The following is a 288,358-nucleotide window of genomic DNA, read 5'->3' as shown; positions in this document are numbered from 1 at the left end:
GCAATATACATGAAGTGTGTGGAAAGGACTATCTTGCCACATACACAACCATACAAAGGCCACAACTGAAAAGTGACCTAAAAATTCACATTCCTAGTCAGAAAACTTGCTACCTTTAGGCGAAGCATACCGTGCGCCTCATAGGCTGACTAGAAAGATTACTAGGCCTTTAAGCCCGTAAGGATGAACTAGCCCAAAAGGAACTGAGACCCTGGGGTTGAATCCACATCCAAACTATAAAAACCAGAGAGGAGCAGCCTGCCGCAGGACAAATACACTTTGCTAAGGCTTTTGAGTATGCCACACTCCGGGTGGAGTGGGCTCATGTCAACAACAGAGTTAACTGCATTGCCAAACAGGCCAGTTGGCGAAACTGGGGCATCCAGCAAAAAGATCTTTTCTTCTTCCCAAATGCCAGACAAATTAACTTGAACACCATAATTTAAATCGACGCCCTGCCTCGACAGAGCCAAACCTGGAACCGAACCAAGGGGCACAAAGTGAATTCTCACAGTGAAGGCAATTGCCTCCTTTCGCTCCCAAGCATATCACACACAGATCATGTTCGTCATCACTCGTAAGAAAGCGAGGGCATGGCGGAACACCCTGCTTATATTGCTTGTCTGATGCCATAACTTTTCTTTTGTCTGACAGTAGACAAACTTAGATTTTTTTTCACTCCTAAAACACTCAATGGACTTTCCACACACACGCACACACAAATACAAATGGCTTCCTGAAGACAAAAAAGCTGCTGACGCTTTTTTGGGGGTGACTATTTATATTCTTCGTGATGCACTGACGTTGCGTCACCTGACCTGTTCTTCGGCCATGTTTTCCACACGTGCTTCAGACACTAGTTCACATTGAGGCATTCCCATAGCGTTAATGTCATATCGCAAAGTTGAATTCCATTCAAAAGGCAACTGTTGTGCAGGAGCCCTAATAGTATCATGTTGGTGACTGCTGCCATGAGGTCCAATACCCTTTGGTATTGGTGGACAGAAAACTCTTGACCAAGCTTGAACTTTTTCATGGTGGTAAGAATGGACCCAACTCAAACAGGAGACAACTGTGCCCGCATGGAAGTCAAATCCCACACCACTCCCAGAAATGTTGTCCTCTGATATGGTGAGAGGATGCTCTTTTTGACGTTCAATCTCAACCCCAAACATTTCAGGTGTGCAAGAACGACATCTCGATGTCAAACTGCTATTTCCATCGACCTGGCTAAAATCAGCCGTTCGTTGATATAACTGAGCACATAAATGCTCAGTTGATCATCTCTCGAGGTCATCTCTTGATGGGGTAACACTTTAGTATAGGGAACACAAATAAACTATTAACTACGACTTTTCTCTCAATAAACTCCTAATTTACTGCTTATTAATAGTTAGTAAGGTAGTTGTTAAGTTTAGGTATTGGGTAGGATTAAGAATGTAGAATAAGGTCATGCAGAATAAGGCATTAATATCTGCTTAATAAGTACTAATAAATAGCCAATATTCCAGTAATATGCATACCAATAAGCAACTAGTTAAAAGACCTTAAAATAAAGTGTTACCCTCGATGGAGGCAAGTAAGGGTATTAATATCTTAGAACATTATTGTTTTTACTATATTTCTGATCAAAAAATGCAATTACTATTGTTTTTTTGTTTTTGTTTTTGTTTTGTTTTTTTGTTTTTACAGATTTGGTTCTTTGATTATTTGATAATTTACCTTAATTTAAGTAAGTTTAAGTTTACAATATTATTTTATCAGTCAAGTGCTGCCTGACATTTATAATGGAGTTTCATGTTGATGCAAGCATTAAGATTTTATGTACCCAATATCAGCAGCAAAATCCACCTGACCTAACATTTACCAGATTGTTTGCTAGTTTACAACCTTATGTGTATTTGCAAAGAACCAGCAGTATGCTGTACAGATGTATATTGACAAGCGAGCTATTGATCTGTTGACTGGAATTAAATGGGAACTTAAGAGTGAACCAGGGTCACACTGATTGTTTTCTAATCACAGCCTAAAGTATTGACCGTTACGGATTCTGCTCACACACAAACGTAACCGTAACAATTTGTGTCATCCATTTCAAATTACAGATGATCGTTTAATCAGAGGCAAAACTGGGCCCAGCACTCACTCTCAGTTTATGTAGTGTGATCTTCACGGCACAGTAATTCTCAATTTTTACTCAATAAGCTTGACAGAGGCAAAATCAAACATTATGGTTTATTCTGTCCTTGGAATGCCTTGGAATGTTAATGCTGAAAGAATTGCTGTAATTAAGGGTCAGTGATAGGATTATTTTGGTGATCTGACCTGATATGTGTAAACACGATAGCAAATCTTTATTTAGCTAAATCAGTATTTACATGCTCTTACTAGCAGCTTGTCTACTAATAAAGAGATTGTCAAGGTCAAGCGGTAACTGAGAAACCTATGTAATGGAAAGTCTGGCCAAGGCAAAGAACTGCATTGAAATGTATACACACACAACAGAGCCCAAATAACTACCAATACTACTAATTCCAATAGTAAATGCACAAAAACAGGCTTTAAAGTTTGAATTGTTTAGCAGTCTATCAGTACATGTGTGCTATATCTTTTCTAAGCAGTCAGACTTCATATTCAGATTTTGATTGTGATGGTGGGTTGTGCTATATGCCCAAAAAGATAATGTTAGACTTCCTGGCAATGTTTCAGGCCATATAAATAAGAAGAGACACACAATTGTAGACCATGAATACAAAACGAAAAAAAAAAAAAAAAAAAAAAAAAAAAAACTTGTTTACTAAAATGACTTACAGCCTTTTGACTTTATTAAAAATAATGTGAGGATAGAGATGCTTCTCATTTTGGTAATTATCCTGCAGTAATATCAGAACTCATCTGTGGATACAAACCACATCTCTGTAGGGACAACAGATAACAGGGAAGAGCCAAAAGCTTCTAATTAAACTGTTTTGCTGCAAGTCTCATACAATTTAATGTAGCAATTGAAATGAGTTTCATTGCTATCCATTGAAAGTCTCTGTGATAGAGCAAGATTCATCAATAACACGTACTTTAATTATTGAAAGTAATACACAAACAATTTCATTTCTCATAGCATCAGTGCTGCTAACAGGTCATTGTTGCAGAGATCAGTTCTGCTGATTGAGCTGAACTAAATTATAGAGGTTATCTTTAATGAATATCATCAATTTTTTATACCACCATAAACAATTACAATGTAGCTAGTAGCTACAATAACTGTTATTTGAACTAGTGAGTTAAAGTCAAATAAAACATAAAGACTTTCGTTAACCATAACCTATGGAAGGCCGTTTTCACTACAGTTAAGTAAAATACAGTATATCATAATAATGAGAAACTTTCTATAATTATGGCTTTGTATCTTATCTATCTGAACATTTCTCATAATTATGAGTTAATAAGTCATAAAATGTAATGAAAAAAAAAATATTATGAAAAGTAACTCATTCTCGTAATAATTACTTCTCATTATTATGTGATGTTAAGTCATAATTATGAGAAAGTTTCTCATTATGACTTACAGAATCTTTTTTAATGAGAAAGTTTAATGTGAGGATAGAGAAAGTGCATATTTGTACTTCACTGATGCAAATGGGTTTCCAGAGAAAACACTGAAGACTGTTATTTTCTTAATAAGAAAGAAAATGTTTGAGACCTTTTCAACAACAGTACTTGTGATCTTCTAAAAAAGTATCTTAAAAGGTCCAGTACATGGATTTATATAGAAAAAGAGGAAAAGAAAATATACAGAAAAAAAGAATATTATTTTAAACCCTCATTCTGACCCTCTGTCTGAAATTATCAGTTTTTAAGGTGTGGCTCCTTTAAGGTTTGTCAGTAAACAGCCAGTTATGACTGGCTAACGTCATTGCATAGAAAAACAGTATCAATGCCCACTCGCTACTGCACGTGAGTGTAACGATGGTTGAGTATTTGAATCCATGCGTGGAGTTTTATTCCACACAACAGCACAAAGTTAGATTCAGAGCAGGAAGCATGGTAAACAAACAAGCAAAGGGTCGATAACAATAACGGCAGTCCAGACAGCAAACTAATCCAAAACAGTAATCCAAAAGTCGTGGTCACAAACAGGCTGAGAGACATAGATGTGGCAAACAAACAGGGTAATAAAAATGCTTAGTAGAGACAGGGTAAACTGGCAATACTTTGCAACATGATGTACAAACAACATGGCTTATAACAGGTAGAGACAGGAAGTGAAGGGAGAAGAACCGGCAGCGTTCAGTATTCGGGAGATGGCTCCCTCTGGCGGTTGGAGGAATGGATGGCGGATGCCGAATACTAATTATGAGATGACATGAAATCAAAATGGCAAGATGCAATAGAGGTTTGCTTTTGTTACATTTAAAATTGACTTTTATAAGTTTTTTTTTCTTTCTTTCTTTCTTTCTTTTTTTTAAGATGTTCAGAGTTGGACTCTGACTTGACTCGGACCCTTTTGGACTTGTCGTTGGACTTACTCAACTCAGATTCGACTAAGGGTGACTCGAACCCAACACGTTGTAAACTGAATGTTTCTGAAACTCTTAAGAGATGCATGAGTCATTATAGATCACACATAACATAAGGAGAAAAAAAAAAAAAAAGAATCTTACGCTGCTGTTCCAAACTTTGGGCGGTAGCAGATGTTTAATGATGTTCTGCATGCTTGTGTCTCTCTGCTCACATCTGCATTCAGAATAAAGCTCGGCTCAGCAGAGGCATCAAAAGAGATGCTATAAATTTCAAGAGTAGAGATTGGTGCTTCAGAGATTTCTTTAGCAGGTATGCTGACTTTTCTTGGATCTCATTCCAGCCAGCATTTGCAGTTTAGGGTCATTTGTTTTTTTAGACGTAGGGTGCTGATCTTGTATCATAAAGCATCGGTTCTGATCCAGATGGCTCACAGCCCACACTGAAAACAGTGAACCAACCGTGTCGTTTATTTAAAGTGCATTTTTATATTGGTCATGTTTGTCTTGTTCAATTTTGTCTTTATCTGTTTCAAATAACACTTACAATAGAAAAAAATTAAATAAATAAAAGAAACAGTTTGTCACGCTTGGTTGCTGTTAATAATCGCATAATGAAGATGAACTCAAAAAAACAGGCTTTAATCAGAACATCCACAAGAAAATACACAGTACGATCATGGGAAACAAACAAAACCAACTAAAGACAATGGGACACTGATCAAACGAACTGAGGGCATAAACACACAAGGAATGTAATCAAGGATAAAATATTACAGGTGTAGAGCTACTTAATAAACGAGGAAACTAACTAATGTATTAATGTGGGATGGGTTTTCCACTTCATTTGGTTATCCCTTTATGGGAATGAGCAATTGAGATAATTGCTGTGTATTAAATGCTTGGGCAGGAAGTATTAGAACATAGCACAGTATTGCTTGTTTTAGTGTTTATAGTATTGGTTTGTTCTTTCTATTTTGTAGTTTGTCACTGTAGAAATTTCTGTTGCTAGGAGTTGCATCGAGCACTCACTGAAAGTTTTTAGGTATGAAGACTATTGCAGTGCTAAGTTTTTGGTTTGATCTTGTTTTGCTTAACCTAGTTGAATTATCATTTTCTATTGTGTGTTTTTAGTGAAACATTCGTGAAGGCATTCTAACATCCTGATGTTTGTTAATCCGTGGATTTGAGTATGTATGATTTAGTTATTGCCTTATATATTATATATTATATTATATTGTTTTTCTTAACTCTGCTTTGGTTTGATCATTTTGAATCAGGCTTTTAAGGCCGAGTTTGTAGCGCATGTTGTCATTATTTGTATTTTGATCTCTTTCTCTTTCCCTTATGTTGAATGATTAACCGATTATTTGTATAATGTATTTTTCCTTCCTTCCTTCCTTCCTTCCTTAAGTAGTATTTTTGCTTGAAAAATTTTCGCCAGAGTGTGGATGTGCAGAACACTGACTAGATGTACTGACTGCAGAATATGAATGTGGGTTTTACGAATATTTCTGTTTTATTATTGTTTGAAAACTAATTTGTTACTGTCAAATTTATTTTTTTTTAAGTTGGTCCAAAACTGTTTTTCACAGCATATTTTCCCTTTTGTGTTGGAGGACTGTGGAGCAGCTTTAGATGACAATTAATTCATGTGACAAATCTCCAAGCATTCCCTAATGAAGGCAGCCCATCTTCCTGGAAGCGTTTCAATGTTTACGACAAGTTATATAATTCATCACATTCTCATTAGTTTATAATGGCATACATGTGACCATTGTAGCGCAGTTGAATGATTTATGTGATCATAAGGGAAATTTAGCATTTGCCTGCAAATTTAGCTCAACAAAATAGAGTTGTTTTCTTCTTGGAACAGAGTATACAAAACAAAGAGCCCGTCTCAGCTGACACATCAACGACTTCAGAACAAAACGCATAATTACTCACGTAATAACCTGAGAGTGCTCTGTACACTAGGTCAGGGGTTCTCAAAAGACAGTCTAAACCTCAACAGTTGCTGCTATGTACTTCAGCTCTCAAGGATAACACTTAAGAGACTCAATTGAGAAAACAAGTCTGTAATTTTCTTTCAGAGCACTTTTGGTCATTAAGGTTGGGGTGTCCATGTGTCTATGTGGAAGGTAGGCATTGGTATTGTGGCCCTCTAATACTCAAGAACAGATAAGAGCCAGTGCACTTTTCATTTCTAAAAGAATCGTATTACAATAAAAGTCAACACTGCATCAAAGCTTACCCAATTTTTGGGGGTTTCCTTATGTTACCTTAGTCTTGTGGTTTATTGGTTAATGTTAACCAGTAGCTATCCAGCTAGCAGGGAATGTTCTCTGAACGTTCTGGCAAGGTTCGCGCAAAGTTATAAACAAAGATTCTTTCAATAACTAATAGAATGTATGGACAGTGTTATCTGATCTTTAATAATATTCTCAAGAGGTTAGCACAAAAATTTTATTTATACAATGCTCATGGAATGTTTTTCTTAAATATTTTAGTTGGATGTTCATTAAATGTTTATTTTTTTATGTTATTTCATGCATTCTGACTTATTTACACTGTTAAAGAGTTGCATTCTTATGCTACACATGACCAATGTTTTAAAACACGAGTTGGACGTATGACAGAGTATTTCTGTGCCAAATACACCCCTTCCGGATTCGGATAAGTTTCGGAAAGTTTTTTTTTAGTATGGCCCTGTATAAAGGTCGTCAAAAAGGGCAGAATTCCTTGTATGGGCACTTCTCCCTGATGAGCATGCGCACACATCACCCAGAACGAGAGCAAGAGCACGCCCATCAACGTGCTTCATTCGGGTTACGGAAGCCAAGAGATTTTTCAACAATGTCACCAAAGAAGTGTGTTTTTGGTTGTGAGGGAAAGATAACCTTTTTCAGCTTCCCAAAGAACCCAGCATTAAGGGAACAGTGGATGCAGTTTGTTTGTTTTTCAGCATGATGCCTAGGTTAATCTGAAATTGGTTTGGAAAGTGAATTATGCATAGAAAAACTTTAAAACAATGTTCTAAACATGAACTTTAAGCTATGCAAATGAAAGGTGCCAATTTGCATTTCCCTCCTTCTCGGAAAATATTAAAAGGCTTGTCTCTGAGACAGAGAATTGTTCCAGTTTCTGGGTTGCTGCAGTTTCCCATTCTGATTCCAGGCTCCAGTTCCTGTTCCAGTACCGGTTCAAGGTTCCGGTCCCAAGATATGCTAAGCTAAGTCCAACTCTACGGAGTTGTGAAGTTGCTCTCTAAAGATTCCGAAGCTTTAAAGACTGCAACGGAGACAACAACGACAAGCTTAACCCCCATCTTCAAAATAGCTTCTGCACTTCAAAATAGCTTCTTCCAACTTCAAAATCCTCTCATCAGAGATTCTCTAGATCTGCATGTTCCAGACTGCACTGACTTCAGAATCTAAAAATCCTTCCATCTGCATGTTTCAGAGAATGAAGATCGTCTGCACAGACATCAGAACCTTCAACTTTAAGGCTTCTTCTTCTGCATGTTCCAGGAAAAGGACCTTCTATGTGCTTTAGGAGTTCAACGTTCAGGTATTTCATGTTCAAGGCTGTGAAACGTATTCCAACTCCTTTCTTCCCACTGCAACGCTGCCCAGCTCAATCAGTGGAGACGTCACCTTCGGATTCAGACGTAAATATCACTTACTAAATCTCTTCCCAGAGACCTTGGCATTAGTGTACAGGATATTGTCATTATATGATTATCTAATTTGCATTAGATTTTGCATAGCTGATATCAGTTAAAAACAAATAATCTCTTGATTTATTTGTTGAATTCAGAATAAGGAACTACAGAGAAACTACAGTTTATCTTTCAATAAAATAACTTGTAACTGCCATAGTAACATCCAACTCATTCACTTGCATTTATCAATCTTTTTGCACATAATCCATTCAGTAGTTGTTAATTGCTCTTGTCTATCCTTTTGTTTATGAAATCCTTTTTATTACACTTGTGTCTTCCTTGAGTTTATAATACAGTAAGAAGCTATACAAATTAACAATATCTCACAAATCCTTCAGATTGGTCAGATGACAAATTTACTCCACTTTATATCATTCTAATTTAATCAACAATCTTCCATATTGTTCTTTACTGTCAAGGTAAAATTCCTTGGCTGGTGCCCCATAATAAAGGAAGGAACTATCTGATGCTGTCACACTCACCTTAGGTGATGTGTGACCAAAAACTCAATATTAATATTAATAATTAAGACCTTAAATCATTGCACGTGTAAGCAGGTGTCTGAAGCACGTCTAAACACGGTAATCTGATTGGCTGAACGTATGGACTCATGAGTCACAAGTCTATAAATAGATGCCAGAAGTGCTTGTCGATAGATTTAATTTGTCTGAAGAAGACACACAGGTGTAACCGGGGCATGGCAATGTGACACAGCGTCTTGTTCCTCTCTCAGGGAACCAGGTTGTATACATAACCTGAGACGTTCCCTTTTAAATGGAACACAAATCCAAAGCAAAATGCGCTGCTTGGTAACTGCATTTTTTTCTCTATTGTGACCACTAAAGCATACCAGAAGCTGAGTGGATCTACGCCACCGGCCTAAGCAGTGGACATAGATTCTCAGAGCACAGACCGGACATAGCAGGTGAAGGCTTTCTTGCTCCAGCGTCTCATGAGGCAGAGGAACTTTCCTGGGAGGGAACTTGCAACGGGCAGATAGGCCTCAACCATATGTCACCATGGAAGAACCAAGAAAACAAGGGGTGTCACCCAACCGAGGTTCCATCCAAAGGTATGTGGCTATTTCTGCTAATGGAAATAGAGGTAGCAGTTACATATACCTATAATATAAGATCCCCCCTGAAAGGTTACTTAAAAAAAAATACATACTTACCTGGTGAGCACCATAGAATGAGGTGGACTAGTGCCGAACTGAGTCCTATAACCTCATTCCATGGCCTGTCAATTCCACAGATACAAATGGCAGAAGTTACCACACTGTGTATCGTAGGCGGAAACCCGGGGACTCATTGCGAGGGGATACCCAACACGGTCTATGACAACTTATGTCCCAATATGGTCTGTAGGAGGGTGCAGGTGCCATACTCCAGCAACATTGCTGAACGGCTATAGGGCGAAAACCCCTCCGGAGACTACTGCTTCCCCGAGGGGGCATGCCCTCAATGCCCTGAGCTGTTGGTGTCAAGGCTTTTCCATATAAAATAACCACAGAATGCTATCCATAGCAACCATATCAGCTATAAAATGGCCATTTACACAGGGCGTATGCTTGGTGGCACAGAGGGCTAATTCCATGGTCCGGCGGAATTCAAAGAGGAAGAGGCACCCCCGTCTGCTCAACCTTCTTTCCGATTTTGTTTATTGTGGACCAAGCTTACCTTGGCGAAGCTTGAACTGAAACTCCCGATAGAGCACATATGAACACGTCGGTGCTTTTCATTCACAGATCACTCTTGAAATGCTTGTTAAACATATTGTGAGTGTCATCTCTCATAAGATATGGCAAAGGCATGGCAGCATACATCTTATATTTATTAATTCACTTTATTAATAACTGAAAGTGACGTGTGGCCAAGAATGGGGTCCCATAATGAATTTGTGCTCCGCATTTCACCCATATAACATGTCTCTATTTGGACTGGAAGAATTTTCAGTGTGAGCTTCCAGATTCAAATGGAACACGTAGTCAGGAGGAAGAACAAGAGAAACGGGGACACCCGTCTGAAGCTCCACTTAACTCAAACTGCAATCCCCATGATCAAAGCTGCTGCGCCACCTCGGCAAACAGGGGACCTGAACCACAAAGCTCAAATGTCTGACTCTCATCAATTATACTACAGAAGAGAGCCAGACGGGTTCAGATATTGAACCACACATGCCATACAAACAAGTACAAATCATGTGAGTCGTCCACTGTAAAAAGCAGGGGCTCTGCATCACACAATTTCTATACTTTAGACCTTACATTTTACAGACTAACTCCTGGGCTAAAGATTTTCCAAACACAATAGAATTTTTCTTTGTTTCCACACAGACACGCACTCAACAAACATGCAGCTTCTGAAGACAGAGAAGCTTCAGCGAATTTTGACATATGCTTTAGACATTGGCTAACACGGAAGCATTCCCATAGCGTCAACGCCATAACGCAGCAAAGGGAAATAAACAATTATTATACAACAATCTTTGGGTAAATGTACTATTACAACACACTGCAATAGTAAAAATAGCTGCTAAAGCAAGAAAGACCACTAGAGTTTCTTTGAAAGTGGTCTCTCTATGTATGCTTTTTTGGAGTGGATGATCAAGAATCCTCCTGGTAGTTACTTATGCGAAAACACTGTTGTATCAGTATGTATCAGTCCTGCTTTATATAAGTTTTCTTACTTTACACTCCAATAATATAATAGGACATCCTGGAAATGTGATAACACACTTTTACTAAACTTTGTCTTTCAAAACTTCTTTGTCTGTAAAATGCATTCTTAAATAATGGCAGTATGTTTTTCATATTGTTAAATACTAGACTGTACTAGACTGTGTTTGTGTAATAAAATAAGAGAGAAATATAATGGGTTGTGAATGCTGTTTCATGTTGACTCTACCTACAATGCCTGGTTTCTAATAAGTTCCCATCATAGTTCCCCAATGCTAACATCTATATTATATAGAAATACTGAACTCAAAGGAAAGCATCTAAGAAAATGGATTGGATCTCATGTCATTTGATAAAATTATATTGCCCATCTCAATTTTCCACAGCTTGAATGTCAATGAGCTCTTGTTTTGGTGAAAAAGGTCATTTGCATGGCATGTATGAGGTGTCAGTTTCATCAGGGTTTGATGTTATTGAAAGCATTTGTCACATTTAACTACCCCAGAATAGGCCGATACAAGAATTTATGCATTGTCAAGTCTTTCCCCATCCTCATTATACAGTGCATGACTTAATGTTTTTTTCTCTCCCCTAGAAAGACTCTCTGAAAAGAATCCATTATAACTTTAAGCAGTTTTCTTATTGCTTTAATGAAATTTCTCTCTGACTGACTGTTAATGTACTCTCTGTTTGCTCCTTTGGGTAGAGGCAGTAGTTAACCTGTCCATTTTCCACAGCAGAAGATGTCCCTCTGGTCCTGGCGTCCATGTATATTTTAAAGGTTAGAATTAATAAAGCTATAATTAATAGGTTATCTTACTAAAACAACCCACTTTCAATCCTTCAGTGGATTTTACACTAATCTTTGTTGAATTTCAATTGAGCTGCAGTTCATTTTTGTTTTAATTGCATGAGAACTTTTAAGCACCCACTATAAAACAGCAAAATGTGCATCTGCCCAAGCAACCAATGAATTCAGATGTTTAATTTAACAAACCATTTAAATTTGTGACTCTCGTCTGCAGGGCATGAGCAATAACTGCAACTGGAGGTCAAATGAAGAAATAAAATGTTTGTCAACCTCCATTTTGTTCAATAAATGTCTGAAACTGGCTACTGGTTATATGAAAGCCGCTGGGTGTTTAATCACTCTGTCACATTTATGTGATCGAGGTTTGGAAGTGACGTTAACAAATAGGATCAGCAACTCATTAGGATTATTTCCGTGGCAAGAGAGCTCGATTAATGATGTTGTTCATGAGCCAATTAATTAGATAAGTAGTATATCCCTCAGAACATTTACAAAGAATATGAACTAATGAGTGAAGACATGAAAGCCTCTTCAGCATATGCTGTTTTTATGCTTACTAAAATAAAGTAAGAGAATAATAGAGCATCACTAACACATTATGTTTTTGGTAGCATCTCTATGTTTATAATGCATAAAGGCTTATAAAATAGACATTTGTATGTAGTAATTTGTGGTGCTTATTAAGGAATGCAGCCTTATGGTGCGTTCACACCAGACGCGAATGAAGCGTTAAGCGCGAGTGACATGTTAAGTCAATGCAAAGACGCGAATAGACATCCTGCGGCGCAAATGACGCGATTCGCGCGAATGAGGCGGCGCGAATATAAGCGTTTCGGGCGTTTGACGCGCGTAACGCGTGATTCGCGCGAGTTGAAAAATCTTAACTTTGGCGAAAATTCGCGCCGCGTTAACCAATCAGGAGCTTGCTCTAGTAGTGACGACGTAGCGTGAGGAGGCAGAAATCCGAAACAACATGGAGGACAAAATCATCCTCGCTGTACGATACATCTTAGTACTTTTTTAGAAACAGGAATAAAAAGGATTTTGCTTGGAAGAAAGTGAGTGAGGAGGTCGGACAATCTGGTAAGTTGTACAAAACGCTCTTTACTCAATTTGAGCTATATATACACATATTGAGACTACAAGCTAGCTAAAGCCGGCAAATTGAGCTTATTCGCCGTATTTTACAACTACTTTCCCGCTGACGAGTTGATGTGTTTATTCACAGGAAGTGTGCAGAAACGAGACAAGCCGCCTGGCAGAAGCCCCTCTCATGACGCGAATTTGCGTCTGTTGTGAAGTGAATTTCACGCGCGAATGAAGCAAATAAACTCAAAATGTTCAAGCGTCCAACTACGCGCGAATAGCGCGATTTATTCGCGCAAGTTGCGTCTGGTATGAATGCCCTGCTTATAGTGTTAGAGATTTGATCAAACTCCTATCCCTGAGTAATAAACAGGTTACTTTTATTTATACATGTGTTATATGCATGCATTTATACATGTGTTATATGCATTATATACAGGATTCATATTGTGAAGAAACCCACCAGCAATGTTCATCGGCATTCACAATGGAATATTGTAAACTGTACTGAGAGTGATGGCAAAGATTTGAAGTTTTCCAATTACAAAAGATTCACAAGAAAGATTCACATCCTCATCCCAGGCTAAGGTATGAATAGCTGTAGTTTAAGTATACAGCAAGAAATCCTGATCCTGTCAATTTGATGAAGTTAATCCGTGTAATGCAGATAAGTCAAATTAGGGGATTTTAACCTGAAATCTCTGTAATTGGCTCCTTTGGGTAAATGACTGATGAAAAGAGCAAAATAAACGGCTGTAAGAGAGTGCGAGTGCACACAACAGGCTTCTGTGATTTTTTGGGCTATGAGTATAGAACAATTCCATTCCATACATATTTGAGCTGCTAAACAAAAGTAGGGTCATTCTAGGGAACGACTAGAATTTTTATTTCTAAATATTCAATCAAGAATATAATGTATTAAATTGTTTAAAAAATTACTTGTGCAGTCTAAAACCAAATTAATAAATTTTAATATAGGATACGTAATTATGTCTTCAGAAAGGTAACAAGGTTGACAGTAACAGGATTGAGTTTTACAGTTTAATTGGTAACACTTTACACTAAGGTTTCATTTGTTAACATAATGCATTAGTTGCATAATAAGCAATACATTTTTACAGAATTTATTAACCTTTGTTAATGTTAGTTAAAAAAAAAACAGTTGTTCATCATTAATGTTAACTAAAGTAGTTAACAGTTGGAACCTTATTGTAACGTATTACCATTTTAATTCATCATTACAAGTAAAAATTGCAAGGTGTCTCTTAGAAAGTGATTTAATGCTGATATTTCTACAAATATTTACTTAAAGTAAACAACATTTTAAATGTGACATTTTAAGATCATCCTCTACTAACAAACATAACAAAAAAATAATAAACATAATGCGAACAACAAAGAGGATTTGTCAAAGGATGTAATTTCTTATTTATGGAATAGAAATCACTTTAAAGCTGGAAAAATATGACGTAACAGGACTGAAACATACCCTGGGGAGGGACATGATTTTAAGTCATTTTAATAATAGATGGTCAGCTAAAACCAAGAAATATACACTGAAATGTTTTGTCCAAACCTGATTTTGCCATCTTTGTCCTTGGAAACATAATTTGCAACCTGATTTACATTATGTTCTGGACCCTCATCACCCACTGACAGACCCATGGAAGGTGTTTGCCAGACTATGGATTTGCAAGTTGATGGTGAGTGTCAGAATTGTCACCAGCCTGGCTTCATTTTACCACACGTTCTTCAAATCCTCCTTCATCTACCTGATGGAGCACGCTAGTCAACAGCAGGGCCGTACAGCTGTTTAACTCCTCTGTGTTTATACTGACTCAGGAGCTCTGCCAATGGACAGCCATGTGCAGCGGTTGGATCCCATTAAACCAAACTGTTTCTCCTATGTTGATGAGGATTGTGGCCTTCTAAACCTTCACCTCTATGCTCATGCTAACTCATCATCTTCAAGAGTGGAAAGAAGATGCATCAAAACCGACAAATTGCTATCTCATATCACAATGACTGCACGCTTTCCAGGTGAATGCTTTGTCAAGGCTGTTAATTAAGGGTTACTGAAGGTGTTATAGTTTAATTTTCACCACATCAAGCGTCAACCCATTTCTTCTGCTCACTTCACTGCGGTGACATAAATGATAATGTGATAAAAATGATATGGCATGTGCATAATTAAAATGAAATAAAACTAAATCATTGATCAACTATAAACAAAGCCCAAATCAAATATAATGTGGCAATAACATCAAACCTCATTGGTTCTTGAGCCCCAAATATTTGTTCAGCTAATTGTTAAAATGTCATCCAAACCTGTATGACTTTCTTTTTTAATGTGGAACACACCCACACCCACACACACACAAACTGAAATGTGTTTTTTGTCTATACAACAGAAGTCAGTGGGGTCCAGTGTTGTTTTGACCTCAAAATTCTTCAAAAGTTCTTCTTTTGTGTTCTGTGAAAGGAAATCATACAGGTTTTGAATTACATGAGGGTGAGTCATGTGACTCTGTCTTTTATTTGATATAGACTTATTGTTATATCTTATCAGAACGTACACAGCCATAGCTCTTGCCATATCACTTGAGTTTTTGATCATTGTCATGCTGGATGATCCAGCTTCTTTTGAGTTCTCTTTCAAGTGTAACTCAAACGCTGCATCATAGCATTGATGCTATGGGAATGCTTCCACGTAAACCGGGGTCTGAAGCACATGTCTAAATGAGCCAGCCGAGCCAGTCTGATTAGCTGAACATATGGACGTTGTGACGTAGTGTAGTGCTTCACCGAGTCCATAAATAAACGCCAGAAATGTGTGTCAACAGCTTCTTTGTCTTCAGAAGCTGTATATTTGTCTCTAAATTCCTGTGTGTATGTGTCACAGTTTGGAGCTAAGATTGGGGGCCCCAAGGGGGCTGACTGTCAGCATTGCGAGCGATTCACTATTTGCAAGCTCCGATCCCATTTTGCCCTTTTCTTGAGGGATGAGGGCTGCGCCTCAGGTCCCACTCAGGTACCACTGCTGCTAAGGCAGCACGGCGACTTTGGTCATGGGGCTGGTAGGTTGAGTTGGTGGAGGAGTTTGAGATGGAAGATAACACCCTATCTCTCACGCTCTCCACCAACTCAGAGGACCCCATTCTGGATCCTGAAGCTTGCTCTGCGAATTCTTCGGACGAGAATGAGGAACTCATGTTTTCTGCTTCTGATTCTGAGGGGTTGGATGCAGATAAGCAGGCAGGTGCTTTGGCAGAGCAGCTTCCTCAGTCTGCTTCTTTTGAGGAGCTGCTTGAAGTTGTTACTATATAGTGCAGAGGCCAAGTTAACCCTTTCACACGCAAGTTTAAAATATTCTGGCTGAGCCCCCAGCGTGAGTTTTTCCAAGGCGACTGTTATTTGGAATGTATCACTTTATTGTTTTCCATGGTGACACGTCATTGCTTGTCACATGACACACTGGAGCCACATTAGCGCTGTATGACTGATGATCTGCTTGTATTTCATTTTTCCTTTTTTATTCGAAATATTCTCAAATTTGTTAACTATAGCATGAAATATCTGATATTCCGATCGTCAAATATGTGTAAGTGGATGTGTTTTGCTGTTTAAACACCTTTATAACGATCGCGTTGGTTGAGCTATATGTGCGATAGGCGCCGCCATGTTAGTTTGCGCCGCATTACAGAGAATCGGATCTGTTGGATTTACAACACGTGAATTCATCCACTTCTCCCAAAATACATGAAAGTAGGTGAGCCGGTGAACTGGTAGAAGAATAGAGTAAAATTTAAGTTACTTACACAATGTGTATCTGACATGAATAAAATGTGTCTTCTAATTAGTATGTTATTGCTGCTTCTATAGACATCATTGTGTATTTTACAAACTCTAAATGTATTGTTTTGTTAGTACTTATGTGTATTTAATGTCTTAAACCTAAAATAAGCATTATGTGGTTGAAAACACTGCATATTTGTGATATATGAAAAGCGATCGTAGTGATCGTACGCTCCAGGGACCAGCCAAGACTGATCACACCGATGTGATTGTACGCATCAAAGGGTTAAAGATAGATTGGCCCAATTAAAGGCAAGCGGTCATGCACTCAAAATTAAAAGACAACTTCCTTACATCTGCATGAGTGCAGCCTCTGCACTGCCATATCCCATTCTTCCCCGATCTCCACACTGAGGTGTCGAGATCGTGGAGGAATCTGTACTCGCATACGCAGGCATTATCAATATACTCTACAGGGGTCGGTATGAGCGAACAGAGGTATGGGGCGATGCAGAGGGTGGAAAGACGCTCACGGGCTATCTCTTCCCCTCATCCACACCGTTGTTCCCATAGCGTCAACACCATGACGCAGCATCTCGTTCCCCTCTCAGTGAAGCAGGTTACATACGTAACCTGAGACGTGTTATAGCACAGACGGACATCCTGACATTCTGCTGTAGACAATCCTGCTAAACTTGGAATTCATTGGTCTCTCAATGTCTGCAAGCTTTCCAGACACTCAGACAGCTAAACACAATTTGCTCACTTTGCCATGCCTCACAGTAAAGGCTGATTTATACTTCTGCATCAGACCTACACCATAGCCTCTACGCTGTAGGCTACGTGTCGGTTTTCATTTATACTTCTGCATCGTTGTCCACCTCGATGTGCAATTACAAATGCAGGGAGAGGTTCTAGCAGACCAATCACAGTGCTTGTGGTCCACGTAGAATTGACGTGGTGTTACATTTTTGGAGAGGTGCACGTCAGGCTACGCCATAGACTATGCATGCTACACACAACCTACAATGTAGCTACGGCGTAGTTTCGAGCCTTTAGTGTCGTAACAGTGTTGTTTTCCTTGTAAAGTTTTTACTTTTTCCTCTAAAAGTTGTTTCAGTAGAGATGCAGAATATTAATTTGTCCTTGTATTTACTATAGTAATAATATTTAATATATTTAATTACAATTAATTAAAACTAAACCAAATCTTACACTGCAACAAGGATACATTAAAACAAACTATGACCCTGTGATCTTAATCATTATGTTTACTTAAATAATTTTCATGAAAAAACTTAAACACAACTACACAGTTAAATGCCACATGTCATGTTTTGTTTTGTTTATATATATATATATATATATATATATATAGAAATTCTTCAGAGTTCCATCGAACATTTTGCTATGATGAATGCTGTACCCAAGTCACAACAGTGGAACACATGACTCCAATTACCCTCTTTTCAAGTAGTAATTAGTTTTCAAGATCCTTGGGGCTTGTAGGTTTCTGTGTGTTCATTAAAGATACAGCAAAGTAAATGTTGCATTTGTTGTTTTTTACTATTAGTGGCAGGCATGGAAAATATACATAAGTATGTTACATAAAATACTTCTGAAAATATTTCATTAATATTATTTTCCTAGCTAATCTTGCCAGAAGACTTAGTGTGATCAGAATGTTCACATAGTCAGAGGTGTAAAAAGCAAGGTTTGTTTGACATACATACAGGTGCTGGTCATATAATTAGAATATCATCAAAAAGTTGATTTATTTCACTAATTCCATTCAAAAAGTGAAACTTGTATATTATATTCATTCATTACACACAGACTGATATATTTCAAATGTTTATTTCTTTTAATTTTGATGATTATAACTGACAACTAAGGAAAATCCCAAATTCAGTATCTCAGAAAATTAGAATATTACTTAAGACCAATACAAAGAAAGGATTTTTAGAAATCTTGGCCAACTGAAAAGTATGAACATGAAAAGTATGAGCATGTACAGCACTCAATACTTAGTTGGGGCTCCTTTTGCCTGAATTACTGCAGCAATGCGGCGTGGCATGGAGTCGATCAGTCTGTGGCACTGCTCAGGTGTTATAAGAGCCCAGGTTGCTCTGATAGTGGCCTTCAGCTCTTCTGCATTGTTGGGTCTGGCATATCGCATCTTCCTCTTCACAATACCCCATAGATTTTCTATGGGGTTAAGGTCAGGTGAGTTTGCTGGCCAATTAAGAACAGGGATACCATGTTCCTTAAACCAGGTACTGGTAGCTTTGGCACTGTGTGCAGGTGCCAAGTCCTGTTGGAAAATGAAATCTGCATCTCCATAAAGTTGGTCAGCAGCAGGAAGCATGAAGTGCTCTAAAACTTCCTGGTATACGGCTGCGTTGACCTTGGACCTCAGAAAACACAGTGGACCAACACCAGCAGATGACATGGCACCCCAAACCATCACTGACTGTGGAAACTTTACACTGGACCTCAAGCAACATGGATTGTGTGCCTCTCCTCTCTTCCTCCAGACTCTGGGACCCTGATTTCCAAAGGAAATTCAAAATTTACTTTCATCAGAGAACATAACTTTGGACCACTCAGCAGCAGTCCAGTCCTTTTTGTCTTTAGCCCAGGCGAGACGATTCTGACGCTGTCTGTTGTTCAAGAGTGGCTTGACACAAGGAATGCGACAGTTGAAACCCATGTCTTGCATACGTCTGTGCATAGTGGTTCTTGAAGCACTGACTCCAGCTGCAGTCCACTCTTTGTGAATCTCCCCCACATTTTTGAATGGGTTTTGTTTCACAATCCTCTCCAGGGTGCGGTTATCCCTATTGCTTGTACACTTTTTTCTACCATATGTTTTCCTTCCCTTTGCCTCTCTATTAATGTGCTTGGACACAGAGCTCTGTGAACAGCCAGCCTCTTTTGCAATGACCTTTTGTGTCTTGTCCTCCTTGTGCAAGGTCTCAATGGTCATCTTTTGGACAACTGTCAAGTCAGCAGTCTTCCCCATGATTGTGTAGCCTACAGAGCTAGACTGAGAGACCATTTAAAGGCCTTTGCAGGTGTATTGAGTTAATTAGCTGATTAGAGTGTGGCACCAGGTGTCTTCAATATTGAACCTTTTCACAATATTCTAATTTTCTGAGATACTGAATTTGGGATTTTCCTTAGTTGTCAGTTATAATCATCAAAATTAAAAGAAATAAACATTTGAAATATATCAGTCTGTGTGTAATGAATGAATATAATATACAAGTTTCACTTTTTGAATGGAATTAGTGAAATAAATCAACTTTTTGATGATATTCTAATTATATGACCAGCACCTGTACATACATAAAAATTCACAGCTTAGTATAGATGTTATATTGAATTTTTTTTCAACTGTGTGGTTTCTTGTGGTGCCATCAGCTATGAAGCAGTTTTCTTACATATGGTGTGATGGGTCATAGCTTATTATGAGGAGAGAGCAGTGTTAGAATGTGACATTCAGTGGAATGAAACAAATTGAGCTGCATGCATGCCTTTTGTCTCTGATATTGATGGATCTGAAGTGCCTGCAGGTGTGTGATGTCCTCTCTGTTTGCCAACCACATGCAGTTGTTTGGACTCTGTCCAGGGTGCTGAACGCATGCAGCTGAATGACGGATAGAGGTCTCGGCTGCATAGTCCCAACACCACTGCTGGAGAAAGAGAGACAGAGATGGAGTCTGACTGTCCTTGAGCACTATAAAGAAATCCTCAGGTGTGAGGAATGTCCTCCATGACATTTCAGTGTCTGATTCTGTGCTTGACTATGAGTTTTTCTTGTGCTTTAGTGCTGTGTCCAGGTCAGCCATTGTTACACAATACAAATCAGTGATATTAACATATACACTTAAGTCCAACATTTTAAACTAGGCGGAACTCAAAGAGCTAATAAATATGCTAACAGTGAGACTATGGTGCAGGGAGATAGTTTAGAATGTCAGGTGGGTCATTTCTGTTATGCGGGACCTTTTGAACTTTTAAAAAATGAATGTGCTGTTGTAATTTAAAGAAGCATTTACTATAAAAGGGTATAACAAACTTTCACAAATATCCTGATCAAGATATGGAACTGATAAATACCAATGTAATAACGTTTACATGTAATAAACATTTTATTATTCACGTTATGATTATTTACACCAGTGGTTCCCAAACTTTTTCTGCTGGGCCCCCCTTTATATAGAAAAATATTAAGCCAGTTCCCCAGGATTCTTTGATGAATATACATGCACCCAAAAAGGCACTCTCAGACATGACCTTGATTTCACAATTATGATTTTAAATATTCTGATTAATATAGTACTAGCTACTTAACTAGCCTACTTGGTGTCTTAACTTGTTTGGCTTATCTTCTCACCGCACCAGACACAATAGCCACGCTGCAGGAGCTGATGTGTACAGGATGTGACAAAGCAAACTTTGTGAATCCATTTGTCCTTTGTGTCAGAATGGTGGAGTTCATCAGAAATAGAACGGGTCATCAGTTTACTGTCAGGGATTTGTTGTGTCGCGCTGCATCCAGTAACAGCAGCATCACTTATTGAACATCAATGGGTTCTATTTGATTTTGTCACGCTGCTTACACCCGGTGTAGACACAATGTTTTGGTATTTGTGAATTTGAAGTATATTCATCATCTGCTTTATGTTTACCTGGCACTGGCAGTTCTTTCACAAAAATGTCTGTATTTAGTGCAGAACAATGCATCATTCATTTATTTTCTACACAGCTCCCTGCAATACTCAATTCTGATTTTTCAATCGTGCCATCTCATGGTCTATTATTGCAAGACAACAACCGCTACAACTGACAACAGACCTTTTAAGCGGTACTGCGAGTCATTTTGAGATAATAAAAATATGTCATATTAATATTTTGTGTTCAGTTATTTACTTATCTAGCAAGTAGCCGCATAATAAGCGGGATAATTATGCAGTGTACTCTTGTATCACCCTGTACACTATCCCCCAGCCTTGCCGCGGACCCCCTTTTCATTGTTTTTGTGTGTGTGTGTTTTTTTTACAATTATATCCAGTTTAATGTTTTAGGTCAATGACAAAAAATGGTAAAATCTACTATGAAGTTCATTTAAAATTCACCCTTGTGTTTAGCTATAATACTGGGATAAAATAAAACTGATTTTGTTTTTTTTCTACATTATTATTAATATTTTCATCCACAGGTTTTTTTTTTTTTTTTTTTTTTTATCTTACTATGGTCAATTTCCTCAAAACAGCTATATCTGAACTCTTTTAATTTTCCTTCATGAGGTATATAATTAGATTATTTATGCTCAGAATGTATTTCCAATAATTTATATTTCCAAATGAACATGTAACATAATAAATGCATATAATGTAATGAGTATTGCATTATTAATGTAATGAAATGTTTATATATTATAATAAGAATATAAGATGAAAAAAAAAAATTATACCTCTATATCTCTATGTACAGTATCATTGATGACTTTTTGTCCATTTGTCCAATTCATCTGAGATATCTGACATCAGGTCATTCTAATAACAGTGCAGGTTTTCAGTCTGAGCTGAACAATAACTTAAAGGCTCAAAATGTGGTTGTTGTCTGACCTCTAGTGCCTATAAGGTGAGTTACAAAATGAAGAACTTCAAGAAGAAGAAGAAAAAAGAAAGAAAAAAACAGTTCGACCTGTTCCATTTTTTGTTAAAGCACGTTTAATTTTTTGTTAAACCAAAAACAAAATAAATAATAAGACATAAAATGATTGCATCATTTGTATTATAGGCTATAGTTTATAATTTTATGTGCAGCATGACTTCATAAACATTCTTAATAAATGTCAAGTGCATTAATTATGTAATTAATTATGTACAACTTGTAGCATTACAATCAACATTCAAACACAATACTACTTTAAAGTAATTCTAAGATAACATTTTAGGTGTGTGTGTGTGTGTGTGTGTGTACTTAGGGCCTCTCAGTCAACATTAGAGTGTCACCTGCCTTAGGCTGATGGATACTAGATCTCTGCCAAAAGTGTGTCTGTATGTGTTCAGCAATTAGAATGTAACATTTACAAGTGGTTTATAAGGTAGCGCTATGACTCTGCCCCACCTATATTTATGCTCAGGAGCCGCTACTATGTTACATTATTATTGCTTGTTTCAGCACCACCAAATAAATATAAATATTTAAAAGTGTACTTCTTAATGCTTGTGTTATTTAATTTAATAAAAGTTGTTGGGTATTTTTTTTTCAAACTTGATGATGCATCCATGCCACTACTAGGTGTCATTATAAAGCCAAGACATCTGCCATGTGATATTACCAGCATTAGCTATATACACTGTGTTTCAAATTATTATGCAAGTGACATATCAGTAGAATTTCAGTACAATGAACATTCAGATTTTAGTTTTTCTAAGAAAGTGTTTGTTTGTTTATTTATCCACATCTTTTTAGATAACTGGTATCAATCTCGGACAAAATAGTTTGCCAGGTACTTATGTAAATGGAAACCCTACTTGTTGTTCCACATTATTAAGCAAATCACAGTTCTCATGCAATATGGGGATCAAGAAAGATATTTCTAAAGATGAAAAGCATGAAATGGTGCAATGTTGCGCAAAAGGCATGAAAACAACTAATATTGTGTGAAAACTGAATGCAGATTATTGAACTATCATAAGATTTGTGAGTGATTTAGAGCACAGCAGAACTCGGTCAGATAAAGGCTTATTAAGGAAAGTTTCTGTCAAACAAGTTAATTGTATTAAAAGGGCAGCTATAAAAAAAAAAAGCCAGTGTTGAGCAGCAAACAGGTATTTGAAGCTGCTGGTGTCTCTGGAGTCTGAAGAAGCTCTCCATGCAGGCTGGCAGTTATGTGTAAAATTGCATTTTAGCCACCACTAACCAAACCTCACAAAGAGAAACATTTACAGTGGGTTTAGAATTTTTTTTTTTTTTTTTTTTTGCAGCATGGGATAGTGCATAGTGCATTGTATTTCAGAAGGCACTATCCTTCTTTTTATACCATAGCTGAAAATGGCCAGTTATGAACTCCACATATCTTGCAGAAGTCATTTTGACACCCTCAGAGACCCTAAAGGGACCTTACATCTAACTTCCCAAAATTCCAGCCCAAATCATCACCCGCCAGCTCCCTGCTGACGTCACAGTCTTGTTGGAACGTGGTGGCCATTCACCAACCATCCAGAAATCCATCCATTTAGACCATCCATTGTAGTACGGCATTCGTCAGTGAATAAAACTATTTAAAAATTAGTCTTCATGTATTTCTAATCCCACTGTAAATGTTTCTCTTTGTGAAGTTTGGTTAGTGGTGGCTGAAATGCATCTTTAAGCACAACTGCCAGCCTGCATGGAGAGGTTCTCAAGACTCCAGAGACACCAGCAGGTTCAAATACCTGCTCAACATTGGCTTTTTTTTATAGCTACCCTTTTAATACAAAACTTTCCTTAATAAGCCTTTATCTGACCGAGTTCTGCTGTGCTCTAAATCACTCACAAATCTTATGATAATTCGATAATCTCCATTCAGTTTTCACACAATATTAGTTGTTTTCATGCCTTTTGCACAACATTGCACCATTTCATGCTTTTCATCTTCAGAAAGATCTTTCTTGATCCCCATATTGCATGAGAACTGTGACTTGCTTAATAATGTGGAACAACCTCTAAGTAGGGTTTCCACGGACCTGGCAAATTATTTTGTCTGAGATTGATACCAGTTATCTAAAAAGACATGGATAAATAAACAAACAAACACTTTCTTAGAAAAACTAAAATGTGAATGTTTATTGTACTGAAATCTTACCGATATGTCACTTGCATAATAATTTGGAACACAGTGTAAACAAAACATAAAAAGAGGAAAAAATGTGAACAGTGCTTAAATTACTGAATGTATCCTTAAGCAAACAGTCAGTACTAAAGAACAAATAGTGATGTAATGTTATGTTTGTTAATAGCCTACACAGCTCTGCTCCCTGTCAAATTTACAAAGATTCCAACTATAATCAATCAGTTTTTAAAAATGATAACAAAATGAAGCACTAGTTGAACAAACTAGTTGGCCAGTCCACAAGGGTTCCCTTTCGAAGGAACTCAGTGTTGCGTCATGAGGTTGACACTATGGGAACACTTCCGAACAGAGCCGGTGTCTGAAGCACGTGTGGAAAGTCAGGTGACATAGAATAAGCGTGTCATTAAAACCATAAAAAGGTGCCTAAAAATGTGTTTAGGAGTGGAGTACGAGGAATCAAGCTAGACCACTTCCTTATAAGTGGTCAGGGACAGCCCCCCCACAGACATCTGCCATTCTTTCCAGACCTCCATACTGAGGTGTCAAGGTCCTGGAGTTGCCCATACTCGGCTTGTGTACACAACCGACAACGTCAAATTACTCAACTATTGTGGGGTTCAGAAAGCATGGGTATGCTTTGACGGCAAGGGTTGAAGAGACTCTGGCCAGCTATCTCTCCCCTGCATCGGCGTTATCACTAAAGAGGCCCACTTTACACTCGAGGCCCTGCAAAGTAATATCTTGCCTCATGGGTAGGGCCTATGAAGCAACAAGTCAAGCTGACAAGTCCCTGCACACCATGGTGGTTCTGCAGGTGTACCAGGCTGACCTGCTGAAGGACCAGGATACTAGCAAAGGAATAGATCCTAAGTCAATGAGGGAACTCCGCCGGGCCACAGATTTAGCTCTTTGTGCCACCAAGCCGGCGGCTTGTGTCATCAACAGTTCAATAGCTGCTATGGTTGCCACTGAGAGGCATCTGTGGCTTAACCTCTCTGGCATCAAGGACAAAGAGAAAGAGAAAGGGGTCTGGGAAGGCCAACATCTCTTTTGGCACATAAATTGCCTAAAGATGAAGGTTGTATTTCTGGCTCAGAGGTACTTCCTCCCAGACCTGAGGGGCTACCATGTGTTTGTTCAGACGGACAACACATCAGTAGTCATGTTAATCACCAGAGCAGATTTCGTTCGTACCCCCTGTTCAGGTAGGCACAGCAGATCCTGCTCTGGGCCCAAAGCAGACTGCTCTCACTGAGGGCAGTCTGTATTCCAGGACACTCAAACTTGGCAGCGGACAGCGGCCTGTGGAATCAGGAGACCCCACCCCGAGGTGGTAGAGTTGATTTGGTAGAGGTATGATAGGGCAGAGGTGGACTTCACCTCAGCAGAGTCGACCCACTGTCCCCTCTGGTTCGCCCTCACACCTCCAGCTCCGTTAGGGCTGGATGCCATGGTGCAGTCGTAGCTGAGGCTGCCTATATGCCTTTCCCCGATTGCTCTGCTCCCACATGTTCTGACAAAGGTTTGTCAGGACAAAGCTCACCTGTTGCTAGTGGTTCTGTTCTGGCCAGCCTCAGTTTGGTTCTTGGACCTAATATCTCTCCTGCGAGATTACATTCAGGAGGTTCCTTTCTCGACCATTCATCCAGTCATCCTTTAAGCCTTGTCCCCTCTGCCGTTTGATTTGCCAGATCGGGAGAGGCTTCACCTCTTATGTCCAGTCAAGGCACTAAGGATTTATGTTAACTGCTAAAGGCACCTACACACTACAAGATAATCGGGCCGATTTTGGGCCCAATTCTCCCCTTCCGACAATCCTAGGTAAAGTCCTGATTATCTTGATGGTTCTACAGACTATCTTATCAGAGTGTCCTGTGTTGTGAGGTGTGATTGAATCTGCCCAGAAGAACATCAGGGCCGCACCAAGCTCAAATCAGCTCGCTTTCTGATTGGGTTTCATTTTGTTCCACAAGACAATCAACAGAGTGCGTGCACGTTTGTTCTCGGTATATACGATCAGAAATCCTGTTGTGGGGGGAACCCCAAGGACAAACATTCACACACTCTGTAGATTGTCACGTGAAATAAAACAATACCCAATCAGAAAGTGAGCTGAAAGAAGACATAAGCATAATACAACTTCATCCAAACCATTTTCTTTTTCCGTGAATTTTCTGTAAAAAGCCGTCCAATCACTATTATCACCATTTCTTCCTGCCCGTCATTCACCATGTTTGTTTACTCTAAAATCATGTTTGACCATGAGAGATTATGCAAGGTTCATAGTCGGGACTCTGGTTGTTTGCGAATGGAATCTGTTAGTGTGTGGTTTGCTGTCTTGGTCACATTGCGGCACTCCACACACTATAGGAACAAAACTGTTGAATCTATGATTTTTTTTATTGTCATGTTTGTGGTCTCTCACATTTTGAAAATCTGATAAGATTTTAAAAAACTTTTACTGTGAGCCAGCCTTGAGGTTTCTGGCATAAATCTGATCAACTGTTGGTCTGCTTTGGGGGTGCGGCAAAGGTGCCCCCACCATCAAGCAGCATTTATCACATTGGATTGCTGATGCTATTTCTTTTGTCTATGGACGCGTGGAATGGCTTCGCCTCTAGGCATCAGAGTTTACTTCACTAGGAGTCTGGCCTCTTCTAAGGTGTTATCTATGGGTGCTGATGATGTTTATTTCAGGCAACTATTTATGGTCTTGACACGTTAATGCTACGTCACCTGACTGCACCATTGGCCAATGAAATTGATTTGTTTCCAGATATGCTTCAGACACTGGCTCATGCAGAAGCATTCTGATAGTGTCAATGTCATAATGCAGCACCTCGTTCCCTTCTCAGGGAACTGGGATTCATATGTGTTGTGTACAGTGCTGAAAACAAAGGTGAAGCCAGCAGAATCGGAAATAAGTAAACACAATTTTGCTGTTTTTAGAATTCTATCCAAAACAGCAAAATTGTGTTTACTTATTTCCGATTCTGCTGGCTCCACCTTTGTTTTCAGCACTGTCAGCTCCACGATCGTGCGTTATATCTCCACTGGCTCCGTCCTGGTCTTCTGCTACACTGGCACCACCTTGGTGTTCTCCTGCTCTGCCAGCTCTTCCTTGGTTCCCTACCCCGCCAATGCTTTCCTGGTGTTCTCCTGGTTTATGGCATGATTTGCCTGATTTTGTGCTCTTGTGTAGTTTTAGTTTATATTTCTGTTTAGTCCCTGGTTCCTGTTTACTGTGTTTCCCCTTGTTACTTCCTGATTGTTTGCACCTGTGTCTAGTTAATCTTATTGCCCTTATTGCCCTCCCACAAGGGCTGTATTTAAGCCCTTGTGTTTCCTGTGTTTATTGTCTGGTGTTGTCCTTTCGGATGTGAAGCTCACAGTTCAGTTCCTTGTGTCTTGTTTCTTGGATTCCTGGGTTTTCTTGTATTTTAGTTGTTTTTTGTCTGTCCCTCATCTCTGAGTTTTCCTGGCAAGAAGGCTGCTACCTGATTGTTCCATATCTCTAAAATCCATCCCACACCTAATCCTAAAGTGAGTTATTACCGTGTGCAGGTGTTTTGGTCTTATTTTCAATATGAAGCATTTGGATTTATTTCGGTTTATGATGAGCTTGTTTATGTTTGCTGTTTCTAGCAACCTCTTTCCCTGTGATTTTCATGCACTGCACATACAAGAGAGGTAACACTTTGTTATGGGGAACACATATTCACTATTAACTACAACTTCTGCCTCAATAAACTCTTAATTTGCTGCTTATTAATAGTTAGTAAGGTAGTTGTTGTAGCGTTTAAGTTTAGGTATGGGGTAGAATATGGTCATGCAGAATAAGGCATTAATATGTGATTCATAAGTACTAATAAACAGCCAATACGCAAACTAATAAGCAACTAGTTAAAAGTGAGAATTGTTCCCCATACAAAAGTGTTACCGAAAGACACATCTCTGATACGTGTTTATATACATAATTAACAACTAGCTGTTCAGTTCGGTTCTCTACACACTACACTGTGTAGAATTTTTCGTTGCAGTTGAAATGCAGTTGAATTTTTCAGGAGTAAATTCGATTCCACAAAGAGAATTCTGAAGGAGGACCACTTCTGACTATAGGTGTGAAAAATTAAAATCTAGCTTGCTGTAGATTAAGCCAGGATCAAACCTTAGTTCAATTAGGACAGCTTAGGAAGTAGCTTTTATAAACATGCCTTAGAAAAAAACATTGCTGGTATGCATCTTGAGACAAAACTATTTTACTGAAATATTTTAAGTATATCAGTGCAAGTTGCTTTCAGTTAAAACAGCTCAAACTTTCATTTTAGTGTTGGAAAAAGACTTGTTTGTGAAACTGGGGGATTAAATTATGAAAGATCATGACAAGATATGACAAGTTATAATTTATCTATTATTATCCATAAATATGTGTGGCGATTTTTTTTTTAACAAGTTCACTTTTTGTTTTCATCACTGTGCCATTGCAATATTTTATGCATATAGAGTACTGTGCAAATGTTCAGAGAATACTCTGTGCTGTAACAAGCTTTTGTTTATAATGTGTAATTTAAGACATAATGTACAATCAACCAGTTAATATCTCAAAGTAAACCCTGACAGGGTGCAACAATTTTACAGTTAGAAGAGCCAGTTGTTTGTATAAAACAAGAAATACAGCTTTTTCATGATAACAGCGAATATATCTGGCCACTAAATGCCACGATTTACTATGGCAGAATCACGTAGCTGTTACAGAGATCCATGTACAGTAATAAATTGTAAATTTGATTATCATGAATCATAAATTACAATTTTTTTGTGGCTTGATTTATGTTTGTTTCGTTTCTTAAAACATTATTGAGAACCACAAAGTTTAATTATCTTTCAGTGCAATTCAATACCATGATAATAAAATATACCCTGATACAATTTTTTGAAATTCTAGAAAGAAAACAAAAAAACATGGGATTGCCTACCATTTAAGCTAGAGTCACTAATGCACCTCAAAGATTAATGCAGTATCAGTAACAATGTTTTTTAGTAGATTATTAGTTTGTAATGGCTGTACGTAAATCAAAATGGTTATTGTGCAAAAACAGTTGTTTTTTTGGGAAAAAATCTCTGTGCTTTAACAATGTGCGTAAATAATTGGTAAATTAATTAAATTATTTATTAAATAAATAAAAAATAAACAAATATATACATGTGTGTGTGTGTGTGTGTGTGTGTATATATATATATAATGTGCGCTTTCACTGCGTGATTTAGTCTATTAAAATGCCTTTAGAATTCCCCCAGAATTCAAGATAAGGGGCATTTGCCCCTGTATATCTTTTATATTTGTATCATTTAATACAGGTAACCAATATTACACAGAGCGCCATTTTATCCAAATATCTGATTACAAATGTGATATTGATTTTATACAGCGTACAGTTTAATGAACAAGAACTTAATATCAAGTGACTTACATTTAAGACACCATATCGCCTGTTTCGCTCTTTTTCGCCTACGAAAATAGTTCCAAACAAAGTCCACAGCATTGTTTTGTGTCTCTTGAGCAACACTTCCTGAATGAATCAGCCGTTTGAATGAATTGGTTAAATCCTGGTTGAATCTCATGACTCGCTCATTAACAGTGATTCGCTGCCACCTACTGGCGGGTGTAATTTCACATTTAAAGTGTTTTCATTTTTTAAATAATTTCAAATAACAATATTTAACATTTTATATTTTCAACATCAACATTTTCAAAACATTATTTATGCATCTGTAACTGCTCTTGACTGAGTAACTTTAATAAAGTTTAATAGTTATACATTAGATTACAATTTCTGTAGGCCTACCTGAAAATCTCTTGTTTAAACCTACATGAAAAACTTGAAAAGCACTGTTTGTTTCATGTTTGTTCTGTAGTTGTCACGTTTCGGCCGCCTGCTGCTTCCTTCCACTCCCCACCAGAGGTCTCCGTTTCACCATTAAGACTTTTCATTGCACACACGCAGTCACTTCACTCTGGATTACATTTCCCACAATCCCTCAGCTAGGCACTGATCACACTCACACCTGTTTCCCATCATATTCCCTTTATAAGCTGCACTCCTTCACACACACATATTGCTGAGTATTATTCCGGTTTTCCATGTATTCCTGACTTGTTTCCTTGTCCTTGCTTAGCCCAAAGAATATACACTCAATAGAACGTTCCATTGCAACACCGGCGCCCAGCAGCGGCCCTGCGTTTCCGCCATTTGGGGGTGAAAGCGAGTCGGCAGTCCACTGGTTTCTATGGCAATATCAGTTGCTTTGTTATAAAAAAAAAAAAAAAAAAAACGTACATTAAAGCTGAAATCCAACCTGAAGGATGACAACACAGAATAAAATACTATCACTGGTGATCATCAAATCCTTTTAACAGTTTATTTTACACACTTTGTGTTTAAGTCTTCCACTTTTTTCACAAAACCTTTGCTCTCTAGAAACCCAGTCAGTTTGAGTTAAAATTCTTTGAAGTTCAAGTATTAGCATTATAAACACTGAATTAATACCAACATGTGAAATTAAATTAAGGACATGCATCAGAAAAAATGGGAATGTTGGACAATAAATATATAAATATAACAGATTGTTTTTGCAGTGCTGTCTAATGTCCGTTAAAGCAAAAGTGTCCAAAAGTGGGAATTATGGGATAACGGACACAGCAATGCGTTATGTTTGTAGCGTGATCCATTAAAACGTACAATATATAGGCCTATATTTCAATTCAGACCTAGATACTATTATTACTATTACTCCTGAAATATATTGTTGGCTGCAAACATGATGATCTTAAATGTATTAATTATTAATTTACTATTAATAAATGTGTAAAGTTGCATAAAACGGAAATACTCAAAGTAGGCTAACTACGTTACCTCAGATGGTTGAATTGTTAGATTCCACAACTGGTAAAATAAAACATATATAAGACGATACAACATTTACTGTAGGAGCCATACAATTTACTGGTGACTTAATTTAAAAAACTGTTCTATTGCGCTTCTGATTTGGCAGTGAAATTAGCCGATTTTGGGTGCGTAAGATGTGAAAGATTCTATGGTCCAGTTAGTATTTTCACCCCATAATGGCGGCCGCGCTACCGGAGCGCCATCTAGTGGCTGTTACCCAAAAAGTATCAAAGTGTCGCCTCTTGGGTTCTATACTCTTTGCTTAACCTTGCCTGTGTTTTTGACCCTGGACTGTTTTCCTTGTTTGATGATCGTTTGCTGCCTGCCTTGACCTCTGCCTGTGTTTTGGATTACTCTTTTGTCTTGCCCTCTAAATACCTGGTTGCCATTGTCAGACCCTGGCCTGTTTTTGACTATGTTTTTTTAAATAAAGCTTATGGATTTGCACGCCTCTCGACGCAGTCCCTCCGTAACAGTAGTATTTATTTATGCTATTACACGTAATTTGATTATTTGTTACTATTTTATTACTTACTGTTTATTTGTCTAACAATATTTAAAATTTAAGTGAGTTAATCTAGTAGCTTTTGGTGTCATAACCTTATTTATTAAGGTTAAATGTAACAAAGACAATGAAAACAATATTTTATAGGCCCATTTTCTTTTCTTTTACTTTATTATTTTTTTCTTGTGGAGCCAGTGAAAATTTTGGCAGGGCAAGTAAAAATTTGACCCGACCAGGCCAGTAGAAAAAAATCCTTAGTGTTTAGCCCTATATATGTATATATATATATTAAAATAGTAATTCAGGAAAGGCTTATTAGCTATATTTGCAACATGTCAGCCTGAAGTCTACAATACTAGCAGACATAGTCTATAACATCAATCTATAAATGTATTTTCAAGTTATGATTATGTATGCTTAGGAGGAAATTAAAATGAAAAAAAGATGCATAGTCAAGCAAGGATCTTAATAGAAGTCAACATAAAGGAAGCTGCTTATGAACAACTTACATTAACTCTTCTTTGTCACCAGATGGAGCTATTGGCTTTAATTCAGTGTTTTTTAATTCAGCGCCAACATCAAACCCTATTTTCAGAATAGAAATGAAAGAGAAAAAAAACATTATGGTAACACTTTATTTTGATGGTCCCTTTTGAACATTCTGTTTACTGTAAGTAACTAAATGTCAACTAACTCTCATTAGAGAATTAGTAGACTGTCTGCTTAATATCTGCTAACTCTTAATTGTGATGGTCTCCCAACAGACATTCTACTGACTATAAGTAACTTTGAAAGTACATGTCAACTTATTCTAACCCTAATCCTAATAATGAGAGTTAGTAGACATATAGGTGCGACGTTACTTATAGTCAACAGAATGTGTTAAAGGGACCATCAAAATAAAGTGAAACCAACATTACACTGTACTTCATATAAAGTGTAAATTAATATATATTTCATTCTGTTTATATTCTATTCATAGTTGCATCTGCCCATAGCTGTCTCTTTGTAGCAGCAGCATCGACATCCAGAAAAGGTGTCTTAGACATTGTTGTGTCAGATACTGTCAACAGTTCTAGTTAAATACCTTCAAGCTAAAGACCTTGATATATAACTCGGAACAGGTCACCAGCAGTCTGACATGTTCTTAAGGATCAGGGCTACAAAAAAATGAGATAACAGTGACAACTGAAAGCCAGAAACACGAATCAACCCCGTCAACATTAAATGTGTAGAAATCCTGTGTAATACACACAATACAGACAAAAAAAAAAAAAAAAAAAGCTTACATTCCAAAAAGCATAAGTGCTGTAGATGCTTTCCAAAGCAGAGAGGGCCATCAAGAGGCTTCTATATGACATGCCACATGATACGGTATTATTACATTGTGACCTAGGTGAAAAAAAAAATTGTTGCCCAGAGGTTTGCTCTTTCATTTTAGTTCAGGAGACTGAGACTGAAAAGAAAAAAAAAATAGACACAATAGTCACAATTGTTGACACAGTAAGAGATTAGAGCTCTAAAATGAATGTGGATAGCAGCTCAGATCATTTGACGAGAAATTTATTTCATATTAAGATCTCTGACATGATTGCAGACTTTGGCATATTTGAGCACAGTTTGAAACATTGTTAAGATGTCTTCTGAAACTCTAGAAGAGACTTCACTGAAAAAAAAAAAAAAAATGTTTCTTTTCTATGCGGACTGTCTTTGTTTGCAAATGACCGTATCAATCATACTTTCCTCAACTAAGAATGTAGTTTAGCTCTGTGTAATGAGTCTTCATTCCATGGAATCTTAATTGGTTACTGTGTAACAGTGATGCCATGTGTGAATTCATTACTATTTTCCAGGAAATCCAGAAACAGGTCAATATTAAAGTCATTTAAAAGCATAGAATTTTCCATGTCACCAGGATAAATTCTTTGTGATTTTAAATTGTACACGTTAAAGCATTAAATGGAGTCTTCCCTTGCACCAAAGAATTTCAGAGCATCCAGAGCGAGTGTCTTCAGTTGCCTAGCAACAACAGCCCCAGTAAGGACCGACCGTGTGTGATGCTGTCTGGGTTTGTGAAGGTAATTCAGGGGGCAATCTGATTTTAAAATAGGTCCATTGTGGGCGGGTCCTGAACTTTACATAATTATTGCTGTAAGCTAGAACTCCTGATTTAGGTTGAATGCATGATAGAGCCATAGAAATATGATGGCATTGACCCTAAAATAGCAGTTTAACCAATCGACCCCATCTCTGCACATGTAACTTTCGAATTTTCTGCAGAGGTTATCCTGACCTCAAACGGTCAGCTTGTCAAGCTCTCTTAGTCTTTTTGGCCCGATAATACAGAAGTACGTCACGTGGATTTCATATCCCCTAGAGGTTTCAGAAAGTCTCTGAAGCCGATCATTTGTTTGCTCTTGGTGTTTTGCCATCTGTTTTAGCAAGATCAAAGTGATGCACATACAAAGCAAAGCATGTCTTTTAAACCGGAGGATGCTTTGCATGATGTTTTGCATTAAAATGGTTTACCTCTATTAAAGGGTATATAATAAAGTGGCCCTTGGCTGTTTTTCCCCCCCTATATTTCCAGGTTTTCCTGCCTTACTGAGGCTATGCTCTTTTAAAACAATCCCACACTGCCTTCAGCAAATCACCTTCTCTTTCAAGCCTCTCTCCATCCCTGTGCTTATTAAACTTTCATGGCTGATTTTTTACTTTGATAGCATATGCATATTGTATGGGAGGTGGGTGGAAGCAGGTTACACCGTGCGACTTGACCGGCCGTGCTGCTCTATTGCTCACGCGAGTTAAAGCTTTGCATTGTGTCACAATTGCTTCATGTCAGTATCACAACATGACATGCACATTTTATTTGTTGTGCTTTTCAGAGGTTTGTGGCGATTTGTAAAAGTTTAAATGCCAAAGTGATGTTCAACCAAAGGTATTGGGCAAACATTTCTTTAAGCCATTTGAGTTGAGTTATTGTTAATATTATTACCCTGTTTACTTTTCAGATAGAAATATTCTCCATATTTCAGTTGTTTTTCAATACCTGTCGTCTTTCCGTGATGAAATAAATCCATATATGCATATAGTACAAGAGTTATTCTAGCAGACTGGGGGAATTTATGACCGCAAATGTTTGGTGCTATTATAAGCTCAATCAATTTCTTGCTGTAAAACTTCATGTTGTAGTAGATATTACATCACTAAGAAGTGGCAGTAAGACTTTGCTGGTAACATTTTAGAATACTGTTCTGTCATTTATGAACGACTGCACAGGAACAAATAAGTAACACAACATTAACAAGAAACTCTGATTAACGATAATAGTGCTCAGTCGAATGTTGTAGTTCACTATTAGCTAATCAATAATCAATCAATCTATCTATTTTTCAAACCTTCAAGTGGACTACTAAGAACTACTATATACAGGTTCATAATTAACATGAATAATGCATAATGTATAATTAATTCTAAAGTAAAGATGGTAACCCACTAGTAATTACTTAAGTATTACCAAATCCTTCATAAGGAATTACTAATTATTTGGATCAGTATTCCAACTTTTGTTGTTGATGATGATTGTTTTACTACTTTTTAAAAGTAAAAAATCAAAATTCCCCAAAAATCAGATTAGTTGCAACAAAGATGCTGATCCAGAAATATGTCCCGTCCTAAATCTTAACCCTTTTTTAACAATTCATATTTCAGCGTGCTTTATAGGAACCAACAAAGATTCCTGCATCAAAATCACTGTAAACATCCGTAAAATGAGTTGCCATCCTTGTATTTGGATGCATATGAAGAGATTTAGCTGGCACGTCTGTTGCAAAGACTGAAATGAGATGTGGGAAGAGTGTGATGTCGTGTCCAGGCGCTGTCGAGCCAATCACATGCAGACAGCAGCCGCCATGTGCAGGCACTCCTGCAGATGTTCCCTGATGCATTTGCACCATTCTCCCTTTCCCTCCTAAAATCACTTTGTCACATAGTAATGCATCATTTCACATACTGAATTTTTTAAATCTGGGCCTAGAAATCCTTTCTGAGCAAGCAATATCCATTAGGGGGAAAAATTATTCATGTGATTCCTATGCATTATTTATCAGTTGATGAAGAAAAAGATGTCCTCCTCACTTTGTCATTATTGTTGTCATCTGAAGCCGCACTGCAAAGGACTGGATCCTCAATTGTCAGAAAGTTTTCCAGCAGCTCTGACAGATAAGTGAGAAATGACTGCAGATTAGATACTGATAGGTCTCCAGGTGTGCTTGAAGCAGAAAGGATATAATATTGCAGGTCTTCTGGTCCATTATTCTGTGCTACATGTGTAAGATTGCTTCCTCATGCAGTTCTATGATTTTTGCATTTACATATCAATCAGCATGTCATGATCACAGAGCAAGTAGCGAGGGCTGAGATCAGTGTTCACAGTCTTCATGTGTTTGCTTTCTATAATAGTGCTTCTAGGATAGATGTGAGCTGATGAATGTCACAACAGAGCAGGTGTTCATCCACCTAGCAGAGTCTTTAGAAGCAAACAGGATCCGATTATGGGTTCAAAAATGTCATATAAAACAAATATTTAAAATATTTATTAATCAGCGGATGCTGATTAGTCCATGCAATCCAACGATGCTATACACACACAATATAGAGACCGTTTTGATGCACAACATTCACATACTTAAATATGCAGTGTAAGACAAAAAAATCTGCAGAAAAATGGAAAGAAGGGTCCTGGTAAATTTCTGCCAGGACATTATCAGTTAAGCGTACAAATATTTCCTTTTTTTAACACAGTACATTGGGCCCTATTTTAAAGCACATTATATATATATATCGACACACAACACTTAATTTACAGTCATATTAGCAAAATTGTATAGTCAAAAAAGGTTCATTGTCTATTGTCAGTGAATGTTGATGCATAAAGCACAGTTCACACAAATCAAGCAGAAAAACTGTGCACTTTATGTGTATAACTGTTCATGTGTACATTGTAGGATTACACTAGCATATAGATGGTCTCAAAGCTAATATGAACTAAAACCTACAAAATTCCGAATCATATATATACAGTATATATATATATATATATTTTATGTGCACATGAACTTTAATGACATTCTTTTCTTAATCCGTAGGGTTTAATATGGAGTTGGCCCACCCTTTGCAGCTATAACAGCTTCAACTCTTCTGGGAAGGCTTTCCTCAAGGTTTAGGAGTGTGTTTAATGGAATTTTTGACCATTCTTCTAGAAGCGCATTTGTGAAGTCAGGCACTGATCTTGGATGTCAAGGCCTGGCTCACAGTCTCTGCTCTAATTCATCCCAAAGGTGTTCTATCGGGTTGAGGTCTCTGTGCAGGCCAGTCAAGTTCCTCCACACCAAACTCACTCATACATGTCTTTATGGACCTTGCTTTGTGCACTGGTGCGCAGTCATGTTGGAACAGGAAGGGGCCATCCCCAAACTGTTCCCACAATGTTGGGAGCATGAAATTGTTCAAAATGTCTTGGTATGCTGAAGCATTAAGAGTTCCTTTCACTGGAACTAAGGGGCCAAGCCCAACCCCTGAAAAACAACCCCACACCATAATCCCCTCTCTCCACCAAACTTTACACTTGGCACAATGCAGTCAGGCAAGTACCGTTCTCCTGGCAACCGCCAAACCCAGACTCATCCATCGGATTGCCAGACAGAGAAGCATGATTCGTCACTCCAGAGAACACGTCTCCACTGCTCTAGAGTCCAGTGGCGGTGTGCTTTACACCACTGCATCCGATGCTTTGCATTGCACTTGGTGATGTAAGGCTTGGATGCAGCTGCTCGGCCATGGAAACCCATTCCATGAAGCTCTCTACGCACTGTTCTTGAGCTAATCTGAAGGCCACACGAAGTTTGGAGGTCTACAGCTATTGACTCTGCAGAAAGTTGGCGACTTCTGCAAACTGTGCGCCTCAGTATGCGCTGAACCCGCTCTGTGATTTTATGTGTTCTACCACTTTGTGGCTGAGTTGCTGTTGTTCCCAACTGCTTCCACTTTGTTATGATACCACTAACAGTTGACCGTGGAATATTTAGTAGTGAGGAAATTTCACGAATGGACTTTTTGCACAGATGGCAACCTATCACGATTGAACTCACTGAGCTCCTGAAAGCAACCCATTCTTTCACAAATGTTTGTAGAAGCAGTCTGCATGCCTAGGTGCTTAATTTTATACACCTTTGGCCGTGGAAGTGTTTGGAACACCTGAATTCAATGATTTGGATGGGTGTCCCAATACTTTTGGTAATATAGTGGTAATATAACTATATATATTTATGGCTGATTTGTAATGATTTTAATACAAACGCAAAACAAAATCCCTGACAGTAAACTGATGGCTCGTTCTACCGGTGTTTCTGACGTACTCCAAAGCGCCTGCCTTTCTTTTGACAAAAAGAACAAATTAATTTGCAATGGTCACTTTGTTGCGTCCAGTGTAGACATCCTCAAGGTGTTGCGGCAAGGTGTGTAGAAACGGGTTTCGCACACTGTATTCAGGCATATTAAGTAATATAGCAATGATGTTAGCGTTTTTGTTTGTTTGTTTGTTTGTTTGTTTGTTTATGGGGGGGGGAGTGAAATTAGATAAACGTAGGGGGGCACGTGTCCAAAAAGGTTGAAAACTCCTGTGCTATAAGACCTAAAGCACATGGACATACAAACACCACACCCATATGTTCTTTCTGACCATATCATTTCAATACCTTTGGTATTTATAAGGAGTCGGTCCTCTCTTTGTTGTATAAGAGCTTACACTTTTCCGTGAAGATTTTCCACTAAATCTGTACATGGCAGCAGGGATTTTCTCCCATTCAGACACAAAAGCATGAGTGAGGTCAGGCACTGATGCTGGGCAATGGAGCTCAAAATCAGCATTACAATTCATCCCAAAGGGATCAGGTCTGGACTTTGTGCAGATCAGTCAAGTTCTTCCACAACACACCAGCATCCAACATTATGGACCTAAAAGAAACCTCTACAAACTGCCCAGAATTCTCTAGAATGTGGTGTAGCATTAGGATTTGCTTCAATGAGCCAAACCAAAGTTGTTAATTTGGAGGTTTTTGGACATGTAGTGTACATTGTGATTTTAGTATAAGTGTATAACATCCTTCTTGTTGTTGCTTAAAACAAAAATGCATCTTGATATGTTGAAAAAAAAAGTAAACCACTGCCAACCACAATAAAAAGCTTCTACAACAGTCGGACCACTCTGCAACCTGCAGAAGCAGCGCTAGTTGGGATCGTAGAAAAGCCAGTGTTGTGTTAACGGTTCCTGCCTCTCTCGTTCTGTTGCTCTGTGACAAAAGGAGCAGATGGAGGCTTTGCAGGTGGGAGAGTCTGGAACTTCTGTTCCTGGGGACGCTGGAGAAATAAAGCTGTGAGTCTATCTGAATATCGATCTCGCTGTGAGCTTTGGTACTGATGGTGATAAATGTATACACACAGACTCTGCACAGCTGAACAGATTGACAGACTGGGACACCATTGAGTTTGGACTCATTGGAATCATGTTCTTGGAATCTTGTCTTCTCATTATATAGGTCAAAACAGGATTTTCATTGAGCAATGGCTTAAATTTTAGTGCTCTTGGAACAACAGCAAAAGTGATGATCTAATTTCATTTTGGTTTGTTTTTGAGTTCTTTTGGTCCTTGCATTATGATGAGTGTCTGTTTGGCATGTTTTCTCATTTCCTGTTTCTTACTACCTCACCTTTGTTTGTTACTTTCTGACTTTGAAAATGTTTCTCCCAGTGTAATTAATAATTCATTCAGTGGCTTCTTTGATGTGCTTCTAGAAGCTGTATTTTCTTCTAACCCCCTCGATACCTCCCAACAGTCCACGCTTCACCTTGCACAAACCTCTATGCTCTATAACAATGACCTCCTCTCAAAACAGAAATATGATGGGTTATTTATAAATTCATCAGAGTGAACCTTTAGCAGAAAAGACAAACTCTCAATGGAATTATACATTTGCTGTACAGTATGTCTGAATCACTGTTATCTTTGGTGACAACTTGTATTGTTAACAAAGCTCTAATTTAAAGAAATAGTTAGAAAATTGACTGCACCCTGTTCAGTGACATTGGCAAGTTGCATTCTGGGAACCCATCTGGTGGCACCACAGGACATTCAAACTTCCACATTTCCAAAATGTGACTTTGTTTGGTTACAAGACATGCACACCAAGGGGGTCGATAACGCTATCTGTTCATCTCAATTCATATTCATCTCAAGGGTAGCTGCTCAGCTGGCGTGGCCTCCCCAGAAGTGTGCAACTTCTTTGCTGCTATCTTTTTTTTTTTTTTTTTTTTTGAACCAATCATCTGAGACGTAAATGCAGTGTGACTCTGTGAATCACTCTGGAGATGCACGATACGCATGATAACCCTGATGGCACCACAGTAACACACAAAGTCTCAAACACTCCACGAGTAAATATGGCAGCAGAAAGGAAAATAAAAGCCCTTAAGAGTGCATACTAGGGCTGTTACTAATGATTATTTTGGTAAGCAAGTAATCAGTCAATCATTTTGATGATTAATCGAGTAATCTGATTTTCTTTTGTGGTAATAAAACTAGACAATAGCCTTTAAAATGACTTAAAATACATATACAATAAAAATGACGCAATAGTTATTGGTTCAAATAAAGTAGCAAAAGCAAGTAATCATATGGTTTTATTGAACAACACTGTTAAAATGCATAATATACATAATATAATCATAATCAACTTATGTAAATTGCACATTATAACAAATGCCTGAAGAGGGCGCTAAAGGCCTGGTGATTGTTGTGACACTTTACAGCATGATCAAATCCTTAGCTGTGTCCCAATTCAGAGGCTGCATCCTTCATAGGTCAAACTGAGCATTGTTAATTGGGACGGTCTACCCCACTGTCTATAGTCTCAGCCTCAGACGTCACGCCCACGGACCGTTGGCTGAACGTCTGATGCATATGGCTCACTTAACTGGAAACACTTCAGGAGTTTCGAAGTTGTCATCGGGTTGGTTGAATTCTACAGGATGTCTGGGAGACGTGTGTCGCGTTCTTTAATGGTCCGCCTGAAAACAAATGCCGCGACGCCGATCCCCCTCATGGAAGAAGAACGCTGTCGTGTTTACAACTGTGACAATGATCGCTTACCAGGATCAACTAAACGCTGGATTTTACATTTCACACCCCTAAACATGACATGGAACAAAACGAATTGTGATTGGTTGCGTTACATGTCAGTCAAACACCCTCTTGGGCGGTCCTTGGCCAATAAAAGCTGCGATAGAGTCCAGACCTTCTGCCTTCAGTCTGGCTACGCGAGACGAATATGTCTACTGTCTAGCCTCCTGAGGATTGTTCTTGTCACCTGGCAACGGTGACAGCTGCTGTTGACGAGCGGCGGTGATGTTTCTACTGGACTTTTTTCAAAACTGTCTGAAAACAAATATTTTCAACATTGATAATAATCAGAAATGTTTCTTGAGCAAATCAGCATATTAGAATTCTGAAGGATCATGTGACACTGAAGACTGGAGTAATGATGCTGAAAATTCAGCTTTGACACCACAGGAATAAATTAAATTTTAAATATATTCAATAGAAAATAAAATTGCAGTAATATTTCACAGTATTACTGTTTTAATGTTTTTTTTTTTTTTTTTTTAATCAAATAAATGCAGTCTTGATGAGCAGAAAAGACTTGAAAAAAATCTTACCAACCCCAAACTTTTGAATGGTAGTATATGCAGAAATATTAGTGGGAACAAAAACATTACATTTTTGGGTGAATTATTCCTTTAATGGAAGCAGTTTTCATGTTTCCCAGTTTTAGAGCTAATCAAACCCTATATCTTATTTTGTTTTCCCTCTCAGGCACTTGGGAGTTATTATACTGCCTATAATAGTCTTGTTTCAGCAAAAGGAAGTTTTGCTTTCCTTTTTATGCTGCGTAGGGAAAATATATCCCATAGCTGTTCTTAATAGTTTGTATGAAACCTCAGCCAATCAAATCACTGCTACCATCTAGTTATTTAAGAATGATGGATTTATATTTGGTTATCATCAAAAGAACATAAAGTGTTCTAAAAAAATCTTACCGTCTCAAATCTACAGTATATAGAACTACATACCATTTGTGCTTATATTTAAAAAAAAAAAAATAATAATAATAATGACATGACAACATGAGATGATATGATATACTGACTAAAGCAAACTGATACACCAATATACTATAAAAATAGATATATTTTTACACCGCTACTAAACAATAATAGCTTTACTTCTCTCTTAAATGAATGCATGTGGCAGATGATTTTATCTAAACTGACTTGATTTTGTCAGTATATGTTTTTTTTTTTCTGGTAATCAAACCCATGACTTTGCCATTGCTAGTGTCATGCCTTACCAGTTGAGCTACATTTTACCGTCTGCATACAGCCCAGGTCACTTTTGAGTCGTTTGCACGTCCAATTGTGCCGCAGTGACTTTGCATGCCTGGCTCTGTGTATTAACCTTCAAAACAGCAGTAAATTCTCAATTCTCTGGATGAAAGCAACAATCTGTTCTCTGAAGAAGTATACGTTGCATTTTTCTGAGGATGCTGGTCTTACTGCACTTTGGTAAGGCCTTCACTGAGTAAACAACAATGGTTGAATAATCATTTGAATACAAACTAGATTTTTACTTCTGAAGAAAAGTGTGTCTTATAGAATGGTGATAGAGTGGTATTAGAATGATTTCAGAAGGATCATGTGACACTGAAGTCTGGAGTAATGATGCTGAAAATTCAGCTTTGACTCCAGAGGAATAAATTACATTTTAACATATTTTGAAATAGAAAGCAGTCATTTTAAATGGTAATATTTCACTGTTTTTATTGTATTTTTGATTTAATAAATACAGCCTTGGTGAGAGTAAGCGACTTCGATTACACTTTATTTTAAGGTGTCAGTATTACAGTGTAATTATACATTTAAGAAATGAGTAATGACAATTAACTATATGTACTAACTATAGGGTTAGGGTTTGGTTTAGGGTTAATTGCATGTAATTATGCATAATCTTTAGTTATTACTACAGTAAATACATGTAACATATGTAACAATGACACTGTAAAATAAAGTGTTACCACGACTTCTTTCAAAAAACATTAAAAAATCCTAATTATTAAAAACATTTGACAGGTAGTGTATATAAAACAGAACCTTCTCTGAGGCCAAAGCCATCATTAAACAAATATAGTACTGTCAGACAATACAGACATTGTAAAGGATGTAAAAGTCAACATTAGTTTAGCCTAATAACCTTTTAAATGTAAGTTATTATCAAAAATAGTATTTTTAAATAATGGGGTCCAAAGGTTGAGTTGAGGGGTTTAGAAAAGGTTGACAAACCGTGATCTCTGACACCTCTGAGATCTGCTTCTAAGAGTATTAGACATTCATTAAACATGCATTGATCCACAATTACTTTACACCCTCCTAATTGCTTGTAAAACAACGATTAGCTGTAGAATATCTCTCTGACCTCACAGTTCAGGACTGGGCAACATACCGATATTGTTAGCTAGATTCTGGTGGGCAGCACAGAAGTCCATTTTGAGGCAGTCCCAGTCTACTGGATCCACCTGCGAAGCCCTGCTCACTGACATTGGCAGGTTGCATTCTGGGAATCCATCTGGTGGCACCACAGACAGGAGGAAACCTGCTAATTAGCTCTCTCTGTAAAGGGGCTGGGTCGAAGCGAATTCCCAGCTGTCATTAAACATACTCGGAAAGGGGGAGAAGGAAGAAAAGCACCAGGGATCCAATGCTCTAATTCCTCTTTTTAGAAGAAGAGAGAGCTTAGGATCCGGTTGTGTTGTGCTACGTGCGCTTGGTACCTAGAACCTCTGTGAAATGCACCGCAGAGTAAAACGCTGGTTCATTGGGACGTGTGTGCTGTAATGAATTGCTTTATTGTCGCTTTGTGCAGCTTTTGAAAGAGGAAAATCCCTTTCGCACACCTTCTTTCCAATCCCACGCAGAGCCTCATAGAGACAGAAGGCTTGAAATCACATGAAGTACTAAAGTAGAGTGCAAATAATAGCAAAATATGCAGAAATAAACATAATAGCTCTCTGATGATTGACTTGCAGTTAGGCGATGGCAACAAACACATCATAAGTGGCTTTAGTCATTTTGGAGTCAAACATAAAGGCCGGAAAAGCTCCACTTTGGCGATTAAAGCTCACACACTGAGAATTCTCAATCTCCGTTCCCTTGAGCAATTGTGTTTGCACACATGGCCTAGGCAAGCATTCTCATTCAATGATTAAATTACTGTTTTATCCAGGAAACTATAGCAGCCATTCAGATCCAAATGACTTTAATCTCAGCACTCCGGTTGCCCAGTCACTGAGTCGACTGCTCGGAATTCTAACACTGATCACCTGGCTGCATTCGACCAATCAAATGTTGCATGGGCCGCGCAGGGCAGAATTTGTCTTTGTTCGTGGGGAAACTGAGCAATTAGCATTCTAGGAAGTTCCCTCCACATTTATAACCAATAAATAAAGCAAGCATTTACATGCAGTAAATATAGAACAGGAGTGATATGGATGCATTCACATATCAAGTAAAAAAAAAAAATGTAAATGGGTGGTTGATTATGATTTACTTATTTAACTTTAGTTAGTGTGTAATGTTGCTGTTAGAGCATAAACAACATCTGCAAAGTTACGACATTCAAAGGTCAAAGCGAGATATTTTCTTTAAAAGAATTCTCTGTTTAAGGACTACAACAAACGGCTGGTAGGGACTACAACAAGCTTCTTCCTGGGTTGGTAACATAAATCCTGCCCTCAAGAACACGCAACAAAGGGGGTGAGGCCATGTTATTGCAATACAGAACATAACATAAAAGCAATAGCGTGTCATAAAAGCAAGTTAACAACATGACTAGTTATAACCGTAATTAAACTAAACTATACCTGTTCTATCTTCATGCAGCATATATTCTCTGGCTCTGTATGCATCTTACAACAGTTCCCATACGAGCAATTATCGTGACAGAATATGCTAATCAATGACTTTAAGATATACTCCACATCAGCTACATAAATGAATCGACTAACCATTCAGAAACGTCCTGTTGTATTCTACATGTTGTCACTTTTTCTTGAGTCTCTCCATCATTGTCCGACTCCATTTTGAACAGAACAGTTTCTAACATTTTCAGTGAGTTTGCGTGAGGTAATCGGCACTGCTAATATGAGCTCTTGAAACTCCGCCCTCTTCTTGAGAGCAGAAGCTCATTTGCATTTAAAGGGACACACACAAAAACTGAACGTTTTTCCTCACCCTCAAAAAATGACAAATTTAACATGCTATAAAAAATACATACACAATCTGGGAACATCAGAAACTTATTTTACATCTTGTAAAAGTGGCATTATACGACCCCTTTAAAGTTGAAGTTATTGTCAGCATAGTCATTTTTCTTTGTTTCCCCTGTTTATATTTATCATGTAGATATTTCTGCCGTCTCAGGGGTAGCTGTCATATGGGGAAGTTGTCATAAGCTCTTTATCTAGGTATTTTGTTCAAATCTATTTTTCTTAAAAAGAAATTGGGGCAAGTCACATTTGTTTTACATGTTGTATTTTTGTAAAGTTCATTCATTATGATTTCTGCTGTCGAAAACAAAGATTTGGCTTGACAACATCCCCCACTATAACAACTGGTCTATATAGAAATTGTCTTTCAAAAAGAAACCTTCAAAATGTTTCCTCTACAAAGTGTTAGAGCTAGCCCCCGGCTCCCCTATAAAGCACACATCATCAATTAGTCCCAGTGAGATTGCTTTAGTGTTTGTGTTATTTTGCTATTCTGTTTTTTAAATTGCCTTATTGGTTTTACATGGTGGAAACGCAAGTCACATAATTCAATAGCAAAAAGCTCTCTATAGATGTCCTGGAAAGCAGGGTTACGCACACCCCCTCTCTCTCCTGCGTGCAGCATGTGTGTGCGCTTTTGGTTTCCTAGTAACCCTCGCCAGTTCTGGCGTTCCCGAACACTCAAGCGTGACCGCGCAGCGCGCACTCGTGAAGCTCGTGTGGGGAGCTCACGAACACGCAGGACCAGAGCACCAGGATCATACACGCAGGAAAAACAGGAGAATGTGACTGGAGTGTAAAGGATGAAGGATGCGTTCGCTGGAAAAGGTCACACGAATTGCTTGAAGAACAGTGCGAGGAAATCTTAACACAACTGCAACGGATTACCATTAACACACACGTATCAAGGCTTTTTTGAGGGAACAGGAATATCAGGAATGGGGGATTTGATATTTCACCAAAGCAGGTGAGTTGTTTATGAGGAAAATGATTGTTTATGAGGATAAGTTATTAGTCACCAAACGAACATCTTGAGAAGGCGGTGCGCACCGCTATATGTCTTATCACAAGATCTCTTGTGTCAGGATTGTCACTTAACAATTCGGTGAACTTGAGTGTACCTTGTGTCTGTGGTGTAGAGATGTGCAGTTCTGTAGATGCAGAATAGCTGAAGCGGGATTGTTGAACAGAACTAGACAGGCTGTGATGCTGGTAAAAGTAACAGGATGTGAGGGTGAGGATCTCTTGCACTTGTTACACCCCATCTGCACTGCAAGCGAGCGACGCGACGCGTAGCTTTCTAGTTGCGTCGCGTCGCGTCCCGCCGCTCGCCTAAAAAAAGTCTTTGATTGATCGACTTGATACCGACGTCAGGATCCCATGCGCAACCTCGAAAGACGCGTCGCGCTCTAGAGGTCTGGACGGCTGCGTTGATTCGAATAGTTTTGTCGCGTCGCTAAGAGATTGACATCTGTCATTTTAAGCGTCTTCCATTATGCGTTCATGTTACGCGTGGATTCCATTGCGAGCTTATGATTGGATTTATGTTTTCTTTTCACCAGACTGAAGATGTCTTCAGTCTTTGAGACTACTGTAAATTTAATGTCAGTATTTTACAGTTAATTCACAATTATGGGGACAAGAAAATCATGTTTTTTAGAATTGTTTCATGCACTATGCACATAAATGCAACATGCTGATGAACTTTTTTTAAACACTTAAACATATATTATTATAACATATATTTATATAATATAATATATAATATATTATATTATAACATTATATATATATATATATATATATATATATATATATATATAAACTGGTCATTATTTCCTGTAAGTTTTTATTTTTTAATTTATTTAAAATTGCAAATGTCCTGCTGTGTGACAAATACATTTTTTAAAAGTACAAATATGCCATGTAGCCTCAACTAATATAAGTTCATAAAAACTGCATGTATGGAAATGATAGAAGAATTTGAAAAAAATGTTGTTTGAAATAGTTTTAAATTAATTATAGCATGTCACACTATGAGGTACTATTGAGACAGCTTATTATTTACTAGCAGTTACTCACATTCAACAAATGCTTCATATGTACAAAAATACTGCATTATTAAATAATGTCATGTTCAACTGGCTGGTGTTAGTGCCGCTCATATTTTTATTTAAGACAGACTTGATTAGCTTTACAGTTTTAATTTCAAGGACAAGACTGTCAAACTGTAGTTTAAAAGACTTGGGAGATGATTTGCACTGAATTGCAAAGCAGAGAGAGAGAGAGAGACAGAGAGAGAGAGAGAGAGAGAGAGAGAGGGAGAGAGATGTGCCTTGGAGTTGTCATGGTGATTTGGTGAATAAGCAATTGTCCGTAAAGGCGACGCATTAAAAGGGATTGCTGTTGCCATTCCCTATCAGTGAAGAGCATATTTCAGCTCTCACTTGGAGAATGGTTAGAGTTGGGTTAGGGTTAGGCTTATTTCGTTGTGAGACAATACACTGCAACTTAAGTGATTGTGATTGGTCGAAGTGAGCCTGGAAGTGGATGGTATCACCAAAGAAAGCCTAATTCCGTAGCCCTGCCATTCACGCTAGCTTATCTTGTGTTTTTACGCAGAGAACCTGTTTGTGCTCTGGCATTTAGTGTCTTGAAGGATTATGCACGGTCCTGCTTTTGAATATCTTCTCTCTACCAATGTCTTTATTGGTATTTTGGTCCCGTAGACTGGTATTTTTGAAGTAGCCACTGATTTAAATTCATTCTGAATGACACATCCAAGTTCTGAGCTCTTAGTGATGTTTGCTTTAATGTTAAAGAAACAAGTTGTTAGAAATATGCTGGTCTTTTTCATGCAGAGCAGACCATATAAATCCAGAACAACTGTAGCAATTTATATTTTTACTTGTAGCTAGTGTGTATATATATATATATATATATATATATATATATATATATATATATATATATATATATATATATAAAATTTATGTCAGTGTTATTTCTTGTTATTCATTATTTTCATTGTTTTTCATTATCGGTTTAAAACCATTGTACCAACCAACATTTACAGTACATATATAGCCTGCACTTGAACCATTACCTTTGCAAATGATAATAATACATTTTTAAACAATATTTCTGTTTTGTTTCTAGTAAAAAAATATCTAAACATGCTTTAAACAAGATAAATGCATAATAAAAGAAAAATGCACAAGATATTAATACTTGTTTTCAGGGAATATCTTGAATTATGTTATTTTTCTTATCCTGCTGGCAAATTGTTTTTAAGCACAGTATGAATTTCACTTTTTTTTCTAGAATAAATGGCATTAAGGGTAAGAAAAATTGTATAATATAACGTATATTCTCCAAAAAAAGAGAAAGAAATTTAGATATTTAGATATTTTTTTTTATTATTTGGAAATTAAACAAAATGCTGCTTTTTGCAGTTAACTATGATAGGGCATGTTCCCGGATCAACATATATATTGATCCTGAAATAACAGCTCATCAACTAATTGAATTTTACTTTAGGGTTATTGGTAGGATTTGAACATTAACATTATTATGTTTTAGGGGTTATTTAATGGTTTTGGATGGGGTTAGTGTTGTTTGCTACGAAAATGTCCCATTTGGCAAAATCGCTGTCATCCACTTTTCCCACATTTTGATGTAAAAGGATCAAAGGGATTTGGTTTCATGGTCAATACATCTTGAGTATGCTATACTGCAACAAATCATTGCTAGCTACTGGGTTTTCTTGTCTTTATTGTTACTACAATTTTCCATACACTGAATGATGGGAACACTTTGATGTAATGCTTGAAAACAGAAAACAAGAAAAGCCCTATAGCATCAATCCTGCTGCCGTAGTCTTTCACTGTTAGATCAAATCAGGTGATCTGTTCTCTGAGTCACCTTTTACTGACCTCCATGGCTGAAAAACACTGGACTATTGCCATCACTCAGATGAAGGTCACTCAGAAGACAGTAATTCATCTGCCTCTGTGGTTCAGCTTAAAGTGTCTGAACGCAAAATACTGCAGAAGCTGGTAGAGAACTGAAAGCAAACAATGACTGATGTGGTTTTCTGTGTCAGTTTACCTGCTGAATCTGAACTGACTGAATATCTTGTTAGTCTTTTCAGGGATAAGAAAAAACACTCTTGATTTTTATTATTTATTTTTTTTTACATTCCAGACAGATGTTGAGGGCTTATGTTTAATAGTTGGATAGAGTCATAAAAATATCACATTTCACCTAAAAATCACAAGAAATAAAGAAAAGAAATTATATTTTGCATAAAAGAAAATTAAGCCTATTGTTAGGACCTTATTTGAACATGGCAAGCGTCATCTTTACTACAAAGGTGTCCATCAATTGTGTGTTCAAAATGTACAAAATATTGATACACAATGCGTGAATAGAGTGCCTATATACTTTTAAACTATTTTAAAATGGATAAGTTCCTCTTTTTTACACCAGCCCAGCAGTGATGCATACACATCAGCGTAAATAGCAGAAAAAGATAATAGGCTTGATTTTACAGATCATTTCAACTTCCATATTTCCTTTGCTTTCATTCAGAGCTGAATTTAATGGCACTCTGCAAGGATGTGAGCTGCCCTTGCCATTTGAAAGGACTGCTGGGGTGCGCTTGGTACAATAGTGGTTTAACTTGCATTTGAATGCATTTGTATAAAGCACACACGCATGCACACGCTTAATAGCCATTTCAAAGATTTATAGTTGAGCAGTAAATCTTGCACACATGTCTTTCAAAATGTCTCCATGTGTCCTCTACAAAACCCCTGAGATTTTCAGGTCAGTCCAGTCTTACTTCAATGAAAAAGATTTTTAAAGGAGCTTTAGGCATTTGTTGGACGTAACAAAACAATTGAGTAATTAAAATATTTTAGAATAAACTAGTAACTAGGAGTGTGTAGAAACAGTTTTGATTAAAGGCTAAAAGGGAAAAGTCCTGTTGAAAACATAAGCCTACATATCCACTTCATGTCAGTCTTTTGGTAAGCGAGATGCCACTAAAAAGCAACAGGAATGGAATCTAAATGTTCTCGGCCAGCATTCCTCTGACCTTGCCTCAAAAGATCTCTTATACTCTCATAAAGCAGACTAAAGCACTGCACTTCCCAAAAGGACAAGGACGCCTTTATTCCAGGCTCCTTATTTCTGTTCTATTTACCAAAGAGTAGGACAAATGACCTTGCATCAGCTATTTTGTAGTGTTATACAAATGTGAAGGTTCTGCTTTTGTTCAAACGCCTGACACGACTGCAGGTTACAAGGTGCGTCAAAAAAGCAAGTATAGGAAAGAAACTGAATAGTCACTTAAAATAGTAACGATTGTTAATTAAAGACAAATTAGTGCACAACAGGAGATGCGGATGACTGTATAACCCTGATGTCTTTTGCAATGGATATAGGATGATATGTTGTGTGATATGCGCTGGGGGGTTGGTTGGGCAAATGTGACTTTGCTTTCCATGTATTACTTAAAGCACACTTTAAATACTTCAATACCACAGCATAAACTACTAGCATAACTAATGAAGTTCAAACATTATTAAAGGCAAGTGAAGAAAAAAAACAAAAAAACAAGTACACTAATTGCAAGCATATATAAATACAATATAACAAATTTACAAATAAAGTAAACTCTAACTGTAGTATTCAGGTACAGATGTAACAATTAAACCTAAACGTAAAATAACATTATAGTGTTCACTGTATACATTTAATACAGATTAGTCTTTGTTAAAGCTGTGTTTTGTTGTTTGATAAACATCAGTGACACAGAGAGCAGCAGGTATTTATAGGCTGCTGTCACTTTAAGACCGAACGCACAGATCCAGTATAATGATACATATCCGATTTCTTTCTTAACTGTGTACTGTTCACTTAAGACATAACTGGCTGTGTTTAGAAGAATATTTACTGAGATGGGTATTTTGGCATAATGTTGTGTCCATTCAAACGCAAGGAGAGTTGTTTGAATTGATTTTTTTTTTATCTCTTCTTGCACTGGAATTATTTAAAAATGCTTGAATGTGTAAATTGGCAAGATAAAACATGAAAATGATGATGAATCACATGTGTGCCAAACTGTGGGGCCTGCTCCGTATGGATCACGGATCAACTACGATCCGTTCAATACCTATACACACACACAGCAAATCTGGAGAGTTAAGGCCCTGTAATATGATTGGATGAGCCATGTTTAAAGCCGTTGCAAAATATTATATTCAGAGTTTGAAATTAGGGTAAAAATCAACTGTGGTGGGTAATGCTGTCAAATCACTAACCAATTTGGTGGGTTTTACTCACTTTGCTGATTAAGTTCATGTAAGCCAAATCTGCACAGAAATAGCGCAAATACTCAACTCGTGATTCATCATGATATAGTGTATTGTGCAGAATCCGCGCTTATCTGGTTTACTTGAACATACACGTCACTAAGATACAAATAACAGTGTGCTTGTTCATTTGCTTTGAAGCAATAGTTAAGATTTAAAAAAAAACATAATAATGTGGCGATATATTTGGTTAACAGAAAAGACATAATTTTTTCAACATCCTATAATTTTAGCAGACCCTGGCTTATCCTGAGATCCTGGTGTTCTTTGTAGGGGGAGAGCAGGGGTGAAAGTAGCATTTTTCAGAAAAACTTAATTTTAAAGGATAATGTTTTTAGACAGATACAGTATCTCACAGAAGTGAGTACAACCCTCACATTTTTGTAAATATTTTATTATATCTTTTCATGTGACAACACTGAAGAAATGACACTTTGCTACAATGTAAAGTAGTGAGTGTACAGTTTGTAAATTTGCTGTCCCCTCAAAATGACTCAACACACAGCCATTAATGTCTAAACCGCTGGCCACAAAAGTGAGTACGCCCCTAAGTAAAAATGTCCAAATTGGGCCCAATTAGCCTTTTTTTTCTCCCCGTTGTCATGTGACTCGTTAGTGTTACAAGGTCTCAGGTGTGAATGGGGAGCAGGTGTGTTAAATTTGGTGCACTCTCTCATACTCGTCACTGGAAGTTCAACATGGCACCTCATGGCAAAGAACTCTCTGAGGATCTGAAAAAAAGAATTGTTGCTCTACATAAAGATGGCGTAGGCTATAAGAAGATTGCCAAGACCCTGAAACTGAGCTGCAGCACGGTGGCCAAGACCATACAACGGTTTAACAGGACAGGTTCCACTCAGAACAGGCCTCGCCATGGTCGACCAAAGAAGTTGAGTGCACGTGCTCAGCGTCATATCCAGAGGTTGTGTTTGGGAAACAGACGTATTAGTGCTGCCAGCATTGCTGCAGAGGTTGAAGGGGTGGGGGGTCAGCCTGTCAGTGCTCAGACCATACATCAAATTGGTCTGCATGGCTGTCGTCCCAGAAGGAAGCCTCTTCTAAAGATGATGCACAAGAAAGCCTGCAAACAGTTTGCTGAAGACAAGCAGACTAAGGACATGGATTACTGGAGCCATGTCCTGTGGTCTGATGAGACCAAGATAAACTTATTTGGTTCAGATGGTGTCAAACATGTGTGGCGGCAACCAGGTGAGGAGTACAAAGACAAGTGTGTGTTGCCTACAGTCAAGCGTGGTGGTGGGAGTGTCATGGTCTGGGGCTGCATGAGTGCTGCCAGCACTGGGGAGCTACAGTTCATTGAGGGAGCCATGAATGCCAACATGTACTGTGACACACTGAAGTAGAGCATGATCCCCTCCCTTCGGAGACTGGGCCGCAGGGCAGTATTCCAACATGATAACGACCCCAAACGCACCTCTAAGACGACCACTGCCTTGCTAAAGAAGCTGAGGGTACCTAAACCCTATTGAGCATCTGTGGGGCATCCTCAAACGGAAGGTGGAGGAGCGCAAGGTCTCTAACATCCACCAGCTCCGTAATGGAGGAGTGGAAGAGGACTCCAGTGGCAACCTGTGAAGCTCTGGTGAACTCTATGCCCAAGAGGGTTAAGGCAGTGCTGGAAAATAATGGTGGCCACACAAAATATTGACACTTTGGGGCCAATTTGGACATTTCCACTTAGGGGTGTACTCACTTCTGTGGCCAGCGGTTTAGACATTAATGGCTGTGTTTTGAGTTATTTTGAGGGGACAGCAAATTTACACTGTTATACAAGCTGTACACTCACTACTTTACATTGTAGTAAAGTGTCATTTCTTCAGTGTTGTCACATGAAAAGATATAATAAAATATTTACAAAAATGTGAGGGGTGTACTCACTTCTGTGAGATACTGTGGTCAATAACTCACAAGTGTGGTCTATCAATACCAGGTGGTATTTTGTACAAATGTCGAACAACTTCAGTATAATTTCACTTTGAACATAAGTTGCACATAGTTACTTTTGACCCCGTCTGTTGGGACGAAAGTAACACAAGTGGGTCAAATGTAACACAACAATACAAGCTAGATTTTTTGTGTTACTCTTGTTTTATTCTGGTTTATTTATTTTTTATTTTTGGCTGGTAGAAGTTCTGAATGGCAGGTAAATTAAAAATTTAGTAGCCAAATTAGCCAGTGAGTGAAAAAGTTAGTTTCAAATCCTGATTAAATTATAAAACATTGTAAAATCTTAGTAGTTTCCTTTTCTTACAAAAAGTGAAGAAATGTATTCCCCCAAACGTCTGTGTCTTTAAGCTGTACTAGTTAAATTATAGTCAGAATTTATATAAACTTGTATTTAAAATAATTTATTATTGGTGTCTTAAAATCATTCATTATTACACATATACTGTAAATTAATTTGTGCATTAATGCACCAGGTTGCTTGGAACTATAGAGTAAGTCCACTGAACTATATTCAATGGCGAAAAAACTGTTTATTGTGATTTTTAAAATCATTTTAAATGTCATTTTCTTACTGAGCTTTGGATTCTTTTATCAGATTCCTTTTTTTTTATGAATTAATGCAACAAACAGAATAAGAGGTTAAGGGGGTTATACACACATGTACTATACACCACTTAACTGTGGTAAAATCACTGTTATTCCTGAAGTTTTTATTCTAAGAATGTGGAGTACATATCGAGTATTTATTATTCCTATTTTTACAAAGAATATTCATATAATATTGATACTGTATGCTGTGGACAGAGAATATTGATTGCATCATTATTTAGTTCAATTAGTTCAGTCATTATATCACATAAAACTCAAAGAGCAGCGCTAGAGTAGACCTTAAATCAGTATGACAGCATATTACACACAGTGGCAGTAAGAGCCTCTTATTGGTTGTTCCATGCTTTGAAGAGACGGCTCTAAAAATGCATCATGCTCCATCTATCTAAGAGAGAGAGAGAGAGAGAGAGAGGAACAAATAAACTAAGAAAACTGGAGCTACTCTATAGAGAACAAGAGAGATGGAGACAGTTCCATAAAGGCAGCATTGTGTGTATATATATATGTATTGTGATGGTAGCCCGACAGGGTGAAGAGGTTGAGCTTGTGTTTTATATATTTATATATTTGATGTTAAGGACACCACAGACATTGTGCTCTGGAGTTCTTTGGATAAATGAACAGAGATAAGGCCTTGCGAGGCTGTTCCCAGAGGCTATCATTGATTCCTCAGGGCAGCCTTTTAAGGAGCTTAGTAAAAGCTGCTAGCAGGAAGACCATGTAGAATAGCTCAAATGGGCCACATCTGAATGCCTCCATCAACCTAAATGTGGGTCACGACCATTAGGGATTTAATAGCAGTTCTTTTCTTCATCCTTTTGTTAATTTTATAAGGTCGTAATGGGTAGCACACTGTAACAAAAATCCTGTTCAATTTACAGTTCAAAACTGGCTGCTGTGGTTACTAGAAATCCAGTGCATGAAAATGTTTTAGGCATTATGTAATGGCAGTTTGGTATATTGTATATTTCACAGCTCATAACCATACATATTCCATTAACTACTACAATGTTAATATGCCATCCTACTTGAACTAGTAAAATCTGCTTTGTATTTAAACATTTCAGATTTTTCCCCCATGAACCTTGGCTAATAAACATTATTATTATATTACCCACACAAAACGCACATCACACTAATGCAATAATAAATATGAATTTAAAACATAATACAGTCAAACCAAAATTTATTCAGACACCTTGAACATTTCATTCATTAATACAGTTTATTCACTATAGTTGTATGGTAAATTTTAAAATGGTAATAAAATATGACAAGATCTCACGGTTAAACTGTGTCAGAAAAAATTAAACTTAATTATGTCAGATAACACTTAAGCAAAACATGGTCAGGTCAAAGTGTCTGAAGAATTATTGGTTCCAAATTTTTATCAATTTTACTGGTAGTCCACTGTATGAAGAACACTTTCATAAATGAACTATAGTGCCCTGCACCTATTAGTAAAAATATACCAAAAATATCAAAAACGTCTGAATAATTTTTGTTTTGACTGTATATTAAAAGAATACTGTACATAACTGCTTTAAAAATAAGAGAAAAAACATAACTAATTAAAATATAAGCAAATATGATGCATCACACAGAGACTTCTGGGAACGGCACTTTAAAGTAATTTATCAAAAATGGTATTTCTTAAAATATTAAATTATATGAATAATATATGTCTATCTACATAAATGTCTACTTAACTCTAAGTGAAATTTATTATATTTAATACATCTTAAAAACCTTAGGCAATGCTTAGCAATTTTTTAGACAGTGTGACTTTATTTTTCATATTTAAAAGTGACTAGCAACATATCTAGCAACTTTTTGGAGTGCTGCTGGCTAACATGTAGTCAGTCACTATATCATATCAAAATATGTAAATGTGAACAGCTTTATTGGACATTTGGCTGTACAGTATATTATAATATAATACTGTATGTATGCACAGATTAGGAGAGAAAACTGATGTAAAGTGTCAACAGTTTGGCCCATTACGTCATCTAGTGGCATTTAGTGACTTTTTAAGCAGGCGTTTAGCTATTTTCCATTGAAAATAGTTGGCAACACTGAACCAGGGAGGAAGAAAACTTCATTTCCCAGAATTCTCTAATTTAAACTCTGCCAGACAACATGAAGCAGCTTACAAGATGGAAACCTTAAACAGAACACATAAAAATTCTAATCATGTATTAGAAGAGAACCAATTCTTCAATTCTTTTGCCTAACCCGGGAAGAGACAAAAGAAGTAAAGGATGTGTGATGTAAGTGCGATTCTGAAGGCTTGACTGTGTATGTGACAGAAATGTGCGTAATGGGTTTTACCCTAGGCAAGGAGTTTTAAAGACTCCAGTGTTTCAGATCTGGGGGTCAAACTGTTATTTTTCATGTCATATTTTCTGTTCACAGTTTTAAACCAAGGTCAAGTTGTACATATAACCTATTATTGAGGAATTAACATACAAAAGCCACCAAACCTTGTCAAATAACACCTGAAAGTAGAAGGTCAGCCTGTGCTGAAACATGGTGGGCTTGTGAAGTGGAAAACAGGGTGATAAATGAGAGCATTCTGTCTTGCGTTTGGACAAAGCGTATGTTAGCGGTTTGAGACGTTTGAAATCTGGGCTGCGGTAATGCTGCGGATTATTGAAGTCTCTCCAGCTTTGGTCAGCCAGACCATTTGCTCCAGGGTTAGAGAGTGCAGATAGATGCATGCTGCTTGGTTTGCAGTGGGCAGCAGGGTTACCCAACACATCAAGCCCACACTCCATCACATACAGAGACTGTTTACTGAACACTTAGTCAGCTGTGATAGAAGTGTGAGGGTGAGACCTTTGAAGTAAATATGTGTTAAAATAACCCATGATTCCATCTGCATTTAGGGGTTTTTATGTGACGTACTTGCAGCATTAGGTGGATTGATGATTGTCAGATGATCTGACTTCTTGTATGGATTGGATGTCGAATAAGTGTTGACATGATTGTCACTATTTTTCATATGTACACTGTAAAAAATTATCGTAATTTTAACAGTAAGATTCTACAAAAATGCTATGGTAATTTGTTAAAGGATTAGTTGACTTTCAAATAAAAATTTCCTGATAATTTTCTCACCCCCATGTCATCCAAGATGTCCATGTCTTTCTTTCTTCAATCAAAAAGAAATTAAGGTTTTTGATGAAAACATTCCAGGATTATTCTCCTTATAGTGGACTTCAATTGGCCCCAAACAGTTGAAGGTCAAAATTATAGTTTCAGTGCAGCTTCAAAGGGCTTTAAACGATACCAGACGAGGAATAAGGGTCTTATCTAGCAAAACGATCGGTCATTTTCTAAAAAAAAAAAAAAATTCAACTTACGGAAAAACTGGTGCCGCGTTTGTTCCGTAAGTTGAATAGGGAAGGTGTAGGACATACAGCGTAAGCTTTTTGAAGAATACGGAAGGCGGTCTGGCGGAAGCACTTGCTAGGCGATCATTTGTGTTTATAAAGCATATACATTTTTATTTTTTTTTTATAAAATGACTGATCGTTTCGCTAGATAAGACCCTTATTCCTCGTCTGGTATCGTTTAAAGCCCTTTGAAGCTGCACTGAAACTGTAATTTTGACCTTCAACCGATTGGGGCCAATTGAAGTCCACTATAAGGAGAATAATCCTGGAATGTTTTCATCAAAAACCTTAATTTCTTTTCGACTGAAGAAAGAAGGACATGGACATCTTGGATGACATGGGGTGAGTAAATTATCAGGATTTTTTTTTTTTTTTTTTGAAAGCAAACTAATCCTTTACCTGGTTAAACTGTAATGGGACATTTCATGTAATTGGACAGTAAAATTCTGTTAAATATAGTTTTTGGAAGTGAAAAAGAACAAGTCATCTTATAATTTACAGTGAAAATCTATAAACTGACATTCCCTGAATTCCCTGTGAAACAGATCACATTTATTTTTTATTTATTTATTATTATTATTATTATTAAATTATTTTTTTTTCAATAATTATGTTTCGTCTTAGTTTTTTGTTATCAGTTACATAGCGGTTTGTGTTACATCTTATGTGTTACGTCTGTCATACGTATGTCTTTTATTTTGATATCTGTCACAGTCATGTTTCCTGTTTTGTCATGTGATTCCCTGTTGCTTCATGTGTTTTGTTTTGTTTTGTTTTGTTTTGATTGGTTTATTATTTGATTACTCACAGGTGTATCTTGTTTATCTTTAGTCTTTCTGTATGTATAGAACTCCCATTGTCTTTTGTCTAGCTTGTTTATGTAATCCTCTGATGATGACTCTTTGTTTTATGGTTTGTGGTCGAGTCACATCACTGTCTGGTTCTGTTTATTTGTATCTATTCATGTTTGTTTAAATAAACTGCACATGGGTTCTGAATTCAACTGGCCTTCAGTGGACTGTTTGTTACAGAATGTTGTTAACTGATTGCTTATTGCATTATTTCAGTGTTACCATGATGGTGTTTGTGTGCATGACATTTGTGAGTACCTTCTATGTGTTAGTATTTACCTTAGCTTGTAGGAAAGATAATTGTGATGAGCTTTGATTTCTTAATGGTTTCTCCTTAGCACTTGTGTTTTTAAGGTGATTGTCAGTATATTATAGTGGTGCAAAACTTCAGTGCTTCAGTAGGTTGGTATATTAACATTATATCAGTTAATGAAATATGGGTTATACTGTAAATTTAAGATAAATCCATGAAACCTAAAATGCTGCAGATTTTCCAGTAAAGTTCTGACAACCATAGCTGATTTTTTTTTTTTTACTGTATTTATTATTATTATTTTTAACAGTGGGTTGGGAACATGGGATTGGCTTCCAGTAAGCAACCGCATAGCAGTATGATAACAGTATGTTTACATCCACCTATTTTTATGCACATTTTGGGATATCACATAAAAAAAAAATGCTGAAAGAAAAATGCCAAATGTGCAAAAAAATGCCAATGTGCAAAAAATGTGGTTCCACTTTATATTAGGTAGCCTTAACTACTATGTACCTACATTTAAATGAATCATTTGATATAATGCACTTATTGTGTACAAACATGTTTTTACATTGTACTTATATTTTTAAAAATATTGCATGTAATTACATCTGTAATTAATTTCTGTAATTACATTTATAGTTACACTGTTGACCCATCTCTTATACCTTAACCTAACCTTAAACCTACCCATACCATTAAACCTGTCCCTAACTTTACCCGTATCCCACCTCAATAGCAGGAAAAGTGTTGTGCAATACAATATGAACACAATAAGTACTGTACATTGTACTTATAGTAGTTAAGGCCACCTAATATAAAGTGGGACCAAAAATTCTAATAAAAAACTTGTGAACTCAGTTGAGGCGGTTATCCAATAAGAAGACATGCGCATAAACACATTTACTGAATAATCCCTTGATCAGCAACAAAAAACATTGCCTCAACAGTGGATGGGATTGGATAACTGGACTAACCAGAGGATCAGTTTCATCACACAGCATCTCAGATTTTGGTTTGGTTATTCTTAAAGTCTGTCTGTCATCAGAATGATTGGGTTTAACATCAAGAGAACATGACAGCGTTTATTGCGATCCGTCTGCTGCTCTAAGATGCAACTCATTTATGATGGAGGAAAAAAGAGCCCAATTTCAGCAACTTCCATTTTTATTACAGATATTTTGTGCCAATTCCCCAGGAAGTGATGATTTTGTTCTCTTGAACACATGTAAACAGTGATTTATTCATAAATGTTTTATGCAATATTCCAATTTGCAACTTTGGATGGAAACATAGCTAATCACTCAGAGTAACCACATTTTGTTCGGACTGCTTGTATTTTATTCAGAAAGTGTACAGCTCTATTATTATCAATAACTTTTTGACCTTTTGTATGACCTGTAGACTTCATCGAATCAAGTGTACACAATCTAATCTCCATTCATATGACAGCATTAATATTTAAATGTTTGGTGTTCTTTCCAGACTCTCAGAGATGAACACACAGAACCTCAGCTGCATGATAACTCACTTCACTTCCACATGCAATTTTCATGTATTTTGATCATTATACTGACCCTAATTTTTCCCACAATGACATTCATTTTGAGTACATATATTTTACTTTAAATATAGAGTCATTCCATCTCAGATGGTCCAAAAATTATATATTTTATTTTAGGTTTATAACGTAATATACAAAGCAAGGAGTACGAATAAAGCAACAACAACAATAATAGCAAAATAAACAAATTGAGACAACTTAAAGAACAAAAAGGGCTAACATACAAAGCAAAGAAAAAAAGGGTTCAAAAAATAAAGCTTTATGTAAGGATCCATTATGCAGACTTGAAATAAATGAAATAAATAAATAAATAAAATTAAAATGGTCAGTCAGCGTTTACTGGACCACTTTATATGGATTTGCCCTATCTATCTATATATATGTAACCCCTCTACCCGGGTCCTACTCGCCCCGTTCTGCGCAGGCCTCGAACCCAGGTCTCTGGCGTGGGAGTCGGACGCTCTAACGAGGAGGCTAAAGGCTGCAACCTCTAGTGTCAGGCGCTAGAGCATCTCTTGAGATCAGAGGAGTGAGGTTTACTCACACAGTGACTACTAACTGGCTTCCGTTATATATATAGTGGGTACGAAAAGTATTCAGACCCCCTTAAATTTTTTACTCTTTGTTATTTTGCAGCCATTTGCTAAAATCATTTAAGTTCATTTTTTTTCCTCATTAATGTACACACAACACCCCATATTGACAGAAAAACACAGAATTGTTGACATTTTTGCAGATTTATTAAAAAAGAAAAACTGAAATATCACATGGTCCTAAGTATTCAGACCCTTTGCTCAGTATTTAGTAGAAGCACAGTTGTGTTTGTCCTCAGTGTGAAAAGACAGATCTCAATATCATTCAGTCGCTGCTGTAAAGGGTCAAATATGCAAAAAATGCTGGAAAATTGAAGAATCTGCAGGACCTGGAGATTTTTTCTGAAGAACAGAGCTCAGTTTAACTGCTCAGAATGAACAAGGGACTCATGAACAACCATCACAAAACAAATCCAGGTAACCTCACACAGTATTAAGAATCAATGGTTCACATACTTATGAATGGGGTTATTTTAATAAATTCAGCTATTTTTTTTTTGTCTTGTGGATTATATGTAAGCACCTTTTATGTAAAATATCTTACTCAGGACAGTACTAAATAAAAAAATAACATGCATTTTGTATTATCTCCTTTATTTTGTTAAAATTATTAACATTTTCACAGATTCTGCAAATGGTTCACATACTTTTTCTTGCCACTGTATATATGTGTGTGTATGTGTGTGTGTGTGTGTGTGTGTGTGTGTGTGTGTATGTGTGTGTATGTTTTATGTTACTGTGAGAGTCACTGGGCCTTAAAAATATAATTCAAGCAAAATCAATGTGTAAATCGTTTCTAAGTATGGCAATTTACACAAGAATGGTTTTGTGAACCGTTTACACAGTATTCATAAAGAATTCTTAAGCAAAATGTGACATTCAGTGTAAGAACGTTTTTGTGAGCAATTTACAGAGGAATTCTTTCATTTCGTGTTCCATGAAAAAGGCCAAATGTCTTTAACAAAGAACCTCTAAAGTTATTAAGAGTGGTAATACTTCTTGATAGTTTGTGGCTGGTAGAATTGATGCGTCTTCTACCAAGGTCTATTTTTAACTAAGGCCAGGTTGGCAGGGCCTTTTTAAAGACAGTCCTTGTCCTTTATGAAGCTTATATACCATCTGTGCACAGATGCTTCCCAAAACCACCTCGCTTATTAGAGCAGCCTATTCCCCTGTGACGACACGACCATATCAGCATAAAGAGCACAGATTCCAGAATATTAATAAGACATTAATCTGTCACATGCAAGAGCGTGTAAATGAACGTGTGAAATGAGTTCTTGTTTTTCTGATTAGCTGGAATGATCTTTAGAGAGACAAGTTGCCCAGAATTCGCCCTAAATTTGGCACAAACTGAAAATGGGTTTGTGCCCCAAATTTCCCTAGTAAAATGTTTTATGAAATCAATGAAAGAAAGAACATATGCCAAAAATGAATAATCAACTATGAACCTACCTCCCTGGAAAGCCAAGATGCTAATCTTGTTGTTTATATTTTGTTCTTAGTAAATTCGTTGTTGTTTTTTTTGTTTTGTTTTTTTTGTCTTGCATAAAGAAAGTTGAATGAGATTTGGGACAACATCAATGTGAGTAAAGCATGATAGAAATGTATTTTTTGGGGTGAACAACTGGTTTAAAGTGTTCTTGTGCATATTATAAAACTGCCTAATGAGCCGTTGGTTCTTTAATTAGGTTATTTGTGTTACTGCATATTGAATCTTTAATATCGCCATATATAGAGGCTTACCTCGGAATTGAGGTCATTTCAAAAATAGACGGCTGGCTTTGGTCCCTAAGAAGTGTACAGTGATGAATTTGTCGTTGTGGGTCAGTGTCACAGTGGTCTGGGTGAAGGAGACAAGGAAATAGAGTCATTACGGGAAATTCCCAAGCCTCTGTCTGCTTGCCAAAGACAGCGCTCTGTGTCTGGGGAACGTTAGGTGGTGTTTGAATTGTCATCCAAAGAGCAGACAGACCAGCTGCATTGTATCCTGCAATTTCTGTACCAGAATCAAGCTAAATTGATCAGTCTATCAGCACTTGCTTTGAAATATGTAATTTGCAAAAACAGAAATCAGGTATTGTATTGTAGTCTAAAACTGCTGGAAACCACACTGAACAAATATGTCATTTGCAGTGTGTGGCTGTAATATTTACACCTTACCTTGCATAGTGCGTCTCAAGTATAGGTGCACATGGGAGATGGAGAATAAACCAGAGACTAGAGAGGGTACAAAACAGAGAAAAGTGAAATGGAGGACGAGGTAAGAGGCTTGGAAGATGATAGCTAAGATAAGATGTAATGAGCCTCTTCATGTGCAAACAGGTGATGCGATGGCAGGATCTGCTCTTATTGGTATATTTCTGTATGCAGTGTAAACTAAAGTGTGGTGAATAAAAGGGACAATATGAAGTGTAGCATAAGAATTCTTTTTAATTCAGGTAGTTCCACTTCAAATCTGCATGAGCCATAGTTGAAGCCAAGTTTGCAGATATACTCAGATGTAAGTTGCTACAAACCATTAAATGGTCACATTATACTATTTTAAACACCTTTTGCTGTTAGTTTTGATTTAAAGTCAACTTAAAACAGCATTCACAACCCATGTTCTTCAATTATGTGACATAAGTGAAGTAGGTTATTAAAGCTGCAGTCCGTAACTTTGTTGTTGTTTTGTTAAAAATGATCTAAAACCAATTTTTGAGCAAGTACATAACCAGCCAGTGTTCAAAACTATCTCTATACCTTAGCCGGATTCACAACGGCAAGCTTGTAATAATGTTTTATAATTCGGGTGGTACTGGTGAGTTTCCGCGGTAAATTCGAGCATGCCGCCGTTGCTCTTTGCGTCATTACGTCACATCTGTTTACATGAAGAAGGAGTGCCAGCTAGTAGGCTATATGGCATGAGAGGATGCTGCAGGCGGTGTATCGTAACAACCGTGGCGGATTGTTATCCAGAAAGGTCCAAATGACCAAGTGACTTATTGGAGATTCACCCGTAGTCAAAAGCAAAAGACTTCGGACTGCGGAGTGGCTACAGAAATTGAAATCTACAGGTAACGCTAATACACACTAAATACACACGTATTGCTGATGTTGGTAACATTAACAGTTTAAGAACAAAGTATAACAATAATAATAATTTGCATGGTTTCACGTGATCCAAGCTAAGCGATCGTTAGATTTAATCCCCATTGGCAGTCCGATTTATTGTAATGCTTTTTTTCTCAGTTGATCAGAAAAACGTGGCAGACATGTTACTTACTTGTTCAGATGACATTTTCAGACTGCAGCTTTAAATGAGAAAAAAGAACCTGGGTGAGGTTTTATCCATTGATTAGTGGAAGGTTGGCAGAATGGGACTGTGATAAATAACACAGCCAAAAGGAAAGGAATAGTTTGGAAACCCAATCTGAGAGGCAAAGATAACTATATTAGCGTTCACACCAAATCACGATATTGTTCTGTTTACTTTATGTGTGCGCTGCAGTTTTGTTGTCTGCCACTTTAAATGCTCGAGTTCTTTAACGTCTGGTAGATTCTGATTGGCTGTCAGTGTTTTTATCATTCATCAGCTGGAAAAATCATTCTAAAAGTGATTATCGATATCGTTCTTCTGTGCCGTTATATGATTATAGTTGTGGTGTGGACTCTGCTATTCTTTTACATTTTGAACAATTTTTAGAACTGTATATTTATCGTTATCATCCTTGGTGTGAATGGACCTTAAGACTAGGAACAAATCTAAAAAAGTAAATATTATGAATGTCGTGTACATTAACCATGAAATCATTATGTTAAAGTGAATTTAAATCTCTTTAAATCAGATGGATATCAGCAATCGTTTTAAGCATTAGGAAGTTGCACCATTGCCTGGGAGCTTGAATGCTTTAGTTGTTCATCATTTATCTGAGCAATGGGAATAACTGTAGGAACTGTAAGTATATTGGAATAAAATGAGACACTTGTTTTTAGGTCGTGAAGGAATAATTCACCCAAAAATGAAACTTCTGTCATCATTTACTTTCCTTCATGTTGTTCCAAACCCATATGACTTTCTTTCGTCAGTGAAACACAAAAGGCAGAATGTTGTTACTAATAGAATGTGGAGACTGACAGCTGCAGTCACCGTTCACTTTTCAAAAAAAGATGCAGTGAAAATGAATGGTGACTGTGGCTGTCAGGCACTAACATTCTGCCGAACATCTCCTGTTGTGTTCCATGGAAGAAAGCAAGGTGAGTAAATAATGACAAAATCTTTACTTTTAGGTGCTCTATCCCTTTAAGAAAGCAGCATTTTCACTTTATATTCCCTTCAGTAAACAACACACTAATCCCAGTTTTACTGGACGTATTTTGCTCGGTACAATCAGCAGATGTTTTTGATTTGCAGGGGAACTGACATGCACAAGGTTCATCTTGTGTTCTCTCATTATACATGCTTTTTACAAGGCACTCAAGATTTCTGTTTGTGAACGTTGTTCTGACTGTTGAAACCAGAACAGAGAATAAATGCTTGTCTGGCACGTGTCTTTACCATAGCACTGTAGGACTGAATGATTTGGGGGAAAAATCTACTCATGACTTTTAAAAGTTGTGATTATACGGAGCCCTGCACAAGGCATGCAGACAAATATATATATATATATATATATATATATATATAAAATCATGGCCATGATTTACTTATTCGTTCATTCGAATTAGAGAATGAATTATTACAATGTGGCCACGATTTAGTAAAATGAGGGAGCAGATTAAGGGGCTGTTTACACGACACCGTTTTCAACTAAAAATGGAAAACTTACGTTTTGGCCATTCATTTACACAACAACAACGTTTTGGTGGCCTGAAAACGCAAACTTTTGAAAACGGGTTTCAAAGTGCAAGTTTTTGGAAACGGTCTCCGTGTAAACAACAAAAATGTGAATCTGTGAAAACAATGACATTATGCACATGCGCATGCATATTACATGTTTAGTCTATAGTGTTTTATTGCCATCTAATGGCCTGCCAGCAGAATACAGCTTTTTTAGTCATTTTCACGTATTCGTATGAATGGGGATCATTTTGACAATGGTGTCGTTTGTACGCAGAAAACTCAAAGGAAAAACATCTCCATTTTAAGCATATTGTTGCCGTGTAAACGTACCCTAAATGCGAGTTCCGTGTCGGAATGTCTGTTTTTTGTTTTCATCTGTGTGGTCCTGGCCACTGGTAATTTATCCAATAGTATTTTGACACCCTGGGTTGCCAGTTGGCGCAAAACACAGCGTATTGCAGCCATGGAAGCCAGCATACAAACTGAATCAGAGATGGCAGATTCTAACTGACCTAAAAAGCCTTGGCATCCATTTAAAAAGCTCTATGAGCAGAGGCATATTAAAACGCATTAGCTGATCAACTTACAGTGTAAAGCCCCGTTCACACCAAGAAAAATAACTATAAACATAACTATATATCCATCCCACCAACGAACGATAACTGTCTGTTTATTCTAAGCTCACACGCTGCAGTTTCAAATTGTTTACAACATGTTTTTGCTGTTCTTGTCGCATTTACACGGCTTTAACCAGCAGATGTCCTCAGCATGCTATGTTTCGAGTGAATAGCTAGTGTAATCGATCTAATCTAGCAAAAATGAATTTAGCAAAGTCAATACAGTGTAATAAAAACAACACCTAGCCTTTTTCACTGTAACTTCAAAGGAAGCAAGACAATGTTGTCAAAACTAGCGCTGGATACCTGAGGTAATTTTGCTAGCATGGCATAATGATCTCATCGTTAATACTTCTCACCATTTATTCCGAGGGTATGTTTTGCATATATCCATTTTCTTTAAAGTATCCTTGAAAAGGGGGTTTGACTTGTCAAACTGTGGTGGCATTTTCTGGACCTCTGTGATTAACTTCTCCACAATGTCGTCTACCATTTTAAATGCGCGAGCCCTTAAATTAGAATGGATTCTGATTGGCTGTCAGTGTTTCATCGTTCAACAGCTGGAAAAAAAATTGTTCTGAAAGTGATCCCAATGATGTCGTTTCTCTGTATCGTTATCGTTATAGCTGTGGTGTGGAAAGTGCTATTCTTTTAAATTTAGAACAATTTTAGAACTATATCTTTGTCTTTATAGTTATTGTTCTTGGTGTGAATGGGCCTTAAGGCTCGTCACTTTCCATTGTCAGTTGCGCTCGTTCCTGTTGCGTGTACTCAATCTGGCAAGCCGCGTGAGCGTCGATTCTGAGGAGGAGAGGGCAGGGAAAACAACTCTCCCCAATATTTTGAATTTAGACTGCAGTATTAATTTCAACCACTAGCTGTCAATATTACATACTGCTCCTTTAAAGCTTCCATTTTCTTGACAAGCACTTCTCATTTCAAGTACGGGAAGATAGTTCCCATATGCTGCATTCCCAAATGCACATTAAAGTGACTCAAACTCAGCAGATGCAGAGGTGGAGTTTATGTTAAGCAGCATTTACTGTGAACTGAGCAGCTCTGAGGTGCTAAAAACACCGGGGGACAAGGAGCTGATCGTCTGTAAATGAACACAGTGCTGTGCTTCACTCTAAAACATGCAACGCATGTATTTATTTAAGCCATACTGTGATTTGGTTTTATTTCAATTAATCGTGCAGCAAGGCACAGTATGTTGTGTTATATTTTAAAAGGAATAAAATACTTCCTGTCAGAATAGTACGCAAAAAGCAGTGTCAAATGAGTAGGATGATCAAATACTCAATATTCATAATACAGTAGGTGATTAATACAGTATGTACTGCTGAGATTCTGCATTGGCTGAAACAAGGTATCTTATAAGGCAGTATAAATTTTTTCTGCCTAATATTTGGAACAGTGTTCATCAAGAGTGCACCTATGATGCCTAAAAATGTTGCCAATTTTAGGCAGGTCAGTAGGTTTTGGTTAGAGCTAGTATGCAATGTTTTAGGTCATACAACAATTCCTTAAAACCACTTCCTGAAAAATTGCTTACAGTGGCAGAGATGATATGCTCGGTTGAGCAGACCACAAAAATTTCATTACAAATCTGCTTTGAATACATCCCCATTTCCTCTAATAGAATACTTGGATAATCTGCTCATAGACTTTAATGTTGTCAGACGTATCTGACATCATCCTTACTTTGACCCTTGCGTGACCCAGTATCTAAACCACATATGGTCTGACGAATGCTTTTCATTTAGTGGAGATGCTTTTACTTTGAATAGCAAGAGTCTGAATAGATGAAATCATGCAAATACTCCAATGTATTTCCTGTAAAGGCAAGAATGGACGACACATTTGCATGATGGGTCAGTTGCTCAGATCTGCAAGAATCTCTCTAATTTCAACACAAGGACATAGTGCCCTGCAGTGACAATTGTTCCTCGTCCTCAAATACTTAAATATGCCTGTGAAATTTTTCAAAGCGCATTTATTCTAAGCGTGCAATATGTGACTCAACCCATTTTACTAGGGCAGTCTGAGCTTTTGTTGCAAACAGTTTAATGAAATAGGAAGTATTTGAAAGGGACAGAATGCATGTGTTACCACAAAAGATGTAGAAACATGTTCCATGGCTCCCAGGGGAATGGCACTCTTTGTCTGTTTGTGGCCCACTTTCTTCCCAATGGTGTCCAGTGGTTTCTGATAGGGGAAATGTGTGTCAACGACTGGTGGGTGAATGTTTGGGTCGTTCTGTACTTTGTCTGTCTTTGAGGAAAATTATATCGCATTTAAAAATTTGAATAAAAATGCTACCAAGCGTAAAAAAAAAAAAATAGGATTAGGGTTAAAATCAGATCTTTGATTGAGATCCTCTTTAGTCTTAAAGTGCCCCAATTCTGCTTTTTCAGATATTACCTTTCATGCAGTGTGTAATATAGCTGTTTGTGAATGTAAAAGGTCTTCAAAGTTCAAAGTGCATGATAAATGGAGCTATATAATATTCTATTTTTGGATATATCATATACACACAGTTATTCAAAACCTAAAGCTCTTCTTTCATGAGCTACTATGTACATTTCTGTACAAGATTGAAAGTAATTGGCAGAGAGATGTTGAAAAATTCATGGCAAATACGAAAGAAAGATTGAAACCAAGCTTTTTTTTTTTTTTTTTTTACTGTAAGCATTTGTGGTTGTGAATACAGTATTACACAGTACTAAAGAAAAGAAATACATCAACCATGTGTAGTTGGACAGAAACAATGGTTGTGTTTGAAAAAAGGAAATCAAGATACTTCCTGTTAGATTTTTGTGTGTTACATAGAGAATTGTGTGTTGTGTTTTGCAAAAAGTGTTTTATGAAATTGAAAACTGAGTTGAAGGCCGAGAATTAGCGTATGGTTTTGCAGATTTGGTGTGTGGTTCTGGTGTTTGAGTGTCAGGTTTCAGAAATTGTGTGATGGGTAAGGATTTTGTGTGTAAGCAGTTGAAAAAAACTAAGGCAATTGTACTGTAACTTCAACCCTGTTATGCAACATTTATTATCATTCATACATATTAGCTGATAAAATCCAGTACTCATTTGCTTGAGCTGGATAAATATATCATGCGACTGATGCAATATTAAATTCTAATCCAAACTTCTGTTTATTTCTTTCAAAATGTCATGAGGTCAAGAAGGCACCATCTACAAAGATTTTCCCAGCTATCCATTTCTGTACTCTCAAGTCAGTCTAAACGTATTGTGAAGCTTATCTTCACAAGCTTATCGAATGAGGAAAAGATATGTTGTAATGCTGCAATGGTTTCACCCTTAACTCAGCAAATATGAGAGAAAGCCGCCAAAGATCAGTGACAAATTTCCTAAATCCGGCGCTGACGCTGAACGTTAAGACAAACAGTGGTACAATAAAACAGAGCCCATCGTTTTTATCTGGCAAGCCCACACAACCTTACTCTCAGATTTACAGCGTCTGATGCCCAGCAGCACCAAATCTTAGAGCCGGGTTGCCACATCTATTGGTTATTTATAGTTAGTGGAAAGAGAGGCAAATGCACATGAGTTACATAAACATATCACCCACCTGGGATATTTGTTTTCTCACCTATGAACAAATTACAATGCGATCCTATGAAATATGGATTCAGGGCGACATAAAGCTTTCATCAACCGTGAGAATTTCTCAAGTCTTAGTCTTATTTAAATATGCATGTTTGCATTGCTCTAATGCAGCTCCAATGATCCATAGTTCACAAGCAAGGAAAAAACAGGAGGTAAAAGAGATCGTTTTTCTATTGTCTTTACAGCTGGATATCAGTTTGTGCTCTGCAAAAGGTTCTAGCATCTTTTTGTACCAAGAACAAACAGAATATCTGTCTGCATCTCATTTGGACTGTTTGCTGATCAACAGGACATATTAGTATAGCATGTGTCTTCCTGTCTGAGTGTACAGAGATCTTCAAGGAAAAAAAAAAAAAAATAGTTTAGGTCATATATTTGTAGAATACTAAAATTTGTCATTGGCTTTGTTCCAAACGCTGCCATGCTGCTTACTGCCTGCACAGGCCCATACATCCTAACCCTCATCTAACCTCACAGTGACCCATTTGTTATGCCCCACATAGGCAGCAACTCCACATGCACCACACAAACTGTGCTCTGAGAGGGGACACACTTACTCCAGTAGAGTTAAGTTAGCATGTTGCTAAATAAACTAACAAGCATGAAAATGTGCAATTCTCAGAATTATTAGATTAAATAGTCCATTGTTTATGTAAGCAATAAGGTACGAGAAGCTGTGCTATATTGTGAATAAGCACTAGCTTCAAGTACCTTATTGCTTTTATAAAACAGTTACCACACAATACAAACATTAAAGCCAAAAATATGTATCAATGCAACTTTCATGAAGTAAACTTTTTCTAAAAGCCTTCCTTCCACCGAAAAAAAATAGTCCCTGACCGTGAACAGCAACAGAAGTTAAATTTTTAACACCTTTAGATGGCGGCAAAGACTGTCTTTATGTGTGTGTCAGTCAGTAGCTAAGACTTTTATATTGAAAAGACTGAATTGTTGTGAACACGGAACAAGACGCAACTGACAAATGCTTTGACTAGCGCTGTCAGTCATGGGAAAACCCCTTAAATGTTAAAAGGACAAGATGATACATCGGACATTTAAACAGATTTTTTATTATGAACATAGGACTGACCTGAAGGAAAATGCTAAATCTGAATGCAGGTAATAAACTCGCTCACTCTATCTTTTTCTCACAACACTCTTCTACATAATACAGTAAGCTTCAATGAACAATATCAATTGAGAACATACAGTTTACGTTGCTAAGAGTGGTTGCTAAGGGTGTTGTGTAGTGATACACAGAACCCTTGGGTGAAGCGGTGAATAAATCGTGAATAAAACAACTATTGACCAATCAGAATCAAGGACAATCACAATTCTGAATAGACAGCTAAACAAAATATGTAATTTTCTAGAGGTTCTATTTAAATAAATAAATAAACTGAAATAAATGAATGAATGATTCAATGACTCACCCATAAAGACTTCACTTGTTTTATTACTGGATGAATCGGCATTTTTAACAAATCTCTTGAATGAATGATTCAATGACAAATACATTTTTACCATTCAACTTCTGGTGTAAGGATGTGATTGATCTTTATTTGAAGCATCAAGTTACTTTCAAAAGGTGATTTGCTCTATTTTGATTGCTACTGTAGATATGTTTATATCCAAACCTATCCAGTACTTCTGTGATGTGAATTATTGTAACACAGAAATAATGATACTGTGTGTTTGAAAAGACTGTGAAGCTGTTTCATATGTATATATGACAACTGCTCTCTCTGGTTCAGAACGCAGATCTGAATGTTTGCTGTGATCGAACTTGTCAAAGATTTAATAGACATAGCCAAATCCTTGTCATTTAGGAATAAGATTGTGTGTGTGTTTGAATTCAGGATGGCAATCTTTTAACGTTTAGTTGTGCAGAACAATTTTTGATGATACTTTTTAGTTTTGTATGGAATATATGAAAGCCTAATGGACATTTCTCTCCCTTCATCTGCCATCTTGGATTCATTTTGTCCCTGAGCTTGTTGCAAAGCATTGTGGCATTCAGAGCTGTATGCAGGGTTTTATAAATACCAAGGTCCCAAAATTGGGCTTGCTAGGAGGCATGGCCACACTGCACACTGGATGATCCACATTGCAAACTGGAAATACAGAAAAGACTAGTTGTAATATTTGCACTTTTTGAACTCTCGTTCAAACGGGTTTGAGGACCAGAACTACTGTTGTATATACTGTACAAATATTTTTATTTTATACAATAATACTATATTTTTGCTATGTGTTTGTGTTGTTGTTAAATTGAGCCTGTAGTTTCCACTTAAATTAGCAAAGAACATGTATCTCTCTGGTAATTAGGAATACATTGTAATAATGCTAATCCCATCCTGTGAACTGCGTTCACTGCGTCAACTGCGTAGGAGACTGACAGGGAAGAGGAAAAAATGTTGAATAAAGTCATTTCCTCTCTCATCTTCATCACCTGCTCACTCTCTTCTTTTTGCCTTGCATCTCTTCCCGTCCCAAAGCTGAGCTTTGATTGATTGTCATTTTATGTTTGTCTGTGTCAATGAAGAAAGTGAACATAGGGTCAGCTGATATTTATGTTTTATGAATCATTTTCGTAGACAAGTGAATTTACTGAAGTCTACCAGGAAAGCTTGGTAAACGAGTTTGTTAAATTCATTCATTCATTTTCAGTTCAAAATGGTGAAATTAGACAAAAGTTTATTATTTTTCATCCCGGATTATTTCTGTCGTTGTTTAACACTTGTATTGTAAAACAGCTGTCAAATATAGAGTGATGCAGGAATGACGTATTTCTGTAGGCCCAAACCCGGAAGCAAGTTGCATTTTAGCACTTCCGAAACAAGGTCTGTGGTGAACACATGCTCAAGATATTTTCACATTTTATTCTATGACATAAAACATACCAGTAATACCATCTTGTGATTTTTTATTTTTTTTTTAAAGCTTTTACTTTTGTTTGTTACAAGTTGCTAAATAGGACTACAGAGGTTGTCTGGACATTAAACGTCATCAGCCGAACAGGTAAACTTGTCTGTGCACTAGTCCTTTGTGTTTATAATCATGCTCTTGCAAACTATTCTAACTTACACTTTCTGGGAAAATGTTTTTAAACAAAGACTGAAAAAGTGATGGTGATGAAGTCACGTGACCATGGTGTAGTTCGTTTGTAACCTAAGGTTATCTCTTTATTTCTGGCCATTGTATTTAGGCTTCAAAATTCATAAAAATGTGTTCATTTGTGAAAATTATTTTGATGGACAAAACTTGTAAGTATCATAAACTTGTTGATCGCAGAGCTTATTTTGGGGGGTTTTGTCAAGGGAATTAGTGTAATGCAACTTACTGGTTTTTCCTACAAAAATATGTCATCCCTGCAGCACTCTATTATATGTTTAGTTTAGCTTCTTACATCTTATCTCACACTTTATGAACATTAAAGGGTTAGTTTACTCAAAAATGAAATTTCTGTCATTAATTACTCACCCTCATGTCTTTCCAAACCCGCAAGACCTTTGTTCATCTTAGGAACACGAATTAAGATATATTTGATGAAATACTGCCAATACTGAGGTGGTGTTCAGACGTAAACACGGAAGCTCTGCACTGCGTCCACTGCGTAGGAGACTGACAGGGAAGAGGAAAAAATGTTGAATAAAGTCATTATTTTTGTTTTGTTTTTGTGCATAAAAAGTATTCTCGTCGCTTCATAACATTAAAGGGGACCTATTTGTTTAGCTATAAATGTGTGTTGGCAGTGTGTGTACACAACCACACTATAATGATAAAAATCCAACCACTCCTTTTTTTTTAATCCCCATAAATCATAAGCAGTGTCTCAGAACAAGCCGTTTCCAAATCCCTGGCAGTGTGATGTCACATTAGCTACAGGCCCCGCCCACGAATGTTGACAGACACTGCCGTTTTAACATAGAACCGCCCTGAGCGAGTTCACAGCCAATTGTACAGTCTGCCATTGCTGCACTGACGAGAATGTCTCCCAAGTGTTTTAGGTGTTCTGTAGCTGGATGGATTAATCCACATAGCTCTCTCCATTTACTCCCGAAATCTGAGCCGCTGAAGACGAGGTGGATTAATTTTGTTTTCGAAGAAAATGCTCCCTCAACTCTACCGAAATTCGTTTATATCTGCACGAATCATTTCACACCGGACTGCTTTGTGAACGAATGTCAATACAAAGGGACAATACAAAACAGAGGTTGTGCTAAAAAGTTGTTACTCAAGGATAGATCAGTAAACTGTTGGTGATCCAGCTTACAGCCTCCAGAGTGATACTGGATATGGCAGTAATAAAGGTCAGAGCACTTTATTACAGTTCATCGGAGTTGATTTACGGATATAGCTTACCAGTTTACCAGTTTATTAAGCACCACCTGAAAAGGCATAAGGTCTTTATATATTTGTTTACTGTTAGTTGTAACACGTGTTTTTCTGTGTAATTCGCTATGTATGTTGACGATAATGCAAGGGAGAGAGAGAGAGAGTTTATGGATAATATTTTAATGCACACTTGCACTGTTTTATTAAGCTCTTACAGTGATTTTCTAGAGTGAAAACGGACGCTTCATCTTTTGTGTGAAGTACTCATCAGTAAAGTCGAACGGGGTCCGGTACATCTGGCTTGTACTAATATAGTGGATAAAAACAAGAAGACAAAATAAGTTATAACCGTAATTGAACTAAACTATACCTGTTCTATCTCCATGCAGCATATATTCGCAGTTTCTGACATTATAGTGCATCCTGACTGAATCCTGACACCGGAAAATCAGCTCTTGAAGCTCTGCCCTCTTAGGCCGAGCACAGCAGCCCATTTGCATTTAAAGGGCACACACTGAAACTGTGCGTTTTTGCTCAACCCCAAAAAGTGGCAATTTTTACATGCTATAACAAATTATCTGTGGGGTATTTTGAGCTAAAACTTCACATACACACTCTGGGGACATCAGAGACTTATTTTACATCTTGTAAAATGGGGCATAATAGGTCCCCTTTAAACCACTGTGGTCACGTTGACTATTTAACGATGTCTTTACTACTTCTCTGGACCTTGAATGTGGTAATTTTGTTGCTTTCGGTGGGAGATAAAAAACCTCTCAATTTCATCAAAAATATCTTAATTTGTGTTTCGAAGATTGAACAAAGGTCTTGTAATGTTTGTAACAACAATACTTTATGACAGAAATTTCTGGCCACTTCTGTGAATATACTGTGCCTCATCCCTAACTTTATGAACTGTTTCATGTTATGTATGTTATGTTATCTACGCTCAATGTATCTGTATTGCCTGCTGTCGTGTTTACATGTTATAAAATTGTAAAGTGACCTTGAGTTTGCAGAAAGGTGCTATATGAAATAAACTTTATTATTATTATTTATTATTATTATCTGTTCAGGATACTGTATGCCCAATGAGGCCTTAGAATTTAGCTTTTAGGAGGCAGCATAATTAAGGCACAGAGTATATTGTGTCAGATTTGCATTGAATTTCTGCAATAGTGAGCAAACACTCTTGGAATTAACTGTTTTTGTTCTCATTATAATAAGTATGATTTCTATGAGATTATGTTCTTAAAAGTTGAAATAATTCATTTATTAGTCAAGGTACAGTGAACATGGAGCCATGTTGTCTTGATTAATAGCTTAAATTTGACATTGTTCTCAACTACATTGCCTTTGTGTAAATTAGAGAAATAGTTTTTCACAGGCTTGAGACAATGACCTTTTTTTTTAACCTCCTTTTAAGTGCCTTTCCCCTTCATTAGCACATACTCATATGCTTATTTGTGTAATGATTATTAAAATATGTGTATCTGCGTCAGAGCTGTCTGTAATCTGTCTCGTGTCACTTCCTGATCCTGTTTTCACAATAACATTTAGCACTGTCAATAAAGGTGTCAAAAATGGCAAATATGTATTTCCATCTGTATCCAACTTGTATAACCTCTCTGCTATGCACATTTCTTCAGATATATTTTGAAGACTATAGGCAAACTTGTTTCATTTCAGATAAATGTGATTATGTGAGCAAACCGCATTGAGAAAGAACACAGAGGGACTTTCGTTTCAGACAGAGATAAACATCCTCACTTTTGTGACACATTGTTTAGGCACTTGGTGGCTGCTTTTATCCAAAGCTACTTAGAGTATATTTCCCTTATTGCTGTAGCAGCTAAAGGAATAGTTCTGCCAAAAATTAAAACTATGTCATAATTCACTTACTCGTGTCATTCCAGACTCCTTCTGTGGAACACAAAAAGGTCAATTTTCGAGGAATATCCTAGCCACTCTTTTTGATGTGATTAATATGAATAAAGATTAAAAATAAAAACACCACACCGTGAAGTATCATTAAAGTAGTGCATATCATTTTTCAGTATTCTTTTTTTGGGTGAACTGTTCCTTTAAGCTACATGAACTACATGAAAAAAGATAAGAATAGATGTATTCTCATAGATTAGCAATGTGCTCGAACCATGAAATCTCTTTTCCAAACGCTCATCTGAAATGTGATGAGACCAATCCATTTGCATGAAAAAATATAATCTGAATTTTCTCCTCTTGGTTACTTCTTAATTCATTTTCCACACGCTGACTAGAGCGTTTCAATAAAGCAGGTGTATACCTTCAGCAAAGCCATAATTAAAAAGTCTGAAGACTCTTAAATTACCATTTTACAAAATTATTTTGCTTCTTGGGAAGCGTTTGTAGTCTATAGTATTTATTTAAATTAGTATGCTAAATTCATATTTTCAGTGATCGCTCACGCCGCTGATAAAGAAACAATTCCAAAGCAATTAAATGGATGGGCTTGAATGCTTTGGGTCATGATAGCACAATATTGGGCGCCTTTAACTCCACCTGTTTTATTAGTCATATAGCAAAGAGGATTATTTCCCAGCTAGCGTTCATCTCAATTTGCTTCAGTACCATGAGAATTTAATCATCTATCATTGCAGCGACTGTCAACTTTTTTTTATTTGCTGTGCTTTCGTACCCTTGGGGGCAGTAACAGTCCCATCTGTGAACCTGTCTCTCATAAGCAGAGGAATCAGGTTTGACGTATCACCTGCAATGTTCTTTTTTTTTTGTTTGTTTGTTTGTTACTCTTCACTATTACTACTGCTTATATTTAGGGTTAGCTTCAAATTGGACTATTATTGTGTGCTATGAACATGAATGATGTCTCAAATGTGTGCTATTACTTTTCTGTGTGATTGGACTGTCAAATCAAAAAACAGGCAAACAATATAGATAAAAAAATACTCAAAACACCCTAGCAACCCAGTAAAAACGCCCTGGCAACCACTGACAAACATCCAGGCATTGTGGTGGTGAGGAAATGTACACTGTTTTTGTTGTTGTTTGTTTTGGTTTTTTTTGTTTTTAAAGGGTTAGTTCACTCAAAAATGAAAATTCTATCTTTAATTAGTCACCCTCATGTCGTTCCACACCCGTAAGACCTTTGTTCATCTTCAGAACACGAATTAAGATATTTTTCGTAAAATCCAATGGCTCAGTGAGGCCTGCATTGACAGCAAGACAATTAACACTTTCAATGCCCAGAAAGCTACTAAAGACACATTTAAAACAATTCATGTGACTACAGTGGTTCAACCTTAATGTTATGAAGCGATGAGAATACTTTTTGTGCGCCAAAAAAAACAAAATAATGACTTTATTCAACAATATCTAGTGATGGCCGATTTCAAAACACTGCTTTATGAAGCTTCGAAGCTTTACGAATCTTTTGTTTCGAATCAGTGTTTCGGAGCGCATATCAAACTGCCAAAGTCACGCCCAGTGGTGAACCATCAAAACACTTATGACGCAACGAAGCCTCGTTTACTGAAATCACATGACTTTGGCAGTTTGATACGCGCTCCGAACCACTGATTCGAAACAAAAGATTCGTAAAGCTTCAGAGCTTCATGAAGCAGTGTTTTGAAATCGACCAATACAATCAATACATCATCAGTCCTTCTTCCAAAACATGTTTTTGTCTTACCCTGATTCACTATGGAAAACCTATTATAAGCGTTTATATTTTAGACCTAATGGGATAGTTTTCGTGGGGAAATTGTGTACATACGTCACTTGTGTCTCATATCTTGAATAGAGAAAAGTTGCTCTGGCTACTTTGACGTGTGTCTGGTGTGGGAGTGGTAGAGGTTAGTTGTTACAATGAGTGAGAAAGATTGACATGGAGCTGCTAAATCTCCATCATCTGGGGAATCACCCGTTTTAAACAAACGCCGAACAGATGAGAGTCTGCTGGAAAAAAAGAGAACTCTACAGAGCTTGTAATAAAACCAGAATCAACATTGGCTTGGCTTTTCGGAGATGGAGGGATTTTAAATGTTTTAAAAGCGACGCAGAGATGGCGTCATTTCTATTACTCAACAAGGGAGAAAGGTATTTTATAGGTTGTTTGCACATGACGTCATTGCTGCACGCGAAATGCGGCTGGTGGGCAAGGAGTGATTTTTCTATATAGGAATCCTATCACAAACTCAAAATTCCTTTGTTTTTTCGTCGTTTATGGTTGCTCAAATCTATCAAACCAAGAAACCACAATGAGCTTTTATCGTTTACGTAACTTATATCGTTTTTTAACTTTAAAAGTTGTTACCTTTTATAGCGTTTTGCGTCTGCCGATACTGAGATGAATATGGATACCTGCTTACCTTTTTTGTTTTTGACTTGGTTAAATAATCACATTCTTCATGGTATCGTTTGCAGGGAAGAGAAGACATTTTATCCCATTGCATGATCATTTGGTCTTCAGTTTTGTAGAATTCCGTTTACAATGTTGATCTGGTTACCGTGAAAACAGTGTCACGCGCTGCTGCTTCAGCCATCATATGGTAGAAAATGTCCAAATAAAAAAAAAATGTGTTCAACAAGCTGACAGAAGTCGATCAATTTCTTTGTTGGAAGGATGTAAATGTAACTGTAGTTTTAATGTTTTCTTTGTAAATATTCACTTTCCCATTTGACCACGGAGGAGAATCGGAGGGGCATTCAGCGGACAGACACCCTTTTTTACAGTCTATGACAGATACCGACACACTGTTTTTTTGTTTAGTTTTTTTTTTTTGTATTTATTTCAACAAATGACAACCAAAATCTAACCCATAGAAGCTTGTGAACAGTTTTGAAGTGGCTGCGTGCAAGTTATACTCATTCACAAGCCGAGTGAGAGTCATACTCGCAAATGTAATGTTAATTATTACACCAAACAAAATACAACACTTTCAAAAACTCAGCTTTGTGATTATTTTATTGAGTGATAGGGAGTGGGTTCAATCAGTGACATTATTAGATTTGATATACGGCATCTCCCCATCACCACCTCAACCTGCTTCCCTTAGTGATTTTACACGTAGAAAAGGCGAAAATTGTATTACACCGTCCAGTTTTTTCCCTGAACGATGATGTGAGCTCCTGTTGCAATTCTCGATTCAGCATAAATGACCTACAATGGCGACATTTTTCACAATCACAACAGAAAATCAAAAATACTGCCCTTAACGTCACTAGTAGAAAGGCAGCGCGATTAAGCAAACCCAGACCTGAACGCGGCGTGACGGCAGCTTCACATTCTCTATATCTACCTCCTTGATGTCAGTGAAGTCTTTCAAATTGAGTAGAAAAATCGCTCCTCTTCATAACATAAGGTTCACGTCCAAAATATGTTGTGGTTTTCTGTTTATACCTTTCTAAACCAGCACAGTACGGACTTTTCCCCATCTCTTCCATTCTAATTTTCACTGCTTGCCCTCCACATTAATTTCGTGCGTCACCAGAACCACGTGATTGCAAACAACCTATTAAACAGATAAATTGCCATATGTAGCTCTCTAAGAGAGTTCAAGAATTATCTATTGTGCAGGGTTACATTCATCCGCACAGTCACACAGAGCCGAAGCACAACCAAAACAATGTTCTTCCGCAAAATGCATGCAGTTTTGTTTTTTAGCCACTAGAGGGCCAAAAGTTACTTAGCGAAATTTTACAAATAAAAGAATTACCAATATTGAAGATAAATTTACTTGATGCAAAATTGCATAAAATAAGCCCCTTTTTCAGTCAGTATGTATCTAGCTAACAGGGTGAGAAAAATAAACTTAATTTATATTCTCTGAAAATAAATTTTAATATCTTTTAAAATGTTCTTTCTTAGGTACAATTATTGCGTTTTAAGGATGTTATTTTTGTTTAGCTGTTGTTTTAGTATTGTTATGTCTATTTGGCACATTTCCCCCAAGATGCTCATTACCGTAAAGAACATTTGTTTTTATAATTCTCATTATTCTCAGTGGTGATTATCACTACTATAACTTTGTTTTTGTTTTGTTTTCTTGTATTGACTGTGAAAGGAAGCTTACATTTTCTTGTACTTTCAGTATTGTTATTGCTGTTGTCTACCTCTAGGCAGCTCTTACACTGCAGTGACATTAATGTGCATGATGTGCTTTGTGTATAACGTGAGTCTGATTGGATGGTGCAGTTGGTTGTTTGGTGAGCAGTGTTTACTGTCCACTGGTCAGTGTAATGTGTGTGTGAGTGTGATTGGGCTAGTTACCTGTAGATGTGCATTCTGGATGGCTGTCTCTATCATTACAGAGCTGTGTGTGTTTGTGAGTAATGACTAGCAGAAGACAGTCCTGAGTGCTGTGTTGTAGACTCAGGAGTCAGCAGTAAAGACAGTGCAGTCTCCCGCCCATAAAAATGGTCCCAAAGTGCTTTCAGAGAAGAAACAGCACAACAGTCATAACTTATATTAGGCTCAGTTATGTGGTGTACAGCCTGTAGGATACTGTATGTCCGCTGACTGTTAAATTGGCATCAAATTTCACCAAAGATTCGAGTACTGACAGGTGAAAGCTAGATTTATTTATTCATTTATGCAGTTATTTTTGTTTGTGGAAGTATTTCAAACGAAAAAGTCTAGATCACTTTTCACCTCAAAAGTTAAAGGGTTAGTTCACCCAAAAATGAAATTTCTGTCATTAATTACATACCCTCATTTCGTTCCACACCCGCAAGACCTTCGTTCATTTTCAGAATGCAGAGCCGGCGTTCGGACGTAAACATGGATGTTATGCATTGCTGTTGAATAAAGTTGTTATTTTTCTTTTGTTTTTGCGCACAAAAAGTATTCTCGTCGTTCATAACATTAAGGTTGAACCACTGTAGTCACATTGACTGTTTTAATGATGTCTTTACTACTTCTCTGGACTTTTCGTTGCTTTCTATGGGAGATAAAAAACCTCTTGGATTTCATCAAAAATATATGAAGGTCTTGGGGGTTTGGAACGACATGAAGGTGAGTACTTAATTTCATTTTCAAATGAAATTTCATTTCATTTTCAAATCAAATTTCATTTTTGGATGAACTAACCCTTTAAAAAACCCTTTTTTTTTTTTTTTTACAATTATTTTCCCCTTAAAATTCTCATTACCATAATGCATCTGGATGTTTATGCATTGTTTTTGTAATTCTTATTACTGTAAATGGTATTTGCAGTCATTTTGGCTGTATTATATTAAAGAAATACTGTAATTACATTTTTATCTGCATCATAGATTAAATGTACAACAAATTCTACTAGAATGTATACATTCTTTACAGGTTATTTTCCACATTGTATTATAAAAATGATGGATTTTTGAATTTTTGAAGAATTTTTGGAGCACAATATGCGCAATTATCATACAAATAATGTCCAAAAGGCAAAAATATTAATGGTTGTATGAAATGTTTAAAGAAACTTTACCCAACTTAAAGTTTCTTTATGAAAATATCATTCAAGGCCTTATCCATTTCTTGAAAGGAAAAAAAAAAAAAAAAAAGAAAAGAAAAAAGAAAGAAAGAAAGAAAGAAAGAAAGATAAATATAGCAATGTATCAGTGCAACCTTACTTATAATGGACTTGACAGTGCTGCATTTGGCTATAGCCAGACATTCACGATACGCTTTCAACTGGAACAAGAGGAGAGACACATGTTCGACTTTTCAAGTAACACCAATGTCCTTTGCCCTTCACTTAGACCCTTATGTTCGCTTACTGAACTTGATTTCCCATGAGTCACATGGGTGAGTTTTGAGCTAGTCTATTATTTAGTTTACTGGGAAATTGAAGGTTGGTTAGAGTACAGCAGTTGTACAGCGAAAACCTGTTTAAAAAAAATGAATTTAGACCTTAGCACAAAGTACATATTTTGCATGTTGTCTTGACATAAATCTTACTGAGATAACAGGCCAATCAAAGTATGCTCCAGTGAATTTTACTTAACATTTACTTAAAACAGCCAATAAAATCCATTTCATTGTGAAATGTCATTGACCACATCTATGGTCATTCGCCCTTGTGAAGAAACGCCTCATCACTCACAACATAGTCTTTGGCCTTAAGCAATATGTTTTAATTATAGACATTTCTGAAGATGTAGAAAGGGAAAAAAAAAAAAACCTTGACAGTCAGTCTATAAACAATAGTGCTCAAATGTCAGACATCCATAAAACCAGCTAATACGGAATTTAAAGTTACAATACTTTGAGGTGTTAACTTTGAATGTATTGTTAAGCGTGGTGATGAAGGACGCCTTGATCAGAGCTGTGTTTTTGTTGGGTTTCGAATGTAGACGCATCAAAAGAGCAAAAGGGAAGGCTAAGAGACAAAATTTACTATGATATCTTGCAGTGCTACATATCATCAAGGCTGTGTATCCTATGTGTATCAGTATCAGTGTACTGGATCCGTACATTATGTCTTAAAGTGACAGCAGCCCAATATTCCTGCTGTCTGTGTTTTTAATGTTAATCAAACAAAAGACAAGTAAGTTACTCACTGCTCCTGACTGAATAGCTTTTTTAACTTAACTTTAATAATGATTAATCTTAATTTAATACAATGAAGATTATATGCAATGCTATTTTACATTTGATTACTTTATTCAATTTCTGTACCTGAAAACTACTGTTAGATAACCTGAAAAGCACTGTTTATTTTATTTGTATCTTTGCTCTATTGTATTTATTTGTGCCGTTGCTTGATTATTTTTGTTCTTATTTTCTTTATTTTTATTTGACAGTAGTATTTTTTCCCCTGAACATAGCACATACCGAACTATACCGAAACAGTGACCCCAAAACCGTGATACAGACTGAACCGTGAGTAATATGAACCGTTACATCCCTAATTGTGACATATCCAAGTGAAAGGGCTTCTTGAACAAGAACAAATGTAGGGCGAGGCTTATGATTTTGTTGATTGGATGGTTAGATGGTTGTGGTTTGCTATTGGTGGATCTCATGTGAATGACAGGTTGCTCCGCCCTCATCATCAGAGAAGAGATGTTGCTGCAAGAGGGAGGAGTTATTTTGATTCAAGATTACGAAAACACAAATTAATTAAAAAAATTATGATGTGCAGGGATAAATCATTTAAATACTACAATATTCCATTAGAAAGAATTGTACATTTTGATTTCATGGTGACTTCATGGTGACAATTAAAATGTGAACTTTTTTTGTTTGTTTTTTTGCTTTTGTATAGATATTTAGTGTTATTTAATTAGAGTTAATTAAATTTAGTTAGAGTAATTTAATTAGAGATATTTATTTGTTGCCCTGACAGCTTCCCTGTACTTTTTACACCTTTGCTGCATGTGTACATAAAAATAGAGCAGAGGGAACTCGTTCCATCACTGCCCGAATACTTGAGTATTCTGCTGATTTATCTGTCAAGCACTGGAGCAGTCAAAATGACCCAAATGCACATCCCCAGTCTTCATTGTGTCTCAGTTGTGGAGTTGGTGCTGTCTCCACTTGTGGTGTGATGGCTGCTCCTGTCGTATGAAGGCATAATCAGCCCTGTTCCTCGACAGCCCAGCACAGGATGGAGTTTGAATGAAGACAAGGAAATTCTTGCAAATCCCCTGCTGGCACACTTGTCTCCACATTAACCAGCTCAGCCCAGCGTATTTCCCGCCAGCCCTTTAGATTGACTCATATTCCAGCGGATATTTCAGATTAACCTTTTCGAGAGCTTTCGGAACGACCAAAAATACAACAGCAGAATCAGTGGCCAAAAGCAGTGAGCAGCCAATACTTGTGATATCTCTGCGTGAGGTGTTTGTTCATCTGGAATGAATTATATTGGTTCTGTTTAACAGCTTTAACAGCAGTTTTTAAATGTAAAACAAATTTTATGCTAGATTTTGCAATACACATTGTTTAATTCAGCTACTTTTCTTGCAGGTGTTAGAGATTGTTAGCATTCAAGCTCTATTTAATGGCAGGAAAAAGCATGACAGGGTTATTTCTTCCCTGCAAAATTGATTGTCAAACCTTGTCAAGCAACAAGGTGCAAATAATGTTTGAATATGGATTTTGTTGTTTACAGCAAGATCTCTGATGAAGACTGCAAAACGCAATTAAATAAGCAAAATGAGATCAGACAGATGAAGCTAATCTCTTTTCAAGCATTTTAACTTGACACACATCTGCGTTATTTAAAGGGATAGTTCACCCAAAAATGAAAATTATCCCATGATTTACTCACCCTCAAGCCATCCTAAGTGTATATGACTATCTTCTTTCAGACGAACACAATCGGAGATATATTTAAAAATATCCTTAGTCCTCCACGTTTATAACGGTTGCGAAATGTTTTAAAACAACAACAACAACAACAAAAAGAAAATGCATCCATCCATAATCAAAGTAATCCATACGGCTCCAGAGGGATAATAAAGACCTTTTGAAGCGAAGGGATGCGTTTTTTGTAAGAAAAATATCCATATTTAAAACTTTATAAATTAAAATAACTAGCTTCCGGCGGATGACCGTACGCATGCTGCGCAAGTAATAAGTAATCCTCTGACGCGATGTATGACGCAGGATGTGGGAGTATCGGAAGCTTAGACACCTCTCGCGGTTCAAACAAATAGGGCTGTGCAACAGACTCAAGCTCCTCTTCTCTTATATCGAAAAAAAAAATCTCCGACATTTATCTTTAAAATTTCTAATTTGTGACCGGTGTTTTATTTTGCTCTATCCTCTGTGCCTCTGTGTTTGTCATTGCGTCACATCAAAGTTTGCTCTTCCGCCCAAAATGACTTGCACAGTATGTGTACGGTCAACCGCTGGAAGCTAGTTATTTGAATTTATAAAGTTTTAAATATGGATATTTTTCTTACAAAAATGCATTCCTTTGCTTCAAAAGGCCTTTATTAACCCTCTGGAGCCGTATGGATTACTTTGATTATGGATGGATGTATTTTGGTTTTTTTGTTTTTTAAACATGCCCCCCCATTCACAACTATTATAAACCTTGGAGGACTAAGGATAGTTTTAAATGTATCTCAAATTGTGTTTGTCTGAAAGAAGATATATACACCTAGAATGGCTTGAGGGTGAGTAGACCTAAATCATGGGATAATTTTCATTTTTGGGTGAACTATCCCTTTAATAAAACAATATGATGATAGAATTACTGTTATTTACACATAGAAACAGAACATGTACCCTACCAGTCAAGGGGTTTTACACAACTGCTTATTCTTTATTATTAGAATATTTAAAAAAAAAATAATAATAATAGTCATCAACACAATGAAAATAAAGTATGGGAATTATGTAGTGATAAAAAAATGTCAGAGAGGGAGATACTGTATCATAATGGGTCAGTGTCCTGATATCATAATGAAGAAAAGCTTAACAGTTATATTGTCTTTTATTTTGACATTCTGCTCCATTTACTTTAGTTCCAGTTTCCCAGCTCTGTTTAGTTTTGGTTTCCATAATTACTAATTACTCCCTTGTTAGTTTCCACAGTTACCTATTACTTTCACCTGTCTCGTTTAGTTCCCTTTGTTTGTTCCCTCATATATAGCCCTTAGTTTGCACTTTGAGTTTGACGGTTATCTTCAGTGGTTATGTGATTGTTTTTCTATGATTATTACTCCTGCGATCTCCTGCATGTTCCTAGTTGGATTATTAATAAAGAGTGCTTTTTTGGGGGATTGCCACCGCATGACAATAATAAAACTACTTCACTGCTTATTACAGTTATCTACAGCGTGACCATTTCAGTCGCATTTGCCACAGAAAATTACTGCGTGCGACTGTGAAAAAGTATTTAGGAGCACCAGTGCAACTGACCCAAACAGGCCTGGTTCTCCTAGAGGGTGCAAAATAGGCCAAACAAATTTTGCAAACGTACCAGTGCAGATTTGTGTTTCCAGTCTGGAGAGCGTGGGGAGAGCATGGAGAGAGCGTTGAGCAATGTAACCATTCACAGACATATCTGATGATTTCTTGAACACAGTGGCCAATCAGAGACTTTTAAGTTACACTACTCAAAACGCTGGAGTTTGTTCAGCGCTGAGTTATGCAAGCTCACGAATCCTCTCTTTATAACAAACAAAGTACAGACACAATGTAAATAAGAGATTCATTGTGCAGTATAGACAATTTCATTAATTATAACAGAAGTTTGTGAGATCGCGATGAACTGAGATGAGTGATAGCTTTTTTTTAATGATTATAAAGGGAGCTTGCAAATGTAATATTTCTTTTACAACAATTCAATAAACATGAAGTTATTATTAAGTGTAAGTGAACAGTATTCTCAGATTTTGCTCTATTTCGTCAACAAAAATAGTTCCAAACAAAATCACAGCTGAACCGCTGCACATCTCCGAGCAAACACAGTTGTTTCGTATACGGATGAATCTGCATTTTCAAACAAATCTAGTGAGTCAATGATTCAATGACCCATTCATATATAGGCAGCCTGACGCTTGCTTTGTTCCTGAATGAATCAGGATATATATATCCTGTGTGTGTGTATATATATATATATATATATATATACACATTTACATTAACATATAAATGTAACGTAAAAATGTATATATATGTAAAAAAAATAAAATAAAAAAAAATCTACGGAGTCAGATATCGCCTTATAATGAGAAGGCTAATTTCTCTCATTGATCAAAAGGTGCTCCTAAATTTTGGACTTTGCTCCTAAATTTTTAAAATTTAGAAATTTAAGCATTTAAGCATTTAAGGAAATGATATCATAGAGAGGAGCCATGCAGACCCTCATGAGCATCTCTAAAAATAGATGATTTGAGCTTCGCATGACAATGCAATGTTAGTTAAAGGGACAGTTCACCCTAAAATGAAAATTAAGTCATCATTTATTCACCCTGGATTTGTTCTAATGCCGTATGCCCTTCTTTTTTTTATGGACTATTTATGCACTATCTCTTTAAGTTTGTAAAATGGCATGTCTTATGATTCCCAAAAAGCTTGATATTTATGAATTAATATATTTGTATGATATTTGTCAATCATATTTTAAAATGTAAAGTATTGTAGATGTAATCAAATTAGAAGGAAACTTTTTACTTGATGGTTACACCATATGATATTTTAAATTCATTAAACAAAGTCATTGAATTTAAACTTTTCTTGAAAATGGTTGGTTTATCAAAACCATTTGAACCCAGTGTACATTTCTAAGAAATCCACAATGTTTTAAGCATGATTTTTAAGATATTTTTATTTTATTTTTAATGTGAATGCTCTTATCTGTCATTGACCCATTTGTCTCTACCAAATTTATGTTCAGTTCCGTCAAGTGTGACAAAACTTTTGACTGGTGGTGTATGCGCTCAGCATGGGTTTCCACCCAGTCAAAGGCCTTGAGTGTGCTGTTGTAATTATCCGCCTCAGCATTAAAAATGACATAATGGATCACCCTTGTGCTTTGGTGTACTCAAGTCTGTTGTTAGCTCGTTGGCCATAACGTTAATTACATTTACATCAACTCATAACAGCCCCCGCCCCAGTCTGCATCTGTTGTCATGACAGTATCTCGTCTCTCAGAAGCCTTTCCATTTCACATTGAACAATGTTGCTTTAATGACTATAATTTGTTTCATTTTGTTTTAACTCTTGACATAACTAATTTTGCTCATTATACAGTAACGGTTTACTGTTAGATCTTTTATATAGCATGCCACCATAAATGCACCATCTCATCAAAGCTCTGCCCACATAAACACTGAATAAATAAGAGACGGGGAATATTCCACTGCTGAATTAGCACAAGACGCGCTGCTGTTGAACTGTAAGTATATCTTCCTCCGGCATCGGTAAGTAGACCGAATTAACAGCGTGCTTCAGCCTCAGTGTTGCGTATTTCTCCCTCAACATGTTAATGTTGTCATGGTAGGTCGGCTGCAAATGTCAAGGCACATCTTGCTATTAATAGAGCTCTAGTTTTACAGTTAACATCTGGGTCATGTTTTTTTTTTTTTTTTTTTTTTTTCTCCAGACAGCAGTTAATTCAACATGTACCCGTTGAAATCCAGTTCGTGTTTTTGACAAGCCACTTTGTGCTATGCAAATTTGAATAGATAGACTCTAATAACAGCTTCTGAATTAACGTTGATTCTTGCCGCCGGTGAAAACAAGGCTCATGTGTCAGAATAATAATAGTGCCAGTCCAATCAGAGCCTCCATACTGTGATGGAAATACACACAGACCAAACAAACAATTTAATATACAATGGGCTCAAAAATCAGCCGTCGGTTTAAGTATAGACTTCATTGCATAGATTTGTAAGTTGTAAAAATGTTGTAGACTTTGTTAATTACCCCAGATGAACCAACTGAAATGGATGGAAGGCATTGAATGCTTAAAGGGGTACTTCACTTCTATCAAAATGGGCTTTCAAAAAAGCGTGGTTGCCTATACAGTAGAAAGCAGTATTTTTATTTTTTTATTTTTTAATCAGTGCTACCTGACTAGATAAAACAGAAAAAAAGGGCTGTTGTCTTCCCTTTTGCCAAATATGTAGGAAAACCTTAACACCCATAATGCACTGGGAATGCTACCGTCCAAGGTCTGCTATGGATACGCTTGACCAGAGTCAAATACTGCCTTGCTTTAGTAGGAAATACTTCTTAGCAAACTTTTAGTCATAACGGTGTCGACTTGTATTGTTCCCGGGTGCAAGAATTCAAAGAGTAAACATTTAGTGATCTGTTAGTTGTTTAAAGAGTAGACAAAATCCCTATTCGTATGGTAATTGTTTCTCACATGGACGTCTGTAAAAATACATTTGCATGGCACCTCAGTGATAAAACTCCTGCATTAAGATGCCGATATATTCATGGAGAAGGAGTGAGTTTTGTAATCTACGAACCCGGGAATGCACTGCTCACATGGTCGCATGATTGTCTGCTGTAAATAAAATGTCATATGCTTGGAATAATACGAATAAATTCATATTAAATTTAATAATAGGAACATAAAATCCTATTTATTATGTGATTTAAATCTCCTGTTTAAAAATAAGAAGACAGACACGCTATAGTTGCAATGGATTTCTGTCTTGCATTTTATCTCAAAATAAAGGATGTCATTTTAAAAATATGAAAATTAGCGGAATTAAGTTAATGCAGCCTCTTATTTGGGTCAATGACATGACGGGTCATTTTTTTGTCCAAAGGCCTTAATAATAATAAAAAACAAAGATATGACATCCAAAGAATGTAAGGTAGTACAACTAGGTGTTAATAATATTTTGCTACATATATTTAAAAGTATTTTAAAGATTTTGATGTGAAAACACCTACAAAGGACCACATGGTCGTGAATCAAAGTAACTAACTCTCTTTTAACTATTTGAAAAATTCATGTTTTCATGTTTTCACTCATACACATGTCCCAAAACATCAGGTCCAGCCGCTATAAAACATGGAAAATGTTGCAATATTTTAAAAACTTGTACTAAATATAAAATGTTTGATTGTCCTTTTGCTAGCTAGCTAGCTAGCCTGTTAGCATTGTTTGAAAATAGCGTCATTCAGTATAACCAAAACTGTCATTCGGTAAAACCAAAATTTTGGTTAAACCGAATTACTTTTTTGGTGACAAATTTTGTCCATCTTGTAAAAAATGACGAAAGCAGTGTTAATTGATTATAAAAACCATATAATCTCATTGTTAACAATTAATAAAACATCAAAATGAATTATATCTCCATTATGTTTTTTACATTTTTAAAAACCTTATTCGTCAATGACTCATTTACATGAGGTAAGCATAAGCTGCTTGGTTTATATTTTTAATGTATATAATTGTAGGCTATATAGGCTAATACATTTTAACACTGTATTGCTGTAATGGCCCATTTCAAATGTTTACATGTTTTATTCCTCTTTCTCCTTTTGCTGAGGTGGAGCGGTGACATTCTGAATTTGGACGGCAATAAAATGACCGACTAGCCCCTGTAAATGTTGAAAATACCTTACATCCCCATGAGAAACAATTACCGTCCGAATAGGGCTAAAGTAATATACAATGTTCAGTGATAACTGTAACTGTTCTGTTAATAACCTTCCATCAATCTGACTGTTTGGTGGGGATACAAAAATGAAAGTATGATCTGTAGTTTTCACAAAAGGCCTGGAGCGTTTTGCATCATCCAATGGACTTTTGCTGACAAATAAATATGAATTTCTTGGTCTAGGTAACACGAGTAAACATTGTTCATTTACATATACTAAAGACATTGTAACAATACAAAGCGGGTTGAAAATCGGCAAGTTACACTTAATTCAGAAGACAGATTCTCTCAGTTTCTTCAGGTAAATCTGACCTACAGTTGAAGTAGGAAATGTTATAAAATTGTTTAGCATTTTCTCTAAGGAAATATCTTTTAAATTCTTTATGAAGGTATATAATTAGGACACCCTTAATTAGAAGTGTTTATGCTGGGAGGTGTTGCAGCTCTGTTTGTGTGTGAAGCCTTCAATGTGAATTTTGGCCTTGTTTTTATGCCTCAATAGTCCTTTAATAGTCTTTTAAGCATGTTTAATTGCAAGTGAGAAATATTGTGCTCTGCTGTTTAATGAATGTTCACTTTTCTGTCTGTTTGTATTTGAATATTGATTTTTTTTTTTTTAGTGTATCCTAGAAGGTGTTGAACATCATAGTCAAACACTAGATGTTTTACATCATAGCACCAGAGCTAAAGACGGTAGCTTCATTAATTAAGTGCTTAAGTGTAGATGTGGGTGTAAATAGGTGTAGAAATAAATAGATTTTTGCTTTCTCTATTTTCAGGTCTGCTTGTTGTTGAAATAAATAATTACTGTAACTTAAATTCCACAAAATGCTTACAAGTAAATCTCTTTATTAGTGAAAGGAGCTGTTTAATCTTAATACAATGTATACTGTCCACCCAGGACGTCAAACTAAATATTATATGACCTAGTTTTATTTTGTAGGAGGTTTGCTATTTATTTATTTTTTTATTATTATTGTATTTTTTTTTTTTTTTTTTTTTTGGGGCTACCCTGTTACCAAAATCTGGGACATTTCTAAATGCCGTTTAAAACCCTGATTTGTGTCATTTTAGTATTTTTAGCAAAACATACTGAAAATGCATAGAAATTAAATAATAATAATAATAATAATAATAGAAAACTTTGATAACATGGTTGAACATAGCAAATACAATCAATTATATAAAAATACATTTAGAAAATGAGAAAATGGAATTAGATTATTTACTAATGCAGTTAGGTGTCACAATTTTTATGCTGTCACACTGTTAAATATTACATTTTTATTCATATTTACATTTTTTTTTTTTTTTTTTTTCAGTTCAATAGATTTTTTTTTGGTCCTGCTTTATATCAGGTATCTTTAACTGCTATGTACTTGCATAAAAGAAGTAATTGTTAGGTACAATTATTGTGTTGATGTTGTATTGTAAAACACTTGTGCTGCTATTGAGGTGGATACGGTTAAGTTTGGGGACAGGTTTGGTGGTATGGATAGGTTTAAGGCATAATTACAGTATAATTATAGATGTAATTACATACATTCATTACAGCTGTAATTACATGCAAATATTTTTAAATATAAGTACAATGTAAAAAAAAAAAAAAATGTATGCACACATGTTTGCATTGTATCAAATGAGTTATTTCAATGTTAGTACATAGTAGTTAAAGACACTTGAAATGAAGTGGGTCCTTTTTTTAAACTTTACCAATATGTCGCTGTCGCAGTGTGGTGGGAGAAGCCAAAATCACCACTTTAAACACATCTGATGTGGTAAGACAAGCTAATTTTTATGCCATGATTTTATGTTACATAACAGTTTATCTAACATATCTTTCAAATAGAAATAGTTCTCAAAAGACCATGAATTTTGTACCAAGAATTATGTTGGAAGGGCAGAGTGCACTAAGAAGAAATTTCACCAAAAAAGCCCACTCTATTTAATACCTCTGAACCGTCGCATTCGACCGAAACCCTTTCAGTGCTCAGGGCAGATTTGCTTTCAGTGCGGCAGGAGTCTTGCCGTTCTCAACGCTTGACTGTATTTGCATAGTGAAGGATTATAGCGGGCCGACAGAATGGCCCCTGCGGTTTCTGAAAGGGTCCCTGGAGAAATGTTGAACGATTAGCTACTTTAAATATCCTGCTGAGGGACTGTCTTTTGGTATTAGGTCCTCTGTGGATCATTGCGATGATGAGCTCAGAGGGTCAGTTTTATTTAACAAATGTTAGCCCTTTGTTTCAAAATAAAGACTGAAGCAGCCGTGGAAACTTTCCTCAGGAAAATAGTTATTTTTGTTATGCAAGTATAACGGGAGGAAGCAGATGGAATGTGTTTGTGTAAGTTGTGAGAAGCCTGTGGTGCTGGAAAGGTCTGTGTGTGGAGTTTATTCCAAAACTGTGTGTCTGTATTCTTCTGTTCGGATGATAGAGTGCCTACACTTCACAGGAAGTAGATTCCCTCTCAGACTGCAGCGATGGAGGCTTATGGCAGCAGCGATAAGACACAATAAGAAGCAAGTACACCTCTTCACACCTGCTTAAAGTGCTCGATCAGCAGAAACCACGCATGTGAGCTGTGAGGAAGGAGAGAAAATTAAAGGAGGCTCTACTGTCACAGTCAAAAAATGTGAAAATTCGTTGTAATTATTAGTGGTTCTTGCTAAGGCAGACGTGAATGACAGTTCAAAATTCTGCAGCTTTTTAAAGAGAGGTGTGCTATTATTTTTTTCATAGGAATATCAGAGACTTTGGGATAGGCTCTGGCAACCACTCACAACATGTTAACATTATGCACATTGCACACACATCATAATACAAAGATCATTTCTGTGGTAATACTTCATTCACTGGTTCTAGTACTGGTATTATTGGATTTGAATTGTAATTGAAGCTGCAGTCTGTAAGTTTTCCCTCTATGTCGCCATCTCTGTTTGAAACCTGCAATTGCAGTTATTTGCGGAATTATCAACTTTACGTGGGTTGTGCATCGGAACGGCTCCTCAGCACAGATGAATCTAATGTTTTGAGGTGTATGTGTGGGCTGTGAGTCACCGCACCAGTGTGGATATCCACTGTACTTCGGAATTACAGATACTACATCTTATCTGAACAAGTAAGCAACATGTCTGCCACTTTTGTTCAGAGCATAGACTGTAAAAAATATGGATGATGCACTCCATTCTCTTCCATTGTAGTAAAGTGAAGCCGCCAATGTTCAAATATGGCGCTGACATCTTGTGCTGATTTGGGACCTGAGTCTGTGCAGTAGTGAACTCGGACCCAATTTTGCGCAATAGTGAGCATGAAGTGGAGCTGCACGCTATCAAGGCTCTGCCCACACTCCCACAGAATTGTTTAGTACAGTTTACTGCAGAAAAACTCAGTATGTCGGTGTGAAATAAACAGTTATGGAAATGTGGAAATTACAATTAAAGCTACAGTCTCCTCCCAAAAATCCTGAAAAAAGTCTGTTGGTGCCTCAGTGACTACTTCCCTCAGAAAAGCTGTCAATCACAGCTGTCAATCATGATGTCACACCCCTGTTTTTTATAGAAGCAAATAACTAACTAAAACCAAACTTATTTAAAAAAACAAAAACAAAAAAAAACACGTGAACTTACATCAGCATGATAAACTACATAAAATGACAAAAAACATCTTTAGAAAAAAATTATTTGAAGTGTAATTTAATTGTTTAGTTTGTCTCACTTCCCAGTAAATTACATGGAAAGGGCGGGTTTTATGACTTATACTGGGACCAACCACCTGGGGGCGATCTAGACCCTTTGGCTTCACTTTTCAGGACTTGGTTCAGACCAACAGAAAAATAATCTGCCAATGGTGATTAAGGGCCCGTCCACATGGAGACGCGTTTCTGTGTATACGCACAAATTTTGTATCGGATAGGCGTTTCGTCCACACGGATCCGGCGTTTTCGGAAGGTGAAACCGCTATTTTTTGAAACCGGGTCCCAGAGTGGATAAATCTGAAAACGCCGCATTTGCGTTTTCGTGTGTACAGCCAATCCGTATATTTTGTGAAACGATGATGTCATCACCCCACGTGTCGACCCTAGTCAGTCACCGCTAACAACACAAAACAGCAACAACAACAATAATAGCGTACTACATGCTTGTGTTCATGCTGCAGAAGCTACCGAGCCTAACGCTTTATTAAAATAAAGCTTTATTTCTAAGCTTTACTAAAGTTTCTATACAGCGCGCAAGGTTTATGCGCATGCTCCAAGTCTTATTCTTTGTTTTTAGTGTATCTCTATTGAGATACACTTACAGCGCCACATACTGATCTGGCATGTATACTACATCGTTTTGAGTCGTTTCAGTGGTTTCGTGTGTACGCAGATATTTCTTGAGACGAGGAAAAAAAAAAGATCGGATAGGGTAAGCTCTGGCTTCGTGTGGACGTAGCCTAAATCTAACAATCGCAAAGTTAGCTCATATCACTTCAAACTGTGTGAATAATTATTGTTGTTATACTTTGTTCTCAAATTGTTAATGTTAACAACATTGCGTGACTATGTGTATTTAGTGTGTATTAGTGTTATCTAATTAGCATTATCTACCCAATGAACCATTAAAATGTCTTACCTCTCCAGCAGAAAAAAGCAATCTCTGCATCTGTTTTAAACCCATTCAAAACACGGAGTTCATGCCACCTTTCAAAAGCCCTTCTGTTATTTATTCTTGTATTCAAGACGTATGACCATCGTTACCAATCAAACTGCGTGTTCATTTAAATGCAATGTGTGGACTTTTTACACCATTCCATTTAGCAAAACTATTTTTTTTATTAATGACTACCTATGGGTCATATTTCAGGGAAGTGACAAACGACCTATATGGGCGTATTGGTTGGAGGACATGTTGGTAATTATATGCAGCTAACTTTAAACCAAACCCCCAACCCTAATCCTAACCTTATAGTAAGTACATGTAGTTAATTATTATTACACAGTACTTAAATGCATAGTTACACTGTAAGACGGACACCTTAAAATAAAGTGTAACCAAGTTTTTTGCTTTTTACTATTGGTGATTCACCAGTTGTCAATGTTGATGGTCGTTTTTACCTTTCTTGATTACAATCCACCATCAGAACATATTTCCCGCAGAAACCTACCAGTACCACTCAAATTAAAAAAAACATTATTACAAGCTTACCGTTGTGAATCGGGCTAAGGTAAGGAGATAGTTTTGAACACTGGCTGGTTATGTACTTGCTCAATAATTGATTTTGGATCATTTTTAACCAAAAACGTTACGGACTGCAGCTTTATTTCCGGAAACATTCCCAAATGCAATTCTCGAAGATGGATTGACAGTTTTGCTTTGATCAACATGTCCAGCATTCATTCTTCTTTTGCCGGAGTTTATAATTTCCAGCATGTTTACCATAAAGCACTCAGCTTCCACAATTGCATGCATTCAATTACATGACAGACCAAACATTTATTCATGGGATGAAGAGGTAAATGCGCATGAATGCATAATCCTGGAATTGTACATGCTGTGGCATGTTTGTTAAATCAAAATGGGTGTTGGCTCCAAACAACCATTCAATTTGCACCGTTTCACAGACAATAAGACAAACAGCCTTTGTAGTATTTCAGCTCTTATACGTCAGGTTGTGATATGTTAAGCAGTTATTCAGAAGTTCCATCAATCAGAAAAGCCGAGGGACACTCCCAAAGGCCCGATATTTACAGCCAACATGTTTTATGCAATGCAGTTTAAAGGCTTCTGTCTTCCTGTCAGAGTTCTAGGCTGTGTTTGTATTTTATGCAACACACCAGCCCTGGTTTTAGACTTACTAAAAAGGGGAGGCTACTGATGAATGGATGGGCATAATGTAGTGTGTGTGAGTGAAGGAACACAAGCTATGAAACTGGGTCTATTAAAATAGTTCAATACTTGTATAACAACAGTTAGAGTATAAAGTATGTTCTACACATACTGTATGTTCTGTCTAACTGCAGTACACACTCAATTTTTAGTATCATGGTATTATCTGAAGTACCCAAGAGTAACATGTAAATGTTGTGGTGCATGACTATGAAAAGCATTCAGTACCATGCTGTAAAGTGAATTACCATGTTACTAATGTCTGATACCATTGCTTGTGCATGGAAGTAAAGTCAGCCTGTGCACAACTCTAGACCTCTTTTTTTCTCACCAATCTTAAAGTGTATTTCTGTTGCATTAACAGTTTAGGGACTGGACTATGCTGTTCTTTTTCCTTGATACAGAGCCCAACCCAGAGATGCATGAGAGGCTGTTTCCCCAGTCACAGTGCTTCTGGATGGAGACTGGCTTTTTCCATTTAAAGGAATATTGCAGTCTCTTTGATGAAATATAGACGAGCGTTATGCATAAAGTACACAGGTTTTTAGATGTTTAAAGATCCGATATTTTAAAACTGTGTTATAATTCTTATTTGTTTCTTTTTTACTGAATTTATACAAATTTGCTTTGCACTCTAAACTGTCATTATTCATGATTAATATGCTTTTCTGTACTGCTCAAAGCAATGTTAATCCAAAATTTTACAAACTCTACAATTACTTACTAAATGTAAATGTAGTCCTGAAGGGTTTCACTTTCAGCTCGTTTGAGGCCAACATTATATGTAGTATGCATGTAAAAAAAATTATAATTTAATGACAAATTTAATTATAATTTAATGGATGGATGGATGGATGGATCATTTGACCAATAACAATCAAGTATTTCATAGAGATGTGAAATGTCATAATCAACTGGTAAACTTCCCTAACTTGACCCATTTCCAGAAATAGAAGCAATCACAACATTTTGAATTTATAATATGTGACTTTTAAATCAAAGATTTCTACTGTAAATAAACTGGCCAGCTGTTGTCCTAGCTCAGCAAACCACAGCTGTGTGCCTTTAAAGCTGATCATCACGTCTGGATCACCCGTCAAGTTCTTATCTAACCCAGCAGCATCTAAACATTAGGATTCAACCTAAAGGCAGCCAAGTGGGTGATGCCTGTCTAGCTTCCCATTAAGACCCTGAGAATGAGTGATGTGACGTGACAAAACTAGAACGCTCTCTTTATCCGACATCAGTCGCGTGCTGTGTGAACATGTTGTAATAGTATATTTATTTGCTATTTCACATTATAGACGTGGTAGATGATGGGTAGTATAAGCTGCAGAAACTCAGTCCTGTGAGCCTCTGAAAACCTCTTGTAGACTCTGCAGTGTTTCTGCATGTTGGCTTTATCACCGGCAGCAAGGCCAACCACATGAGACGATCAATATTTTCTGTTTTTCTGTGTTTCTATATTTTTCCCATGGTGAAATACAGCAGGTGTTAAAAGGAATGCATCACCTAATAATTGAAATCCTGTCATCATGTACGTGAGTACATTGTGTCATTTTCAAATCTGGCTTTTTATCTGTGGAACAGATAGAAAGTAGATGGTATCAGAATGTTCAAGCAGCTCTTTTCAATGAAATTGAATGGGGATTGACATTAAAAAAACTTTTGACAAAAATAATGCAACTCATGAGCTATATTTCAAATCAGAAGTACAAATGCTATTTGAGAACTGTGGGGGAAAGGATGATTATCTGTAAGTAATAACTGTTCCTCACACAAAGATACCCTAGGCATCTGATGGTTTGTACACACATCATGGACCACTGTAGTTTTATGATGCGCATTTGTCATTTTTTGAAGTTTGACATTTGTCTGTCGCCTTTTACTTTCACTGCATGTAAATGAACAGCAAGATTATTCTGCCTGAGATCTCTTTGCGTGATCCACTGAAGACAGAAAAATAACAAGCAGATGACAGATTTTTCATTTATGGGTGAACTATTTGTTCAGAGCCTGGAGAGCCCCAGATGACTGCATTAGAGTGCTAGGGGTCTGTCTTTTTTTTTTTTTTTTTTGTTTATTGTTACATACCCGTCCAAACTGAACAGACCAATTATAAACGCAACATGAGCCATGAGCCATTCCTTTCGCCACGCCGATGATAAATTCAAGGAATTTACTACTTTAAAACATGGAAAAAGTCAAACATGACCTAAAACATTCATATAATCTAAAAATACTGACGAAAAGAGGAGAAAATATCATCTTGGACCACCTTTACTAGAATTTAGCAACAACCCGGACTCAATTATTCCGCTTATACTACGGTTACCACACCTCAAGACACTGTTCAGATGTTGTGTTTCAAGACATTTGTCAGGTTTTTGTCCTTAAAACACTGTTGTCTGTGGGACTAATTTCTTACACATCTCATCCCAAGCCTCCAATGCTAATTCCAAAACGTAATTTCAGAACTAGTAACAGAGGCTTGAGCCTTGATAGCAGACTATTACAGTTGATACAGTTATTAACGCAGTTAGAGAGAGAGAGAATAAGCATATGTGAATTAACCTACCCGAGTCTGTGCGTCTCTAACGGCAGCAGTGTCTCTACTAATAGCAAAACTATAAGTTTATCTACCTCAAGAACCGCACAGTTATTACCTCGCTGGTGAGAAATGTCATGTAGCTTTTAAGTTGCTAATCTATTTTACTGATTAATTCGTTAGAGCAGCGCTTACAAAACGTTTCTGTGCGAGTGTGTGTCCGTACTATACAGTACGTGTGTACGTTTGAAAGAGAGAGAGAGCGGGAGAGAGTATGCACTTTCAGGACACAATAAAACGAATTTTGTGGCAAAAACCATGACAATAATTTGTCGTTTTCATCCTATTGTTTACTATATTTATTTGCTTGGTCAGTGTTGTTGTGGGTTTTGTTTCTTTTCCAGTTGTAGGCTGTAGGACCTATTGAAATACCTGAAATCATTTGGCAAAGTGATATGGAACTGCAATGTGGTCAAGACCTGCCTAGAACTACTTCAGCAGTGTGTTTCCCTGAAAATAATTGCACACCTTTAGAATGTTGGTCAACCAATCAGATTCGAGCATTCAGCAGCCCCGTAGTATAATGTGGTATATTTTGACAGACTTGTAGAATTTATAATAAATAATCTGTTAAGGGAATATATTTTTCACTATAGATTTAATTGCATTAAATATTTTTAACGCGTTAAACTGAAAAAAATTGCATGCGTTGATGCGTTAATTTTGACAGCACTAATATGACAAAGACCAGCCTGTGTCATTTGGTGCGACTTTGTGGGAATTCCGAAGAATAGCCATTGTAGGCAACTGTGATGCAATAGTCCACATTTTTAGAGAAATTAAACTTTGCAGAAGCATATTGAGTAGAATTACAGAGATTAACCTGCTCTCTGAATCACTTACTCATAATTCAGTTAATGTAGCACAGATGTGGAACTGCTAGCACTGGCAATATGTTCACATAAGAGGTAGTGGAATTAATTTATTCACACTATATTTCATGACTAGCACCATTGATTTCCAGTTGATGAACATGTTTTGCCTCCCGTATGAATGTTTAGTTAGTTGTAAGATTACAGATATTCCTGACAGTTAACCTCATCATGCAACAAGACTTGCATGTCACTGTGAACCTCCCTGCGGTGTGAATGACGGTCGTTGTGGAAGTGTGAATCTGGGCACAGTTGCCAGGATAAAGACGTTCAAAGTCATCGCATCATGTCACTGCTCTTGTGCAAGTGACACTGTTCAACTTGACGGCAGCTGTCACTCATGTCTCCTCAAATCACCAGCTCTCGCTGGAAGTGAATGACTTCTGATCACTTTGCCGCTTTGTCTTTGTAAACGCACCATTAGTCTTACTGAATGTAAAACATACCGGGATGCTGTGTCTGTTATTCCCTGCACACTACATTTCACATATTCAGGCATATTATTATACCATTTTCATTGTCCAGTGGTGTAAGGTTCTGTTCCCTAAAGCTTTGTCCTGACTCCTCCGTTACGTCTTCAGGTGGGTTATGGGCTGCGAGTGTTGTCTTGTTGTGGGTGGGTCTTTCTTTGCCTTTTTCCCTACTTTCAGTAGGGCCCTATGATTTCTGCGATGTGGAAAAAATGGATGAAACCATAGAATCCAGTCATAAAAATGGAATTTACTGTGTAATGCCGATTGCCATGGAATTTGACAAAATTTGAGTGAATAAATCAAAAGTAGGGCTGCACACTTAATCAAATCACGATATGGACTAGTGTCTGTGAATATTAAACAGCAATATATATATATATATATATATATATATATAATATATATTTAAATATGAAGTCTGAAAGTCTTCATGTACTTCTCAAGTAGTAGTAGTAGTAATAAGACTTTATTTTTTAAGAAATAATCAGAATTTTTCTTACATGTTTTACTTTTAATAATATAGTGCAGCTTTTTGTTTGCCAAAGGAATTGTTTAATTTTATTTGATTACATTTTAAGATTAATTAATTTGTTAATGCTTTATAACTTCATTTGATTGTATTAAATCATAAATCCAGAAGTTAAAAGAGAATTTCTGAGAGAGAATTTTTTATATATATATATATATATATATATATATATATATATATATATATATAAGGCCCTGTTATTAAAAAAAAATAAAAATCAATAAATTATTACGTTTTAAGAATTCTATTGATTATTAAAATTTAACTAAACCGTTAAAATGGAATCCAGGAAAATTAAAACTTAAGACAGAATTTGGGAAAAATAAAATGGTATAAAAATTAGAGATAGATAGATAGATAGATAGATAGATAGATAGATAGATAGGGGCTCGAAAATGTCAAACTTTTAATAAAATGTTAAATTGTATACATTTCTTGATTTCAATTAATTACACATGCTTTTTAATTACTAAAAGTTATTATAACCATTAAAGTATTCCCTTACACAATTAAAAAGGAATCCAGAAAAATTTAAGCAGGAAAAATGGAATTTGGGAAAAATTAAAATGGATTTCAAAGGGCCCTGTTCCAGTGTGATTTAAAAAGTGACATTATATGATATATTTGTCTGTAGTTATTTTACGATGTCTTTACATCTCTGCATATTCCTTGCTGTGTTTCAGAAGGTGTTAAGATGGTGGCCATGTATTATGCAGCGTTATGTGCACTGGCTGCTGACAATGAGTCCCAATGCACACTCCCATAACGGTCATAATTCACACTTCAGGGACAGAGATTCACAAGTCTCGACAGTGAGGTGTGGGATAAAGTTTAATGCAGAAGAATACTAATAAAATCTCCAACAGAAATGCCTGGTTGCCAATGAATATTATCAGTCATTCTCCAATAACCTGTATTACATTATACCACAAGTTGTGTTCTCACTGAAGTGAAGTAACTTACAATACAATACAATACAAATCACGTTAACCTGCGTTTTACAGAATTGGCTAGCTAACTAGTTGTCCTAGCAAAGGAGGTCTATAATACATGGGGGGTATTCCAGAAAGCAGGTTATGTGACATATCTGGGTAAGTTTATGGATAAATAAGTGGATAATCACAACTTTGGTTTCAAAAATAGAGGAAACTTTCAGAATGTGTAAGTAACCATAACAGCTTATTCGCTGAAAATAGCCTGCTCCAGGGTTAGTTTACATCAGAGATATGCAGTAGGGGTGGGCATTTTGCCAAAATATTGTATTTGAATATTTGGGCTCGTAAAAAAACGAATATTCAAATATTCGTTTATTTAAATGACGTTAAACGAGAAATACTTTTTTTTTTTAATGCATCATGATTTTGTAACCATTTCTGTTCAAGCTTACAATATACAGAACAAGCTTACGTTATATCTTAAGGTTTTCTTTTAGTTCAAAGCATTAAACAATATGTGTAAACAAAAAATATAAAGAACAAAAGCATTTAAGCTCAAGCAGCGCGGACGGGAAAAACGCTAATAAAGCAGACGCCGCCAGTTATCGTACAGAACATATATAATACACTCGAGTCAGTATATAGTTATCGTGTTCATATTGTTTCGCATGTTCATGTTGAGAAAAACAATAATATCCACATGCTCGGGTGAGAAAACGCGCTGTGCTGACAGAAGTTGCAGAGACGCAAAGATAACGTTGTGCTAAGCTAAGTTTCTTACAGCAGCACTTTGTGTTTTCTCTTCATAAATATGTCTCCCTCGACGAAACTTTAAGGAAGCATATGTATTGTGATCATTTTGCTAACAGATAAGACAAGTTATCTTCTTGGCTCACTCGGGTTACAGCTGCGCTTACCTGTCGTGATGCAGTGATGGACAGCTGTCTTTGCTCATTCGATGGGTGTTTGGATTTCATGTGCTTTCTCATTGTGGTGGTGATATTGTGACAACTTGGTTTCATTAATTCATTTGATCAAAAGTAATTCCATTTTGTAAGATCATTTTCATCTAAGTAACTCCAAACTTCTCGAGGCAGACGACAACATTATGTGACGATCAAATTCAATAAACTTGTTAAACACGCTCCACAGCGCCACCCAGTGCATTTAGTTATAACTACCAGTTTTAGTGCTTAGGATTTATCATGAGTTCACTGCATTTACGGCCAGCAAAGCAACGTAGTAAAATTCGAATAGTATTTTAATTTTTCTAATATTGATTACAGATTGAATATTCGAATATTCGACTATTTGTGCACACCCCTAATATGCAGCATATGCGTGTCTTAACGATGAAGCTCCAGTCATGCTGTTGATTATTGCTGCTACTGCAGAGCAAGTGGACTTGCTACTGCTAATAGATACACAGATGCATAAACATGTAAGATATGCTGCTGCCACATAAATAGACATACATAAATCCTGTAGCAGATCTAGGCAGGTGGAGCTGGGGGAGGTGGAGGGGTTCAGAGGAACTCTAATAGCGCATTGCAGGACTAGCTTACAGCAAACACTGAACCAGACTATTTAAATTTCAAGCAAGCAGTCTCATTAACTGCAGGATCAGCAGAGGCCAATCAGCTTGTGCCATGCGATAATGATGTGATTACTTGCAGACTGCATGTATAGGATCATCAGCCTACAAAATTATGTCAAAATGACTGTCTTGGCGAGTATCCTATTAAACACAGTCAGGTATGTCTTAAGTGAACGTAAACAGTTGAGAAATAAATCGCATGTGTGGATCAGTATCAGTATATTGGATCTGTGCATTTTGTCTTAAAGTGATAGCAGCCTAATTTTCCTGCTGCTGTCTGTTTTTAGTGTTAATTAAACAACAAAAGACTCACTGCAAAAAAAGAGTCACTCATTGTTCTTCACTAAATTTGATTGCTTTATTTCATTTCTGTACCTAATCTGCATGTAACTACTGATAGTACTACTGATAGTACTGATAGTATCTATCTGAAAACCTGAAAAGCACTATTTTTGCCATTGTAGTTTGATCATTTTTACTTATTTTATTACAGATTATTTACTTGTCTTTAATAGTGTTTGACATTTTTATTTAATATTTATATTTTATATTATATTTATGTAGAATCTTTTCATTTGCATTGTTCTTGCATTCCATGTAAAAAGTCTGGCGAGTAAAATAAAAAATGTACTAGCTAATGGCAACTCGAGCTTCAGTGTGTCCGTAGAGGGTTCTACACAAACAATTAGTTCTCTTACAAAATACATAAGCATTACCATGCTGCTGTATATTCACCAATATGTGTATATCTGAGTCCCTGAATGTGAGTACTCTGTGCTCCCACAAAAGTGATGTGGAGTGTGATGAAATAAGAGAAGAGGGTCTCAATGAAATGTAACCACAAGTGGTCACAGGAGAGACTTTTGAAACACATGTTCATATCAGTTGGAAATGGCAATGCGCCTCGGTAGACCATCACTTGTGATCGGATCACCAAAACTGCATGTAAATACCAGGTGGAACAGGGCCTCAGGTGTTGGGAGCTGATTTCACCACATCAAGCACCAAGTTTTAGATAAATGTGAACTTTAATATGGAGAGAATGGGTTGGTAGTCGACCAGGAGTGGCTAATCATAGCAGCAGCTTGGCTGAATGATATGAACTAGACTTTTATGTTGCTTTCCCAATCATAATGCTGGAGTGTTCGGTGGTCAGCTCCACCTTTTAGTGCTGAATCCCGTTCTGTACACACACACTTATTACAGGAGTGACAACCACATTCTACATTCTACGCAGTGTGTACAGAACCAATCTGAACAAAGTTGTTAATGACGTATTTTAACGTGCGTCTGAGATGTTTCTCTCTTCTGTGTGTGAGATGCAAAAAATCACAGGGAAAGCGGTATGAGCCTTGACTCTTGTTGCCATATCTTGATAGAAAAACAGCGAACAAGAACAAGCCCATAAAAAAATAATAATAATAAATCGAAAAGCTTTATGCTATTCTGGTCTCTAGATATAGGTTTGACTCTTCACGCTTTTTATGCCACTGAATGCTTATGATGTAGTGTTTTATAGCTGTGAAATATCAGAAGTAAACAAGTGTTGTTATTTCAGTATCCAGAAGATCTCTTCATTGATCGTCAGTGCTCATTTTTTTAAAGGTTCACTCAAACATTACATTTTTGACAGAATATGCTCAAGTCGCTTCAAATATGTATGTTTTTCATCTGTGGAAGACAAAGGGAATATTTTGAATAATAACAATTCTACCCTTCCAACATGGCCCTCAAATATCATTCACATCTGCCTATATTCAAATAAACTGTTTAAAGATGTGCCATACCAGGTTTAACATCACTATCAAATGTCATTGTTTCTTGTATGTATCATTTTTTCTAATTCTGTGTTTTCCATATTAATCAGTTGAATTCATAAAACCTTAACAATATAATACATTATTACAATTTTAACAATACTTGTGCCCTATGAAATGTTTTTTTTTGTTGTTGTTTTTCTCAGAAATTCTGTGTTGTCTGTTTTAGTTTTTCTGGATTTTGTGTTTTATGATTTAATACAATTTCAAAAAACAAAACAAAAAAAAAACAGTAATCAAATAAATGCATAGTTTTAACTAACTTTTAACTAACTTAAAGTCATTGATTAGCATATTCTGTCATTATAATCTATAAATCGCTTGTGTGGGAACTGTTGTAAGATGCCTACAAAGCCAGAAAATATATGCTGCATGAAGTTAGAACAGGTATAGTTTAGATTAATTACGGTTATATTTTGTCATGTTGTCATCTTGCTTTTATAACATGCTATTGCATTTGTGTTATGTACTGTATTGCAATAACATGGCCTCACCCCCTTTGTTGCGTGTTCTCGGGGGCGGGGTTTATGTAAATTTTGGGGTTAGTGATGTCACCAACCCGGGAAGAAGCTCGTTGTAGTCCCTACCAGCTGTTTGTTGTAGTCCTTAAAAAGCTCTAACAGCAACATCACACACTAACTAAAGTTAAAAAAGTGAAATCATAATCAAACACCTCTTTAAAATGTAATCAAATGAAATTTAAACAATTTCTTTGTTTTTTGGCAAACAAAGTGTTGCACAACACAAGTTTAAAGTTTATAAATTAAATCATATATGAATAATTGCGTGATATTGTGTGACATTTCTTAAATGATTTTTTAATGAATTAACATAAATAACATAAATAAACATTCTACTCATAATCATAATTTCTTCAAGTTGAACCAAACTTTTATTTTGGCGGGTTGTCGTGAAAACCTTTGGGTTTCTGTGTATTTGAAGGTAGTTTTTCCTCAAATAAAATGGTAAAATGCTGGTGAAGAGACTCTGCAGATGAAGTTCATGTGTTCATGTCCTCATATAGTGATATGGCAGACGCTGAAAACACCGCGAGTGTCACGCGTGCTTCAGTATGAGTGTATTAGACCAAACTGAGCCGCTCATCCACACAAACTTCACATTTAAACGCTTTAATTTTCACATATACTTCTATGTTGCAATATTTATACAATATTTATGACTTCTATTTTTATGACTGGATTCAGTGATTCTCTCCGCATTTTCCACATCACAGAAAACATAGGTCCCTAGTAGGTCTCCATATCTAAGTGTACAAAAATGGTTCATTCATGTTGAGTTGAAGTATTACTTTAGACAAGCTTGCTGAAGGGAAAATATCAATTCTGTTTAATTCTCAAATCAATTGTTAAAATCCCTTCTCACTCGAGTAGTAACTGAATAGGATATGTCATGACTTTGAGAAAACAATATGTTTAAAGTGTGCCAAGATTACACTGGATATTTCCTCCGCTTCAGTGGCCGTCTCTTCTCTCTGGAGATCAGCTGTACCGTCCACAGGCAACAGCTGATTACAGGCAGCAGCAAGTGTGCACGGATGATGAGGTGGAGGATGAAGAACTTCCTGCCAGGCTTTGTGCAAATCAGCCCAAGTTTGGAAAGGAGCTGTGGAGTGATAAGTGCACCTCCAGGAAGATTCATATTGCCTCTGTCTGGTGGATACTGCTCCACTAGATACATTATAAATCATTTACAGAGTCATTTTGGAAGGCAATATCCGCTACTAAACTCAGGCTTTTCTCCTTGTTATTATTCCAAGCCCTCCGAGGAATGGAGGTCTGAGGGTCTTAAGCTTTAAAAATTGAAAATTGATCAGTAGCTGAGCAGGAAAGAGTTTCTCTCCACTGGGGATGACCCTCCTCATCATTAGCATTTACAGTGTTAGCACAGGCACCCGCGAGGCACTTTCCAGGGATGGGGACGAGGACCTGTGCCTGAAAAATCTTTTATTTAATACATTTCTGTCAAATTTGGACAGAGATGTTGCTATTTTGGCTCGATGGAAAACCTGCGTACGGTATGTTTTATTTACTGATTGAGTGGCTCTCAACTGGTTTGGCTTCAGGACCTAGATTTTATATTGGATGACCAAACATGGTACCAGAATAGCTTACTGTACAAAAGAAACAAAAATGCCCTTAAAATCAAACATTGAAATGTATGAATACTACTATGAAGAGCACAAGCTTAACAATAACAGGGCTATTGGCTAGTAATTATTATAACATTTTCAGTAACACTTTAATTTAGGGTCCAATTCTCACTATTAAAGGATTAGTTCACTTCAGAATTAAAATTTCCTGATATATTCCTGATTATTCACCCCCATGTCATCCAAGATGTTTATGTCTTTCTTTCTTTCTTCAGTCGAAAAGAAATTAAGGTTTTTGTGGAAAACATTCCAGGATTTTTCTCCATATAGTGGACTTTAACAGCTACCAACGGGTTAAAGGTCCAAATTGCAGTTTAAATGCAGCTTCAAAGGGTTCTACACGATCCCAGCCGAGGAATAAGGGTTGTATCTACTGAAACGATCGGTCATTTTCTAAAAAAAAACAAAAAAACTTTTTAACCATAAATGCTCACGATATGCCACGCATTACGTAATCACGTTGGAAAGATCACATGTGACGTAGGTGGAAGTACCACGCAAGCGTTTTCAAAGCGAATGTGTAAAGACTAAGTCAAATGGCCTTTACAAAAAAAGGGTAAAACAACTATGTTGGACAATTTTGATGTTGGAGTAGAAAATGAGATGAGATTTTCGTCCTACCATGGTACTTCCACCTATGTCACACGTGACCTTTCCAATGTGATTAAGTAATGCGTGGCACATTGCAGAGATGAGCATTTGTGGTTAAAAAGTATATACATTTTTATTTGTTTTAGGAAAATGACCAATCGTTTTGCTAGATAAGACCTTTATTCCTCACCTGGGATCATGCAGAACCCTTTGAAGCTACATTGAAACTGCAATTTAGACCTTCAACCCGTTGGTAGCTGTTGAAGTCTACTATATGGACGAAAATTCTGGAATGTTTTCCTCAAAAACCATAAATCCGTTAACTACTTGTTTATTAGCATTCATATTACTAAGATATTGGCTGTTTATTAGTACTTATAAAGCACATATTAATGCCTTATTCTGCATTACCATATTCTACATCCCTTAATCCCACCCAATACCTAAACTTAACAACTACCTTACTTACTAACTAATAATAAGCAGTAATTAGGAGTTTATTGAGGCAAAAGTCATGGTTAATAGTTAGTTAGTTGGTGAGAATTGAACCCTAAACTGAAGTGTAACCACATTTGCTTTATTGTTTAAATGTTTGGTTGGCACAAACCAGGTTTATCCTCGCTGCAAGCTAAACCGTATTTAATGTAGTATGGGTTGTATTTCTTTCTACCTTGCATTTTGCTTGATTTTGTAGATGAGGGAATGTCACACTCTGGCTGCCTCTTAAAGCTTAGGCAGCTGATTTGTTGCCTCATCAGACAATGACTTCACAGGCAGTGTTTGTGCAAAAACGTATCTCACAAAATGATTTCGGACAGGATTCTGAGGCAGCATAATGTTCTACAACAAAACAGAGCTTTGGTGATAACTAGCAAATATTTAATTACTACAAATTACAATACAAATTTCCGCCTCAAAATGAAATAAAAAGCTGTTCAAAAAATTTACATTTACACACAAACTGACCACCAACTGCAACTTTCAGACGGGATATCAAAGGCAGCGAAGGATATATCTATGCTGCCTTCAAAAATCAATCAGATGAAGGTATCTCAGTAGACAGGATCAATGGATTCTGCATTTTTGCTTTCCTACCTCTGAATCCTTCCTGCAGAGGAAGCATTTTTCAGCTTTCAGACACAGCCTCTGTCCATGTGTTAGCATCTGTCTAATTTAACCACAGGCTAATGCTAACCAAGTGACTGATGAACCAAAACACTGTTGAGTTTGATTGGGCACACAGACTTTGACATGAATGGGAAGCGTTTACTATTTTGCTATCCTATCTATGAAGGATTATACGAGTAGTTGCATTTTATTATTAGCATTTAGCAGTGTTTTTGCCCCACCGTTCACAATTACATTTGAACATAGCTAAGTGTCTCAGTAGACAGGATCAATGGATTCAGACCTGCCTTTTTGCTTTCCTACCTCTGAATCTTTCCTACAGAGGAAGCATTTTTCAGCTTTCAGACACAGCCGCTGTCCATGTGTTAGCATCTGTCTAATTTGGCTACAGGCTAATGTTAACCAAGTGACTGATGAACCAAAACACTGTTGAGTTTGATTGGGCACACAGACTTTAACATGAATGGGAAGCATTTATTATTTTGCTATCCTGTCTATGCAGGATTATATGGTTAGTTGCATTTTATTATTAGCATTTAGCAGTGTTTTTGCCCCACCATTCACAATTACATCTGAACATAGCTAGTTGTAATCCACCAGTTGAGAACCAGTGACTGTCAACCCTGTTTCTGAAGAGTGTAGGCATTGTGAGACATGTTTAAATCAACCTGCAGCAGAGCTTTTATTTGCATGTAGCTGTGCAGGCCTTTGGATGAATTGAGAGCACTGACATATTTGTTTGTGCTCTTCTATGTGCATACAAAAAAAAAAAAAAAACAAGAGAATAAAAGATGGTCGCATTTAACATTTTCCTGTCTTGTTTTTTTTTTCTCCTGCAGGAGAGAGGATCTGACGAGAATACTGGACAGTGAATGAGGATTTGTCTGGAGGGGAACGGTGCTCGTGTATGTGTTTTTTCTTCAATGACAGGAGTAATCGGGCTGTGTTTGAGGGTCTGAAGGCAGGAGACACGTGCTGGAGGAGTTTCTCAGCCTACGTCGGCATCTAGCAGCAGCGGCCATTTTAACAGACCATGTGGTTAGCGGTGCGCAAAAACCGGCTCCTTTTGCACCAGCAGGACTGCTGCGGTGGCAGGGCTCATAACATTTCTCTGTGGATATGGATTTTTTGTTGGTGTATGACGCTCGTCTGGGGACAAGGCTACTACCCCACCGTGAACACGCAATACGGGAAATTACGGGGCGCACGGGTTCCATTGCCCAGCGAGATCCTGGGACCGGTGGACCAGTACCTGGGAGTGCCATACGCCGCCCCGCCAGTGGGCGAGAAACGCTTCCTACCCCCTGAGCCGCCCTCGTCTTGGTCGGGGATCAAGAACGCCACTCATTTTGCGCCGGTGTGCCCACAAAACATTCACAACGCCGTTCCGGAGATCATGATGCCAATTTGGTTCACCTTTAACTTGGATATAGTTGCCACTTACATACAAGATCAAAACGAGGATTGTTTGTATCTAAACATCTATGTTCCAACGGAGGATGGTGAGTGTGTCGGGTATAACGAAGAAAAAATCTCGCTATTACATTCTGTCACTTCCTGTGTTGTGTTTGAAGCATGAGTTGTCGTCTGGCGCATGCTGTGTCTGTGTACACCATTTCCGTTCCTCATCTTGACTTGATCTGTCATGAAGTCTTTCCATCAACTCTTCCCTTCCATGCCACTGTTATGGGTTCCTCTTTTGTGTTGTTCAAGAGAGCAAACCAAAAAGAAAGAAAGAAAGCCAGTAGAAAGCAATCAATGAGAAAGTAATCTTTTTAATGTAAGAGCTCAGATTCTAATCTGACATGAAGTTTGGATGTAATGATCTTGGTGCACCTCCCTCTCCTCACTGTCTTGACTGTTCTGGGGGATTAGCGATCCGAGATTAGCTTGCTTGATGCCAGAATGAGGCTTTTGTAGAGTTGCTAAAATGTTCTGGAACACAAGAGGCCTGTGGCATCAGTCCTAACCATGTAAGACCCTTTACTGTCCCGCTTTCTTCTGTTAATGTTCAAAGCTTGTCTTGAGGAACTTAAGATCTTTAAAGAATTCGGTGATCAAGTTGTGCATTTGCATTTATGACTATCACCCCAGCACAAAGAGCATTTCTTACAAACTCTTACAGATTTGAAAGCAAAAGCACTAGCTCTGGTCCAAAACCTAGTGAGCTGCCTTCTAAAGATGCCTACATGCTAGAGAAATCTCTGACGGAGACTATGATAGATAGGAATGCGTAAAGTTCATTATGAGGGCATGGAAATGCAGTTTGAAATCAAAGGCATGCACTGAAAAACGCTACTCTGCCTATTTTAAATTCTCATTGGTCAGTTGATGCATATGTCACAGTACAGTTTGATCTCAGCTGTTGCTAGCTGTAGTAGGATTACCAAGTATTGTTTATCCGTCACTGCCAGTTGGCAGATGACTTTGTTCAACTACATTTTTATTATTATTATTATTATTATTATTATTATTATCATAATCATGTACCAAAGAACAACAAAACTCTTAAAATACACCTAAGAACAACAAAACTCTTCAAATACGATTGCAGTATCTTCCAAAAAGTGGATAAACTTTCTTAAAGTCCCCCTGTAGTCAATCCAGCATTAGCATCAATTCTGGCAGGTCACGTCAGTCAAGCTCGCATCAGCTGACTCCCAGGTGACTCGCGTCAACCTATAGGAATATGACGCCTATCACAGCATCCATATATAAGCTCCTCAGTATTATCAGCAGCTATCACATTTCTCAGGAGCTAATTACCCTCCTCACATCCCCAGCTCCTCCTCTCATCAGTCAGGATTTGGCCTTATGATTCCCCTGAATCAGACTAATTCTTGAAATATGTGTACGTTAAATTAATTTGGTATTGCTGCTCTCCCTGCTCTTATCCATGCTAGGCTGCATGGATGCGCAGGGAGTTCTTGCTCAGAACAAAACCATACCGCCAATACAAACTCTATGCAATTATCAATCATATTTGACGATAGAATAATTTTATCCCTTAAAACGTATCTTTGATTACCAAAATGACATATTGAAACATTTCTTCCTGTGAAAAATAAATTCTTCATGGCTTAACATAGCTTGAATGTAACTCTACACCCTGGCTTCATTTAGTATACACGGATCTATGAATATGCTATTTAGCCCCGCCTCCACACTCGCGCAAGCTCAGAGATCCACTTAGTCAACTTACTAAGGTAAACGCTGCAAAATGGTATCACTTTTTACAATATCGGACACATAACGGTAATTAATATTATTAGCCTTTTGTTTGACTACGTTATCAAACAGCTAATAATGTGTTGCTAATGTTACACAAACCATGTTCCCCTTCGTCATCTCAGAGTCGGACAGCTGCCTTCTAACAATCAGTATCCTTACAAATGCTTTGAACAACTCAGAATGTCAGTGGAGAAAGGCATATAGTTCATCATAACATTGTAATATACATCATACACCCAAAATCCACACAATTTTTTATATCTACAGGAAAAATATACCGGGAGAACCCGTTTGCTTTTAATGATATGCTAAAGGCTGCCGGCACGTTGATGTGATTGGTTACAAGGTAGATTGTGACGTCACAGACACCAGCGATTTCAAACCATGGGCTTTTTTTCACTGCAGCTTTAAGGAGAAAATACTCAGCAATGGTGTTGAGTGGTGAATTTGTACATGGTTTGTCTTAAAGCATATTAAAAACACCACATAGATATATAAACAACATTAAAAACTTGATTTTCACCACAGGGAGTCTTTAAAAGGATGAAATGTAAAAATGGTTGTTATACCCCTTGATACTTACTGTACTGCAGCCTCACAAGTCGCTGATTTTTAAAGAGCTAGTTTAACGTTAGCATGTTGCTAAGCTAATGACAAAAATACTAACATAAATAAGGCATAATTGAATATTTCACTTAGAATTTTTTCAGTGAGCTTGGTGCAATGCATTGCCTTCACTGTGAAGGTTACATTCATTATTGCATTTTAATTTGGCCAAAATTAGGTATCTAAGAATACAGCATAATGTTGCCTCCTAGCTTTTGGTACTGCCATCTGCAGCAGACCTCAATGCATACAGTAAAATGTTATCTAGTTAGTGCATTATGTTTTGGAACAGAGCTATTCTCTAATTGAAAATTACAGCTTAAAATGTAATTAAAAAAACTTAATTAAACCAAAATGGACTTAAATGTTTTAGAGCACACTTACAGCAATTCTCTGCATCTGTTTGGTCACATTCTCAAAGCACATTTGGTGCATCATACAACAGAGCCGTGCATTTCTCATGCAAAACCTGGAGTGATGCAGCGGTGCAGGGATTGGATTGAGAAAGAGTTCTGTCAATTTCTCTTGTGCTTGTAAAGGGTCTTATATAGCAGTGCATGTGAAACTAGGCTTCCTGTGTTCCAGGGTGCAGCAAATCAATTCCACCTTTTTTGGAATAGTTTCTGCCCAAAAGACAAAGCACCCCAGCTAACGTTCTGGACAGGTTCTCTTTGTTGTTCTTGTGGGGAGGGGGAGTGACGTTGTTGCATGTTCTCCTCAAACGTTTCTTCCAGAGCCTTCTGTTATTTTGTAGTCTTTTATTCATTTTACAGTCAAAAGAATATCCAAGGAATGTGCCAGAAAACCCAACAAGAAAATATGTAGAAAAGGAGGTATGTAAGCAAGCCAACATTGGAGCCAAATACAGAGAAGAGAGCGACTGGTACGTCCTCTCTTGAACCCAAGGGATATCTCCGTCAACTACACAGTCTTGTGCGCTCAGCAGCGTAAAAAAAAAAAAAAAAAAAAAAATGTCTGTATATTTCTTTCAACATAGGTTTTTTATTTTATTTTATTTATTTATTTATTTTGTGAATATGTGCTGTTTCAAACTACTATACAGTGTGTATATAGACAACTCCCAGTTATACTGGTTGACATGCAAGTCATTCTCATGAAATGGTGCGATTAATGTTTATTTATTTATTTTTGTCATTTCATTTGAAAAGGTTATTATTGAAATAATTTTGTCACCTGATTTTGCCCCCCAAAAGTGTTGAAAAAATGTATGGTGTTTACATGTTCAACCTTGTTATGTTAAAAAACTTAAACAAAAAACTGATCTGTAGCTAATATGTTTTGCACCATGTCAGCTTAACAGTCAAGAAGGCATTAACGCACACGAATGTTGACTTATTGTGCTTTAATTCCTTCTTGTCTGTTGAGCTTGACAAGGTCAACATAATTGCTTACTAAATACTAAAGATTGTAAGAGAAAATTATAGTTTTATTGAACTGTAAGAAATTTTTTGACCATTAAGAGTTTTACTATTATATTTAAATGGGTAAGTTTTGATAGCAGGACAGGGTTGAATAGAAAGTGCAGGGAGAAAATATAATTTAGCTTTTGAACAGGAGCAACGAAGGTGTGTAGGCACCTATTGTAATCTGTAGTGTTCTTCTTATTATTATTCTTCTGCCATGGGAGTCTATGGCAGCCCATAGAACCGCTTGTGGAAAAGTTATGAAATTTGGCACGCTGGTGAAGGACAGTCTGAACATTAACCACAGCAATTTTGGAGTCTCTATCTCAATACCTCTAGCACCACCAATGGTCCAAATTTGCACTCACATTTATACAAATAACTTTTGAACTGTAAAGGCTAGAAAAAAAAAAAATTCAATTTTTCAAATTCTTTTTTCAATTTTTCCTCTGATTCCTTGGCTCAAGACAGTTCGATTGCACCCTATGATGTAATTTTCCACCATGAAAACATTTCCGCCATTTTGAATTTTCCAAAAACTTTATCAAACTTCTCCTCGACCATTGCTCTGATTGTCTTGAAAATTGAACCAGATTATCTTCAGACAATGACGACAAAAAGTTATGGAGTTCAAGTTGATTAATAACACGTGAACGAATTCGGCGAAGAACACCCCAAAATGGATATGAGGCTATATCTCTGGTGTGTGTTATGACAACCATGACCTAAGATTACATGCACAGTTTCGGCACAGTGCCACCTAGTGGTCAAGAGATATAAAAAAAATTGTTATTTTTGCTTATAACTTCTAAACAGTTTGGCCATTTTGGGCATAGGCCATTTTGAATTTTGTTGTAAAATGCTATATTTTACGAATGCATTGGCGTATCATTACAAAACTCTGTAAGTGTCCTCGGCATGATGCCTTGAAGGTGCTCAAAACGTTTTGGGGAAGTGCCACCTTGTGGTCAGAAATATAAGCTATGTCTCATTTCATTGCATTTCGAAGGCTGCATCCTCCAGAGGACGCATCCTGTGAAGGATGCAGTATACGGAGTGTCCTTAACCAGAATTAAACGAGACGTCCTTCGTAGGACACACAGGCAGGAAAGGAAACCAGAAGTATCACGTTGCTATGCCTACGCGTTCACTGCCGCGTCGTTGCGCTCTCAGCAAATGAATGAAAATTATTTATAAATTTGTAAAGTAATTTGAAAAGAATGTTTTACTTTGGTTAATGCTTGAGGAGCTGGCGTATGTACAACAGATATCTGTTACAGAGACAAAGGAGGAGGATATTAAGAATACAAGTTTAAAGCAAAAACAAGCTTGAAACTACTTACATTTAAACACATCTTCGCTCTTATGAACATCTGCGGACACCGCCATTTTCTTTTTTTTTTCAAATAAATGACAGTTGTTAACAGCGACGCAAAGAATTGTGGGCTATCTGCAGCAGCGAAGGATACACCTCATGCATCCTCCGAATTCCTGTGAAAGAAGGTCGCGTTTAAAGGTCGCATTCGGAGTGTCCTACTTACTTTTCTGAAATGATACAGCCTCAATGATATATGCAACCTTTGAATGCAACCTCCGGAGGACGCAGCCTTCGAAATGAGACACAGCTATGGTCGGTCAAACTTGCTGTCCGCCATTTTGAATTTTTCTGAAAATTTACTTTTTCGAACTCCTCCTAGACCAGGGGTTTTTAAACTGCGGGTCGAGACCCATTTGTGGGTCGCAGAGTGGGAAAAGTTGGGTCGCGCAAAGTCTTGGCTGCAGCTAAATTTGCGTTTCAGTGAATGACATACACAGACATACACAAAAACAGTTTAGTCTAGGGCTGCACGATATACCAACAATAAATATAAATCATAATATTACTTATGCGATTTTCGAATCACAAAGGCGGCAATTTAAATATATAAATATATGAAACTGAATCTGAGGCTGTATCTCTGCAAGGCTTTGCTGAATTGACACCAAACTATGTGTATGTCATTGTCAATGACCTATACATATACATTATATACGTAATGCTGAACTCATGTTTTAACAGACAGCATATTCAATTTATTTAGCATTGTGTCACTGATGTCATAACGCAAAGCATCATACAGTAAGATATGACTCACTGATGTCATACAGCTTGATATGTGTCAGAACATGTAATATCATATGACATGAGTGATTGTTCCTGCAGCCACAATATAGAATCTGTCATTACAGAAACCTCTGCACCATGTTAAAATCAATGCATTGTTTTAAAAAGCAACAACCATAATGATATAGTTACAATAAATGTAGCATGTGTTAGAGAAGCATATAAAATATGACCTCGAAGCCAACAGATACGGACTAAAAGCAACAACTGAAATGGTGTTTGCTTCATATTTTCATATTCAATACATTTGCAATCTAGATGTAGGTTTTTACAAACAATACTTCTTTAACAGCAAAATATTTTTCAACAGGTAAATTCCATTTGATAATGGGATTCAGAAAGCTTTATCAACACATCTCCTATAATTATACAATAATAATTATAATCTTGAAAATACCAACATCAAACATACATTACTGTGAATTTAATGCCTGAGTAAACACACTCATTAAACAGTATTAATAATCACATCAGCTGAATTTAGGGATCCATTCTCATTGTGATTCATTGAATTTCACTGGATTTCATTGAGAAATGTTCCGAGTTTAAAAACAGCTTAAGCTGTATTGGCAGCACCTGTGACTTGTTGTCAATAACCACAAAATAATTAGACTTACCCCTCAGTTTAAAACAAACAAACAAACAAAAATAGTATAGTGGTGCATTAACAGTAGAGGTCTATGGGAAAATTGTACAGGAGGATTTAAAAGCAGAAATGTGAAGCTTGTATTTTTGTTAAAGCACTTAATTCTTCCACACAATAATGTGTGTTGTTTAGATGTTGTCTAAAACACCCTTTTAGTGGTGGGACTACTGTCTAGGTGGATAAAGGTCCGATGTTATTTCTGTAAACAGCACTTTACAGGTAGTTACGTAATTTCTCTTCCTAATAACTTTGTGTGTATTGTGTGAAAGTTGGATATAGGTTTGCTCAGACAGGACTGTTAGTGATTGTATTGCATTAGTACAATAACACGTATAATGTTTAGGTTTTGTGGCTATACTTTTGAAACCGTATGTGTTTGTATAACATAAAATCATCAGTTTAGGCACTTTCCCATATAGACCTCTATCATAAGTATATTGTTGTGCTTTTTCAAACTGAAGGACTAGTCAAAATTATTTTCATGTCACAGATGCTGTCTTGCTTGTCACTGGAGCTGGTATTAAACCCCGAAAATGCCTTTATGATTGTATTGTGGGCAATTTAGAAAGTGGATCCCCACGACCTCCTCTAACCACTCAATTAGCATTTTTAAAGAAAACAAATTAATTTTATATTGTCTATGCATGTTGTTATTGTATTTCCATTAATGAAACTAATTTGTTCCTCATAAACTGTTAACTCACCAAGACCTAAAACTCGTGAGTTACAAGCATTTAGAGAAAAATGCAAAATTATTATATTTTCTGGCAGTAATTTGTGCATTATTTAGCACTTGCACTTAGCATACTTAAAACAAAAAGATCATAATAAAATAGGTGTTGTTTCTCTGAAATGAATCAAAGCTTGTTTCTGACACAGAATAAAAATAATAAAAAGGTAACTGCGATTTTTTAGTTTAGATATAAAATCAGAATTGTTAGATATAAACTTGCAAATTGTCATATAGTCCGAATTGTGAGACATAAACAAGAAGAAAAAAAAAAAAAAAGTCAAAATAGAGTGCAACAGTCGGGTTTCAGAAGTAAAATCTCCCTTGGGAAATTGATTTTGAAAGGTAACTTATAAACCTTTCAAGACAGCCCTACTGTGAGCTACGAGGTTCTTAATCGATAGTATTTGCTTCTGTTGAAGCAGTCAGCCCACATTATTTCAACTTATTCTTAAAATTGTTGTGTTTAACAGTGGAATTCCTGGTAAAAAACATTACAGCTATACAAAAAATTACACCGATCAGAGAGTTTGAAAAAGCAACACGCACCAAAAGAGTTATTTAGCTCTGCCTTCTCCAATAAAGTACTGTGAATGATAAACTGATAACTTGAAACTTTTGTCAGATTTTCAAAAACATTTTTGCTTCAAATCAAAGTTTGGAGTGTTGTGATTCACCTTGTTGCTGGTTGGCTTGGTTAAATATACTTGGTTATAACGCTTTAATGAAGATTTTTTAAAAATCCCTATTGGAAAAATGAATGGAAAAAAAGTACTTCCGGAACCAGCGCAGCTGAAAAGAAAAAAAAGGAGGTGGCCATTCTGTGGTAGAAACAAGCTTCCATAGAAATGAAAAACATTATGTTCAAAATGTAAACACATTTAAAGGGTAGTTCACCCGAAAATGAAAATTCTGCCATTAATTACTCACCCTCATGTTGTTCCACACTCGTAAGACCTTTGTTCATCTTCGGAACACAAATTAAGATATTTTTGATAAAATCCGATGGCTCAGTGAGGCCTGCATTAACAGCAAGACAGTTAACACTTTCAGTGCCCAGAAAGCTACTAAAGACGTATTTAAAACAGTTCATGTGACTACAGTGGTTCAAACTTAATGTTATGAAGCGGCGAGAATACTTTTTGTGTGCCAAAAAAACAAATAACGACTTTATTCAACAATATCTAGTGATGAGCGATTTCAAAACACTGCTTCATGAGGCTTCGAAGCTTTACGAATCTTTTGTTTCGAATCAGTGGTTCGAGAGAATGTATCAAACTGGTGAACCATTGAAATTTCAAAACACTTATGATGTAACAAAGCCTCGTTTACTGAAATCACGTGACTTTGGCAGTTTGAACCACTGATTTGAAACAAGATTCGTAAAACTTCAACGTTTCATGAAACGCTTTTTGAAATCGCCCATTACTAGATACTGTTGAATAAGGTCTTTCTCTTTTTTTTGCCGCACAAAAAGTATTCTCGTCGCTTCATAACATTAAGGTTGATCCACTGTAGTCACATGAACTGTTTTAATTCTGGGCATTGAAAGTGTTAATTATCTTGCTGGCAATGCAGGCCTCACTGAGCCATCAGATTTGATCAAAAATATCTTAATTTGTGTTCCGAAGATGAACAAAGGTCTTACGGGTGTGGAACGACATGAGGGTGAGTAATTAATGACAGAATTTTTTTATTTAGTTGGGTGAACTAACCCTTTAATGTGGATTCACAATCATTTTTTAATTTAAGTTGCACTGCTTGATATGACAGCTGTCTTATACTTATACTGACACCTAGAGGTGTGGATGAAGCATTAGACAAAAGCAATTACCAATTCTACCAAATGCACCAGAAATATACAACCTGCCATTATTTATGTATGCAAAATTATCCAAGAACAGCTGAGTTACAAAGATAAAGCTAGCGGTATTCAGCTGGTCAGGTGATCTTAACATGGCCGCCCCCAAGAGGTGACCCACTCCATGTAAAATAAAACCGCTTACGTATACCTGTACACTGCAGTATTCACCTCATGATTTTAAAAAAAAATGTCCTATTCCTAGGTGTAAAACCTTGCAAACAGCAAAATAACTCAATATCTGTCACATTTATGGGGTGTCTGAAAAATAATGGCATTGTGTTCTGCATCAGATTACGGCAACATGTTCCCTGAAAAGCTTCTAGAATCAGAGAATAGAGACAGGCATCACAAGACGCGCACTGCCGTCACAGTCTCCCATGATCTTGTTATGAGAAATGTAAATAACAGCTAAGCATCAAAAACCAATGTCTTTACACAGCAGCAGCTGCTGCTAAACTGTTAACAACAGCGTTCGGGGGAAACTGTAGTTTGGAACAAATTTGCAGTGAGTTTGCGCTGTTGGTTAAATGATCTATGTGGTGTGAGAGAAAGTCTTAAGGGAGCAAGCCCTCCCTAGAGGAGCCGTCTGTCTGTATATGGGTCAGGAACGAGAGCTCGCATTTACTCTACCTCATTTATTTTCTTTTCTAGATGCTTAATATACTTAGATTTGCTGAATATACAAATATTATGGCTGATAGCTTAAATTTGCATTAAAAAGAAACCAGTCTGAATGCTATTTTTGTTTTTAAGCCAAATGACTGCCTGCATTAAATGGTTGTTTTGTTATGAGTTTCTACAAGGCATTTATATTTGTGATGAACCGTTTGAATTTTCACAAGGCTACATGCTGATTATCTTAATAGCATGTAATATATTAATGTAAGTTAAACGCTGAAGTTTTGAACTTGGAACACAAACATTTGCATTAGAAAGCACGATTCTGAACTCCAAAATTAGGGTTTTAGTTGTTAGAGTGCAATCTTTTTGATCACACCAAAAAATAACCTATTAGTCTCAACATGCAGCAACATGAAATCTTATGTAAATTCCAACGAATTTGCATAACATAAAATCATCAGTAAGGGTTGCCAGGCAACAGTACGCTTGTGCTCTAAGAGCCTGTTGATGGTCTATCCACTCTGTCGAGCTGTTTCAATCCAATTTGCCCTAGGGATTTACAAAAGAAAATGTTATCAAGACATTATGTTAGGTAGAAAAGCTGAAAATGTGACAGAGAATGGAGGTACACTTAGGCTGAATCACACTCACACACATACACACACCTATAAAAGGTCTTACATTTAGTGAACACATTAAAGTTCACGTTCCCTTGAAGAACATTTTTATGCAAAAACACGTTTATCCATTACCAGAAGGTTGATTTGGCTAGAGTTTTTTTTTTTTTTTTTTTTGAGGGATTTAAAAAAGCAACAGTAAATGACAAAATATTAATTCCCCATTCGCTTTAAAATCGTATTTCTGATCCCACAAAATTGATCCATTCACATGTTATGAAATTGCCATTTCACAGCAATCTTTTTGCTTTGTCATATCAGGTTCACAGAGTATTTTTGCCATTATTTGATCTTCAGAGCTTGTCCTGCACTGTAAAACTCAAGTTCAGAATACTCAAATGTTTTGAGGTAATACATTTCCTCAAAAGTTTAAAGTAAACTAAGTCATTTTTTTTTTTTTTTTTTTTTAAAGTTAGTAGAACTTAAAATTGTTGTGACAAGTGGGGTGGGCCGAGAGCCGTGGAAGTGGAGCAAGGCCAGTGTGGTGCACAGGTGTTTCTCATTAACAATCACGTCACCGGCATCCCTTCACTCCCACAGTTCTCGGCCTCGCCCCACTCATCATAATGTTAATTACATACAGTTCATTTACATAAACACATTCAGATCTTGGTTAAATGTTAGATATAATAGAATGTGTTATTTGCTATCTATCAAAGAGACTGTCATTATATACTTGCATGTATATAATCAAACACATACAGTAGCCTATATGTGACCCTGGACCACAAAACCAGTCATAAGGGTCAATTTTTTGAAATTGAGATTTATACATAATAAGCTTTCCATTGATGTATGGTTTGGTAGGATAGGACATATTTGGGGCAAGATACAACTATTTGAAAATCTGGAATCTGAGGGTGCAAAAAAATCAAAATCCTTAACAATGCATATCCATTCACAAAAATAATTTTTTAATATATTTACGGTAGGAAATTAAGAAATATCTTCATGGAACATGATCTTTACTTAACATCCTAATGATTTTTGGCATAAAAAAAAAAAAAAAACGATAATAAAAAAATGATAACAATAAAAAAAATGGTGCTATATAGTACTAAAAGTGGTTCTTTGGCTCGTAATCATAGGGGAACCACTTTAAGTGCTGTATAGCACCAAATCTTGGTGTTTCAGTGGTTCTTCAGAGGTTCTTTGGGATAACTGAGGTGCTATATAGCACCGCTACCATATACAGAACCTGTTAAGCCCCTGTATGGTTCTTCAGCATTTTTTTCAGTGGTTCTTTACGGTGGTTATAGCACCACTGCGTACAAAGAACCTGTTAAGCCCCTTTTAGTGAAGTTATTAAACGTAATTTTGGGAGGAGTATGCCCATCTAATCTTCCAATTAATACCAAGGAATACAACCAGCATCTTACCTCTTCCTGTTGTTCTTTCGGCATCCCTCCTCCTCCCCTTCTCCTCTTTTTTGTACAATTTTGCCTGTTATAGGGGGGCAATCGGAGCTCGAGTAGAATATCCTCTCCGAGCCCCTCTATAGCAGACAGCAAGCCAAATCTGTTTACCACTTATGCTAAGATTATATGGGCACACAAACTCGTGAAAGGTTCTTTACGAGCCTAAGAACCACTGTTGGTGCTGTTTAGGACCATTTTTGTTGAAGAAATAAAATGCGACATGGCACCAGTTATGGGTTCTATAGCACCATTTGACAAAGGTGCTGTAGAGCACCTTTAAAGATATGGTGCTACATAGCACCAAAAGTGGTTCCCCTATGATTACGAGCCAAGAACCACTTTTAGTGCTACATAGCACTTTGCTCTTTTTTTTTTTTTTTTTTTGTACAATGTTTTGTTGGCTATTACTACAAATATACCCGTGCGACTTATGACTGGTTTTGTGGTCCACGATCATATGGTCATAAAGTTTTGCAGCCCATCCTCAACCTAAGCACAGGCTCTACTCTTCACCACAATGGTAACCCTACAAAACTAACATAACAGAACCCCCTGTAAAGAACACAACATTAAACACTAACTTATGTCTCCCTATGTTAATCTTGTGCAAAAACACCCAAAATAACACTTAATTTCAACATTTCTTTATATAGTCTGACACAAAGCATGTTGGGAATTAGAAATCTGCTGCAACTCAACTCAGTCATATTAAGTTCAGCTTACTACAATGAAATTTTGAGTTCACACATTTTTTTTTTTTTTTTTTTTTTTTTTAACTTTCATTAATATTAGAGTGAAATAAACTAATTTCATTTTATTAATTTCACTGTTTGGTTTTACAGTTTGAGACAAATTTGGATGCAATCTTGTTTTTCACAAACACATTATTATCCATAAAGTGATGTAGGCCTACATATTTCCAAGTGAAACAGCACATTCAGCGAATTTAAAAAAAAAAGGTTTTAACAGTTTGTTGGAAGGGAGAGGCTAAAAAAGAGGAATTGGTGACCCAAAAAAAAAGATAAATTCTTTAAGAGATGGAGCAATTTATTATAGTTTGATTGTAACAAAAGTCCACTGAAGGTAAGCTGGAGTTTAGAACCTATATGCAGTTTATTTACATAATCCAATATGAACAAGACAGTGACGTGAACTAAACTTGACTAAGAACATAACTTGAACATAAATGTGAACTTGACTTTTCTTGACTTGACAAAACTAAACTCACCGACAGTGGATTACAACATCAAAGCCAGACAAAGGAACAATAGAAACATGAGTAATGCATTGACAATAGACACCTGAATAAAAAGACATGAAAACATGACAGTGAACCCAAAACCAAAACAGAACTGACACTGATTAAACATTTTGTGTTTCTTTGGAATAATGAATCGTTCACAATAAGACCAGGAACATTAAGTAATCAGGGTCAAATCTGATTTCATGTTGACCTTAATGAAGTGGTTCTACTTTTGTGTTGTGAAAATGGGTCACATGTCTGTTCTGAAAGGATCATAAACAGCAGGGGGAAAATGATAAATGTAAAAAATAAAATGCTATTATGCCTTTGATTGGGAACAAAATGACACAATAAATTGGCTCATCAACTTTCAAAAGAAGTCTGTGCGTCCAATCAAAGCCATCAAATGGTATATTGGCACAAATTCATCTGTCACCTGGTCGAAACTAGTCCGATTAGACAGATGCCAACATTGACAGTTTGTCTGGCATTCATATCGTCGACCTGGAAAACTGCAATGTTAGTAACTTTCCAAGTTTAGCCAAGGACATTTTTGCATGTTTTGGTGTTGTGTTGGATCATGACTTCATGTTGAATGTAAAATTTGTGACACTTTATGATAAGGATTAATTTGTTATCATCAGTTAATGATTTAGATATCATGAACTTACAGTGAACAACATTTTTGCAAGCATTTATTAATCTAGGCTAATGTTGATTTATAAATATTAGAGATGCACCGATGTATCGGCCAACAATCGGTATCGGTCAGTAAAAGCTATTATTATCACTATTGGCCATAGGCCAATGATCAGGGCCGATTATATCCTGTCAATCAAAAGGATGCGGAAAAACGTGTTCAACTCATACATACTGTGTGTGAAGAAAATCACTCTTGTGTTGAATTTCTTCTTCTTCTTCTTGGCGGTTGGCAAACCAGCTTTTGTGTTGAATTTTAACGCATTAACAGTTAAAAAATAGTGACGCTAAAGCAGGCTCTTTTTGACCCTATGAATCTCCCGTATTACAAGCCAGGGTTGCCAGGTCTGCGTATTTATTTTTATTTTTTGCTACATCAAATATTATTCGTAGCGCCTCCCGTCCAATAATCGCAAAAGGCTTTGTGCTTTGTTACTTCTGATAAGAATAAAAGTTTCAGTTTTCAAATTCTGTCCATTTTATCATGAAATTCAAACAATAAATGGCGTTTTGGCGCTCTTAAATGTGACGTGTCAGATTGCTGTAACGCCTCAGTTCAGGCGGCAGCGCGGAGCGCGAGTCTTTTCTTCCTCTTCAAGTTATATCTCGAAAAACATGCATGAATATCAAAGGTATGTTGAAAGATATAGCCTAGTACAACTTACCAGAATGTATCACGTCTCATGCAATCACTTTATTTGTGCTTCAACCGCGGAAAGACGTCAATAAAACAGCTTGTGAACAATATGTCACATCATGTCAAATTTACCTCAGGAATGTTATATATATATAATATAAAAACACTAGAGAGGAGTTTATTTACTGTTAATTATGTTTGTGTAAATTTGCCATGAAGACAACAAGTGCTTATGAAAACTACCTTATGTGATACTAAGTTTTATACAAACATTTCAGTCTTTATTTGAGTGTAATTATTATATCTGAAAATAAACAGCAGCTGAATATAAAACTTCTGTTGTTAATTGTAACCTCTAATATTGTAGTGTACCAAATGAGAGGGTTCCCTGTGTAGTTTGCAACATTATTTGGGAGAGATTTTTTTTCCTTAAGGGAAACCAAACTATCGGTATTGCCATCGGCCGATATCATTCTGAAAAATCGCTAATGGTATCGACAGAGAAATTTAGTATCGGTGCAACTCTAATAAATATACTATTGTTCATTGTTAATTCAGGTTTGTTAATAATACATTGACACAAGAGTCATCATCCATTTTCAGACCAAGGACCCCTTATATATACACAACAATTCACAATGACCTTCTGTTACTGATCCAGGCTCTTGTGTCTACTGAATAATAATAATCATAATCATAATTCAAAATAATTTCATAGAGACTGCACATGCAAAGAGCAATATCTAGTAGATAAAATAGCATAAAATAAGATGAAATTAAATAGGAAATATTTTTATTCACTATTGAGTTTTCCATGTAATCTCAATGACTTTTTAACATTTTATTAACTTCCATTTCTTTTCAAGCCCTGGAAATCACCATTTTAAGGTTCCATGACCCCTTCATTTTAAGCCTGGATTATACTGTAATATTATTCCTATAGTACCAAATTAATGTTATTTATATACTTGGTCATTAAATTTATCAATATTTATGTACAAGGTCGTATATTTTAATTATACTTGATATATTTTAATGTGGGATAGATAATGAATCGTTTAGCTGAACTCGTTTAGCTTCTTAATCGTAGCTTGGGTTGAGATCAAACCATAATTGTTGGACGCCCTGCAGAACCGCCACAGACTCTCTGTTGAAGACCCCTGCATTAACTAACGCTAATTTATACAACTTGAAATGTTAAAGTGTATTAGCATACGTAGAAATTAACATTAACCAAGATTAATGGCTGTAAAAGTGTTCATTGTTATGCTATTGCAGTAATCATTGTAAATGCATAGAACCAAATTATAAATATTTTCTATTCCGTACATTCTGAATATTTTATATACATATTCCATATATATATGATCCTAGCAGGAGGCACTTCTAATGAATTCTGTAGTCTAAACTTCAGTGCAATCTTCAGTGTATCTAGTTCTGTTTATATATTCAGTTTAAGAATTCCCTGCTGTTAACAGAACGTTTAATGGCTAAAGGGTGTTTTTAAAGATTGCATTAATACCATTCCCCAAGTACATGGTCAATTATGTTTATTTGTTTCTATTAACATAATATTCTGATGTTGGCTACACATGAAACTCGCACGCATGATGAAATGTCTTTTAGGGAGCTATTTCTGTCATGTTTCAAATGTTACTTATTAAGAGAGAATTCCTGCTTTGGTGGAGTTTAATTGTTTGAGAGACGGGATCAAACCAGAGAACGTATTTACACGGCATTCAGAGAGTAGCAGGGGGTTTTTTCCCACGAGAAAGACGAATTTGCAGTGAATTAGACAAGCCATCATATTCCAGCAGTCTGCCAACGTGATGGAAACGGCTAAGTGTTGGAATCTGAACTAGGCTCTGACTGAGCAGTGACAGACAATAAAATGGCATGGAAATCGCTTTTGGATCGCTCAACTTTACCGAGGTTTGAAATGTGTGCGCGTGTAGCCGCAGGCTAGAGAAGTTGCATGGCAAACAGCAATGGCATAAACGGAGAAAGGGGTGGGCGGAAGTTAAGGAAGAAAGGCACAAGGGAAGCGGATGTCCCCTCCGCTTGATATGGAACAGCTCTTTTAAATGTGTGGCAGCCCATAGGCCTGGCATGAGCGGAGTCTTGCCAGTGGCGCTTCATTCAGTTCAACTTGAAATGCAAGACACAGCTTATCCAGGAAGTTTTCGTTCAGATCCCACACTGCTCACTGGCCCAGTATATCTGCCTGTTTAGAGCGCAGTGTCTTCCAAATGCTCTTTGTTGCTAGTCCTTTTAATAAAGGGCTGGTTATTCTTCCAAGGTCGGGCTGGAGCCATTTTCGTGATCTATACATCGCTGGTATTTCATCCAATCCAGAATCAGAACGTATGCTTTCAATAACGTTCTTTAGAAACTGCTGAGGATTTCCATAACATATTTTCAGCGATCTTAATGTAATCATCGGTTTCCGAGCGCAGTTCTTTTTCATAAGCTCTCTTCGCAGTCACTCTTGGTTATTGCCGCGGCATTAAAGGCAAGGACAGCTCATAATGCGGCCCTCTGTTTATCCAGCACTTGTAATAAAAACAAAAGGCCTGTGATATAAAAGTCCTCTGGGCTACTAAAGCCCTGGTGTAAATTTTTGGCTGTCCTTTCTCTAGGATTATAGTCTCCTTAACCTTTAAAGTCGACATCAAGTCAAAATTGACCCTATTCCTTAATAACAAGTTCCTGGTTTATTCATTAGTCCACTTTATTCTAATCTTCAGAAATGACTTTGCTTTGTGCTGTCATCACCTAGGCCACAAATGGGGACAATAATAACCAATAGTCAAAGTGTTATTTACACATTGCTTTACATTAAAAGATGAGGTTATGGCAATAATAGCAAATAACAGCACATTCACACTCTCAAGGTGTCTGATCTTGTTGCATGTTGCAGAGCTGTATGTGTTACTAGAAAGTGTGCCTTTAGCTTCTGTTTACTAACTCATTGCTTTCAATGAGAAATCTGTGGCGTCAATATTTTCTAAAGTAAAACTCAAAATGGCTTGATATTGTTTCAGGTTAAATGAGTCATGCTTGTGTATTTTCCCCCCAAAAATAAAAAAATAAATTAAATATTGATTATGCTTTCAAATCTACGCAATCAGGCGTTCCTGTATTTGGAAAAGGAGAGATGTTTCCATCTGTTATGAGTTTATGAGAATTCAGATGTGTTATGTAACCTGTGGTTTTACCACTCATATATTTACTTACATTTGCATAGATACTAAAAAATGTGATATTGACACATTGACAGGATTTAAATCTTAGGCCACGTACACACTGCAGCTAAATTTGGTTGTTAGTTCACCTTTTAGTGCTTAGTAAAATACAGGAGTGACAACTGCATTCTACAACCGAATTAACTCCCGAAAAATACAGGTAGTGATAACCGCATTTACAGAAATTCTATTCAGTGTGTACGGAACCGACTGAACAACTAGTTGTTAAAGGCCCGCTGAAGTGTCTTGGAACGCGCAGCATTATTCAATGTGTTGACGTAATTTCAACTGAAACAGGAAGACAGGGCGTGTATCGAACAGCCCCGCCCCTTTTTTTAAATAGCCAATAGCGTTTCGTTTATATCACAGCTAGGCCAGAACCGTTAAACTCAGTAAAACCTCTGTTTCCTTTTCATATCTAACCGTTTATCCTCCTAATCTCTTCTTTATCACTTTAAAATACAGCATTCTGTGCAGAATTTAAGATCCGCTCTGTGCTCTTGTATCCCTGGGCCAGAGCAGACTATGCTCGCGCTGCGGCGGTTCACGTTTTACTAACTTGAAAACGGACTTCATTCGCGTCTGTTGAAAGCATATTTACACTGTCTGAATCGTTCCCTACTCTCTGTATAGTGCACTAAATGTGTGAACAAATGGCGATTTCAGCTGCAGCTTCAGTGTCTGTTGATAGTGTAGGAGGGGGCGGGACTTCAGATTCTAGAGAGTATTTGATTGGACAGAAGATTTGATGAGAAGCTAAAGTGCGATGTGATGTCAAGAAAATCCGTGATCCATTTTAGCGGAAGTGAGAGACGGTAAGCTTTGAATGCTTATATCTCCTAAATGCGAATTTTGTCATTGTTTTGGAACACACCAGCTTATTCATAACATTAAGACTAACATATTCATACTAAAAGCTAAAAAACTTACATTTTGATTTCAGGGGGACTTTAATGACGTTTTTTAACGTTCATCGGAGATGTGTCTCCCTTCTGTATGCGCGGTGAATCACAGAGAAAAAGAACGAGCCTTGACTCATTCGAGTTGCCAGATCTTGCTAGTAAAATTAGTGAACAAGAATAAGCCCATAATAAACCAAAATAAATCCAAATGCTTTATGCTGAAAATAAGACCAAAATATTGTGATTCATGTCTGCTCACTTTAATAACTCCATAAACCCGTTCGCTTTATGAGACGAGCTTAAACAACAAGCTGTCAATCATCGTGTTTTCAAGAGTGAGTCGTGTTCCGTACACACATGTAACGATAATTTATGGGATTCATTCCCGCATTTAAATGTGGTTGTCACTCCTGAAATTTACAGTGTGTACGTGGCCTTAAATCATTTACGTACAATAAGAACAACTTTATAAACGTATACATTTTGTTTGCCATGGGACACAAAAGGACAGTAACATGATCATAAAAGTAATTAATTTCTCTGTAATTTAAATCTTCACAGTCATATGATTGCATTGTATGAGAAACTGACCAAAATTCAAGGCTTCATTCAACTATCTTCATCTCCATCCTCAATAGCGATCATAACCGTCAAATACTGCACTCATTAAAAATGTAAAATCTGCTGCTTTAAGAAACTTTATGACAAAGGTTTATGTTTACACTCTCGCCTGCTTTATCACCGATTGCGAAATGCCGTGTTTCAGTTGATGTATGTGTTTGAATGAGTTATGCGCTGTTTTACAGAAATGTTTAGGGTTAGGTTTAACAGTTGAAACTATATAATGTGTATAATATGTATATTTGAGGAGCTCTTTTCCAAAACGCTATAAATCCATTTTAATAGTTTTCATGAAAATGACATTTAGACCCATATATTTTGTTAATATTCAATTTATCCTGTTAAAATGGTCTATTGGCTCAGTCTGAACATGTTAAACAATGATTGTTAAATGAAACAATATTGTTGATTATAAATAATGTTTTTTTTTTTTTTTTTTTTCAAAACGCTACAAATCCATCCTTTTTTTCCAAAAATTGTTGGTTTATGTCTTCTTTCTTTTTTTTTTAAACAATTAAATATGCAGCATATGACATCAGGGACTCATACTATGAATTAATATAAATCAAATAAATGCAAATGCATGAAATAAATAACAGCCAAATAAAATAAATAGTAAACTAAATAGTAAAATAAAATAAATATTTTCAATTTCATGTTTCAATATTGTCCACCACATAAAACAAATAATTTAAAAATAACACACATACAAATACCACTAATTAAATAAAAATAGAACAATGTTAACATTTACATTCAAATCATTTAGTAACACATTTAGGCTAATAGTCATTCAGTGCCGAACCTGTAAAAAGTAATGATAGTAATGATAACAATATTCAATAGGCAAGTTATTTATTTATATTAACACGTAAACAGTAGGACCATTGTCCGCTATACATAAAACAAATCACATAGTGTGTGAGATGTGCTTTGAGTGTGTGAGAGGACAGAGAGAGAAAGTGAGCGTGTGTGTGTGTGTGTGAGTGTGTGTGTGAGAGAGAGAGAGAGAGAGAGAGAGAGAGAGAGAGAGAGAGAGAGAGAGAGTGTGTGTGAGCATGGATCACTCTGCATCTTCATCACTATGGCCTGCATTGTCAGTCACCTGATACAGTGCATCATCATAAAAAGCCCTCACCACATCAGACACACCTATTGCTCCTAATAAATTCATCATCAGGTCGTCCGGTGACAGCTTCTCAGCCTGACAGAAACCGGTCGCACCAGCCTTGTGTTGACATCCCACAGTGGGTATTAACGTGCCACCTGAGTGGCGAAACGTCTTTTTTTGTTTGTTTTTTGCGATTTTCTTTGTCCAGTCAGTGTTTTCTACCCTCAGGTGTAGGTCTCACTGGCTCATCCAGGCCATCAAAAGTGTTATTAGAGTTTAAAGCACTCGTTTTGAAGACTGAGCACAAAACAAACATCCCTCGTTTGAAAGAACCGCCATGTTAGATTGCATCGAACGCTCACCGAATTCTGATTCTGAGGCTAAAAACAGGTTCGGCGCTTATAGCGGTTTGGAAAGAAACTGCATCTTGCAGTACATTTTAAACAAGGAAATATAGCGATTTGGCATGAAACATTGATGGAGCAGAGAATAGGTTCAGTACACAGCAAAATGGCATGACGAACTCATTTTTTTTAAATTTGGCGTTTATCGCGTTTTGGAAAAGAGCTCTTCATTTTATACTGTTGGTGGTTATGTTTGAGTATGAGTGTTAAGGGATCTAAAATATATCTATAAAATTGTAAAAATGTAACTATACAATATGATTTATGATATAAATGTTCATAAATTCTATAGCTGTAAATACGTAATACTTCTTTCATTATAGATTCTGTCAGTACATTTCAGCATCTATCAAAAAGTACAAAAAAAGATATGTTTTTGTAACTGTAAATGTTATGTACAAATACCTTCATATAAACCAAGAGACCAAGCTTGTTTTATCTGGTTGACAAATGGTTAGGTTTAGGGCTCATGAATTCAGATGGCAGCAAACAGTTTGGTCAGTCACAGGTCAGCTGAGCAACTGCTATTGAGATGAATGGGAATGCTAAAGGCAGGTTCTACAGGCATTATTGACCCGAGCCATTTTGGTAAGGAACGCCCACTTTTCACCATCTTGTCAGTTCCTGCTAGATAGAATAAGTTCCTACTCTGCATTTTTATCTTGTTGCACTTGGAAATACCTGCACATTACAGAAGTAAAATGGGTTGTGAATTCAATTTCATACAGACTTTTAAGAACTGTTTCCAGTAAATCTTTTACCTCTATTTGATACTTAAAGTCCACCTGCAGTTTATCTCTTAATCTCTTATCTTTGATCATCAAAATGACATATTTAAACATTTTTTTTCCTGCGAAAATAATTTCTTCGTGCCTTAAAATAGCTTGAATGTAACTCTACACCCTTGCTTCATTTAGTATATGTGGATCTATAAATATGTAAATGAGCCCCACCTCCACTCAATCACATCAGCTCGGATTACCTGATCCTCTCGCTCAACTGTAGTAAACGCTACACAATTGCAAGTGGAAATATTGGTTTAATTCAGCCAGAAACTTTTTCAGAAGAAGAAGAGGAAGAGCGAATTATCCAGGGTCGTCTACAAGTCGATGTATCAGTATGGTAATGCGTTTTATGTATCGCTCTTTACAGCGTCGGACACATAACAGTAATTGATATGATTAGCCTTTGGCTTGACTACATTATTAAACAGCTAACAATGTGTTGCTAATGTTACACAAACCATGTTCCCGTTCACCATCTCAGAGTCAGACAGCTGCCTTCTGAAAATCAACAGTTTTTAATATTCCTCTGTATACGTCACATTGAAATTCATTTCCAGAAGTATAACAAAAGATAAAATATTATGACAAATGCTAAGGAATGAGAGAGTTTGTGAAATAGAGAAGCCCAAAGGAGGATTTGAGACAGACAGTAAAGTGAATACCGTCTTGGATTGTTAGAAGTCAACATTTCGCCAATAGGTCCCTCGCCACATTGTGACCTTTCTGATATGTAAATCTGGGCTCAATCCATTGTCACTCTGACCCACTTCTCCTGCTCTTCAGAATGGGATGCACTTTACATTCAGTGAGCTTTTACACTGACGCATAGGTCAAAGAGGCTGCATTAGCTCACTGTAAATGCTGAAGTGTATGGAAACAGTGGACCAGATGGGCTGCCGTCCTCTGGGGTTAATATCAATGTAATATCAATGTGATATAAAGTGCTCTAGTGCGGAATAGAGCTGGGAATCTTATTCAAAATCAGTTACATTTAAAAACTAATTATTTGCATGACATTCATTTCTGTCAACGGTTTTTGAACATGCATGTTTTAATGATGATACGAATTAAATATTGTACTAAAATGGTTTTAGGTGAAAGGTAAATAGAGTGCAATGTCAAAATGAATAGTGTAGTCCAGTTCATGAACAAATGACTTAGAAAATTTAGATTTTTGTGTGTGTGTGAAATTTTAGTGAAACTCATGTTATTTGTTTGAATTATCTAGTGACTAACTTGCTCAATTATTGAGTCATTATTTTTAACACAAAGTCTCGTGAGACTCAAATCAGTGTAATTACAGATTAGTTGTTCATAAAATCTAAAGGTATGGTACAATAAGGTTGCATTAGTTAACGTTAGTTAATGCATTAAGGATTTGTTAACAGTCAATAAGACTGATAATTGTTAATGTTAACTCAGTTCCATTAAATAATATTAACAAATACAACTTTTAATTTTAATATTGTATTAGTAAATGTTAAAATTAACATAAACTAAGATGAATAAATGCTTTAGAAGTATGTTTCATTGTTAGTTCTGGTTAACTAATTTTAACAAATGGAACCTTATTGTGAAGTATTTCACAAAAAAGCATTAAAATATGATTCCAAAACAATGTTCAACAAAAGTACAGTCATTAGCGTTTTTATGGAACCAGCATCATTAAATTGCTTATAATTCCCATACCTGTATCTAAATTACAGGAATCAACTTGTTTTATTCATTGCATGTGCATAAGAAATGACATCAAGTACAGCCTTCATTCACCGAATTCATCATTCATTCATGTTATTGATGGTTAATAAATCCAGGAATTTTGCATTTGATTTGAAGTATTTCAAAATTTGATTTTCGCTGACATGTGTTTAACATGCCATATGTTAATGCAGAAACTGTGACTGTGAATACTCTTGAAAAATAATATAGTTTATGGGAACTACAACATGATGCCATTAAATCCAGATGCACTATAAAGGACATTTGAAGTGACAGAGCTTTCTCGCCTCAGGTATCACAGCTGCCACCTCTCTCAAACAACGCATTCATTCAACTTAACCTAACAGTGTAATGCAACACACCTAGTGGACTACAACACACGTATAAAACAGGTCTTTCCATGCACTTTAAACGTGTAATTGTACCACTAAAACTTTGCACTTCTTAAAGGATTAGTTTACTTCAGAATTAAAATTTCCTGATAATTTACTCTCCCCCATGTCATCCAAGATGTTTAAGTCTTTCTTTCTTCAGTTGAAAAGAAATTGTGTTTTTTGAGGAAAACATTCCAGGATTTTTCTCCATATAGTGGACTTCAAGGTCCAAATTACAGTTTAAATGCAGCTTCAAAAGGTGCTACACAATCCCAGCTGAGAAAAAAAGGTCTTTTCTAGCAAAACAATTGGTCATTTTCTATATATATATATATATATATATATATATATATATACTTTTTACCACAAATGCACGTCTTGCACTGCTCTGCGATGCGCCACACATTACATAATCATGTTGGAAAGGCCACGCACAATGTAGGCAGAAGTACCGCAGTAGGGCGAAAAACTCCATCTTATGTTCTCCTCCAACTTTAAAATCGTCCAACATCGTTGTTTTACCTTTGGAAGGCCGTTTGACTTAGTCTTTGCACATTTGCTGTGTAAACACTTGCTCGGTACTTCCGAGCAGTACTTACTAATTACGTAATGCGTGGCGCATCGCAGAGGTAGTGCAAGATGAGCATTTATGGTTAAAAAGTATATAAATTTTATTTTTTTTTAGAAAATGACAGATCATTTCGCTAGATAAGACCTTTATCTCTCGGCTGGGATCGTAAAGAGCCCTTTGAAGCTGCAATTTGGACCACTATATGGAGAAAAATCTTGGAATGTTTTCCACAAAAACCATAATTTCTTTTCGACTGAAGAAAGAAAGACATAAACATCTTGGATGACATGGGGGTGAGTAAATTATCAGGAAATTTTAATTCTGAATTGAACTTTAAAAGAAAAACATGCATTTTAAGATTTTTCATAAAAAGCACTTTAAAAGATTGACCTCACTTCTCTGATCCTTTCCCAAGTGATTTAAGACATGAATTACTGGGTGACCAGGATTTTGCCAAGTAGGACACGTTTCTGGAACAGCTTTCCAATTGACCCAACAGATTTTAGGGTTAGGGTTTTGATAATAGCTATGTTAGCTTGACACAAGTGTTGTTCAGGACCAACAAATGTGATCAACAAATGTGCTGATTATCCAACTGTATCTGTACAAACACTGTTGATGACATTGGTGATGTGATGTAATTAGTTGCATCTGTGTTGTGGTGGTAGAGTTACTCTAGCATTCATTTGAAATGAACACTAATGTTGAAATGATTATACTTTGAAAAGCAGAGTCAAATCTATATTCAGACAGAAGTGAAGCATAATGAAGTTTTCTATATCATTACAAATTGTAGCTTGTCGTGTTGATGCTTTTTAATGTTTTTATTTATAGTGTGTTAAGCTCTTGACCCTCTGAAAAGTATGTCATTTATTTTAATGAAACCCTGCAGCACTCATTGTATTGTACTACTATGTTTGAAAAAAAAAAAAAAAAATCTGTATATATGATTTGTATATTAAGCACAGACTTAATAAGAGGGTGGAACGCAACTGATCGATTATTTTAATGCTCTGCTATTAATAATCTGTCATATTTTTAGACATTTAACCAAATGTACACCAAAATTCTAACCTCTTATTAGGTTGTGTTCTAATCGATGCACATTATGTGAACTTGATTCTGTATATAAGCAATCATGTTATACATTTAAGTGATTTGTAAGTTAATGAATACTGTCTAATATTGATTGCATGTAGCAGCTCTCTTTGTTAAGCTTTTTTGTCCATTTCTTGTCTTGATGATCATACTATTTTGAATTTCCCTGTGCTTCTCTGTATTTTCCCTGTTTTACTAACAGGAACCCATTCCAAAAAACAGGGCGAGGATTTATCCGATAACGACGGTGATGAAGATGAAGGTATTCTCTTTGGTGACGAAAGACAATTGCATGTCTTGGAATTCATTTATTTTTTAAGCTTCTGTTTTTTAAGCTACTGTTTTTTCTGTACTTTGAATGCAGCCGTCCCTCTTGCACCTTTTTATCTTCTCTCATGGTCTAAAGAGTCATCTAAGTCCTTTGTGTGGCTGTGGAGGATGACAGTGTTTTGAATACATCAATACTTAACATGTCAGGGAGATTTTTGAGAGGGAGAGTAAATTGCGTAGGTAGGTGTAGCGTGGCTTTGTATTTTTTCTTTCATCTGTTGTATATCAGAGGCTACAGATGCATAATTGTGTTGATTAGTGCAGTGATTCTCAACTGGTTTTGCTTCACGACCTAACATAGTACCAATATTATTTATCATACAAAAGTAAGAAAAATATCCTTAAAATCAGATATTGAAATCTATTTATACAACCATGTAAGCCCGATAATATGCTAAATTATTGAGAGTTTGGTTTCTAAATGTCTTTACACTTCATTCAATTCAATTAGGCTATTAATGTAATCTCAGTAGTACTCATAGGTTTTGTACATGAAGCAGAATAACTGTTTGAAACATATGTTATTAATATACTGTATTGGCAGCATCTAAAATGTAATGCATTTTACGTATGTTTAATTCTGTTGAGTGTGATATAATTCTTGTGCCGTATTCAACTTGTTCTGAAGAATTCCATGACATATATATATAGTGTGTATAAGTAATTTTACTTTTAGATGCTGTCAATACATCCATATGGTACATTCCAGCATATATTCAAACATACAAAAATGTATTTGTAGACCATACATATTTTAACAAGGTCAGCTTGCAGTTGCGTCAGTAATTCACAGCACAACATACTTTGTGGTTGGCACAAAACATATATCCTCGTCACAAGTAAGCTTGTATCTAAAGTAACATATATATCCTCGTCACAAGTAATCTTGTATCTAAAGTAGCCTGGGTCGTGTTGGCTTGCACCTTGCATAGTTTTGTCCATAACTTTCAAGGATAAGGGCATGTTTGCAGCAGATGGTGTCAAAGTTGAAATTGTCTGAACCTTGAGCGTTGTGTTAGAGTGCTTGACCTGCATGCAACATAAAGCCAGCAATATCACTGATGATTGACGCCTCATTCCATTGAGTGTCATCTAGTCATGTAATAACTATTGTATAGTAGTCCAAGGCCATAATACAGTGCAAATACATCTTTTCATGAAGGAGTAATCGAAATATTTTCATTATAGTCTCAACGTTTGGATCCCATGTATACTAGCATGCAGGGTTTGCTCACGCTGTCTGTGTTCAGCAACATGGCGGCATATATGAGGCAAGCATGGGATATCACAACACAGTTTTTAAAACAGGCGAATGGATTTAGATGAGGAGAGAGCGGCTGACAAGTTGTGGTAAGAGGATTAGCCATGGAGGAGGAAAAAGCATGTGCGCAAGAGAAGTTGCCAATCAGCAAGAGCATTGTTCAATTTCAGCATTTATCTTGGGATATTCTGGGCTCAGAGTGGATATCTGGCGAGATTAGAATAGGGAAAGTATTCTTCCCCAGTTACTGCAAAAGGCTTAAACCCCAGAACCTCAAAGCCTGTTATTGTTGTTCCTTTATGCTCCTAAACTGACAATAGATTTTATAGGTGAGGGACATGTTCAGTGCTGGAGTTATGGTCTAGTTGTATGCCCCTACTGTGCCTTTGTTGGTTTAGACCAAGTTTGTGTCTGGCTGGGCACATTTATTGTGTTCAGGTGCTACAACAATACAGGTGAGATGGCTTCGCATTTCCCATTCTACTGTTGTACTTTACAGCAGTGTCGAAGGCTGAAATGGAAACTGAAGCAACTCATGTTTGAAGCGACTCAGTCAGGGGTATTAACAGCAGTGTTAATCGATATGCTTTCTTCAATACCAGTAGAGGCAAAGGCCTTGTAATGCACACGTCTTAGCCTTCCACATGTAGAGAAGCTTCCCTCGGGAGGATTTGGAGTTCCAATCCAAAGCGGTTGCATTACCTTTGCAATTGGCTGGTTCAGACAATCCAATTTCGGACTTGTGCAAATGTGGCGGCTTTCCATGAAAAATCCACTAGGCTCCAGCAGTCAAGCAGCATGTCCTTCCAGAGGCTTTTCCGCTTGGTCTGGAGGTTAGGTTTATGGCCATAGAGTCCCAGTGGGACGTGGATTCAGCTCTGGATTGAGATGTAGTCCACCGAGGTGTCCGTGATCTAGCCCAAGGCATGTTTTTGCATGAGGTGCCAATTACCTTGCATCAATGGCCTGCCTGTTTTTCCTTGACTCTGAATGGCCCAGGGATACGGCATCAACAGTGACAATAGGGAACATGGCTTGTGAAGCATGCCAGAACATTAAAATAAAACAAGAATACAAAGCAGGCAAAAGTGACAAATGAGCTGAACGAGTTGCCCTAGATTGGAAGGTTGTGGTTGGTAAATAGTTCAGCCTCACTTCCTTGTTAAAGCATTTTTGGTTATCTCCACTGAAGATATCAAATGTAAGAGCACTACAAATGAGTTTTGACACTTGAACAGTGCCGGAATGATATTCCACTTGAGCCAACTATATATCAGTATGCCCCATTTGTCTAACAAGGCACGCAAGTCAAAGCAACAATACTCGGACTCAGAATCTACAATTGAGCTGTCAGTGCATATTTGTGTATTATAGTAGTAGTGATCATGGCACATTGTTCACCTTACAACCTCTATTCTTCTCTGGCTACATAGGATCATTGTGAATCTAGGCCATCCTTCCTTGGCAAATATTTCTAGACAACACCACCACCACACACTTAACCCTTTACCAGGTCAGCCAGGAGCCTTTAGGCTCAAATTAAGGCAACTGTGTGAATCCTTCCATCTCTTTCTGCTCACTCTGACTGAATCCCAGTTCATCTGCTTCTAGATAGGAATAGTAAGTCAATACATCACTATCGGGACATCTGTGTCATAAAATAACACCTTGTTAACATGATAAATGCACATACCTTGCTATAGGTAAAAGTGTGCTTGGACGTATATTTCCAAATTCCACCTGACACAGTACACGCTTTCCAAGCAATTTGATGTGCTTTGATTCAGGATGCACCAATCCTAATCTGATTTACTATATAGGATGGATATAATGTGACTTGGGATTCAGCCCAGATGTCTGTCTTTAGCATTGAAATAGACTGGGCTCATATGACATAATGTAACTAGCAAGCTGTTGGCATCATTTCTCAGCTGGTGGTCCTTATTTCAGTCATCAAGCTTGACACAAACATATTGCAGAGCCTTTCATTCTGTAGAGCATCGCTGGCAATTAAGTCAACCTCAGGTGCTGCAAAGCAAAGCTGTAACACCTCCTACCAGTCTGTTTTTCACTAAGGTACACAGTTATGGTACTGGTACTTTATGTAGGTGTATATTTAGGCACATGGAACTAATTTATAATGTAGAACATGGCAGTAGTAATAAATTGTGCTTGGCCCACTGGAAGACATACCTTGTCTCATGTGTCTGCTGTCATGGTCTTCCCACCGCTGACAAATAGATGCACGTAGCCGTTGGATTGGCTCGCTTATCCATGTGCTCTAATTGGGCAAAAGAGCCATTCACTCCTCCAGACGCCAGCCCTCTTCTGATGGTGCCAGTGGCCAGGCCAGCTCCACCTGCTGGGGTGTTAGGATGGATTTCACTCGGAAACAGAGTTCAGTACCCACTGTCACACAGGATGGGTTAAATAAATGGCCAAACTGGGTGTATGCCTGGTTCTATAATTTTGTGCCAGTAGTTCAAGGAACAGACTGCAGACATTTATGACTTAAATGCATATGCTGGCTAATGAGTTGAAATAACTCACTAGCATCACTTGTGTTACAGACATGAGTAATACCTCAAATTACAGTAATGAGTAATACCTCAAACTTGCTTAGGAGAGGTGTGATATTTGTTTTCCAAGAAACTAAATTTATGATAGACAGTGATTTATGAAGACAATACATTTGTTTAAAAAAAAAAAAACTAAAAATATAAGGCCTGTTCAAACCAAGACGAATGTTTGGTACAAAAAAAATCATAATGATAAACATCATAATGGCTGTTCGTACCAACATGAACATTCGCATACCACCATTGCGATTTTTTTTTTTTTACGGAGAGTTGTTCTAATCTCTTTACCATTGCACTGCAAATAAAACTGGCCAGCTAATAAGATTTGTGCTTTCGGTCACATGCTCAGAGCTGATGCTGATGTTATATAAAACGTATGTACATAAAACAACAGTGAATAGCAGAGGAAGAATCCGGAACTGGCTGTCTTGTCTCTGTACTCATATATTTGGTATTGTTTGATAAACACCGTAGTGCACGCGTGCCAACATTGAGGAGGGATAATCACTGGCGTGTGACAAGAGATAAAGATGTGTATGTATTTAATTTAAATAAAGTCCATCGAACTTGCATACAGACATACATTTTAAGGTAATCATTCCTCATTGTCACACAGCCTGGTTTATTAAGTTAGGTGCTATAAATAATATTAAAGTGTAAGATTTTAACCTGCGCTAGCACTGTGATTTTTCCTCTGTGTGCCATAAGGTTGCCGACCACTGCCATAGTGAATACAATAATCTGAATGGCTGTTTGAAAATATGTAAACACTGTTTCACTTCCTATGTTGTCTCTGACAATAAATGTCAGGAACAGGAAGTTGTGTAGCACTGTTGCCTCACATCAAGAAGATCCCGGTTCGAGTCCCGTCTGAGCTAGTCCCGCGAAGCCAGATCTTCAGACTGACGGCAGAAGGTCTGGACTCTATCGCAGCTTTCATTGGCCAAGGACTGCCCAAGAGGACGTTTGACTGACATGTAATGCAACCAATCACAGTTCGCTTTGTTCTGCGTCATGTTAGGGGCGTGAAAATGTAAAGTCGATGTCCCTACAATAACAGACTGGCGTGCATCTAATAAATTATTCATTCAAGAATGGAGCCACGAACTTCACATACTTTTGAAAATACAGCGTTTAGTTGATCCTGGAAAGCGCTTATTGTCACAGTTATGAACGCAATGGCATCTTCTTCCACAAGGGGGTTTGGAGTCACAGCATGTTTCCAGGCGGACCGTTAAAGAACGCGACACACACGTCTCCCGGACATCCTGTAGAATTCAACCAACCAGATGATGACTGAAAATCCTGAAGTGTTTCCAGTTAAGTGTGCCATATGCATCAGAAATTCAGCCAACGGTCCGTGGGCGTGACATCTGAGGCTGAGACTATGTCTGAGCCAAGAGACCTTTCTGTTTGGATTTTGCATGTTCTCTGGTTGCTCCGGTTTCCCCCACAATCCAAAAACATGCAGTATAGGTGAATTGGAGACACTAAATTGTCCATAGGTGTGTGTGAGTCCTAAGCCATGTAATGGGGAGGGTTGGGGCGACCTACCCTGGAAAAAATATCATCGCCAAGAAAATTCATGGACAGTCTCTCATGTATGGTGAGAGATGGCCCATAGAATCACCAAGAGTCGGATATGACTGAAATGGTTAATGCATGATGATAAGCGCCACCTACTGTCAGAGAGTGAAATTTTATTCTGTCTCTCTGCCATTTTTGAAATTTTGTGCCGAACATTCATGTTGGCGAGAACAGGCCTTTACACTGATGGAGGGACCCAAACTCTTTCTTATTAATACCAGAACATAATAAAGTCTTGAGGGTGAACTCTTGACCTGGGCTATTAAGCAACCTAGACACCCTCGCAGTTTCTTGTTTTTCATCATAATGCAAATGAGAGTATGGTCTTTTCTCTCTCTCTTTTTTTTTTTTTTCTTTTTTTGCATAATTATAAGCTTTTTGCAGGTGTGAGTGTGTGTGGTAGTGATTTTGGTTAGTAGTGTGTGAGGTGTCTGATGTAAAATCTGCATGGTGGTGCAGTGGGTTTCAGAGAAAACCATCTACATCCTCACCCCCCAGCCTACTGCACCTCCCCCCCCTCGCGCTCTCTCTCTCTCTCTCTCTCTCTCTCTCTCTCTCTCTCTCTCTCTCTCTCTCTCTCTCTCCTCATTCATTGCTAGAGGCTGGGCTTCAAAGAGCACATCAAACCACCTGTCTCTGTGTTAGTACCATTATATTTAATGCACAAACACTGCAGCCCATCCTCAAGATCTTACCTTCTTCAAAGGTCACTCATCCCCATCTGGATTAAGGGTGAGCCATTGAAATCAAAGTCTACAACCTGCCACATGCACCTTTTGCATTCCACTTTGGACAATATGTGTTTTTAAAACTTGTATCGCCGTACCCCACATCCCAATAAGCCTACTTTCTTACTATACTGTATGCGAAAGGCAGTATGTGAAATGAGTAGTATGCAATATTTATAAAATAGTAGGCAAGAAATACCCGGAAGACATCTGGGCTGCGTTTAAGTCCAATTTTTTATTCCCTTCTTTACTTCCCTCCGTCTCTTTCACTCAAATGTACGTCATTGCTTATGTTGCCCTTATGTGCGCACTACTGGCGGAACCCTTGCAATGTGTTTAAATGGAACACCCTAAGCCCTTGATCACTTGGAATCCGCAATGGAGCTGATTTATTATTTATAAAAAATTACACAAACGAAAATGATAAATATACAATAAACTAGAACAGTCAGCTTAAATGCCAAAATAACTCCAATATCATACAGTAGAGTTGTGTGGGGTGGGGGTAAATTAAGTGCTATCTGCATTGTTGTCTATGGATCTGCCTGAAGTGCACATATTAAGTAGACTCACTCCCTCGGTCAAAATCGAGGGGTTGAGGGTCTGTCCAAATAAACTTCCCTCACCCACTTGACAAAGTTGAACGCACTTCAAAATGGTGGCAAGGATTCCCCTGAGGGGAAGTGCTTAGGGAAGTTCGCAAGTGTATGTCTAAAGGTGGAGTTAAACGCAGCCTCTGAATGCCAGTGAAGTAGCGTGACTGATGTCATAGGTCACATGACATTGCCAGCATTCAGGATGTAGTATGTTGTTGTGTTAAGGTGCATTCACACCATATCGCAATTACTGTAACTACGAGATTCTGGCTCATAAAACGCATTCACGTCCTCGTAGAGCTCGAAATTACAATTTGTAAGCTGGGAGTTTTCTGAAAGCTCCCACTTGTACCATGTGGCCGCTGTAGATTCATTTAGGCCTTGATCGTGGTGCCATAGAAACACATAATTCCCAGTCCGCTGACCTGAACAGCTCCAAATATAATGTCATGTGTTGTCATCTCAAGATTTTGGTAATTACACGGTGGCGTGAATACAGCATTACACACAATTTATGCTTAATAGAACATACTTTTTAACGGTTGCAAAGTTCTTCATCAAACTATACTGTACTAGCCACCTAGCAATGACCCAGAATACCTTAGCAACTGCATAGCAATGTGCTAACAACATTAGCATTGTGGTAGCAAGATTTGAAAGAGCAAACACACACAAGTGTCTATAGGCTGCATGTTTATGTAATATGTATTTTCGTGCAGAGTCCGAGCCATGCTCACTTTTTTTTCCCTTAATAGCTTCAGAGATATTCAGTTTGACCTGAAAATGTCGATCTTCAACATTTATGTTTTCTGTGATGAGCTCAGCGGTGGGGTCTAAAGTCAAAACCTCGGCTCAGGAGCTCATACAATGCTCACAATAAGAATGTTTGACAGTTTCCATGTTTTACAGCGCCAGTGCAAGTCTGGGCCACTTATCAGTGCTCACGCTGTCCAGTTTCTCTAGAGTGACAGGCCGTTGAGAGGTGGCCCGTTGAGAATTTTGAAAGGTTCACAGATAGCTTGACGCGTCCTCCTCCTGAGCTTTACAGACATTCTGAGCATTGCCACCCAGGTCTGACATCCACCATATTTTAACACCCTAATCACAACTCTGATGGAGATGCAGAAGACTTTGTGAAGAAGGTTAAGTGTTGTTTCATTTTTAAGGAAGCAGGGGTCTTCACCTTCTGTAGTTCACTTGGAGATGATTGATGGAGGTTATATAAAGGATGCATGCGCCCCGCTGCTTTTGAAGATGAAACGTATGCATTTGTTTGTGAGTCTGTGTGTGTGTAATAGCAAATGAATCATGTTTCCATGTCAAAGAACATATCAATCATTATTGTACATTCATGAAGCTGACATTTCGGTTAATGTTCTATAGTTTCACCCCTCCTGTTTAAGGTCATTTATGTCCTGTTTATTCAAATGATGTGTTTGTGAAATGCAAGTGTCTTTTCAATGCATTTTAATCAATATTTCTCTTCTTTTTCCTCAGGATATGACTTTTGAAGGACTAACTTGATTTTGATTTTGACATTACATATGAATATTTGGTAGAGAAGAGATCAGTTAGCAGAGTATTATGTTTTTATGGCACATCATACCAACATGATGTGAATCAACAAAAGAGGTTACTGATAACATTGACATGACTAATCTTTGTATTGTTTTTCTAATTGAATTTTTCATTCTATATCTCATCCTGTGCATCCCTTGTGCAGGAAGTCTTGTGCATTTTTTCTCTCTCTCACCCTCTTTTTGCCACTCCATACATTGTCTTTCTTCCGTACAATAAGTGTCAACAGAGAATTGTCATTTCAAAGCAGTGTCTTATCATACTTCTCTCAGATACCAGATAAATCTTTAAACGTAACCGTAAATGTTTCAGCTGGCGGATCTGAAATGGAAAAAATTCTATACAAATCAGTTCTCGCTTGTTCCATCAGATCAGGAGCGTAACGTGTGAATGCGTTCTTACCGTGTAAAGGAGACATTAAGCAGACAGTGGTTGCAAATAACATTGGTGTTTTGCACAAAAAAGCCAGTCTGTAATTTGCTGTGACCACATACATGCAAATAAGCGCATATTTAATAGGAGGGTTGAATGTGAACGGGGGCAAATGCACTGGAGTGGTGTTTGCGATTAGGCTTTCTCAAAGATTCTGAATTTTGATCTGCCGTATCCATGGCAACCTTTAATACAATACAGCATTTTGAGTCTCAGCCCAGCAGGCTTGTGTCTCTTTCATCTCACTAGAGAGACAGTTTTCTCAGCTTATGTTCTTTTTTCTGTATTATATTATATTATGTAATTAGCAAAAAAAAAAAAAAAAAAAAAGATTAACTGATAATGATTGATTTTATAAATATCTACATAATAATTGCTGATTTATTTTAAAGGAATAGTTTGGCCAAAATTGAAAAAAGGAATCATTTATTCATCCTCATGTACTTCTAAACCTGTATTAGTCTTTCTTTCAGGAAACACAAAAGAATGAAATAGAATGTCCAAGCTTCTGTTATAACAAAAGCGAATGGTGGTATATACTGTCAAGCTTCAAAAATGAGCCCATACAACTTGTGCACTATATTTTATGTCTTCTGAAGTCATACAGACTTCAGGAATAGTTGTTTTAATTTACTTTTAAAATTAAATTGTGAGGTTATAAGAAAACCAAAAGCATTTGGTGTCAATAATGCCAAACCTGTCGTAACATCCGAATGCACCAATTTTTTTTTTACCTGAATTCCAGTGGAGGGGAAGGTTTTTTAGTGAATAATGGCATTAGGTTCTGGCCTCAGAACACTTGTAATGTAGCGCTTATGTAACCTATCAGGGGCGTTTCCTCCAAGAAGGCAAAGGAGGCAGTGCCTCCTCAAAAAAATAGGATGAGAAAATCCATATTACAAAATAAAACAACGCAAATATTACAAAATGTGACATTAAAAGTGTACAAATCGCTCGTTTTCTAAAGTAACACTGTCCAACAGTGACACCTGCAGGTAAAGTTACAGCGGGATGTCGCATGCTGTGGGTTTATGCTGCCTTCACATGCTCTTGGAATTATCGTAAATATGAGTTTCCTAGATAAAAATTGCACTTGAACGCCCTCCCATGAACGCCAACTTGAATGCGATGAGCTCGTAATCAGAAGTTAATAGGCTTGCCACTGGCTGGCGAGATCTGCCGGTTGCAGACGGGGGAGGAGTACAGAGACGGCCATCAGAACAATACATCGAATCTCGATTCGCGGTACAAAGAATCTGAAGCGATTGTGATTTTTTCCAAATCTCTCTCGAATCGATTCTAAGCTTAGTTTTTAAACAGCAGATGACACTACTATACGTGCTTTAGAAACACTCGTACACTGCCTGCTTCCAGTTCCTTTACGCACACTACTTAATCCTAAAACAATCATTCATGGAAATTACAAATCTAGCATCATAAAAGCATTCTGAGCCATAAGTATATATTTAACCACTTACATGACTCAGCCGAATGCACCAGTGCTGTCCAGCAGTCTTCTTCGTGAGCGTTTGAGAGTGTGTGGTTAAAAACTAGCCTAGAGCGCCATCTGCTGTTAAAACTAAGCTCAGAATTGATTAGAGAGTGAAAATATCAGGATTGATCCAGATTCATTGTATCGATTGAGAATCGATGTATCGTCCCAGCCCTAATATTTACTAGATAGCGTAATCTTAATTTTTGTTAATGTTTTGTGTGTTTTGTTTGAATATCAGATATTCAATATCAAGATTGTTTAAATACAGGAACTTGTCTAAGAAAAAACACTTAAGACCCGTCGTCCTTGTCATCAGTGTGTCGTTATCAAGGCTTTCGCAGCCGTTTTTGAGCAACTGCAGCGGCCTGACCTAGGAGGCTTGTCTCGTTTTGCTCCCGCGGTACTTTGATGGCACAAAACACTCGTAAGGCGGCTGCAGCGTCGATCAAAGTCGGATTTTCTAACCAGAATGCATTGCTTCTGTCAGGCGGCAGCCAATCTTTGCCGCACCGCATGAAGTCGAACAAGCCTATTGTAAATATGCGTTTCCTAAGTAAAAATTGCACATGAACTCCCTCCCATTTAGAAACTTGAATGCGATGAACTCATAATCACGACTTTAAAGGCAGTATTAAAGGGTTAGTTCACCCAAAAATGAAAATTCTGTCATTAATTACTCACCCTCATGCCGTTTCACACCCGTAAGACCTTCGTTCATCTTCGGAACACAAGTTAAGATGTTTTTGATAAAATCCGATGGCTCAGTGAGGCCTCCATTGCCAGCACTTTCAAATGCCCAGAAAGGTACTAAAAACATATTTAAAACTGTTCATGTGACTACAGTGGTTCAATATTAATGTTATGAAGTGACAAGAATACTTAACGAAATAATAACATTATTCAACAATATCTAGTGATGGGCGATTTCAAAACACTTTTTCATGAAGCTTCGAAGCTGCCAAAGTCACGTGATTTCAGTAAACGAGGATTCGTTACGTCATAAGTGTTTCGAAATTTCAACGGTTCACCACTGGGGGGCGTGACTCGCAGTTTGATTCACGCTCCGAACCACTGATTCGAAACAAAAGATTCGTAAAGCTTCGAAGCTTCATGAAGCAGTGTTTTGAAATCAGGCCATCACTAGATATTGTTGAAGAAAGTCGTTATTTTGGTGTTTTTTGGCGCACAAAAAGTATTCTCATCGCTTCATAACATTATTTTTACATTTATTTTGGAATAAATGTAAAAATGCTTAAAATATTAACTTGATGAGATTGATACTTGGTTTTAATAAATAGAACATTAATTACATTGTTAATGTAAAAATACAAAATAGAATTGTATTTGGTTTCTTTTTTTAATGTAATGTAAAGTAATGTTTATTTAACCAGGGAAATGTGACAACGTTAAGTGTAACTGGGATATGAATTTACATTTGATTTATTTAAAAAAATAAAATAATTTTTTTGGACTTTGCCTCCTCATTTCAGAACACCACTGCACGCCACTAGTATTTATGTACACACTACATTTATGGTGCTTTTGGAGCTTGGCAGTATAAAACAACATTCACTTTTGCCTAAGATGATTTTGCATTTCACAGAAGCAAACAATAAAATGGGGTCGGAACAATCATTTTAATTTTTGGCTGAACTATTCCTTCAACAAGCTCTTCGTAATTTTGGCCCCCCCCCAATTCCTTCCCATTTTTAAGCCCTTCCGTGCCTCTGTGCCACAGCAGCGAAGTCTAACAAGGCCATTAAATTTGCGATGAGCTCATCATTTAGGCCACTAAAGCGTGTTAGAGCCGCCTGCAATAGCCAGTTAGGTTCTGACCTTCCATATGGCTTCATCTGTTCATATCTGTTTTGCGCATACTGTTCATTACTAGAGACAAATGACTCGGCTGATATGAGATGCATCTCGAAATGTAATTGAGCTGGTGGCTGGTATCTGGGAGGACTGTGAGACGCATTGCTGTGTTGAATCTTGCTCTGACGGGGCAGTGGGGGAGTGAGAGTTTAATGGTGGCCACTCTTGCAGACATACGAGATACTGGAGCCAAACCTGTGATGGTGTACATTCACGGCGGATCGTACATGGAGGGCACCGGGAACATGATTGACGGAAGTGTGCTGGCCAGTTACGGAAACGTCATCGTCATTACGCTCAACTTTCGAGTCGGCGTCCTAGGTAAGCACTTTTTTGTTGTTATATAACTTTCCAGGAGCAGCCATATTGGAAAAATAGTACAGAGAACGACAACTCCAAGCATATGTTTGCCAATGTCTGGGTGCCTGTTGTTCTGTGTTTATTATTAAGACTACTATTTTTACATTTACTTGAATGATATGTTGAATGTTGCTTACTGTATCAGCAAATGCAAAACACCGAAGATTATGTTGATTTGATGAATCAGTGGTAAAAACTCTTGCCAAAGTTCAATCAGTTTGGCTTTTTTTTTGGCTTGCAGTGTTGTGTTGATTATTAGTTAAAATCTGTGCAGACAAATGTTCAGTCATCCAGTTATGCTTTTAAATTTGACACATAACCACAATAAATTATATTTCAGAGTGAGTTTATAAAGCTGGTTCTGAATCCAAAATACATCCCATATACATCCCTAAAAGAAGAGTCTGTTATACTGAACGAACTTAAAGGGTTAGTTTACCCAAAAATGAAAATTATGTCATTAATTACTCACCCTCATGTCATTCCACACCTGTAAGACCTTCGTTCATCTTCAGAACACAAATTAAGATATTTTTGATAAAATCCGATGGTGCAGTAAGGCCTGCATCGCCAGCAATAACACTCCCTTTTTCAATGCCCAGAAAGCTACTAAAAACATATTTAACAGTTCATGTGACTGCAGTGGTTCAACTTTAATATTATAATGCAACGAGAACACTTTTTGTGCACCAAAAATAACAAAATAGCTACTTTATTCCACAATATCTAGTGATGGGCGATTTCAAAACACTGCTTCATGAAGCTTCGAAGCTTTAAGGATCATTTGTTTCGAATCAGTGGTTCAGAGAGCCAAAAGCACATAATTTCAGTAAACGAGGCTTCGTTACGTCATAAGTGTTTTGAAACTTCAATAGTTCACGTGACTTTGGCAGTTTGATTCACGCTCCGAACCACTGATTCGAAACAAAAGATTTGTAAAGCTTTGAAGCTTCATGAAGCAGTGTTTTGAAATCGCCCATCACTAGATATTGTTGAATAAAGACGCTATTTTGTTTTTTTGGCGCACAAAAAGTATTCTCGCCGCTTCATAACATTAAAGTTGAACCACTGTAGTCACATGAACTGTTTTAAATATGTTTTTAGTAGCATTGAAAAAAAGAGTGTTATTGCTGGCAATGCAGGCCTTACTGAGCCATGGGATTTGATCAAAAATATCTTCTGAAGATGAATGAAGGCCTCACGGGTGTGGAACGACATGAGGGTAAGTAATAAATGACATAATTTTCATTTTTGGGTGAACTAACCCTTTAAGTAAGAGGTTGTTTAACAGATGCTTTTATTTATATGCACGTATTAAAGCAGCAATCCTTCTGGAGTAACCTGATATCAAATGTCTTGATCAAAAACATTGAATCAAATTTTTATAGTTCATTGGTGACTCCTTGCTGGATTTGAACCTACAGCCTTTTGGAGACACGACCACATCTGTTAAAGTGTAACTTCACTGATTTTCAACCCTCTTGTTGTGTTACAATATAGGTGGTATATGTAAATATACAGTGTTTACATGCTCTTGGTGTTACCTGGACCGAGGAATTCACATTTATTTGTCAGCAAAAACGTATTGTAAGAGTAGGTTTATCACTGAAAATTGTATCATTCTTTGTTTACTCTTTAAACAGCATTATGGTAAAAATTGATTGCTGTGGCAACAGCTTTCTTACCTGTACGCAATGGCATTTTTGCTTCAGGCGGAGCTGAGAGCACGCAGTTTCTTTCAGTTTTCCCCTCCATTTGGCCTAAAACACTTTGTTCATGGTCATTCAGTTTATATTTATGATTCTTTGTGGCCTTTAGCCACTGCCTACAACACGATCCTTCACTGGAAACCGAAAGTAACTCACTTCCGCTAAACTTTTACTCTTTGAATTCTTGCACCCAGGAACAATACAAATTGACACCATTTTGACTAAAAGTTTGCTAAGAAGTATATCCTACTAAAGCAAGGTGGTATTTGACTCCCACCATGGTGTGAAATATAATAATTACTCACAGTCATCACTTCCAGATTTTTTGTTTTTCCAACCAGGTTGCATTTGGTATATTTATTTTACAAATTATGTTTTGCTAATGGTACAATCTCTACAGGTTGTGCAAGGAAGGATGGCAGCACTATGAACTTTGCATTTTCCCTTTATTAAAACACAGGACACCCCTCATTTGCATAGTGATAGCTGCTGCAGATGTCATTGAAATTCAGAGCAGACCGAACAATTCCAGGGAAGAAAAATAAATAAATAATATGATATTAATGTAAAAAATGAGGCTCCTTTTAATTATGCAGCTTAAAGGTATGAAGAGAGAATTATACAGTATGTAAAAGACTCCTCATTTACCTTGTGGCTATTCTGATTCTTATGAATGCTCCATGAACATGGTTGTATGTAGGTTACAGAGGTTTGATGTAAAATTCATGTATTTATGCATGCATGTGCCTTATTTGAGAATCACATAAAAAGCACTCTAGAATGAAAATAGCACTCGAGATGTGAGTGAATACAGCCTGGAAATTTGCAACACAATAACAACAATCTGTGCACTGTACAGTCTTTATTTCCGAGCACTGTTTAATAAGTCTCGCTAGAGTTTTATCATCTCACTGCAGCGTTTTCACCTGTCCTGTGGATGTGATAATTATTGCTTCTAAGTGTGGACCCTGTCTCTCCAGGGGCCCTATTTGGAGACTTTCGCATGTGAACTCCACACCATGTAGATGGCTGAGAACTCATTACAGGTTTAATATTTAATTACAAATGCCAGATCACCGGCGAGTCTTTCCTGCTGTTGGAGTCCTGCGGATGCTGCGTCTGGCTCTTTGTGACTGATGGGTATGTGAATATTGTGGCACTCAGATTTGATCAGACACAGAGTTTGGTCAGAGACAATTTGTTTATAGAAATCCTGTCTCGTTGAGCCTTGACTGGTGTGCGTGCGCGAGTGTGGATAAGGCCGGGCTTGCTGGGACCCTTTAATGGCGTGTAATGACTCCTAGTCAGGGGGGAGTATCTTGTATCACTGCTCTTTACAAATATAATTACTCACTGGCTCTCCAGAGCATGTCAAATTCCTTTCCTTGTGGAGAAGACTTAATTACTGTTTCCAGATGCATTAAATATTAACAATGGCCACCTCTCTTTTAAAATCCATGGACCTTTGCCCTTTATCGTGGTAAGCTGGCGGAGCAGTTGCCAAATGTGATTTAGAAAAGATTTGAAATAATGCTTGAGCTATGAAAAATATGGAATAAATCACCAGCACTTGGATTTCTGTTTGGTTGAGAAACCAAATATAATATTTATTATTATTTTGCAGCCTATAGATATGATTTTAAAGCAGTACATTATGGCTGTTTAAGAAGTGTTTTTCTTTTCCCAGAGCTCACAGCTCAAGGCGGCAACATGAATGTTTGATTGCATTCCATTACATTTGCGGTTCTTTCTGACTCAAATTCACATTATACAATTTACATTTCTATGAACATCATCAGTATGGTTGTGCATATAGATAAAACATCCATCTGCAGCAAACGGTATGCATTTGTTCGCTGTTATGGGAGTCTAATTAAAAACATGTACGTGGCACAAGAAAAACGATTTCCATGCATGGATCTTCTGTGACTGGCTGGCACTGCCACATTGCAAATCAAATTCAGAAATTAACCATTCAGTCTTCTGCTCTTTGTTCATCAGATGATATTAGGTATTGGTGCGTAGATTTTCCACGTCACTGACAGCTGTCTATTACTGCAAATGGTTTCCGATTAGATGCTGTGAAACCTTCTTAGCATTCAGAGCAAAATGTTGCATGTTCAGCTGTGATGTGAAATTAAATGTCACATGAATACCTAAAGAGTTGTAGCAAAATCCCCTGGCAAATATACGTTTCATCTAGGTCGAGAGCTCGAGATGCATTTCATGTAAAAAGGGAAATGCAGCAGCGAAAGTGGCTGGGTCTTTCTCAAGAAATTGTGCAATTTGTTCCTGAATGTCTCGGGAATTTTTTTTTTAATAATTTTATTTTAAATGGTTATTGCTGAAGTAAGAAAATGTATTTCCCCACCTCAGGTGCAAAGAATGTGGCCATAACCACCATCTAAATTTTCAGATTAGTGGACAACAAATATGAACCCAAACCCTAAAGCTTCCTATCACTGTCAAAACACTTTAAATATATATAAATAATACTCTAATAACATTATGACCACCTTCCAAATATTGTGTTGGTCCCCGTTTTGCTGCCAAAACAGCCTGTCGAGGCATGGACTCCACTAGACCCCTGAAGGTGTGCTGTGGTATCTGGCACCAAGATGTTAGCAGCAGATTCTTTAAGTTCTGTAAGTTGTGAGGTGGGACCTCCATGGATCTGAGTTGTTTGTTCAACACATCCCACAGATGCTCGATTGGATTGAGATCTGAGGAATTTGGAGACCAAGTCAACATCTCAAACTCGTTGTTGTGCTCCTCAAACCATTACTGAACCATTTTTGCTTTGTGGCAGGGTGCATTATTCTGCTGAAAGAGGCCACAGCCACCAGGGAATACCGTTTCCATGAAAGGGTGTATACGGTCTGCAACAATGCTTAGGTAGGTGGTACGTGTCAAAGTAACATCCACATGGATGGCAGGACCCAAGGTTTTCCAGCAGAAAGCATCAAAGCATCACACTGCCTCCGCCGGTTTGCCTTCTTCCCATAGTGCATCCTGGTGCCATGTGTTCCCCAGGTAAGTGACGCACACACACCCGGCCATCCACGTGATGTAAAAGGAAAACGTGATTCATCAGACCAGGCCACCTTCTTCCATTGCCCACTGTTGGCGCTTTTGGTGGTGGACAGGGGTCAGCATGGGCACCCTGACTGGTCTGCGGCTATGCAGCCCCATACGCAACAAACTGCGATGCACTGTGTATTCTGACACCTTTCTATCAGAACCAGCATTAACTTCTTAAGCAATTTGAGCTACAGTAGCTCTTCTGTTGGATCGGACCACACGGGCCAGCCTTCACTCCCCACGTGCAACAATGAGCCTTGGCCACCCATGACCCCGTCGCCGGTTCACCACTGTTCCTTCCTTGGACCACTTTTAATAGATACTGACCACTGCAGACCGGGAACACCCCACAAGAGCTGCAGTTTTGGAGATGCTCTGACCCAGTCGTCTAGCCATCACAATTTGGCCCTTGTCAAACTCGCTCAAATCCTTTACGTTTCCCCGTTTTTCCTGCTTCTAGCACATCAACTTTGAGGACAAAATGTTCACTTGCTGCCTAATGTATCCCATCCACTAACAGGTGCCGTGATCAAGAGATAATCAGTGTCATTCACTTCACCTGTCAGTGGTCATAATGTTATGCCTGATCGGTGTGTATATATAAATATAAACACATAAACACAGACACACAACATTACTGTGCTGAAAATGCAATGCGGAGGGCAAAAATGGCTATAAGCAGGCTTAACTAGCAAATGTCATTGCACCACACCACATTATTATTTTCAGTTAGAATTTTTGTACTGCCAAAAATGTTTTAAAGTAACGATCATTTCTTATCACTTGATTTTATTTTTTCCTTCTCCACATAATTAAATATTAAGCTTGGTTGAGGCCAGTATGAATGAAATAATGCATATGGTTCCTTTTGAAAGTATGAAAAATGCTGCCATGCAGAGAAACTTCTGTTTGAATCATCAAAAAAAGAACATGTGATAATGGAACCATTATTTTCGAAGAGAGAAACTGCAAAAGACAAACTCTTTGTATGTTTACAGTCACTTTTGATACAAAATAGAAGTATTCATTTCAAAAAATAAATCTAACTGACCCCAAAATATATCAGCAAAGCTGTTTATTTGATCAAAAATACAGTAAAAACAGTAAAATTGTGAAATATTATAAAATCTTTATATAAATCTTTATATAACTTCTCTTTGTGATTATATTTGTAAAATGTAATTTATTCCTGTGATCAAAGCTAAATTTTTAGCATCATTACTTCTGTCTTCAGTGTCACATGATCCTTCAGAAATCATTATCAATATCTTATTTTAATATTTTTTTGTAATTATGTAGAAGTCTTTATTGTCACTTTTCAATCAATTTAATGCATCCATGCTGAATAAAAGTATTAATTAAAGAAAAAAAATTTAATGACCTGAAAAAAAAAAAAAAAATGGTATACTGTTTATCAATTCATGGGGACTCAAATAGTACCATTTTCTGAGAATCACTCTTCTATAAAGTTTTGTGCATTCTGACAAATTTTTGAAGCGAAGCGATAAGATTAAAATTGTGACAAATGTTTTATTCATGTGTGCTGAAAAGCAAGAGTGATGAGGGGAGAGATTCAAAAGACATTTTTCTGTGAAACAAAGTCTGTGTGCTCAGAGAGACAGACATCCGATTAAATTATGAAAAACATGGAAAGAAATTACAGTTGTTCTAATCAAATGAGAATGAATCGGAAGAGGAAAAAAACATACTCTGAAATCAATTTATAGGACAAGTTAAAAAATGAAATGCCTAAAGGCTGAAATAAATCGAAGATGAAATTCTGCAAATGTTTGGCCTGTTAATGTGGTAGCTGCCCAGAAGCAAATGATGAGGTCTTCAAGTTCTCTCGCACATTCTGCAATCTGCAAACTTTTCCCAAGCGCATCAAACGTTTTTTCATAAGTTTGAACGAAGACAACAGAACCATCAAGGTAGTTAGAAACTTTGCGCTCCAACATTCCCAGGAGTCTCTGGTTTTCCTCAGGCAGTTTTGATTTACCTCCAGGGCCTGCCGGTTCCAGCGCTCATGCCTTTTGGCCTTGTGGGTGACATAAATTACACAGAAACCTCAGTAAAAACCGCAATCTCTTTATCCAAACCTGACCTCTGGGTTTGAGGGATTGATCTTCAGTATGATGGCTGCTGTCAAAGTGTCGTTTGAGTGCTGTGACATTTGGGTTCTTCCTGGCCTAGTTTTCCACAATTGAGAGATTTGTTAACAGTTCAAATGAGACAGACCGTGTCATAAGAAACTCTTTTTCGGTCACACAAGCCACCAACTTTTTTAGAGCTCCTGCTAGTCGAGAGGATTTGTGTGTGTTTTCTGAAAAGACTGTATGCTTTACTTTGCATATACATTTTCTGTGAAACCAATATGCATAATGCACAAAACAAGAGTACAGTTTATGCAAGTAAACATTTTGCAGATGCTTTTGTTGATAGCAATAGTAGACTTTATATGGTGAAAGTCTCCTTGGATGTCTTGCTCAAAGACAAAATACTAGTCACAGCTCAGGAACAGCTAGAACTGTCACCTCTATTTTCCAGTAGACGTTCCTACCGTGGTATTCAACTGGCGACATTACTTTCTCCATATGCGGTCACTTAGTTCTGTCAGTGTGTGAATGGCTCTTTCTGGTAATGTACCACAACCCAAAATTTGTCATTCACTGTAGCTTTCTTCCAGAACCTAGCTGTCTTGTTATCTACTGCCTACTTAGGGAGATACCTTCTTAGGTAGCATCCATACTGAAATGGAACATTTGATTTGCTTACTGAGCGACTGGTTTTGGAAGCTCTATATTCGGCACACCAAAACACGTTCCTCCTATAAGCGCCCTAGAAACTTGACTAACAGTTTGAAATTAGCATGTTGCTAAGATAAAGAGACAATATTCCAATACGCATAAAAATACATAGCACACAAAATACTCAGAGAAATAACTGTGAATTGTTCAATACTTTGCAGTATTGAATGAAATGTATAGTTTTGTATTGCTTTTGTGTTGTTTTTCAATGAGCTTGTTCCAGTGGCTTCTGGTATTTCCTTTTCTTTGAAGGATACTTCGTCTTAGCAATGGGAGCGCATCTATAATGCCTTGAGATGCTGTCCAGGTAGCTCACAAGGTTGTATAATAGAGTTTCTGTTTTCTGTTTATTGCAGTTGCAAATACCTTCAGGTTTTTTATAAGCACTATACAGGCCACTACAAGTCATGGTTTATAGCCTTTATTTTCACTTATGTTGGAAAGAGACCAGCCATCTATGTCTTTCTTTGAGAAGAAAAACTTCTAATGTCAGGGAGCTCTAAGTGATGTGCTCCTCAGGTTGTTTTTTCTTAAAGAGAGATGTTCATTGATGGTTTGGGGCCAAGAATTGTTACCTCTTGGCTAAACTTTGCATCCATCATGCATGTGGTGACATTTTGCTGACCTCTAAATCTTGTTGTATCTTTTTTTAGTACTGGATTCTGTCTACTACAGTATAAATGGCTACTGGATGAAGAATTCTCTTCCTCTGGTCAGGGCTTTACGTTCATCTGTCTTAGAGTAGGCATATTGGCTGAAAGTATCCCAACAAACTTTGCAAAGATTGTTGAGTTTGGTATAAAGCAGTTCTTCTGTGTTCCTATATTCCATGTTCAGTTTTATGCGAAACAGTTGATGGCCACTTTACTACATTGGTTGCTGTTCATATCACGGCATTTCAGAAATTAAACGAAATGTCATTTGCTAAAGCAACAAGTATTTGAGCTCTTTTATCATGACTCATGTTTCACATGACTCGTTCTCGCGCTTCGCGTTGTAAGTGCAATGCTGTACCAGGTGAGCTACAGAGCAAGTTTACTATAGTAGAAAAGCCATGCATTTGGAGCTGATTATGTGATGCAAATGTCAAAATGTATTGGTTTACAAATCATGCAGTATATGGTAAAAGTGTTTTGAGGTCATAACATAGTATGAGTGTGCAAGGAACCACACAAAAATCTTGATTAATTTATAATCTGTTTCTGTAATCTGTTCCTGTTTTACTGCCTTTAGCTCAGCTGGAAACTGCAGTGAATCATATGTATAGGTACATTTTTGGAGTTTTCCAGAAATGTAGGTGTTTTCAATGTGCCTGGGTTACAAAGTCATATTGATCTTTGTTTCGACCCCCTCTAGAGCAGATCAGGTCAGCTGGAGGCAAATATGTGTATAAATGTCTTTTTCAGTTGAGTTCTTCATGTATCAGGCTTCTTGTTTACAGTCTGTTGCCGATATCTCTGGCGATCCATTACTTCATTTGATTTGACGCTCACGCTGTAGCATAACTTTTTCTTCCTCTATTCCAGCCAGTCTGAGCCCTGCTCAGCTCATTTGTCTTCTACCATGAGGGATGGTTTGTCCATCATCAGGTGTGTTTGGGTCAGAAATGATCTGTCTGGAGAGACTTATATTGGCTCCCCTGCCAACTCTTGCTACTCGTCTTGTCAAGTGATTAATCATGCTTTGGCAAGTGAAAGAACCAAGGCCAGCTGTCTTAACGCATGTGGGAGGCAATATTCTCCACATTGTGTCGGCTGAAATGAGGAAGGTGGGCGTGGAGGAGCGACATAGAGGTGTGAAGTTGGGAGCCATGAGAGTGGAGGTGGGCGCCCAGTCCACTCACTTTATGTGACTCGACAAAAGAGAAACTCAAAAGCACATGAAAAAAGAAAGAAAAAGGCTTTGCTGAGTAGGTGTAATTATTTGCATGTGCCTCTTGTGAATGAAAAGCCTGTCGGAATTGGTCACAGGATGTTTGAATTTCTAAAGTGTTGCTTTTGAGGCAACGCTAATTCTGAGAAACCAACACCGCTCGCATGTAGAGTGGGAGGAATATCGGAATGGATGAATTGAACAACCAGTATGTGAAGACTGAACTTGGTGTGAAATCCTATATCATTCATGCAGGATTAGAACCAGGAAACGGCTTTGTGAAGATTTAGTATGGAAGGTTTTATGGAGGTATCTGATGTTATAGTGGGAAATCTTTTTTAGGCATTGGAAAACTGTATTTTATGTGGAACTCCTATGACATTTCTGAAAGCTGTGGAGACTTGTCATCTTACAGTAATACACCATGCTAAAATACTGCAGTGTACACACGAGAGCTGCCCACCAAGACAGCATTTAAAGGCTTCGTAGGCACACTGCCATCAGGAGGCCCGGCACAGACGTACAGTCATCTGCAAATTTTATTTACATTTGAGGGAAAATCTGTGGTATTTTTCAGAATGGATTTACACTTGGTAAAATGTTTACTGCAGTATTAACTGAAAGCATAATCAGATTAGCTAAAATATTTAATAAGCAAACACACAAGGGATTTGTGGAAGTTTATGAATGACAGCAGGAACGGATTGGAAACAGACAGCACTGAATCTTCTCCCGGTTGACTTGTGGGGCAGCCCAGTTGTTAATACCAAATTTTATATACAAATAATTTAAAGGGTGAAAGAAGTGAAGATACTGGCAGTTAGTATTTTTGGTTTAATATTTTAGCTCCTATCCATTCTGAATCTGCACTGTTTACTTTAGAACTGTGAGTGAGACCTAGTTTTAGTCCAAGTTACAGATCCAACAACTTTGAGGAGAGAGTGAATCTGCTTGAGAGTGTTGAGCTGTTTAATAATAGTATTTATAGTTGTGTAATATATAATAATGTTTTGAGGGTGCTGATAATGTGTCATTGTCTAAAAAGTACATTAATTGGTAAAACAATAATGGTCCGTCATTAATAGGTAACTATGCAGGAAGTAATGCAGGACAAATGAGGAGTACTACATTAACATTTCAGTTATTACTATTAACTAATATGGAAACAAGATTAACTAATCAGTAAGTAATAGTGAATTTAGGACTGAGATTAGATTGAGAATGAGATTAGCTTCACTAACGGAATAACTAACTAATCACAAAATTAATATGTATCTAAAACATAAGCAACTGGCTTTTTTTTTAAACTCTGAACATGGTCTTAAAATGCATCTTCAGAGAAGCTTCTGCTTCAGATTTGTTCTTTGTGGAAATTAATTCATCAATGTTAGTGTACATACCATAACAACCAATGTTGCTTATTAATACTTTTGTTTTTGTTTTCTTTCTTTTAAAATGATCAAATTGCCATCTAGGGAAGAGTCATCTACTGTAGAAAACCTCCTTATCTGAATAAAAACAACAATGTTCTCTTGTCAACAACAATATTCATCTTTGATGAAGCTGGACGGCATCTACTGTATATTGTGTTTTTAACCACAAAGCTACATCCTCCAAATCACAGCATTGTCTGTAGCAATTCAGTGTATCTGACAAAAAGTACATCTGTACTATATGTGTCAAACCTAAAATATATAAATAATAAAAAGTAATTATTTGTGAAACCTATGGGAAGCCATCTCTACTCAAGTGTTATTTCATCGCTCTTCAGGAACTACGTGGATCGTTATTTTAAAATGAAAAACATTTTTTATAAATTATAACAGAATCCAGATCACTAGTAGTTCCTGTAGAGTAACTATAAGTAATTAGTGAGCAAGGATCAACGAGTATGAGCTGAAGAAAGTGTCTCCATCCACATCCATCCATCATAAACATATTCCACACGGCTCCGGAGGGTTAATAAAGGCCTTCTGAAGTGAAGCGATGTGTTCGTGTACAAAAAAAAAAATCCATATTTATCAAGTTATGAAGTAAAATATCTAGCTTCTGCCAGACCGCCTTCCGTATTCAACTTACAAAAAAAATGGAACTGGCGTTTTTTTCCGTAAGTTGAATAGGGAAGGCGTAGGATGTAGCGTAAGCATTTTGAATTGTGAGAGATTTGCACTTTCTTCATAAGTAGAATATGGAAGGCGGTCTGGCGGAAGCTAGATATTTTGTTAAATATGGATATTTTTTTTACAAATGCATCACTTCACTTAGGTGAGCAATGTCAGAAATTTCATTTTTGGGTGAACTAACCCTTTAATTTGCCATATTGCGTGTTTCACATTCTCCCATTCAAGTCACCTTTATTATTTATACAGTGCTTTTTACAATACAGATTGTTTCAAAGCAGCTTTACAGTGATAACAGGAAAATAATGTAACAAAGTTTGTTTTGGCTGTACTGCAGCTCTAGAAGCGAATAGTGTCATTGTCCAGCTTAAGTTCAGTGTTGATTAAAAGTTATTAACTTAGTTCATTTATCTATACAGCAGCTCTGGAGAAAACAGTGATGTCATTGTCCAGCTCAGTTCAGTTCTCATACAATTTTGTCAATGCAGGCAGATCAATAATATTGAATGTTACGTGTTCACATAGTAATATGAGTGCACCGTCTTTGCATAGCTAAAGTCTTTGATATTACATAGTCATAACGTATTAATTACACTGTAACAAGAACACCTTAAAATAAAGTGTATTGCCCTATGCAGGCTCCAGATTAATTTCACCAAGCCTATTCAAAGGCTGCTGCCTTTGCTTTTAAAATGGTTACACACTCACTGTTTTGTGTCAATGTGCAAAAATGTAATTGTCTAGACAGTTTTGTGAAGGGGTGAGTCAGGTAAGATGAACCAGTTTTCACTGTTACTCTATAGGCAAGGAGAAACAGGACAAAAGCAAAACTAATATACCAATAATATACAATTTTAATGTATGTTCCTATAGTGGGTGATTATAAAATGTGTAATAATCCAATAACAATTATTAACAAATAATCAATTTTAATTATGTGCAAAGTTTCTATAAAAATCTTATTACAAATGACACATAACTTTTACTCACTTTTACCCAGTAGTACGGTAGGATATGTATTTTGTGCTTAGTTACAGTATCTTAGCATCAAACTAACATCAGACTCTACTGGAATCAAGTGCACACTTAGCAGATTCTATTGTATGCTTCGCATGAAGAGCGTTATTTGTGAGTAACAGTTGTCAAGTCATTCACGTACACTGTTGAATAGCTGTTAGGATTCTCCCTAGAATTTAATTGCCTGCATAGGTAGTAGACACTGAGTCAGCTGTCAAAGTTTTGGGAAAGAGTTATGATGTGGTTTCTCACCTATTTTATAATACCTCTTTATGTTGAGCACATGCATGAGAGGTGAAAATCCCATTGCACAGAGTAAATATCATCAGGAGTTAAGGTTTTTCCCAATACATACACTCAACTCCCTCAGGAGAAAATAAGGCTAGTGTGTGCTAATGAATTAGAGTGTGATGTTTGACTACAGTGGCTTCAGGTGTTCTGTGACATTCTCTCTGAGAAAGTGCCTGTCAAACGTTTCTCCCTCCCGCTGAGTCACGGTTTGAATACCACACCACCTCTGCATAAATAGCTTAGCTACCTCTGATCATATCTGCTCGCTTAGGTAACTGGTGTATCCTGTAACTGGTTAATGCTAGTTTGGAGCTGCTAGCTTGTCGACCTTCATAGCCATCATGATTTAGGGTTCCTATGGAGACCGGAACAGGACAGCACACAAACAGAAGTTAGAAACCATCGTGGCGGTGTTCATCGTTTGCTCAGGATAAAGGTGAATTGAGGTGGATATGGGTAAGGTTGGGGACAGGTTTGGTGGTATGGGTAGGTTTAAGGGTGGGTTAAGGGGTAATTACAGAAATTAATTTGAGCTATAATTACATGCAGGTATTTTTTTTAAATATAAGTACAATGTAAAAACATGTATGTACACAATAAGAGCGTTGTATCAAATGATCAATTTAAGTGTTAGAATAGTGGTTAAAGACACTAATATATATACCAAACGTCCCCTTCAGGTCTTGGTACATGTGTTTTTTATGATTTTTGTAAAGTATATATTTAGGGCTCAAGCACCGATGTTCAGTCAATTATTCTTCTTCTCCGAAATTAATCACATTTTTGAGGGCCTAAACATGCTCGAAAACTCATGAAACTTTGCACACGTATCAGAAGTGGTGAACATTTACATCTGATATGAGTTTCAGAAGTAGCTGTGGCAAAATGGCTCGATAGCACCACCTACAAAATTTCAATTAAGTGCCCTTCGTGCTACATTTCATGTACAGGTATGAAATTCAGTAGACACATGTAACAGCCCAATACCTACAAAAAAGTCCCCGGGTCCAAAATCTGAAAACCCAACAGGAAGTGAGATATTTTCTCTGCAAAAGTTTTGCAGTTTTTGCCATTTCCAGACATTGTACTTTAACGAACTCCTCCTAGAGCTTTAATCAGATATTGCGTGTTTCACATTCTCCCATTCAAGTCACCTTTATTATTTATACAGTGCTTTTTACAATACAGATTGTTTCAAAGCAGCTTTACAGTGATAACAGGAAAATAATGTAACAAAGTTTGTTTTGGCTGTTCTGCAGCTCTAGAAGCGAATAGTGTCATTGTCCAGCTTAAGTTCAGTGTTGATTAAAAGTTATTAACTTAGTTCATTTATCTATACAGCAGCTCTGGAGAAAACAGTGATAACGTAGTAATTACACTGTAACAAGAACACCTTAAAATAAAGTGTCACCATTGCCCTATGCAGGCTCCAGATTGATTTCACCAAGCCTATTCAAAGCATTGACTACAACACCAGTGGCTGCTGCCTTTGCTTTTAAAACGGTTACAAACTCACTGTTTTGTGTCAATGTGCAAAAATGAAATTGTCTAGACAGTTTTTTGAAGGGGTGAGTCAGGTAAGATGAACCGTTTTTTACTGTTACTCTATAGGCAAGGAGAAACAGGACAAAGGAAAAACTAATATACCAATAATATACAATTTTATTCAACGTCATATTTGGTCAGTCTAATCTAAAGGCCTTTGAGACGTTAAATTGTGAAGATCGTGACTTTCATTGAAGGGTGTGTCCGTGGCGGCCTGACAAAATTCGATGTTTCACCATGAAACAGGAAGTTGTTGTAACTCGGGCATACAATGTCCGATCTGCCCCAAACTCCACATGTTTTATTAGAGTCCTAGCCTGTAGACATCTACATGCCAATATTCAGTTACAGTCATAGTGCTACCTGTGGGCAACAGGAAATGTCATGTTTTACACTGTGATTAACTCCTTGTTGAGATTTAACCAGAACAACATCATATTTGGCATACAATGTCCAACCTGGCAACAGGAAATGGCATGCTGTACACTGTAATTCACTCCCTGAAACACATTTCAATATGCCACGAAGTACCAAACATGCTAGAAACACGTTAAATCATGCAACACTTGGCTAAGTGCTAATGTATGCGATTAACGCCATGAAATAGGAAGTTGTTGTAACTCAGGCATTTAATGTCCATTCTGCCCCAAACTTCAGAGTCCTGCCCTGAACGCATCTACATGACGATATTCACTTATAGTAATAGCGCCACTCACTGGCAACAGGAAGTGATGTGTTTAACACTGTGATGCACTACTAGCAACATACTAAAATATGCAACTGAGTACTAAACATGCTACAAACATTCTAAAACATGCTAGCAACACTTAGCTGAGTGCTAAAGCATGCTATTATCGTCATGAAATAGGAAGTTGTCGTAACTCGAGCATACAATGTCCAATCTGCCTCAAGCTTCACATGTTTGATAAGTGCCCTGGCATGAAGACATCTACACGCCAAAATATAGTCATAGTCATAGCGCCACCAGCTGGTAGCAGGAAGTGTGGCAAATACAAATGACTGACATTGTCCACCTATATTTATATACTTAAATGCATATTGCCCACCGTGCTGTTTTCCTAAAGTCACCGGGGTGCGGTGAGTATCAAATCAGGCTTTTGAGGAAGGTTTATTTGTCAATCTCTGAATTGTTGTATTCATTGCATTACATGTTTTAAAACTACAGAGCTTTGATCATAAAACTAAGCATTTAAATATCATCTTACTAAGACATATTAATGGCAGATATAGTGAAGATTTATACGGATTGTAAGTAAGTATCTGCTGTACTGTTATAAAGATCTCATTGATTTACATTACAAGCATCAGAATTTCATCTTATTACTTTTTGTCCATATAAATATCAGCATCTGCACCAAACTGCATATTTTTTCCTCTGAATAAAATTGAGGTATTTTTTCCTCCTCAAGTGTGAGACTCATATTCTCACTACTATATGAGCCATACAAGCCTTATTGTATCAAATATGATACACAACAAAACAAACACAATCAAACTTTTATATTAAAAAATGCAAAAATAATTTGTTTTTTAAAAAAAATCTGACTATTATGTTAGGCTTAACAGGGTTGAGCTAGTTCAGAAGCCTGGTGGGGACACGAACAAAACAACATCCCAAGCATACAAGCTACTGGTAATCATTTATATTGGTTGGTCTTTTCAACAAAGCAGCACTAAAGAAATAGCGGTGAGATCGAGGTACTGTGAAAAATGCTAATGCGAGCTGCTAATGTATGATGGGGCGGTGCTCATGTATTGGCTTTGTGCCATGCTTTTCACGACCACATGCTTTCTTCTGTGTGACTGCATGCTGGTGCCATGACCTTCTCCATTAACCCCTCAGTGTGTGTGCTATTTGAAGTGTAAAGATTATTGAGCTCTCTCATTGGAATGCTGTCAAAAGGTTATATCACAGTGCACCCCTGTCCATCACTGCTTAATATTTGAAGCCTGTAAATGAAATGTTAAATGTTGGTATTTGGTCTGACGTGTCCTCTGTTTACTCAGCTATACACATGTCCCTCAGTGTTTGACTGGGCAAATGGTAATGAGCACACAGACAGAGCAATTCAATCAGCATTACAGTGCAAATGTTCTGAAAGCTGGTGAATCTAAACAGAAGGACAGCTGTTTAGGAGGATAATAGTGTTGCTTAAAGGTGAAGTGTGTCATTTCAACCCAGCTTGCAGTGATGACAATGGGTAAAACATGCAACATTTTATTCTCCAAAATTGTGTGAACACAGTGACTGATAGTGTGTGCTGTTAAAACATTGCTCTGTTTGTTTGAGCATCCTAGCAACACTGACTCAGCCAATGGCATGAGTTTGGGGCGGGACTGTCTGTTTCACCAACCAATGGCAGACGGTGAGAGCATGCAACAAGCAACTTAACATCATTTTGCAGAAATGTTGCCACAGACACGTTTTTCCAATGAGCCCGAATTAAAGTAACTATAACTTGGTCTCTTAGGGTGTTTTCACACTTGGTCCTTTTCAGGGGTCTATTTTTGGCCCATATGTGAACACTCCAAACCATCTCAGACCCCTTTAAAACAAACCGGACCGAGACCATCTCAGGAGGTGGTCTGAGTACGGTTCGATTTCATCTTATGTTACGGTTCGCTAAAAACACGCAATCTGAACACAAACCGCTCTGGGCTCATTTGATTTTTCGTTATTTCATTTGCATCTTTATTTTATTGTATTTGTCCTTGTTTTTTTTTTTCTATGATGATGTTATCATTGCCTTCTGCAATAAAAAACACCATGATTCAAGGAAAACAATTCAAAATAAATGTTATTTACAAAGATGGATGTGTGATATAGTGCAAGAATACGGATGTAATATTGCAACAAAATTAATATTTTTGTGCAAAAGATAAACAACTTAGGCTCATTCAAGAGCATTTGTAGCAATGTCATTTTACAAAATAATAATAATTAATAATAATAATCTTTGCTAACAAAAATCCAAATAGCAACAGTATGAACACAGAGGTCTGAGACCACATTCCTACTTAAGTGGACCAAAAAAGGATCTGAGTCCTCTTTCAGGGACAGGGACAATGTGAACGTAAAGAGAATTGGGTCCTTTTTTAACTTGGTTTATCCTCTTGGTCCACTTAAGGTGTGTTCACACTTGTCATGTTTGGTTCGATTAAAACGAACCCTGTTGTGATTGCTCTGTTAGTGCAGTTCATTTGAACATGTGTGAACGCTGCCATCCGAACCCTGGTGCGCACCAAACAAACGAACCCAGACCGCTGAAAAGATGGGTCTCGGTCCGCTTCCAAACGAACTCTGGTGCAGTTCGAATGAATGCAACACAGACCAAAGACATGTAAACGGACCAAAAACAGGAAGATGAGACCCTAAAAAGGACAGAATCCTCACGCATATCGGTTTTTCTCGTCATAGTCGCGAGTTTGCCCATCACAGGCATCAGACGCGCGTTGCCACACAGCAGATTGTTTGTGTGTGTGACGGAGGGATTCCGCACACACTCCTTTACACATTTTATAAGCTCTTCATGAGTTTCCAGCTGGCCAAAATACCATCATATGCAGGCTACGCACACACAACATGCGCATATATCTCAGCACACAGCATTGTTTTGGATGTTCAGTAAGTTCCGTCTCAAAATAGTCAATACGTCATAAAATCCGACCAATCAGGTTGTGAACGTATCCCTATGCCTTTAGGTTTTGGTATCTTTTGGTTCAGTGATAAAATTGCCAATCTGAATGCTTAATCAGACAAGGACTAAATGTGTTTTTTTTTTGTTTTTTTTTATTTTGGTCCGGACCAAATGAACCAAATGAACCGAACTACAAGTGTGAACGCACCCTTAAAGGGGTCTGAGTTTGGTTCTTTTAAAGAGGACTCAAGTATGAAAACACCCTTAATCAGACATGATGTAACAAGATTCATTCATTACAATGACAACCGACGTAGATATTGACCGGGTATTGACTCTCTCTAAACAAATTGATGTGATTTAATCACTTGCCGAATGACAGTCCAAAAGAACAGCAAATCAGAATCGAATGCCATGAAAAAAGCCTTGTTGTTTGTTGCTGCTAATGGCAGTGTGGCTGTTTTCACACTTGGCTTGATAGCTTGGTCTGAAGTTTGATTCAGCCCCTCCCCCAGATTCTCTTTTCATAGGGTTGCTGTTGTTTACTACTCTAGCTACTGTAGATAATGACTAGGAGACGACGCCAGATTCACTGTTTTTTTCCCCCTTCGGTTTCACTACTAAAACTTCAAACACACAGATCGCCACTCGCATCTAATTCATGTATTGCACAAGATACTAAAAACGGAAGTTAATTTGAAACGCATGCAATAGCATAAAATACAAAATAACAATCCACCTCCGCAAGGAAGGAAGGACTGCATTTAGACTAATTGCTTAACATCCTAAAATACAGCATTCACATCAGCCAAACCCTGACTTGGGTCCACACCAAAATCTAAAGCACCTTTGATGCACTTTAGATACAAGTATCTTGTAGAAGAGTTCAGGGACATGATCTGATGAAATGCAAAACTAAAAAATAATAAATCAATCCAGCTCAGCAACTCAAATTGCCACAGGGGCTGGTAGTTTGAGAACATCAATTCTTCAGTTCTTTGCCCTGAGGAGTTTGTCTGACTGGGTAATTCTTGGCTGACTTTTGGGGGGCTTCATATTTTCTCTTGCTCTCTCTCTCTCTCTTTCTCTCTTTTCTTGGCTTGTCTGAATCAATTGAACAAACTGGCATGATATTTGATGGCCCCTGAGCTCCAATTATTACAACAATATTATGGCACGGGTAAGTCAGGAGTTTCTCAGCAGAATGCCAATATTACAGGGAGGCTATTTGTATTTGCTGCTAGTCCTTTAGGGGACCAGCAAGGGCAAACGGCTCAATAACTCAATTTCTAACAATTAGCCCCTGACATATCTCTATGTGAAACTGATGCATCACTATATTGTGGATGAAGTATCTGAAAAAAAACAAAGATTAGCCATTTCAGTTCTCCACGGACCAAGTCTCATGCGAATGAGAACCTGTCAAGAACAAGTAACATTATTCAACAAAATCAAGAGTTGGTCCATCTCTTTCAGAAGTTATAAATAATTTTGCTGCGCAACACTTTCATTGGGATCAGCTTTCGTGTGCAACATAAAGTTTACAATAATAATGAGGTCCATTCACTTTTTGCCTACTCTGCGCTGGTGCAATTTGTTGTTGCCATGCACCATAATTCAAACAGATTGAATCAGATGACATAAAACAGTTGTTATGGCTTTGCAACTACAGCAATACTTTACCAACAAACATTCACACGGGTGGAAGAAAGGCCATGATTGTTAAATCATTTCAGAATATGTAGAGTATGCTTATCATTTATGTATTGCAGCTACATAATTATGGCTCATGTTCATATTTATGGCTGGACCCTTAGGCTGGGTTAATAGGCCTGTCATCACCTTACTGTTCATGGCTGAAGTGGCACAAATCCTAAAAACAGGGTGAGGCCGTGGGCCAAGACTAACCTTGCTGCATCAAAAAAAGGTGAACCCCCCATGCAGAGCAGGTTAAGTTGGTATATAAATGAAGGCCAAGCACTCTCTCTTTAACAGCTTTTGCAAGCCAGGTCAATTGAATCAACCTTTTAATCATTTATGTATAATTAAAATTTAAATTAGAATGGTCATTTGTTTGATTCGCAAAAATTAAGTAGCATGCAAACCTCACACAGAGATTAGATGAGATAGGCTACAAATCATAACAGTTAATTGGTTTTCAAGTTTCATTAGATTTGTCGGATGGATTTTTTTTATTTGTTTCTTATCATTGTCGGGTTTGTGTCAAACGCCTTTTCACTTCTCAAGAGTGGGGGGAATGTGAAGAAATGTGGGGTGAGGGTTAGTGATTTCAACAAACCCTATAACCCTACTTTTAAATTTGGCTCATTTATGCTTCAGACAGGAATGACAGGAACATCAAGTCATGCGGCTTGTTAAGGAGAGGTGTAAGATGGGTGAAAGACTTCAAGGTGGGTTTTTGTTTTTTTTTATCTTGGGATAATAAGCAACCACCTAGAAAAACTCTAGTATCCACCCCAAAACAAGGCTCAAAACTGCGACCATTTTGGTCGCATGTGCTCCCGAAACTTAATGGATTAGTTCACTTCAGAATTAAAATTTCCTGATAATTTACTCACCCCCATGTCGTCCAAGATGTTTGTCTTTCTTCAGTCGAAAAGAAATTTAGGTTTTTGAGGAAAACATTCCAGGATTTTTCTCCATATAGTGGACTTCAAGAGTTACCAACAGGTTGAAGGTCCAAACTGCAGTTTCAATGCAGCTTCAAAGAGCTCCACACAATCCCAGCCGTGGAATAAGGGTCTTATCTAGTGATTTTCTAAAAAAATAAAATAAAATGTATATACTTTTTAACAACAAATGTTCATCTTGGACTAGCTCTACGATGCGCCATGCATTATGTAATCATGTAGTCTTTGCACGTTTGCTTTGTAAACACTTGCTCTGTACTTCCACCTACATCACGTGTGACCTTTCCAACATGATTACGTAATGCCTGGCGCATCACAGAGCTAGTGCAAGATGAGCATTTGTGGTTTAAAAGTATCTAATTTAAAATATTTTTAGAAAATGACTCATCGTTTCGCTATATAAGACCCTTATTCTCCAGCTGGGATCGTGTAGAGACCTTTGAAGCTGCATTGAAACTGCAATTTGGACTGTTGGAAGTCCACTATATAGAGAAAAATCCTGGAATGTTTTCCTCTAAAACCTTAATTTCATTATTGACTGAAGAAAGAAAGATGTAAACATCTTGAATGACATGGGGGTGAGTAAATTATCAGGAAATTTTAATTCTGAAGTGAACTAATCCTTTAATATGTGTGACCTCAGAATATATTTGGGAGCATTTTTGCGAGTGCAAATAATTGTTTAGGTGCAACCTGTTTTCATTTCTCTACAAAATGGTCGCTAATTACTGCACAGCCTGCTGTGAGCCAATACAGTGACTGGTCAACCATTCAAGTAAACTTCATCTTTACGTTCTTAACTTTAAAGTATTTTTTGTTGTTGTTTAGGTTGGTTAATATTAGCCGTCAATCACTACCTTTCACTGCCCTCTGTTGTCATGTGACAGGGAGCTAACTAGTGCGCAAAATGTAAAGAGCTGAATAGAGAAGATGAAAAGAACACTGTTACATATCACATACCCAGCACTTGATTCCCCCTGGTTAGCTACTTTACTAAAACGCTCCCACATGGTACTTTTCTTTCCTTCCTTTTGTTTTGTTTTGTTTTTAATTCTCCTTTTTGAAATTTCTCTTGGATCTGTTTACCCTCTATTGCTGCTTAAACAAGTGGACCCTGCAACTGTGTAGCTTAATGATAGTCTGCAAATTAGTGCCTGATGAAAAACGTTAATATTTCCAACATATTGTTGGAAAACACTTTTATCAGAATAATTTCTGTTAAGCTTGTGTATATTTTTAGTTAAGGATGTTAAGTTATTAAGCAATATCTCATGTAGGTTTTTTCCTTTTTGTTTTATATAATGACCACTAGGAGGTGCTCGAGGCATGTTTTCCTTGATTGGTTTTCCCTGAAGAGTTACAGATTGTTGTTGAAACCGAAAGTAAAAGAGCACGTTCATTGTGTTTTACCGTGAAATGACAGTTCCGTGTCTTTATTAAAATCAACACGTTAATGATTTATCTCTTATCCACCCGCGACCCACCCGCAATTAATTGGAATGTTCTTTTTTTATTACTTCGCCCACCCGACCCGCGTATTATCCGCGGGTATAACCACGATCTGCGCATTACTAATCCACACATTTTAAGCGCAAGAGCTATAAACATTTTAGTTTAGTTCTAGATCGAATCTATTTTGTGCGATGTTATTTAAATGAAACACTTCAGTCTCTAAGATCTGAATGCGAATCACATAGCATGTGTCCATTAACAGTCATGTGATGGAGATTTTCCTTCTTAATTTTTGTTGATTCATAACTGGAGGTGTTCGAGCAAATCCAAAGATTTTAATAGCAACCTGGCAAATTAGCTGTGGAGCCACTAAACGCTTCACGCTAACATCTATCTGGGCAGGAGCTGCCTCATTAAGTTAAATAATTAATGAATCTGTCATAATTATGAAACTGCTTGCAAGCAAGACTAATTGTACTCATAGTTTAATTAGGCTAGACGCCTGCCACTCAAACGCTCCACTCCAGTTCTGTTTCATGTCGGCTGGAGACACTCCGTGTCCAAGATAACGCTCCAAATGGGAATTCACTTCATATCCCAGACCCCCAACATTAGCCAAATTGTGGAACTTAATTAATATTCTGAGCAAATTTCCACAGCCAGATGACCAGCACTAATTGCTCAGTGTTGCACCTGTGGTCTGTAACCGCTCATGACTGGACGAAGCGTTTGCAGCGGTCTGCAAAATTTTGAATAAGAGAAGGGCTATCCATCTTTGTGGATTGTCCGGCGAGCTGCAGCGCTGTGTGAATCAAGTGCACTGAGATGTAATGCATGCACAATCCAAATAACCACAAGGTCACACCACAATATCATCAGAGGCCTTGAGTGGCCCGATACGGAGCACTTTGAATAATGAGACCTACTTCCTCCTCCTTTTTGAGCCGCCACCTCATCTACACTCTGACAGAGCGAACAGAGCACTGCCAGACCAGCCAACCTTCAGAACAGGAGAGTGGAGAAATAAATGAGATGACATCGACATGCAGATGGAGAGAAAGACATGAGAGTTCAAGGAAGGAAGAAGAACCTCTTTCCTAGCCTATCCACACCAGACGAAGGCTAGACAGGCCCACTTCAGAGAATGAGAAAAACATGGCAAACTGACAGCTACTATGAGATCTAGGAGAGTCATTTACATACAGTACAATTGGCTGGAAACTTTAGATTTCACTGCGACTAAATGATGCGTGAGCATCTCCAAAGAAAAAACAGAATTATACTAGATTTTCATATTTTTGGAAGAATATGTACTCACCGTACATAGTTAGCATGTAATGTTGCTGTTTGAGCATAAAAAAGATCTGCAAGATTGCAAAGCTCAAAGTCCACTCCAAAGAAAGTCATTTTATGTAACAGAAAACCCTTTTCAAGAACTACAATGAACGACTCGTTTAGACTACTACAAGCTTTTTCTGGGTTTTGTGAAGTCACAGTGTTACTCATTTAAATAATCCCCGCCTACGAAATATGCAAAAAAAAAGGGGGGCGAAGCCTTGCGAAGAGACGCTTTTTTTTTTCTTTTTTTTTTTCTTCTTTCTTTTACAAAACTCCTTTGTTTGGCCTTTCTAAGGCAGACAAACTTAAAGTGGTTAAAAATTATTTTTAATACCGTTCCTGAATATTACAACCCCAACATTTATGTGTGTGCTGCACATTTTATGGAGGACAGCTTCCAGAACCTAAAAGAGTACAATGCTGGCTTCTCCTGAAAGATGGAACAGTTCCCACTTCGTCGGGACAATCAGTTATTTATGGATCACAACCTTTAAGTATGTTTTATTACTTGCTGATGTGTTTTCTATTAACAGTTCCAACCATTTGCTGTTGCTACTATGTAAACAAATGGCAAATCTGTTTGGCTTCACTGGCCTGCTAACTAACATTACAGTGCTGAGGTAGTGTTTACTGTAGCTTTTGTAAGATTGTTCACCGCTCCTTTGGAAAATTAACCATGGTTTTGTGATTAATTAGTGTTTGTATTACCATAGTTTGCTGATAAATTTCATGATTAAATGGTGTATAACACTGTCTAAAATTTATAAGAAAATTACAAAACAGAAAATGTACCACTCTGAAACGTCCAGTGAAAGACGTACTTGAAATCCGTCCTGAACGATCCTCTTGTTCGTTAAGATTCTCAGGGTCTGAATGTACCTCAGATTGGTTTGAAATTGATGCTATTCCTTAATATTTACACCTGAGCAGATGAAATTTGCGGTTATGGTAAAGGGCGTGACATTTCCGGAACAGTGGGTTGTAATTAGCGACAATAACAACACACTGGGCCACCTAACCATTCAGAGCACATTTCATATTTTGGAAGGAGGGCCTTCATCGAAGCAGGAACTATACGGCGCATTTGAGACAAACTGGGAAAAGAGGTGCTGTAGTATCACTCAAAAAAATGAATTGTTGGATTTACTTAAAAAACAAGTGTCAAGTGGTTCCAAACAACTATATTGAGTAATTTGTACAAATAACAATTTAGTTGTATGAACAAAAGAAATTCAAGTAAAACAGACAATTTCTTTGAGTAAATGCAAATTATTTGAATTTGTCACTGTTACATAATATTTATATGTGCATTTTGGTGAACACATTTATTGACTTAATTTACCTTTACTATTCGCTCTACAAAATTTGTAAATGAGGCTCGGAGCCTAAACACAGGTGCCACTCTTCTGCATAATGGTAACCACAAAATTCAAAAACATTACAGAAACTCGTCTAAATGTCCAACATAACTGAACATTAAACACTAACATAAACTAACAACATCTTTCACTTTACTGAAAAACACATAAAATAACACTTTAATCCCTACATGTTCTCACCTAATGCAGTCCCTTGCAAAGCATGCTGGGAACTACGGATCCACTGCCCAGTTAGTTATGTCAACATTAATTTGTGCGTTTCACTCAGCAATGTTAAGTTGACTGAACAAACACTTTTTTTTTTCCATAGTTTTAATGGATGGATGGATGGATGGATGCTTTGGGTTTGTGAACCATTAACCTTAAATATGAGTAGTACTAATAGCAGGGACGGGGGCAGGGGGGGTGATATGGATGACTGACATGTCTCTGATCATATATCAGCCATCCTCTAATAGAAACAAAAATGCCTTCAGCGGGTATTTTTTATCCATCAGCTCAACAGGAAATGTGGCGTGTGTCGTGCTGTGACATGGGTCTCTCCCAGACAATGGCTCATCTATTTCTGCACTGTCAGCTCGCCCTTAAAGCACAGTTGTCAAACTTAATTGTATTACCTGCAGAGCCGGGAGCCCTTTTATTAATTTATTCCTGGAGGAGGGAGAAAATAGGATGTGAGATGAGGTTATGTGGCTGTGGAGTGTGTTTATACTCTCTGAAACATGGATACGGCAAAGTAGCATTAACTTGGAATGACAAGAGTAAACGCTTTGGTGTCCTCCAGTAGAGGAGCCAGTCATTTGATTCTTCCGGCCTCATTACACAGAATCTGAAGACAATCATCTTTGGCACATAAGCAGTTATTTGAGATATGACTAGTGTTGTTAATGAGACAGTAGTAAATTATGTTACAAAACCTACCTAGCCAGCATTTTAAGACATCGCAATAGCACTCCCGATGCTATGGTATGACCTCAAAACACTTTAACCATAGTGCACGATTTATAAACTATTTTGACGTTCGCATCACATAATCAGCTCCATATGTATGGCTTTTCTACTGTTGTAAACTTGCTCAGTAGCACACCTGGTACAGCACAGCACTTGCGAGGAGTGTCGTGAAACACGAGTCAAGATAAAAGACTGGTAGAAATGAGCAAATTCTTCAACAAATTAATTTTTATCTTATGTTTGCTTTAAAACTATTGGTTAGGTTTAGGGTCAGGTTTTGTGTAGGTGCTACGTTATTTTCAAACGCGATATAGTCGGGGTGTTTTTATTCTGGGTTTTCCGAGTCAACTCCAATTCCCAACTCCTAGAATTGACTATATTTACATTAAAGGGTTAGTTCAACCAAAAATGAAATTTCTGTCATTAAGTACTCACTGTCATGTCATTCCACACCCCTAAGACCTTCGTTCATCTTCAGAACACAAATTAAGATATTTTTGATGAAACCCGAGGGTATCTGATCCACACAACGTCATTGCACCTTTTGACGTCCAGAAAGGTAGTTGAAAACATGGTTAAAATAGTCAGCGTGACTACAGTGGTTCAACCTTAATGTTATGAAGCGACGAGAATACTTTCTGTGCGCAAAAACAAAACAAAATAGGCTATTATTAAATAATTAAAACCTAATTTTAAAGAGGGAGAAGTTACAAGAAACAGTCTTGCTCGAACATTATTTCAGAGTTAAATAAAGGAGAAAGAATGTTTATTCATCTAATTACATTATAACTGTCAATGAGGGCGCTAAGCACCCATTGCCATCTCTTGTACTGCTTGGACAATGTAAAGTTACTATGTCTGTTATTTTTTTTTCTTAAAGTAAGCTACATGTAGGATAAAAGTATAAGAATGTGACGTATGTTATTCTGTGACTTTGACACATGGTGTAATGCCATTTGAGTTCTTGTCTTCATTTGGTTCACTCCTTGCTGATATACTGCACTTAAATGCCATGCACTATATAGGGATTAATAAATGGGTAACACTTTATTTTAGGGTCTTTTAACTAGTTGCTTATTAGCATGCATATTACTAGAATATTGGCTATTTATTAGTACTTATTAAGCACATATTAGTGCCTTATTCTGCATGACCTTATTTTACATTCATAATCCTACCCATTACCTAAACTTAACAACTACCTTACTAACTATTAATAAGCAGTAAATTAGGAGTTTATTGAGGGTCGTAGTTAATAGTTTATATGTGTTCCCTATACTAAAGTGTTACCAGTAAACGCGTGAGCTAATTCAGACAGCAACTGAGTCGATTCCTGTCCTAGAGTCGACCGCAACACTTGGGCTGTTCAGAGTTGAGGAACCGAATCTTTTGGAGTCCACTCCCCATCACTACGATTTAGCATCAAACTTTTAGTTCCACTTACCGGATATTTCATTTCCAAACTGTCGCGATACATAAAACAACCAACATAATAAAACACTGCCAGATTTAAGTTCATTCGTTTAGGATAAAAACCAAATGCGCTTTTAGCGCCACTCACTGGATATTTCACTGTGAAAGTGCCAGGAAACATGCAACAAGCAATGCAATATCGTTTTGAAAAAATAAATAAATAAAAAATGTTGCCACAGGCATGTTTTTCCAATGAGCCTGGGTTGCAAATAAAGATCAGACTGAAGGCTAAAACTTTTTCAAGAATCATAAAAACAGCCTTCATTTCCTCGAAGAATATCATTAGAAAGAAGCTAGTCAGAGCAGCTAGCATGTGAAGCTCTCGGCCACTGTGCTGTTGGCTATCAGGTGGGCAATGCTTGGCTAGCCAATGGGCAGCAGGAAAACAAAGCCTCGATGACATTTAATCTGATGGAGAGTCCTGTGGGGGAAAGCCGTGGCGCTGAACTGTCAGGCAGATTTCTGTGAGATGTGGAAGGGATGGAAAAAAAATCCAAACAAACAGGGGCCCTGGCACAAGCTCCCATCACCAGGCGCACGAGTTCCCATGGGATCGCAGGAGGCAGAGATGAAACACAAAGAGATCTAACCTTTTTTTATTCTTTCTATTTCTCTGGGAGAACAGAGTTCTTTGGTGCTGAGAGATTAAAAGGGAATGGCAGAGTGAGACAGATTAAAACGAATCAAAGCCCCGCATTACTTATTTGCGATGAATGTCAGTTGAAGAAGAAAATATTGCATTTGTGCAGTGATGAGGTGCTGTATAATTGGCAACATTTGGTGTTGTGAAAGAGAACATTTTACTTCAAATAATCCTTCATAAAGTATGTGCGTATAGGTAAAAGACTTTGCGTAACTACTTATCCCATGCTGCTTTGCAAATTATTGTATGTAATTGGTTTAGAGTGGGTTTGTGTGTCTTTATAATGTTTTTTTTTTTTTTTTTTAATCAGAAAAGATGCTATCTTTTATGCTCTTACGCTCTAACATCCGATATTAGCTAACATTAGGTAGATAGCTAGCTAATATAACGTAGTTGTGTTACCTACCTCTATAAGCATACAAAAACATTGTTTTCTTTGATTTATGGACATGTCAGTAATGTAGTACTTCACTGGGAATTTGTAAATTAAAGTGCCCCCATTATGCTATTTTAAAGGTTCCTACTTTTGTTTCTACAACAGGTCTCCTACAACAGGTTTGCATGCATCCAAGGTCAAAAAACATTTTCATTGTCTCATAATATACATTGCACATCACCTCATTTCTTAAAGAGTCTTAAATGACTTAACTCGCTTAAACTCCTTTCGGAGAGCTACTCTGTTCTGACTGCTCAGATGGGCCAGTCTGTTTGGTCTAGCACTTACAGCACGTGTAACTAGGGCTGGACGATTATGGCCTAAAATCAAAACCTCGATTAATTGAACATTTTACCTCGATTACGGTTAATGAACGATTATTTTGTTTCTGGGTTTTTTGGGGGGGTTTTTTTGGTACTGTAAATATGATTGACTATCAAAGGTGGGATATTTTTTCCTATTGAAAGAGTGATCTGACATAACAGCTCACTATCAGCAGTTATTTTATGGTTCGTAACATTTCTTAGAGATTTCTGCTCATTGTAAATCAGATAAAGATAAATTAGCACAGTACCAGTACGTAATGAGAGTGATTGCGTGTGTCATACCCGTCTCTTTATTAATTATGAAGCTGTGGGCTGTAAATAGTTCCTTCAAAAGTAGAAAAAAATATATGCTATAATAAGTTTTGAGTTTCTAAGCTAATTTAGTGATAAATCACAGGACAGCGCTGACAACTAGTTTCTGCGTTCCTCTCTGTGCGCGCGATCTTTACGTTTTGCGCAGCTACATTTACTGAGTGTTTGTGCCACAATGCAGCTGCACAAGCACGGTAGCTCGAAATAATGTACATCCAATCGTCTAAAATCGCTTGAATGTCCAAACTGGCAAACCTTAAAACAAATACAACTGACAAAGTTTAGTGAAGACGCAAGGCTAACCGCTTGCGCGCCTTCTCTATGTGTTGAACCAGCGTTCACCTCCGTGTTGCTTTCATGCCACTGACTGGACAGGGCGGAGTCACATGGCTACACACACAGTAGTATGTTTTTAAGGGGGAAGTATTAACAGGATTAAAAAAACGAAATAACCAACATGGGAAAATTACGCCGGTTAGAGGTTAATCATAATTAGAGATTAATCGTCCAGCCCTATGTGTAACATACATTACCATAACTGAATTTCAGCTGCAGAGGCTTCCTAAAGCTTAGTGATTGTCGATTTTACCATATCAATTTGAGCTTGAGTCTGATGATGAAACATTGTAAGAACTAGTTATTCAACCCCAACCTCCATCACAAGGACGACTTGAGCAGGACGTTTCTCAGTGATACACTACTCAATTTGACGTACATTATGAGATGTGGCACTGTAATTCCTCACCATTAGCATTAACAAGTATGTCCATCAACAAACCAATGTGTATATTTCTTATTTATTGCGATGCACATGTGGGAAATGTATCATTAAACAAATCTTGCTCCATCTTTTATCAGAACGACAGACAATCTGCATTAATAGACAGTTTTAGGTAACAGTGGGCCCACAGCTGATTAGCAGAACTATTTCAGTAAGACAGTAGTAACATGAGTTATCCGGTTAGCTGGAGACCCACACAGTAAAAAAAAACACAAAACTACGTATTTTGAACACCTGGTAGAAAATATACATCAATAATTAATCATACTTGTAGGTTGCAATTCAGAGGAGCAAATAAAGTGGGTACTGTCCCATCTTTAATGGATAAGCGTTTTGTAATGGATCCCATTTAGACCTCACTGAGATTTGAGAAACAATTGTCAAAAGGTTGCTGTTGTATCGCTGTGGTAATTTTAACCACTGACTCTTCACATCCTCATCCTTTGGTAGTGCTTACAGAGAGAATTTGCTTTTGCAGCGCAGAAAACAGTCTTCTCGACATGTACACAGAACGAGTTACAGTGTTTGAGGGCGGGTCAAAGTAGACGTTGTTCGCGGGTAGCCAATAAAGACCCTAGGTAGGCAATATGCAAATTTGTTACATTGTTACTTATGAACGTTACGGAAGTGAGACTGGAATTATGACGACTCATTTCTGCAGTTCAGAATCGATTCTTTCTTTTGGGAAACAACTTCATTTTGATCTTTAAAACTTTGCAGACCTTTTACATTCACAAACAGCTATATTACACACTGCATGAAAGTTAATATCTGAAAAATCATAACAGAAGCACTTTAAACATGAGGTGTTAAAAAAAGGAGTTGAAATCTAAGTAGCTACATTTATATGCATGCAAATAATCCATTAGTAATTGCAATGATTGCTTAATCATACTGAAAAGTCTTGATTGGATTGAGCATGATCTGAATGAAATTTCGAGAGGATTGATCAACAGAAAAAAAATTAAGCATGGTGATGCTTGAATCCGGATTCATATATATCTTGGACACATGCGCAGTGCTGTGATGCATATGTTTACATACATTGTATGTCTTATAAACGTGTGTATGTTTATTTTTGTTTCATGTGGTCAGTGGAGGAGACTGAATATTTACTAAATATTTGCTATAAAAAGCTGGCATATGTCAGCTTTCTTTTTAAATACTGTATGTCATCAAGGCTCCAGTGACATTATTGTGATTCTGAATGCGCTGGCGCTGTGCATGCACTGAAGTTTTGTTTGGAATACATAAATATACATATAAACAAATATGTTAATCAGATTGCAGTGTGTAGGATTCATAACTTTTAGAATATGGATTCAGATTGGATTCATTCAGATTGATGAAAATTAGTACATGTAAACATACCTAAAGATTTATGGTCATTGAGTCCAGAAGCATAAACTGTACTATCGCTTAACCTCATAGTAGATCAATCTTGAAAGTTTTACATTATCATTAAAAAACAGTTTCACTAGGGAGGTTTTGATGATATGTTGACTTTAAAATGATCATTTCAATCGATTCACTGAGCAACATTGATTTTTAAGATGAAAGTATCCTGATGTGCAACCAGATAAAAAGTAGGTATAACTTCATTTTTCACAGTAAAGGGGCAGTGTTGACATATTTGTCATGGGGATGTATGCTGCACATGCAGTTATGATATTGAACACATTGCATACAGGTTGTTTTGACAGGTCCAGAGTTTGTCACAGAAGCTCATGAGATTCCCTTCTTGATTTTCCACAGGCAAATTTTATAACATTCTTTCATTTCAAATATTTCATTCCTTCCACAGAAGAAGTTCACCTAAATGACATTTATATCTTATGTCAGATTCATAATAAATATAGTAGGAATGGGTCAAGACTAGTGAACCAAATTTCTTAGTCTTTTTAGCTTTAGTATTTTTAGCTTTAATGCTTTTAAGAGGGATAAATTTTGAGACACAGAGCGGGGTTTAGCTTGCCGCATCACCACTACAAATATTAAAGCCAAAAAATCTTATAAACTAGAGCTCGAAGCCTCAAAGTAATAAATTTCACTTACAGATTGGCAGCATGTCAGTATTTGTGCACACAGCTTTACAGGCGAATTAACTGAGGAGGTTAGGAGAAAGTGTTTGATTATTGCCTTTCTCAAGTGTAGTGTTAGGAAGTCTGATTCATTATAGTGGACTGCTTTATTTGGACAGTTCATGTAAATCAAGCTGTGAAAAAAAAACTTACTCACCAATTCATTTCATTCTTTCCTGCAGATGTCCCTGTGAGGCATTCTTATGTAGCAAAATATTTAGTATTTTGCTGTTGTTCATCAAGGTGTTGTTTAACTGTATCACCCTAAATGAGATCCTCATTTTTTGTGCTAGATAAAAACTACTGTGAAGAAGTGAATTATACAATCCGATTGCTGTAGATTCGAAAATATGTGGTTAAATGGTTAAGCTGGCTATGGATAAATGTAGCAAGCTACATTGTTTACTGTCTAAGGCTTCTTTAAGACCAAATAGTGATTCAGACAACCCACCTGAAAATATGTTAATTGCACAACCCAATTGCAATAATTGCAATTGGGTTGTGCAATTAAACAACCATGTCAGAAGACACATCATGGCCATATTCCAGGATGACAATGTCAAGATTCATCAGGCGCAAATTGTGAAAGTATGGTTTCAACATTTATTTCCATCAAGAGGTGCATCAATTTTTGGTCAAGATCTTGTATTGACAATGCAAGAGTCGAGCACTCTGTAAAGTCTACTCCAGCACATCCCAAAGACTTTCAAAGAATTTAAGTGAAATTAAATGATTCTTCATGCTCCCTCCCAACCATTCTTTTACAATTTGAGCCTGATGAATCTTGACATTGTCATCCCGGAATATGGCCATGAATACTGTACATCTTCCTACATGGTTGTTTAAAGCTGCAGTCCGTAACTTTTTTTGGTTAAAAATTATCCAAAATCAATTTTTGAGCAAGTACATAACCAGCCAGTGTTCAAAACTATCTCATTACCTCACAATGATTCGCAACAAGCTTATAATAATGTTTTATAATAAAATCGCTACTGGTGGGTTTAAGCGGGAAATTCGAGCATGCAGTTGTTCGTTTTTGCGTCATTACGTCACGTCTGTTTACATAAAGAAGGAGTCTCAGCTAGTAGGCTATATGCCTACAGTGACAACTGGAGATTCACCCTAAGACAAAAGCAAAAGACTTCGGACTGCGGAGTAGAAATTTAAATCTACAGGTAACGCTAATACAGACTACATACACATAGTCAAGCATTGCTGATGTTGTTAATAAAGTATAACAATAATAATAATTTGCACGGTTTGATGTGATCCGGGCTAAGCAATCGTTAGATTTAATCACCATTGGCAGCAGGATTTATTGTAATGCTTTTTTTCTCAGTTGGCCAGAACAAAAGTGGCAGACATGTTACTCAGATGACATTTTCCTGTGAAAATTCAAGATGTGGAATCTGTGATTCTGAAATACAGTATCCACACCGGTGCGGTGACTAACAGCAAACATTATATTCATCTGTGCTGAGGAGCCGTGCCGATACACAACCCATGTAAAGATGATAATTCCGCAAATTGCAGGTTTCAAACAGAGATGGTGACAAAGAGGCAAAACTTACGGACTGCAGCTTTAAGAAATGAAAATCTACACAATTAGGGTTAAAAAACTATAGCCAAACATATAACATGCTAGAAACATAATAATCACTGTAATAGTGATCCAATCATAGACTCCAATCATTTTCCTTTTTAAATCCAAACAGCGACAGGGACTCTGTAGTGTTCCTAGATTTTCAAAATTTGTTGCAGTCATTATGTTCTAGAAAGAAAAAAAAAACTGCATAATACTGCGTACAGGCTTTTGAAGATACTAGACTTCAAAGGTTATTTGCAGGGGGCAACCAGAGCAAATGCCCAGCTCATTACTGTAGCATCATGATACACAGGGTTTCATCCCATATACAGGGCATTAGATGTGTTCCCATTATTTAGCCGGATTAAAAGCTTCGGAGGTTCAAAGCCCAAGTTATGTGTTAAGCTGGAGTTCAGAGCCCCAGGGACACTTATCAAATCCCTTGCCCAGTGCTTGCTTTGCACAAGCAGAGGCTCTTGAACTCTTGAAGATGCCAGTTTAGAGAGAGACATTTTCTCCGTTGAGTTTACATGAGCTAGATCAGCACTTAAGGTATAGGGGTCAGTCTGTCAAAACGTGTTTTAAATGGTGCTCGCTATTTCCTGTTCTGCTGCTATCATTGGCTCAGAGCGTCAGTTTACTTCAAAAATACAGGAGCTTATCAACTCCCTGAGGTATCAGTCCATCCCAAGTTGTTCATCCTACAAAGGTCCAAACAGAGTTCATCAGTTTCCGCCCACTTTTTCAATAACATTATGACAAATATTTTCTCTAATTCATTTGTTTTATAGACATTTCTCAAAATTCTTCAATAAAGAGGTGTGCCCTGAGCCCAACCATCCAGATCTGTGATGAATCACAACATAACCAATTTTCTTTTTAAAAAAACCCCTAGCAGTCTCCTATGCTATAATGTTTTGTCTTGTGTTAAAGAATTCAATACTGAGGATTTCTTCTTGTTAATTTTTTATGAATTATTGAGCCATTACATAAAATTCATGTTCAGAATTTTGTTTTTGCCTTCCCCAAGTGAACCTACTATTGTGATTTATATTCAGAGCTTGGATATGGTTCGATTTGGTGAGAATCATATTCGATATTCATTCACCCTTGTTTGTTTATGTCATGTAAACAAAGAAAAGAAGATCCACATATTATGGTTGCAGATATGAAACTTACATGACAACATTTTTCAGATATACGTCTTGTAAGATTTTTTCTTGGTGTTAGATTCTATAGCTGCTCAGATCCACTCTGAAATCAGATTTATCAGTGCAAAAAAAGTCGAAGCACAGCTAACATAAAAAAGTATGCAATTTTGTTAATCCCACAATGTTGATAGAGATAAAAAAAAAACACACACACACACACACACACACACACACACACAACAATTTACATTTCCCACAATAACATACTTTTTATTTAGCTGATAACTGAAGAGATCTGTTTGGTTGACATTCTTCCAAATATCTTCCTTTGTGTTCAGCAGAACAAAGAAATTCATACAGGTTTGGAACTACTTGAGGGTGTGTAAATGATGACAGAATTTTCATTTTTGGGTGTACTAACCTTTTAAGGCTAATGTACTATGGAGAGTTTCACATGACATTTTGAAACCTGTTCTGAGTTCTATTTAGGTTGAATTGTTGCATAGAATCATGGGTAAATGAACAGTTATTAGAAGTGAGTGTTGAGTAGTAAGAGGCAGGACTTCATTTTGCAATGACAGCAACAATAGAGGACTACAAATTACTGCGCCATTAATGTGAAGTAACTGTTTCCTGAGCAATGATTGTGTATCAGTGCAGGCTGTTAAGAAAAACTACTGTCACTTCAGCTTGATAAAGGTGAGTTTGGTCCACGGCCTGAGAAAAGGAAACGGTGTGTGTTTGTTATGCGTATGTGTGTGCGTTTCTAACCTGCGTGAGAGGATGGAGCAGGTAGTAGTGCTTGGGAACTAATTGAAATGAGAGGCGATGTGCAAGTCTCCTCCAACATCGCCAAGCCATTCGTCAGGGTGACATCACCGTACTCACACCACATCCATCTTCTAGAGCAGGCCCAGGCTTGCACCGCTCGCCGTGATTAATATCCATACCTCCCAACCGCACACCGTCACTCCCAGCGCATTCAAACACAAGCACACTGGGAGGCAGCGGGCAGCTTCTCCTGTAATCTTCTACAGAGCTGGACAGCTGTGGTGTGGGCTCCTTTTCCATGCCTACGCCACTGATGGTGGAAAGGGAGTTGGCAAGGAAGAGTGGCGGTGTAGCGCTCCTTTATTGCCCATCCAATAGGAGAATACGCTGGCTCTGCTGGTAGCCACACGCTCGACAGCCCCCTAATGAGTTGGATGATGTTTTCACCTTAGAGTGTTAGCAAAACACAAGATGCAGAACAAGGAAAACCACAAGCCCACAGCAACCACCTGGCATGAGTTCCATCCACATCTGCACTGATAATTAAAGGAAGAGTTTATCTGAAATTGAAAATGGAGACAATTTACTTGCCTTCATTTTGCTCCAAACTTCTATGACTGTCTTTTTTCCAAACAGTGAAAGCAAATAGAGACCAGAGGCTGTCAAACTCCAAAAAGCACACTTTTCACTTAGGTTGACTGATGCAAGGAATGAGATGTAAAAGCTGTAGCAGAGGGGAAAATTTTCAGTGAATGAGAGTTGAATACTTGGTCTGTTCCTCACACAAAGACTTGTAACATTGAGTTTTATAGAGTGCAGTAGTCTAGTTCCAGAAGTACAAACACCATTCTCCATTGGAATAAAAGAAAAATAGAAAAATAGGGGGGAAAGCCTCACAACAACTTTAACATTAACTAATAAACCTTTAAAGACAGACTTACTGTGAGCTCTAAGGTTGTCAATTGATGGTATACCCTTCTGAAAAATCCAGCATAAACCAGCATTAATACCAGCCAACATGAGCTGGTTTAGTGCTGGTATAGTGTAGGGCTGTCTCTAACGATTATTTTGGAAATCGAGTAATCGTCCGATTATTCTGATGATTACCCAATTAATCGAACCCTAAAAGCAAGTAATCATATGGTTTTATTGAACAAAACTGTCAAAATACATAATGTATTGTAAACAATATAACTAATGTACTTTATGTATTATAACAAATGCCTGCAGAGGGCGCCAGCGGCCTGACAATTGTTTTTGCACTTTACATTTGTTTTAAATATCCACTTAAAGGGGCACTCAGTAATATTTCAAATGCACTGTTTGGAAGTTAGTCGGGCCTGAGACCAACAACAAACGTCTAACCAGTCAGCATTAGGGGGCGTATGACGGTCGAGGAGAGAGAACAAGCAAGAGGGAGATTTGAAAATAATAAGAAAAAAAAAAACTGCAGAACGAGAAATGGGGCACGATACAAAAGCTCAAAAGAATATCACTGGAATGAAGGTTTATGCCTGGGCAAAACGCTTTAGGACCCGTGTTTATATTAGAAAAGCTTTCCAGTGCTGGAGAGAGCTAAGTGGGAAGGCCTGAAAACAGACGCAGAGGCTGCTTTGATACCGCTCATGTGAGTAACACTGGGCTTTGATTGTCTGGAGCTGCTGTGCTGTTTACGACTAACAATGAACACTTTGTATGTACTCTTGTGTACTGTATGTTAATTTTTTGTGCTTCCTTGTCGTTCGTTCATCAACTGCGCTTTATTTTTCGTGAAGCATTTTGTTGCGTGTCAGCTGTGATAAACAGACATTCACTTGCATTGCGTGTGTAACAGTGGCTAGACAGTGAGAGTTGTGCAGGTAAACTACTGCACGCTGACGACTGCTAGAGAGTGCGGTGTTTAGCGTCATTGATAGTGCACTCGCCTCACACACCAGCAGCGATCGGGCTGGGGTTCAGGACCGACTCGGTGCAGGGTGGTTAAGATTGGAGTGTGAGGTTTGGAGGCGGAGCAGTGAAGAGAGGGGTGGGTTTGTTTGGGTTGATTTCAAATATCAACAATGTCCAACAGCAAAATACTACTTACAGCACCTTTAATCCTTCATCTTTGGCCATTTCTTTACTAATGCTACAACCACTGTAATTTCTTGAACAAGAACATGTGGACTTAAACGAGGGCTTAAACTTTTATTTTGAAACCGCAATGAGCAGTTAGCTTATTTAGAAACATACTGATGTGTTCTCCTGTGTTTGTGTAGGTTTATACTTGACTTACCTTCCAAATCTGGTGAAATGCCACACATTGCGTTTCAAGATGTACGTTAAAAGCAATCCAAACTCACAGGATATGCAGAGATGAAGTTTAAGACGTGCCACTTGTGTAAATAATAACAGTTTTTGTGGAGCTGCATTTACTGTGAATGGAGCCGCTCTGAGACGCACAAAGGTAACCTACATGCATGTAAATAATTACAGCGCATATATATTAAACCTGCAGCTGATTTTTAAACGGGTTTAATATCTTGGAGCCTTAGAAAATGGTCTAGTAACGTTTCATGGATTCTCGTCCGTGGAAAGTGCCACTTACGGTATTTTGCCGGTTACTCGAATTGAAATCAAGGATTTTTTAATATTGAGTACTCAAATTTTATTGAGGAATCGTGACAGCCCTATCAACAACATTAAATAATAGTTTTATATTTCACCATTGTTTTAATTCATTTATGTCATTAGCGATGCTTCATGGGATTCTAGTACATGTGTCCTCATGTCAGATTTTCATATACTTTTTTGCTTCAAATCCAAGTTGCAATGAATCACCTCATAGCTGGTTGGTTTGGTTCATGACTTAAAGGTCACCTATTATGCCCATTTTTACAAGATGTAATTTAAGTCTCAGGTGTCCCCAGAATGTGTCTGTGGACATTCAGCTTAAAAATACCTCACAGATCATTTATAAATCCATGTTGTAAATACCCATTTCTGACTACAGTCAAGAACAGGCTGTTTTCGTGGATGTGCCTTTAAATGCAAATGAGCTGCTGTCCCCCGCCCCTCTCTACAATCACAGTTCCTGCCTCAATTGGATTCTCTACCACATACAAACAAGACATCTGCTTGGTTTTGATTATCATCTATATCGCGAACACTCTCACGGATAGCATAGTTTTTCTTTCATCATTAAAGATTATTATTTCCACACGTTTTAATGCTATATCAGTTTAAACTTCTAAAGGACCGTTTTCTGAGCACACTTATCTGAAGCACACGCACACAGACAGCTGACTGTCAGACGTCAAGTCTTGCAAGTCTTCTCTTTCACATTTTTTGTTTTGTTTAAACTGTCAAATACACACAAGGTTCTGTCAAAAACACACACAGTTCACATAAACACAGTCAGTTATGTCTGTGAACGTAAATAGTAGGCAACATTACAGAAATTGTATGTGTATATTAGATCTGTGGCGCATACCCTTCAAAAATAAAACTAATCCACTGCGCTCAGCAGCTCAGATGTCAGTAAATGAAGACTGTTATGTTCACTTTTACATCCAACAACAAAACATCTCAATTACTTACCAGACATTGTTGTCGCTACAGCTGCTGGAGCGCGGAGAAAATGGCGGACAGCTTACAACTCGCTGAGGGCGGAAACTATGGTAATACAGGACTGTCAGTCAGTGGCCGTGGGCGGGGCATGAGGAATGTGATGTCACATTCCTCGTGGGCGGGGCATGAGGAATGTGATGTCACATTCCTCAGAGAATCAAAACGGCTTGTCTAATGAGACTGCTTTGGTTTAATGGGTTTTTTTTTTTTTAAAAAAGGAGTGGGTGGATTTTTATCATTGTAGGGTGGTTGTGTTCACACACTGCCAACACACATTTATATCCAAACACCTTGTAAAAGTGGATTTAGCATAATAGGTGACATTTAATGCTTAAAAAAAGACTTTTAAAAATCCCTATGGGAAAAATACTTCCGGAACCAATAGGGGCTTTCGCACCAAATAGTTCTAGGAGCTATCCACTAGGATAGTTCCCCAAGAACTAATTTCTCCCCCGGGCCATGTTCCTGGTTGCGTTCGCACCAGGAATAGTAACTGTGAAGTGGCCGACAGATGCGTCTTTAAGCGCGGCATTTACAAATGCTAAAAACCGGTGGATGGAAGACGCCGTGAACGGAGCTGTGTTTGTTTTGTGTCGTGGGTTTCGTGATAACGGAGATCGAGTGTAAACGCATAATTTACGCGACTGAAAGAGCAAAAAGTGGGGCTAAGAGACAAAATCTCCTATGACAACTTTCAGTATTACATATCATCGGGCGGAGAAAAGAACATAACCCCGTTATCACTGTTTTCCATGTTGGTGAAGTAAATATGTTTACACGGCTTTTTAAAAATGTCGGGTGCCGGTGTTTGACATGCATTTGACCAGTCAACGTACACTCATGTCACTGATAGTTTCTATAGTGCTGGTTTAGACCCTACTCTGAAGTAAGAGCTAATTTAGTTCCCCCAAAAGGAGTTCCTAGAACTAAAATCGTTCCTAGTTCCTGCGGTGCCATCCTGGTACTTCAGCCAATAGTTCTAGGAACTATGAAAAGGTTCCTCCGTTGCGAAAGCCCCTAATGCCACTGAAAAAAAGTGGGTGGGAACCAATGTACTGTATTGCAAAACTGAATACTCAATTCTGACTGGTCAGTCGTTGAACTCATTATCGTCCGTGACAACGCTGTATTTCATAACACTCATCTGGGTAACTGAAACCAGCGCTACCTTCATGTCTCTCATATCCTACTGCAGATTCACGCTGTCTCAAATTTTTGGATCTTGACACCTCCTAGTCTTTTTCTCTTTTTTTTTTCATTTATATCTTCTTCTGTGTTCCACAGAATTCATACAAGTTTGGAACGACATCAATGAGTAAATGCTCACATAATTTTCATTTTCAACTGAACTATTCCTTTGAGAACAAGCTGGAACTGTAGGATGACAGAGGAAAAAAGATGGTATTATCAAAGCAGGCTGTCAAACCGAAAGGAGCAGAGCAATCGCGTTTGGAGTTTTGCGTTGTTTTTCTTCAAACACCCCACCCCCACCCCCCCAAAGTCTCTTATTATCAAGAGATGTAGCTCCCACCTGCGATCGGGGGTGAGCAGCACTTTGAAGATGCTCTGAAATGTGACCGCGTACGCCCGCTCCCTTAGACTGATTTGCTTTGATAACCCTCTGTCTGATGTACGCAACAGTTTCATACTCTTGTAGCTCTCAGGCTGAAGCTTACACTTAGCGTAAAAGCCTTTTGCTGTCTTTGAGATGCAGAGCGAGTCGCCCCCACCCTGACACACACACTTCCATTCAGTGCCATTCAATGCTGGATGTGATTGATTGGGAAGTGCTCCATGAGAGCGGGGCCGTTCAATGCACACCACTCTTTTGTCATTCACAGGATTCCTGCCTGCCCAGAGAGAGCATGTCATGTAATCAGATTAAGAGAAGTGCTGTCACAGGACAGGATGGCTAACAGCTGGCCCATAAGCACCCTGATTTACTTTACGCTGCTTACTGCATACTCCTAAAGGCATTGGACTTTAGTGGAAGCAATCTGTTTTATCAGTCCCAAATTTCCCGAGTCGTTTATCCTCACCTATCAACGTTATGGGTTTTGGTTTGTAACGTTCCACCATGGCACATAAATATGACAGATTTTTGTGTCTTTGAAGTGAATGCGCTTAATACCTTAGAAATTGCATGTCCATTGCAATCTCATCAACTGCTCATTCCAACTGAATTGAAAATCAAAATTCCAAGAATGCACTGGTTGTTTCATCTAATAGTAAAGAGTTTGGACTGAGATTCTTGGCGTCAAGAGCTCTTACTGTTATTAAGAGCTCAAACATGGAAAGGCGGTCTTGTCAGATCTCATCTAAATCCAGGTATGACATTCCTCTAATGCTGTCCTATCATATATCTGCAGTCATTAATTCCACGCCAGTCACTCCATCATAAGCCTCTCGTTGATAAATGATGGAATTATATGATTTATAGGTCAATGATGTGGTGTTCGTTTTATTTGTCTGGATGTACTCATTTATTCAAAAATGCATCACAATGCAGTACATACAGGCAGTGACTTGAATGTGCCTCTTCTGTGATGAATATGTTAATAAGTCCAAAATGTCATGGTGGTATAACTCAAAGATATATTAATAACAGGATACAGCTTCTGCACATACATCAATGGTGTCGCCATATTGAAACAGTCAGCATGATCTGTTTACTGTTAATTGAACCGTAGAAGATGCCTCAGTGAAATAGTAATATATGCATATAGTAAATATAGATATATAAACATATATCTATGTAGATTATATAAATGTAGATATAGTAATATATACTAAAATAGATTGCTATACAAATCTTTACTATCCAACATGTTCTTAAGATCAGCAGATTCAATGGTGTTTTACCCATACTAATCATCTGAAAAATGCAGAATTGTCAATCTTGTAAAAACTCGTCACTCGTAATGTTTTGAATGGGAGAAAGTGCAACGTGCAATATGGCGGAATAAGTCCCACATTCTAAATAAGAGCCAATCGGTGATTGGTAAAGTCATCACGTCACTGCAGTGGCTGTATAGAAACAGCCAGACGTGCGCCTCCGAAATAAAACACAAGAGATGCGCGTTTAGGATTGCGCATGCGCATTAGTTTGATCCATCCTGAAAAATAACTTTTTTTGTCATGATTCAAGCGTTTAGAAACAAAATAAATGAGACAGTTGTTGTTAGATTTCATTGGTGATTTCAAATATGAAATTTAATTGGAAGCTTGAAACAGCTTTGGAGAATTTAATGTTTCCCCATTCAAAGTGATAGGAGCTGCACTTAAATTCCTGAGAGGTGTTTCAAAGATGGCCGCCGAGTGAAATGACTTGTCTTTAAGGGACTTTGGGTGGAACCAACATAAAGGAAGCCATTTTGCTGTCATGTGACAAGAAAACCATAAAATGGGTGACAGATATTTTGACTTTTTTTGTTACATGGCAAGGTTCAGATTTTCCAATGGCAAATGGTATAATGTTTTTAAAAAATGCATATATGAAAGTTTTGTACATTTGTGTATTCAAGATGTAAGGAAAATATTTTGTTTAATACAATGTTATTATATCGCTTGACATTATCATTAAATCAAAAGTTATTCAATTGCATAATAAAAATGTGTGAAACCAATATGAATAACCCCATAGATTTAAATGTGAAGTTAAAACACCACAAAAGATTCAAAACAGAAATACACAATAGAATGAGTGATTTGCACAGTTTTTTAATGAAATTCTGTGGACTTGTGGACTTGAGTATGGACTTGAGTATGTTTGTATGTAAACCATCCCAGTAATTCGGAGAAAAACAAGCCTCACCCCATACTTTCTTGGATGCCATTCATTGCATGCTGGAAGCACATCTATTTCGCTCGTTGTGGCCTCTTCTTTTCCGCCCCTCCATCAGAAAGGAAGCAGAAATGAGACATGAATGGACCCTAGTGTTCAGAGAGCCGTAAAAACAGCTCTCTTGTTCTAGCCTTCCCCCGACTTCCCAGACACATCATTGAAGCGGCCAGCGAGTGTCTTTGAAGAGAGGACTGTACAGTGATACAAATGGCAATCCCGCTCTTTCAGGGATGTGCTCTCCACCCCTGCCTAGCCCTTTTTCCTTTCAAATCCCATATTTTACGGAATTCAATGGCCTGACAGGGACTGGCATATGGGGGAGGTTGAGGTCTGGGAAGAAGGAATTGCATCCCTGGAGTGAGGGGTGGGGGAATCGAGAATCCTTGAGGGAAGCAGGAACACATTGCCTCTTTATGTTTTTTTGAGGGTGGCTTTCCCTTTCCTTCGTCATCCTCACCCCAGAGTCCCTCTATTCAGCCCTGGGGAGAGAATCGAGGGGGGGTTATGAGACTGTCAAGGCAGTGATTGTGTAGCTGAGGTTGGGCAGGCGGGGTTGGGAGACTGGCAGATAGTTCAGACACACAGACAGCCTTGTTAGCTGGCATCCATAGTGAAGGAAAGAGAGGAAGACAGACTGGCTGATGTCAAAAGCTACTACTCCATTGCATCATCCTCTTTCTCCCTTCCTTATTGTCTTCCTCTATTAATAACAAAGCCTCTATCTAAAGCTCTGTAATAAATATTGTGTATTCTCCATTCTTTTTGCTTCAGCTTATGTGAGATTAGAAGGATAGTTTACCCCAAAATGAAAATTTGATCATTTACTTACTCTCAAGATTTTTGTTAATCTTCTAAAAAAAAATGAAGATATTTTTAATATTCTCTCATCATTGTTGTCCATCTTTTAAAAAGTAAACCACTAATAATGCATTCAACATTTACAAGCTTCTAAAAGTACATAAATCAGGAGTATTCAATTTAAGTTCCAAGAGGTCCGGTCTCTATATTTCCTTCCCAGCAGAGGTCCAGACAGTACTTTTTTGGAACAGTTACACATTTCCATTTCCACTGTAGTACTTTGTAAAAGAAACAAAAAAAAAAAAAAAAATCCTAAACACTCAAAATAGTCATCAAAGATGAGAATCTTGGGCCCCAAGAGCCAAAGCAGTGATGTCTATGAATTTTTACTAATATTTACCAAAAAAAGTAAATATTTCTCCCAACTGAATATGAATATAAAAATGTAAGATCAGATGTTTTATCAGGCTATTATTATTATTATTATTATTATTACTACATTTAGACACCTACGTGTATGGCACATACTCTAGAAAAAGTAGCAGGACTGGGCCTCTTGTTGGCACTATGAAATTTGAATCAAAACAACATGAAATTTGCTCCAACTACAGAACTGTTGTTCCAATTGACCGTTCGCAAAGACCCGCCCCCTTTAGTTACTGTTGCTATGTCCGACAAGCCATGCCGATCTCACGCCACACATCATGTTCTCACACAATGAAAAATACATCGCGGAGCAAAGAGGACACTGACAACGCGTCGACAGACAAGACAGAGCAGGTTACTTTTGATATGAAACAAAGTCTCAAATTTCAAATTTTGTCATTTTTAATGTGTAGTGACAGATCGCTGTAGCACCTCAGTTCAAGCGGCTCGTGAACCGATCATCTTTTCCTACTAGTTCATTTATAGCATCAAATAAACATGAATGAACATCATAAGGAATGTTGTTTCAATCGCAGAAAGACGTCAGTACACACCATTTTTCAAGTTCAAGTCCACATGTTAATCTGCTAACTCCCCTGACTGCTTTGTCGGACAAAATGGCGGATTCGGCGTTATGATTGGTTAAATCACCTGTCAATCAAACTCCTGGCGTAGGGTCAACTGACCTCAAAATTGGCATGTAGTGTCTTTGTCTGAGTTGCCATCATTGCCCATGGTGAAAGTTGTGTATCTTGAGAATCATGGCCGCCATTCTGATGGCAATGTGCCGTAAAGGATCTAATGACTGTTAATCTTCAGTGCTTTTCTGTATAGAGATGAAACATTGTATGTACTATTGTAACCATCCCCTGACAGTGTCATATCAGTTTTATCTCAATCAACATTTTTGCAGATAGTGTGCTTGGCCCCAATACTTGCAGCTATAATTATTACTGTATTTATTTAGTTTTATCATTTTTAACTGGGAAACAAGACAATCATACATTTGCAGTGTCTGCAGTGGCATCCTAATATACAGTACACTCTAAAAAAAAAAGAAAAAAATCATTTGACAGAATTTTCCATACTTATTTTTTACAGGTGTTTTACCTGTATTCTGAATTTTGAACTTCATTGTGTTGTGTTTTAGGGTTAACGGAAATGTCCGTAAAATTACTGGATAATGTCTGGGTAATAAGCTGCCAGTACTTTTTCTGTTATTTTATGGATTTTTTTTATTTATTTTTTTTTTACAGTGTACATGACTCTTAAAATGATGAGCATATGATGTATAAAGCCCTTGGGAATGTATGAAATGCGAAAGCGAGTGGAGATGTTTTAATATTCAAAGCAGGCACAGAGCAAGGCTGTCTGATGAGCTGTCCAGGTGACAGGGTAGATGAACGGAGGGCAAAGCATTGAATGGACAGCAGTGAGCAATCCGCCCGACGGCTTTAGTGATGAAAGAAGGTGAGGAAATCTCCAGTGGGTTTGCTGTATATTTAATGTGGTCATATTCCAGCGTCAGCTCCTGCTCAACTCCCACCAGCTCAATGTCATGTCATTGTTGCCGCATCGATCGATATCTGTGTGTGCTATTGAGCCAAAAATGTTTTACAATGGTGGAATGTGAACATGCAGGATTGACAGGACTGAGACAGAGCTTTCATCCTCTTTCAGTCTCCTTCGTGAATAAGAGCTATTGTTAAAAGCACTATGTAGATAAACCCAAAACTCCAGGAGAGTCTGTGTTTCATCACCTTCAGTGATGTTAAGCACTACTGATATTGTAAGTCACCTTATGAGCTTTTTTCTGCTCGTGGAAAGCATTCTGTTCCCCTAGGGGATAATAATATTGTTATGTATTGCATTATCATCGAATTAACAAGTACCATCATCCCAAGAGCCCATATGATGCTGAAATTGTGCGGATAGCAGATTGCAGACTACAATTACAGCATTGCTGTGTTTTTTTTTTTTTTTTTTTATGTGAATGTAAGAACTCTGGCAGGGTCCTACACAACATAAACATACTGAAGTGATGTACTGTAACAGGCAATAACAGGTTGAAGCAAAAGCATGTATAATGGCTTAGTTCAACCTCAGTATGACCTCAGTGCTTTGTAAACTCTATAACAGCCCTGCATATAAAACCATAATGTGTAAAAACATCTTTAAAAAAATCTTTATTGCTTTCCTAAGAAAACATTTGCTACCACATTTCCAATTAAAATGCATCCACAAACCATGGAGTATGTATTTTTAAATGTAGCCTGTGGTTCGGTTTCGTTGTCTTCTGTAATAGTTCTGGATCTTGTTTTCAAATTATTATGAATATCCCTAATTTAAATAGAATCATTTTCAGTCCGGGCCATTTCTGCTTGTTGTTGTTTTTATGTAAAATGTAAAGAATAAATAAGTTATTAATAACAATAAAATGAAAAAATATATTATAAAAATTATGAAATTTAATAACCATTTACCATTACTGTCACTGCAGTGAGATCAAGTACAATGCTAACAATAGTATTATTACTGTATTATTGTATAATCTGTTGTGAAATTCTGTAACTGATGCATTTAATTTGCTCTTTTACACCCGTATAGTTGTGTGTTGGGGTGAGCTCTGACTCCCAATGAATAACGGCATGTTTGGTTGTGCTCATTATGAGTATTTGAGAAGAATAATGCAGCAATGTGTTTTGCATGAATATAAGTGATTTAACTCGCATTTGATTCGGCGTGTGGCTCTACGTCAATATAAAGTGACATAATGAAGTGTAGAATGTCTGCCAATGCCCTTGAGATGTTCAGGAAAGCTGCTCTCTATAAACCTATTTCCTATCTTTGCACGCTCCTCTGTACAGGAAGCAGCGTTTCAAAAAAACATGCTTTATTTGATATGCTAATATCATACATGCTGTTTAATTGATTTGTTCCTGATGAAAGCACAATAAAAATGCATTTGGGGAACAAGATGGTGAACCTTCCTTTCCGTCCATAGAGGAACAGCGCTTCCTTCACATTACAATCGGTTGCTGTCATGAAGACGTGTTTAATCACTGTCTATTCCACAAGCTAACATGCTAAAGTTAAAGCTGCTGTCCGTAACTTTTTTTTGGTTAAAAATGATCCAAAATCAATTATCGAATTATTGTGTTCAAAACTATCTCTTTACCTTAGCCCGATTCACAACGTTAAGCTTGTAATAATGTTTTATAATTCGGGTGGGACTGGTGGGTTTTCGCGGGAAATTTAAGCATGTCGCCGTTTGTCTTTGCATCATTGTGTCACGTTTGTTTATATAAAGAACCCAGCTAACTAGGCTATATCGCATGTGAGGTGGATCATTTATAGCCTTTTCTCACAGCAGCTGCAATAATTAAACTTATCATTTGGATGGCGGATTGTATGGTATGACAAATTAACGTGAGAGATTAGACTGTACCGAAATTGGAATCTACAGGTAATGCTAATACACACTAAATACACATAGTCACGCAATGCTGATGTTGTTAACATTAACAATTTGAGAACAAAATATAACAATAATAATAATTTGCACAGTTTGATGTGATCCGAGCTAAGCAATTGTTAGATTTAATCACCATTGGCAGCGCGATTTATTATAATGCTTTTTTTTTCCTCAGTTGGTCAGAACAAAAGTGGCAGACATGTTACTTACTTGTTCAGATGACATTTTCCGGTGAAAATTCTTACTTTGGTCATACTTCAAGACTACAATCTGAGATTCCAAAGTACAGTATCCACACCGGTGCGGTGACTGACACCAAACATTAGATTCATCTGCGCTGAGGAGCCATGCCGATGCATAACCCACGTAAAGATGATAATTCCGCAAATAACTGCAATTGCAGGTTTCAAACAGAGATGGCGACAAAGAGGCAAAACTTACGGACTGCAGCTTTAAGCTGTGTCCAAAACACCTAGTCAGTCAGTCAGTGTTTTTGTATAAAGATTCCTCCCAAGAAAATTCAAGTGAGATTTGGACATATTTAAGCATATATTAAGTACAACACTTTTTTTCCTCAAGGGAAATGGAATCAGATGTTATGAATTCATGATAACATTTTACAATAAGGTCTCCTTCATTAACATTAGTTAATGTATTAACTAACATGAACTAACAATGAGTTACAGTATTTATTAATCTTTTTTAATGTTAGTTAATAAAAAAATATTTTTTTCATTGTTTGTTCATGTTAGTTCACAGTGCATTAACTAATGTTAACAAATACAACTTTTGATTTTAATAATGTATTAGTAAATGTTGAAATTAATAACTAAGATTAATAGATGCTGCAGAAGTATTGTTTATTGTTAGTTCATGTTAACTAAAGTGGTTAACTAATGTTAACTAATGAAACATTATTATAAAGTGTTACCAAATTCATTTACTTCGTTCAGCCACTTCATACACTATAAAAATTGATAACCTGCAATAGTTAACTTAATAAGCTATTTCTACCTGATTTAACCCATAAAATGAGTTTTGTTTATATAAATGTATTTAATTTGATTAAATAATAATTTTTTTACTTGATTAAAACCAGTTAATGTAGATGTTACTATTTTTATATTACCATATTTGTCAATGTAAAATGGCACTATTCTTTCCACCAACCACTGACTTGCACGCACAGGGCAGTGAAAGATGCATTATGCTGCCTTCAAAAACTGAGCAGATGAAGGCAGCTTAGCAGACATGAGGTTATGCAAATATTGGATTTGGACATGCCTTCCTACTTTCTGTAGCTTTCAGACATGACTATCAAATTGAGATCGCATGCAATTGATCTGTGAATATGACTGATATTACCCACCATTCTTTGGCTCCTTGATTGTAGAAACAAATACATTCTCTGGAGGGAAATTCCCTTCGATTGTAATACTCTTCTGCATTATTTGATCACCACATTGCTCATCTGCCATGATCAATATGCCATGTTCAAAATATGACTTAATTTAAATACACATGGTGTGGAACAGTGCATTTTCTGCCTGCTTAAACTGAATTGCAGGTGGTTAGTGAACAAGACACAGGGGTTTGCACCGAAATGCTACATGCTAATGTCGCACAGCTGTTTAGCGAATCCCCTCTTATCTCTCTCGCCCACTCTCCCCTTCTCTATTTCAGTCTTTCGTTTTCTCTCGCATACGCACAAACACACAGTGGCACACATGTTAACACCAGCCCTGCAGTTTGAGGCTTCCCCTCTGGAGATGTCAGGTTGTCAAAGCTAACCATCCAACGTTGGAGTGAAGACAGGAAGCAATCCAGATAAAACATTTAACCTCTGTGTATCAGAAAATTCATTTCCCCTTCACCAGCGCTAATAATAGCTCTTCTGGGAGGCAACATGTAGATTAACATTGTTTCAGTGTTGTTGCTTTATTCCCTGCTAGTAAATCTCTGTCTTGTGTGTACATTTGTAAAGAATTTCTGATGTTTGTATTAGATACGTACAAATTTCTCTGCCAACACTGATACCGTGCTCATTGGCTGATTCATTGGTGCATCCCAAGTTTATATAGAGGGTATGCATTGACGTCACTTTCCCGCCGGAATGCGCTCCCTCAGCCGGACAGTTTGGTAAAAGAGCCTGCTGCATGACTGGATTCAATAGGGGAAACTGCAAAAACGCGAGTATAACACAAGTAAAACAAACGAGTGAACTAAGTGTACATTTACACGACAACGATATGCTTAAAATGGAGAAGTCTTTCCTTTGAGTTTTCCACGTTGTCAAAACAATCCCCATTCATAAGAATCCGTGAAAACGACTAAAAACGCTGTATTCTGCTGTCAGGCCATTAGATGGCAATGAAACACTTTAGACTGAATATGTAATACCCTTGTGCATGACGTAATCGTTTTCGCAGGTTCGCGTTTTTGTTGTTTACACGGAGACCGTTTTCAAAAACTTGCACGTTAAAACCCGTTTTCAAAAGTTTGCGTTTTCAGGCCACCAAAACGCCGTTGTCGTGTAAATGAACGGTCAAAATGCATAAAAAGTTTTCCGTGTCGTGTAAAACAGCCCCTAAAGGTTGGACTCGATAGTGTCCCTGTTACAAAGATCCAGTAATCCATGGATATTGACATGCAGCCAGGAATCATGTTTCCAGACATTTATATGTGCCTGATTTTGACGCCGGGGAAATGCATAAAGCAAATTTGCCTGTGAACGCTTTATATACACAATATAGGTAGGTCTAAATCCGGGTGTATCAATATTAAATATATCATCCAGTCCTAAAACTTGTATCAGTGCTTATTTAAAAAGTTTAATTTAAAAAGTTAAATTTAATTGATGAGTTGTCAATACAATATATAACAATACAATATATATGGTATGATTTTACCCCAAAATTCAACATATTGACAAAATGATAACTGCAAATCCACGTGTGATCCTTAATGCTTCTCTTTTCTTTAGCTTTCGGTAGTCTAAAAAAATACCTCAGATTTCTTGTCAAATCTATTTGTACAGTCAATCACTGTACAACCGATGGTGACGTCACGTGCATACTATATACATAAATAGAGTGCAATTATTGGTCTAACGTTACACACTATCAAAACAGCATTCTACATTTGTCTTTATTAGTCTATTATAAAGGTGCATGTTTATCTTTAGTTGTCCTTCAAAAACAGAACACTATAATTTTTTAATTTATTTATGATTATATTTATGTTTGTGCAAATTACAATATAATAACAAGATTTTCGATTTTATGAAGAAAATGTAAGTGGCTGTGGTTGCAAGGCAGTGCTATGCATTTGCCAAGATATTGATAGTGTTTTAGCACATTTCTGTGCTGTAGCTGAGGTTTTAAAGTCAAAAGAGCCCATGCCTCTATGGAGTCTCTGTGATATTCTGGTTTCAAGATATACTTTGAGTCATTTTATCATCTACCATGCAAAAAGTCAGATTTCTTGAAAAAGTAACACTACACATCCCCTCAACTATAGCCACACAATGTGAGGTATCATTCAAATCCATTGCAAAAACGATGTGAAACAAGTTCAAATCCATGAATTTGTTCGACAAGAGGTTTAAGAATATCCCTCAGATATTGCAAGTTTCTCAATGCCATGTGTGCTCACTGTGTTACAGGGTTCCTCAGCACAGGAGACCAGGCTGCTAAAGGGAATTATGGGCTTCTGGATCAGATCCAGGCTCTGCGTTGGATAAGCGAGAACATTGGCTATTTCGGCGGCGATTCCAATCGCATCACTGTTTTTGGATCAGGAATTGGTGCCTCTTGTGTGAGCCTTCTGACCTTGTCCCATCATTCTGAAGGTAAGAGAACATTTCATTCCACAGAAGAATAAGTGAATTAAAATCCCCTTAATACTCAACTTTGCTTAATGATCTTTGCATTATAATGCAAAGGATCGGAAAAGTAATATTGCAAGTTAAATAAGTAAACTGTGGATAACTGTCAATTAGCATGGAAAAGCATGATGACTCATCACTTAGTTTGTAAATTGTTATGAATTATGATATATAAAAGAAGGGATTTACAATAGACATTCATAGATCAACTATATGTAATTAAAGAATAACTATGACACTTGTCAACCAATGTCAGTGCATCATAACCATGTAAATCCAGGAAACCTGGTTACTTGCACACAAGGAAACCAGAAAGGGACAAGGACATCCACGGGATCATCTGGGATTTACATAGAACTAACTGTACCCACAGAACTTACAACAGCAACCAGAAGTTCCTCCACCAAAAAACTGCCTTTTTTTCCATTTTGAAAACTGGGCTAAGAGTCAAAATTATACCTTGTATTCAACAGCCTGCCACAGGTGCTGTTGAAAAGTTATATTTAACTCCTATGATTGCTATTAGTGATTCCACACAATAGATACGGACAAAAAAATGTTGTCTTTACTTATTTATGGTTGACTAAACTGTTTAACATGTATCCTATAAATTCATGGTGGACAATATAAATGATAGATGTGTTGCAGATGTGCTATTTTTCTGTTGACAGCCTGTTTGAGATTTTGCATAAAACACCAAAGTGCTTTTAATTGATGCCAGCAATACTGGACGTTCATCCGACAGTAAATTGCAAACAAAGTGTGTAAATTAACATGCATAGTTATGTATTTATGCAGCCATAAAGAGGCGGCAGTTTTTCACAGGACTTACCAAGGTTACATTTATCATCTTAGCAGCTGTAGCATATCATCGTAGCCGACTCTAGATGTAAATCTAAAACACATTCCCAAGAGGCTTTTCTGAGATGTGAGACACAATGATAGGAAAGTCAATTGACTTTGTGGGTTTCCAATTGACTGTTGAACCTGGATATGTTGAATCATAAAACATGAAAACAAATGTTAACTGTATCAATTCCTTTGAGATAAATATGTATATAATATATGTGTTGCTTGCAAAGTATAAAGATAAGCCTTATGTTTATATTGTTGTAAGACAGAATTAGAATGGGGCTTTCTAAAATACTAGATAAATTGAAGCTGTGATGTTGTACATGTTTAGATACAAGCAATTGATGTTGTATCAGGCTGTCTGTCAGAGGCTATTGTAAAGATAGACAGTGTAATTCTTTCACTCTCTCTCTCTTTCTATATAGATTGAAAGTTGTGTCTGGGTTTCTCTATTAAGCGATCATTGAAGTTTCAGATAAGGTCTTAGGTTGTTTTTACGCTTCGCTTCCTGCTATGAATAATTTTGTGTGATTGTTTGTACTCTGCAGATTGCATCAAAGCGTTATTAATTGCTTTGATTTACTTTGGATTTAGATTGATTTCTTTTACCATAAATGGATTTTCTATTCACATATTCATTATTGCCAAGCTTCATGTAGCATGTTATTATATGGTCACATCAACAGCCTCGTTCCTTTCTCAGTAAATTGGATATTACTGATGCTGATGTTTCCCCTGAATAGAAGTATATTCCCTACTTGGTTTGATGAGATAAAAAAGCAGTCTTTGGGGGAGCTGGGTTTTACTGACAGCCTCTATAAACTATCAGGATCCTTGAAAATTGAAACAGGAATCCTGCCATTGCAAAAAGGGATACTCGCAGCAATTGCTACCAATATCAATCGGCTAGCTCTGCAATAGTTCTCAAAGCTGTGATTTTAGCCATCACAGCAAGGGAAAGCAGCCTACCGAACTGTAATGACAAGACTTAGAGGAATGCTGTACTAAAGAATCCATCTACTCTTTTTATAAAAAGTAAACATCACCACAACTTGAAGACTGAGAAATATAGATGCCTTGGTTATAGTTATATAGTGCTTATTAGGAGAAACAATGACAGTTTGAACATGATATCTGGGAGACAAATGAAGAAATATGTTCAAAAAAGTGCTTGTGTGGATGTCCAGGTGGTTAAGAATTCAATCATGATGTTGAGAAAGATTTCGACTTATTTTTGTTTGATATCCCATTAAGCAAATGTATGTTATCGAGCGTATATCTACAAATGAACACATCATTGCATCCTGTTTCAAGGAACGTCTCATCAGTGTTCTCACAGATGTGCAAATGCCAAAGAAAAATATAAATAACTTGGCAAGGTATGTGTTCAATCTGGGAATTGATTGTTCTGCTAATTGGCAAAATATACAATTGCCCTTTGAGTAGACCAATAAACATCTTCTGATGAAACAGATTTCATGCACTATCCAGCAGTTGGACAGGACAAATATGAGGCTGAAATCCCTCTGCAGGTGAATCCCACCCACAGTGCAAGAGCTATTCACATTTCCCCTGACCCTGATCCCCAGGAAAACACAATTACCCGAATCCCATCATTGGAAATACCAAAGGCCCGGATCAAAAAACACTTCAGCTCTATCCTCGCAGTGCAGTGCAGTGTGAGATTGAGTGTGATGCTTGTTTGGCAAGTGTGTGTATTTGTGGTGGTGTTAATGAGGCCACTGTGACCTGTCTCCTCCTTGCAGTCTGGCTCATCATCTTATGGGGCCTGCTGCTCCCACATGGAGCTCGCCCTGTCTGGGCGTGTGGCAGGCCAGGAAAAAGGGCTTCATCTATCAGCCCACTCCACTGCAGGAGTTAGCCTGCCCGCCAGGCCCCTGCTGTGGGATGGATTGCAGATGCATCCCACTGTCCTCCTCCATCATCAAGTTTAAGGGCAATCACCTGCCTTGCTTCTTTGATGGAAATGGGGACCTTATGTAAAGGGAGAGGACACAGGTGGTTTTATGTGGGATGGGACATGTTTCTGTTTCAACATCCTTTATTGGTCCTGGAACAACACTCCTGTTGACCGGCATTGTCCTTTGATCTTCTGGTAGGTTTAGGACATCCTGGAAGGCCACCTTCCTTTAGAGTTCTAGCTCCAACCTTAATTAAACACACTTGAACCAACTAATTAAGATCCTCAAGAGCAACAGGATTGTTGGAGCAGAACAGAGCTAAACTCTCCAGGAGCAGGATTGGACATCCTTGGTTTAGAGTTTTTACTAGAGCCTGCAAAACTCTAATCAACCAGGCTACACCTTCTGGATTTAGAGTTATAGGGACAGGTCCTGCAATAACATTCCTATTCACCAGTCATTGCTGTTCAATTTTAGGGGTAGGGGTGTGGCAGGGATGTCCAATTCTGCTCCTAGATGCCAGATTTCAGCTCCAACCCCAATCAAACAAATCCTGAACCAACTAATCAAGATCTTCAGGACATACAGGTGCCGTGGAGCCGATTGGAGCTAAGCTCTGTAGGAGGCCACTCTGTAGGAAGTTGGTTCTCCAGGAGCATGATTGGACATCCCTGGATTAAAGTTATTGCTAGGGCCTGAAACAACACACTTATCAACCAGTTTGTGCCTTCTGAAAATATTAACAATCACAGTCCTTCCCTAGCCCTGACCCTAAACCACCCTTGATGTTAGAGGGCACTAGTTGGTTGAAAAGAATATTGTTCCTCTCCCAGACCCTAAGCCTAGGGAAGGACTGTGATTGTTAATATTTTTGGAGGACCAACAAAGTGTGTCGATTCAGGAACATGTCCGACTGCATCTTGGCAAATCACATTGTTCATAAGCATCCAGTCAAGAATCCAGATGTTCTTTCTTAAGTTGTGCTCTTATCCATTCCGGGCCACTGCATCTCCTGCAAATGCAGTTCATTTTCCTCTTCGACGGTCTTTCTAGTGTCAGTGCTCGGGGAGGGAGAGCAAATAAGAGGGAAGGAGAATGATGGAGAGAATAAGGAGTTCTAAATCAAGGACATTACCCAATCTCATGTGTTATTATCTATTTGGCATAAGGCTGGCTCTAATTGAACATGCAGATTTGCCTTTTTCTTTCTCTCTCCTAATAATAATTATGATGTCAAATGAGAGATGGCTCCACAGGCTGCTGCTGGAATATTAAACAACTAGAGCTTTGGCTGTGTGTGTGTTGGAAGGATGCTGGAGACCTACCAGCAGTGTTACTGAAGGTCATTGGGAGTCCTTTTTTTTTCTATTCCTGTAACTAATCAGCCTAAAAGCTCTGCTCACGAGGACATGCTCCCCTTTTAATGGAACGTCTCATACATTAAAGGGGACTCGCGAGGAGCTACATTGGAGGATTCCTTCTACCCATGTCAGCTCTCATTTTTTATGAAGACTTTTGGGTTATTGAGGACCATAAATATGCACACTTAAATTGTGTTAGTTTTATTAGGGGGATGGTATTCATGGTGGTATAGCTTTGTGATGTGATGCACGACTTTCAAGTGTTAACACTTCGAGCTACAAAACTGTGCATGAATAAGAGGCACTTGAGTCTAATGAACTAAATGAGAAGACGGTTTAAACAAAGTCTGTGATGAACAGATTTGCCAGAATTAGTGTTACAACATCTTAAGAAACTAAGAGATATTCGCTGTGACATTACAGTTCAAATAATGCACCGATAAGTCCTAGCCAGTCGACACATCAAGTCATTGCTTTTCTTTATGACTGAATATGGTCTGGTTTTAATTGAAGCCATAATGTGGCTATACTTAAAGTGACAGTGTCTCATATAGTGAATAAGAGCTCTGAAAAGGAATCAATCTACTTTATGACTTTAATATCATACACATTCAAGTTAAGCAAGTCCATTTGCTTTTAGTGTACTGAAAGCACTTAGTTTAACTGAACATCATTCTCTGGGCTGTCCTCAATCACTCCACACAATGTTTTTACACGCCACAACAGTTATTCACACCTACGCTCTTCTGCTGGAACTGAGAGTTGTTGCCTAACTTAAATAATTACACTTGTCTTTCAGACAGCTGTGTTGATTTGACTAATTGGCATTCTTTTAATTTTTTAAGGTTTTTATAAGCAGTGACTTAAAAATACTGGGTATTGTGGAGATGTTCCTGATTTTATACATAATAAGTTGTGAATGAATTGATTTATTTTGGAGAATTAATATTTCATGACCTAATAACTGATGCTCAGAGAAATTTGATGCATTATAGTTTGACTTTAATCTGACTAAAGTCTTTGCAGGAGGGGATTATGAAAAGACTTAGCAAACAATCATGTGCTAGCATAAGCTTTATATTTTGACATTTGGCTGTTTATTCAGCTTGTACATTAGAGTTACCAGAGTGAATGAATGTTACTGTATTTGACAAATGCGTGTCTCAGACGCATTGTGTATTTCTTCTCAGATTTTTCATTCAAATGCAAAGTATGCATGTGGATCATGAGTAGCATGCGCTAGCACAGTAAGTAAATGTGACGTGTGTGTCTATGAATTTTTATTTATAACCAAGTCATTCTATAGTTTAGGGTATATTTTATGTCCATTGATGATATTTTTTAACAATTTTCTTCACAAAAATCTAATTTTATCCATTAAGGGCATGTATATTATAACCTCAAACAAATATTATGTGCCCCCTATGTTTCAGTTTGCTTGAAATTGCCTTGATGTCCCTTAAAAGGTTCAAAATAATGAATAAAAAATGTTCATCTATATCCTAATACTTCAAAAAAAATTAAAAACAAAGGTTTTTAAAAAATCTGTTTAAATATAATTTTCATTTAAGTTAAGAAAATATGTTGTTTTTCTTATGTCCGCAAACGTTCTGTCTTCTAAGTTACCAACCAAACAACCAAAAATGGTTAATCACAAAACCATGTGACCAATATCGTGATTTTTTTTTTTTCAGTGGTGGATATTTCAACAAAATATTGTGTTCTAATACTCATTTTTAATATTTTATCAAAGAATAATAATAAACCTAGTGTCAAGGAGTATATTAACTCTCCATCAACTAGGTACATTGTTACAGTCAACTAAGGGTACGTTCACACTTGTAGTTCGGTTCATCTGGTTCAATGGGTCTGGACCAAAAAAAAAACATTTAGTCCTTGTCTGATTAGCGTTCAGATTGGCAATTTTATCACCAAACCAAAAGATACCGAACCTAAAGGCATAGGGATACGTTCACAACCTGATTGGTTGGATTTTATGACGTATTGACTATTTTTAGACGGAACTTACCGAACATCCAAAACAATGCTGTGTGTTAAGATAAATGCACTTGTTGTATGTGCGTAGCCTGCATATGATGGTATTTTGTCCAGCTGGGAACTCGTGAAGAGCTTATAAAATGTGTAAAGGAGTCAAAACAGCGGCAGGAATCCCTCTGTCAAACACACAAATGATCTGCTGCGTGGAGAAGTGCGTCTGATGCCTGTGATTCGCGACTATGACGAGAAAACCCGATATGCGTGAGGATTCTGTCCTTTTTAGGGTCGTTTAAGTTTTTCTGTTTTTGGGTCGTTTACACGTCTTTGATCCATGTTGCGTTCATATATCATTCGAACCGCACCAGAGTTTGTTTGGAAGTGGACCGAGACGCATCTTTTCAGCGGTCTCGGTCCGCTTGTTTGGTGCGCACCAGGGTTCAGATGGCAGCGTTTACAGATGTTCAAATGAACTGCACTAACAGAGCAATCGCAAGATTAATCGAACCAAACATGACAAGTGTGAACACCCTAAGTTACCTTGTAGAGACAGTTCTTGGATAACACATAGTTGTCATGACCCTACTGTATGACCTTGTCCACTGATGATAATGATTGGTTGCCATAGAATTAATGCTGGGCGGTACACCCGTTCATCTGGTATACTGGTGTCATTTTCGCTTACGGTATGTATTTTTCCAATACTGCCATACTTGAGTGTAGCTGAAACAACTGCTGCATCTGTTCAAAACGACAAAGAGCACTATGTAGAGTGTATTGACAGGAGACCACTATTAACTGTATATCATTAATGGTTATAACTTTATAACACAACAATAAATAACCCACATAACTAACCCTCATTAACAAATACCAGGTAGAGTCCTATGAAGAAACGCGGACGGAATCACGGAATTCAGTCACAAATGGAACTTACTGTATAAAGCAGAATTTGGCCATTTTTGGATGAATAAATCAAAAGTAGGGCTATACAATATAGGGCTATTGTATATTAAAGCTCAAAAAGACTGCTATTGAATCTGAAGTCTGCTGCACACATACTGAAGTACGTGTGACGCTTGTGGTGTGTTCAGCATCTGCCATCTCACTATGAGGACAGCATTTCACCATTTCATTGGAGAAAAACTATCGGCATATATATACACACAGAAATTCAAAGGTCTTCATGACAACCCGTCAAAATAAAAGTTTAACTTGAAGAAATTATAACAGAAATGTATTACTTTTGCACAGTAGAGTGTATTTCTTCAAGTAGTAGTAGCAATAATAATAATAAATATAGTTTATTAAAGCACCGAAATACAAAGGTCTTTATTAAAACACGCAAAAATAAAAATTCAGTCTAACTATGAAAAAATATATTGCTGTTACACAGTATAATGCACTTCTTAAATGACTAATAATAATACAATTTATTAAGGTTATTTTTAAGAAATATCACACTTTCTATACATTTTAGTTTAAACAGTAAACTTGGCAAAAGTAAAAGAAATTTTATTACTTTTTTTAAAATTATTAAATTTAAAAGATTAACTAAAATGTTAGTTTTATATTGATTTGATTACCACCATTGTTGGAAGTAAATTTGTATTTGAAACTACAATGTTTTTTATATTCTTTGTACTCATGACAGTAAAATAAGCCACTATGAACCTGTACAAAGGAAAAATACAGTGAAATTACAGTCAAACCAAAAGTTATTCAGACATTTTTGATATTTTTGATATATTTTTACTAGTGGGTGCAGGATACTATAGTTCATTTGTGTAAGTGAGGATGGCAAAATAAACTGTGACATATTATACCCAAAAATTAGTCATATAGTGGACTACCAGTAAAATTGATAAAAATTTGGAACCAAAAATTATTCAGACAATTTGACCTGACCATGTTTTGCTTAAGTGTTATCTGACATAATTAAGATTATTTTTTTCTGACACAGTTTAACACAGTTTAGATCTTGTAATATTTTATTACCTTTTTTTTAACTATAAAGAATAAACTGTTTTAATGAATGAAATGTTCTGAATAAATTTTGGTTTGACTATACCAAAATGATAAGGCAGATTTATGATTAAATAAAAATCCCTGTACACATGGAAATCTGCAAAAAATCAAAAGTAAATCAGAGTGTGTAGTGGCATACAGTTTATGTGTAACATAGCTGAACAAATTCACCAAGAAAAACATGTAATATCAAAATGTCATTTATTGATTAAACATGGCAACTATCAGATATGTTCCACTAATGAAAACTGAAAGCAATAGTAATTTAATTGAGAAAGCATATTCTTTTTTTTCTTAATGTGAAATATATAACCAACTGCTGTTCAGGTATTATTAGCAGTAATAGTCTCCTTCTTTTTGGAACATTATTCAGCAAATTCTTTATAAACCCTGTAGGTGTCATAAAGGTCACTGGCAATGAGGTGCATTTTTAATTTAACCAATGTCGGCATGGGTGAGTTGATAAATTGGTAATTATTCTGTCCATTGACACCATTTTGACCCACTGAGGCTGACTGCAAACATGAGGGGTGAGCCTTATCACACTGAAAGGATAACCAACCAATCACAGTTGTGTTGACACACCGGCTCCTCTTATATGACTTTTCACCCATATTAACCTGTTCTTCCTTCACATTCAAAACATGCTACAGGATCTCAATGAGACCACAATAAGAAATGTTTGCCTTCCTCTAAAACATTGTCCTTTGGGCTTGCTGTTTTTTTTTTTGGTTTTTTTTATGATTTGATCTCATATTTTGTTTTGTTTGTTTGTTTATTTTCTCATCCAAGCTAAATTCATCCATTTTTTGCACTACCTCTGTAAGAATACATTAGCTTTTAGGTGTGAAAGTGAAACATGTCTTCAGGCTTAAAATACATTTGAACACAAATATAAACAGACATGCACACCGGTGTGATGTTCCTTACACAGTGGTCAAGCTCATTTTGAAGGAGGAATGGTCTTTCTGTATCCTGCGTTTGTGTGACCCCATTTCAAGTAGTTGGTGAGCACAACCTCATTCTGCAAAATGTCAGAAAAACAGGCTAAAACATGTACATCAAGAGCCTCTCTGTAAATTCACTGATCACATTTGACCTTTAGAAATGACAGAAATCTGGCAGTATCCACTGTGTTGCGTTCCCTCTGAAACCAAACCTACAGAGCCAGTTTTATAGACGGCAGTAGGAGATGTTATTGTTGAATGTGGAACATCATAACAGCCTCCATTCGCTGACCAGCGTAGCTGCCGTGCACCAGCAGGTAAATATCAGACCTGAGATCTGAGAACGGAAATGTGACTCTTTAACATCTTCACTGATTTCTGTGTAGAAAGAGCCACTGCCGAATGCGAAATGTAGTTTTCACAGGGTATGGTCAAAGACGCTCTGACAGCTGAATGGAGCTCTTTCATAAGCTTTTAAAGCTGCGGTGTCTTTGTCTCTCTTCAAAGTAATCAGTGATATTTTTCATCAATGCTTTATCCTAAGCATTTCATCATCTGATCACAGGAAGCGCCAAAAACCCTCAGAAACCCCATCAGGTGTGCCGTCTTCCTGCTCCAACAGACAGTTTTCTAAAACAGGTAATCTCTGGTTAAATCTCTCACAAAAGAAAGCCAAACTACTTCCGTATAGACCTTACAATACAGAGGTGTAAGGGACACAGGTCAATTTAGCTCAAAGGGAATTAATTAATTTATTTATAGGGAATTTTAAAAGAGTCACTTATTTTATGACAGAGCAACTGAATCGTCCAGTGTTCATTTGAATGGGCGTAACTGTAAGCTCTGTAGCGGATATGAATATCCAAACTATCGTGAAAACACAATTTATTAGCAAGGTAACATAGATCAGCAGTTTAAGACATTAAATTCATAAGCACGTAACACAAGACACTTTCTTTAAAAATGTAAATGAGACTATTAATTATTCTAACACACAAACTAAAATCTAACAAACTCATGGAAACGCATTCACACGAGTTTCAGAAAGAAAGGAAGTGAGGAAATAATGAATTTTAAGAGAGTGAAATGATGAAATCCCAAGTTTCTAGCAATATATGCACTTCATAAGACCTGATCTGAACGAACCATCAATCATTAATATAACCCTTCTATCGCTTCTTTGGCAGACTTATTAGACAGTTAGAATCTGGAGGTATACTTGCATTCAACGTTTGTGTCTTTAAATGGGGATTCCCTTGTCGGCGTCTTTGGCTTGGAGAAGGGTGTTTCCCAGGTTCTTTTGATTTGCTGCAGGTCTTTTCGGGTTGTGGGATGTTGTGGGAAGCCAATCACATTCTGGTGTGCTGGTGGAGGAGTGGAGGTTTTTTGGCGGGCAAAGACTAGAATCGTTGATTCAACTTTGCGGCAAAACTTAACTTAGAACACGATGCTCTCAACGGAAAAGAAAGGAAACTAAGTAAAAGAAAGGAGAGTAAGTGAGACAAGAGTAGTTAGATGGCTTGAACGAAGCTGTTAACCTTTTTCATCTGATCTTGATCTGCCTCGATCTTTGACTCGTCTTTTTCATCTTCTCGTCTCATCTGATTCTTTGTTCGTGTACTGAATTTTTAAACTGAGGTGTTTGTCCAACCTCTTTGAGGAGTTCTGACCAATTAGGTATCGTCTTTGTTTCAGAGGTGGCTTTTCTCCTCGTCTTATCATAAATTACATGTTATCTGTGGTCTCTTAACTTTCAGAGAGTACAGTTTAGACATAATTTCTCTAAAAATAATATGATACATTTTACACCAATTGTATTCATGCCATCCTTTGAGTTATTAGAACTCAATCACGCACATAGTAAACAACACACTCATCCAGTCAACCGTTCAAAAGTCATAACAATTACATGAATTGTGAGTGATCTAAGCATAACTTGTCACATGTATAGGTTGCAAACATGAGATAGGATTATGCAGTTGAACGATGTTTGATTACAAGTCCGATTAGAATTGTTTTGGATGATTTTATGCAGTTTATATGAAAAAAAAAGTCTCTGTGGGTTTTTCCTGTGGATTTCAACTCTGTGTCACTCAGAGGTCACTCAGAGGAAGAAGGTCTGTTTTTGCATCTATGTTTCGGGGATCAAACAACATCTGGTGTTATATTCGTGGGGCTATGAGTCACAATTTGTTGTCTTTTCGATCATTACTTGTTTACTGCCCAAAGTTGACAATGTTCTTCCTTAGCTAGGAAGCATGCATGGCCATAAAGTACTTAGCTGGGGGGTTCCCAGGCTGAATGGCGTCCTGAGCGCTGATTCAGAATTCTATGAAATATTCTGTTTGAATGAATCATCTGCAAGATTCATTTGTGTCTGGTTCACCCTCAAATCCTACAGAGGTCATAAGGAATCAAAATTTCCTTGAAAAAAAAAAAAGAAAAGAAAAGAAAAAGAAAACCTTGATGAAGATATGGGTAAATTTTACAGAATGTAGAAATGACCCACTTTAGACACTTTATAGTGTCTTTAACTACTATTTACTAACATTTAGATGAGTCATTTGCAGGGTTTTTCCTGGGTCAAAAATGGTCTTCGGTGGTATCCTACCTATGTAAAATACAAGCTCAGTACTGACAATAGATCCAAAATAAATGCAAAGAAACAAGTGGTAATATTAACATATCCTATTTATTCATAATATTTAATAAAAAATAAAAAAAATCTAACAAAAAATATAAATCCGTAAATTTATATTTAAAGTCACTGAGTGACCAATTTAAAAAGTTAGTAATAAAATGAACAACAAAATTACATATTACATATTACTTAGAAAATATGTTGCATTCACACTCCAAGGCTTAATGCACAGATCATTTTACATACAGTATATGTTTTGTTCCATGCATTGCTATGGTTATCACTGTCAATCGGATTCAATCGTGCGTTTAAATATGGCAGTCAATCCAGAAACTTTGCAATGTGTAGTTAGCAGGACGAAAAAAATGGAAAGGTTATTATATACACAAAGTGAGTAAGGATCGGTGCCATTTTAATCATTGAAGGTGTCAGTCAGTTCAGTAAAACTTGAGGCAGCCTACATAAAGCACTCCTGCAGAAACTCCCATTATAATCAATGAAGCTGTCTATGCTGTGCAATGAATCTCTTATTGACATTGTGTTTATACTTTGTTGGTTATAATGAAAGGATTTGCAAATGTACCGAACTCGCGCTGAACAAAATCTCAGCCGCTTTGAGTGGATTCTGACTAACTGAAACACATCTGATTGGCCATTGCATTCACACGCTCAACAGAGATGTCAATGATTGACTCTTTTTACTTCAAAATAGAAACACAAGCTTTTAAGCCGGCTATCAGCAGGTACCGGTACTGGAGAACTGCAGGTATCTTCACATTAAATGACCAAATAAATCGGGACAAAGATTCATTTTGGTGCCCGTCAAAATATTTTCAATGCAGGAAACCCCCTGATTTGATGGAGTGCACTTATTGTGTACATCCATGTTTATACATTGTACTTGTATTTAAATTACATCTATGAATACACTGTTGACCCTTAACCTGCCCTTAAACCTCCCCATACCACCAAACCTGTCCTGACCCTAACAATTATTATTATTATTATTATTATTATTAATTTTTTTTAGAATTTTTTTTTTCCCATAGTAGTTAATGACCAAATATAAAGCGGGACCCACTTTTGATGCCATTCTTAGTGTCTTTAATGTAAAATACTAAAATCAGCTATTCTGTTTTTGTTTTGACAGTTAGGTTGAATAATTGAATAACTGATGAAAAACAAAGCAGAATCCCAGAGATTCATCTGAAAGGTAAATTTATTCTATGACTTCTATACAGGCACATGAATACATACATATTTAATTGCTCATATTTTAATTGAAAATATGTCATAATAGCAATCCTATAAATACAAATTGAATGATTTCACTCAATTAGCCTATGGGTTTTAATGAATAGCAAAGATATCTAAAATTCACATCCAACTCATGGAAATACTGAACAATAACCTCATGAATTATAATAAAAATTAAATTTAAAAATAATAACAGCAGCCACCCGGGGACTTCTGTGCCAATTCAAGGGAACCCATCTTACCCCAAGGGTCTAATTATCTTTTTATTTCAAAATAGAAACAATATGTTTTACTCCACAAATCTAAAAACGTTCATGTGTCCACAAATCCCTCATTAACAAATAAGACACAAAAACTATCAATGTCATGGATCACTATTTGCAAGAAACACCATATTCGTTTAATTGCCCTCAAATTTTTTTTACTAAATCTTACAAATTTTAATATGCACATGAAAAAGGCCAAATTAATAAGAGTATAGCCATTAATTAAATGTGGTGAGATGAGATTTTGTGGCTTATATGATCAAGAGGAAAACTTGTGGCATCTTAGTTATCTTAATTGTAAAGCAGCAATTAAAGGGAGTGCAGCAAAAAAAAAAGGATCATACTGAGGATGGAAAAGGGCTGTGAAAAAACTAAATCGCAACATTTTTGATTCACTAACATTATAAAAGTATCATTTGTTACTTTAAAGGGGTTATAACGTACACATCAAAAAACTCTATCATTGATTTTTAGTTTAACCAGTCAACTGAAGCATTTTGAAAGAGATGACTATTTCAGTTCAATGAAGTTTAAAATCCCAACCCAAACCAGAGGACCCAGTGCGGACACAGCAGAGCGTGAAGTATTCTCAGTTGCTGCAATATGTCAGACCCCCAACTACCGACCGCATGTTGAATAACTCTGAGAAATGATCGATAGGTCTTAAAGCCGATGCCCGTGGCCACATGTAGATGCTACTTACATCCAGCGCAGTGAAAGCAACACTGAAAGTGGTAATGGATGGACGGGTAGTGTATAAAGTATAAAAAATAACCATTTGTCCCAGAGGGAGTGCATATCCAGCTCTCCTTCAAGAGAAATGGAGAAGTGACAAATTGCCGCCCATATGAGTGTAGTTCATTCTGGGACTGGAGGCATCAGTCGGACACCTGAAGCAGTGAGGCAGGTCTATAAAGTATAATGCCTGGTGATTTGAGCACTGACAAGAGGGTGAGATCAAGAGAAAAGCTAAAAACATGAGGAAATGTGAAAGAGGATAAAAATTGTGTAATACATAATGCAAAGCCATCAAACTATAAACATTCTTTCTCCTCTTGTTCATTTCTCTGTACCACCAGAGAATGTCATAAACATAGATTTGAATTTTTTATTTTTTGGTAATGAGCACATGTAACTCAACCAACGTTCAGCAGATAACATCAACCGTATTTTGAAAGCAACTTCCAAAAAAAAAAAAAAAAAAAGTAGGTAAAGTGTTTGTCTAAAATGCTGTTGTATGAAATTCAAAGCATTTATTATTGAAATGCCAAAGCAGTTAAAAACAGCTAGTATTTAAAAAGGTTTTTATTCTTCCTTGAACACCAAATGAGCCCTCAAAAAACGTCACCATGAGGCATGTTAAGCCAGTAGAAATATTCCCCAAAGGACCTCTGTGGATCGGCAGCCATTTTTCTGGGCTTTTTCTCTGGCTGTGTTCTGTGTTTTCTGTGCCTCAAGTAAGTGACCTTTCGCTAGAGGAAGTGCGCTGGTTCAACGTGCTGATAATCTGTCCTCAAAAACATTTCAGAAGCACGAAATACAATCCCGCATCCCAAACTAATGTCAAAACTGATATTGTAGTATACTACAATGTTGTATTTATCAGACAGTTAGTTATACTCCATCTTGAAAGACATTAAAGCTAATATCTGCCACTTAGAAAAATGATTATGGTTATGCTTGCTTTGTCCATATGCCATAGAATGCCATTGGCCAATAAAATTTGTGGATCAGAACTAACTGTTGCATCATTTTTATTAACAGTCTGAAATCTAAATAGATGAGCCACATTAGCCGTTTGACTGATATATTAGGGTGCTTTCACACTTTGATTGCTCGGATTGTTTTTACACTATCTTTTGATTCCGAACAGCAGAAGGTTTGCATTATTAAATTGGCAGCTGTTTTCCTCTGTTTCTAAGCAACAACGACCGAAGAGAAAGCATAGCATTGCTCATCTCACTTTTATACTTAGGTTTTGTTTTTTTTTTGTTGTTTTTTTAAGCATCAACACACAATGAACTCTACATGAACACATGAAGCAAACCTTAAATCTCTTTTTTAACCTTATAAAGCCTACTGTATTATATATGATATGCACATTTCTAAGGCTTCTAAATTACTAACAAGGTCAGAACTTTGCTGAAAAACCTGTTGTGCACAATATATTATAATATACTTTTTAAGCAACTAAAAGGCCTTTTTAGAATAATTTTAAAAACGTCTTCAGCTTGTGGTGTCTTTTTGCAGTGAGATCTTTACTGATTTTTATTAGGAGGAATAACTTTGATATTGTTATTAATATTTCAAAATGAACACTTACTGGACTGAAGAAACTTTGGTTTACTTGATTATCCATACATCATTTTTAGAAAAATCATGAGTATCAAATATGATCCATCAGGCTTTTGAAGAAGGTTTATTTGTTGATCTTTCAATCATCATTGTATTGCATTGCATTATATGTGGTTACACTTTATTTTACAGTGCCGTAGTTACATTGTATTTACTCAAATAAGTACTGAGTACTATTAATTAACTACATGTACTTATTATAGAGTTACATTTAGGGTTAGGGTTTGGTTTAGGGTTAGTTACTTGTAATTATGCATAATTTACTGTTATTACTATAGTATGTACATGTAGTAACTTGTAACTACGGCACTGTAAAATAAAGTGTTACCTTCTATGTTTTAAAACTACAGAGCTTTGATAATAAAACTAAGCATTTAAATATCATCTTAATACTAAGACATATTAAAGGCACACTATGTAAGATTTTTATATTAAAATATCCAAAAACCACTTGCACAGTGTTATATATTTCATTCAGCTGTGTACTTACATTATCCTAAATGTTTCCAAGAATTTGTAAATTCAGAGAAATTCACAATTTTAAATAGTGCCCATCCCTCCCTTGTCACTTGTCAATTTTAATTCGTCACATAAACTGACCTGTATGAGAAGTATTTCAGCTTCGCGAGTAGTTCGGTAGAATGAAATGTCCTCATTCCTTTATATCTCCTGGGACTCGCGTGTCTCTCATTAGCAATCGCGCCCGCGATTCTCGGCCTGCTTTTTACCACAGTCATGTTAAAACATTATTAGATCCATCGGAATGATGACAAGTTCCATGATTCCACGCTCATTCACTGCATCATCAATCTATGCCATTGTTATTGAAGAGTTTAGCGACCCCTAGCGGCAAAAAAAAAACATACTGTGCCTTTAATGGCAGATATAGAGTGAGTACTGATATTTATATGCATTTTATGTATCTGCTGTACTGTTTTAAAGATATCACTGATTTACAGCAGAATCAGAATTTCATCTTACTTTTTGTCCATATAAATATCAGCATCTGTACCAAATTGCATATTTTTGCCTCTGAATAAAACTGAGGTATTTTATTTTTCCTCCTTGAGCCTCATATTCTCACAATATCACACTATATGATTCATAAAAGCCTGATGTATCAAATATGATACTCAACAAAAACACATACTGTATGCAAACCTTTTTTTTTTTTTTTAAGATTTTTTCTGAAGGTTGAATAAACTTCCATTTCAACAAATTCGATTTTTCTGATTATTATTTCATACAGGATAACAGGGTCCACATCATCCAAACGAACCGAACTCTGACATCAAATGAACCCAGGTGTGCATCAAAAGTGTTTGTGTGAAAGCACCCTTAGTTGTGCAGAAAAAAAATGTTTGTATTCAATATTTACACTTATTTTACTAGTATCCATAGCAGATTTTTATCATTAATAAAACTGCAATTGTTTATCATACCACTGTTCCAACTTGTAAATGTGATTTCACCAAGTACAACATGTTCCTTGTTCAACATCTTTGCTGATCCTGGAACAACATTCCAATCAAACAATCAGATTTAAGGGAAAGATTACAGTTTGTCAAGTTTAAGCTTACAACCAGGGTTAGGTGCTTCTACATCAGTGTTATTGACCTATCATTTACCTCTGATTTTATGGGTAAGTTATGGGTAGGGTTGGGTTTAGGGGTAGGGATAGGGTTAAGAATAAATTTTTGGACGGGAATGTTGTTCCAGGATCAAGAACATGTCTTGCTTGGCAAAATCACGGTGACCGTTGCAACTCCACGTCATGCCAAAGAATCCCACTCAACCATGTTAAAATCACAGTACCTCAGAAACACTGTCTTATTGCCTTATTTATTGCCACAGGATCACTTTCTCACAAAATACACCACCCTAGACTGCAGGAACAATCCCCCTGGAGAAGCAATCTAGCTAATCAATACTTTGCAGGTTATACCATCATGAGAGGGTGTATTTGAATGGTTCTCTCCATGTCATTTCTCCTTTTTTTACTCGTACTGCAAATTCACTGCCATCTTAGTTCTGAGAGCTGCACTGCGCTGGTTTTCTTTCTTCCTCTTAGGCGATACCTACCCTTTCCTCCATCATTTCGCTGCCTCCTCCCTCGCACTCCTTCGCTCTTTTTCTTGGTCCGTTGAGACCGTGCCTCTCTCTGGCCCTGTGAAAAGCAGCCATTATAGTTGGATGCATGGCCGTCTGAGTTGGCACTCCTCAGCGCCCACCTGCACAGGAAGCCTAACACAAAGACCATGACAGCTGAGCGCTCTATCCCCCCTCACTCCCACCACACCCCCCACCGGCCTCCTCTGCATCGGCCCTCATGTCAACCAGCTCTTTGTCTCCACATCTGATAACATCAAACATGATCGAAATAAAACTCCTGTTTCCACATGCTGCCTGAGAATCGGTGCCAATCAGCCTCCGAAATGACCGTCTCACTCCTCCGCACAGTCTCTCTCTCTTTAACAGCTCCAGGTCTTTGGTGCGAGCTTAACACCTCTCCTGCACCTTGTGAATGCTGCTCACATAATGCTTTGCTTATTTAAGACTTCATTAACAGCCGAGGTACATGCAGTTAGCAATAGCAACTCTTCGCAGATCCGGCCAGTTATTCAAATCACATCACTATTCAATATCTGTGAGTTTCTCTGCAGCGCTGATCGTTTCCTGGTCGCCTCTTTCGCTGATAGCAACGGCTAAGATGTATGATGTGCATATTATGCACATTTTCTGTATGCATGGAATTCCTGGATGCCCTGCTACATTTGCCAAAATGTGAGGCGCACAACCAGAGCACTGGGTAATGTATCCCACAATGACCCTTCATTCCCATCGCAACAAATGAATTGGAAGTTATGTCAGCCATGATTTTTAGCATCACTTCTTTTCACTCATCAGACTGCAGAAATTCATTTTCACACAAAATCGATATAAAAATGCAAAATAAACATTTATTTCCAAAGTGATAACTGAACACCACTCGCATACAATGCAGAGAGGTCATGTGATAACAGTGTAGCATTATATTTGTATAGTCACAATATATTTGTATAGACTTCAGATTCATTAGCCGTTATTGACAACTACAATAACAAAGTGCAGTATTTGTGCTACAAACCATTGTGCTTATAATTACAATGATAAATTAAAAGCATGGGTTACACTTTATTTCGATAGTCCAATTTAGACGTTCTACTAACTATAAGTAACTTTGCAACTATATGTCAACTAGGGGTTGAATGACTTCAGATTTTTTAAAGTCGACATTTGTGTGATTAAAGTCAAGTCGACATCGACTAGTCGATGACATCATTAATGAACAAATAAGGGGCCGTTCACACAGAACATGTTTTTCCATTCCAATGCGCTCCTTTTCCATTATTTTTTTTATGTAAATACGCGCTAGACGTACGTGTATTTGACCGTTGCGCTCGCGTCTTGCATCTTTTGCAACGTCTAGTGCATGACACAGCGTTTTAAAAACACGGCGCTCTGGTTCATATCAGTTCAACTTTTAAAATACGCGTCTCAAGACCTTGCATTTTTCCCTATTCGACTGCCCACGTTTTTGAAAGCAAAAATACGCCCTGTGTGAACGACCTCGAGCTGAGACTGGAATGCGGGTTGCCTTGTGCACAGCTATGGCATATGAGCCCACAAGCCTATTGGTCCTACATAAGTTTATTTTTATCAGTTCTTTTGTCTTTGGGTCGTTATATTTCTCACAGATTTCTGCTCGTTCTAAATTAGATACAGATAAAGTAGCACAGTAAAGATTACATATGAATGCATTAGTGAGAGAGAGATTGCATGTGAATTCTACCTGACAGCATCTCTCTACTGATAGTGAAGTTGTGTTTTAGTTACTTAGAAATATATGCTAGAACTTTTCAGTTTCTAGGCTATTTTATTGATAAATCACAGAACAGTGTTGACAATAATGATTCTGTATGCGTGTGATCTATCTGAATGTGGTCTGTGTGTGTGCATTATGTAGCCGCGCAGTTTAGAACGGCAACTAACTTACCTGTACAATAAGCTGTTTAAAACGTGCATTCACCCGATAAATACTGAGCATCCAGATGGCATAATCAAACATATCTTGTGGAGCACTCTCGGAGTATGCATTTATTTGTCATTAACTGTTGGATACGGAGCATAAATGTGGATTCCAAAGATTTCTTATCCTGTTGCGACTTCTATAGGCCATGACCAGTGACTAGTCGACATTGTGCTCATGACAGAGCATTAAAGTTGACTAGTCGACTGGTCGATTAGTTGGTGCAACCCCTAATGTCAACTAACTCTCATTGGAGTATTAGTTGACTAGTAGAAATTCTGCATTCACTCTTACATTTAAAATAAGGTGGATACAGAGTTACAGTAAATGGTAAACTAATATTCCATTCAGGACATACTAGCATACTACTCTTAGTATGTACTTGTGCAGAGTATACATATTGTCTGTATGCACAAAATACTTTGTTTACCAAAATGTGCAGTATACAACCAGATCACACTGAATTCAATGCACTCAACTTGAACTTCCACTTTGATGAATGAACTTGAAGCGATAATAACCATTTTAAAATGCTTATCTCTTTCTTGACACTTTATTAATTGTACTGCACAAGACATTTTTACACAAAATTGCATTAAGATGACAAAATAAATGTATGCATGTCTGCAATGATAACTAAATATTAATGTTAAATATTCTCCATTATGATGTCTATGTGAAACTACTGTTTGAAATGTTGCAAATTGCATAGAGATTTACATACTATTTTCAAAAAGCAGCACAGTACAAACATTACACATCTTTGTCCCAAGTTCCTTTCTCTTCTCTTTATATTGGCTTCACAGTGTCTTAGAGTTGATACCAATTTCAGTAATTTCAATTGCATTTCCAAATCATTCTGCCAAACATTACAGATAGTTTCATCAGTTTTCATATTCAAATCATGCATTTTACTCCCCGAACCACTAACTTTGCTTTGCCTGAACTTTTGTACATTGGCTTCAGGTACTGAAATTTGCAAAAGATTGGTATCCTTAAAAGTTTTTCCTACCGCAGTACTTTTTAGAGCAATACATTGTGTAACCCTACAATAGCTTCAATCATATTGTGTTGTAGAGATTAAATTCACGTCGGACTCTGTTGTTTGGCCTGCTCTCCAACTAGTGCTATTGAAATTACCTATCCATGTTCCTATCAGCCCATCTCACTCGAGAGCCCTTCAGGCCCCTCACCTGCACAAGAAAGACCATTGTCTGCTTTTACAGTCATTGCCTTTGATTTCAAAATATATGATGAGCCGCTTGTTTCCCCTAACCATCTTGCAGCCTGACAAAAATAATTAGAGATGGAGAAAAGAAAAATCAGGGACAGCAGAGAGTTTTTCCTTCCACTCTAGCCAAATCAAAACCAATCCAATTTATTGAGCTGTGGGTGTGTTTGGTGCACATGGTACACTAAATTGTGGCTCGGAGAGAAGCTCTCATATGCGGTGACATGGGGAGCGTATACCATCTGGAGCATTAGGCGTTGAGGAACATTGCCACTGGAGTGCACAGCGACGGACAGTTGCTTTCATAGCGTGCAGGCATCACTCAGCCTGACACGGCTGCCTTATCTTTAGAACGGGATGAGAAATGCACTGGTTAAATCCCAAATGGGAGGAACAGTCATGTTAAAGAGTGGAAAAAAAAAAAAAAGCCAAGCACTCAGCTTGTTTGAAAAAAAAAAAAAAAAAACGGAAATCTTTAACCTTCACTCCTGCAGAGTTGCAGAGGATTTTGAGTTTCAGGGAACACAAACGTTTCATTTAAATATATGGATTGTTTCAGTGCAGTAGGCTTAGTGACAACCTTTTAGACTAAATAATGCGACAGAGACAAAAGTGGATGACATTTACTAAAACTAGATTTGTTCTTTCCTCTCCATATTGTGCTGGTGTTTTTTTGTTTTTTTTTTTGTTTTTTTGTGGCAACCTTTATGTAAAATATGGGGGCATTCTTCATCACAGTGTGTCAAACTGCTTGGAAATAAACGTGTTAATGTAATCTTTTCCAGACTGTATTGCTCCATGGAGTTACGTGAATACTAGTCTTACAGGGCCAGACTTTTGACTATATGCATAAAGGGTCCACATTCCACCTTATTCTGGTCAAGAACCACCCACTTAGACAGGAAAAGCCTATCTGAAAAACATGTAAATGTAAGGGAGGCCAGCTTGTAACCTCACTCCTATGAGGCTGCGGTCTTTAGTATTCCTTGTTAGCGGCGCGCCTTCCATGCCAGAAACACTGGTTTGAATGTCGCTTGGAGTGGTGCGATTAAAACCGGATAGGTTACATAAAGCAGTCACAGTTTCTGTTTTTATGAGTCATTATGGGATTTTTTTATTCATTTTTGACTGTCAAAATGCCTTTCTTAAATGCTGTTTGATACTGGATGGATGGATGGATGGATGGATGGATGGATGTTTACTGAAAGGTTCTTTGGGGCATCAATGCAAAAACACAATTTTGGAACCTTTAGTTTAAGAGTTTTAGTTTTGCGTTGATATTTTTATTTTAAAAAATTAAGTAGCGCCTGCTTAGTGACTTGAAGAATAACTACATTTTTCATAGAGATGCACCGATTGCAATTTTCTTGGCCGATTCCAATTTTTTTTTGTTAGTGTGATCTGCCGATACCGATTTTTGCCGATTCCGATTTTCTTTCCAATAACTATAATTGACAACATATACAAATAAAAATCTACTTTTCTTCAACGCAAAGTTTTATTTTCATAAAAAAACACAAGTAAAAAGTCAGTAATAAAATATAAACAAATTAAAGTAATCAAATGTAAAATAACACATTCAGTGTTATTTTACATTGGTTACCTTAATTTCTGTAGTCTTTATTGTAAATATTAATACAGATCAATTCTTACCATTAAAGTTATAAAATGTATTCAGTCAAGAGCAGAAAGTGATTTTCTTTGTCTTTTGTTCTTTGATTAACATGACAGACAGCAGCAGGAATATTGGACTGCTGTCCCTTTAAGAGTTTATGAACGGTGTTCAACGGACCCAATACTGTTACACACAACATGGGTTCACTTTCTTAGATATTTAACGATTCAAAACTGACTGTGTTTATCTGAATACTCGCCAAGATTGCCTGTTCCGCTGGTTTTGACATACTTTTGTATGTATTTGACAGTTTAAGCGCAGTAAGCCACTTATGGTACTTGTGACTCTGTTTGACTTCTGTCTCTGTTGGAGACTGAACATGGCTTGTCCGCTCCACCTATATAGATCAGTGGTGCGCGCGCTTTTGGTGTGAGCGCGAAACCTGCGGGAATGACTAAAATTATTTAATACAATACTAATTAATACAAGCACTATTTAACCGGAGCGAATGAGACGAGTGAGAGAGAGGAGGCGCCCGCGCAGGTGTGTGTCACTTCACCGTGACAGAGAAGAGAGCGAGAACGTGCAGCTGACGTTATTGCCTGTGCCGCTGGTAACAAAACGGATCAGCTCGGAATCGGTAAGAAGTGAGACTGATCGGCTGATCACCGATCCGGGCCGATCATGAGGGAAATCGGCCGATTCCGATCCCTGGCAGATCGATCGGTGCATCTCTAATTTTTCATATGAGTAGCTTCAATGTAGTTTAGCTAATTTGAATTTGTTACCAAGTGCCTCAAACAAGGATTTATTGCCACCAACCTAACAAATTAGGTCTTCTTTAGAAGTGTTCATTGCAGCCACATGGCACCCTGACTCCCAAAAGTTGTGTAGCAGCTCTTGCCAGTTCTGCGTGCAACATACATCAGACAGTCAGAGAACGGGCTGTGGGCGGTTTGTGGGCATGCCATGTGACTTTGTGAATGTTAATAGCAAACTGGGCTGCTTTAGCCTGAATTTCTCCTTCTTCTGATCAGAAAGAAGTGATGCAACTTACACAAGCCGCAGTCCCACCCAGACACGATTGTTCTGTGGAGTATCCCTGGACTCCAACAAACGTGTAAAGGCTTTATTAGCCGCAACCAGCTCCGGTGCCGAAAGAACATCTGTTTGCTAACTGGCAGCATTGTTACCCAGTGGTCTTTGTATGCCGTACTGCCAACACGCTCCCCCGTCTGCTAATAGATTCCTCATTAGGCAGCAGGTTCTTGATGGGGAACAGCACAGCTATGCAGTACTTCCTCTCCCACCGGTGTCTATTAAACTGCATTGCAGAGCCACGGTCCTCTTCTCGGACCACCAAAATTATCTCACCTTGACCACGATGGGATGCAGAGGGAACATCTATTGACCTCACCTCTGAGAGTTTTGTCATCTTGCCTCTACATGCCCCACTATCGATTGCCGCCTTTTATGTATTAGGTCACACGCTTGCTCTGACTCAAAGATAATGGACTCTGACCAGAAACAACACTTGCTCGGGCTGCCGCTCGGGCTGAGCGAGAAGGTCAAAGCTGTTGTTTTTCAGTTTAGTCCAGAGTGTGGATTCACTGGAGCGTTCAGAACGCACCTCTATAATTTGATGAGAGCCACTGCAAAGTCCATTTCTCTGTGTCAAAACCGATAAAGTTCCGATGTAAACTGAGCAAAGGGGGCACGAAATGAGGCTGCTCAGAATGCATGATCTCTGTAACACTTCATCAGCGGCATATGAAGCTGTTTAGCTGGAGACTGTTGAAAAAAACTGTTTGGGCAGAAATGTCACAAGGTCAAGTGGACCTCTGAAAGGCAATTAGGTTCTTACATAATGAAGCTGATAATCAGTAACTCTGTTTCCCCGCTTCTCTGCGGATGGTCGGGCCTGCAGGAGAATTATGTGGCAGCAGCATGGTTCTTTCTTTCATCAACCTCATGGGAGGCTGGATGTTTGGATTTTCATAGAGGAAGCACACCTGCCCACACCTTCATGTAGCCCAGCCACAGATGTGTTAGATGTAACGAAGCTCCAATTCAGTCTCTTCTGTGTAGACATACAAACAGAGGGACAAACAGACAGATTTGGTTGTTATGGGCTTGTGAATGGTGAGCCATTAATATTTTACACAGCAAAGGCAGCGCAGTCAGCAGAAAGGCTTAAAGGGGTCCTATTATGTTTTTCACTTTTTCAACTTTAGTTAGTGTGTAATGTTGCTGTTTGAGCATAAAAAAGAACTGCAAGGTTACAAAGCTCAAAGTCCACTCCAAAGGGAGATATTCTCTTTATCAGAAAATACTTTTCAAGAACTACAACAAACGGCTTGTTGAGACTACAACATGCTTCTTCCGTGGACCTTGCAAAGTCGCGAAGTCACTCATTTAAACTCATTTAAATAATACCCACCAATGGAATAAGCAAAAAAGGGGTCAAAGACCTGCTTTAGTAGAGTGTTGGTACCATGTTGAAGAGACGCTGTTTTTTCCACTCCAGTTCTCCAGTGGACAAACTTATAAAACAGTGGTTACAATTTATTTTTAACACTGCTCCTGAACATTATAACTCCAACATTTATCTGTGTGCTGCACATTTTATGGAGCAAAAAACTTCTCTTGAAAGATGGAGCAGTTCCCAATTTGTCAGGGTAACCTGTATGTTTTATTATTTGTTGTTTCCCCAAACCATATTGTTGGAAATTTGTCGTTCAACCATATTGGTTGATGTCACGCAGGTGGTGAAGTAATAACTTCTTTTAACTGATCCATTTGCTATAAATTACAGACATGGCATCTGAGGACTAATTCTCTTTTTTTTTTCCTCAGTTATTTTGCTTTATTTCCAGATTTAATCATCTCCTTATGTACTAAAGCACATACACACATCCACACTCTTCAAAAACTGTGCTTTAAATCTCTTGACAAACTAAAACACGTAAATTACATAATGTATATATTCAAAATAAAAGATATAGCTTATACTGAATGTCAGCTTGCTTATTTTGCTCAAGATAAGTATTTATTAAGTCCACGTCATGCAAAAATAAACTATGCTTCTAACCACAAGTTGAGAGCTGTCGTTCTAACCACACAACTTTGCGATGCTGTTTGCGAATGTTCGTTGGAACTATGGTTTCGGGAAACACCGACTCATTGAACTATGTTGATAACGACAGAACTTGCAACCATAGTTGGCTATCAATGTTTTCAGGAAACGCACCCCCGATCGTTTGAGGCAGACTGGGAAGAGAGGTTCTGCAATAATGTAAAATATGGGAAAAATAAAGCATTTTTGAACAATCAAGCATGTAAACCTATTTTAGCACACCCTAAAAACATAATCAAGACTTCGTAAAATGGCATAATAGGACCCCTTTAAAACTTCTGATTTCATTTGTGCTGAACTAAAGCTTACCTAAAATTTGAACTCTATTCTTTTGCTGCTATGCAAGCACTGATATCTGCTTTAATATGGGCACAAACAGTGCTCTTCAGGTATCATCATTCCCTTCTCTCTCAATCCCAGCTTTGATAATGATGCAGTTGTTTGCATTAATGTTCCTGAAGTCCTCCTGACAACCTGAAGTTCCCATACAATTTCCCTGCAGAGATCAGACATACAAAAGCAAAACACATTGAATTCCCAGAACCAGAATGACATTGGAAATGTAGTTGTTATTTGTTATTTATTTATTTATTTATTTTTTATTTTTTGGCCAGTTTCCACAGCTGTGGCCCTAACACACAGACTACATAACACTCCAAATGTGACATAATATCCGGAGGTAGCAAAGCTGTCACAGTACATTTGCTTTCTGGTGCAAAATAAATAAATTAATAAAAACGAAAATTTGTCAGCACACTAGATTCTTCTGCAGATATAGTCAATAACTCTAAGTCTGTAATCTGTAATTTAGGCTCTTTAAACATCAATAAAGTCAATGATTACCATCACACTAATTACGTCCTAATACTTTGACGGAACTTGAAGTATGTGTCTTCAGAAAACATGCTTGATTGATGACGTCTATTGAATTTGTTTTAATTACAGATGCATTCAGCATGGCAGTTCACACTAAAGAGATTCATTCACACCATTTGATTTGGAAATAAGCATACCTTGCTATTCTAGATGGACAGATCAACTAAAGGAAATCCTCCCAGACCACTGAGTGCCCTATCATGGAAATCAGATGAGCTAATGGCTTGAGAGACCTTTGCACGCTTTATTAGCCCATGAGCTTCATGTACATTGTGTGTAAAAGCATTTCCGCTTGAGGGCATTTGGTCCCTGTTACATGTTTGATTTATTGCCTTATTTTATTCAGCCAGTCAGTGTATTGCATATAGAAGCCCAGGCGTTATAGCGGCTCTCTGTGAGCCCTGAAATCTGGGGAAGTTATTTCTGGCGCCAGCTTGACTGCTAAAACTGCTGCAAAATGTAAGAGCTTGACATATGACCACTTCAGGGTAGTGAAACTGGATTTTACAGCTGAATATTCCTCTTGTTTCTCTCGCTCAGTGGTTATGCTAGAAAACCTCGATATTTGAAAAAAATAAAAATAAAATTGCATAGACTTTAGATTAAAGAGGAAACATCGCATTTACAGAGTTAGTGGTGTTTGCTGTGAATATGAAAGAACATAAGTATGAATCATTTTTTAAATGATCAGATCAATTCTCACCATGTGGATAAAACAGACGGTAAAATCCCAAAGACTTACATTTAATGAGGGACCTCAACCATGTCTAGAGACCAGAATATTAGTGAGACTTAGAAATAGGCTCTTTAAATTTGGTGAGTGACAAGCACTACTAACATTTTCTTCATAAAATGTAAAAAGTCTTGACATTCAAATTGCTTCATTCTGGCTGACTTGATTTTTATACACTCAGTGGAATAATTAAAACCTTTACAAGAGTTCCATCACAGCTGTGCACACAACACTACTCAGTGTCTGCTCTTGTTTATCACTAAATGATAGAGAAAGATCTTATTTATGGCTAATTTATTTATTATCCAGATGGAAATTTTAGCACGAAAAAAAATCTGTTGCACTCTTTGTGTGGTGGAATTAAATTAAGGAGTATTAAGCTCAACAACTAGTGAAAAACTACTGTGGCATCATAACACATAAAAGGTCTTTGAGACATACTGTATTATTATATATATACCTATGTATTATATATGTATTATTGATATACACCGATCAGGCATAACATTATGACCACTGACAGGTGAAGAGAATAACACTGATTATCTCTTGATCACGGCACCTGCTAGTGGGTGGGATATATTAGGCAACATGTGAACATTTTGTCCTCAAAGTTGATGTTAGAAGCAGGAAAAATGGGCAAGTTTAAGGATTTGAGTGAGTTTGACAAGGGCCAAATTGTGATGGCTAGACGACTGGGTCAGAGCATCTCCGAAACTGCAGCTCTTGTGGGGTGTTCCCGGTCTGCAGTGGTCAGTATCTATCAAAAGTGGCCCAAGGAAGGAACAGTGGTGAACCGGCGACAGGGTCATGGGCGGCCAAGGCTCATTGTTGCACGTGGAGAGCGAAGGCTGGCCTGTGTGGTCTGATCCAGCAGGCGAGTTACTGTAGCTCAAATTGCTCAAGAAGTTAATGCTGGTTCTGAGAGAAAGGTGTCAGAATACACAGTGCATCACAGTTTGTTGTGTATGGGGCTGCATAGCCGCAGACCAGTCAGGGTGCCCATGCTGACCCCTGTCCACCACCAAAAGCACCAAGTGGGCATGTGAGCATCAGAATTGGACCACGGAGCAATGGAAGAAGGTGGCCTGGTCTGATGAATCACATTTTCTTTTAAGATCACATGAACGGCCGGGTGCGTGTGCGTCGCTTACCTAGGGAACACATGGCACCAGGATGCACTATGGGAAGAAGGCAAGCTGGCAGAGGCAGTGTGATGCTTTGGGCAACGTTCTGCTGGGAAACCTTGGATCCTGCCATCCATGTGGATGTTACTTTGACACGTACCACCTACCTAAGCATTGTTGCAGACCATGTACACCCTTTCATGGAAACGGCCTCTTTCAGCAGGATTATGCGCCCTGCCACAAACCAAAAATGGTTCAGGAATAGTTTGGGGAGCACAACAACGGGTTTGAGGTGTTGACTTGGCCTCCAAGTTCCCCAGATCTCAATCCAATCAATTATCTGTGGGATGTGCTGAACAAACAACTCCGATCCATGGAGGCCCCACCTCGCATCTTACAGGACTTAAAGGATCTGCTGCTAACATCTTGGTGCCAGATACCACAGCACACCTTCAGGGGTCTAGTGGAGTCCATGCCTCGACGGGTCAGGGCTGTTTTGGCAGCAAAACGGGGACAAATAAAAAATTAGGAAGGTGGTCATAATGTTTTGCCTGATCAGTGTGTGTGTGTGTGTGTGTGTATAATATATATATAATATATATGTGTGTGTGTGTGTGTGTGTATATATATATATATATATATATATATATATATATATATATATATAGTAGTGGCCAAAAGTGATGTCCAGCCTAGGAAAATCTTCACCCTTTATTAAAATTAATATTTCGTATTAAAGATTTTGTACGTGTATTTGTTGTTGGAGTTGATTATTTTATTTGTGATAACGCAATTAAACATGCCAAATTGTGTGGATGTAATTTTTGGCCAGGCTGTCATTATGAAAATGTGACCCTTGAGCACAAAACCAGTCGTAAGTCGCACGGGTATATTTGTAGCAATAGCCAACAATGCATTGTATGGGTCAAAATTCGATCGATTCGAATCGATTTTTCTTTATGCCAAAAATCATTAGGATATTAAGTAAAGATCATGTTCTATGAAGATATTTTTTAAATTTTCTACCGTAAATATATCAAAAATGTATTTTTGTAAGTAATATGCTAAGTTGCTAAGGACTCCCATTTCCGTGTCTCACTTTAAGAGCCAATAGTAACTGAAACCAAGTAGGTAGCACAATAATTGTTTTTGCATACAAAATCAGAGACTTTGCACGTTCAGATCATGCCTCCTGTTGCGTTGTTTTCACCCTCTAATGAGTCTGCACAAATTGAGTTTACAACAAAAACAGGCACAGGCGCTAACTGAAGACAAATATGTAGATTTCACGTGGCATTTTTGCTCATAACTTCATGAAAGTTGCACAGATCATAGATCATGACACATCAACATTTACAGCAGATTCTTACTATTAAAATGATCCCAAAAACATGATGTAACATATTTGGCTAAAAATATGTCTCTCGTCTTTCCGGGATGCAATGTTTTTGTCTTTTTTTGTATTTTTGTTTTTATGTATTTTTTTTTTACTTTGGTATTTTCTAAAATATCTCTTATATCTCTAAAACAAATAATTCCACTATTCTGTGAAATTACAAAACAAGTGCCTAGACATATGGTTCAAAATAGCAGCAATATTGTCTCAGAATTCAGCCCTCTTTTGACTCTTCCCAGATTGCGTTGTCTTTCTGATGCATGGGGGTCTGGCTCCGAGGCACCGGGGCCAAGTTTCCACTCACTGCCGGACCCACATGCTACAAGTCAGGGGGTCAGAGTTCCTCAGAGGCCCTTCAGATTTATGTCTCTGTGCCATATGCCTCGTAGAAAGACTACATATGGCTCTGTTTGTCAGGGGCCTATGGCGTGTGCTCGTCGCAGGAGGTTTGCATCAGTGATGACAGGTAATATTAATAATAATTGGTAAAACTGTGACAGCAGTTACTAATCCAATTTTTGACTACTACCACACGGTATCGGTGCCATTTTTCAAGAATGCTGCCAATGATGCATTTGATCAAAGGCAGACGATCTGTAGCAATAACTGGAATGAGTGCAAAACAACTTGGTTATGGCCTGGAGTTGCCTATAATGAAATACCGTGACTCACCAAAGACATTCAGATGCCCGAGTGTGTGCGCTGAAAGGAATGCAAAATCAATTTTGGCATTTGGGGCATTTTTTTTCCCAGCCCACAAGCAGCCTTGGCCTGTCAAGAGCTGGCTCACAGGACTGTGACTCGCCGGAAAGAATTCAAATAGCATTTCCTTCAGTGAACCGCCACAGTCCCTGGCAAAGAAAAATAATTGTATTGCAGTCCATTTTATATTTCTAACATAGACTGCACTAGAAGAGTAAAATGGATGAAAATAGTATATGCCTGTGATCTGAACTGTGACTTCTTGTCAGGAGTTCTAACACTGTTTTTACTCATTTATCTGCAATAGAAATGCAATTCTGTTTCATTAGTATGCATAATTATCTTTTGCTCACTAATGTCTTAGCTCACCAGAAGCAAATTCTCAGGCACAGGTAATAAAATAAACATGGCTGTGTGCAGAATGGAGTACCTGTTGACTGCATACTGTGTATATACTGTATGCTACAATTTTTTTTTTTTTTTTTTTTTTTTTTTTTTTAATAGCGTCTGAAAAAGTATTTTGTTAAGCAGTATTTTATAGAACACATTTTTCAAACAGTGGTCTGCTACCAAGGTGTCTGTATTACTTAATGAGAAATATCTGTTAGCATTATTGGGGTTTTTAAAATGTAATTATTATTTATTTTATTTAATCTGAAAATATGGATGAATTACAAATTAACACATGGCAGTCCAATCAAATGTGCTGCTTTTGTATACTCTAATATTGTCAAATGTATCTTCCAGATATTCTATTCATACAGAGCATTATTATAATGTGCACAATATACATAATATAACACTCATAGTATGAGTAGAATCTATATTTTCAACATAAATGAATTATTTACTGGATCTTTTAGCCTTATTATAGTATATAAAACTTTAGTGATGCAATGCAGTGAGATTTTTAGCAAAACACTGAAACCAACTAATCATTTGATTAATCAACTTTATTTAATAATCAACCCTCAAAAACTGAGTGTTATATAAAAATTTAAACTGTAGCCCTACATTAGGCAGTTTTTATATTATTTTTTAATGATATGTTTCTACTCCAATTCATTGTTGAAATAAAAAAAAATTAAACCGTGGCTGTAATAAATACTTGTTATTATAGATTTGTTAAAAAATTGCCTTCATTGTACCTTCATTACCTTTATTCATGTTTATTTCGTGCTGTAGTAGTAAAGCGGAAGAGATGATCGGTTCATGTGCCTTTTGAACTGAGGTGCTACAGCAATCTGTTGCATCACAACCCTTTTTTTTTTAAATTTTACAATAAAGTGGACAAAATTTGAAAGCTGGGGCTTTGTTTCATGTCAAAAGTAACAAAGCACAAAGCTTATTGCGATTTATTGGATGGGAGGTATGCTGCAAATGGTGTTTAGTGAAGTTTTGACCACGCATCAAATGAAAACAAAATAGACTAAATGATTTTGGTTCATCAAAACGAAAAATCAAGAAATTAATATTGTCAACCCAGCTAGCATCCACATGGATAACATGTTTACCTGTTGTAGCTTATCCACGTTGTGAGCACGAAATACACTGACACAGTCAAAACACGCCATCAGAGAAGTGTTAATTAACAGTCAAATTGCAGTCAATAATTTTGGTCCTCAAAAACTGTTACGACCAAAACCGATAATTAATTTTTGTCCAAATATTTTTAGTTGCCTGAAATTATCACTATAAAACATTGTAATGTTAATAGTGTGGGTGAAAATTGCTTCATACGGATCTGAAGTGCTAAATCAGTGTGAACTGAGAGCGCCTGCATCACAAAAGGGTGGCGAGGAGATTTCAGTGGCAACTGCTGACAGACGTACACACACTCATCTCTTCTTACAGCAGGTAATCTCTCTGAGAAGAGTAGAGATGAAAGTACCAATCTCATCTTTGCGGTTCACTTTCAATCTTTAATGTGTGTGAATGAGTGAAAACAGAGGGGCTATTTTCAGTTGCGTGTTTACTGAGAGTGTCTGCTCGCATTAGCCAGAGCATGTGCACTGTCCTCCTGCAGGGCTTGTTATCTCAGTAGCCGGGGTCCGGTAAGTGGGCTGGGATGGATCCGTTTGTGCCCCAGATGGACACCATGGTAACAGCGAATCATAAGGGGGGTGATGTTTGCGCCCTCAAGTCAAACATTTACCTGGCACTGCCTGTCCAGACATCACTGTAAAGTCAATATTGATGCCCACATTCCCAAATTATGCACGTGAAGTGCTGCTTTTTCTATTTTTAGCCTGTGCTTCAAGGCAAGGGGGAGTTTGACAGCTGTTTTGCATGACGTTCCGGGGCTGTTTGAGCGTCTGTTATTTCCTAGAAACACAGAAACATGTTGCTTTTCTGCGTAGCGACGGAGGGAATGTTACGCATGCTGCATGCTCTGCATGTGGCACCTAATGAGGAAGAACAGTCAGAGAAGAGGAGGATTTGTGAGGAGGAAGACAGAGGGCGAGAGAGAGAGAGTAGCGAGAGCAGCGAGAGGGGGCACATATCACAGTAATTGCCCAAAGGTATTTCATTGCATTTGCACAGTGCGTAAGTGGGCGCAGATCAGCCTGAGGAAGTGTTTGACATATGATGAGTGTTTGTGTGTAAGTGTGAATTTGAGCTATTTTTCAAATATCCGCATTGTGTGGGATACACCTGCAAACTCTACACAGAGTCTTTATATTAAAAAAACAATGCTAAACAATTGAAAAAAGCAAGATATGTCAGGGTTCTTTCACTTCGATCTGTTTATTCTTGGTTTGGTGATAGAGCTCTGACACTCCTATGTCTTGTCACGGTGAGCGTGCGGTTTTGAATTCGCTCGGGCCGTGCGCTCTTCTGTCCATGTAAGTTGTTTTGTGTATGGAGCGTGGTGTTCAGATCCTGGCACTCATTGTCTAGTTTGGTTTCAGTTCCATGTCGGGTTCGGACATTCATGCTTCATATCAGTGCTTCCCACTGGTTTGAAATATACTTGCAGTGGTAGCCAGATGAAAAATCCTCCTATTACCCATGGCACAAAAATAGTCTACTACATGTGACAAACAACAAATAATGTGTGATTTTTTTTATTTATTTATTTATTTATTTTTAACAGTATTTTTATTTATTGAAATTCATTTTTATTTACATAGGCTACTATTACATTTTATTACGTACTAATATTATGCATTATTATGCATTGTAAATTATGCAAAATTACAGCATTTCTCCTTGCTTTGTCATATAGTGTTACTCTCAGTGAATGAAATACATATTCTACTAATACTAGTAAAGTCTATTTATTGAATAATATGTGTCAAATGTTCTCAGTCTTTTCTTCCTGTGGGGGAACATCCCAGCCAGAGGCTACTATAGTTTACTATGAATTAAATGGAAATCAAATTAAATACACTTTATTTTGTAACCAAAATACCAATAATGCCTAGAAGAAAAAAAAAACTTAGTATGTCACACCAGGACTCGTATTTTTTTGAAATGTGTATACTATTGTGGGCTGATTCTTCAGATAAGAGAGATAAAATATGCATTCCTTCAACCGTCTCTAAAACATTATATAAAGGCCACAAAGTAGACATTGATATCATTATTCATCAATTCAAGTTCATTAGCAATCGCTTGGCATAAATATGTGCTATTCATTGATTGGGAATCACTTTGAAGCAGTCTAAAGTGCTGTTGAGCGAGCCTGTAGAACGCGCAACAGCGCTGCCTTTGTGAAATATCCACCGTGTCTCTGCAGCGCACATGGGAATATCAGTGGGAGTAAACAGTTCTTGCGCACACAGAACAATCAGGTACGAAACACGTGGGGTGAGGGGAGATTTTCCACTAGTTATTCGATCGTGGATGGTTTCATTACCTCGGGCAGATAAAAAGTGTAAGAGGATAAAAATAATAAAAGCAAAAATGTGTCTCCAAATATACTTGGGCGGTCATTAATATACCTGGGCAGCCCGTAGGACCTAGAGACTAAGGCGCGGTCGAGGTGGAGCCAGGGTGCTGGAGGTCTGAGGCGAGGCCTGTGGGACTGAGGACCACGGTGGAGCCGGAGGGAAGGAGGAGCCCCACAGAGCCGAAAGGGTGGAGGGATGAGGCACAGCCAAAAGCCTGAAAGTCTGTGGCGTAGGCAGAGCAACGACTGACCAAAGCGATGCCGGAGGGACGAAGGAGCCCGGTGGAACCGTAAGGTCAATGGGCCGAGGTGAAGCCAGAGGATCCATGCACCAAGGTGGAGCTGAAGACTAGAAGGCCCGAGGCAGATCCGAGCAGCAGAGTGGAGCCTCCAGAGGGGGAGCCGAGGGACTGAAGGGAGAGGGAGGCTGGGTGGGACCATCAGCAATGAAGGAGAAATCCATACACACAATCCAAATACAATGAGTAGAACTAAAGTTGAGAGTTAAAATACAAGAGGAGAAAACTAATTGAGCAAGAAACAGGTGCACAAAGCAAACAGTAACCATGACAACAAATAATGAATGAGAGCTCAGGCAAACAGGAACAAGGAAAACCAAACTGAAACAATGAAACTAAACATAACCCTTACAAAGGTCTTACCCACTTTTTCTGCATGTTCCAGAAGTATTTTTCCACTCAATTTTCCAATAGGGATTAAAAAAAAAGAGTTACAGGCCATTAACCAAACCAGCTATGATGTGAATCACAACATAACAATGATGAAGTATACAACTATTGATTTGAAGACATATTTACAAATATTTTTGTAGTTTGAGACCATAGGGAGTCATTCCCAGTGCTGCTTGGTAGTGGGTGGAATTATTTATCAGTCAGGGGCCAAATTATGTATGATTTTATTTCATTTTCTTAAATCAATTTACAATTTTAGTCAAGGTTTCTTGCACCAACAATTTAAGTATTAACATATTTTAGTATTAAATGATAATTTTTCACCCAAGGGCTCAAGGTTTTTGTGGATTTTAAATGTCATTTTAATGTCAATACAAAGTTCTGACATGAAATTCTAGATGGCACAGGCTAATAGGTCCTTTAACTCAATCTGTTCATAATCACATCATTATCTATAGGACACAGCTGATTGGTTCCTGCTGTATCAGTAGCCAATGAGCTCGCGCACTCAAATTTCAAATACATGGGTAGCATTTGCCTTAGCAGTGCAGCGAGCTTTCAGAAACCCTCCACCTTCCCCAGCGCCACCTGTATAGATCTGCTACGGGTAATTCATGTACGTTATATTGTACAGCAGCAGCATATCTTACTTGCTCACAGCAGCGTGTCATGTATGTATTGGCAGTAGCAAGTCCCGTACTTGCTCTGCAGCAGCCTCAACAACCCAAAGCAGGAATAAAAGCAACAGCAGCATAGCAGATCTATTCCACCAAGACCAAACATATCAACATTGTCATACCAATTACCATGCCAAACACTCCGAGAGTTGTCATGACAGAACTGAAGCTCACACACACACACATCATATCACCATATCACATTTGCTGGTGTAAATGTGTTTGACGTGAGTTTTCCACTTGCAACACCTATAACTATGTACATAATGTGTAATATAGGGGTTGTGCAACAATTATTATCACTTTGACCAACTCTGTTGTATATTTTCTGATGTTGTGATTTTGTCAGGTCTTGAGATCTGGTCACATGATTTAATGAACAATATCACATGAATTATTCCACTACTTCTGTCTTTTCTCATTTCTCTCCCTAAACCCTTCCTCACTTCTCCCCTTTTCTTCACCTCTTATCGTCATCAGCATTCTTTACAGAGAAACACAATACCTTGTTTTTATCTTGCGAAATAATGGAAATCATCTATCAGCTGCTTTTATAATTTGTTAAGTGACAGTACATTTTTGCTTAATGCATTCTTTCTGATGTAATATGTTTCATTTTTCATGTTAGGTGAGCACACTGCAAACTAAAGAGCATCCAGATACAATCCAGATATGTGCTGTATTCATGTTCAGGGTAGATTGTGTCTGTGTACCTCCATTCATTTGTCTGTCACAGATTTAACTGCTCCATACGCCTGAGCTGTCCATAGTTTAAACTGTGAGTCTGTCGCCCCATCTGTCTGTGAGTCACGCTTCAGCACAGGCTTGAGCTATTCAATCCTTTCCTGCTTCACAGCTGAATGGCCTTATTTGTTTGCAACTTGCAATTCCCTCTTGCACTAGTTACATTAAAAATATGATTCATACTTTGCGTACTACACAACAGTCCCACTGACGTTTCCTCCTCCTCGAGTCTGCTCTGCAAGAATTGCACATCTATTTTGAGGCTTCGTACAATTCTCCCAAAATAGACAGGAGTCCTCGTTGGTTGTCTGGTAGATGTACATTATGCAATGCATTGATTTTCCTCAAACATTCTGGTGAGAGTTTGTTCTAAACCCCTGACCCTTCTGTGATTTATTCGGCCAAACCGCTGAAAATACAAAGTGGTTTTTTTTGTTTTTTTTACATATACCCCCGGTTTCACAGACAAGGCTTAAGTCTAGTCCTAGACTAAAATGTATGTTTGAGCTGTTTTAACAGAAAGCAACTAGTTTTGTCTCAAGATGCATCCAGTAATGTTTTTTTCTAAGGCACATTTATAAAAGCTACTTAAATGGTTAGTTCACCAAAAAAATGAAAATTCAGTCATTAATTACTCACCCTCATGTCATTCCACACCCGTAAGACCTTCGTTCATCTTCGTAACACAAATTAAAATATTTTTTGATAAAATCCGATGGCTCAGTGAGGCCTGCATTGACAGCAAGTTAATTTACATTTTTACAGTTAATTTAATTTACACTTCATGAAGCTTAGAAGCTTTTTGAATCTTTTGTTTAGAATCAGTGGTTCGGAACGTGTATCAAACTGCCAAAGTCACGTGAACCATTGAAATTTTGAAACACTTATGACGTAACAAAGCCTTGTTTACTGAAATCACATGACTTTCACGCCCCAAACCACTGATTTGAAACAAAAGGTTTGTGAAGCTTCGAAGCTTCATGAAGAAGTGTTTTGAAATTGCCCTTCACTTGATATTGTTGAATAAAGTCAATATTTTGATTTTTGGCACACAAAAAAGTATTCTCGTCGCTTCATAGCATTAAGGTTGAATCACTGTAGTCACATTAACTGTTGTAAATATGTTTTTAGTACCTTTCTGGGCATTTGAAAGTGTAAATTAACTCACTGAGCCATTGGATTTTTTCAAAAATATCTTAATTTGTGTTCCGAAGATGAATGAAGGTCTTACGGGTGTAGAACGACATGAGGGTGAGTAATAAATGACAGAATTTTCATTTTTGTGTAAACTAACTCTTTAAATGTCCTAGTTGAATTAAGGCCTATTCCTGCCTTAATCTAAGCCCTGTCTGTGAAACTAGGCCATAATGTATGGATAATTTCAAAGGTAATTTCAAAAGGTTGAATTTATTGATCTGTAAAGAGTTATTTAATTTAAACATACACACCACTAACACATTTTAATGAGAAGAAATAATTATATAATAATTAGAAGAAGAAATGTACATACAGTAGATATGTTACTGAGATAAACGGTCATAACCCAATAATAATGAAATGTCCCCAATCATTTCCAGTAGCTGTAACAGTGAGAGTCTGGGCTCGTGGCTGTGCAGGGTTCTGCTGTCATTACAGCAGCGCTGGACTGGACTGAAACATTGAGCAGTGCTGCACACTGGAGTCTATTAGCACCTTATGTAAGCCAGAACAAAAGCAGAGAGAAAGAGAGAGAGCGAAAGGTGAGTGAAAGAGAAATGAATCAGAAAGGGGTGTGAGAAAGAGAGCTTTTGATAGAGGACAGGAAGCAGAGTGTTCTCTGAGAGAAGAACAGATGGAGAATGAGTGAGGGGGAAGAAATGAGATTAACAGGACTGGTGATTAAAACAATGCTGCGTATGAATGTGAAGAGGTCTCGGTGGGCGGCAAAGGAGGCTACACTATTGACCGCCGGTGTCACACCGTGATTAGTGGGAGGTATCAGCCGCAACAGGCAATACACATCGATCCTGTGAGCCAGACCCCGTCGATCGGGTCATTCTTAGCCAGACCTCTCTCGCTTCCATGAATCACTCCTTATCTGGACACAGCTCGCTCTCTTTCCTCGGCCCCAGGGCTGTTGCTCCACTTTCCCTCCCCCTCCCCCTCCCCCCCCCTCTCTCTCTCTCCGGGCCTGTGCACACAGAACCTCTCTCACCGACTCTCACAGCTGTGGCTGGAAAGCACAAGCAAACGTGCAGTTACTTCAAATGGCCCCTGCATGCACTACCCTAAAAGCAATTAAAACCAAGGTCTATTTTAAGATGAACCACAGAGGAATCGTGGGTAGTGCACCGCACTCCTAATCTCCAAAGCTTATTTCACTCTGTAGGGGAATATATGCTGTGACTGTTGTTTATGCCAACATTAACAAAGAAGCGTATACATTTGTGTAATTTTGTTTTATGGTGCCTTTCCTCTGCTTCAGTTGTGATCATATATTCTGTTTGCATGTTTTGTAATTATTACACACAAAGCCTAAGGCTAAATCGATGGCAATAACAGACCCCTAACACAAGGTTTGCCAAACTGCGGGGGGTTTGTGAGCTGATAAAAGGTAATAATTAAATTGAATGTAATTAAATTAAATTAAAGAAGCATATAGTCTGTTGTGCTGCTTGTTTCAGAGTGAAGCGACACTGGCTGCGTCCGAAAGCTACTGCCTTTTCAGGCAATGACTTTGCAGGCAACGTTTGAACAAGAATGTACCTTGAGAATGAGCCTTTGGGAACGCATTGTGCACTAGGTTCACTTCATTTGTAAACATTCACATAATTTCCAGCATTCTTGTGGACCAAAGTTGATAGCGTTTCACCAATATTCTGCTAAAATAAAAGCCTGAGGATTTGAATGTTTGAAAGTGAAGAATTTAGGACATAAATATTTGTGTTGTACCTTGTAGAGTTAGTGAACCCAACTGTGAACACCCTTAAAAGTAACTATTTACATTATCAGAAGAATCTTTGTTCTTTGTGTCTGCATGTCTCAGCAGAAACAATATGAGACATTTTTTTTTTTATAAATGATTTTTTTAATTAAAAAAAAAAAAAACATTTACTAAAAAAGACTCAGTATCACTTTATTTCTAATGTCTACTTTAGACATTCTACTAACTTTAAGTAACTTTGCAAATACATGTCAACTAGCAGTCATTAGAGTATTAGTCGACTGTCTGCTTAATATCTGCTAACACTTTATTTTGATGCTCCCAACAGACATTCTACTGACTATACGTAACTTTGCAACTACATGTCTAATACTCTGAGTTAGTTGACATGTAGTTGCAAAGTTACATATAGTTAGAAGAATGTCTAAAGTGTACCATCAAAATAAAGTGTAACCAAAGATTCAATAATTTATCTGTTTGCTTGCATGTCATGTGACCATTAACCAACATCAGAGAACCTTGAACCTGCTAATATGTCTTTAAAGGGGACCTATTATGTAAAATTCACTTTTACATGGTGTTTAAACATAAATGCGTCTCAGCAGTAAGTGTACACAACCATCCTATAATGGTAAAAATCCACTCCTTTTTTTAATCCCCATAAATCATAAGCAGTGTCTCAGAATAAAGCTGCTGATGGACTCACCCTATTAGCATAGACCCTGCCCTGAGTGAGCTGCTGTACACAGCCCGCCATATTTATCTCTTCACCAGAGCATTAACAGCAGCATTCAAGGCAGAAATGTGTTCTTATTAAAGCTACTCAAGTTATTCAGTCAAGAGCAGTGAGTGATTTTCTGTTTTTCTTTTGTTGTTTGAGACACATTAACATCATATAGCAGTAGGTACTGTATATTATGCTGCTGGCACTTTAATACACAGATCTAATATACACATATGATTTCTTTACTTGCTTTTACGTCCACAGACATAACCAACTGTGTTTATGTTAACTTTGTGTGTTTTTGACATATCCTTGTGTGTATTTGACCATTTAAGTGCAGTAAGACGTGAAAGGGAACTAAGTTTAATACGGGACGTGCCGCCTGACATCCAGCTTTCTGTGCACGTGCTTCAGAAAACCATATATGAGAAGTTTAGACTGATATGGCTTTAAAACACATGAAGATAATAAACTTTCATGAGGATGAAAAACTGCAATGTCACGTGAGCGTGACCACGATAGAGATGATAATCCAAACAGATGTTTTAGTTTTTGGCCAAGCATTATTCCGAGGCACGAGTTGTAAATGCTCTGCCTTCTTCTGGAAAGCGGGGTGGGGAGCAGCAGCTCATTTGCATTTAAAAATACATGCACGAAAACAAACTTTTCTTTCTACTCAAAAATAGGCATTTACAACATGGTATAATAAATGATCTGTGGGGTATTTTGAGCTGAAACTTTACATTCTGGGGACACCTGAGACTTATATTACATCTTATAAAAAGGGGCATAATAGGTCCTCTTTAAATTATTATAATATTAACTTTAAAAAAAAATAAAAAAAAAAAATACAAATGTTTCTCCTAGACAGTTACAAGATTAAATGGAAGTAAGTCTCCTACTGAATTTCGCATTAGAGCTTTTGGTGAAGAGCTGAAGTCCACCTGACGTCAGAGTTAGGTTTGTTTGATTTGTGTGAAAGCTGTTTTCTGAAACTCAAGCATGCATCAGCAAACCACCCCAATTTGCAGCTGTGGTCTGGGGTACAAGTCATGTGGACATGACCTAAATAACTTGAGGATGAGTAGTTCGGTCTGGTTACGTATCATGTGCCTGTTGTAGTGTAATGCATTTCTCAATGCTGCTTGTCTATTTTGATATTGCTTCTGGTGAACAGGTCGCTCTTGCGATGCATCTGCATCAAGCACAAGTGCCCATTTGTGTGTCCTAACATCTTTTAATAATGGCATGAATATCATATCCAAGTCACTTTAAACAATATCACTTTTTTGTAGCAGAAATAAACTGTTGCAGGGAAAGTTAGGTGCCATGCATTACTCATTACAAATGTTTAGGAGTAAAGAGTACATATACTTGTAGTCACATAGAGAATAAAAGTTACTAATATCTTTGATACTCAGTAATACTACAAAGTAGCCAAAAAGATACTTAAATACAGTTACTCAAATACTTTACATCAATGTTAAAGACACCTAATATAAGGTGTGATATTTAAATGTTCTAAACTGCAAATTCATCATTACAAATGTGTAATTACAAATATACTTAAATACATAACATACAACATACATGTTTCAATAGAAATTACATTAAAGTACATTTGACAGTACACTCAGACACCAATTGAAGTAATTATGAAATTACATACAAATATGCACTTTAGTCACTTATGTGATGCCCATCCTTATATGTATATCAAGTTTGTAATAAAAACTAAAAACTCTTGATCATTTAAAAAAAAGATTATTAAAATGTTAAAATGTATGGCTCTTAAATAAATACTTATATATATATATATATCAGGGGCGTTTCCTCCGAGGAGGCAAGGGAGGCAGTGCCTCCTCAAAAACAAAATAGGATGAGAAAATAATCCATATTACATATAAAACAACACAAATATTACAAATTACGACATTAAAAAGATCGCAAGTCACTCGTATTTTTAAAGGAACACTGCCCAACAGCAACACCCGCAGGTAAAGTTACTGCAGGAGTCATGCCTCCCTTTCCACTCATAGAAAACCCTTAGACCCCCTATAGCGTGCGGTGGGTTTTGTGGGGGGTAATTGAGAATGAATGGGGGAAAGTCATGTGAGAGGAGGCAATGTCTCCATCGCGCTATGATTGGATGTAATTGGTTATGATTGGATATGATTGGTTTGTGCGATAAATCCCGCCTCTTGTTGACGTGCACGTTCCGCGCATCAGTTTGAATGAACAAACAATTATTACAATACATTGTTAATGTAAAATTACAAAATAGAATTGTATTTGGTTTCTTTTTTTCTTTTTTGATGTAATGTAAAGTAATGTTCATTTAACAAGGAAGATGTGCCAACGTTAAGAGTAATGCACGTGAATTTACATTTGATTCATAAATACATAAAAAATGTGCCTCCTCATTTCAGAACACCACTGCACGCCACTGAGATATATATATATATATATATATATATATATTTACTTATATATAATTATTAATAATTTAAAAAAGTAATGAAAAATAATTTAGTAACAGAAATCCTATTTTCTGTATCAAGCTTGTTACGTACTTTCAGTGTGAAACCGTGAATCTGTGAGCTGTTACACTTAGGCATGTTTTGGAAAACAAATCTTACTGTATGTTATCAAGTGTTTCACTGCGTTTATTTCTATTTAGCCTAAGGTTTTTTTCCTCTGGGTTTGCAGATGTTTTCTCTAATTAAATTTGGTGGTAAACACATGGGCCAGTCTGTGTTAGTATTGTTTTCACTCTCTGATGTCGCTGATGTGTAACAGGTACTACGCACTGAGCACTTGTCTGTGGCACGTGTGAGTTGATCCAGCAGTAGCGAGTGTTTAGCGACCCGTTTGAAGCATCTGATGTCATGTTCAATTGTTTATGATACAGTCTGCTGATAGCACGCGGCATCAGACGCTACATAATCCCTTGGCTCATTTCACACACACACTGCAGCCCAGATCCCTGATGAGATTGTAATATTCTATAGAGCTGCCAATGTAAAAAAAAAAAAAGTAAAATGCTATTTGGCCCTTGTGATTGCAATGGAATTGATTTGCAGCCAGCCAGCTCTCCTAATCTATATAACGTCTTGCTATCGTGAGGGAAAACAAGGACATTATGGTATTTCAGAAATCGGCCTGACCCTGGAGGCAATTTGTTGCATTATAGGCGTCACTTGACTGCCTCGGAAAATGAACTCTACAAAACCTCAGCTGCTACCTTTCACACGTTGTTGTCGCATGTGGTGTATCTATGGCGACGGATAATTCTGAGTCATAGAATAGAGCAGAAATAAAGAGGAATTGTCACTTGTAGGACTGGCCGATTTCTTGCGTGTGGCGAGGTGACAGTAAACTGTGTTGATGAGTACGACTCTGCTCCTGTGGTCTGTTATGTAAAATCCATCAGAGCGCTGGAGTGGGGCGGCAAGAAAAGAAGAGAAGGGGGGCGGTAATGACATGCTGGGCATAACCAGAGGCTGTCCCGCGGAGGGATCCCACTTTACAGAGGCTATAGAGAGACGAGAGGGATTTGATGGTTGGGAGGGAGTTTTAGCTGTGCTGGAGAGACGGCTAAAGAGAATGAGCCCAGAGCACAGACACTAAAACACATAATCTGTGTGTGTGTGTGTGTGTGTGTGTAATAGCCAATGGATATGAAAGTGGGGCTTGTGATGACTGCAGTTCTGAGAAAGAGCAATAGTCATGGATGGATGGATGGAAAGATACAAATAGAGTAAAGATACAAATAAAATAAACTGTGCTTTTCAGGTTATTTAGGTATCTAACAGTAGTTTTCAGGTACAGAAATTGAATAAAGAATCAAATGTAAAATAACATTGCATATAATTTCCTTGTCTTTTGTTGTTTGGCTGCTGTCACTTTAAGAATACTGATACACATTGTCTTTCACGACTATTTATGGTCACTTAAAGGGTTAGTTCACCCAAAAATGAAAATTCTGTCATTTATTACTCACCCTCATGTCGTTCCACACCCGTGAGACCTTCGTTCATCTTTGAAACACAAATTAGCCTAAGATATTTTTGATGAAATCCGAGAGGTATATGACTCGTCCATAGACAGCAATTTAACCACCAAGGTCCAGAAAGGTACTAAAGACATCGTTAAAAAAGTCAACGTGACTGTGGTTCAACCTGACGCTGTTCTCGTGAGCAGCACGACGCATGCGTGTGATGCTGACGCAGGAGCCGCCCAATACTGAGCCGCAGTTCTGATGTAGAAGCCATTATGCGTATCCATCGACAGAAACATACATTAGCCAAACTCTGTCTGTCTGTTTTATGCAGCATTTTCAACAAACCATATTATAGATGCATCGTCAGATTTAAGATCAACCGTGGTGCAAGTGTGTGTGCTGAACCATGGGTGGAGAACGTTACGGTGCAATTTTTTTAAATACCAAGAAGCATTACACCCCTAATTTACACATACTGTATATGCAATGTATTATAGTAATTACATATACCAAATAAAGTGCTTAAAAAAGAGGCAAGGTTATACAGTGCCCTTAAAGGGACATGGTGATGGGAAAATGTAAGATGGGAGGGAAAAAAATAAGTTAATGCTTTTGCATTCTCTCGCAAAAGTTTTGCGTTCCACCAAGAAACTTGTGTTTGCTCGCAAACCTCTTCAGTTCTTTGCGAGTGAACGCAAAGTTTCTCGGACGAAACCAAAACTTATATGCAAAGCATGGAAATATTTTTTTTCCCCTCCCATCTCATACTCTTTCCATCACCATGTCCCTTTAGGGGCTCCTTAAGGCAAGGTTAGCTCAAGTTGTAACATATCATTTGATGCAACTCAAATACTTAATGAAATTTAAGAATTCATGTTCTACTTCAAATATATAGGCCCTATTTTAAAAACATTTTTGAAAATAATGATTAAGATGTGTACAGATCTACATCTATTCAATGTGTAAGAAGTCATTTTAGAGTCATTAAATTTAAACTTTACTTGAAAATGTTTTAAACCATTTGAGGCTCTTTTTAGGGGGGCTTCAGCCCCCTGTCTGTCATCTCAGCACCCCTAAAACTGTAATCTAAATAATCGGGCCAGTGGTGCTTCCTCAAGAAAGTTTCTAATTTTAACGTGTTTTTAAGTCTTGTCAGTTTAAACGTCTCAGTGATTCTAAGCCATTCAAGCGCAAGATGCTGCAAAAGAGAACTCAGTGCGGTACTGGCACGCTGTGATAGATAGTTTTCCTCTCAGAACTGAGTTATCTTTCGTGTCTTCTCGAGCAAATACACACAAAATTAATGTCAAAATGCCTGTTTTGATGAATATCCACGTGTAAACGGGCTTATGTGAACATGAGCAGTTAAGAAAATATTGGATGTGTGTCAATATAAGGTGACATCATTAGGTGTTATAGTGACAGCAGAATCATATACTGTACCTTCTGTTTCAATAATGATAAACAACAAAATAAAAAGAAAGAGATAATCACTCACTGCTCTTAACTAAACTTCTGTAGCTTTATGTTTTATGTTTATTTACTTCATACAGTAATACAGTTTTCACAAGTAGATATACTGTAAAGTGTTTAATTTGTATCTTTGTTCTCTTGTATTTATTTGTGCTATTGCTTGAAATTTGTTTATTCTTGCTTATTTTATTATTGACTGTTTACTTGTCTTTAATGTTGAACTTTATATTAGTTAGGCTAGTATTAGTTTTTGCTGTTGATCGATCGATTGAGAATTGTGACATTTTACTGGTATCTAAAATGTTGGCATTGTAAGGTTACATACTGTAGGTCAAAAACAACGAAAGAAGTAACTTTATTTTTTTTTATTTAGGCAAGGCCAGTGAATGTTTTGGCAGTGCAAATAAATATTATATCATTTAAAAAAAAAAAAAAAAAAATTGTATTGACTTAGTACCAATTTAAGCACCGTAGGCTACTTTTGACTTACTATATAGTAATATAGTGATGTCGATTTAAAGATGCATCACTTAGGCAACGGTCTCTTGATACATACTCTCACTGAGGGCTAAGCCTGTTACACAAAAGGATCACAAGATTTAGACCATGTTCTAAACAAGAGCAATGCGATGTTTGCAGCAACTGCACAATTAAAATGAAAAGTCTGTTATGTTGTGTAATCACAGCCGGTCAGAACATATGTGCTGTCGCATATACCGCTACAAGTAGATTAGGATTTCACTGTGGGTGGTTCTACATAGCAAAGTGCCACAACAATGGGAACCCTTTATTGCATTACGTCTGTTTAGGTCATAATGTTATGAACTGTGTAATATAAAGATTTCCCTCAACCTTTTTTGCTTATGAATTGGAAGTAGTATATTGAATTCTGAGTGACCTGTCTCATAAGTGCAGTAATGATTCTTTGAGGGTTGGTTGTTATCGTTGATGCTAAGAAATGTTGGAAAAGAGCAGGCGCTCATCACTCCGCAAGGTCAGTGGTCACGGGTTTGTACCTGAAGTGAATAATCCCCAGCTCGCAACAGCCGAGGCATGTTCTGTGCTGCCGTTTCACCGGTGTCTTGAGGACGGTGGCAGCTGAGGTCGAAAGCACAGCAAAGCAGCGTGTTTTAGCGAGGCCAAATGAGTGATTACCTCCAACTCCTGTCATAATTCACCATGACCTGAATCTGCCACCGGAGCCTCTCCCTGACTGATCGTAGTTCAGGTGCTCTGCTCTGATGTTAAGTGTAGTTAGACAGAATTGCCTTTATCCGTTGCCTGTACAGGGCTTACAAATATGATGTGCAGTGTTCAGGTCGGCACTAGGGAGACCTAATTATGCCTGTAATCAGCTTGCTAATGTGTTGAGTTGCCGATCAGCACCAAAAAAGTGTACTTGTTGGAATAGGACATAAATTCCACAGCTGTGACAATAAAAAATTATGTCTAAGTATAAAATGTAAGCACAAAATGATTAGCACAATTAGCTTTTTTTGCTAGTATAAGCAAGAACCCAACAATCGTTTTGTCAGCACATGAATCTAGAATACCATGGTGACCTTCACCTGAAATAATTTCTTGAATCCAGCGTATGAATCACTGAGGCACTGTGTTGACCCTTCTGCTGATCTAGGATCAGCCATTGGGACAGAATTGTACTACATATTTATTAGCGCTCTGACAGCATTTGTGGCCCAGATTGCAATGCTAACAATAGTAAATACATGCTCGTGTTACTCATGTTTCCCTCCTCGCCCTGGAACGAATGCAACGTGTCAGCAGTACAATCAAACGTCAGATATTGTTTGCTGTTTTTAGCTTCCACCATCTGGCTGATTAGAGGGTGTGCAAAAGGAGGGGTGATATAAAGTTCAGTGATTGTGCAACAATGTTGGGCGGGGCTTGTTTTTGTCCATGTGGAATTGATTGGCTGGTTGGATGTTTTGTGGTTTACTATTGGTGGATTTCATGTAAGTGACAGGTTGCCCGCCCTCGTCATCAGAGATGAGAAGAGATGTTGCTGCAAAAGGGAGGGGAGGTTATTTTGATTAAAGATTACGAGGAACATGAATTTTTAAAAAAAATTATGCGCACTTATAAATCATTAATAATAAACATTGCAATAGGCCTATTCCATAGAAAACAAGAACTGTCCATTTTGATTTCATGGTGATTAAGAGATTGAAGAACATAAAGTATATAAATGTGTTTACATAGCAAGAAGAAAATATCTTGCTATATCAGAGCAAGTTAAGTTAAAGGTTCAGTGTGTAATATTGAGTAGGATCTAATGACAGAAATGCAATATAATATATATATAACTATGTTTTCAGTGGTGTATAAAGACCTTATAATGAACCATTATGTTTTTATTACCTTAGAATGAGCCATTTCTATCTACATACACCGTGGGTCCCCTTACATGGAAGTCACCATTTTGCGCCGCCATGTTTCTACAGTAGCCCTAAATGGACAAACTGCTCTACAGAGACTGGCTACACTCTGCTCTCTCAGACGACGACATCTTTGTCCTGTGTCGGCCACCGTAGCTTCTCTATGTGCTTCGAAAGGGAGGGGTATGCGGTGGACTGAGCCGTTGGTTGCAATTCGCAACCTCACCGCTAGATGATGCTAAAATTTACACACTGAACCTTTAATATAGTTGATAATGTATAGGTATACAGAAATTTGAACTTGTAAGCATACATGTAGTCATTTTTAAAGCTTTATATATTGAGTCTGAAGCATATTTATTATATTACACATTATCTGTATATATTTATATACATTTAAACTACATACTTAATTATTCAACTAAAATTGCTCATGTGTAAGGGATTAAGGGTATAATTATATAAAAATATATAAATCATATAAAATGATAATAATAATCGCTAAAAGCCAGATGATTTTGTCTTTAATGACCTTTAATTTTAAGCAAGCGATACTGGGAGAGTGAATTTATTGTGTCAGACATGTGTCACTTTGCTCACAGCTGATTGGTCCAGTTTCAGTTTGAGATCCCCTGGAGCAGGTTAGCCATGGTGTGTAAGTTACTATGGCAGTGAACACCGCTAAAAGCCAAACCACTTTCATGGTGCCTAAAACCCATGGTTGGCACAAACTAAACTGAAACATACTTGGCTATCCACCTAAACTGGCTTCATGGTATGAAAGTTGAAGTGACATGTGAGGGCCAAATTTGGTGACCCATACTCGAAATTTGTCCTCTGCATTTAACCCATCCAAGTTAGTGCACACACATTAGAAGCAGCGAGTAGTGAACACACACACACACCCGGAGCAGTGGGCAGCCATTTTGCTGTGGCGCCCGGGGAGCGATTGGAGGTTAGGTGCCTTGCTCAAGGGTACCTCAGTCATTTCCTGTATTGAGAATTGAACCAGCAACCTTTGGTTTATCAGTCTGACTCTCTAACCATTTGGCCATGACTTCCCAGAATCGGCACCAGGATAAAAACATTTGGTTTGGCAAAGACATTTGAAGGAAACTTTAACTAGCTGATTTAATAAATGCTAACTTGTTAATTGCTAACACAATGCTTCGATAGCATTAGCAAAGCAATTACTGAATGAGTACATCAATATAGAGCATTCAACTCATATCAGTTCTCAAACCAAGCTCATGCTTCACTCAACACCACAATGGTAACCCCTCAAAAAACCCAAAATGACAGAAACTCTTCTAAATTAGCAAAGCTAAACATTAAAGGTACAATGTGTACATTTTAGGAGGATCTATTGACAGAAATGCAATATAATATACATAACTATGTTTTCAGTGGTGTATAAAGACCTTACATAATGAACCGTTATGTTTTTATTACCTTAGAATGAGCCATTTCTATCTACATACACCGCGTGTCCCCTTAAATGTCAAGTTGCCATTTTGCACCGACATGTTTCTACAGTAGCCCTAAACGGACAAACTGCTCCACAGACTGCATTTGCTTGCCTGGCTACTCTCTGCTGTCTCAGACAATTACATTTTTGTCCTGTGTTGGCCACTGTAGCTTCTCTATATTGCAATTCGCAATCTCACCGCTAGATGCTGCTAAAATTTACACACTTCACCTTTAAACACTACTGAATCTCCCACTTAACATTAATCTTGCACAAAAAAAAACATTATATAACACTTAATTTTACCATTTACTCTCCCTTTCGAGTGTCATGGCAAAGCATGCTGGGAAATAGAAATCCCAACCCAGTTAAATTTAAGTTTGTCTAAATTAAAAGAAACAAGTTCATAAAACTCAAAACAATGAACAATTCAGATTACTTAAAATGTGTCAGTTTTTAACTCAAAAGAAAAAGAAAGTTCTAAATACTCATAAAAGTTCATTTGATTGAACTAATTTGTTTAATTTCAGTTCACCCTACTCAAACAAATTAATTATTTTGAACATTAGGGTTTACAGTCTAACACCAGAACACATTAAAAGGATAGTTCACCCAAAAATAAAAATTCTGTCATCATTTGCTCACCTTCATGTAATTCCAGACTGTGTATGACTGTATTTCATGTAATGAAAGTCATTGGGGTCCAGTGTGGTTTAGATATCTACTTTCTTCTTAAAAATATCTTCTGTTGCATAATTAACATCAGAATACGTATACTGTATTTATATGTTTCTGGCCTAACAACGTATTGCGTATTGAGAGCTCAGAAAAGCATTTGGGACGAGTAAAAGTGCACAGATAGAGTCTTGGCTTCCCGAGCCCCAGGTGGCCATCTTTCATCCCACAAGCCACCCTGTGAATGCTGTGAAGAGAGAGAGTCGATATCCTTGACATCTGCTCCCTCGCCCAGGGAGTCTGGCCACTGTCCTGTCCTGAGATCCTGCAGCAGAGCGAAGAGCTCTGCTATTCACAGCCGCACACACAAATACACATGTGTCAGGTGCTAACAGTATACCAGCATTGCATCTGACAGCACACCACCAGCACATTTCCCCAACCTCTTCAACTGAAGAGCAATTGCAAAAAAATTAAAGGTTACGCAGGTTAGTTGGGTTGGAAATATCACAGCCACCCATCTGCAAGGTGCGAGCCCTGGTTATTTGAACTGCCTTGGACTCTCTTCATCGCTTGGCCTCCAGAAAGTTATCTTTGGGGAAATGAAGAAAGCCTAAGTAGTGGGTAAATTTCCTTAGTGTGCAGTGGGCCAACAAAAGAAAAGCCTTGCTGCGGATCAATTTGTGCAGTCAGGTAAGAAAGTGCCCAGAGGAGGGTGAAGCAGGAAGTCTTCAAGAGAAACAAACCTGGTACGAACACAAAGAAGAAAAAATTACTTTTTTTAGGCCCTGAATGCGCACTAGCCCGGATATATCTTCTGATCATTTTCAAGGCATTCATGATCATTGAACAGTAGTATGTACATGCTAGCTCACTTGAGTCTCTAGCTGTGATGTGTACCACTGCAGAGGAGTGGTAATAGTAATATTGAGCGGTCATTAAGGTGGGAGTGAGGCCAAAACAGTTCTCGCTGCTGGGATGTGTGGTACGTTATGCTACCTACGCACTGCTGAGCCCAGGCTTCTTTGTTGTTGATAAAGAAGGAGTAGGAGTGTAAGTGTAGTTGAAGAATTAGATGCCGTTAGCATGTGCTTATCGCTGATCTAAGCTTTAGAGAGTAGAGGATGCATTGAAGGTTTGGGTATTGACATGTGCGTGTTAAAAAGCGAGTCGTGAATCTCAGCACATTCAGATACACATCTAGACACAAACGTGGGTGTAGATTATAGCTGTGAATGTTTCAGCCGAGTGGATGAAATTGTGTTGCATTCCTCGGCCCATGGCCATCTGTGCCCATGTTTGTGTAATGATTAGGTTTAATCATATTCTGCATTCTGTGTTGCTCTGGCAGATGTGATTATCTGAGATCAATGCAAACAAACTCTGGGAAAATATTTAGACCTAAACAGGTTACGCTGGTTATTAAGGTATTTTAATTAAAGGGTCACATTCTCCAGACAATAACACAAGGCTTCTCATCTTTTTAAATGTGACTTTATAATAAGGTTGTCAATCAGTTACATTATATTGAATGACATACATGGGATACTGATTAATTAATCACAAATAAACTCATATATAAATATTTGCTAAGAAAAGATCATTCACAGACATTGTTTTGGCAGACAAGTAAATCATTAAAAAAGACAAAAGGTGTCTTTAGAATTCAATATGTTGTTTTTTCACTGGCACAGAGTCCACAACAATCCATTTTGTTTAAAAAAAAAAAAAAATGTAGTTAGATGCCATTCGTACAAAACACATTCTTTCATCTGCAGATTTTTTTTAATTAATGGTCTTTGTATATATGAGTCAGACTCGTGTCTTTGGTCAATGTGTTGCGTCATGCTGTTTTTTCAGTGTCTCACTCCATGAGCGTTGTATTTTAAGACACAATGCCAAGTTTAAATATGTTCTCAGCACCTGTGCTTTTTGTTTTCTTCTGTTCAGCTCTGTTTAGCTGTTTTTGACTGCAAGAACACATCATATATGAACAGCAAAAGTTCATTAAAAAAAAGTTCATTTATTTTGCCGTGTTAACCATGAATATAACTGAGCCTAATTAAATCTGATTGGTGGACAGACGTTTGCTGTATCTGAAATCACTCACTCATTCACTGGTTTCTTATAGGGAATACTGTATAGTGCACTATATAGAGAAACAGGAGTGATTTTGTAAACTGAAGAAAATAAAAAGTCATGCTGTTTGGTTGTGAAAAAAATGGTTTGTTCCACTGTTGTGCAAAGATTGAGTCCCCCTGGGGGGTAGCAGGGGGTAGCTTTTTGTCATGCCTAATCAAAAGTCCATCAGGGTATCTTGTTCTTGCTAATCAAAATAGCCTTTCACCTTTCCAGTTATTCTTTTGTAGCAGTTGAATAGAGCTGCATGATTGTGGATTAATTGAGAGTCCTACAGTGGCCGAGAGTGCTCAACGAGCTGCAACTGAAGAAAACATGCAAATAGAGAAAAAATGCCAGCAAATTAATAAAACATATTCATCAGTTTGACAACACATGCTGCAAATACTCACAACGCATAAGATTAAGATGTTGCATGTGTTTTCTTCAGTTGCAGCGTGTTGAGCTCTCTCGGTCACCGTAGAATCACGATTTTTTTTTGTTTCAAACAGAGATCACGATTCTCCCAGCATTCTGAACAGACAGCTAAACAAAATAACATGTAATTTATTAGAAGTTCTGACAAAATGTTAATTGCTGCAGTCTATTTAATATGTTGAATCAATCTGATTTCAGAAATACTCATAAATACATTCATTACTGGACAAATCAGAGTTTTTGAATGTATCTCTTGAATGAATGATTCAATGACACAATTGTTTTATTAACAGTCTCTTGTCACCACCTGGTGGCATAACAATGTAATCGATACAATTGTTATTTGAAGCGCCAAGTTACTTTCAAAAGGTGATTTGCTCTATTTTGATCACTACCACAGTGTTTATATCCGAACTATAATCTTTTATCCCAGTAGTTCTGTGATAATATGGATATTTGTAACACAGAAATAACAATATTGTGTGTTTGAACACTGTTTGTTTAGCTGTTTCATACTGATACATGACAACTGCTCTCTCTCTGGGTCAGCAGAAGTGCCAACGCAGATTTGAATGTTCGCTGTGTGATTTTGTCAAAGGTTTAATAGACAGTCGAATCGTTGTCATTTAGGAATGAGATTGCGTGGGTGTTTGAATCAAGATTGTAATCTTTTAACAATTAATCGTGCAGCTCTACAGTGGTAGCTTGTTGTAGTTGTACTTTATCTTGTTACACACTGTTTGCTGGGTCATGCTAACATCACAGTTTGGAGACCAGGATACCCTGCTGGAAAAAGATAACCAGCTAAACCGGCATAAGCTGGTTGACTGTTCTTAGCTGCACCCAGTCTTGTCAGGTTGGACTGTTGGCTGCTTTTAGAGGGGTTTTGGGCACTTTTCAGATGGTCAGACTGGGAGACCAGTTACTGTAAGACCAGCCAACCAGCTTAGGCTGATTTTCAGCAAGGTAATCAGTAAGCACTAAGCTAGCAGGCAAGCTTAGTGTTAGCTAACACAAAAAAGGAAGTGTTTAATTTGGCCATGTATAGCCTTTTTCAGATTATGTGGTTTATTTCTAAGACATTAATGTGTAATGAGTACCCATAGAAAGTTCTTTCAACAACTACTCCTTTACTCATACTAAATTTAAAACATTAACCCCTGGTTTCACAGACAAGCTAGTCCTAGACTAAAATGCATGATTGAGCTGTTTTAACTGAAAGCAACTTGTACTGATATATCTTAAAATATGTCAGTGCCATTGTTTTGTATGCACACCAGTAATGTTTTTTTCTACTGAATGTTTATAAAAGATATTTAAATATCCTAATCGAACTAAGGCCTAATTCTGGCTTAGGCTAAGCCTTGTCTGTGAAACCGGGCCTAAATTACCAGTCCTTCTTTATAATCATTTATTCCTGATGTGAAAGTTTGTTTAAAATTATTTTTTCTTCTCTTGCTGCAGGACTGTTTCATCGTGCCATAATCCAGAGTGGCTCAGCATTGTCCAGCTGGGCCGTCAACTACCAGCCGGTTAAGTACACAAGGCTGCTGGCAGAGAAAGTGGGATGTAATGTGCTGGACACTTTGGACATGGTAGATTGCCTGAGAAAGAAGAGCGCTCGCGAACTGGTGGAACAAGACATCCAGCCGGCAAGATACCACGTAGCCTTCGGCCCAGTCATTGACGGCGATGTCATTCCCGATGACCCTGAGATCCTGATGGAGCAGGGCGAGTTTCTCAACTATGACATCATGCTGGGTGTCAACCAGGGTGAGGGTCTGCGCTTTGTGGAGAACGTTGTGGACTCTGAAGATGGTGTCTCGGGCAATGATTTTGACTTTTCAGTCTCAGACTTTGTGGACAGTCTGTACGGTTACCCAGAGGGAAAGGATACACTACGAGAAACCATTAAGTTCATGTACACGGACTGGGCAGATAGAGACAACCCTGAGACGCGGCGTAAGACTCTGGTGGCGCTTTTTACTGATCATCAGTGGGTGGAGCCCTCTGTGGTGACGGCAGATCTTCATGCCCGGTATGGGTCACCCACCTACTTCTACGCCTTCTACCACCACTGCCAGAGCCTGATGAAGCCTGCTTGGTCAGACGCGGCCCACGGAGACGAGGTGCCCTACGTCTTTGGTATTCCCATGATTGGTCCGACCGACCTCTTCCCCTGCAACTTCTCCAAGAATGATGTCATGCTCAGTGCTGTTGTTATGACCTACTGGACAAACTTTGCCAAAACCGGGTAAGTGCGTACATTACAACATGCAAAGTCTGGGGCAAACTCTAGTGCCCATATTTTGCTCATTTACAAGTTCATACTTTTATTTTTGGGGTGTGCTCCAGTTTGTTGCGATTGGATAACCGTTTAGAGTTGTGTTGAAAATGTAAAAGCCCTTACCATAATCATGTTTCAGCTCCCGAGTCCCATGAGCAGCTGTAAACAGTATGATATCTATGGTAACTCTGGCATCAGTAGTGGAAGTCCATACAATGTTTTTAGCACTTGCAGTGAAAAATTATTATTTAATTATTTAATACCATGATATCAGAATGGAGGGCTGCCCTCGACTAAAGATTTTTCTAGTCGACTAGTAGTCGTTCATGGTTTATATTAATAAACCATATAAATCATAATAATGAGCCTATATATAATACATAGCCTAATCAGCGCTCAAACGCACGCAAAACTCGCATCAGCCCACTGGCAAAAGTAATGATTATGAATGTTTATAAGCCATATTTGAGGTTGATGAATGATAGGCGAATGTATGGATTTCCTGCCGTTAATGACTAAAAACTTCTCTGGATTTTTTTTCTGCGACTAACAGACTAATAAAATTTTGGTCGACTAAGCCTCTTCTAGACTAACGATTAATCGACCATTTAGGGGACAGCCCTACCAATAATGCCAATAATCGACCACTAAATCAGAATAAACAATTCTGATATATATGTACCACTAATGTGCAACTGAAAAAAACATACATTGTAAGTACCACTCATTGAGTATGTCGGTTGTTGTTTGCCTTGAGGAAAATCTGTTACTGAGTAGCATTGTTTACAACATACTGTATGAATGGGACTTGAAACCCCATGCAGAGAATTATCTGTGGAACTTATCGCATTTCTGCCCCTCAGCAATATCGATCAAAACCCCTCTTTTCAGTTGATCACTGCCACCCCAGGTGACCACATCCCCAACAACGCCTCCTCCCTCGCTCCCCCCTCTCCTTCCTGCTCAATCCTGCCCAGAGCACAAAGCATTATAGATCTGTATGAGGAGTGCTTGTAATCAGCTCTAACAACACAAATCTAATTTGACAACTGCTGTTACTGACAAAAATTGATTGGTCATGCTGCTGCTTCTCCACTTTTACCAGTCACAATAAAAATGACACCCCTTGACTTTTAGAAATCATTCTTAACTGTTAAGGGCACACTAGGTGTAGCTAAAAATAACATACACAAAGTGGAAATGCTAATGGCGAACAGGTACCGCAGGCTATTTTTTTTACACTGAATGCTCAATGCAACATTCCGCAAGCGTATCAGAGAACTTTTCAGCACAACATCTGTCCAGAAAATGTCAAATTAGCTCAAGGGCATTTGGACATTTGTATGCTAAACTCTGATTTTCCCCCATAGGGTAATAACTTTCTCAGTTAGACTGCCAGATTTTCTCTGAAATTGTTTGTCTAGTGCAGTTTGTTATTTCTGCGTTGATGTATTTCCTATTAGGGCTGAGTGGATTTTAATTGATACTGATTTTAATATTATTGATATTGTTCCTTAAATCCCAAAATTGATCTTTTAGTCTATGCCGTTTTAAGCTGATGCATGAACAAAACGCACCTTCCAATACACATCACAATAAATTTTGTGCTTTGTTACTTTCAATATTAAACAGTCTCAGTTTTTAAATTGTCAATTTTGACGCTTTTAATGTGGCGTGACAGATCGCTGTGTCACGTGAACCGATCATCTCTTCCTCTTTACTACTAGTTACAGCACGAAATAAACATGAATGAATATCAGAAGGTATGTTGAAAGATACAGTACTTACTGAAATGTATCATGTCTCATGTTTCATTGTTTCAACCGTGGAAAGAAGTCAATAAAACAGCTTGTAAACAATGTCACATAATGTTATATTTACCTGAGAAAAGCCATTTAATGCCCAAAGCTTGTTAGTTAGCTAGGTAAATAACTCTATATTGGAGCATTTTGCTAAATAAATGCATTATATTACACTTTATTTATATTTGTACTGTTAGTGATATATGTATGTTTGAATGAATCTGTCATGAAAACAAGTTATGACAGCCACTGTTTAAATGATTGTTTTTCAACAACTAATTGGTGTACAAACATAATTATAGGCCTATCATTAAATATTAAAAAAATCTGCCTTGCGTACAGTTTTAAATGTTTATATACTTTTTATATTTCAGTGTTGATTATATCTAAAAATAAATAGATAGTGGATTTAACCTTTTAATATAATAGTAATGTACCAACTGACGGGATTCCCTATATAGTTTAGAGCTTTAGTTGAGAGATTTTGTTTCCTCTGGCATGTATTATACCTGATATATTGCAATCGAATCATAAAATCTGTACAAAACCCTGTATTATGTCTTATACTAAAACAGGAAACAGGCTCATTTCTTCTTAAAATAGCCAAGAGTTTATGCCATGGCCTGATCAAATCACACTTGACTTGTACCATGGATGAAAACAATAAAGATACATTCAAAACAAACTTTTTTTTGCAACCACTTGATGGTTAGAAAAGGAAATAAAGCACAAAGGAAATAAATCACTAGCTACTTTCTTCTGATTGTCAAAGACAGATGGTGTTTTCAATTTACGGGACGAGAACATTCTCATTCTATTGGACAAAAAAAAAAACACAAGCCTGCAAGATGAGTCATCAATATTTTGGTCCATTTTGTCATAAGAGAAAGACTAATTTGTAAATTTCTATATCTGTTAATGTGCGGTATTAGTGTACATTGTACATTTTAATCCATTATCATATCGATGACCTCAAAGGTAATTTCCAATTTACAAAATTTCCAGATTCTAATTTCAATTTTATAGTGTCTTGAACATATTTTAATGTAAAGATAAACCCATCCCCTATATCTAGCTTTAAAAACACACCGTCCATAAAATAATCAGCCAGCACATTTTAAAAGCATCCTCTCAGAAATACTATTATGTAAAGATTATTTATTACATGACAAAGAGTGTATCCTCTTGCAGTCATTCATCTAATGGCTTTCAATAGAACTGGCATTATAGAATCAGTTTCAGGCACTACTGGTGTGCTGAGTTTCGGATATTGCAGCCCATAGAGTTGCTGTATTGTGAGGAGCGGATTATATAGGATACTGCTTAGCAGTCGGCTTGTACAGAACAAAGGATTAGATGCAAGGATAATGAACCTCTCAATCGCATAAAATATACACAAATCATTATTTCCATCTTAACTAGCAAATTCTCTGGTTTAGTCCTGATGCATGCTGGGATACAGCCAGAAATGTGCACTACAGCATGTGAAGTGTGCTTACAGCTTCTCCGTGTGATGACCTAGATAGCGTTCCCTGGCATTTCTCTAAATTGGACACTTGTACCTGAGCCGGATACATACGTAAATATGGAACCTAGAGTGGACTAGGTGAACATTACATTAAGCTTGTGCCGCTTAATGTCAACAGCATGTATCATTCCCCAAAGCTAAATTCTTCTTTCCGCTTCATGGTGCTTACAAGCAGTGTTTTTCCCCCTGCAGTTGGAATACAACATAAAAACAACCATTAACTGTGAAATCTGGGTAGAAAGGCATGTTTGACAAAAGACTAGGGTAAGTGAAGTGACAAAGTAACAAATGTTCCCTTATTGGATGCCAAGCCTGAGTATGAGTCCCACATATAGGCTAATAGATACAGTATATATTCTCCATAAATATGTGTAGACTATTTGGGTCAATCTGCAGTAAGTATTGCAGCCCAAGCAATGTCATAAATAAAGTAATAGACTATAACAATACATAATAAACTGAATATTATATTATATTATATTATATTATATTATATTATATTATATTATAATATAATATAATATATTATAAAAAAACATAAATACACATATTAAAATCACTGTATTAAAAGATATGTATTATATTAAAGTGTTATAAATCTGACGTTAAAACCTGTGCCAGTTAAATATGCGGATGATCTGTGGTGGCGACCCCTAATAGGAGCAGCTGGAAGTGTGAGAGATATTAAAATGTTATATAATTATCATTAAAACTATTAGCTAATAGAAAAAAATACAATTTTAAAATATTAATATAAAAAAACTTCAGTAGATCCTGAAAAATCTGCATGTCCACAGCCACACTTTTTATATTTGATGACATAATTTTTTAATTTCACATGAAAGAAAAATTATCCTGATTTTTATGAATAATATTTGTTCAGGAATTCAATATCTATGCCAATGTCTATATCTCTTTTGAAACCTAAACAGTAATACGTTTTTGAAATGTCTTCTATATGAAGGGGGTTTTACAAACATATGGTGCACTCTTAAAAATATGTTCCAAAAAGGAATTTTCTATAGAAACTTTAAGTGAAAGGTTCTTAAAAGAACCATTTTGGAAGAACATGGTTAAAAATCTATAGAACCCTTTTCCAATATAAAGAGCCTTTTGTAGAAAGGAAATGTTCCATGGATGTTAAAGTGCCCCTATTATGCCTTTTTTAAGGTTGCTAATATTGTTTTGGGAGTCTCCTACAACAGGTTTACATGCATGCTAGGTCAAAAAACACTTTCGTTTTCTCATAATATACATTTAATTTCACCTCAGTTCACCAAAGATTGGTAAACAATTCGTTTGAAGCAGTTCAATGAATCAGTCTCTCTAAACCCCTCCTTTCCGTGAGCCTACACTGCTCTGATTGGTCAGATGGCCCAATCCTTTGTGATTGGTCTACTGCGTGCACCGCGCGCCCATTGCCATAACTGAATGACAGCTATCAATTCGCAAGACATTGTATACAATGTATGGACAGAAAAGATAGCATCAATTTTACCTTATCAGTTCGAGCCCGAGTCCGACGATGAAACGTCTGAAGTAGTCAATTAACCAGAAACTGATTCGCAATCACAACTGGAGTTTGACGTTTCTATATGGTAAGTGTCACCTTAGTTATTTATTTATAAGATATCTATACATTTAGGCCAGATGTGTACACAGATTTTTTCGTCATAACTATTAACAAAGTATATCATTGTTTGACATCACAGTGAGTGTTTACCGTTTACAGAGTGAATACTTCAACTAGTTAGTGCGGACTAGCATCTTAACATCGTATTACAATACAGATAGAGCTCCACTCTACTGTAATAATAAAAGCGCAGAGGAAAAAAACAGTTTGTTTTACAGTTATGTAAGCAAACCGAGCCCACAGTTATGTTGTAAACTCCCACGTTAGCCGAGCACAAACATGAATAGCTGATAATGCATTACACTTTGTAAACAAAAGTCGTGCTCCATCCTTGATCATTACTCCAAGTAATAAGACTGCATTAATCGACACATTTTTAGATAATATTGGCCCCACATCTGAATAGCAGAACTACAAAAACATGAGTTAGCTGGTTAGCAGGAGACAGACTAGGGTGTACATTACACAACATAACATAAAAAATTACGATTCTTGAACGATCGCTAGAAAATATAAACATCGATTGTTAATCATACCTACAGGATGAGATTCGGGGGAGCAAGCTGGTCCAAATAAACTGGTCATTGATCCATATTTTAAGACCAAGCGTTTTGTGAATCCAGCATTAAACTCCCCGAGGTTTGAGAAGCAGTCATCAGTAAAATGACGGGAGCACATCAAAAGATTGTACTGCTGTGGTATTGTTGAAAAAATGAATTTTCCCTGGCGTCTGCGCGTGCAATAAGTGGGCAGGCAATATGCTAATGTTTCGTTGTGACGTCACAACGAAACGGCTTGAGATTCGTTTTAGTGCTGGGCGGTTTGACCAAAAATCTCTATCACGGTTATTCTTTTAAGATTCTAACGGTTTCACGGTATGTCACTGCTTTTTGCACTGGACCTTTATTTTGGCATAGTTTACTGTCAGGAGTACAGGGAATATATTATATAAACATTGTAAGGACAATTAAAAATTAATTGTAATCAAATCAGTTCACAGAACTAGTCTGTATCGATATCTGATTCATTGTACAGCCCGACTTTTGATTTATTCATCCAAAAATTCCCAAATTCTGTGATGTTCAGCTTTATACAGTAAGTTCCATTTGTGACTGGATTCCGTGAATTCATCCATGTTTTCTGCATCGCTGAAATCATATGGCTCTACAGTATTAAATGCAGTATTACAGTATCTATGCAGTATTAAAGAGAGATCGTTTTGTGAGTTATTTATTGTCGTGTTATAAAGTTGTTTCCATTGGTGTAAGAAGGGTATGCAGTTAACAGAAGTCCGCGCTCTATGCGCTCTACATAGCACTTCATGGCCATTGAATAGATACAGCAGCTGTTTCAGCTACACACCGGTATGGCGGTTTTTGAAAAATATATATCGGTCTCGAAATTGAAACCGGTATACCATAAGAACCGGTATACCGCCCAGCACTAATTTGTTTTACAAACGACTCGTTTAATTGACTCAGAGTCGACTCTTACTTTTGAGAGACAATAACTTTATATACGGTGCACTTTCAGATTTAAAACTTTGCAGTTTTACTTAGAGTTATGTTACACACTACATGAAAGGAAATTTTCAAAAATCCATAATAGGGGCACTTTAAAGGTAATTCATAGAAACCATAGATGCCATAGTTAAAGAACCTTTATTTTTAAGACTGTGAGTCTGACAGCTCTAAGGTGTACATATTTCACAATTCAACAAGTCTTTTTGATGAAAAATCCACTTAATATAGACATTCGATCTGTCTTTGGGACAATTATTAAAAATCATTAGGCTCTGAAATGAATGGAAGAATAGTGGTAAAATGCTGCCAAATGTAGTACCATTAAATTGAATTCGAATCTCTAAGGCTTTTTAGACATTTTCTCAGCTGGTTTTTAACAGTAAACGTGTAATAAATTAGCACCCTAATTAATTTCTCAAGTGTTAACAGTGGCCATTGGTCCTGCAGAAGAACAAAAGCATCCAAGAACCTTCTTCACACTTGATAACTGAATTGTTGGTGCATATCGCCTTTGTTCAGGCTACAAATGGACCTCAAATGCTGCCGTCTGCATTTCTATAGAGATTGTAGCGTTAGCATTTGATGGACAGGGGCTGTTTCCTCTGTATTCTTCTACTGTGTCATTCAGCCTCCAGTCAAACAGCCCATGCTGTGCTGAGCCAGAGACATCGCTGAGCAGAATACTGTTGTGCTTTTCCTTTTGCCCTCCTCTTTTTTCTGCATCTCCCTTCATGCTTTCTTGTAACAAGAACACAAGCCACTCTCAGAAATGCTAAGGCCTGCTGGGATGAATCCAGATATTTCTGTTTGAAAAGCCCATGTTTTTTTATGATGCTGTCCCTTGCGGAGACATTCGCTATTCCACCCCAAGAATAAAACATGATTAATCAATAATCAATAAGCCATGATTAATAAATAAGATTTAGCTGCGCACATGCCAGCTCGACTGTAATCGCTCAATGATTTGACAGCCTGCATTTCGTGTTTTATCGACGTATTTATATTGACGTCTGTCTTATTGAAATTCTGTTGCCTGTACCTCATCTGAATGGCAAACAGATGCTCATTAACTCATACTGTCTTGTTGTATCTGCCTCGTGATTGTGAAAACAAAAATAATAATTTCAATGCTGCATGTTAATGAGCAGTTTCCCTTACCGATACACCCAGACGGAAATGGAGTCTCTTGAACATCAGTTGACCCTGCACCCAATCTCTTTCTGTGGCTTTGAGCTAAATTGCTTCCCGCATCCGCTTGTTTTGTCTTTCCTTAGACTACTGCGAGTCCACTCAGGAATTAAAAGGGATTGTGTTCGGTTTGTGTAACAGTCTCACAGCCCTCTCAATTAAGTCTAGCACTTTATATCGTAGGACAGGGGTTTTCAGTTCTGGCCCTTGAGATCCACTTTCCTGCAGAGTTTACCTCCAACTCTGATTAAACTCTAAATGCAACTTTCTAGTAATCCTGAAGACCCTGATTAGCTTGTTCAGGTGTGTTTGTTTGGGATTGGAGCTAAACTCCGCAGGAAAGTTGACCTTGAGGGCCAGAGTTGAGAACCCCTGCTGTATCTCACAGATATGCAGATTTGCTTTAGAAAACGTAAGGAAGCTGCATAGGATCTTGAGGTGCTCTGGATGCCCATGATGAAGAGGCCGTGCTGCATGTTGAATGTAATGAGCACCATCAGAGGAGAGCCGAGAGATCAGAGCCGGACAGCAGGCAGGACACATGTTGACCATCACCCACCCGATCAATAGCAGTCATAATGAAGAGTGCACAGGGGCCTCCAGCTACCCATATTACTTCAAAATCATTGCCTTCTTTTTGGGTTACTGATGGAAAATCTCCCTGACAGTGATGTAGAAGTGCTAATACATTTCAAGATTGTTTTATTTTGTGTTATGGTTCAGTATTTGAGCCTAATTTTTAAAATAAATAAACAAATATACACTTTTTAGTGTTGATTGGTAAGGGTGTGCGATATTGACAAAAAAATATCTTGACCTATTCTGGGATTTTGTCGATGATCAGATGTTATTTTGCTGAGTATGTGTTATGGTGCTGGTATCTTGGCAGGTTTAGAACTGCCGTAGACAGCTGACTCCTAAAGTTTTTGTTGTTCTTCATATTCTGTGCAGTAGTTAGTTCACAGCAGAAATTAAATTTTCAAATAAGTTCACATTGATTTTTACCGTTTATCTGCATTTAACCATTTTTACCATTTTTTTCTTACCTAATTAAATGTAGCCTATGCATCATTTATTATGTCAAATTATTACATTTAATCAATATATTCAATTAGAATAATAAGATACTATGGGACTTTTAGCAATTAAATGAAATCAGTATCAACTAAATCTGTCTCTGCAATGAGAAAACACTGAAGTATAATTTAGACTGTTTAATGCAGCTCAGAGGTGACATAAATACATTTAACCTGCAGTTTACAAATGCATAAACAATGTTTTGATGTTTAAAAAAAAATGTTGATATGAAATGATTTTAAAATCAAAAAGATAGTTTAAATATGAAACTAAAACCACCAGTAGGTAGCAGCATGTCACTGTTAATGAGTGAATAATTAGCCCCTTTCACATAGAAATTCCAGAAAATACCCTGATAATGTGTCCCAGGATTTGTCCCAGGATCGTTTGATTTTGGTTCATTCACACTGCCAGTGATTTTCTGGAAACTGTGCGTGCATTCACACACATCCCGTAAAGATCCTGTAAAGACACGTGACATCGACGTGATGTGTAATGTCTCCACAGCGTCTTAAGTTTGCTTATGATCTGCGATTATGCTTGTGCATTTGTTTCTTCTGATTCAATCATAAACTAGGGTTGAAGGGTTAGTTCACCCAAAAATTAAAATTCTGTCATTAATTACTCACCCTCATGTCGTTTCACACCCGTAAGACCTTCGTTTATCTTCGGAACACAAATTAAGATATTTTTGATAAAATCCGATGGCTCAGTGAGGCCTCCATTGACAGCAAGATAATTAACTCTTTCAAATGCCCAGAAAGCTACTAAAGACACATTCATGAAGCTGTGTTTTGAAATTGCCCATCACTAGATATTGTTGAATAAAGTCGTTATTTTGTTTTTTTGAAGTAAAGTATTCTCGTCGCTTCATAACATTAAGGTTGAACCACTGTAGGCAACTAATGTCATTTCTATTTATTTTTTAAATATGTTTGTAATTACACATTTGTAATGAAGTTTCAATTTAGTAGATTTAAAATGTATTAACTTGAAATGTAATATCGAACACGCTCCAGTTCAAATTATATTCAAGTACTTTACAGTGCTTTACTATGTTAGTCAATGCAACAAAATAAGTGTACTTTAAAGCATGACAAAGATTATTAAACATAATGATTTAAAATGTACTTTAAAGTAAAACTTTAATTTGACATTTTTACAAAGCATTCTTTATTTACTAATTTTACAAAGCATACATAGTCATGAAAATGTCCTTTTATTTCATTAACATTATATTATCTGCAAGTACAGCTTTTAAAAATATACTTTTAAGATTTGATGTAAACTACAAGTGCACATTCAATACAATTAAATGCACTTACTTTTCACAAGTGAGTCATTGAATCATTCACTCAACCAATTTATTCAAAAATACTGATTCAATGAGGAATGGGAAAAAAAAACATAATTGTGTATTGCTTAGAGACACATTTGATCCTGCTTTGACTTTGTTTGGAACTGTTTTTGTTGGCAGAGCAAAAATAGGCAGGTGGTAATTTAAGTAATTGAAAATATTATGTCTAAAATATTCCTTAATATCAATTTTATTAAAGTGTATAAATTCAATATAGAAGCAATATCACACTAACAAACATGCTTTTACTCTAAATATCATCATCTATTCACATCCCTAAATGTAAGTATGAGTAATAGTAGCCTTATCAAACAACACTAATTATCTTTTTTCTTGTTATGTGAGGAATTGAGAAGTTATGTGGAGCTGAACATTACCCAGCCACTGTGTATCTAAAAAATTCTTTAAACAACAGCAGTTTAAACTATTTAGCCTTAACAGCAAGGTTCTTTGAAAGCATTTTCTCTCTGTCATGCTGTTTTATGTTATATATTCTGTTATATGTTATATGTCCGCTGACCTTGAGAACAGCAAAGAAAGATAAGAAAAACTCTAAATGTACCACTGCATCTTTCAAAAGCAACGCCAGTTGTGTGGACCTTGAAATGTACCGTAAGATGAAAAACCACACGAAGCAGCACACTCTATCTCCTGTACTTATAAATAACCCCTATATAGAAAACTTTAAAATTAAAAGTACATACACTACCTTAAGTTAGAATCAGTGCTATTCAGTTGAAGATGGAGTTTTCATTGAAATAAGTGACCCTGACCAAAGTACTCTAAGACACTGAAGTGGAAACTGAGGCTTTTATGTTGTGCCATCGAATTTGGTGTCTCTATGTCCACAATCATCCAAGCGCTGCAAATTAGACTGATGAATAACCAATGCAGCCCCATCGAATTAACTCTGACTCTCTTTCACCTTGTCATATTCATCAGATTTATTCTGCTATGAAAAGACCTTTCTATAAAAAGACATATGATTTTTTTCATTCATTTTGCATGGCTTTTTCCAAAAGCAAAACCTTCTTTCTCTTTCTTTCTTTCTTTCTTTCTTGTATCTCTAGACTCTATGGCATTCTGGCCTCTTGACAGTCTGTATGAAAGTCTTAGATCTAGATTTTTTTTTTTTTTTTTTGTCATCCAATTTATTGTTTGTCAAGTAAAAATGTTAAGCCTCCTCAAAAAACAAAAAGAAAAACACATGACTTAAGGTTTCATTAATTTCCATATATAAAGGGGAAATGGTAAAATGCAAGCAGTAAAGTTTAATACTATGGGGTTTAGAAGTATGAACAATGAGCCTTAGCAAGCACCACTAATTAAAATACTAATTAAATGACCATTAACAGTGGAATTTTGTCCAGACTTAATTTGCTACTATTGCACTGCTAAGGTCGGATTCTTTGACGAAAATATCTTCAGACAGACCTCTCCCTTTGGTGTTAGGATGGTGTTTAGGAAGTCCAGCCTAGTTTCAGAATCTCAATGGTCGTAGAGTCGTTTCCTCTCAGGGCCTGAGATCTGAATGAGTAACGTTGATCGAGGCTGAAGTACTGCTTCACTGGGCAAGCCCAAGTGGCCTGAACCAGAGAAACATTCGAGCGGTTTAGGAACCGATTTGAGTGGGCGACCTGACAGAACGCTGTCAGCTAATTCACTGCCTCCATCTGCACACACACTACCCAGATTGTGGGTTAGTGGAATGATCAGGGCACCAGCTCGTTCATTGGGGAATGAAAACACTTATTATACATTATTTATATTAACATGGTTACCTACTGAAACAAGGACACTAGACTGGACTTTGGCTTTTATAATCCTTAAGCAGAAGTTTATTAACTCTTACCCTGCCATTGACAGACCCAGGTGAAAAAAAGTACACTTCCATAACGTACTCTATTTTCGCGCACTAATTTTGTACTTAATATAATAAAATTCTTCTTTAGTACTTCTTAAGGCTGATTTATACTTCTGGGTTGGACCTGCGACAGAGCCTTTGCGCCGTAGGCTATGCGTCTCTTTTCATTTATACTTCTGCGTTGTTGTCTGCGTCGACGTGCATGCAGACCACTAGTAGACAGTGTCCGCAGTCATGTTGAGTATCAAGGCAAAAGCCGAAGAAGAAGCAGCTTGTCATGTACGTTGTCAGAGAAGCTTACAAATAGAAGCGGCAGAGAAGTGGCAAATAGGTAACAACTTCTGTTGCAGTATGACTGCATGTGTCCCCTGAAACAGAGCATTTTTTCATTCCTATGGAAGTTGTAAAGGCTCGCTCTTCTCCGATTGCTCCGTGCCAGTTTTTTTGACCTGAGGGAGGGGTTCTAGCAGACCAATCACAGCGCTTGCGGTCCTCGTAGAATTGACGCATTGTTACATTTTTGAAGAGGTGCGTGTCAGGCTACGTCGTAGGCTACGCGTGGTACACACATAAATCAGCCTTTAAGATAATCTTAAGAACATCTAGCACAGTTGAGTACACTTAGGTGGTTTTAAGATTACCTTAAGAAGTACTAAAGAAGAATTTTTAGTATATTAAGTACAAAATTAATGTGTGAAAATAGAGCACTTTAAGTACATTATGGAAGTGTACTTTTTTTCACCTGGGGAATTTTCTGGCTTTCTGTGTTTTCACTGTTATACAGAGGGGGCGCTATTACAAATCTTCTAATAGAGTACAGAATCTCTGGATCAAAACTCATGCAAAAAAGGAGCAGAAACAAGCTAATGTGTTCATAAAATACAACATTTTCGTACAAAATTCAAAATGGCCGATATGGGAAAATTGGCTATCATTCGACTCGGCATGATGCCCTGAATCTAACGAGACCACGTTTCTTTTTTTCAGAAGTTATAAGCAAAAATAGCCATTTTTTGTATCTCCGGACCAGTAGGTGGTGCTGTGCCGAAACGCTGCATGTTGCCTCTGATCATGCTTGTGATGACATGTGCCAAGTTTGGTCTGAATACGATAAAGTGTTCTGGAGATATAGCCTCTAATCTGATTTGGCGAGCTTTTCGTCAAATTCATTTGTGCAGTTTTCGAGAATGCATGGTTCTATCAAAAATCTTTTTGTCAGCATGGTCTCAGTATGCTCTGCTTCAATTGTCTTGAGCCAAGGAATCAGAGGAAAAAAAGAATTTTGTTTCTAGCCCTTATGATTCAAAAGTTATTAGCATAAACATGAGTGAAATTTTGAACAGGTGGTGGCGCTAGAGGGATTGACTTAGAGACTCCAAATCTGCTATGGACACAATTGAGACTGGCCTCTATCAGTGTGCCAAATTCAGTGCTTGGCCCCTAATAATAATAATAATAATAATGACAAAAACACACAACAAAATTGTTAAAACTTTACCTAAATTTAAAATGAAAACAGATAATATAAAAATAAAAACCAAGTCAAAATATGAATAAAAACTATAATAGTGTCTCAACTGACCGTTCGCAAAGACCCGCCTCCTATAGTTACTGTTGCTATGTCTGACAAGCCATGCCGCTCTCACACCACACATCATGTTCTCACGTAGTCAAAAATACATTGCAGAGCAGGTTACTTTTGATGTGAAACAAAGTTTCAAATTTTGTCATTTTTAAAGACATTTAAACCGTTTTGTGGCTCTTTAATGTGTTGTGACAGATCGCTGTAGTGCCTCAGATCAAGCGACTCATGAACCGATCATCTCTTCTTACTAGTTAATTTATATCATCAAATAAACAATAATGAACCAGATTTCAACCACAGAAAGACGTCAGTACATATCATTTTTCAAGTTCAAGTCCACCAACGTTAATCTACTAACTCCCCTGACTGCTTTGTCGGACAAAATGGCGGATTCGGCGTTATGATTTGTTAGATCGCCTGTCAATCAAACTACTGGAGAAGGGTCAATTATACTAAAATAGCAACAAATCCAAACTCACAGGCAAAACATGCAAGAGGTCGGTAACATAACCAAAACGTATACTAAGTATAAACACCCATAACTGTAGGATAAATGAGACTTCACTAACGTTGAATGACTGCTTTATATCAGATTCCTTTCCCTCGGGGAGCCTTCAAGGTTAACAGAAAGAAACATAACGCTGCAGTACACTGGCAAGGAGACGATAGGCCTTTTTTAATGGATGTCAATTGAGAAGAGGTTTCAGTACACTGAATTAACTGCTTTTGTAAGGAAACAGCTAATCACAATCTACAATATGTTTTCCAGTAATCATTAATTTTGTATTTATCTATTTTTGGAGTTTTCAACTAAAAATGCTGTTTTATAAGAAATCACAGACAATTTTGTGACAGGTAGGATTCAGTGTACGGCACTTCTCATTAATTTCTCTAATATTCACAAGCATGATTGACTGTCGTACAAACTTGACAGCGATTCAATGATGTTAAGGCTATAATGTAAGCATTCCGCTTTCTCTCTTATCATCTGCAAGCTCGCATTCACATCTGTCTCCATCAAAGCACTGGGTGTATAAAGGAGTGCCAAGCATGTTGTCCTCAGAAGCATCATTGTTGTTGCATTAGTTCATTTTAATCTGAATCGGGCAACACCTAGAACACAAAAAAATGAAGCGTTTGTGAAAATGAAAACAGAAAATGATCGTTTTCACAAATATTTGAACTTTTTTGCAAACGTCATTAGCTAACCTCCATGAACATAATGGCTATGTTCAGACTGCCAGCAAAAAAAAAAAAAAAAGATTTTTTTTGCATATTCAGATTTTATCCAGATGGGTTTTTAAAAGTCTGGACAGTGCAAAAAAAGAAAAGAAAAAAAAAAAACACATGAAATCAGATTTTTTCAAATCTGATTCAAACCACATTTGGAGGTGGTTTAAAATGCGATTCAATCCAATATTTACAGATGCGTCTCAGTCTGGACGTTCTGGCTGCTCAAATTGGATTTCAAATTGTCTTTTGCATCACTCTTAACGTGACACACAACTATAATGTCAAAACCGGAGACAGAAACACCATACCCCAGTGAAGCCGGCCATATCTACAGCACTGAACATCACAATATATACCATTCTTATCCATTTCTTGTGCGACGGATGAGCACCGCAACTCGACAGGGCGCTTATTTGGAGAGCGAGATGAGGCTGCTCCATTTTTCCTGCATCCGTTTTGAAAGCCTCGTCACATACAAGCAACCCACGCAGATATGTTGGTTGTGTCTGGACACGCAAATCTTATTTGATCACTTGCAATTAATAGTACGGACAGTCTGCCTAAAAAGATCTGATTTGAGAAAAAACCTGATTTGCATGCAGTCTGAACATGTGATGTAATGTGACATAAAAGATCTGAAAATGCTTAATGCATTTCATGACCTCTTTAAAGGGATAGTTCACCCAGAAATGAAAATTTGATGTTTATCTGCTTACCCCCAGGGCATCCAAGATGTAGGTGACTTTGTTTCTTCAGTAGAACACAAATAATGATTTTTAACTCCAACCGTTGCGGTCTGTCAGTCATATAATGCATTGAAACGGTAACACCATCTATGAGAATAAAAAAAAACACGCACAAACAAATCCAAATTAAACCCTGCAGCTCGTGACGACACATTGATGTCCTAAGACACGAAACGATCGAAACGATCATCTTGCGCATCTGGTTGGTGAGGTCTGAACGCACAACGGAAGTGATGTCTCGCGCCTATACTTCAATGAGTGCGAGACATCATTTCCTTTGTCAGAGCGCATTCAGTCATTTGTGTTCTACTGAAGTAACAAAGTCACCTACATCTTGGATGCCCTGGGGGTAAGCAGATAAACATCAAATTTTCATTTTTTGGTGAACTATCCCTTTAAGTGTGAGCAATAGCAGTAGTGCTGTCTGCTAGCATTAAAGGCCAACATCACTAATTATTCATCTTCACCTACATCAACACACTATATCTTGAGCTAAACCCTTACGTGTGAAACACCCACACAAAATTTGTCATCGCTGCAGATCAATAACCTCTGTAAAAACATAAAACATCACAACTGACCTCAAATCACCAGTCAGTGGCATCGCAAACCCAGCCTCTGCATTTGACATGCACAAATGTGCTGCGTCATCCAAGCTGTTTGATTGACCATTATGAGAATGTGTGGTGATATTGAGATGCTCGCATTTCCTATTAACCGAGAATGCCCCAGGTACACTGACTGCGACTCGCATGCCACGCAGCAAGAATTCATACACGCTGCGCGGCTGCGGCTTCATTGATGTCCTGTTCTGTGGTATGTTGCACCGTGGCAGATCAATATGACCTTACCTCTGCTGTCTGCTTCTTTGAAACTTAATTACTGATATTCAGCTACAAAGTCATCATGCTCCGGCTGCCAATATTCATTGGGGATCATTACCAGCCTAATAAAACCGGTTATTTATCGGCTGCTGAGCTGACATTCAACCTATCTCCATTTACTTCTCTGCTCGCAGAGGCACAAAAAAACATGAAAGTGTGAGATTTCTCTTTAAAGCTCTGTTTTTCTTCCCTCTCAGATGTACATGCTCTTTTGCACAGGTGTCACAGCATAGACCAGTGACTCTCCAACTGTTGTACATAACACGACTCTGGATATCTGTAACTATGCAAAAAATTATTTTTTATAAATTTTTGTTTTTCTGTCTCATTTCTGATCTATATATAATGTTAATATAATAATGTAACCACTTTGACACGAGCAGTTCTAGACAGACGGGGAAGTTTTACGATCAAATTTAAAAATGTATTTAATATTAATGTGTTTGAACTGAACTGCAAAATTTGCATAATAACATATAGAATTACATTGTCATCTTTTCAGAATGTTTTTATAGTGCTGTATTTTCTGACAGGACTCTTCCACAGATAATGCAAAGGTAGTACTTGGCTTAAAAGGTTTCAGAACCACTGGCAGACAGTGCAATATTAAACAACATCTTTCTTGACGTGTCACTTTTCATGCACTGTGAATTACAGAACATTACTGACAGGTGACTTGCTCGAGGGCATACCAGTGATATCTGTTACCATTTACTTCATGGGTTGTCTCTTCATTAGATCAAGTCTGCAACATTGTTACAATCTCATCTTCCGGTATTTTATCACAGATGAGGGGTCAAGGTTTGGCTGGTTAGCATGGCCCTGTTAACCCTTGGTTGTTGAACTAAGCCATGTGGCTGCAAAAATCATATTTCTCTATTGATGGTCATTCAAAAGTATGACTTTTTTGTGTATTTCTGATTAAATCATTTGTTTTTCAACCAAATATCGTAAGTATTTCATTAGGCTATTTCATAGTGTATGTTTTACCACTGCATAATCTTTGAATATCTCTTAAAAACTCTGGATAGTCACTAGTGGAGCAACAAGATAAGTAGATGTGTGATTATTTATATGCCATATGTTAAAACAGACGATAAATCAATAGTGCCACGGAGGTTGGATGCCGCCTTGCTTTGCCTTATTGAGTTTGTAATGTCAGTTGGAGAAACAGTGACCCCTGGAGGCTAAAGGGTAATACAACGCACACACTAGGGCCTTTGCCAGCATCCCCCCTTTAGCGTTTAGATTAATATGGTCCACTTTCTATCAGCACACTCGCTGTTAATGCAATCTGCACTGCTTTCCCAAAGCAATTAACGGAATGGATGCACTGCTGTTGTTTTATCAAAAACAAGTTGCATCCTGAAGCACATCTCAGCTGTTGATTTATTCATTTGTTTCACTTTAAAAGCCTCTGGCCCATCTCTTTTTTTATACAGAATACAGGCGAGAATGCGTGAAGCCCAGCAGGCAGAGGTGCTTAGAGATATGAGCTGTAACGTAATGTCGCACAAGGGAGAAATAGAAAATGATGATTTGGAAGAAGTGCCTGGTATCTTTATACAACAAGAAGGTGAAACAAAACCAATAGGAGTGCAGTGATGATGAGAAATGTCTATGGATGTAAATTGTTTTGTTGATTGGCGCAAACTCCAGGGGTTGATCTGAGAAAGGGCGCAAGCTGTTTGTGTCTTTATGCGTGCTTAGACTGATCAAGAATGAAGGTAGTGTTTCGCTGAAAAGAAAAGAAAGGCAGGGTGGACAAGAATGAAGCATGCTGTTTTTCCTGAATGTTGAAGATTGGAAACTATGATAATGATGATATTAAGATGCAGATGCCTTTATCCAGCACAACTTTTTCTAAAAGAGTCAGTCTCCTTAGAGCAGGGGTGTCTAATCCCTTTCCTGGAGGGCCAATATCCTGCCGAATTTAGCTCCGACCTGCCCCAAGACACTTGCCTGAAGGTTTCTAGTAATCCTGAACACATTGATTAGCTGCTTTAGGTGTGTTCAATTAAGATTGGAGCTAAAATCTGCAGGATAGTGGCCCTCTGGGAACAGGATTGGACACCCCTGCCTTAAGGTCCTTTCACACAGGATGCGACAACGGCACCACTGCACTATGAAACCCATTTCAATGGCTTGTGCCGCACAAGGACAGTTTGTTGCTACGTCGACCAAAGCGCACTGTGAGAATTAGCCCCGAGGCTAATAGAAACGAGGCATCAAATAACTAGACATATAGAACTCCCGCTAAAAGTTTTGAAAACTCGGCCCACTTTGACAGCATAGCGCAAATCGCTTTGTATCTGAAGGGCTACGCTGAACCGGCCAGCGCAGCGCATTCCGCTTCCTGTCTGAAAAGGCCATTAGGCTACGTTCACACTGTCAGTCCAAGTTTGGTTAAAATTATTGACTGTCCACATTGTGTATCACAACTGTTCAGATCTAATTTGTGTGTCCATGCTCGTTTATTTTCCGGAATATTTGCATTGGTTTCTATGGTAATTAAGTTGCATTGGTAGGTATACAGCAAAAACAACAAAAACAACAATAACCACAGCATGGAGGGGTTTGCAATACAGATGTTGTTTTATTTACAACATGACAATGTGCAGCTGCCATGCTGGACTATTGCGTCTTATGAGGCAGCGGCTGAAATGTAGGAGGGTGGTGTGTGCGGATTTATTCCATGCTGTCGTCTCCACCGGTTTCAAAACATGTCTCTGTTATATTGTCATTTTCTGCTCCTCCTGCACTTTGCAACAACACAACCTTGATTCTGCAATGACTTTCAGCATGTTTCCTGTAACAATGTCTGACATGTTTACATTTTACTTGGCGTGAGAAAGTCACATAAACCACAAGAGATACAATCAGAGCAGCCAGACTTAAATGGATTTTCAGAAAGGCGATTTGAATAGGATTTCAAACAACATATGAACGTAGCTTGATTTCATGTGATTTTTTGCCATTCACACTTGCTAAATCTGATCGCATTTCAATTGGATATACACAAAAAGCGGATTTGGACTGATAGTCTGAACATAGCCTTAGAGTATCCTGGGCTGCATTTAACTCAGCTTTTAGACATACACCTGCAAACTTCCCAAAGCACTTCCCCTTTGGGAATTCCCCGCCGCCATTTTGAAGTGCGTTCAACTTCATTAAGTGGATGAGTGAAGTTTATTTCAATAGACCCTTGACCTCTCAATCTTGACAGAGGGAGCGTGTATGTATACTTGTATATCATATGTATACTTTAGCTAGATCCATAGACCACAATGCAACATGATTGTGATGTCACAACAGCAACTCACAGTGCTCACACTTAAATTACCCACAAGTGATCAAGGTCTTAGGGCTTTCCATTTAAACCCATTGCAAGGGCTCCGCCATTAGTGGGCACTTTTGCAACATAAGCAACGATGTACATCTGAGTGAACAAGATGGAGGGAAGTTAGCAAGGGACGTGCATAAAAAAAAAAAAAAGGGACTTAAATGGAGTTTAGGGCCTAGAATAACGCCACAAAGATGAATTCAATGGGAATGAACCAGCAACATTAAAGGAATAGTTCACCCAAAAATAAAGATTCTGTAATCGTTTCCTCACCCTTGTATTGTTTCAAACCTGGGGTGCATTTCCCGAAAGTATTGTTAGCCAACTATGGCCACAAGTTCCGCCGTTATCAGCATAGTTCAACGAGTCGGTGTTTCCTGAAACTGGTAGTTCCAACAAACATTCGCAAACAGCATTGCAAAGTTGTGTGGTTGGAACGACAGCTCTCCACCTGTGGTTAGAAGCATAGATGATATGTGGACTTAATAAATCCTTATTTTGAGCAAAATAAGCAAGCTGACATTCAGTACAATCTATATCTTTTATTTTGAATATACAGCATACAAATGTCATTGACGTATTTTAGTTTGTCAAAAGATTTAAAGTGCTGTTTTTGAAGTGCGTATGTGCTCTAGTACGTAAGAATGAGCCTGTGATTGAATCTGGAAATAAAGCAAAATAAATGAGAAATATGAGAATTAGTCCTCAGATGCCATGTCCGTAATTTATATATATATATATATATATATATATATACACACACACAAATAAAATACATTCCTTTAAATGTATAGCGCAGCTTTTTAATAAAGCAACAACATATTATAGGTAGGACAAAAACAAGACAGGCTATTAATATTCTTTCATTGTGCAAATTTATTATAAAGGGTCCAGTACAGAGCGTTACAAAGCACTTATGCGCATTCCGTGTGCAGAATGATGCGCTTGAAGCAACACAGAGTCACAGCGCTCGACGCTCCTACGCAGTAGTTTATTGAGCATTTTCTTGTAACAGTTTTAAATTTAAGTTCAGTTAATTTCAGTTCTCCAGTGTTGTGCTCTAACAGACACTGTTTGAGATGTGTGCGCGCTGCTTTTTGCAAGGCTTTAAATTCGAGCAAATTATAAACTTTAGTGAAGATTCAGCACTCCCGATTCAAATCGGGACAGTGACAGTTCCATCTACTGTCCTGAGCGTCTTTCACAAGTTCTGAAAGGTAGTTTAAACGAGAATGCACGCGTTGGCGATAATGCATAGAGTGATATGGTGTTAAATGTGGAGAGTGTTAAAACAAAGGTGCCTCTATAAATAGCCCACAGGTATCGATTCTTTTACGCGTGGCATCGTATTGTTAGATATTAGATCTATATCGATGTATTGTTACACCCCTAGTTGTCAAGGTCTGGAGAAGACAGTAAGCACCATTAATGTGGTCCATACAACTAGGGCTCTATGGCTAGTCTGTGAAGCTTTTCTACTTGAAATGAGAGATGACATTTAAGAGCTTCAGAACACTTTATACTAGGGCTGTCCCCGACTAAAGATTTTTCTAGTTGACTATTAGTCGTTCATTTAAGCCATTAGTCGACTAATTGCATGTTAATATTCATTTAATTGCTTAAATATATACTAAGGAGAATACTAAACCATAATGAGTATATAGTGTAGGCGTAATATAGCCTATTCTGTGCTCAAGCGCACGCATAAAGCTTGCCGCAAAGCACCAGCAAAAGTAATGATTATGAATGGGTCGGGAAAAAATAGCAAGGCTATTTTAATTGTTTATTAATAAACTAGGCTTTTCTGAATCAGTGTTGGCTGCAAAGATAAAGTTGACAGTGTTGCCTCGCTATATCCACAGTATAGTGAGCGTGCTTATAGAGAGAAATGCACCTTTCATACCGATCACATAAGCAGAGAGTATTTCTTTTCTATTTAAAATAGTTTGTTTAAAAATAGACATTTCAAGCTTTCTACAGATATATTTCTCATGTCTGTGAGGCAAGTAGCTTATACGCTGAGTTTTGGTTCATTTTGTGACGTGCTCCGGTTCAGGGAGACCTAGACGGCAGAAAGCACACCCTGTTTGTTTTCTTTATTTTACAAAGACACAACATTTTCTTGTTATTTTGAATGATGTATTACTCTTATCTGTAATTTTAAACAACTTCTTTTGCATTCTATGAAACAAATAATCATATGGGTTTGGAACTATTCTTTAAACTCTAGCAACCACACCTTAAATGAAAAACCTCCTCAGCATCGTTTATTAATTTATCTTTCTTTTCTTTCTTTCTTTTCTTTTCTTTTCTTTTGCAGAGATCCCAACAAACCAGTGCCTCAGGACACCAAGTTTATCCATACTAAGGCCAATCGTTTTGAAGAGGTGGCCTGGTCCAAATACAATCCGCAAGACCAGCTGTACCTGCACATTGGCCTAAAGCCACGAGTCCGTGATCATTACCGTGCCACTAAAGTGGCATTCTGGAAGCACCTGGTCCCTCATCTGTACAACCTACATGATATGTTCCACTACACCTCCACCACCACCAAAGTGCCACCACCCGAGACGACTCAGAATTCCCTGTCCACCAAACGTCCCAATGGCAAAGCCTGGCCCTTCAACACCAAACGGCCTCCAATGTCTCCAGCGTACAACAGCGAGAGTGGGAAGGAACAATGGAATGGAGAAGAGGAACCAGGCCCTCTGGTGGTGGAGAACCCACGGGATTACTCCACTGAGCTAAGCGTAACCATCGCAGTAGGAGCTTCACTGCTGTTCCTCAATGTTCTGGCATTTGCTGCTCTGTACTACCGCAAGGATAAGCGTCGGCAGGAACAGCATCCGCAACCCAGCCCACCACGAGCCACCACCACCAATGATGTGAACCGCCATGCCCCTGAAGAGGAGATCATGTCTTTGCAGGTGAACCAGACGCACCACGAATGTGACGCAGGGCCTCCTGGTGACGGACTGCGACTCGCTTCAATTCCCGACTACACGCTGACTCTGCGGCGCTCGCCTGACGATATCCCACTCATGACGCCAAACACCATAACCATGATCCCCAACTCGCTAGTGGGCATGCAGAACCTACATCCGTACAACACCTTCACAGCCGGCTTCAACTCCACCAGCCTGCCACATTCCCACTCCACCACGCGTGTATAGCTTTATGGAGATCCAGCAAAGGGAGGGATGGGGGGATAGTCGTTGGTTTTAATGAAAACGTCATAGCGAGAGAAGGGGGTTCAGGACGATGACGGAAACAAAATGATTTGAATAGACTTTTGCAAATAGCAGTGACAAGTTCTTTCCAGATGTCAAGTTGTGCAAACCTGCCAAAACAGAACTGCTCTATTTCCTTCGAAAAGGGACGAGCGTTTCAAGCAGTATTTTTTCTAATCATCGTTTTAAAAGGAAAAAACGCCTTTCTAAGCAGAATCGGGCGAATGGGGCGATCGCTTTTTTTCTTGAATAAATAATAAAAAAAACAAAGGAAAGTGCATTTTATTTCCCATCACGGTCTTTTGTGGGAAACACGTTTCAAAACAGTGGCCTCTAAGGTGACATCTGCATAATATTGTCTGCTTTGCTTTTCAATTTCTTTTCAATGCCTTATAAAGAGCTGTTTTTTTCTCTTAATTTGACGATCTTTCCCTGAGATGAGTTTGTGTGGAACATAGTGATCTGACTTGAGTGGTTGGATTTTAGAAAGCATGAGACAGATGACAAATATGGAAACCGGTGGATTGAAATGGTAACTGCAACTCATTTTCCAGTTGCATAACCTCACATGTGGTGTTTTACTTCTTTTCTTGGTTCCACTGAAAACCTTTTGTTTGAAACATTTCCATGCGACAAGACTGGAGATAAAGACTTCTAAATTTACTGTAATTGTTTTGTTTAAAGAAGTGCATCTTTTACAACAAAATTATCTATCAGCTCCTGCGTCAAATTCCCATGAAATGCACACTTACACACAACGCTCAGAGCACTGTTTGATTTGGTGTGCATGTGTGAGTGACTATGGGTATGAACAGGAATATTTGAGTCTGTGTGTGTGCGTGTTTGATTGCCTTTTGCCATGTTTTTTTGTTAAATATTTGTGTGATGGGGGTGGGGGGGGGCTTCTTTACCACTGCATTGATTTTGTTCACCACAAGTAGTCTTTCAACTGCGTCTATTGTCGTCTGTCTTTGCGAAATAGAACTTTTTGTTATTTTAAAAAAGTTACATATGTCTAATTTTGCTTAAGAATTACAAAATAAATCTATTATTTTACATGCAAGAGAAAACAATAGCTTAAGATTGAACTGAACTAACTGACATGATTCCATTGACTTTGTAAGCGTTCCTCTTGACTGGAGACGGTGGCCTCTTTACACTGAATAACCTGACTTCAGTGTAGAACTGTCTTTCTTTAAATATATATATAAATATGGGCATACATACATATATGTATAGGGCTTTTATGAAGATTTTGCTCCCATTGACCTGAAAGTGTAAATGACCATTATTATCAATTATTAGGCTGAAAGCACCCATATTCAGAGGGCAGAGCAGTTAGTGTCTGTACTAGTTTATCCTCGACACTATAATCTGAGGCCACAACAAATGTCTTTTTAATAGCTCTATATGTATATTTATGTATAAATATATTTAATATTTATTTATGTATACCAGATGTATACATGCTGATTGTGCCATGTGCCAAATTAAACCATAAAACTGGAGAAGAAAATGTTTCCAAAAAACTATTTTTTATGCAATTTTTATTTTTGGACAACTCCATGACAGTTAAATTAATATTTCATACCTGATTTGTGTTGCTCAGAATTATGTGTGGAATTCAGGGTAAAATCCTAAATGAGAGTCACCATTTTGCTATATGATAGCACAGAAAAATGAATTTTGGAATTCCAACCATGAAAACTCCATTTCACCAACATGAATATTGTGTCACCCAGGGAGATTTAATGCTAAACAGTCACTTTTAAAGGGGTGGTTCATTGCGATTTCACTTTTTTAACTTTAGTTAGTGTGTAATGTTGCTGTTAGAGCATAATATCTGCAAAGTTAGGACGCTTCAAGTTCAATGCAAAGGGAGATGTTTTCTTTTAAAGAATTCTCTGTTTAAGGACTACAACAAAGGGCTGGTAGGGACTACAACGAGCTTCTTCCCGGGTTGGTGACATCACTAACCCTAAAATTTGCATAAACCCTGATGCAATAGCATGTCATAAAAGCAAGATGACAACATGACAAGTTATAACCATAATTAAACTAAACTATACCTGTTCTACATGCAGCATATATTCTCTGGCTCTGTAGGCATCTTACAACAGTTCCCACACGAGCGATTTATAGATTATCATGACAGAATATGCAGTCAATAACTTTAAGATAGTTAACTCCACATCAGCTACATAAATGAATCAACTAACCATTCAGAGACGTCCTGTTGTATTCTACATGTTGTCACTTCTTCTTAAGTCTCTCCATCATTGTCTGACTCCGGTTTATGAACATAAAAAGCTGAACAGTTTCTAACATTTTCAGTGAGTCTGAGGTAATCGGCGCTGCTTTATTTGCTGCTAACACTAGCTCTTGAAATTCCGCCCTCTTCTTAGGAGCAGCAGCTCATTTGCATTTAAAGGGACACACACAAACTGAGCGTTTTTGCTCACCCTCAAAAAGTGACAAATTTAACATGCTATAAAAAATGATCTGTGGGATATAACTTCACATACACACTCTTGTGACATCAGAGACATCTTGTAAAAGTGGCATTATATGACCCCTTTAAGCAAAAACATGAATAAATAGGGGCTTTCCCACCGTAGGAACCTTTTCATAGTTCATAGAACTATTGGCGGAAGTACTTGGATTTTGCCGTGTTCGCACCACAGGGACTAGGAACGATTTTAGTTCCAGGAACTCCTTTTGGCAGAACTAAATTAGCTCCTACTTCTGAGTAGGGTCTAAACCAGCACTATAGGAACTACCAGTGACGTAAGTGTATGTTGATTGGCCAACGCCGGCACCCGCCATTTTTAAAAAAGCCACGTACACGCACAGTTTATAGCCTATATATTTACTCCACAAACTAGCTCTACGAACATGGAAAACAATTATAGATGGACCTCTCGAGTTAAGGGGAAAATCCAACGCAACTTTGAGGAGACCAAGTGACAGTGGACATCAACCACACAGCAAACTTTTTCATATACTGTCTTATTTCTTTGTATAACAGTTCTATAACATATTAGACAGGCTGTTAAACAAATCGTAAACTAATGAAGATGAAGAATGTGAGCACTGTGTGCTCAGGCTCTGATGGTCTCAACACTGTCAAAATAAAGGTCCGCCGCGCCGTCAAAATAAAAGTCAACAACAAGCGCAGCTTACGTCACTTCATAGTTCCTACTGGCGTTGCGAATGCAGCCAGGAAAATGGTCCTAGGGGAACTATTAGTTCTCGGGGAACCACCCTAGTGGCTGGTTCCTAGAACTACCCCTAAAGAGGCTTCCAACATTACATGATGATTAAACTTGTTCAGCAAACGTTTGCAGAGACCGGTGTGTAAAACACAGCAAACTGTGTTTATAATTACACACCTGCAAAACAAAAGCTAGCACTGCAAAGCATCATTCCAGGCATTGGAGCACCTTTATGCTCAGAAAACAGTTATCATCTGAGTAACACCACACTCCACATCGAATGCAGCTGACAAAAAACAAAAAAAAAATACTACAGTATTTTGATTTCATGGGGTCTTTAATTTAGGGTTTCTGAGGGGGAGTATATTATTAGCCTCCCACATCAGGCTCAGGTTCTGAGAGTTAGTCCCTGCTGAAAATCCAGCATAATCCAGCATGAATTCCATTTTGGTTCAGGCTGGTTTATGCTTGTTAGAGCTGGTATAGTGCTGGTCTAGCAGGGGATCAGCAATGTTGGATTTTTCAGCAGGGCTGGCCTGTGATTTCAGCCAGACTTTTGTCCCATTTGACCTTCATCAACCCCCTGCCACTCTACCTCACAATAACTCAAACCCCCTCCATCACAAGCACCAGGACATGCACATTTATCTACAGTTCTGACCTCAAATGTCGCATTACGTTGAACTGTCTTTCAAATCAATGCCTCACCTTCACCTAGCAGGTTCTTCATAGATGTCCAAAGTTAAAACAGTCCACTGCTGTTCAACACTTGGGTTTATTAGGGCCCGAAACATTAGCAAGCATGTGAATGCAAACTTTAAATGGACAACAAACTCTTCTTCATAATGCATTTAGCTGTAATGAAGAATAAATACCATGTCTCTGTGGTTAAAAAGCTCTTGAAACTAGGCTTGAATTAGACTTCAACAGAACTCCCAGAACCTGAGTCATCAGCAGATGAGAGTATTTATTACTCATGTGGGTGTTTAAGGATGTTTTGATGGCAGCTGATTCATCACTCATATTCAGTTTTTGATCCCTGATTGACTGAAGAAATAACAAAACATACATCATGGATGTCTCACAGGAGCAGCTGGGTTTTCTCGGGTGAGCGTGATGCAGACGAGGGTTATATTACAGATGGCACGGATATGAGCAGATAGAAACCCAGAGACCCTTGGGGCCACATGACAGACACCTGCTTGAACATCTACTGACTAAAGTACTCGGGTGTCACGCTCAACCTGAAGAACAGGCATAAGTATGACATTAAGCAAGTTTTTAGGCTGTGCAGTGAAGCAATTTGATTGTAGCTTTGTTCGCTTGAGCGTGTACCTGCCGTTGAGGAAATTACTTTAGCTCCTAGGCTGGAAGCCGCGGTGCATAACATCTTTTCCTCTGTGTCTTAAGTGCTGCTCTCATAAATCAAATGACTTTTCGCACTTTCCTCTGCTGCTTTGCTCCTCTGGCCTCCTTTTATACTGTCTCTGGTCTTATGAAGCTCTGAAAGGCTCTAATGTGCAGTAGAAATTAATGACATTTTCATTAATTAGATGGACCATTTTCTGACTCCTGCAGTAAGGTCTACATGTTTTACTGTGTTTAGAATGCTATTTTTGAGGATATTATGTCTTGTTAATTATCTAGTGCTCATGCACACAAACGTTTCCTCATGTCCGGCTCCACAGTCGGTGCTATAGCAGAAACATTTTAGGTTTTATATTGCTTTGTTTGGACCTGTTAATTTGGAGGAAAAGGGTGTTTTATTCTATTTATCCCTCCTAATTATTTATGTCAGAGTAAAAAACAATAGCAATTCTCTTCCACATTATTGCTTCCAAATAATATGGAAGCTTGTTTATACCACTGAATAGAAAATAAAATGGTAATTGTGACTTTTTATCTCACAATTCTGACTTTTTTTTCTCGCAATTGCAAGTTTTTATCTCCCTTAAGTCTCTCTGATTTTCTGGTCTCTAGATATGACTTGGCTATCTCCTTTAATTTAAGGATAAAATAAGGGGATTTTACTCATCCATTGTATTGTCAACCAAGTATAAACCATAATTCTGAAATCTTAGAATGCTAATATTAAGTTTCTCCTCAGCAATCCATGGCATTTCAGGTATCATTTGTGTCCGTTGCACAAACCTGTACAGACATGTTTAATTTAAGTATAGGGGTGTGTTCAAATCAATGACCCAAGCGTATGTGCAATAGTAACAGTGATAGTTACCTTGCAAGCCACCGCTTAAAGGATTAGTTCACTTTAAAATGAAAATTACCCTCAATTTTTAATTTAAAATTATTAAAATTAAGCTCAAGAAAGTGCATCCCTCCATCATAAACGTACTCCACACAGCTCCGGGGGTTAATAAAGGCCTTCTTAAGCGAAGCGATGCGTTTGTGTGAGAAAAATATCCATATTTTACAAGTTATAAAGTAAAATATCTAGCTTCCGCCAGACCGCCTTCCATATTTAAATTCCAAAAAAAATGTAACTGATGTCGCGTCAGTTACGCCTTTTTTGTAAGTTGAATACGGAAGGTGTAGCATGTAGCGTAAGCATTTTGAACTGTGAGAGGTGTTACACTTTCTTCATAATTTGAATATGGAAGGCGGTCTGGTGGAAGCTGGATATTTTACTTTATAACTTGTTAAATATGGATATTTTTCTTACACAAATGCATCGCTTTAGTTGAGAAGGCCTTTATTAACCCTCCTGAGCTGTGTGGAGTACGTTTATAATGGATGAATGCACTTTCTTCAGCTTGTACTCGTTGGTCCCATACACTGCCATTATAAAGCTTGGATGCGTCAGGACATTTATTAATATACAGTATCTCACAGAAGTGAGTACACCCCTCACATTTTTGTAAATATTTTATTATATCTTTTCATGTGACAACACTGAAGAAACTAAACCGCCGGCCACAAAAGTGAGTACACCCCTAAGTGAAAATGTCCAAATTGGGCCCAAAGTGTCAATATTTTGTGTGGCCACCATTATTTTCCAGCACTGCTTTAACCCTCTTGGGCATGGAGTTCACCAGAGCTGCACAGGTTGCCACTGGAGTCCTCTTCCACTCCTCCATGACTGGTGGATGTTAGAGACCTTGCACTCCTCCACCTTCCATTTGAGAATGCCCCACAGATGCTCAATAGGGTTTAGGTACCCTCAGCTTCTTTAGCAAGGCAGTGGTCATCTTGGAGGTGTGTTTGGGGTCGTTATCATGTTGGAATACTGCCCTGTGGCCCAGTCTCCGAAGGGAGGGGATCATGCTCTGCTTCAGTATGTCACAGTACATATTGGCATTCATGGCTCCCTCAATGAACTGTAGCTCCCTAGTGCCGGCAGCACTCATGCAGCCCCAGACCATGACACTCCCACCACCATGCTTTACTGTAGGCAAAACACACTTGTCTTTGTACTCCTCACCTAGTTGTTTGCGGGCTTTCTTGTGCATCATCTTTAGAAGAGGCTTCCTTCTGAGATGACAGCCATGCAGACCAATTTGATGCAGTGTGCGGCGTATAGTCTGAGCACTGACAGGCTGACCCCCCACCCCTTCAACCTCTGCAGCAATGCTGGCAGCACTCATACGTCTATTTCCCAAACACAACCTCTGGATATGACGCTGAGCACGTGCACTCAACTTCTTTGGTCGACCATGGCGAGGCCTGTTCTGGGTGGAACCTGTCCTGTTAAACCGCTGTATGGTCTTGGCCACCGTGCTGCAGCTCAGTTTCAGGGTCTTGGCAATCTTCTTATAGCATATGCCATCTTTATGTAGAGCAACAATTCTTTTTTTCAGATCCTCAGAGAGTTCTTTGCCATGAGGTGCCATGTTGAACTTCCAGTGACCAGTATGAGAGAGTAAGAGCAATAACACCAAATTTAACACACCTGCTCCCCATTCACACCAGAGACCTTGTAACACTAACGAGTCACATGACACCGGGGAGAGAAAATGGCTAATTGTGCCCAATTTGGACATTTTCACTTAGGGGTGTACTCACTTTTGTGGCCAGCGGTTTAGACATTAATGGCTGTGTGTTGAGTTATTTTGAGGGGACAGCAAATTTACACTGTTATGTACACTCACTACTTTACATTGTAGCAAAGTGTCATTTCTTCAGTGTTGTCACATGAAAAGATATAATAAAATATTTACAAAAATGTGAGGGGTGTACTCACTTCTGTGAGATACTGTAACTCCGATTGTGTTCATCAGAAAGAAGAAAGTGATATACAACTAGGATGGCTTGAGGATGAGTAAAGCTTGGGGTAATTTTCATTTGAAAGTGAACTAATCCTTTAAAAAGGTTAAAAAAGGCTTTTTTAAAGGTTTGTGTAGGTTTTTTTTTTTTCTTAATGATTGGGAATTTTAATGTTAGCTGCAGCTAGAGAGGACAGAGATATATTATTTCATTCTAGTTTAAAAGGTTTAACTTAACTATGATTAATAGCGTGAATAATAGTTCATTTTAGAAATAATAACAAAGTTGGACTAGGGAGTATAGGTGATTTGCACTCACTTTTGGGCTTGAGGGCCATAACTGGAAGGATGGGAGCATTTGAGCAGATGCATTACTCTTTCTTTCCCTCCCTCCCTCTCACTCATGAAAACAGTTCCTCATAAAATAGTTTTAAAGATTATTAGCTGCAGTATTGCATCGAGGGCTACAGTATCCTTTGAACAGACTATTAAGGAAGCGCAGGAGATACACACTAATTGCGCCCACAAGGTAATACACATTAAATAGAGCTAATAGCACATGCTCTAAGGTGTTAAGAAGTGATCTCAACCATGACAAGCTAACAGTGCATTTTAATCTTATTAACCTTATGTACTGTGCCAACCCAACTGCGACGACTGCACACAAACAATAAAATGATCTTGAGGGTAATTGCATGCAAAGGAAAGAAAATAACTGCATGTTTGAATGTTGCATATTAATTGAAGACAATGAAGCAGTCATATAAAACTAATATGTGTTGAGTGATGTGTGGATGTAATAATTGTGAATGACTTCCCATGAGACACAGGCTTGGGTTTGAATTTTATCTTCTTTTGACAACAGGATCCAAGAGCTGGGATTTTAAGATAAATGCATCTATTCACCTCACCGGAAAGTATCACCACTCTCTAAAAAACTGTTTTACCTATTAGTATTAGGGGCCAAGCGCAGAAGGTGTGTAGGCACCTATTGTAATCTTTAGTGTCCTTATTATTATCATTATTACACCATGGGAGTATGCAAGAAAGTTAGAGGTAGAGGACAGTCTGAACATTAACCACAGCAAATTTAGAGTATTACATCAATCCCTCTATCGCCACCAACTGTCCAAAGTTGCACTGACATTTAAGTTAATACATTTTGAACCATAAGGGCTAGAAACAATGAGTCCTTGGTTCAAGACGCCAAAATGAATGTGAGGCTGTATCTCTGCAATGCTTTAGCATATTCAGACCAAATTTGGTTGTGTTATGACCTGAGGATACCTGCACAGTTTTGGCACAGTGCCACCTAGTGGTCAGTAGATATTAAAAAAATGTTATATTATTTTTGCTTATATCTTTTGAACAATTTGACCAAAAAACCTGTTCTCTTTAGATTCAGTGCAGCATGCCGAGTCAAATGACACCCAATTTTCCCATTTCGGCCATTTTGAGCGTTGACCATTTTTAATTTTGTTGTAAAATACTATATTTTTCGAATGCATTGGCGTATCATATGAAACTCGGTGAGTGTCTTCGGCATGATGCCTTGAAAGCACTCGAAAAGTTCTGGGACAGCGCCACCTTGTGGTCACAGATTCTAAAAAATTTTTTTTTTAAAATACTAATAGCTTTTGATTAATTTTGCTTGTTTTATTGAAACTTTCCTTGAGTCATACCGAGAACAATGATACCAATCATGCCATAGTCGGTCACACTTGCTGTTCGCCATTTGAATTTCTTTGAAAACCTACTTTTTCTAATTCCTTCTAGACTGTATCTCCAAATTTGATTTAGATAATTTTCAGGCCATGCCGGCAAAAAAGTTATGGATTTTGTATTGATACTAAAACCGTTATCATTTAACATATCAATGAATTGGATGGCATGATTCCAAGCTGAATGTGAGGCTGTATCTCTGCAAGGCTTTGCTGTATTGACATCAAACTTTGTGTATGTCATAGAGCACCTCAGGGATGACGTGTTTTTGTAGGCCAACCCGGAAGTTAGCGGCGCACGGGTTCCCTCGATCGAAAGCCAATGCATTTTTTCCACAGACTTTTGGAAAATCGCAAAAAATAAGCTCTGTGTTTAACAAAGGGTCATGAACATGTTTTGTCTATCAAGATAAACTTTACAAGTTAACACAACATTTATACATGTTAGACTTTGTTAACCACAGACCCTTACTTCAGGCAATTTAGCAAAAACCCATTCAAAAAACCCATTGACTTCAGGGCGATGGAACCTGAAGTCCTAAAATGCTAACTCGCTTCTGGGTTTTGCCTACAAAAACACGTCATCCCTGAGGTACTCTATTGTCACCCCACACTGACCAGACCGCATCAGTTTGGTCATAACGCCACCTATTGGTCAAAAGTGATAAGCAATGAAAACAAAATACAAGTGATTGTATTTATAGTTTTTCGACCAGTTTACCTAAACTCATCAACAAATGTCTTGAAATGTCTTAAATTAGTCATTTTTGCACATTCTTGAAGCCTTAATAGCTGCTTGCAGCTATATTATTATTATTAAATAAAAATTCAATTTTGCTACTTTCTGAGGCATTTGGAAAAATTGAATAACTATTTCCATTTAAATTGTCTCTACATTAGTTGCTGTTAGTCACTTTATATAGTGTGTATATATCTGACCAGGCCTCTTCAGCAATCTCCCGCTCTTTCTTTCATTACCTTCAGATGGTGTTGTCTTTTTTCTTCAAAGTAAATGGAGTGAGATTTAATAGCCTGAACAGACAATCCTGACCTCAGTGCTATTATGCTGAAGAACACATATCA

General features: G+C 37.5%; 1 protein-coding gene across 2 annotated transcripts; it reads left to right on the top strand.

Annotated features, from left to right (window-relative positions):
* The first annotated feature begins 46,022 nt into the window (after nt 1–46,022).
* On the top strand, nt 46,023–279,635 carry nlgn3a (neuroligin 3a). 2 transcript variants are annotated; one of them, XM_051860566.1, is made up of 8 exons: nt 46,023–46,314; nt 109,867–110,529; nt 113,638–113,697; nt 136,020–136,079; nt 148,447–148,596; nt 199,883–200,068; nt 254,304–255,093; nt 277,210–279,635. In XM_051860566.1, the coding sequence occupies exons 2-8, from the start codon at nt 110,061–110,063 to the stop codon at nt 278,060–278,062; spliced, it is 2,568 nt and encodes an 855-aa protein (XP_051716526.1). In that variant the 5' UTR covers nt 46,023–46,314; nt 109,867–110,060; the 3' UTR covers nt 278,063–279,635. The 2 variants fall into 2 exon arrangements, with proteins under 2 accessions (XP_051716526.1, XP_051716527.1); XM_051860567.1 differs by lacking the exons at nt 113,638–113,697; nt 136,020–136,079.
* The last annotated feature ends 8,723 nt before the right edge of the window (nt 279,636–288,358 follow it).

Source organism: Ctenopharyngodon idella, chromosome 14 (genome assembly GCF_019924925.1).
Source record: "Ctenopharyngodon idella isolate HZGC_01 chromosome 14, HZGC01, whole genome shotgun sequence".
Lineage (NCBI taxonomy): Eukaryota > Metazoa > Chordata > Actinopteri > Cypriniformes > Xenocyprididae > Ctenopharyngodon > Ctenopharyngodon idella.
The sequence above is the reverse complement of the archived record's forward strand: the minus strand, read 5'-3'. Positions and strand labels throughout refer to the sequence as shown.

Bases quoted from the DNA above. Each gene is read 5' to 3' on its own strand.
- nlgn3a (XM_051860566.1), top strand. From the start codon at position 110,061: ATGTGGTTAGCGGTGCGCAAAAACCGGCTCCTTTTGCACCAGCAGGAC. The intron at 110,530-113,637 runs GTGAGTGTGTCG...TTCATTTTACAG, and splicing joins CTATGTTCCAACGGAGGATG to TCAAAAGAATATCCAAGGAA. The intron at 148,597-199,882 runs GTAAGCACTTTT...ACTGTGTTACAG, and splicing joins CTTTCGAGTCGGCGTCCTAG to GGTTCCTCAGCACAGGAGAC.